At 39.1% G+C, this 288,358-nt stretch overlaps 1 protein-coding gene across 1 annotated transcript; it reads right to left on the minus strand.

The window, feature by feature from the left end:
- Positions 1-243: 243 nt before the first annotated feature.
- LOC126470294 (protein MON2 homolog) lies at positions 244-220,154 on the minus strand. The gene is made up of 30 exons (XM_050098049.1): positions 219,843-220,154; positions 203,086-203,217; positions 183,867-184,049; positions 181,191-181,433; positions 179,778-179,903; positions 177,619-177,816; positions 166,001-166,256; positions 159,255-159,408; positions 158,820-159,071; positions 158,007-158,191; positions 155,861-155,986; positions 143,879-144,006; positions 140,889-141,131; positions 134,397-134,609; positions 132,087-132,262; positions 119,279-119,441; positions 117,306-117,450; positions 92,283-92,404; positions 79,575-79,706; positions 77,882-78,019; positions 77,529-77,791; positions 73,813-73,975; positions 73,585-73,731; positions 59,420-59,548; positions 50,442-50,626; positions 41,634-41,813; positions 28,226-28,410; positions 5,994-6,216; positions 5,416-5,498; positions 244-5,292 (listed from the first exon to the last, which is right to left on the minus strand). The coding sequence occupies exons 1-30, from the start codon at positions 219,960-219,962 to the stop codon at positions 5,135-5,137; spliced, it is 5,151 nt and encodes a 1,716-aa protein (XP_049954006.1). The 5' UTR covers positions 219,963-220,154; the 3' UTR covers positions 244-5,134.
- Positions 220,155-288,358: the final 68,204 nt, after the last annotated feature.

Raw genomic sequence — 288,358 nt, forward strand, 5'->3', positions numbered from 1 at the left:
CTAACATTTTTTTGTATAAAATGGTGCTACGAGCTGCAACACACAACACTTACTGTCACTTCCATGTATGATTTTTACAATCATAAAGCTAGACAAAGATTTGGAAAAGTATGTTTTGTAACTATTTCTGCACTCACTCCATTCACTTTAAACATCAGAGCACTTGTGAATAATGGCACATACAATTAACACACTTTAATCATAACATAGGGTTGCCAAAAAATTTGCAAAGAGTTTCACTGCTGAATGTAGCTCAAAGTTTATTTTTTTATTAGAAATAATAATACAGTCTCTGTTCACGTGATGATGCCTGCCTGCCTGCAACTGTCCATTCCTGTGTGAAAATGGGAAACCAAATCAACCCAGATAGAGATTTGTATTACAAAATTCCAATTCATAAATGTTTCAAAATTACCAGATATCTGTGGTCATTTAACACAAATGTATGGCACTAACAAGTAGGAGATGCCCACAAGGCAAAGATTTTGGATAACAATCAATATGTAGACTCTGCATCTGTGACAATCCTGAATTTTCTGAACCACAGACAAGACGTAATGTTGTAAGACAGTAACAGCTTAGAAAGTATTTAATAACTTCCATGTTTTTTTCTAGGTTTTGCTCTGTGTAGAACAGAGTTCAAATATATGTAACAATGTGGAGCATATGGTTCTGTAAGAACCATGTGCTGCAAGACAAGAGAGAGGATCTCTTAACCTTGACACTCTCCACTGATCTCATTATCAATGAAACAGTAAACCTCAAACAACACACTTATTAACATTGAGAGTCAAATGTGATTCACATAATGATAAAGAGAAATTACAATTGTTGAAAAGCTATATAAAGAATAAAAATGAAATTAGTAGCAAATGTTAATGGCAGGAAGTTTTTTGCGCAAATTTCCAAGTGACATTAAAAACTGGTTGCTTGGTACATCAACCAGTGAGAATATTATTTAAACAGTACACCAGTCAGTGCATCATTTCAGTAGTTGTTCACATTCATTTAGATAGCTACTATGCTACCTTCACCCCTCACCCTTGCCCAACTTGCATCTAACATACAATGGCACACAACTGTGACAGTATATACCATTTTTCTTTTCCAGTAAGCAGGTGTGACATGTCGTGACACCTGGAAAAGTGTCCTGAAACCAAAATTGTGATCAGAATAAATCATCTTAGTTGAATACTTCATTGACAAAACCCAAAATGGTACTAATGAAACACAGGAATTTATTAGACATGGACAATTTCAAACATGAAAACAATAAAAAAATGGAAATTATTGTCTGTGGCTTCACTGACCTATAAAACTTTCTTCTCCTGCCACAAAACACAGTCCTATTACTAATTCACCTGAGAAGACCCATGAGGTTCACATTGTTGTTAGAGGCCTGGTCCTTAGTTTAAACCCAAACAATGTGACTCATTTTCAGAGTGTTTGAGACATACTGAGATATAAGAGTAGGGTTCATTTTATTCCTCAGCATAGTGCAAAAAGTGTATCCCTGTGTTGCATGGATAATTTTTTATTTTTTAAATTTTTTTATAAGTACTAGCACTTGCGTTATTACAGATGTTTACAAAAATAGAAGACACAGAGAAGGTGAAATCCACTGAAGGTATATGGCCCACGCTCCGATAATAGCAGGAAGAGGGTCATAGTCTCAACACTCCCACCCAGTGGGCTGATAACCATTAACAGTGGCACATGAAGAGACTGCAGATGTTTGAAATTTAACCCAGGATATTGCTGCAGAGTCCGTGAAAATAAATTTTACACAGTTAACTCTCCTCCCATGACCAGCCAAACATTTACTGTGATGAAAATTCCTCCTACCATGCAAAATTGAACTAGCTGCTCCATTCAGTCATCAATGTATGATTGCAGTTCATGAATGAGGTCATTAACCCACAATTTTGTGAAAATCTTCAGCTCAAAGGTAACTGATTCAAATGCTAGTAGTGGAAGAGAGTTTTAACAGTAGGATTTAGCCTACTGATGGCGACTTGTGTGTTCTATGCCCAGCATCCTCTTGGTGCCACTCATGAGGAGTAAGCTATCTAAAGCTACAAGTTTCCATATGCACACTTTTCTCTATCATATCATCATGAAGTCCACACAGATGACACAATATTCCACATGTACTCTACATGGTCAGTTACTCTGAACAATCACACATGGCAAACTTGATACACAAGCTGCCGAAATTACAGCAACTAGATAGATTTACACCACTCAGTGAGCCACAGCAATAAATATAATGCCATTTTAGTTACACAGACAGCTTTTGTAGTAATTAATACAAACTTTTCCTCCCCAACAAATGAAACTGCTGATCTGATCATAAAATCTCTTATATATAGAATCAGATCACTGGAAAAAAAGTGTGGTATCCATTTGTGAAATATGAATTAGAGGAGATGTATGTATGGAACTACTGCTGTTCAGAAGTGGAACATGTTCACAGTTGCCTATTCTATTTTCCAGATTTGGGAATGAAATAATGACACTACATGACAATTCTGTTAACTGACAATATATATTTTTCAAAGGAAAAGGCAATTGAGAAGTCTCATTACTTACGGTAAGTCATGCCTGCACAATAAAATGTATATATAAACACAATCTATTCAATAGCCTCATAAAATCCTATAGAAGTAATGTGATTTGTTTGATATTTTGAAGTTGCATAATGAGATAGTAAACATATTTCACAAATAAATTTGAACAACAATCTTAAAGAGAATAGTAAACAAACAAGTAAAATTACTTGAGTATTTTGAAAAATGAGTCTTCTGTAAACAGAAAATTATGTTTATCGACTAATAAAATGGACTACAAAAAGAACAATGATGGTTCAATAACAAGATCCAAAAAGGTCTGATAAAATAATGTTTGGTGCATCTGTGATAAAAATAGAACAATAATTACTGAAGATACAAAAACATCTAAGAATGAAAGCAATGAGTGTGGTAACCACCCTCAGAATTCACATAATTTTCTGTTGTATGAAAAAGAATTACACAGAAGTTTCGAACTTCTAACATTATCAATGACACCTGAAAAAGCCATGACTAATTCACAAAGTAATAACAGTGATTTATAAAGATCTTGGAAACTTCTATGGTGTCCACTGCCTTGTTATCAGAGCAGACCCAGTTCATCACATTTATGTTACAACAGAAACTATTATGTCTGTCAAATATCATGGACAAAGTTGTGATATTTCAACCAAAAAAAAAAAAAATTCAATATGATGAAGCTATTAAACCATAAAATTTCAAGTTTCCCTAATAAACAGCATAAACATGGATGCAGATATCTGAACATTGTAAAAAACTGTTACTGAAGTTCTGGAAGTAGACAGGAATGACTTGAAATACAAGGAAATTTGAAACAATGAAAATATTGCAGAACATACATAGAAAGGACGATATATATTTACATCAGAAACTCTCACACTCAAAGATGTAAGACCTTACGTAATTCTTTTTCCCTGACGCAAATACTAGTGAGGCAGAATCTCTTGATACTTAATATTTCAGTAATGCTATTGAGTTTCAGGCAAAGAACACTGTTTCCTTATTGGGGGGGGCAACAAGAATCCTGTTATTGTTTAGCACAAAGATTAATTTGGTGCCCCAACTAAAGAGTATTTCATTATATTTGGTTTCCAGGCAGATCTGCTTTGTATTGTGATTAAACAGGAAAATAATTTATAGAAAAAAGTGATAATGAACAAAAAAGAATGTTATTAATGGTCCAAGGTAACAGAAATGTTATACAGATTCAACTTACATTTCATAGCTTCAACTGAATACTGATATGGCAACAATACCTCTGGTAGCACGCAGGGACGTGTGCAACTTACGCATAATGGTAACATTTTAAGCTGCCTCTCAAGGTAATAACTTTTGGTAAGTAATAAGTTACTTGAAAAGAAAGCTACAATTGTTTGTCAGCTGTAATAAAACACACATGATGACAAAAATGTGTCAAAGTTCTAATCATATTCCAACAATGATATACAGCAGGGCAGCATAGTATGTTCTATTAAAAGGAGCTTCAGTCAATGTTGAGAACATGAGAACTACAGTCACTAAATATTCAACGAAATAGCACCATTTGGATAGCATCCAAAGTAAGAAAAACATTCATATAACACAAATCCCATGATCAAAATCCATCATCAGTAATTTGCTATGTGTAATAAAATAAATGAAGCAATCAGAACTCCAAAGATACACACAATGGCATTAATGAACTAGCTACCAGCTGCCCAGTACTGAGCTTCATCAGTGGAGATGTCAATTTCGAAGTAGCTTAAAGTTTGCAGTCCACACACACTTTCTTGGCCAGTTTTACAGAAGTGCTGCAGGAAGAGAAATATTTTGGGAGTGAGCTCCATCTCCTTCACTGAATGTTACCAAGAACAAGATGTGGAAATAACCAAAACTTAAAATTTCTCATATATCAAGCTGAAATCATGTGATTATCATCATTTTTCAGAAAAATCCGAAATTAAATGCAAAAATACTGAAAATGGCATATCGGTGCCCAGTCTCCTGCCTAGTGAGGAGTAGGGAGTCAAGTCACAAAGAAAAAGTGTTTGACTGCACATAAGTTGGACAAAGTACATATCGCAATGTAGCAATTATGGTGACAGCTTTGATAGCATCAGTTTTTGCAACAGTAGGCAAAGGGAGGATGGACAAGGAAATATTTCCCTTTAGTGTCTCACTGAAATGAGTACACAGCACTACATATGGGTGTAGAACAGCAGTGGTGAGGACCTGAGAAATAAAATGTTGAAGTTCTCCCAAAACCATCCAGGAACTCTAACATCATTTTAAAATATGAATCTCACATCCACTCCTCTGTCATTCACATTAGTTTTTCAATGGAAGGAAGAAGATGAGATTACAGTCTTTATCCTGCCATTTTTGGTGTGTGACAGAGGGGCAGCACCACTGAATCTCTGTGCACTTCCAGTGTCCATAGCTCTTGCTGCTGCACGCATGTGTATGTTCATTGTCTCTCAATTAACTTTGTACTTAAATAGGCTGCAGGCATCAATGCTACAATCTCAGTGTCAGTTCACACAAACAGCACAAATATAACACTATCATACACCATTATGATATCTTGTAGGCGAATGCAAAAGGTCCGCGTACTGCAGTAACGCTTCACGAAGCGAACTTGAAACTTGTGTTGATTTTGTAGTTGTGCAGTCCACTAAATAGGGGTACAATGCAATCAATTGTTCCCATGATGATTCATTCACTGGAAAAAAAAAAGTCTGAAGTATTACATTTGCTTCTGCATACCTACAGAATGTTTGATGAAGGAACATAATATTTAGAATGCTTAGAAATTTGAATAATAACACTTGAATTAACAATTTACCTTTTCCTGGTGGAGCTTTCTTCAGTGATAATACCAAAGTTCCAACAGCTTTCAGTACAAAAGATATCTCTGACAACCTATACCTGCAAATACAAGTGTTTATAGAATACTGTATGTAACAATTCTCATATCCTGATTGTCATTAGTGTTAAACTTTAGCAACTGTAAATATCTCAAGGAAGAACAGTTACACCTACAGCAACAGCAACAAAAATGAAACACTTCTGAATACAATAAACTGTAAAGGGCTCCTTAATAGTGGTAACAGTGAATGGACTGCATACATGCATGAATTCTATCTATTACTCATTATTTAGAATTATATATATATATATATATATATATATATATATATATAGAGAGAGAGAGAGAGAGAGAGAGAGAGGGGGGGGCAGGGGGGGGGGGGGGGTGACAAGGGAGGGAGGTAGGGAGGGGGACAGAAGTGGGATTGCTAGGTGATTAGCTGATAGTCATATGTGCAATATGCATGCTTTCTCATATTTGCACTGTAACAAAGAAATATATGCCGGAAGTTTATATTGAGTGCACCATTGCATGTAATAAGCAAAGCAAATTACCTTGGCAATGGGCAATTTCCGTTCTTCCTTTCATCTTCAACATACTGGTGTAGTACTTCTTGGAACCTTGTCAGAAGAGCAGTGACAGCTAATCTTCCTGCCACACCACCTTCTGTTATTTCCTCAGCACATTCATCAGCACCGTCTTGTAATGAAAACTGCAGCAAAGTCTCAAAACAAGTTTTTGCAAATTCTTCTCTTAGTTTTGGTTCAGCCACATAATCTGCAAGAATACAATATCCCTTAAGTACATTAATGTGTCATTTGGTCAATAGTGTTCTCTCTCTCTCTCTCTCTCTCTCTCTCTCTCTCTCTATCTCTCCCCCTCTCCCTCCCTATCTCTCCCCCCCCCCCCTATCTCCCCACCACCACCCTCCTATGTAGATAAACTTAGTCAATCAATAATATGAAATTGCCAACAAGCCATATGGTGGGAAGATATAGAGTCAAGAACAGTAAGCTGATTTGTATACGATAAAGTCTGATGTGCTTTTGTGAACTAAGCAGATTACTGATGACAAGCCACAGAAGCAGAAAGAAAATTCATGGGTGGAAAAGGACAGAAATAAAATTTTCAAAACAGAAAGCAGTGTACTCCAAAAAGGACAAATATATGTTTTATATCAAGTGTGACTCTTGGGTAAAATTTATATATTTTGGGAACATAAGCAGATATACACATAAAATGCACTGAAGAGGGCTAGGAGGGTGGGGAAGGGGATGAAGAGTGTGTCCCATGGCATAGAAAGTACCTTCAAGGTATGGCATGTAGAACAGGGGGGGGGGGGGGGGGGGGGAAAGAAAAACAAAAACAACAAACTAGAAAAAATGCTAGAGTGAAACAGAGGGGCAAGGTTGGTTAAAATAAATTACCAACTGAAAAATGAGAGAGTTCACAAACTTACATACAATGGTGCTACAAGACATGATGCACCCACAATAATACTGTCCTCTGCCAAAACTATGGCACCGTAGTTCTGGCACGCTAAATAAAGGATGTAATAAATGGCAGTATTACATGTAGTATTGGGATCATTCAAAGGGAAAGAAACATCAATTAATGTGTAAGAGAAAACTGGGTGTCTGACGACTTCTCTTTGTTTGTTTTGCACATAGTTAGAACCACACATCAGTGTGTCGGTCCATTGTATATTTTAAATCCTTACAGAATATAAATTTTATTTTATGATTAGTAAAAATTATTTGATCATGTCACTTCTGCTCTTCTATGTAGCCAAAGCAATTTTTCCTGTAGTTATTGACAAATGCAAAAGTTGTTTATGAATAACAGAAACATGTTTTATATATGTTCAACAAAGTATTTGAGGAATGTCTGATTATATATATTATATTTGTGGAAATTGCATTTTCTAGTGCCATACAGTAAGTCTGTATTGTTTCCTTTATTTTTACTACAACATCCTCATTTCACCATACAAATCAACAATTTTTGAATAAAACCTGAACTAAATGTTGACAATTTCAATTTTGCTATAAACATTGTTTATTTTTAAGTAACAGACAGGAAGATTACTATGTAGAAGAAAGATATTCCATACATTACCTGGCCCATTATACATCCTCACTCACTTTCTAAGACGATTCCCGCTTCCAGTTTTTTGTGTAATGTAGTAAGACACTGATCACATACATAAAGAAAGTAATACCCAAAAGGAACGCAACACACCTAATGTACTGGGTATGCAGGTATGACCTTTATTGACCAAAGCTACTAGGAGAACTACTGTAGTCCATGCTTACTTATAATAGCTTATGGTAGTTTAATTCTAGCCTAGAATGATGCCGCTAATATGAGGTGTAGCAAGGGAGCTTAAATCATTTAATAAAGGCATGGGCTCCGGTCCTTACTGTATACCAGTCAGGTTCCTCTCAGAGTATTCTGATCAATATCTCCATATCTAGCAATCGTATACAACTGATCACTCGCTTGAAGATCTGTACCCAAAGACTGGAAAGTTGCACAAGTCACACCAATTCCCATTTAAGGAAACAGGATAAATCTGGTAAATTACAGATCCATATCACTAACGTTGATTTGCAGTATATACTGTGTTCGAACATTATGAATTATCTCAAAGAAAACGATTTATTGACAAATACCCAACACGGAGTTATAATATACCGTTCTACTGAAACAAAACTAGTTCTTTATTTTCATGGGGGTAATGAGTGCTACTGACAGGGACTGTCAAATTGATTCCACATTTTTTAGATTTCCAGAAGGCTTTTGACAACATACCCACAAGAGACTTCTAATCAAATTGTGTGCCTATGGACAGTTGTCTCAGTTTTGTGAATGGATTCATGATTTCATGTCAGAAAGGTCACAGTTTGTCATACCTGATGGGAAGTCACTGAGTAAAACAAAAGTAATATCTGATCTACATAAACGATTTAGGACACAATTTGAGTAGCACTCTTAGGCTGTCTCCAGATGATGCTGTCATTTAATGTCTTATAGAGTCATTAGATGATCAAAACAATTTAGACAAGATACCTGTCAGGTGTGAAAAATGGCAAATGACTCTAAATAATGGAAAGTATGAAGTCATCCACAAGAGTACCAAAAGGGCTCCCCAAAATTTCGGTTACAAGATAAATCTCACAAATCTGAAGTTGTAAGCCAACTACATATTTAGCAATTACAATTACAAATAATTTAAGTTGGAACAATCACATACATAATGTTGTGGGTAAAGCAAACCAAAGACTATGATTTATTGGTACAACACTAAGAAAATACAACAGGTCTACTAAAGAGACTGTCTACACTACACTTATACGTCCTCTTCTGAAGCACGGCTGTGCATTATGGGATGCACATCAGGTAGGATCGACAGAGGACATCGAAAAAGCTCAAAAAAGGGCAGCTCGTTTTGTGCTACCGCAAAATAGGAGAGAGAGGACCATGGATATCATATGTGAATTGGAATGGAAATCATTAAAACAAAAGTCTTTTTCATTGTAGCAGGATCTTCTCATGAAATTTCAACCACCAGCTTTCTCCTCGGAGTGTTTATATATTTTGTTGGCATCCACCTACATAGGGAGGAATGATCATCATATTAAAATAAGAGAAGTCAGGGCTCGCACAGAAAGATTTAAGTGTTTGTTTCTCTCCTGCGCTGTTTGATAGTGGAACAGTAGAGAAATAGCTTGAAGGTGGTTCGATGAACCTTCTGCCAGGTACTTAATTGCCAATTGCACAGAATCATATAGATGTAGATGTACTCCAGTCAAGGGCTCTCCCCACCATCACCTGCCAGCAACAGCAACGTCCACCTGGCTTGATAGTCATTGCTCAGAGTCCCAGTGCCCCAAAAGGACAGGCACCTACTCCTGGACTTGCACGAAGAGGTACGAGCTCAGGCATTAAGCATGTGGGCCCTGCATTGTCAGGGAACTGCAATCAAGAGTACCTGATAGCCTCACCATGTCAGACTGGCTATTATATTGGCTTTTGGGCTGGAGTAATTGCTCACGTAATAAAGAAGCATACATTATCTTTGTACACCATGGATAGGGTGCCATACAACATGTCCTTCCCCAAACAGCATGCACTACCGACAAAATTTAAAAAATAAACAAATAAAAATTGAAAACGCGAAAGACAAACCTGACAGTGTGAACTAGTCAGTTTTACTGAATAGGTAATAGAGGGCAAAAAGCAAGAACAATCCCAGACCAAGAGTCAGAACTTAAGGAATGGGCAGGTTGGCTCAATAAGCAGAGTGTCACAGGACTGCAACAAAGGAGAGGGAAAGAAGAAAGTTGCAATGGCTCTGTCCCCCCCCCCCAACCCCCCATGCATATCACACACATGTACTCATGCAGTGCTGTAAGCCAGGAGGGTGGGGGGGATAATTTTACATAATATCTCATTCCCCAGAGAGCCTAAATCACAAAATGCAGCAGACAGTCTTTGCTATCTAGGCAGCAATATAACTGAGGATAGCTAAAGCACTATGGATATACAATGGAGAATGGCAATGGCAAGAAAATTGTTTTTGGAAAAGATAAATATTTTAACTTCCAATGTAAAATTAAGTATTAAGTAGTCTTTTCTCCAAGTATATGTCTGTAGTGTAACTTTATGAAGAGATGAAATATGAATGATAAGCCATACAGACAAGAAGAGAACAAAAATAAGCGGTACTATGTCAAAAAGACTTCGTATTTTCAAAATTAATATTTGGTTATTCTGATGGCACTTTAACATATTGCAACTATTTTTCTCAGTTTTACTTGTAAAATCCTAAACATTACGTTCATATTACGGAACCACACAAATTGTTAACCTACACCAACAATCTGCTGGGCTTTGCATAAACTAAAATGAACAAGTTAATTAATTATAAAAGCAGACATATCTAATAGCACATTACAACTGTGTCAGAACACTGCGGCTTTGTGAATTGCCTAAAATGCGTAGATAGATAATTTCATGGACAATGGGCACAGTAAGTGTTTCATCATCATGTTACCAACTAGATTCACTTTTCAAATATTAGCAAATGCAGCAAGATAGTTTACCATAATATTATAGCCAGTAATGATATCACTGATACAGTAACTGCCTTACAAACCACTTTTCACCAAACACAGCAAAGCTTCTTCCATCCCCTTTAACTTAAACATACTAACTACAAATTAAAAATACTTATGAAATGATTCATCACACACCTATGAGCTGCTTATTATCAGCAGCCATGGAAAATTTCTCCGTGGCAAAGTTTCAAGATAACTTTTGAATTTTGTGTCACTTCATTAAACTTTGTTTTATTGACATGCAGGCAACAAATAGTGCCCTTCTATTTTAATCACACAAAGAGCATGTAGCACATATTCGAGGGTAATCCCAAAAGTAAGGTCTCCTATTTTTTTATAAGTACATAGACCTGTTTATTTCTACAATGGTTTACATCAGTTTACAGCTTGAGCGTTTGGCTATTTTTTGACATAATCACGATTTCTGTCAATGCATTTTTGTAGATGCTGTAGCAGTTTTTGTATGCCCATATCATACCAGCTCGCCGCCATGCTGCGAAGAAGGATGCTGCCACTGGCATGATTGTTGCTTGGTCTCAGGTGTAAAGTGGTATGCCCAGGTTTCGTCATCCATGACAATTGAGTCCAGAAAGCAGTCCTGTTCAGCTGCAAGGCGGTGAAGAAATTCGCAGGAAGCATCAACTCATTGCCGCATGTTGTTCTCAGTCAGCATGCGTGGCACCCATCTTGCGCACACCTTCCAGTAGTTCAATGTTTCTGTTAAAATTCTGTAAAATTCTGTAAGCAGTGCTTCAGGAAACCACAGGAACCAACGTGCAGAGATCATCCAGGGTGATCCGCCGATCTTCACACATGCTTTGCTCAACCTTCAACACTGTCTCCTCAGAAATTGACGGTCTCCCGTTCCTTTGTTCGTCGTGAATTTCGGTCCAACCAGCTGCAAACTCTCTACACCACTTACGAACATTTTTGACGCCATGCACGACTCACCACACACTTCCATCAATTGGTGATGGATTTCAATCAGCACAGTGCCCTTTTCGTTCAAAAACCAAATAACTGCGTGCAATTCACGCTTGGCGGTAACATCCAACGGGAGCTCCATTCCCAACGACTGCCAAGCCAAGACTGAGCAGCTCAGCGTGGCATGCGCATGTTTACACAAAGCGCGTGAATCACTCTTCACAACAGTGTGACCAACTGCCACACAAACAGAGTTCTGTACTTATAAAAAAATAGGAGCCCTTACCTTTGGGATTACCCTCGTATTAATATAAAGACCACTAAGAAAATGAAACATAAGCTACATTTTTAAGGGCATTAATGTAATGAAAATTCGTTGACTATATCAGGTACTCTGTGTGTGAAAAGCATACTCATACAGACCATACTCCATTCACTCTACCCACACTAAATCTAACATGAACACACTGACACATTGAATCAAGACGTTTTCATATTATGAACATGTGTTTGAATTAAAAAATCACAACCCTTTCCACTCTAATGTAGAATCTTGTCTTACATAACGTTTTCTGCTTCTGTTCTGATATCAGATGTGGTCCGAAACACCATTTAGGTTTTTTTTAATCATCTCCCTGTTCTGCTTCATCCCACAGAACTGATTCTGCCAACAAATAGCAGAAGCTGTCCACAGTATTTCACGCCAGCTCATGTGCATCAATGTGGAAAAGTGACTGTGGGTTACGGCACAATTGTTGCTTGTACAAAAATGGCAGACAGAAGATGTGTACTTGATGATCATAGGTGGCTTTTGGAAGATACTTAAAGATGAGTAACAGTTCAGTAATGAGATGTAGTGTTGTAAGTGTCAGTTAATCTTACCATAATGATTTAGAAGGAAGTGATGACAATGTGCAATCTATCATGTGTTAATGGCAGGTTTATCATGACAGTGATATTATCAAGTTCTTATACACTGAAGCACCAAAGAAACTGGTATAGGCAAGCGTATCCAAATACAGAGATATGTAAACAGGTGTAACACGGCACTACGGTCGGCAATGCCTATATAAAACAAGTGTCAGGTGCAGTTGTTAGATTGGTTACTGCTGATACACTGGTAGGTTATCAAGATTTAAGTGAGTCTGAATGTGGTGTTATAGTCAGCACACGAGCGATGGGACACAGCATTTCTGAGGTAGCAATGAAGTGAGCATTTTCCCATATGACCATTTCACAAGTGTACTGTGAATATCAGGAATCCAGTAAAACATCAAATCTCAGAGATCACTGCAGCCAGAGAAAGATCCTGCAAGAACAGGAATGAAGATGACTGAACAGAATCGTTCAAAGTGACAGAAGTGCAACCCTTCCGCAAATTGCTGCAGATTTCATTCCTGGGCCACCAACAAGTACCAGCATGAGAAACATTCACCAAAACATCATCAATATGGGCTTTTTGAGTCAAAGGTCCACTTGTGTACCCTTGATGATTGCACAACACAAAGCTTTACGCCTTGCCTGGGCCCATCAACACTGACATTGGACTTTTGATGACTGGAAACATGCTGCCTGGTTGGACGAATCTCGTTTCAAATCGTACTGAGCGGATGGACGTGTACGGGTATGGAGACAACCTCATGAATCTATGGACCACGCATGTCAGCAGAGGACTGTTCAAGCTGGTGGAGGCTCTGTAATGGCACGGGACATGTGCAGCTGGAGTGGTATCGTACCCCTGATACGACTAGATACGACTCTGGCAGGCGACACGAACGTAAGCATCCTGTCTGATCACCTGCATCCATTCATGTCCGCTGTGCATTCTGACAGTCTTCGGCTATTCCAGCAAGGAATGAGACACCCCAAATGTCCAGAATTTCTGCAGAGTGGCTTCAGCAACACTCTTCCGAGTTTAAACACTTCCACTGGCCATCAAACTCTCCAGACATGAACATTATTGAGCACATCTGGGATGCCTTGCAAAATGCTATTCAGAAGAGAACTCCACCCCCTCATACTCTTACAGATTTATGGACAGCCCTGCAGGATTCATGGTGTCAATTCCCTACAGCACTACTTCAGACATCAGCTAAGTCCATGCCACATGGTGTTGTGGTACTTCTGCATGCTCACGGGGGCCCTACACAATATTAGGCAGGTGTACCAGTTTATTTGGCTCTTCAGTGTACTTGTTACAAAAGAGAGATTCACTCTTCCTTGAAACACATACCCAACAATGGAACTTCAATATTTTCAATTATTTTTCAGTACCATTTTATTAGCAAAATTCTGACTGCAATAAATGTACCAGAAAGTGTCGTTGCACACAGAGGTGCAGTATCAGCTGTAATTATCATATGGCAGTGAAACTTGGTAGATATTTGATAAGAAACTGGACATGGCTAGAAAAGGTCAAACAAGTGATAAAGGCATAATGCTGATTATATTAACTGCTGATTACATAATTTGTTCGATACAAGCACCAGAGATGTCGACAGACAGTCCCAGGTATGCACCTGGTGGTCTAAATTGGAACTTATGTCTTCCAGTTTTAATCTATTCCACATTAATGCATTAGAATATCCACCAAGCTACATTGCCATATAATAATTACAGCCCACACTGGACCTTTTTGAGGAGTTGCACTTTAATTACAAGCATCTGGAATGGAAAAAAATACAGAAGGTGGCTCCACTGACAAAACATTTAATGTGACATTTATGGAAGAATGTTTGATGGGTACAAATGAAGGCATCCTTGGTCTTACATTAAACATATCCCCAATTTGAAGACAGATTTAAGTAACTATTTTACTGAAGATTGGCTAGACTGAAGTCTGTTCTACAAGTACGTTTCCTCTGGTCACCGATTTTTCCAGTTATTTTGGACGCTGCATTTAGTTTCTCCTATCATTGCTCAAGCAACTGTGGATACTAGGAAAGGCAAAGTCAAGTTTGTCAGTGAATATATTGCTAATAAATGTAAAGAACTTTGCACAGCAGGAAGATGAGACCATAGTTGGTTTTAAAGGCAGGATTCAGTTGAAGAGCTATAATCTAATGCAGCCTACAAATTGATGTCTTCAAATTTTTTTGCCTCCATGATTATGCATTTTCTCATATTCCATTTACAGTGACACAATGACTGACAGTCTTATTCATCATGATTTGTCATTTATCTCTTGAATAGTGATTTATTTGGCACAAGATCTGCCTGCACACACAGGTGGTACAGGTTTTCACATCTACACTGACAGGTTCTACACTTACCCTAAGCTTGCTCATGAACCAAGCAAAATGAAAATGCATGAAACAGGGACAGCTGTGCCATCTATGAATGGTTTTCCACTTGTTCTCAAAAAGAAGCAGCTTGAGGAATACAATGTGTGTGTTTATCAGTCTAATACACAAATGATGCACGTATCCCTTCACAATAAGAGGTTAGTGAGCATACTGAGACATTATTTGGTCCTGAAACACAGCTGATCACTGGTGACACAAAGAAACCACCAGTTCAGATGAGAAACCTACAATTATTTTAGAATATATAAAGTTTACAGAGGAATGGACACAGTGTTTTGTGCATGTTATGGCTTTACGTGGAAGTCATACAAATGGTGCAATTTTTTTCTCTGGATTGTAGAAGTTACAGCTGTAAAACAGCTACATATTTTACTCAATAGATACGGAGAAGAGAAAAGAGGAAACATATCTTTTCTATTAGAGAAATCTCATCACAAAGCTTGTGGGCACTGTCAGAGACATTCAAGGGAGAGAGGGAACCATCTTCTGATGTTGAGGAGAGGCTGAACGGAAAGATGCATTTTGTAATGTAAAATGAAAAGCAATCTACAAACAACTGTATGGCCTGCAGCAGACAAAATGAAAAAGATGGGAGGAAAGAAACCATTATCTACTTTGAGACATGCACAAGGGGGTCTTAGACTTCATCCTGGAGACTTGTTTCAAAAAGTAGCAGACAGCAAACAGTTTTCAAAAAAATAAACAAAAATGCACATAATTCTATGCAACACACAACAGATAATGAAGTTATCATGAGAGCTCATATTCATGTCTTTCTCACTTTAAAATACCATAATATTGCAAGCAATCCCCTAACCTATTCCCTGATAATATTAATCAGAGATGAGGAGATGTCAGCTGGCAAAAAAACTGATTGGAAAGGGTTAAAATTGTGCCCAAAAAACATGGCCAATCACTGTGTGAAATAATGACAGCATTCAAAATCAAATGGACGCAAAACTGATAAAGGCCCAGGAATATGACAAACCACGAGATCTCCTTCCGTTTTGTGGTCACCATAGTTACTAAAATCCCATAGAACTCGGTAACTCTGAGAACAATGGCAAAAGGCAGCCACTTGGATGGCAATAAAAATTCAATTTGTAAACACTAGTATTAGCATGTACATTGGTTTATATACGAGATGTTTCTAAATCCAGAATAGTTACAATATATTCAACAAAGACAGAGACCACTAAGTACTTGGTGCAAGTCAATTTCATTATGAATTTGCACAGACAAAATTTGCCCACTCCAATACAACATGAGCATTTTCAGTGAAGGACAACAAGGCTACCATAAGTATGTACATACAAGGACATACATGCAACGGCATCAGAAAGTTGTGCTTTTGATGAACAGGACAAGGATAGCTTTTTATTTATTTTGTGTTTATATTGAGGTTTGTTGCATCTCATTAACTAACAATCTACTGTTCATTCAGAATCAAGGAGAGGCAGTATGCTACACTCATAACATGCCCCCCATTGTTTCTACTTCAGAAATGTGTAGCCATCTTCTATCCACCGTGACCAATTAGTTGAGATATCCTCTTCCTTCAATGGACAGTGACCTTTTTTGTTGGTATGTCTTGAATATTTTCATAATTAAGGATTAAGGCTGCCATTGCACCAGTTCCTAAACTGTAGGCTGTGATGGCTGATATACAGCTTTGTCTACCTTTTTCTAACACAGAGTATGGTTATGTTTATCAACAACACTGACAGTATTCACTTTTTTCACTTGGACACTGTTACTGGCAAAATATTCTACAATACATCATGGTAGTGTGACAATTAAAGGCACAACCTCCTTCTAAATACAATTAGTAGTTTAATATGTCGCCATTAATATACTTTAAGTTGTGGTAGGCTAGTGAATGAATCCTCTGCAATAGGCTGATGTGACATCAGACAGAAGTGCAGGAAAGACTAAGAGGAGCAAGGAGCATAGTGCCAGAAGCAGGGTTATTCTGTTTTTGGCGGACAGGAGGGCAAAATTTACTGTATGTTATACTAACGAATGTGCTCAATAAAGGATCACGGTATAAGCATACCTTTACTTAACCTATCGTAACAGTTATTCATGTATTTGAAAATGTTTACCAGTTTTCATCTATAAAACTATGGTAGATCAGGATACTATCCACTAAACTCAGTGAAAGAAAAAAAAAAAAACACTATTATAAATCAGTGAACTATGAATAAAGGACTAAAAATTATGGTAATAAAGAGAAGAAGAAGAAGAAGAAGAAGAAGAAGAAGAAGAAGAAGAAACATACATTACATTAATTTACTCCATTTTATTAGTCTTAAAAATTAATAAGGAAAGCAAAAGGTTGCTGTCATATCCTATTAGTAGGAAACATCCTCCAAGTAATCAGAAATTGTGGGAAAAAAACCATCATAAATCCTTTTTTTTTGTTGGTATCTGGTAAATCTGCTTAAGTACTCCTTAAATGGACAGTTATTATTCTTCTGAAAGTATTTAAACAACTCGAAATTGTTACAGCAGATTCAAGCAGAATTCAAACCCTCATATAGTAACAGTGTCATCTATTATTGCATTCATTTTAGTGAATTATATTTCCATTTCTGTGCCATCGATGTTTACAAAAGTTATTGAAAAGGCCGTATATAGAAGGGTTATTGATTATTTCAGTTAACATAAATTATTGTCAACATAGTTTCGTTTCAAAAGTAGTTTAACAACTGAAAACCTTATATTCTCTTTTCTCTGTGAGGCACTGGATGGATTAAATAAAAATTTGTGAACACTATTGTACCTTTAACTAAGGCATTTCACTGTGCTCATCACAAAATGTGTGTCCGCGTAAGTCGCCGATGTGGTGTCACCTAAAAAGGACTTACAATAAGGCAGCCAACAATGCCATAAGATCATTTTATTTCACTGTAGAAAATGTACCATTATGGGATAAGAGGAATTGCTCATCACTGATTGTTCTAATACTTTATGGACAGACAGCAAAAAAATCATTCTCCACACTAATGAGAAAGGCTATGAGGTGGCATCTGATTGGGGCATGGTTAAGTGGGGGTGCTCCTAATATGACAGGTAATTCTAAAATATTTCTGTTTGTCGTCGACAATGGCTTAGTAGTGAAGGACATTGAGTAAAACATATGTAATGTACCAAATACTGCAGTTCAAGGCACACACAGTCCAGTCACATTAATATGACCACCACCTATGCTCGTCATCAACGTGCAATAACCATTCAGAGGGGGCAGGTGGCAGCAATAACAGTAGATGGTACATAAAGCATTTGGGGAGGCCCATGGAAAACAGTGCAGTCATTGTTGTAATGTAGAAATGAAGCAATTTCTCTGATGTCCAAACAGGCATGATCTTGGCTTTCGTGCCAAGAGTGGAAGTATTTCCAAAATGGCTAAGTTTGCAAACTGTTTGCATACCACCATGGTTGTAGTATAAGGTACACATCAAAATGGCACTACCCAAAACCAGCGTCCACACAACTGTGGTACACCACAGGCCGTAGATGACTAGGGTGAATGATGGCTGTGGAGATGTGTATAGGCCAATAGATGTGCAAATGTTAAGCAACTGACCACCCAGGTGAACTATGGAACAACAAACAGTGTCTCCTCGACAACTGTTCAGCAAATGTTGCTTGCTTCATATGGGCCTCCACAGCTGGCACCAGGTTCCTGCACCTATATGCAGACTGTTGTTCATTGGGGATGAAGGATGGAATTTGCATACCAATAATACAACTGGACATCCAATGAGTGGTGACAGGTAATCTTTTCAGATAATCATGTTTCATGCTCCATTGGACACACACTGCAATTATTGTCACAAGGGTTCAGGCCAGAGGAGGAAGCATTACGTTCTGCAGAATATTTTCGTAGCATTCCCTGGGTGATCTTACTTCGGAAGGCACAATGGATCAACCCAAGTATGCATCTATCATTGAGGACTATGTCCACCACTACATGCAGTTTGTTTTTCCTTGGCATGATGGCATCTACCAGCAGGACTATGCAACATGTCACACAGCTTGCAGTGTATGTACATGGTTCAAGGAGGGACAGGATGAATTTACTGTACTCCATTCACCACCAAACTGCCCGGATCCAAACCCAGTAGGGAATCTGAGGGACAGCCTTGATTGGGCTGTTTGTGCTGTGGATGTTCAACCAAGAAACCTAGTGCAGCTGGCCACAGCACTGGAGTTGGCATGGCTCCACATCCTTAACGGTACCTTCCAGAACCTCAATAACCCTTCCTGCATGTCTCGCAGCAGTGGTTATTCAGGCTCTTGACAGGTGGTCACATTAATGTAACTGGACCAATACTACGTTTTTACAGTTTCTACCACAAAATTCAATTTAAACTGATATTCTGATTACACAGGATGAGTATATGATTAGCAAGTCTGAACAATTATAACTCCTAGGTGCTCTGATACACAGTAAGCTGACAAGGAATGCTCATGTTCAGAATCTCATTAAAAAACTGACTGCTTCTAAATAGGGTGTTCAGAAATAAGCATTACAAACTTCTAGGACTTTTAGAGGGAAGTGAGTATGTCATATTTTGAATAGGGATCCATCTCCAGAAATTTACCATTTCATTCCACAACTGTTTCAATTCAGATGTTTAACTCATCGATTCCTGCTGGAGGAATTGAATTAGGCATGACACAGTAACAATTCGAAAAGGATACTTAAAGCATCCATTTATCACCTAAGCACATTTGTTTGTATTACCACTTGAACATAGTGTATTTACATTATTCCAAAACAACAAAAGAACCCAGCATACTGTACTGTGTGTACAGGTCAGTACTGATGCATTACAAGAGCAGGTCGATGTGGTGACCACCAACGTTGTTACTACAGACATTGGACCTACAAATATTTTCTTTTTCACACTCTATCTCACCTGGTGTCTGCTCAATTTCTAGTGCGGTATATCTTCCTCTGTCTCTACAGGAGTTATGCAGCAAGGCAGACATTAAATCATGATCAGGTGACCATCTGACATAGTACACATCATCCTGTCTACCCTACTGCATACCAGGACAAGTAATTCTGAGACTTTTCTCCTTCTCTCCACAGACGTGGATGCATTACATATCTGAACTGAAACCATTGCACAACGGAAATGGTACGTTTCTGGACATGGTTTTCAATTCAAGATATTACATACTCAATCCCTTCTACATGTTTTCTACATGTTTGTAATGGGAATTTACGAACACTCCATATTTACCATTATAACAGTATATGCAATATGTGATAGTGCAACACAATTATATTAGTCTACTTTGCTTATTTTCAACGCTTATGACATATGGTATTATATTCTGGAGTAACTTTTTCCATTTGCAAATGCTGTTAGTTCAGAATGTGGAAGTTTGAACAATATGTGGTGTTATTTTGTTAATCTCTTGTTTACAGGCAAAAGTTATTAGAAATTCACGTACCCGTAAGAACATCGAGCGTGAAGTGTTCAACTTCCAGCATCATACCTATGCAGAAGATCTCACTGAAAACTCTAGAGAATTCCAGTCACATGTAAAAGCACTGAGTGGATTAAGGCTTCTATTCAGTCACTCACTGACCTGTCTGGGGTGGCAATAGAAGACAGCAAAATGCAAGCTTAAGTTTTAAATTTCATGTTTAAGAAATAATTCATGCAGGAGGATCATACAAACATCGTTTGAATGCATCACAGACTCCCACATGGGGGATATACAAGCAGCCATCCATTGCATGGAGAAGCAGCTGAAAGAGTTGGAAACAAGTAAGTTGCCAGATCTGGATGGAATCCCAGTTCGTTTTTACAAAGAGTACTCTGTGGTACTGAACCCCCACTTAGCTTGCATTTATCACAATTTCTCACTCAGTGTGACGTTCCAAGTGACTAGAAAAAAGCACATGCGATTCCTGTAAATAAAAATGGAGAAAATATGAATCTGCATATTTACAGACCAATATCCTTAAGACCAGTTTGGTGCAGGATTCTCTATCACATTCTGAGTTTGAATATAATAAATTTATTTGAGACAGAAAAGCTTCTATTGACATTCAGCACAGATTTAGAAAGCATCACTCGTGCAAAGTTCCGCTTGCCCTTTTCTCGTATGAGATCCTGTGAGCCATGGATGAAGGCAACATGCAGGTTACATACTCCTAGATTTACAGAAAGCATTTGACATGGTGCCCCACTGCAGACTGCTGATGAAGATCCAAGTATATGGATTAGGTTCCCAGATATGAGAGTGGTTCGAGATAAGTACGTTGACCTTGATGGTTAGTGGTTGTCAGGAGTGCCCACGGAAGTGTTATAGGACCACTGTTATTTTGGATATACATAAATGATCTGGTGGACGAAGTAAGCAGGAGTCTGCAACTGTTTGTTGACAATGCTATGATGTACGGGACGGTGCCATCATTGAGTGACTGTAGGAGGATACAGGGATACAGGATGACTTAAGACAGAATTTTCTGTTGTCATGATGGACGGCACCTGCCTCTAAATCTAAAAAAATGTAAGTTAATGCAGATGAGTAGGAAAACCACTCCTGCAATGTTAAAATAAAGCATTAGTAGTATGCTACTTGACACAGCCACATAATTTAAATATTCAGACATAATGTTGCAAAGCAATATAAAATGGAACTATCACGTTAGATTGGTAGTAGGTAAGGAGAATGGTAGAGCTCATTTTATTGGGAGAATTTTGTGAAAGTGTAGATCATCTACAAAGGAGACAGTGTATAGAACACTTGTGCAAACTATTCTTAAATACTGCATGAGTGTTTGAGATCCCCACCAGGTCAGATTAAGAAAGACACCGAGGCCGTTCAGAGGCATGCTGCTGGATTTGTAACCGGTAGGTTCGATTGGTACGCAAGTATTACGGGGATGCTTCATGAACTAAAATGGGAATCCCTGGGGGGATGATGATGATGATGATCTTTCCAAGGGGCACTATCAACACTAGTGAGGAAATTTAGAGAATTAGCATTTGAGGCCAACTGCAAAATGATTCTACTGCCACCAATGTACGTATCGCCTGAGGAGAGCCAAGATAAGATGACAAATAATATCTTTAATTGCTGTTTGGTTCTGTTTACCTGTAACATGTATGTGTAAAGTAGGCACAAAGCTGTCCAATTTTTATAAGATAAGATTCATTCCATTTCATTATTGCAGTTATAGCCTCAAATCAGCTGATTGCAAAAAATATAATTCGTTTTGTTTAAAATAAAGCTTATTAAGAGTTATGCACAACTAAAAATTCTACTACAGCAAGTAATAGCAAATTTTGTGTGAGCTAATGTGTATTTATGGACTTAGTGACATCACTCATTAGAAAGACTGGCATTCTGATGTTTCAGTAACATATTTCAATTTTTGTGATACTAACATCTCCACATTACTATCTCATGTGAAAAAATCGGTGCTTGAATGTTATCATGCTAACATCTCCGTGAAAGTATGAGGATCAGCATCCACAAAAACAACAATGTTGGGGCCAAAGAGCTCACTAGTTAATTCTATAGCGCAAGTCTGCAATTATCTTAGCTAAATTGTGTTACAAGTAACAGAAAAGCTGGACTATCATTGTAACTGGAAAAACTGATTATTGTATGTTAAGACTTCCATTAAGGACTGGACTAAGTGAAATATCTCTGTATAACTTTCTTTTGATGGATTACTGCAAGATACTACGTTTACTATGGTGCATGAGGTAAATGTGAACTGCGTTCTGTGTCGCACACTATTTTGTTCTGAAGATTATAATTTATCTGATAAATTCTGTCAATGGACTGTTGTTGGGTGAAGGCCTAACCTGATTAAGGCACTTCTATTATTGCAAAATTAAAGAACTGGTCACTGTCCAAACAATATGACAAAGCTCAACAAATGTGTGAAATACTGAATCCAAAAGTGTAGATTTTCATACATTATTAAACACCATGTACTATTCATTAGGGTTTCCAGATTCATGGTTACAGTTAGGTGCGCTACTGAAGATGCAAAGGTAAATAGATGAGAAAAATGTGGTTGGTTACCTTACACACTGTGGTAAGAAATTTGGTCAGTACAGGTGGAACTGTATTTAAGGGTTTACCTACTAGCTGTAGATGGAGAGTTGCTTCTCTCCAGAATAAATTGTTACGCTATTCGGTTTCTGAATTGAGTCTGTAACAAATATGCTTTAATCAGCTGCAAAGACAGTAGTTCAGTGGGACGCTAACTCTTTTCTATTACAAAAGGAATGTAAAGTAATTTTTACTAATTGCTGCTGCGATGAAACTGGAAGTTACCGAATGCGTTACCCTCAATTTCACAAAACAAAAATCTGTCAGGGCAAATGCCTAGATGAAAATTTGTTTTACACAAGTAATTATGAAAACATGCTGAAAAGTACTGCTTCCCAATTTTTTGTGAGTGAGCTCTCAAAACTTTTTAAATAAAACAAATTTTTTTTGCATTCTAAATCTTTATTCTTCCTGTCTACATATTTATTTCTCAACAGTGTCATCCTGGCAACGAACACATTTCTCACAATGAGAGACCACTTTGTTAATATTGACACTGTGGATTGGTCGACTCTGTTGATGGAGCCACAACTTCACCTCTGCTTGCACTGCAGCCACGAAATAATTACTGGGATCATGTATTTTAGTCACTACTGGCTGCTTCATATTTAAGATGAAGCATAGCATTACTACTTAAATCTGACTGGAATTCTATACAGCTGTCTCCTTTGGATGTTTCTGATGTAACATTTGAGAGAAAGAATGAGAATGCTGTATGCAGCAGATCTTGACCTACATTTAATACTGCACAAACATGTAATGGCGTGTGCCGGACGGTACTTCTGGTACCACTAACTGATCCATCCTACTCTGTTCCACTCGTGAAAGGCACGTGGGATGAATGATTGTCAGTAAGCCTCTATATTGGCTCTAAGTTCTTGAATTTTGTCTTTGTGGTCATTACACGAGATGTATGTGGGAGGATGTAACATGTTGTCTGACTCTTTCTGGAAAATGCTCTCCTGAAATACAATAGTAAACCTCTCCCTGATGCACAATACCTCTCTTGTAATGACTGCTGGAGTTTGTTGAGCATCTTGGGAATGCTCTCACAGTGACCAAACAATTCCATGCCAAACACTACGCTCTTTGTCGGATCTTCTCTTCCCTTCCATCATTCCTATCTAGTAAGGAATCCATATTAATGAACAATATTGAAGAATAAATTTAACAAATGCCTTATAAGCCACTTTCTTCATGGATGAGTCACATTTCCTTAAGATTCTTCCGATGAATCTCAATCTAGCATTTGCTTTTCCACCTCAAGGTCACTCTTGGATAGTTACTCCTATATATTTTATGGCAAATACTGTTTCCAGCAGTTTCTCATCAATAGTGTAGATGTACAGTAGTAGCTTTCTTTCCCTATGTATGCACAATATGTTATATTCATTTATGTTCAGGGTCAACTGCCAGAGCCAGCACCATTTACCAATCCTCTGCAGGTCATTATGCAAATCAGTACTGCTGTCTGGAGTCACTACTTTGTTACAGACAACCACATCTGAACAGTCTTAAAAGAGCATCCAATGCTTTCTAGTAGCTCATTTATATACAGTATACACAATAATGGTCCTATTACACTTCCTTGGGATACTCTGGAAATTACCTTTACATCTGTCAATTTTGTTCTGTTAAGAACAACGTGTCGAATTCTGTCTAAGTGGAAGTCTTGAATCCAGTTGCAAATCTGGTCCAATACTCAATAAGCTCATTTTTTTCACTATACGGTAGCGAGAGACTGTGTCAAATTCCTTCCTGAAGTTAAGGAACACAGCATCAACCTTAGCACCATTGACAAAAGCAACGGAGGAATAGAGTAAGCTGATTTTCACACAATATCTGTTTGTGGAACCCATGTTGATTTTTATGAAGGAGATTTTTGTTCCCCAAAAATATCATAGTTCTTGAGCATAAAACATGTTCCATAATTCTACAGCAGATTGATGTCAACGATCTAGGTGTGCAATAGCGTGCATCCGTCCTGCGATCCTTTTTGGAAACGGTAATTACCTGAACTTTTTTCCAGTCACCGGGTACCCTTTGTTGCTCCAGCAATCTATGATAAACAGCTGGTAGAAGGGGAGCAGCAAGTTCTTTTGCATAATCTTTGTAGAATCTTTTAAGTATTTCATCTGGTTCTGATGCCTTTTCACAACTAGGCGATTGTAGTTGCTTTTCTATTCTGTGATCAGCCATTTCAATATCTGCCATTTTGACATTCATACAATGAATGAAAGGAGGGACTGTGCTACAATCTTCCACAGTGAGGCAATTTTAGACGATCAAATTCAGTATTTCAGCCTTCTCTCTGTTACCTTCTGTTTTGGTCCCAGTATGGTCTCTGAATGAATGAATAGATGATTTCAAACCTCTTACCGATTTTACATAAGACCAAAACCTCTTAGGTTTTTTACTTGGATTGGGTGACATAATTTTACTTTCAAAGTCATTGAGCACTTCTCTCATTGCTCTCCCTATGCTCAGTTTCACTTTGTTCAGCTTCCATTTGTCAGCTAAGTCTTGACTTCTCTGGAATCTGTGATGCTCTCTTTCTTTATGTAGAAGTTTTGTAACACTGCTATTAAACCATGGTGGGTCTTTCCCATCCCTTGTGACCTTGCTCAGAACATACTTGTCTATGGCATACTGAATGGTGCTTTTGAATTTTTTTCTATTTTGCACTAATCACTGAATATTTTATGCTGACTACTCAGAGGCTCTGTAATTTGCATCCTGTCACTCTTGCTAAGCAAAAATATCTTCTTACCTTTCTTCAAAGAATGGAATATTCAGTATGTAATGTAACAATACGAGAGAAGGAAAGTTGTCACTCACCATATAGCGGAGATGCTGAGTCGCGATAGGCACAATAAAAAGATTCCCACAATCATAGCTTTCGGCCATTAAGGCCTTTGTCAATAGTAGACACACACACACACACACACACACACACACACACACACACACACACACACACACACTAATGCAGGCACAACTCACGCAAGTTGTGCTTTTGTGTGTGTGTGTGTGTGTGTGTGTGTGTGTGTGTGTGTGTGTGTGTGTCTACTGCTGACAAAGGCCTTAATGGCCGAAAGCTATGATTGTGTAAATCTTTTTATTGTGCCTATCGCGACTCAGAATCTCTGCTATATGGTGAGTGGCAACTTTCCTTCTCTTGTATTGTTCCTACCTTTCTTAATATTCCTTGTAAAACCAGTAGTCATAGATGCTGTCATAGCCTCATGATCACTACATCTTCCTCTAGTTTAACTGATTCAATAAGTTCAGGTTTGGTTGTTGCTAAGATGTTTAAGACATTGCCTTCATGATTTGGTTCTCAAACTATCTGCTCATAGTAAGTTTTGAACAATATGTTCAGAATTCCATTACATGAATCCCTGTTTTAGGCAACAGGTTTGAGAGCATGACTCTCCCAATCTAAACTCGGACAAGTTGAAATCTCTTCCCTCCCCTCCCTGCCACCCTCTTAACAGAAAAATTGCTAACAACATTCTTTAAGTTCACTCTGAGGCACTCTACCACTGCAGCTCCTGACACAGACGGTCTATAAAGGCATCCAGTTACCATTTTTGACTGAACTTTGATGCTTAACTTCACCCAGATTAATTCACATTTGGGATCTGTGATAACCTTGCTAGATGTTATCGAGTTCTTTATTGCAATAAATATGCTGCTAGCAATGGTGACTAACATATTGTTATGATAAATTTTCCAATCTGAACTTAGGATTTTGTTGCTATTCACTTCCGGTTTCAAGGAGCTTTCTATTCCTAATAATATCTGGGCATTGTAACCTTCAATATGAGATACTATAGAAAAAAGTCCAACTAAAATTACTTGACAGTTGACATGTGTCACTTGCCACTACAGTGTCACCGTGTACGCTGCCACCTACCACTTGGTTGTAGGTGACGTACAAACATGGCAGATCACTTCACAAGTGCTGTTAATGTGCAACACAGAGCAATGTTGGAAGCAGCCATTGTGAGATATGATGGAAATGAGAGCTGCGCTGTTGACAGTTGATTATAGAAGACCATTGACTAAACTGTGGTGGTAGATGCGTTTTGTAGCCCTAAATTTAAACCCGTGCCCTAACCTAACAACAACCTTGTGATGTGCAATGTATCCGAGAAAATGGCAGTCAACAACTGGTGGCACAGATAAAATCAGAATCGCTTTGTTCACAGACATTAAAGCTAACCTCATGCACAAACTCAAGACAGAAAATTTTCTGTTTGAGCACTAAAAGGAAACTGCAATTTCTCACTATCATCGGTTACGTAACATTAACCTCACTCTGGTTACACGGACTGCCATTTTACCAACCAATGAGCAGTCCTGGTTGGCACTGGGTTGCAGATTATAGGGAACCAAAGCAGATTCCAAACAAGAGAGGAAGGGTAAAAAAAACACAATATGATGATGAAAATGATGTGGCAAAGTATTATATATAAAGAAATTACATTTAAACCAATTAAATAAATAAAGGTAGTTATTGAAATCATAAAAATAAAAAAATAAATAAATAAAAATAAAAAATCATTGTTTTGATGAGATTCTAACCTACAACTTTCTACATGTCAGGTTTATATGCTGAACACTGCACTACCCCACTCCGCAGGATTAGGGTGTTATATTTATGACTCTGGTAACCCAGTAGCAATGATGAATTGCAGCCTTCAAAATTCAGTTTCATGCAAATGTCATATGGAGCTTATCTAATGTAATCTCTTTGATTACAATATTTGTCATGTGATGCTGAATCGCGTCTTGTGTGGAATGATCCAGTATTGTTTGGTAAGTGCCATGTATGAAATGGGTGTACTTCGTTAGCATCACTGTGTGTGTGTGTGTGTGTGTGTGTGTGTGTGTGTGTGTGTGTGTGGGGGGGGGGGGGTAATCATGTGTGATGACATAATAGAGCTAGACCCAGGATTTGTGATACAAAACTCATAAAGGAAGAATGCCGGACGAGAAGTTAGAAATGAACTGACCAATTGTTGTCGAAGTCTGACAAAAGTGAATGGTTTGGGTGTGATGTGATGCTGGAGGGAACTAGCTCCAACACATGAAATGTCAACTATCACATAATCGGAATAAAATTCTAGGAACTTTCCTTGGATGCTCCTGCGGTTTACTAATATTATGTTACCCTTTCCTATAGATGATCATTACAATAATTTTGCAAAGGAGCTATAGTTTATATTCTTATATGCTCTTGGTATATTTTTGAATTGTAAGAAAAGGTATAAAAAATACAGTATAGGACATGTTTAATATTCTGGTTACAACAATTGTTAAACTTACCAGAGCTGGGACTACTTGCAGAATGAATTGAGCCTTTGTTTAGCAGGACGACCACTTTAAGAATAAACTCTTTCTGAATAGAATGAACATGAGGTAATACTTCATCACGCAGTAATTCTATTACTTTGCAATCCACTGCTTCATCTGCCTGGAGCTCTTCAGGGCATCGATCACACGTTGGTGCACTGAAAATTGCCACGAAATGGTTAAGAGTTGTAGTACACACACTATTTTCTTCAGCAATATGTTCTTGCCTTGGTGTAAATAAACATCTGATTTGCATACCACAAAAAAGAAAAAAATATATTTCCATGTCATGCAAAACAGACCAAAAAAATCAGTAAGGCATATTTTGTACACAAAGGATCTCAACCAATGTGTTATCAAACACACATATGAAAATTACTTATGTTTGGAAAGCAAGAAATTTGTAATAAACACGAAACTGTTCTGAATGCTGCATCAGTTGTGGAATAAAATGCAACAGTTCTCCACATTTCTCAGGCATGACAGGTATCTGGATGTTAATACAGTCATCTGCAATAAATAACTGATAAGTGTCTTTCATGCAGAGAATTCCTTTACCAGTACAAATTTATCTCCATATGACTGCTTTATAACTATGTTTACCACTGCTGTAAATATTCTACCAATGAAATTACAGCAAGAAATTGGTGGTACATGATTTTAGCAAAACTACTACAAATAACATCAGTAACAAAAAACAAACAAATGAATGAATAAACAAGCAAATAACAGCAAAGAAATAACACCGAAGACAACAACAAAAACTACTCACACCAAACAATAAAGATGTATGGAAACACCTGACATTCAAGTTACACAAATGCAGCAAAAGATGTTCTCAAATAATACACACATAAGACAAAAATTAAAGCATAGATACCTAACACTGTGTGGAGATCATCTCCAACTTGGCAAAGTGCAGCAGCTCAACATGTCATTAACTCAGCAAGTGGGTGGAAGACCTCTGGAAAATAATACTCAGCCACACCATTGCAGTTGCTTCATAAAACAACCTGCCATTTTTAGTACAAGTTCCTGGGTATTAACAGACCACTCAAATACATACGACAATTGCTTTGCATCACACAAATGTGGTATCTGAGCATTTGTTTGAAATTATTCTGGAAGCTCATTGAGAGCAAACTCCTGCTGGAATAACCCATTGTTCCAAGGATTACAAAACTTCACATGTTGCACATGATCTAAGTATCAGAACCCCATCTTCTTCCACACGCACCTTGCAAGCAGTTTGATGAATTCTTGTTGATAATCATGATCTAGGATATCACATAGTTTGCATTAAATGTGACTCCAATTTTCAGTTAGAAACAATTACTGTTACAGTTCGTAAAACCAAAATAAATATTTCTTGTCATTTATGGCACAAAAAGTGACTTCACAGAGTCCAGTTAAGTCCTTGGCTCCTGTACGTCAGTCTTACAATAGATAGGTCACCTGCTTAATATGCTATGAAAGCTATCAAACAGCTTACTGTCCTATTCATATAAATTCCTGGCAGCTGTTTAGCATGTTAGCCAGCATTGCCTGTTGACTGACAGTGCCATTCTTGCCTGGTTGTTGACGAACATGAATGCAAAGTGCTCATGATTCATCACAAGTGACATGTAATTGCAACAAAAATAATAAAAATAAATTTAAAAAATAAGGTGCAATAATATGCAACACTACCAAAATAAAAGATTAGCAGCCCACCGAATAATTTCACATTTCAAAGCAAGCTTAGCTGTAACTTTCCCCTTCAACACACAGTGGAGTGTAACAAATATGCCTCAAAGGAAACAGACATTCATTCAGTAGCCTCCAATTAGATAAAACCTTTCAGATTAACCTTGGTGATGACTATCACTGTGTGGTCTCTGGAACTATTCAACCAGCACAATTCTAATAGGTGTCTTTTTCACATTTTATGTCAGCCTGAAGAAATAAAAAGCATACAGTGTTAAAAGCAAGCTTCTATTACTGAAAAGGACAGGAAAATTGATGGCAAGGACACACAAAAAGTCTCTACGGCATGGGAAGAAAAAGACACAAACAGAGGTACTGACATAGGGAAATTGGTAATCCAGTTATGCAGTCACAGTCTGACAGAATAATGAATGATTTGATCTTAAATCAAGACAGTAGGTATTGATAAGATACAGTCAGAATTGCTATGATCAATGGGAAGTACAGGAACTACAGAACTATTCAATCTGTTTTACACATTGAATTAAAAATGACACATAATCAGATTTCCAGTAAAGTCCCATTATCATACACCCAATGCAGGTACATGGAGATAAACTTCAGACCTATTCAATAACCACACTGAAATTATACATCTATGAATTGTTGACTAGAATAATACACAGAAGAATTTAAGAGATGCTAAGTAAAGAAAATTTTGGCTACGTAAAAGGTAAAAGAATCTCATGCTTCATAGGGGAAGGAAGAATAAAGAAAAGTCAGGATAACCAGGATGTGTTCATGGTATTTGTGGTCCTAAAGAAAGCCACTGAGAATTCTGGGTGAAAGACGATATCTGAAATCATAATACCACTGGATTGGCTGTCACAGTTCAGGAATAATAAACACTCCTGCTTGAAAAGGCCAGAATGACGGCATCAGTGTCACCACTTGTAAAATGTCATATTTCTCAACACGTCCCACTTCATCTTGTCTACACAAAGTAAAGCTGCCGCAATGCACAGGTCAGTCTGAAAGATCACTGCGCTTTACTAGTCACAGTCCTCCGATTGCTGAACTGAGGTAACCAAACACCTATAGGGGGACCTACTGTTTAATGTTGACGCTAAACCATGGTGTAACTTGGCATTTTTTATGTTAAGAGGGCATTTCCACATGTGAAAGCAGTGAAAGGGAACCAAAAAGATATTCAGAACTGACTGAGGGTCGAACCTTACCTTTTTGGATTTGCAGTCTGACATTTTAGCACACCACATATGTAGAAACTGAAACCCTGAGAAAAATACATAAGACTGCAATGACCTTTATACTGCAGACTCAGTCCTCAGTAAAACACAAGTGATTAAGTATACTGAACTGTACATGATCTCTGACAGGGAACTTAGTATAGTGTGAAGCATGACCCTCCCCACAACCACATCATGAAAGGGCTGGGGGAGGGGTGGGGGGTTGAGTGGAAGAAAAAGCTTTTGTGATGTTGCAATTTCCACAAATAGCAAAGCAAAAATATTGTGCTAACATCAAGTGGTAGAAAGAAAAGTGGGGAAAAATTAGAAATGCACTGTGAAGTTAGTATGCAGTTTATAACTACTGTTATTCCAAAGCAATGATGGAAGGAAAAGAAAAATTCATAATAGGTGCATGAAAAAGAGGGATTAGAGCTTAGGTTTTCAAGTGATGTAGGCCTTGCAGCTGAAGCTAAGGGAAATTTAGAAGCTTTGTTAATAGAATGGACCACCTGCACAGCACTTAATTTGGTGTCATCAAATCAAACAGCATAAGATACTTTGTTCACTTCTGGGAATTTAATGTCTGTCTCTGATACATTTTCCTTAAATAGAATGCTAAAGATACGTTAGCTAATAACTGTTTAGTTTAATTATTTTAATGTAAACAACTGCAAAGTATTTTTTATGTCCAGCGTTATATTAAACTTTGACTAGCTGTTTTCTCCTCAACCAATGACATATGAAAAGTGTTTTGTCATGCAGGATGTGGCCAACTAGAGGTATGAGAGTCCAAGGCTTGTGCGAGAAAAAGAACAAAATGTTAAGGTACTAGCTGCCTAGTGCCACTTCCTAAAACACAAATTAGTTGTAGCCTCACAGACAGAACATGCATAAAAATTGTTAATATAATAATTATGCAGGGTATACTACAGCAATCACATTATTCTTTGATAACAGCACCCGCAGATACAAGATAATCTTTAACTTTATTTATTCCATTTAGTCTTTTCATTGTGCATGTCTGCAACTCACTGTGTCATCTTTACGATGAGCAGCAATCTATTGTTTTCCTATATTGGTTATTCCTTTTGTATTATTTTTAGTTACTCAGACTAAATCACCACCTGTGTTTGTGAGAGAGGTGAAATCAGCAGATTGTCTGTACTCTAACTCTTCACTGCCATGAAAATTATGATTTATGCTCCCAGTGTTCAGGTTAAAAAGCTATTTTTAAACCACCCATAGTTAACTAGCCAATCACACTACCCGCTGGCTTCTGTATCAAGTTCTTCAGTTGACATTTTAAAACTATTTTTCCTAATGTTTAGGCAGCACTACTGGCTCGTTTTATTAAAGGTTCGCCCTTTATTGCTGGTGGTGGGCTCGACTTGAGTGGTGGGCTGGACATGAGCTCACAGGTGGAGATTGTATATATCTGCCCCACCAACACTGAGAGCTTTTACCTAGTCATTACTGCTTTGCATTTCTACCTGCAACAATTGTTCACTGTATCACAGGTGGTAGGTGACTGGAGAATTAAGGCACAGGATATCCGTTTCTGTACAAGGTTGGGAGGGTAATATTTGTCTGTGAGAGGCTCAGTGAGACCCTTGGCATATTTTGAGAGGGACTGCTCATCGCTACAGATGTGATGGCAACAGGTGGCTAGGCTGTATGGAAGGGACTTCTTGGTATGAAATGAGTGGCAGCTGTTGAAGTGGAAGTACTGCCAGTGGTTGGTAAGTTTGATATCAATGGAGGTACTGATATAGCCATCTTTGTGGTGGAAGTCAACAATGAGGAAGGTGGCTTGTAGGGCTGAGGAGGAACGGATGAAGCAAATGGGGGAGAAGATATTGAGATGTTGGAGGAATGTGGACAGGGTGTTCTCACCCTCTATCCAGATCATGAAGATGTCATCAATGAATCTGAACCAGGTGAGTTGTTTGGGATTCTGGATAGTTAGGAAGGATTCTTTTAGATGGCCCATGAATAGGTTGGCATAGCATGGTGCAATGTCACAGATTTATTTGTAGGTGATGCCTCCAAAAGGTGGGCATGACTACCAACAAGCTGTCTGTCCACATGAATGGCCAACAAACAGCTGCACCACACAGTTGCTCAGCAGACTGCCTAACACAACATTCTACTCTTCAGTGATTGCTCTACAGCCTATGCCATCTGGATCCTTCCTACCAACTCCAAATTTTCTGAGCTGCACAGGCGGGAATTCTCCCTGCAGTATATCCTACAGTCCTGTAATGCCTCCACCCCACTCCCGGCCACAACCTTTTTTAGTCACTGCACTGTCCTTCACCTGACCTACCGCTTCCCTGTTCCCACTCCAGCACAATACTGCCTTCTATTCCACCAATGCACCCACAGTCTTTTTACTTCTCTCTTCTTCCACTCTGTCCCCCCTCCCAACCTCCATCTAATCTCCCGACTGCAACTAGCTGCCCTACCCTCTTCCCACCATATCCCTGCATGCTACTATAAGCAGCACTTTTAATGTCCACCACCCCCACCCTGCTATCCCTCCCACTACCCACCCCAGCCTCCTCCTAACCCCCACCACCCACAGTGCCTCACAGTCTACTTCAGAAGAAGGACTTTTACTTGTTTAGCAGTCTTTTTGTTGTGTCTGTTTGGAACTCAACATCTCCGCTATACAGTGGGTAGCGACCTACCCTTTTCATAATACTGTCATCATTCCATCCTGGATTTTCCATGGTTTGATTTTGCCAAATGGCTTTTCTTCCATCCTGTAACCGAGTGCTTTTTCCCTTTGTTACTATTTTCTAACACATTACTTTACTCTTTACTTACTGTTTGTCCTTTTATTCCTCTTCTTCTCTTTGTTTTACACGTCAACTTTCAAACTGCACCACACACTGACTTATGAGCCACACTTTCTCAGCCATCTTGTCCATGCTCAACACATGCTATGTATTTGCACTGATGGTTGGTTGGTTGGTTGGTTGGTTGGTTGATTCGGGGGAGGGGACCAAACAGCAAGGTCATCGGATTAGGGAGGGACGAGGAAGGAAGTCAGCCGTGCCCTATCACAGGAATCTGGATTCTTCCTACCATCACCAGCTTTTCTGAATTGCATCTACTTTACTGTAACTCCTTGCCTCAACCTCTCAACCTGCATTAGTCTCTGCCCTTCACCCACCTATCTTCTTCCCTCTTCCCACTCCAGCACTACACGTTTTTCTGTTCCACCAATGAAGCCACACCACAGTCTTTTTACTTCTCTCCTTTTCCCCCCTGTCTAACCTCCTAACTGCATCTAGCTGCCCTACCCTCTCCCCAATACATCGCTGTATGCTCCCACAAGCAGCACTTAACTGTCCACACCCATACCCTGCTATCCTTCCCCCTCTCCACCCCAGCCTCCTCCTTACCCCCACCACCCAGATTGTTTCTCCAAACATGCACAGTAGCTCAGAATCTGGCCTTGGCAGACAAACAATGGACATATTTGTGCATGTTGTGTTTTGCATAAATGTGTGTGTGTATGTTGTCTACTTTATCAGAAGGCCTTTTACTTGTTTAGCAGTCTTTTTGTTGCATCTGTCTGTGACTCAACATCTCCACTATATGGTGAGTAGCAATCTGTCTTTTTCATAATATTGTAATTATTCCATCCTGGATTTTCCACTGTTTTATTATATGGTCAATGTCACACGGTGTGTGCTCCACAATGGCCGATTTCTCCATCTGTCCCAAATTGCAATACCATTTATGTTTGGTGATCGTGGTATTGATGGATCGTCCAGTAATTTCAAGACAGAGTTTTCCACGTGTACATGGTATGCAGTATATTCCTGACACTATAAGTGGGACTCTCTCTCTCTCTCTCTCTCTCTCTCTCTCTCTCTCTCTCTCTCTCTCTCTCTCTCTCTCTCTCTCTTTTTACATCTTAGACATTCTTTGATCATCTTGATTATTTTGTACAATTTTATCCGTCACCCTGGGGATGTATGGTAAGAAGGCTGTACTGACATTTCTTCTTCTTCTTCTTCTTCTTCTTCTTCTTCTTCTCACTTATCACTTTGTCGAGAGTTACATGTCATTACATTTCTCATGCAGTGAGTGCCCCTTGCTGCTCAGAATGCACTCCAGGTTATACCTTGGTCCGAGGTGCTGCAGCTCATATATTCACCTTGTGCATTACGAGCATATTAATCATTCCTCTTTTGTGGCTAGGTGACGACTTGATAGTTTGTGCAGGTACTGGGTAATGCATGTCGGTTTTTGATACATGCTGTGTTCCAGATACATGCTATGTTCCAGGTTCTCATTCCTCATAACTAGCACATCTAGAAATCATAGCAGTTGATCCTTTTCTACAACAGTAAATTTCATGTTGGCTTGAAGACTGTTCAGATATCTTAAGGAGCCATAGCGCTATTCCTCGCCATGGTTTCACTCGACAAAAGTATCATCATTGTACCTGTGCCACACGTTAGGTTTTCAAGGTGCCAAGTTCAGCACCTGTCTTTCAAAATGCTCCATGAAGACTGGCAATCGGAGGACTACGTGGACTGCCCATGTTGATGCCTTCCAGCTATTTGTAGAAATCATCAATCATCATTCCACACAAAGTGGCTGATTGTAAGTTGGCGATTTCCTGAGGAAAAAAGGAACCAATCTGCTCCAATGTGTCTCCAAGTGGCACTTTAGTAAACAAAGGAATAACATCATATCTGACCAGGACACTGTTAGGACCAAGTTCCAGTTTCTTCAGCTTCCCAAATGAAATGTCTCAGCTCTTTGTTTGTCTTTCCCCTACACAGCTCAAACAGAGTGGCCAAGTGTCTCATCATTTATACACCAGAGAGCCAGGAGTACTTACAATCAGTATCAGTAGTTCATCACCTTCATGGATTTTTCAGAACCCATAAACTCTAGGTGGTAGGGCTCCTGTGTTGCACATGTTCCTCTGTATGCCCACCAACAGAGAACATCCCATGACTAACTGACTCATCTTTCATGTGATCAGTTGCACTGGATCTAACAGGTCATGTGTCTTCTGCTCACAGTCTTTGGTCTTCTTTACAACTGTCGCATTTCACCTGTCAGCAGGTAGTACCAATATGCTCTTGTCAACATTAAAGCTCTAGGTAGCATGCAACTCTTCTTTTTTCAGGCTCCTAGATGGTGGTTTCATTTGGTGGTGTGCCCTGGTGGTCTCAGTGCATACTACTTTAGATTTTTCACAAGGAACAGTCTAGATAGCTGCTTTGGTGTTAGCAATGAGATCATCTATAGGTAAAGTTATGGGGATGATAGTAAACTTCCCTCCTTTTTGAAGGACAGACAGTTCCTCTGAGGTCAGTGTCAGTTTGCTTAGGTTGACAACTGTGATTGACATGTAATGAATCAGCCTGTCAGTGTGCTTTCTGGATATTTTGAACTTTTTCTTCAATCACTTGGTGCAATGGTCAAGTTCATTTTGCATGCTCCTTGAGTGACACTGTCGATCTCATCCCAGTTGTCTTGGTGCATGCTGCCACTAAGTTGACGGACAATGTCCAAAAGTTGCTCAACAGTTTTTACCAAGTCTCTCCATATTGTATGAATTCACTCATGAAGAAATTAATTCTGTTGTAGATATGACACATCTGGGCAGTGGTGATTAGGTGCTGAGCAAGGTGGTGCAGTGGTTAGCACACTGCACCTGCGTTCATGTGGACAGCAGTTCAAACATGCATCTGGACATCCCAATTTGTGTTTCTTGTGATTTCCATAAATTGCTTCAGGCAAATGTCGAGATGGGTCCTTTGAAAGGACCCTGATCCGAGCTTGTGCTCCATCTCCGATGAGCTCATTGTTGATGGGACAATGAACATTGATCTCCTCCTCCTCCTCCTCCTCCTCCTCCTCCTGGTGATTCGGTGCCTACATTTCACAAACTTTAATGTAGTCCCTTCAACCCAGCACTAACAAAAGAAAAGTGGAAAGGACTTTATTCTTCTGTTATTGGTCAAGGTGTTACTACAATCTTGAAAATTGTCAAACAAACATCAGCTCGATAAGCCAATGGTCAATTTGTAATTAGACAATGTATACAACTGTTGACACATGGAATGCTTTGCAATACAGAAGCATCTAATAATCATGTATAATCAAAAATAAGAATCTCCTATACTAACACTTAAGCCAAATATTATTTGAATGTTCATGGGTCCTGACACTTTTTTGTGTTTCAAAATAACAATGTAAGAAAGTGACTCTAAATTATCTTTTTTCATTTTTCACAATTTCTCTTCACCTTTTCCCCTTCGGAGCACTAGGTTCCAGAACTCTACATATCTTTGTACTTCCATTACTTGTGCTAATGTCTTAGAATAGTCTGATATGCACAGCCATAACATAGTGGAATTTTATAGGGAACAAAAAGATCTTTATAATAAATATTTTACAGGTCCTATAAATGAAAACATTATAAAACCTGAATATACCTACAGATTGATAGAGAACTTGAGATACATACATATAAGCAATAAACACTAGATTTGAGAAGTTTCTAGTTTTGAATGGCTACATGTAACAGTTTCAAAGATGATGACATTGCATGAAGAGAAGTCAAATTGGGAAAAAAAAGAGCACAGATATATTTGTCATACAAGTCATTGATAATCTGACTGATAACTTGCGGGTGTTTTTCATAAATTTGGACTATGGAATAAAAAAATTATCACACAAGCACCTTGTTGGCCACTGCTTATTCGACACTGAGTAAAGCTGCTTTCATTCATTTCTTCATGTAATATTTTTATATAATATTTTTATGGGAACTGATAAGGTAAAGTTTACAATTATTTGGTCACCTGAGCACAACAGCTGCAAAATGAGTAGGCATAAAGCATGATAATATGATTAAAATCACTTCTGGAAAAATGATCATATCACATAAAAACTGAGAGTTAAAATAAAACAGAAAATACTGGAGTAAATTTCATTTAAGAGGTCTTTACAGAGAGGTCAAATGGGACTAACAATGAGAAACTGATCTTCCAATACCATTTAGTGTTTTTCCTGGACGATGTGCCGTGTATTTATTTACCTCATTTTTAACCACCACAACCCCCCCTCTCTCTCCACCCCTTAAAAATCTTTAAAAAAAATCTTCTTTACATTCATGTTTCAGCCCAGACTCATGCAAGAAGGCAAGCAGTGTTTTTCTACATGACCTGATGCTACCTGTGTCATTGAGCCTGAAACCAAGATAGTAAAAATATCCTTTTAGACTGATGAACTGCCTGTTTTTACAGGGTATTTCTATGCATATCTGTCAGGCAATGATGATAACATTCAAGAACAAGATGTCACCAATTACTGTCAGAAAACAGAAGGCACTACAAGGTACGAAAGTAATATTTCCAAAGAAAAAATACACCATTAAAATGCACATGCATACATTTGTAATACTGCTCGGAGATTGGTTGGGATGGGGGAGGAATAAGATGGAGAGGATCCTAGTGATAAGTGGGTATCGCAAAACTTTCCACAAGATACCATCAGCAACATATGCTCAAAATAAAGCAAATAAAATTTCCTCCCTCACAGTAAGATAGGAATACTGTGATCCAGCTAACAGAAATATGAGAATAATTACACAAATTCAGAAGACAGACTCAATTTTTGAATATGACAACTCCCACCTATTTGGCATTTCAACATGCAGAAAAACTCAAAACTTTCATACATAAGATGTGGTGTAGCTCTTTTCTGTACCTGTAATTCACAGGGCCGGATGTCACCTCTCAATGTAGTAGTAAGCTAAACACTGAAGTATGTGTATTTCCTAAAGGTTTCAAACTTTTGCTGTTCATAGGGAGACAAATCATCATTATGGTTGTGTCACCATTATATGAGAATAATCGTAGTGGAGTCATTTTTACATTAAATTTTTATGTAACCTGTTTTGATTACCTGAGAGTGAAACTGAATCCAAACAATTTGGAGTAACTCACAGAAAACATAATGACAATAATAACATTAATCTTTAAATTGGGAAAATTGTGTTGCTAAGAGAATAACCATAATTTTTTGTGGTGTTTCTATACCATCAAAAACGTAGTGAAATGTCTTGATTCTGTAGAAAATTCATGAAAAATTGAAACTTAATCTCTTGCCATGAGCTATGTCATATCATCCCACATTGACGTTTACCTTATATGTGACAAGACTGTATTTCTTCTGATGGAGTGATTTCATTCTCCACTAAAACAACATGACAAGTTTATTTGAGTTCTAAATCAGCAAGAATAGGATCCAAGACTAGACTGTGTTGATTTAATATTGATTCTATGATGCATCGTTGCACCACCTCTCTAAGCTCAGATGATTTGTTGGTTTCTCTATAGTCAAATTCCGCTAGCACACACCACACAGATTAATAAACAGGAAGACAGGGGAAAGAGAAGATTATAACTAATGTATAAATGTTTATCATAAGTAATGAGTGAAAAGTAAACAATCCATCATTTTTAAAAATATGAATATCATCCATAAATTAAATGCCACATTTTCAGAGCAGGAAATAAAACTAGGCAGTATAAGTGCTAAAAAATAAAAAGAAAGCTCATGCCAACACAGTCACTGACAACAACAACAACAACAACAACAAGTGGCGGCAGCAGCAGCAGCAGCAGCAGCAGCAGTAACAACAACAACAACAACAACAACAACAACAACAACAGGTGCTTTTCTCCCTTTCTCTTCTCTTTACTACAAAAAGTATCTCACAACTCATTACAGTATCTGAGTAACAGTCTCTATAATATTTGGCCTATTATTCAGCTCACTTTACCATTTCCGTCATCAGACTCATCTTTCATCCAAATATCTAGGGGTACTGGTTCACAGTGATGTAAGGCGGAACAGCCACATAAACATGGGGAGACAGATGCCGTATTCAGATTTACTGAAAAAAATCTTAATGTAATTCATGCAAGAAAGAAGTCGTGTGAACAATCCGTGAGCACTGTTTGTTGGTCTGAAGTCTTCACGAAGTTGGATTTACGTAAGAGATAGAAATGATTCAAAGAAGAGCATTCTGATTCTTCACGGATTTGTTTAGCCAGCATGAATGTGTCAAAGAGATATTCAATAAACTACAGCAGAAAACACTACACACAAGACATTAGACATCACTAGGAGCCTTAGTCACAAAAGTTCTGAGAGTCACATTTCAAAGTTACAGACTACATCCTGCTACATACATCTTGTACAATGGTCACAATGGTAAAAACAGACAAATGCAGCCTCATACAGAGAGGTGCCAAAAGGATTTCTACCTGTGTACCATGGGTAAATGCAATAGGAATGACTGAAAATGACACCACCACACTTTGTAGCCTCTGTCACATGCCATATGGCAACTTGTGGAGAACAATGTACATGTAGATAAAGGAAGTGACTCAAAATCAAAGAGAATACATTTGGACAATTTTTTATTTTTGTTTACCCATTTTTCAAAACTTCAATAATATTGTGGGTGGCTATTTTTATTTCTCCTTGGCTGTGTCATCCAATATTTTGCACTATACTTCATTATAGAAAAGTATCTCAGCTTCTTATTTATTTCAGTGATTTCCTCTAGATTTTCACTTACACCATTATGTTAAATATTCCTTCCAATTTCCCATCTCATCCTTAAAAACTGTACCTTTCTCCAAGAAGAACAGAAGACACACAAAAGTCAAAAACACTCAATTATGAACAGTTTTGAAGATCATCAAAAGCAACCGAAATAGTTTTTATAGCTTCTTTTGATTAAATACCTCTTGAATATCTAATATACAGCAATGCATAGCTCTCAATGTGGGAACACAACACTGCACTGAAACTGGACATCAGAAAAAGAAACGCCAATTTTAAATCACTTTACCATCCCATGTTACAATTAAGACTTTGAAAAAATTTTGGAAACCTCTAATATCAATATTAACTGAAAACAGCTATGAACAATGCTAAAAATACATTCAAAGAACATAACTACATTATTAAACAGGTTGTGACCATACAACACAGATTCATACTTTATCTCTAAACATCATCATTCACTATCTGTCTCACACAATCTTTAAATCTCATGAGAAGTTTCCATTATGACTGACAATTTTGATAGAAATGCTTGGTCAGTTGACAGTTATATATGGGCAGAGGCATCACAAGTACTCGAGAACTACAGAATTCCAGAAGACCACCGGCCGGCTGACAATCCCTGTGCTGCAAGTGAGCTGGCGAGACTGCCACAGCTGAGAGAGAGAAGTGTTGAGAGTATCAGAAGTGCAGGGACAGGAAAAGGTGTGTAAATAAAATGCCAAATACAGTAAGGCATGCGGCTACTCTGGCACACCGATAGGCAAATTACGAAGATTACTGATGTGGAAGGACACGGTGGCGAAGAGGTGAAGGCCACTCACGTCCAGCGCGCCCCTCCAGCAGCGAGTCCCGTAACAGTAGTGACTACGTGCCGAGGGACCGACACTGTTGCAGAACGGCTTAGAACCGATTCTCTACTGCCAATGGATCTGCGGCGTTCCAAATCGCGTGTAGTGACGTGTTGACAACAGTGGAAGCCAACGCACCGTCTCGCAAGGTGGCTGCAAGGCAAGCTTAGCTCAGGTCAGTGGCAAAAGCTCCTAATTGTAATAGGCAAAACAAAACAAAAAAAGTTGCTTTGATTTTGCTCAAGATTTTTTTGCCCCAGTAACACTGAAGACATTACAGATGAATTTAAATTAGCTTACAACTAACTTATTATAGCTTAACTTAAAGGAACAATGTTATTGTCATACCACCTGTTTGTAAAATAGATAAGTTCCATCAAAATACAAGTCAAATTACATACGTATGTGAAGTGGCTTGCATTGAAACTCAGCAGATAGGCGACTATTTCCATGGACTTGTCTAATAAACAGCACAAAAGGTGCATGTACTTTGGATTAGTGGAGGAATCAGGCTCACTCTCCCAGCATGTGGCTAATAAAGTTGGTTTATAGCAAAAATTAGTATTGTCGTATTAGACAAGGACACTTGAGATCTTAAAGAGAAATTCTTTCTATAAATTAAGAATACCTGTACTACAGTACCACTCACAATGGTATGTAATAATTTGGAGTTTGTAGTACACGGGCTGTTGAAAGAATAAAGAAAAAGAGGACTGCTGATGAATGTAAAGGTAACTAAATATACATACGTAACTAAGAGAAAATAAATACATTTTTTGGTGAATAAGAGATTTGTCATGATTTCAAAGCTTAGCTAGTGTATACAAAGAAATTTTAGATGAAGCCATGGAAAGGAAAATCCAGTGGTGAAAAAGGAAGGAAGGAAGGAAGGAAGATTAGAGTTCAATGTCCTGTCCACAGTGAGGTCATTGGAGACAGAATGGTGAAAGGTAAACTGTACTCTTTATGGTTGTATTTATTGTCATTTAAATGTAATGAAAATAAATGCTGAATATAAAACAAACTAAGTAAAGCATTTTGATCTAATGTAGTGAAAACCCTATGATAGGCTATCAATTAAAATTTTGGAAGGTTACTGGTTATTTTTTTTAAAATGAATCCATAATGGTTTCACATGCCACATAGAGACAAATCCGAAATATAGACAGGGAATGGGCTTTTACTCATTAAATATAATCATGATTAATACTAAATGTGGGATATATACAGACAGAAATTAGAAAAAAATTAGAATTCCAGGATATTGTTGCACAAAAAAACTTGTTTTAATTTAATGGTAGAAACACATTATGTATAAGATGAGGTGTCACATGAACAAGCTCCGTGATTCTAACACCACGAAAAAGCATGAGCACTAGACTGACAATGGAAAAAGATACCATTGGGGGAAAAAAAAAGCAAACTCGTAATCAAAGCAATCTCTGCATCATAATGTATGAGTGGAGAGAGAGGGGGAGAAAATAAATAGAACCTGAAAACCAGAACTACTAAATGAGAAATTTAATGTATAATTTACATTTAACACACTATTTCATTCATTAACACTTCCATTTAGTTGAAAGTCTAAGAAAGTATTGCTATTTTTACATGCAAGTTTGTGAAAATAGACATTTAGCAGCCATTCCACTTTCTCCAGTAAGAGTTACACCTACAAAAGTAGTTAAGAAATAGGAGTTTTGGCATGTCATGCCTAAAGCTTCCATAATGTGTTACAATACATATATGAACACTGGCTGTGATTTTATATGCTCGACAGAAAACCAAAAAGCGCAATCATTATTGTATTATTTGCTTGCCATATTGTGACAAATGGAAAAGGTTCTTTGTTGTTGTGTTGTTAATGCAAAAGTGAGCATACCAACAATCACATCAACAGAGACATGGTGCTAGTGTTGAGAACACAAGTATGCAAAAGCTGTGAAAATTTTAAGAGACTGATGAACAATATCTATTACACTGGCACAGAAAATGGATCTTAATGAACGACAGTCACATTTTAAGAACTTATACTTATTATGATATGACAGCTCGGGCACTGCATTGAGTAAGAATGAATAACTCAATATCCATGTGGAATAATGCAGTGGACACTCTCCTTTGTGATAGGTTATTTTGAAGAGCATTGAAAATATGAAGATCAAGAAGGCAAAGCAATCTACCATTACTCACTTGCACAGTCAGCTTTTAATCAAAATTTAATCTTTCCACTAAAAAAGCAGCAATACAAGGAAAAACTGAATTCTTTGGTGATCTAATGATGTTTACACACCTGAAAATGACAATGAGCACATACTTTTTTTTACAGCAGCATACAGATTTTAAAAGTCTGGTGTTAAACTGTCAGCAGCGATTAAGTGTTGCCCATACCAGAAAGTTTTGCTGTGTAACTAGCAACATTTGTGTTGCATAACATGTGAAAAGTTTACGCTAAAAAATCAGGCAACAATCAGTAAAATATGCTGGGGATCATAGAAGTATCACATTAAAAAATGTTTAGTCTCAAGGAACATCAATAAAATTTTCAATCTTACACTATGTTTGCACAAGAGAGAACTTCTGGGAGACAAGAACCGAATTTCAGAAATCTTTTTTTACATTAGTGTTTACATTTTAATGTCTTACGCAGTTTTGCTAGACTGGTCAAATATCCATTCTCTGATCATCAGCTGCCTTACCTAAATAGCATCTGGAAATCACCCGTGCCAGTTTCTGATTTAGTCAGCACAATGGCCACTTCTCTTTAGTTAAATATTTAGAGGTAAATAACTTCATGCTCAGTCTAATATTTCTACTTCTCCCTCACTCTGTCTAAATTAGCTGAAAGTTTTAAAAATAAAATGTGAACTGACAACCCAAGTACGTTTCAAAAATGGCTGTGCACTTACATGAAAGCAAACATTGATAGTTGAAAAGGAAATCCAGCAGCTATAATCACATTTCCAGAGTAGATATTTGAGCATTTACACCATGACCTACAAGCAGTATTGGGAGATCAGTTTACAAAATCCAGTTTGGGAGCCCTATGTAAACATAATGTTAATGTGGAGTTCTCCCAACTGCAGTTACCCCTTTGTATTGCTGCTTCCTACCATCAATAAATAAATACATGCCACTAAAGTAGTTTATGTGATACATTTTTAAGAATTTCTGTATGTTTTTCTCCTTAATCACACTGATCATAACTTTCTTCTTTTGCTTACATGTGTCACGAGGAAGTGGTGTCTGGAGAGTTGCCAAGATCTAATGGAGTGCAACAATTTTCCAAAAGACATGGCTATGAGCCATGTCAAGAAAGGAACGGAAAAACTGATGTGACAACAAGACAAGCCATAGCAATAATAGTAGAGACTGAAAATGAAAAATTGTAATGTACACACAAAAACTGTGCCTTTACAATTATGTGGCCACTTTTGTTTACACTATTATGCCAGTAATGCTTGTCAGAGTATTTGTTCCTCTTTGCATAATCTCACATTACAGAGGAAAAACCCAATAATTAATGACAACAGAACATATCAACTATGGGACATCATATTCTAAAACAAAAAATTTTTGTATCTTCACCGAACGTATCCAACATCATCAGCTAGAAGCCCAAAACCTCACATGAGCTTTATACAAATACAATAACTGGGCCACTGATTTAATCATGGCTCTCATCCCTCCTCATTTTATTTAAATCTTTATTCAGGTCATGGGCTAGGTAATGTTGGAAATTATCTACATATTGTATGAGCAAACAAACAAGAGTGAAAATAATTCTAAACATGACGTGAACTGCAATGCATAACTTTAATAACTGCATATCTCATTATAAAGCTCATCACAAACTCTATTTTCAGCTACATTGTTTAGTATATTTTCTGAGTAAGAGATCTGCCTCCTACTTACTCTATATCTGAAAGTGATAACCATTTTCCTTATAATTATAATTTTATTGTTTTTCAGTCACAGTTTTACTTGAGGTCAATCATTCTGTTCACATATTATGACTGGCTGAAAGTTACTGAACTGCTGGAACCTTCACAGACTAAATGTTCTATCAATAAAAAAAAAGCCATATTTAAGTAGTGAACTGTGCATTCCACTAAACATGCACATAGTAATTTATTATCACAACAGTATCACATTTTCCCCATACTCAAAGTTAGTTAAATCAATCTAAATTTTTTTATGTTTTCATTAAATTTGATTCTACTTCTCTTTTTATCATCAACAAGAAAGAATTTCAGTTTATCTTTAAATTCATTTCATTGACAGTAAATATTTAATTAACTAAAGATGGTAAAGATTACTAAAGCCACAAATTTCATTCTTTTTTCATCCTTTCGTGAAGTTACATAGTGAACTGTAGCGTCATTTTCTCCCAACATTATATTTAAGAGTACTTCTGTTGTTTGAGTGTTTTGATCACATGCAGGGAGTAATTTACAGTTAGGACACTGCCATTATGCCTTGTCACATAAATGATTGTCTACAAGAGGTTCCAGCAAGTAAATGACATATTATTCTCATTAAATATTTTTGTGGAAGAAGGTTATGTATCTTCCACTATCAGTCAACATTTTATACTCTCTTTACTTCTGCCAGTGTCAGTTGTTTTGCTGCTCAAGTAGAAAAATTTCCTGATCTAATTCCCTCAGCATCACCCAACTTAATTTGACTGCACTCCACTACCCCTGTTTCACTTTTGTTGACATTCATCTTATAACCATTTTTCAAGATGTTATCCATTTTGTTCAACTGATCTTACAAGATTCATGGAGGTGTATTCTGTCTTTGCAACCAAATAAAAGGCAGCTTGTTTTTGGGCATACCGTCAAACGGGGTGATTTCTGATGGTTTTGTCATTATTTTGATTGTAACTTTCGTACATATTGTTAGATTAATTTGATTTTTATGGAAGTGGTAGGGTATATGTGTAAAGAATAAAATATCCCAGAACCAGAAAGTGTATGTGTAGGTATATTTACCTGAGGCAGTTAAATGAAGTGTCTGAAGTCACCCCATGGATTGGGATGATTTTGGACATGTGTGTTTTTTAAATCTCTGTCTGAAGTTGCAGTATATGGAGGGCGAATTCAGACAGTTACTGCCTTTTTAAAAAAATTCTACAGTCTTTTTATTTGATTTTGGTGACATTTTACACATTTTAAGGTAGCCCTTTGTTACAAATAAGTGATATGGAATGATACAATGAATTATATATATTACTTATAAATTTTTATTTTGCAAGAATTTAAATAAAAATTTTTTGCAGTTCTTAACTGAAATATTAGAAACAGACAGAAACAAACAAAGTAATTTAACTAAAAGGTCAAAATAATTTTCCCCACTCATCATTCTAAATTAAGTTGCAAACACTTTAAATAAATGATTGTCTTCGAGTCTAAAGCACATCTTCTCGAAAAATGAACATTCTTCTCTTCTTAACTGGTGTGGGAAGTATTTTCAAAATTTGCTATTTTTGTATTGTGTCTTCATCGGGGACATTAGGAAACACAAATATGTTTTTACTGTTCTCATGTGGGCACAAGAATTTCACACTTACTTCCGTAGCACCAACATTTGTGGCCACTCCAACACACTGCCTTGTTTTCTCCTTGTTTCCACGTTTATATTTGTACTCTTCAACAAGAAAAGACTCTTCTTTCTGCAGTAAAACTTCATTGGATGATGTGTCGTTTTCACTTTCACTAGTGCTAGAAGCACTGTCACTTGTTTCAGCATTGCTTTCGTTTCCTTGAAAATCTCAGCCAATGATTGATTTTCCAGGTTAAACGTCTAGTTTGTGGCGTCAGCAGGAGCTACCAAGCTTATTTGGAGGATAATGAATTTCTTTGAGCTTCTCTTCAAAAGCAGAAGACCATGCATCTTGATTGCTTTGCTGGCTCTCCGCATTATCAGGCATTTTTGTAAGACATGGATCTGGATCAAAAGGGATTAGGCCCATGGCGTGAAATCCACCCTTTATGTTTTCCTCGGAGTTTGCTGAAATCTTAGTCAGTGTCTGCTTCAGAAGAGATGGGAAGGCATCCTTGGAAATGGTCCCACGAATGTGTTTCTTCCAATCAGTTAATACAGCTCACCACGCTGCTTTCATTGGTCTGAAGAAGCTTACGTCGAGCATTTGGAGGAGGTGCGTGCTATTGGGGGAAAGGAGAATGAATGAAATATTGTTCTGCTCACACTCTTCAATAACACGTAAAGACACATGACTGGATAAGTTGTCTCCAATCATGACTGTTGGCCCATTTTGCCTCTTCAAATAGGGTAAAGCAATCGTAAAGAACCAGTCTTCAAATACTGGCAGGTCAAACCATCCACTTTTGTTCCTATTGAAACGGGTTCCTTGTGGTCCACCTTCTTGCCACGTGTCCCACAAATGCTCTGATTTGTAAAGCATGTACGGAGGAAGCAGTTTACCATCAGCACTAGCTGCGATCATTATTGAGACACTAGATTTTGATGAGTCCATCACTTTTTCAGCATGCTTACTCCCTCGTTTCGTAATTATCTGCTGCTTGCCTGGATCATCTGACATGTTGGTTTCATCATAGTTGATCATGTTGCTAGGTGGAAGATTTTCCAGCTTTGCCTTGATCTTAACAGTCTCTTTGTGCACTTCTGCATGAGCTCATTTAATATTTTTGCTTGAGCGAACGGAAAGATCTTCCGAGTGTCGTTTGAGGAATTAATGCACCCATTCTTCTCCTGGCAAATTATTATGAAATTTCTTCTCTTTTCGGCCAGATTTATCAAGGTAGCCTTTACCTAACTATCTAATATCCAGTTTAGTGAAGGGAAATCCCCAATGTGCAGCCCTCAAGATACCTTGCTTCAACATTTCTTCTTCTTCTTCTTCTTCTTCTTCTTCTTCTTCTTCTTCTTCATTTAGCACTGGCTGTCCTCCCATTTTTTTTTTTCCGGATGTGTTTCCTGCACTTTATTTTGTAGGGTTGATTTAGGTATACCATACAAATCACATGCTTTTCTGTACAATAATTTACCACTCTGAACATCATGAACAGCTTTATCTAAAGGTTCCGGGTCATAATTACACCGTACTGTAGCACCTCTTCTGCTCTTATACGTTATTGACATTGTCCGAAATCACCCCACAGTACACAGTTTAACAAAAACTGTCATTATTTTATAACCTTGCACGAGAAACTCGACAAACTTGTACAGAAATTGTCTCAATGCTGTTAGCTACTAAGCGCATCGACAATTACGGTTACAATAACTTCCCACTCGGTGCAACAATAGACAGTTTACACTTTACGATAATGCATGGATTTTTAACACTCAGACTGTTTGTTAATTATTCACCTAGGGAAACAATTGACGCAAAATGAAAGTTGTGGAAAGCGATAAATGCAATCTTGCGCTTAAAGTAACTGGCGCACAGATGTTAAAATAAGTAACTCTCTGTTTCTATGCAGTGGCAAAGAGCAAATAAGCCATACTGTCCGAATTCGCCCCGGTGTCAGAAATCACCCTGTTTGACGGTATGCATTCTGCTTCTTTTATTCGTGAAGCATCTTCAGTAGCGTGTAATACATGATTTTATGTACCATATGTAATAAATGCATACACAGTAGTTACAAATGTGTTATCATATTTAAGTTTTCTCTTGTTATTCTCTTGTTTTTCATTTTAGAAATAACTTTGGCAACACAAGGTTCATGAGGTTAAATTATCATTTTGTGTTACAATTTCTGATATTATTATTATTATTATTATTATTATTAATTACTGTGTCATTAACAACATCAGGAATCATAAGAAAAACCAAATGATAGTCTAACCCCATGAAAACTCTGCTTCAAAAGTTGTTTCTAACCTGAAAAAACAAGAGAATAATAAGAGAAAACCTAATATGGTAATATATTTGTAACTACTATATGTGCATTTATTATATACTTAATGAAACATGTATTATGGGCCACTGAAGATTCTTCACAAATAAAAGATGCAAAACACGTATGGTAAATAACAAACTGCCTTTCATTTAGCAGCAGAGGCAGAATAAACCTCCATGAATTTTAGAGCTACTAAGAAACAATGGAAAATGGATAAAATGTTGATCTTACAAGACCTTTACCATTTCTGACAGAATTACAATGTAATCAGCATATAACCATTTCCTGAATCTTACATCCTTTTCAAAATTTCTCCTTCATTTCCTTTACTACTGACTATTTATCTCATATTAACATACCTAGCTACATTGGGGATAGCATATATGCACTGAAAGACACTTTAATTAGTGCAGGTAGGTGCAAAGAGACTAAGGCTAAAAATCACAGAGTAATAACTGTCTTGTTTGAGTAATCATTGTCTGGTTAGTTCTCACGTAATTCCAAGCATCTATGACTAGCTTCTTTTCCTGAGTGATGCACTTTTTTCCCCGATGTAGAATATATTGTGCCCCACGTAAAATATACTTATGGCTACTACTGTAAGCTTTCACATGTAAAGACTTAGTTATTTAAAATTTATATTCATTTCATGCTTAAATCGCAATATATATAACAATATCATTTAATCATAAAAGCCAAATGAATTCAACATAACTGATTAACGCGTACTGATTTTCCTTATCATAACAAAAATCACTTGGCACATGGGTACCTTTTAGTACATACATGAGTAAACTGTTACTAAACCAGCAGCATAATGAAAATTCTGAGCATATGGCACTAATATAGTTAACTAATAACAATGTTGAAAGTAGATTTCACAGTCAAAACTTGCCTTGTTGGAAACAAAAATTTATCCAAGGTTTCAGCAAGCTGTGGCCACATCTGCTGAAATTCTTGACGATGCTTTCTTGCCAGTGGAAGACCAATTTGAAGCACAGTTAACAAACCTGTGACCGCTAACTTCCATGTTGTAGGAGATGGACAGCTATACTTCATTGACAATGGAACATGTAACGCCTGCACAAAAAAAGTAAATGAAAAACAGGATTAAAAATAGCCTCCAAATGTCTCCCTCTTTACTCAACATCACCAGTTCTATGGAGCATACATCATTTGGTGTCTTACATACACAATACACACTATGGAAAGTCAAATGAGTAAGAGAAAAAAATAAAAATATTTTATTATTAATTTAAAAGCAAAACATAATAGCACAAATTTTTTGTACGGCAATCCAAAATTTCTTTACTGTCAGAGTTATATATGTTTAACACATGGTTTATTTGAGCACAAGGTTCACATTCTTAAGGTGCGATCAGTACAGTGACTTTCATGTTACACAGCGAGTCCATCTCCATTATCAAAAAATACGGAAAGAACACTATACAATGGACAAACATTTACGAATATTTGCTGTCTTATGTTTATACTTTGAAACTGCCTTCAAGAGTACAGTCCAATATGAGAAATGTAATACTTTTAAAAACTATTATACACATTTTGTGTAGTTTTGGAGGACATTGCTGAGTGTGGCAGAAACAAGTAGTGAGGGAATAATTCTGTTCAGATTTGAAGCTTCTCAATGTTTTTCTGAGTTTCTGATTTAAAATTTGGCTGCTTCTGTAAAATCCACCTTATGTAAAAAAAAATTTATTTTATTTTATTAGTTTCCCCATTCAGTCACAGAATGACAACTGCATTTTTAGAAGCAGCTGTCAAGGAGAAAACTGATTACAAACATAAAACGCCTTAATACTGTAGGTTAGTTATGGTGCAGCAACAGGCTGATCATCAGAGTGATCTAAGTTGAAGGTTACGTTGGAAGAAGACAGTTTGGTTGTGAGAGGCAAAGTAGTAATGAATGCTTCAGTTAATACAGCTTTCGTCCTGCAAATGTAATATGAAGCTCTGCAACGTAGCACTACAAGATGTAACACTACTGTACTGTTGTTGTTGTTGTTGTTGTTGTGGTCTTCAATCCTGAGACTGGTTTGATGCAGCTCTCCATGCTACTCTATCCTGTGCAAGCCTCTTCATCTCCCAGTACCTACTGCAGCCTACATCCTTCTGAATCTGCTTAGTGTATTCATCTCTTGGTCTCCCTCTACGATTTTTACCCTCCACGCTGCCCTCCAATACTAAATTGGTGATCCCTTGATGTCTCAGAACATGTCCTACCAACCGATCCCTTCTTCTAGTCAAGTTGTGCCACAAGCTCCTCTTCTCCCCAATTCTATTCAATACCTCCTCATTCGTTATGTGATCTACCCATTTAAACTTCAGCATTCTTCTGTAGCACCACATTTCGAAAGCTTCTATTCTCTTCTTGTCTAAACTATTTATCGTCCACGTTTCACTTCCATACATGGCTACACTCATTACAAATACTTTCAGAAACGGCTTCCTGACACTTAAATCTATACTCGATGTTAACAAATTTCTCTTCTTCACAAACGCTTTCCTTGCCATTGCCAATCTACATTTTATATCCTCTCTACTTCGACCATCATCAGTTATTTTGCTCCCCAAATAGCAAAACTCCTTTACTACTTTAAGTGTCTCATTTCCTAGTCTAATTCCCTCAGCATCACCTGACTTAATTCGACTACATTCCATTATCCTCATTTTGCTTTCGTTGATGTTCATCTTATATCCTCTTTTCAAGACACTGTCCATTCCGTTCAACGGCTCTTCCAAGTCCTTTGCTGTCTCTGACAGAATTACAATGTCATCGGCGAACCTCAAAGTTTTTATTTCTTCTCCATGGATTTTAATACCTACTCCAAACTATTCTTTTGTTTCCTTTATTGCTTGCTCAATATACAGATTGAATAACATCGGGGAGAGGCTACAACCCTGTCTCGCTCCCTTCCTAACCACTGCTTCCCTTTCATGTCCCTCGACTCTTATAACTGCCATCTGTTTTCTGTACAAATTGTAAATAGCCTTTTGCTCCCTGTATTTTACCCCTGCCACCTTAGAATTTGAAAGAGAGTATTCCAATCAACATTGTCAAAAGCTTTCTCTAAGTCTACAAATGCTAGTAACGTAGGTTTGTCTTTCCTTAATCTTTCTTCTAAGATAAGTTGTAGGGTCAGTATACCCTCACGTGTTCCAACATTTCTACGGAATCCAAATTGATCTTCCCCGAGGTTGGCTTCTATCAGTTTTTCCATTCGTCTGTAAAGAATTCGCGTTAGTATTTTGCAGCTGTGACTTATTAAACTGATAGTTCAGTAATTTTCACATCTGTCAACACCTGCTTTCTTTGGGATTGGAATTATTATATTCTTCTTGAAGTCTGAGGGTATTTCGCCTGTCTCATACATCTTGCTCACCAGATGGTAGAGTTTTTGTCAGGACTGGCTCTCCCAAGGCTGTCAGTAGCTCTAATGGAATGTTGTCTACTCCAGGGGCCTTGTTTCGACTAAGGTCTTTCAGTGCTCTGTCAAACTCTTCACACAGAATCATATCTCCCATTTCATCTTCATCTACATCCTCTTCCATTTCCATAATATTGTCCTCAAGTACATTGCACTTGTATAGACCCTCTATATACTCCTTCCACCTTTCTGCTTTCCCTTCTTTGCTTAGAACTGGGTTTCCATCTGAGCTCTTGATATTCATACAAGTGGCTCGCTTTTCTCCAAAGGTCTCTTTAATTTTTCCTGTAGGCAGTATCTATCTTACCCCTAGTGAGATAAGCCTCTACATCCTTACATTTGTCCTCTAGCCATGCCTGTTTAGCCATTTTGCACGTCCTGTCAATCTCATTTTTGAGACGTTTGTATTCCTTTTTGCCTGCTTCATTTACTGCATTTTTATATTTTCTCCTTTCATCAATTAAATTCAATAGTTCTTCTGTTACCCAAGGGTTTCTACCAGCCCTCGTCTTTGTACCTATTTGATCCTCCGCTGCCTTCATTATTTCATCCCTCAAAGCTACCCATTCTTCTTCTACTGTACTTCTTTCCCCCATTCTTGTCAATTGTTCCCTTTTGCTCTCCCTGAAACTCTGTACAACCTCTGGTTCTTTCAGTTTATCCAGGTCCCATCTCCTTAAATTCCCACCTTTTTGTAGTTTCTTCAGTTTTAATCTACAGTTCATAACCAATAGATTGTGGTCAGAGTCCACATCTGCCCCTGGGAATGTCTTACAATTTAAAACCTGGTTCCTAAATCTTTGTCTTACCATTATATAATCTATCTGATACCTTATAGTATCTCCAGGGTTCTTCCATGTATACAACCTTCTTTCATGATTCTTGAACCAAGTGTTAGCTATGATTAAGTTATGCTCTGTGCAAAATTGTACCAGGCGGCTTCCTCTTTCATTTCTCTCCCCCAATCCATATTCACCTACTATGTTTCCTTCTCTCCCTTTTCCTACTGTCGAATTCCAGTCACCCATGACTACTAAATTTTCGTCTCCCTTCACTACCTGAATAATTTATTTTATCTCATCATACATTTCATCAATTTCTTCCTCATCTGCAGAGCTATTTGGCATATAAACTTGTACTACTGTAGTAGGCGTGGGCTTCATGTCTATCTTGGCCACAATAATGCGTTCACTATGCTGTTTGTAGTAGCTTACCCGTACTCCTATTTTTTTTATTCATTATTAAACCTACTCCTGCATTACCCCTATTTGATTTTGTATTTATAACCCTGTATTCACCGGACCAAAAGTCTTGTTCCTCCTGCCACGGAACTTCACTAATTCCCACTATACCTAACTTTAACCTATCCATTTCCCTTTTTAGATTTTCTAAGCTACCTGCCTGATTAAGGGATCTGACATTCCACGCTCCGATCCGCAGAACACCAGTTTTCTTTCTCCTGATAACGACGTCCTCTTGAGAAGTCCCCACCCAAAGATCCGAATGGGGGACTATTTTACCTCCGGAATATTTTACCCAAGAGGACGCCATCATCATTTAATCATACAGTAAAGCTGCATGTCCTCGGGAAAAATTACGGCTGTAGTTTCCCCTTGCTTTCAGCCGCTCGCAGTACCAGAACAGCAAGGCCATTTTGGCTAGTGTTACAAGGCCAGATCAGTCAATCATCCAGACTGTTGCCCCTGCAACTACTGAAAAGGCTGCTGCCCCTCTTCAGGAACCACACATTTGTCTGGCTACTGTACTAGTGTGCTCATAAAAATGCGGGCAGTAGGGCAAGAAGCAGTGGCAAGAAGCGGTATACCACATGATGCTCCTCCTGTAGCATGTTCTTTGGGATGTACAACATTACTGTTGGTTTTCATGTCAGTTTAGATATGGTGAGGTTACTTATCTGGTGTAGTGTTCATTATGGATGGCATAAAGCAAACACAACAGGTATTACATGAAGAAGCAATAGCAATATTTTTCTGAGCCCATAAATTCTACTGGGTAGAGCCAGAAGCTGACACAGTGCCCTGGTGTAGCACTCGCCCTTGTGTTGCTGGTTACCAGTGTAGGCAAAGGATGAAGTGTGAGGCATGGGACAGAGACAGAGATCACACTGGCACAACTGCAAAGTATTCTCTGTCCTCCTCTGCGCATAATGCCTCCTTACATGAAGTCTACTTTCATTATGCAGACTTCTAGGATGTATTTTGTGCTTTAATGATACCAAGAGGAACAGCAGCATTGCCCTACAAGGTGAAGTCTAGAATGAGGAGGCTACATGAGAATGTGAAGTAAAATCTTTTCTAAAATTGCCTAATATTCTAGCAGTACCAACCTCTACTTTTGGTCTTTATGTTGTGGCTATTATTTTAAAAAGAAACATCAAAATGAGTGACTCATCAATGAAAGTAATATTTTTTAAATATGTGTCACATGTCAGCCAATCACTTTGGCGACAGTCTCAAAGGCACTCATTTTGAAAATAACAATACATTTCTGATCAGAACTCCTGTAACAAATTTATCAAAAAAATATGGTAAGTTTTCAAAGTGTTTCTGCTCTTACATCTTCTTCTGCTTCATTAGGATCCTTCTGGATCATGTGTGGCTTGTTTTGCATGTCTTATTTCTTCCCAATACCTTTTCATTCTCTCGCTTCTTCTACTTCTTTCTTCTCCTGTTAACACAACTTTGATTTTGGTGTCCGGCCACCTGTGACCGTCCACCAACCTTTTATACTTCTCCCTGTCCTGTACTACTGTCTGCAGACTCCTTTCTTTTATTTCTACAGCCTTCCAGTCATTTCTGACTTCCTTCACCCAGTTGTTTCCCGTATGACATGTTGCATTCCATATCTTCTTGTCAACCTCTCCACGTCCATCCTCATTATGTGCCCAGTAGATCGTAACCACCTCTTCCATATCTCGCTCGATATGGGTTCAATATTTTCATACTGTTCCCGTCTTCTTCTGTGTATCCAGATATCCCCATGTTTTTTGGTGCCCCATATGCCTCTCAAAATTTTCTACTCCTCCTCCTCCTCCAACTGTATAGGAGCTCTCTTGCCATGTGTGATCGTTTCTGGTGCATATAGAGCAGCATTTCTTACAGTTGCTGTGTAATGTCGCAATTTGGCATTCCATGAAAGATTTTTCTTGCCATATGTTGTTTTCACCAAAAACCAAAGCTTCTGTAAAAGTGGTGCCCTATCTATTGCACTATTGTTGCTCTGTATGCCACCAGTTAGCTTCTCGCCCAAATAACGAAAACTGTTGACTTTTTCAATCACTTGGCCATCTATCTTCCAGTCAGACTCAGTGTTCAATGTCTTGGTCTTCTTATATGCAGTTTTCAGTCTGACCATTTCTGCTGTTTCTACTAGATTTTTTAGTGCTGTCTTTGCCTCTTCTTCTGTCTCATTTAAGAGTGCCATGTCATCTGCGAATGTCAGGCAGTCCACTGTTGCATTATGTTTGACCTTGTACCCTATTCGCACATCTTTGATCTTCATGTTACTATTTAGTTGTCTCCACTGTGTCTCACTACTTCGTCCAGCCCAGGTTAAATAAAACTGGTGACAGTCCATCTCCTTGCCGGACCCCTGTTTTTATTTCGAAGCTGTCTGACAGCATACTGCGATGCCTGATACTTCCAGTAGTGTCGCTAAACATTTCCTTTATTATTGCATGTGTTGTAGCATCCAGTCCTCTATCTTCTAACATATCAAGCAGAGTATTTCTGTCAACTGAATCGTAGGACTTTTGGAAGTCCACAAATGTCACTATTGTCTTCTTTTCCTTTCCTGTGTCCGTGTTCTATTATCTTTTTTATTCCAAATATCTGTTCAGTACAGTTCCTCCCTATTTTAAAGCCACACTGGTACTCTCATATTGTTGGCCCCAGTTGTTCTTCAACTCTGTTCAGCAAGATTCTCGACAAAACCTCGTACCCTATGTTTAAAAGAGAGGTGCCCCTGTAGTTATCTAGTGCTTTCTTGTTCCCCTTCTTGTGTAGTGGTATTATAATGGCTTCTTTCCAGTCTATGGGTATTTTCGTATTTCTCTACATATCCATCATTATATTGCACATACTTCTTTCTATTTCAGGACCATCTCACTTGATCTCTTCAGCGCACATACCATCATTGCCTGATGCCTTGTTGTTTTTGAGGTTTGTAACTGCCTCTGCTACTTCTGTCCTGGAGTGTGCATGGTTTAGATTATTCTGCCTTTCATCCCTAGAGCATAAGTGTGTCCACTTTACTGTCAGTGGTGCTGCATTCAGCAAATCCCTAAAATACCTAGCCATTTCCTCGAACACCTCTTTCTCGCTAATTTTTATTGTGCAATCTTGTCCTGTTACAAAGGGTTCTTTTGCCTTGAAGCTTTTAATTCTGCTCTTCATTTCTCTGAAAAAGACTTGTGATTTGTGTTTCTTGAAGGCTGTCTTTGCTTCTTCAAGTTTCTCATTCCATCTACTTCTCTCGGTATTTCTGATCATTTTGCTAGCAATTTTTCTCGCATTCTGGAACTTCGACCAGTCTTCTTGCTTTTTACAGGATTGCCATTTCATCCACACTTTCCTCCTGGTCTCAACTGTGTTCTCACATTCATCTGCCCACCACTCACGCTTCCTTTTCTTGTTGTTAGTAGCCAGTCGCACTGCTTCTTCTTCCATCATATGTCTCACTCTCTTCCAACCACTCTGAACTACCATTCTCTTTGCATACTCTGCTCTGTGTTTTTTCAGAAGATCTAGGTCAATTCTGTGAGTGTTTATGGTCCCATGTTTCCCTGCTCTGTTGGGTGTCCATCTGCATTTTATTTCAACAAGGTAGTGATCTGATTCCATCCTGCTATTTTTCCTCACTTTTGTGTTCATAATCTCTCTGTGATTCTTGTCACAGATTGCTGCATAGTCTAGCTGTTTTTCCCCAATCCTGTTTCCAGGGCTGACCCACATTGTTTTCTTGCTTACCTTAGTTTTGTAAAGGGTGGTCATTATTCTCATCTTGTGTCTCCTACAGAGGTCCACTAATCTCTCATCATTCTTGTTTGTTCTCTTGTGGGCTGGATAATCTCCCACAGGACCTCTAAACTTCCTTTCCATGCCTATTTGTGCATTAAAATCTCCACGAAAATAGTGACGCCTCTTTTGTCCACATCTGTCACTTCCTTATCCAAAGTGGCATAAAAATGTTCAGTTACTGCATTGTCTTTTTTGTTCTTATCATTTGTTGGTGCATGTGCATTTAATATTGTATAGGTTTTGTTTCCTATTTTCATTATCAGATATGACAGCCTCTTGCTTATGCCCTTCCACGCAGTGATACTATCCAGGTATCTACAATCTACTACAACGGCTGTGCCAAATATAAAAGGCTGCTTTGGACCCCCAACACCGGGTTTCCCTTTCAAAATTACATACCCCTTTGATTCCATCATGCTTTTGTCCCTGAATCTTGTTTCCTGTAGTGCCAGTATGCCAATCCCAAGTTCTCTCATACTGTCAAGAACTTGCTTTAGCTTGCCCACCTTCATCATTGTATGTTTATTGTTGCCATTTTAAAAGCCTGTTTCAGTCTGAGTTTGTGTCCGTGATTTAAATTGGATTTTGAGGTACTGGCAGGTTCACACTTTTGTTTCGCACATGATGCAGGCTCCCCAGAATCCAATAGCCTGCTCACATTGACCTCGGTAAACGAGGGATTATTAGCCCCTGGGTTATATTTGTGATTATCATATGCTTCATGACAGCTTCACAAGCCAAAGTTTCAACTTTGGTTACTGCATTTGTAGTAGTGTGGTTACAATGGAGGTGGTTAGCCCTAGAGGATGTAATCAGGCCGCCCCACTGGGGTCGGACGACTTTTGTGGCTGCTCCACTGGAGTACAGACACCACTCTGGTTCATCCGCCTTGATGACCGTTGGGATTTGCCAAATCTGCTTTTGAGCTGACAGTCCATCTTCTTCTGCTCTTACATCAAAATATTATAAAAGCAATTACAGTTTGACTAGGTTCGGTGTGATTTTCCAGGCCAAAAATTAGAGGCACTATTCCAAAATTAGACTTGGAAACCGAAAGAATTTCTCTCCTGTCTTGAACATCACTTTCGGCAGCCCAACACAGGTCATTATGGCACACTACATAATAGTTTAGATTTCATCCTGAATGTTTGTAAAACATTAACAGTCCAATAAAAATAGCACTCATCACTGACCTATGAAAGCTTACAAACTACTTTAACTATAAACACTCAATAATGTCACTGAAAAAAGATTTTCATATGAGTGAGTGACACACACACACACACACACACACACACACACACACACACACACACACACACTCAAGTGAAATTAACACACAAACTAGGAGAAAAATCCAATATGTAACAGGAAATTGAGCTACTTACACAAATAATTTTGTGCAGGACACAGGCATTTATCACAGACATATCACTAGCAGTGATTCTGTACAACTCTATGGCCATAGTCAAAGCCTTTTCACCAAATGGAATGTAATTCACAGCCATCCACTCTCCCTGAGGCACAAATAATAATAATAATAATAATAATAATAATGGTAAAACAGTTAAAACATAATACCATTTATATGTTTAGATAATTTTATAGAAGGAAAAAACTCAGAATAAAAGTTTTTGATAAATTTTCTGATTTTACATGTTAACTTGAGGACATCAAAGAATTTTAGACATGTTTCATTACTCATTTATGTTATGAAACATGTCTAAGTATCAGAAGGTCAATAGTCTCATCTGAAATTGCACAATATGAATCATCATGGGATTAAGGCTTGAAAGTGTTTGCTGTAAACCAGTTGCAGGCTCGTTTAGCTACCATTCTAGCTGAGTCTAGTATCATTGTGTTTAGGCACTTGATTCATGTGAATGGATTATCAGTAAATTTACAGTTTTTGAGCCATCAGTTAAAATTTATGAAGGTCACTCAGATAGGTTACAAATAATGAAAGAAGTAAAGGTAATCACTCACAATTCAGTCAATGCTTCAAGTGGCCAACAGGCACAAAAACAGATAGAAAGCATCGCTAAACTTTAAGGTAATGCTCTTCCTTGAAGCTAAAAAACTAACAAAAGCACACATGTGGCTTCATTGCCCCAGCAAGCTATACTTTTCTGGCATCACATCTCAAATAGGGTGAGGGGTTCTGTTGGGAGGAGTGAATGAAGGAATCAGAAGATGGGAAAGTGGAGTTGGAGGGCAGGGAGTGTGGTGACTGGAATGGAGAGGCACTAAGAAAACACAACACTAGTGTGGTACAAGTGAGCAGACAAGGAAATTTGCATTTTGAAGTGGGATGCATGGGGACATGGGTGTAAAAAAGGGGCTAGAGGAGATTTTAATCTTGTTTTCACAGGTTTGTATTACATACAAGTACACGCCCCTACCAGTACATATGCCAACACCCTACTTGCAGACTGTCATGCTAACTTACACAATGTTATCATCTTCAATTACATAAATAAATTTTTTGTGACGTGGCAAATCGGTTTCAAACTGTATAATAGGAATCTCATTATAACATTCAGCAAATTCGTTATTATCACTAACTTGTAATAAAGTCTACACCATTGTTTAAAGTGATGAAATGGATTCTAAAAGTATTTTAACAGAGTGTGAACTTAGTGAGATTCATGTTGCAGCAGAACAATCAATACCTTATAGATATTTTTTATTTCAGTATAATAATAATAATAATAATAATAATAATAATAATAATAATAATAATAAAATGGTGAAATGGAAATTTATTTTGTGGTTTTAGAAATTTAAAGCTACCCTTCACCCATATTGAAATTCTATGTAAATACAACAATGTCCCTATTGCTGCTTTCTGTGAGTAATGACTGTTCAGCTGTGCAAATTTGGTCACAAAATTAAGTACTGTACAGGTAAAGAAAATTTAATATTTACAGCACCTATGGCCGGTCTGCACATTGAATAACTCTAAAATTAAATAGCATAGTATTGCTTGCAGCAGAAACCTTGATTTCCAATGTACATTCAATATATTGTAGCTAACATCCAAATTTAGAAATAGCACACTTTGGAATGCTATACTCTTATTTCTGTTGTCAGATATCACCATGTTACTTAATGTGAGCTGGTGCAGCATCTCACATACATGTATTGCACTTCTGTATAGAGTCATAAATGTCACTCAAAAGGATTTCAAAATTGATAACTCTTATTCAAAAATGATTTTTGAACTAAACACCATCCTCAGCAGATAGCTTCCTTAGTAGCTTATTGGATTTCCCCAAACAATTCCTACAAGATACCCATTGCCATTCCCAAAATTTGTGAGACTGTTTTTTCCTATATCAATGGCATCGTAAGTTCCTTGTTCAGAAGCTATACAACTCCCATACAAATAACTTCACTTGCCGCCATCTTTAAAGTGGTGTAAGTAGTGTTTCCTATTCAGCATGTCAAAACACTAACTTGCATGTGAGGGTGGAGTGGTGGCGGTGACAGCAGCAGTGCGGATGGTGGTGGTGGTGGTGGTGGTGGTGGGATGCATGTGTAAGTAGTTCATGCCAGTGGAAACTGGGTATATAGCCAAGGCATCAGGGGACGTGTTGTACACAAAATTCCCCGTCTACGTCTCAGTGAGCTGGGGACAGGGGAGGGGAGTGGAAACTGAGGATAGATCCACAAGGGATGGATTGTGAAGCAACCACAGAAGTCAAGTAAGCTATGCTCAACAGTATTCTCTGCCACTGTGCTATCAACTTTTCTCTTGGCCACAGCGTGACAGCAGTCTTTATTCATGTGGACCACTGTTGGTAGTGAATCCCTCGTAAAAGTCTGTGGAGAAGTTATAATATACTCTCCTGGAAATGGAAAAAAGAACACATTGACACCGGTGTGTCAGACCCACCATACTTGCTCCGGACACTGCGAGAGGGCTGTACAAGCAATGATCACACGCACGGCACAGCGGACACACCAGGAACCGCGGTGTTGGCCGTCGAATGGCGCTAGCTGCGCAGCATTTGTGCACCGCCGCCGTCAGTGTCAGCCAGTTTGCCGTGGCATACGGAGCTCCATCGCAGTCTTTAACACTGGTAGCATGCCGCGACAGCGTGGACGTGAACCGTATGTGCAGTTGACGGACTTTGAGCGAGGGCGTATAGTGGGCATGCGGGAGGCCGGGTGGACGTACCGCCGAATTGCTCAACACGTGGGGCGTGAGGTCTCCACAGTATATCGATGTTGTCGCCAGTGGTCGGCGGAAGGTGCACGTGCCCGTCGACCTGGGACCGGACCGCAGCGACGCACGGATGCACGCCAAGACCGTAGGATCCTACGCAGTGCCGTAGGGGACCGCACCGCCACTTCCCAGCAAATTAGGGACACTGTTGCTCCTGGGGTATCGGCGAGGACCATTCGCAACCGTCTCCATGAAGCTGGGCTACGGTCCCGCACACCGTTAGGCCGTCTTCCGCTCACGCCCCAACATCGTGCAGCCCGCCTCCAGTGGTGTCGCGACAGGCGTGAATGGAGGGACGAATGGAGACGTGTCGTCTTCAGCGATGAGAGTCGCTTCTGCCTTGGTGCCAATGATGGTCGTATGCGTGTTTGGCGCCGTGCAGGTGAGCGCCACAATCAGGACTGCATACGACCGAGGCACACAGGGCCAACACCCGGCGTCATGGTGTGGGGAGCGATCTCCTACACTGGCCGTACATCACTGGTGATCGTCGAGGGGACACTGAATAGTGCACGGTACGTCCAAACCGTCATCGAACCCATCGTTCTACCATTCCTAGACCGGCAAGGGAACTTGCTGTTCCAACAGGACAATGCACGTCCGCATGTATCCCGTGCCACCCAAAGTGCTCTAGAAGGTGTACGTCAACTACCCTGGCCAGCAAGATCTCCGGATCTGTCCCCCATTGAGCATGTTTGGGACTGGATGAAGCGTCGTCTCACGCGGTCTGCACGTCCAGCACGAACGCTGGTCCAACTGAGGCGCCAGGTGGAAATGGCATGGCAAGCCGTTCCATAGGACTACATCCAGCATCTCTACGATCGTCTCCATGGGAGAATAGCAGCCTGCATTCCTGCGAAAGGTGGATATACACTGTACTAGTGCCGACATTGTGCATGCTCTGTTGCCTGTGTCTATGTGCCTGTGGTTCTGTCAGTGTGATCATGTGATGTATCTGACTCCAGGAATGTGTCAATAAAGTTTCTCCTTCCTGGGACAATGAATTCACGGTGTTCTTATTTCAATTTCCAGGAGTGTAGTTGGAACAGGACATGTCTACCTTCGCTGCCTCTGACAGGGTAGGGTATACATGTTCCTGGACTGGAACAGGTCATGTTAGGTGAGTGAATAGTGCAGGTCTTGCACCCAAGTCTTCCACAAAGATAAGCTATGTGATCAGAAGTATCCGGACACCCCAAAAAACATACATTTTTCATATTAGGTGCATTGTGCTGCCACCTACTGCAGGTACTCCATATCAGTGAACTCAGTAGTCATCAGACATCATGAGAGAGCAGAATACCAGATTTCCACACTCCCAAAGAGCCATAGGTCCACCGTTTACAATGAGAAAGTGAAGTGGAAACGTGAAGGGACACATACAGCACAAAAGTGTACATGCCGACCTCACCTATTCACCGACAGAGACTGCTGACAGTTGAAGAGGGTTGTAATGTGTAATAAGCAGACATCTATCCAGACCATCACACAGGAATTCCAAACTGCATCAGGATCCACTGCACGTACTATGACAGTTAGGCGGGAGGTGAGAAAACTTGGATTTCATGGTTGAGCGGCTGCTCATAAGCCACATATCATGCCAGTACATGCCAAACGACACATTGCTTGGTGTAGAGAGTGTAAACATTGGATGACTGAACAGTGAAAAAACATTGTGTACCGTGATTCACTCAATGTGGCGATCTGATGGCAGGGTGTGGGTATGGCGAATGCCCGGTAAACGTCATCTGCCAGCATGAGTAGTGCTAACAGTACAATTCAGAGGGAGCGATGTTATGGTGCGGTCATGTTTGTCATGTAGGCGACTTACACACCTTGTTGTTTCGTGTGGCACTATCACAGAACAGGCCTGCATTGATGTTTTAAGCACCTTCCTGTTTCCCACTGTTGAAGAGAAATTTGGGGATGGCGACTGCATCTTTCAACACGATTGAGCACCTGTTCACAATGCATGGCCTGTGGCAGAGTGGTTACATGACAGTAACATCCCTGTAATGGACTGGCCTGCACAGAGTCCAGACCTGAATCCTATAGAACACCTTTGGGATCTTTTGGAACGCCAACTTGATGCCAGGCCTCACCGACCAACATCAACACCTCTCCTCAGTGCAGCACTCCGTGAAGAATGGACTGCCATTCTCAAAGAAACCTTCCAGGACCTGACTGAATGTATGCCTGCAAGAATGGAAGCTGTCATCAAGGGTAAGGGTGGGCCAACACCATATTGAATTCCCACATTACCGATGGAGGGCACCATAAACTTGTAAGTTATTTTCAGCCAGGTGTCCGGATACTTTTGATCACATAGTGTACGACACTTCTGGTGATGGGTTGAGAATAGGTGTGAAATAAAGGACTGTCTGAGCTTAATGGGGATTTCCGGTTTGTTTATGTGCCTGTCAATCGCACAATGTCTAAACTATATAGAGTGTTATTACTGTTATTCCTTTCATTATTTGTATTCTGTGTGTGTGTGTGTGTGTGTGTGTGTGTGTGTGTGTGTGTGTGTGTGTAAGTGCGCGCACGCTTGCGCTCAGTATCCAACCCCAAATTTTCTGATGTACAGTAATGACACTCTGATGATATCATTATCCATAATAGATGTAGACACTTTTGATTTTTCTCTGTCATCAGCTTTGTCATTCACTCATGGACTACAGTTGTGTCACAAAGTGCTTCACGTATTTATTGTACGAGATGACTAAATGTGTTTTGTAAAAATCCTGCACCAAGATGATTCTCAAAGGAAAACAATTTGTAAAAGTCAGTAAAAGTTTGAAGATGATGTCATGGTGGAACACAAATAAAAAGAGTGGTATAAAACCAGTTCCAAAATGGTCACACGCCAACAGAGTAGCCAGCAATATGGAAGGTCAAAAAATAACTCACAATGCAGCTGTTGTTGAGAAGGTGCAAAATCTGATAATGGCAATGGGAGACATTCTTTCCTTGCAGCTTCTGGTTATTTCCAAAATTTAGAACATTCTTGAAGGTTCTAACTTTGAAAGTAGAGACGAGATAATGCAGGAGGTAAGAATGAAGCTATAGACTGTTCCCAAAGAAATCTTCCAGAGAAGTTTCCTGGTGAGGAAGGATCAGTGGCCTAAATATATAGTGGAACAAGTGGATTGTCGTCTAAATCCCACCAAGTATACAATATATTTTTCACACTCAAAGACTGGGTATGATTCAGACAGACCATGTGTGCTCTCCAATAAAATTATTCAAATTGACACACTGTTTCCTGTTATGAATGCAAAACTCCATCTGCACATGAATGCCAGTAAAGGTACAACATTTTTGTTTTCCAAGTAGAATATTATTGTACAGGTAATTAAAAGTTTTGACAGTATCGTAGACAATACAACCAGGATAAGTTTCCATGTTTTGTAGTTACTGAACAACACCTGTGCTGTACCACATATGGGTTTCTACATAAATCAACCTTCATAGAAGTCAAACTGAGAAGCAGTTAATATGTTCCACTAGGAAAAAGAAGCTCAGTATTATGCAAACAGACCAATTCTCTAATACTTTTTGAAACAATTAGAAGTAGTTTAAGGAGGCCGTAATTTGAGTTGTTTTGCTTATCTACATTTTTATAGACTGATATTACTACTACAAATGCTTTAAGTCAATGACCAATTCCAAAGTCATCTCAAATATAAACCCGTCCACTCCATAAAAAATTTTGATATTTTATTAGAAAGATTTGATTTCAAATGACAATAATAGCAAAAAATTTCCCAACTTTTAGTGATCTATGGATTTTTGTAATCTCTGTACTAGTCAAATGTTTGGAAATGTTGTTTGTTCACAGCATGTATGGGGTCCACATCATCATAGTCTATATTCTATTTACGACACAACCAACAGAATGCACTTGCAGACATGATGACAGCTCACTACACACTCTCTCAGTTTCCTAAAGGCATATTTTTAGATCTATCAGAGACCTGTGACTTTGTTGAAAACATGGAGATAGTCTTAGAGATTTAAGTATCACTTTGGAAAAATAAAGTTAAAATTTTTTTTTTCCCATAGGTTGTGTCTGCAGTCTTTAAACACAATGAAATTCCCATGCCACAATACTGTAGCACACCACAACAGGAGCGAAAACAAATGGTGCAGTTCATCTCCACTTTGTCAATGGGCTGTGTCGTATTCTTTTCGTTTCTCTGGCAGTGTGCTACAGTACCGGGTAGTAAGGATTTCAATTTATACTAGGACTATAGATGTGTACCTGCAAAACAAAAAATTAATTACATTATTTCTGGGTGATAACTGCATATTTTACAACTATCTTTTATAGGAAAGTATAGTGGCAAATGAATGGTTCTGATCATATTTGGAAAACATGGTAAACGGGGAAAAGAAAGCATAGGCAATAGAGTAATTTTTTGTATTAACTATTTCTGATATACAATATACAGTATCATAAGCATTTCCTTGAGGTAGTTTCTTGGGACCACTATAGTTCGATACACATCAGTGACTTTCCAGACAATGTTAAACACAGCCAAAACTATTCTTTACTGATGACAACACCACTGTACACATAAAAAGAAAAAGAACAGCAGACTGCCTACTAGCAAAAGTAAATGAATCCTTCAAGGATGTTCACTGCTGGCCGATATGTAGTAAACTACAGCAATAATGAAAATGAAGAAAACAAGAAGCATAAATTTCGAATCAAACAGAAAAAAAATTATTCTGTCAAATTAAGCACAATTCTAGGACCATAGATTTTGGAACAAATAAAATTTTGAGGGATGAATCTTGGCTGTCAACGGAAGTGAAATGAGTGAATAAAGATATTAGCATGGAGAAGGTCATCAGCCTGTTATTCCCTTATAGTCCTGTCATCTGAGAGTAACAGCAAGTGCCTCACAGTTAAAACACTATTCCCATGTACACTTCATACTTAGCAATGATGGTTCACTTTGCAAAGACAGTCGGCTAACATTTCTGAATTAAGTACTTTGACATGTGTGAACACTTAAAAGGACATACGACCAGAAATTTAAACAAACCCTTTTCCTTTTATAGATAAAACCCATACAATAGAACACCATCTGTGAAAGAGGAAAGAAGTCCAAGCCCAGTGCAAAGCTTTTATCTGTCATAAAAGGTCAACAAAATGTCCTTGACGAACATAAAATATTTTATTTGAAAACACAGGTTACTTTGAGTAAGGGTCAGCTGAATACTGTATCATGGAAACACTGGATATTGTTGAGCAGAAAGATATCGGAAGTTCCATGCGGCTTTTCGCGGATGATGCTGGAGTATACAGAGAAGTTGCAGCATTAGAAAATTGTAGCGAAATGCAGGAAGATCTGCAGCGGATAGGCACTTGGTGCAGGGAGTGGCAACTGACCCTTAACATAGACAAATGTAATGTACTGCGAATAGATAGAAAGAAGGATCCTTTATTGTATGATTATATGATAGTGGAACAAACACTGGTAGCAGTTACTTCCGTAAAATATCTGGGAGTATGCGTGCGGAACGATTTGAAGTGGAGTGCTCGCTCTAGTTTGCATCAAGGTATTTCTTCTGAAAGCTAGCAAAATTTTTGTTTTTTTTTGTATGCCTGTTGATGACTCAATGCTTCTGCTATTCTGTGGGTGGTCTCCTATCCTCCAAAATTATTTACAATCTGTCAGAATTTTCCTTACTATATTTACTTGAGAACATCAAGTAGCTAGATAATACCTTATACTACAAAAAAATAAGACACATAATGAAAAGGGATTATGAGCTAAAAAGGTGCTATTTCAACAGATACGTTAAACACAGCAAAAATGATAAAACTGAAAGACCGAGCAAGTAGCTTAAGAAGGGCACCGAAAAGTACATTCATGTAAGTTACTGAAGCTCACAGATAATGATGAGAAATTTGGTGAGTAGAAGCTAACAGATCACAGTATAAATGAAGAAATCCACAGCACATTGTAGGGCAGGGAAATCAGACCAAACAAGAAGACCACAATAATTGTGATTAGGGGGATGAACAGAGGAATCTGGTACTATGTACAGCATAACATACAGAATGAACAGACAAAAGTGTCTCTAGAGATGTAAAATGTAAGTAAGGTGCTGGATACAAAAAACTAATAAGGAACATATTGCAAGGACAGGAACATGGAAAACAAAGTATGCAGCTAATCAAGCACAAACCTTAGACAACTAGGAATGCACCATAGTTAAAGGAAATGATGTTTCTTACACAATGATAAAGGAAAGTTAATGACGTACTGTCTAGACAGTGAAGAATCTAGCAAAGGAGCAAATAACACAGAATAATGGGAAAGAGATTCTCCAGAAATAACAGCATAAGTAAAGAAACGTTATTTACATCTATGTTGAAGAACATTTATCAGATACATGTCTTCTTTTGTGTATCCAGTATGAGATAAAAGCTCATTACTATTTAGAAAAATGATGGTTTTCAATGTATAATATGAAATTTTAAAATTTCCAAATTTTTTTTGTTTCAAGAAAGCTGCATAAAACAGGAAGTAATCTGAGCTCAAAGAATCATATGGCACAATATTTGTCAGTAATTGTGCCAAGTTGTGGCAAATGAAAACTTGGGCTAGACCAAGATTGGAATTCAGAGCTTCTGTTTGTAACAAGCAGTTGTCGTAATCAACATCAACATCTACATCTACATCTACATGGATACGCTGCAAATCACATTTAAGTTCCTGGCAGAGGGTTCATCGAACTAGGGTATTCAAGCAAGCCTTTAACACCAGCCCATATATTCAATGCCTTTTACATTATTCTCATAATTTTCTGAACACACAACCAGAAGTTCTCTTTCAGGAATAGCACCACTAGAGGAATGGATATGACCCTACCATAAAGATATACATCAACCAAATTAAGTTAACTGAAATGAAATGGGTGTAATGTGGTGCGATGGAATTAATGAAAATGAAATGACATAAATAATATTCACGCTATCCCGTTCAAAAAATCGCTACCCGCAGATGTTATGACAAATGAAAACTACATTAAATTACATTAGTCGTATTCCATGGAATTTGCAGAAAGTGATCTCTGGAGTACAAAGAAGTCAAAGATATACATTCAGTTTAGGAGTAATGCAGCAAAATGGTTTAACATTACTAAACACTATTGTACAGTATTTTAGTGCTACTTCTAATTACAATAACTTTTCTTACGTCTTGACCACACTTTGATTATTTCCAAAAATACCTTGCACATCTCGACATTCCATCATTTTCAAAGGCAGTGTTGTGTCAGTCATACAACATTGTTCATTAGATACACTGTATCACGTTAACAGTCTCAGTCACAGGACAAGTGCAAATGTTCATCGACAACTTGATGTGATAAATGTACCTAATGAACAATTTTATATGAATGACATAACACTGCTTTTGAAAATGACAGAATGTCAAAATGTATAAGGTGATTTTGGAAATAAAAATGTAGTCAAGACATAAGAGAAGTTATTAAAGTGCATCCAAATGGCTGCTTTGTTTCATGCAAATAGCAGCTTCTAATTGTAACATAAGCAAGAACATTATGTTGTATGAAAGTAATATCCCCCTACAATGTTTAATTCGATTAAAAGGTTACCTTTGCAAACTGTGAGTTCATGTATCCACGTCCTTAATTGTTTCAGTCAGTGTACCAGCAATAAAAATTGCAAGACAATTTAAGTATTGGGAGAAAATAATTCCTACTTCCGAGCCGCATTCGACAGTGACTTGGGGTCAAGGATACGCAAGGGAAATAAGATAGATTACGACACAAAGTTTCTGAAGCAGGTAAAACATCCTCACCCCACTTAAACTTTAAAATATCCTAGTACATCTTTACGCCACTTCTGATTCTGACCCCTTGTCACATGTGTCATACCTATGTGAAAGACACAGGTACAAGACTTGTTTCATGCACACACCCAAGACATCTTACGAAGGTCATTCAATGAGTAATGCCCCACATTTTTTTCTCAGAGCATATTTATTGCTAAGAGCCAGAATTTGGTGACTATATACACCAACACATCTTGTCCATGTCCTATTTTTATATGTAGTCTCCATCACATTCTATGGCCTTACACCAACATTATGGGAGAGCATGTATTCCCTGCTGGTAAAAGCTCTTGTCCTGTAGGTGTAGCCATGTTTTCACTGCTTGACTGACACTCTTGTCGTCTTCAAGGTATGTTCCCTATACAGAATCTTTAAGCGGCCCAAAGAGATGGAAGTCTGAGGGTGCCAGATCTGGACTGTACGGGTGGATGAGGCAATGATGACCAACCCCACAACTTTTGTGTAGGCATGCATTATCGTGTTGGAGCGAGATTTCTGCTGGATGCTTGTCCAATAGAACACGTTGGAAACACTTCTTGAGTTTATTCAGTCTTCACATATGCCTCTGAACTGATGGTTAACCCTCTTGGTATCACACCCACGAGAATGACGCCATCACAATCCCAGAAGACTGTTGCCATGACTTTTCCAGCAGAGGAGGTTGTCTTGAATTTCTTCTTTTGTTGTGGATGAGGATGATGCCACTCCATGGACTGCCTTTTTGTTTCTAGCGCAAAGTGGTGCACCCAGGGTTTGTGCACCGTCATGATCCATGATAGAAAGGCCTCTCCGTTGGTCTCAAAATGCCCCAACAATTCAGATGAAGTGGCCTTTCTTTGAATCTTGTGGTCTGCTGTGAGCATTTGTGGAACCCATCGAGAGTACTTCTTTGAATATCCAAGAGTCTCGATCATTGCAGATGCACTTCCAATGCTGACCGACAACTGTATAGCCAACTGTCCAGTTGTGACGCGCTGGTTGGCACGAATAACTGCATTCGCATGATTCAGCATGTCTGGAGCAGTGGCTATGACAGGATATCCCAAGCGTAGCTGATCACGGAGCTCTGTTTCTGCATTTCTTGAGCCTGTAACCTGCTTTACCCATTGCCCAACTGCACTCCTATCACCTGCAGCACTGCCATACACTGCACACAAACATTTATGGATGTTCACCACGGTTTCTTTTTCTGCACATAAGAATTCAATAACAGCACGCTGCTTGTAACGTGAATCGTACATAGATGCCATTTTGACGCTGTACTACGGCTGTGCATCTGCCAGAACGGTTCAAAACTTCACCAGTGCACAGAACAATGTGAAGCACCAACTAACATGTTTGTATATTAATGGCTTTTTTTTTTTTTTTATGTGGGGCATTGCTTATTGAATGACCCTCTTATTTTCACCCTGTCACTGGTGAAATCAATCCTATTAAAAAATGCCGCTGCCTATGAAAGCAACATAGTTTACCAGCTCCACTGCAATTATTTCATGGATGTTTTATGTGATAATAACTACTATATTTTCGTTAGTTTCTGTGAATGGCCACTGCCAAACTGGAACCAAGAGCAAGTTTGACCACCCAGTAGCAGAATATGTACTGCTAAGCACAGCGCGCTTGACCTAAAAAGCTGCTTCACAACTAGTGCCATCTGAAGCTTATCCCACAATACCTGTTTCTCTGAAATGTGTAGGTAATAAGTGCCCCTCCAACACATCATTTGCTTATGCAATGCCCTCAGTCTTAGACAGTTGCTGTTCTAAACCCACCTTTGCTAACCCCATCCCCGCAACCATCACCTTCAACACACAGTTTCTAGTACCATCTGCTTAGTTGAGTTTATAGATCTATGAACACTTAACCACATTATTCTCCCACTGGCTCCCCTCTCCCTCATACAAGTCAGACCACAACATTGGGGTAATCTAGCTGAAGGTGTAGGTGTGTTTTGCATGTCCTGGGAATTGACGTTCGCAGGCAGAGCTACTTAGTTCCATTTCTTGTTTATGTGCTAATTCAATGTTTGAATTGTCCACCATATGGCAAATGTGTGTTTTTGCTTATTCATTAGCATGATTCCTCAGAGAACTGTTTACTCTGTTTACCCAACTGCAAGATATGGTTTTTTCTGAATCTATGATTCGAAAAAATACAGCACTGTCTTATATTTGTTGATAAAGCTCTGGATGCTAAAGTCAGTGTTTTTATGTTGTGTAACAGCTTACATAGGGGTTGTGTCTTACATTCACAGATGAAGTTTTAGTAGTTGAGGTCACACACAGATTTAGTTTGATGGTGTCAGGAAGGTTGGTGGGGGGTACAGTAGCACCAGCATAGCCGAAAGTGGACAAAGTAATGGCAAGTGGGTAGCAACCATGGGAATACATCTCACATACCCTGCTTTTTACAAACATCTACCATATTTAAACTGTAGTTCATGTGAATCTAAATTTAGTCTAAACCAACTTTACAAATGGACAAATGTCCAGTGATAATACACATTTCTATAAGAGATACAGCAATTCTAACATAAATATTTTCACACAGGACACCTCAAACATGGCATAATGCATGAAATGTGAGGTTCAATAATGATGCTGAAGCAGCTACTGCTTGATAACAGTGTTGATTTATGCTGACAATAAAAAACTAATATGAAGTTAATAATTATTCATAATGCAGGGACCACAAACAACTTGCAGTAGGAAGAAAATGAGATATCACAGAAACAAGTGTTGGCAAGTGGCATCAGATGAAGAATTATAGTTCACCAGTTCTATGTGCTGAACTTTCAGGGGACCAAATTAGGGAAAGTTTCATGAATTGGAGTGGCAACGTTATATATGTGAGAGAAACACAATTAAGATTTCCCAATTACCTGAGAAATTATCCAAATGAAGCTGCTGGAGATATGAGGAATTTTCCAATTCCATGTGTGGCAGAATTCAAAGCAAGTACAAACTGGTACATAATGATGACAAAGAGGGTGGGGCTTACTTTAAGAAGCAGAACGATATTAGCTCAATGACTTCCCACATGTTTTAATGAAAAATGAATTGCCTTTCAGTATCACATACCCTATCAAAGAAAACACCATGACTATTTACAACAGATAGTGTTAACTGTTTAGGCAGATTTTAAGATACTTCACATTAATAACAGAGTTTGTAAATTTGACTAGTCAGAATACTTTAAAAATAAAAATTCCTTGAGAATCAACTTAACAAAGAGGGGGGGGGGGGGGGGTCATCCTATGCTCAGGGTCATCTTGCTGTCAGGTAAACAGGGTAAGTAGACAGCTGAAAAGCAATTTCATTTTGTCTAAAAGTCTGCAGCTACCAGCAAAAAATTTAAGTATATGAAGCAGCATAAGATTTTTATAACATACATCAGTTACACAGTTGTGAACACCATTATTTTTTTATCCAATGTGAATACTAACCATTGCAGCCCCTTTTACTTGCGTTCCATTCTTTGTGTCTGCCTTCCCAAAAACGGGAGGTTGGCAAGCATATTTGCTAAAAGCTAGAAGCTGGTCAAATATTGGTGCAATCATTTTCTTCATATTTTTTTGGCCAGTCAATGCTTCCTGGAAAAGCACAGCATGATTCGGTAATAAGTTCTTATACTGGAAATAGCATTTCACATGCTGTGTGTATTTTGTACAAACCTTTTTCAGCAGCTCAATACAGTGAAGAACACCTTCTTGAAGTTGTGTGAGCCCAGCATCACTAACAATAGGGAGAACAAATGGAGATATGTCACCCAAAACAGGAATAGCCACTGCATTCTGCAGAATCTCACAAAGTTTCAGAAGATCTGTTGTTGAAAACCTAGATATGAAAGAAAAAGAACATCAAAAGTTGAAAGCATAAAACAATAACTATATTTCAATTAATATGAAACATTAAGCCCACAGTTATATGAGCTTCAGTTTTCACATTACCTTCTAACTTTTTCACTCAATTGTTTAAATGTTGGCATTACGTTCTGACTCGAACTCCGACATACTGACTATTTATTAGTGGCTTGTAACTGGCATTTGTAACACACTACTGCCAAAATGAAGAACCAAACAATCTATAGGGTGATCAAAAGTTCAACTCCTAAACAGACAGACATGATTGAGACAGAAACAAATACAAATATATATATATATATATATATATATATATATATATATATATATATATATATATATATATATATATATATATATATATATATATATATATATATATATAATTTTTTTTTTTTTTTTTTTTTTCCTAAGCAACCAGGTTTCGGAAATGCATACTGCGAGAATACAGAGTATCCAGGGGGTTACTGGGTGTGATGAAGAACAGAACAATGCAATGTTTAACATGGTTCACCCTTTATAATCCCGATCAGCATTACAAAAAAATATTCAAAATGAGCACCATTAACTTCAGCACAGTCAGTATTGATGTTACACGGTATTCCATGTTCGATGGAAAATGTGTGATGTGTTCTGTATGTGTGGTGCTGCTGCAAGAACTTTCAGATCTAATTCCTCCTCCAAGTCTGCAGGAATAGAATACACTTTGGTTTTCATGTAGCTACAGAAAAAGAAGAAAGAGCTCTTGCAGGCCAATCTACAAGTCCTACCTGGCTGATCCACTGACTTCTGAAATTATAAGTTAATGTAGCATGTGCTGGTTCTCCGAAGTGTGCTGTGGCACCATCGTGCTGGAACCATGTCTGTACACTGGCCATCTGATTTGAAGAGGCAATAAGTAGGGCCCAAACAACCAGTCACCCACGATACCGATCCACATTTTTACTGAAAACTGTCACTGATGACCCCACAACTGTTGTATGTGGGTTTTCATCCACCCATACATGCAAGTTGTTATAACTGTACATGCCTTCCCAAGTACATTGAACCTCATCATAAACAAATCAGCTTCAGGAAACTTAGGGCCTTTATTAGCCTGTGGCAGACACCAGCATACAAACTCAAGCCAACGTGGATAATCATCCAGTCCCAGTGCCTGTATTGAAGAAGGATGAGAGGGATGAAGCAGCTATTCACACAACACATTCAGCAATAAACTACAGTGAATTACAAACTTGGCAACGATGGCTCATGTACTTGCCTCAGGCCTGTTATCAAAGTGTAACAGCATGTCTTCCTTAAAGGTAAGCATACGCATCACCCATGGTCTGCTTGCATTGAGCCTGTGTGCTGTCAATATTCTGTTGATCACGGGTTGCAGTAAGCACATCATAATGCAGACATCTCTGTACAAAGTGGTGTTCATAGTACATTCACTGAGCTCTTTCAACCACTACTTTCCACTGCACCATAAACAAAGTGGACGTTTCACAGTTCTCTTAATGTGTGTGGCTCCATGTCTCCATATTACATACTGTGACCATAAAGCACGGTGCTACAGGTTGTACAATGGCACAATGATGGTGTCAAAACATCACAACATTATCTTCTTCAAAATAACTTTTGTGTACAATACCTGTCAGTACGGAAATTGAATTTTTTAACACCCTATAGAATCTACACACCCCATCTAGCTATTATAGAGAAACCTACTCAAACAACAAAGTGCTTGTCAGTCCATTTCTCCTACAGAAGAGAGTTTGTTCAGGCCATGCTCCAATTCATTACCATTAAGGTGTCACAATCTGGCAAAAAAGTAGATGATGTTTTCATTTCTACAACAAATTATATACTTGCTGGGCTGCTTTCTCATTTATGCATCTGACATGCATTGTGTACGTGTCAAAGGGGGTTGTAAGTAAGGATATGACATTTGTAAATGAAGTACAATGAGTAAGATATTTGAAGTGCATCTTCTGCATGGAGGAATATTTTACTATGCTGAAAAAAGTCTACAGGTCTTTAAGAAAAGGGCACCTCCCATACAATGGGTACAGCCAAAATTATGAAAAAATCTCAGAATGACACATGGAAAACTGTACAGGTTTAGATTTCAGTTATTAAAGTAGCTATCTCTGAATGTACAGGAGTTCTGGGGGAGTTTATGTATCCACTATAAGCACTTCATGAATGTGAGTAAAAAATGTACTTAATCCGCATACATGATATACAAAACTCATCAAAAAACCAGTTTTTTTCCACCCGTACATTCTACTGGTTTCATACTGGTTAAATTTTTATAAGTTTAATGCCAGAACAAATTTTCAACAAAATAATGTGTAGGGGAAAACTACTTGTGCAGATAAATACACAGCATGTTACACTGTCCTGAGGTTGTATGTGTATTCTGTGAGGTATGAAGTAGGAGTCATCTGAAGGCTAGCAACATCTCATTTTTGTGCCTGTCAATGACTCACTGCCTCAACTATATGGGGAGCTGTTAGCTTTATCCCATCCATTATTTATACTCTGCCATGGACTTTCGATTACCACATTTGTAATATAAAATTACACAGTTATGAGAGTTTAAAAATTCAGACAGAGAAAAGTTTTATTGACATGTTTCTGAAGTAGTAGGGGTGGTAGGACTAAAGATAACATGCAATGTGGAACTTCTGGTTTGTTGCCACCTTGGAAAACTGCATACCAAATCAGGATGAATCCATAATCACTGTTACAATGTGGCAACAGTACAGATTACTCATGTTTGGCTAGTGAACAACATGTTAGGAGATTCTGTACAACACTACAATTTTTCACAACACTCCCAGACTTCCATGGCACAATGATATTTTCACTGTGAATAGTCCACTCAATAGAACCTGATTTAACTGCAATTCACCATGAAAGAAAAGAAAAACAGAGGGAAAAATAAGTTTTTCAAGGCAGTTCTACCATCAGAAAACCTTCCCCTTTTTTATTTAAGTGTTACTTGGCAGCTTCACAAATAATACAAAAATATTGAGATCTACTAAATACATTCATATGTAGTGAAAATTATTTCAGATAATTTCCCCTTAGAAACTGACTCAATTGCAACAACAAATGATGTTTTCTACAACCAGTTTAGGGAATGGGACAAACACAAAATTATATATATTGGTGGAAAGACAAGCTCTACAGTATTGTCTGTTACAACATTAAGGTACTTTAGAAATTGTTTAAACAGAGTCTTCCCAGACAAAATATTAAAGAAAATCTTTACAGTGCCAAATGCAAATTACTTTTAAGTTCTTTTGTACACAACCCTCTCCATTTTTCAAGTATTATAACTTTGCATTGTTACATAACTTACTGCTAAAAACGAAAATAGGCTGTACACTAATGTGATATATTTTAATCAAATATGAGCATAACTGACCCAACAAATGCATATGAAATCAAATCTTTGTCATGGCAGATGAGACATGAGTACATTCAAAAACAAAATAAGCACATGAAATTGTCTTTCAAAAGTATTGACTTGCCTCTCTCTAGTGTGTTGGAAAACAGCAGGAAATATCTGTATCAGTGCTGTTAGAAATGGCTGTGAAGGAACATAGAACTCTTTCACATCAAAACATAATTTCGTACTCTCAGCACCTATATTACACCACACTTTCCATGCAACATCCCATATATCTGGCTCTTCGTTGGTTACAGTTGCTTGATTTACTGTCACTAATTTTCCTTCACTGTCTTGGTTCCAATACAATATATCCTGGAAGGCTTTCAGGGCAGCTAAGGAAACCTATAATCACAGAGAAGAAAAGCATTAATTCACTCATAAACAAGTATTTTAAACATTATGTTCCATTCCAAGTAGGACACAGGGACTGACCTCATCATTTTTACTCAATGCAGAGTTTTCAATAAATTCAAGGAGAAGTGACCAGGCACGAGGAAAATCACCAGGAACAGCACGTAAAATCTGCCTCTTTGTGTTGAAAACCCTTGCTACTCCTGATAATGTAAGCACCTTTAAAACAAAAGCAGAAATTAGAATAATTTTACAATTACAATTATGTAACAAGAACTCAGTTGCAGTTCTTTTACCAAATTTATGATGAATTTCCATGTCTTGTTTTATTGTGATGCTTTGAACTTCAAATATTTTATGTAGAGGAGCACAATGGCATTTTATGGCCCAAATACTGCAACGTTTCAGTACTCAAGATAAGCCTGAACTAAAATTATAATATCTGAAACTCATGGTCATTTCTTCCTTGTCTTTAGCCCAGTCTCTACTATTTAAGAAAATTAATCTCACTTCCAGTTCCTGGAAAAGTAGAACTTTTTTCCCTTACAAACTCTAACAACTGCTTTTCTTTCTTTTACAAGTGTACTTGATTTAAGTTACATATTTTATATTCATTCTATCAACACAATGCCATTTTTCCCATCTGTCAGTAACGAAATACAATATTGTCTGAAATCCCTACTAATCTAAATCCTTTGAGACTCTTCTACTTGCACTTCATTGCTGTCATTCTGCAAACAGTGTGCACTTTATGATTATTCAGTTTCTCCTGGCATATATCTTGCTAGAACAGCCCACGGGTGTACTGCTGGTGCAAAGTGTCCAACGGGCACAATATTTCCACCATCAGACATGTCACCATCATCAGGTGGGAGTTCGTCAGCGCAACTGATGATGGCAACATGTCTGATCGCCGAAATATTGTGCCCGTTGGACACTATGGACACCCGTGGACTGTTGGAGCAGTGTGCACTTTGCTTGATGAAATTCATGTTCTTGTTTATGTATTTCTTTTGTGTCTATCCATATTATACAACAATAAACCAACAAAAAGTGAGAATAAGGTTTTCCTCTCGTACTCACGAACAGCTGTAAAACAATATTTTACAGAAGAACGGGTAGTGTTGTATTTGAAATACAAAAATGAAACATGTCTCCACAAATCTGACAGTGAACAAAAATGGGTGATAAATAACTCAGAAAATGGTGTAGTAGGTCCCACACATTCACACATTTTGAGTGGAGAGCACTGAGTAACTGACATATTTATGCACACCTCAATTGTAAGTTTCTTTTGTTGGTAAGTCACTCTAACTTTCAAAAATTAGACAAAGGCTCTCTAGCACCCCTTCCCAGCTTAGTGTCTCTGGAAGAAAGGATATCGCAGAAAATAAATTAGCCACAGCCTAATGGTTGTTGCTAGAAGAATCTTTCACCTTCTAGTGCAGTGAAGCTTCCTGAGATGTTAAACGTATCCATATGGCTACGCAAATAAACTTCTATTTTTTTGTTCACTTCTTATGTCTGTTGTTGAAAGATAAATTATTCAATGACTGAGATTCAATGTGATGACAATACAAAACAAAAATCTTTTTTATCAGAAATTCTCCTACTAATGTCAAATTGAATGGCAAGCAAGAAACTATCAAGATGTTATTAAGCAATGGAATTTACATAATGAGTAAGTTAATGTGCTAGCTGTAGACATTTTAATACTAAACCTCATCTGAGTAAAGTAATTACTTTCACCTAGAGAGATGAAAGGATACCGCACCTGTGTTTCTGCCCACTGTTTCTGGGCAGTGTTTCTAGAATGATGGATTAAAATATTTCCTCCTGTATCCACTTTCTCACTGCTTGCTGAACTTGAAAGTCGCCTGACATTGTCCAGCAGTGGGAACAAAACCTGCAAGAAATACAATATTTAATAATTCACTAGTACTAACATCTTAAGTAAATCACATTTATACAAAAAAAAAAAAAAAAGATACTAACTAAACAATTAAGTCAGAAGCAGAGAGAAAAATCATCAAACATGCTATGGCAGCATTGATATTTGGAAAAATGTACAAAATGAATTACAAATTTTCCAACCAATTAGATGAATAAATTAATTTATTAAACATAATGGAGTAATAATATAGTACAGATGCAATACGTGAGTCTAGCTTCCTCATTGTCAAGTTACTTTTACAGTTTATTGCCAGTACATAATGATAGACTTGACATTTAAAGATTTGTTTTAGAACTATTTCTTAAATAGACTTTTTACATTTCTCATTAGGAATGAACGTTGTAACAGGTACACAAATAAAATGACTGAGTACAATTAGTGAAGTTTAGCTATTGAAGCTATTCATTAATAAATGGTCCAGCCACACAACGTGACCACAGCCTATGTTTGACATCAACATGCAATAACCACTCACAGACAGCAGGTGGCAACACTAGCACTGGACAATATATAAAGTGTATCCGGGAGATGTGGAAGATAGTGTGGTCACTGTTCTATGTCGTCCAAAAGGACACAGTCATTCACTTTCGGGCCAAGGGTGGAAGCATTTCCGAAATGGCCAAGTTTGTAAAGGTATATATGAGATGACGGTTGTTTCGGACATGTCCCAAAGGAACAGCCACCATTGTTGATCCTGCAGCCTTATATGACAATTAGTCAAAGGGATAGTGACATTAGCTGCTAGTGGGCAGTGAAATTAAACAATGAGGAAAAATTGAAAATTTGTGCCAGACTGAGAGAAATGGAAAAATCCGGGTTCAAGTCCTGGTATGGCACTTATTTTTAACACCCCCTAGCAGCTAATGTCATTATTCCTACCGTGCATGGCAAAATAGCACTATCCAAAACCGGTGCCAAGGCAACAGTGGTGTACCACACGCCATAGATAATGGGTGAATGATGGCTGCGGAGATATGTACGGGCAAATAGATGTGCAACCGTTGAGCAACTGACCATCCAGAGGAACCAAGACACTACCAACAGTGTCTCCTCAACAACCATTCAGTGAACATTGCTGCGTTTGGGTCTCTGTGGCAGGTACCTGGTTCATGCACCCATGCCGACTGCTGTTTATCAGTGACGAAGGCTGGAATTTGCACACAAATACCACAACTGGATGTCCACCAATGGCAACAGGTGGCACTTTCGGATGAATCACATTTTACCCTCCATCAGACAGACGGCTGTTGGCATGTACTGTGTGAAACATCTGCATGTACTGTGTGAAACATCTGAAAGCAAGCCCCCTGCTACCAGAAGAGAGTGTTATGGACTGGGGAATGTTTTTGTGGCATTCCCTGGGTGATCTTGTCATTCTGGAAGGCACAATGAATCAACACACATATCCATCTATCCTTGGGGACCATGTCTACACCTATGTGCAGTTTGTTTTTCATCAGCACAATGGCATCTACCAGCAGGATAATGCAACATGTCACACAGCTCGCAGTGTACATGCAAAAGTTTACCATAATTCCCTGCCCACCAAACTCCAAGAATTAAAACCCAGTCGAGAATACGTGGAATCACATTGATTGGGTTGTAGGCACCATGGATCTTCAACCGAGAAACCAAACCCAGTTGACCATGGCATTGGCGCTGGGATGGCTCCACATTGCTGTTGTACCTTCCATAACCTCACTGATACTATTCCTACATATCTTGCACTGCAAAAGGTGGCTATTCAGGCTTCTGACAAGTGGTTACAATAATGTGACTGAACATTGTATATTAGGTTGCAAAATACTGAAAAAAAAACATTACTTAAGGAGAAAGAGTTGAAAGAGAAACACTAATTTACTGGTAAAACACCAATTTACTAAAAAGTGCCCAAATTATGAAGAGAGACCATTTTTGTGCTAAAGACTAATGTTTATCTTCCCTTGCACTCCTAAATGGTTCAAATTTCCTTTCATTGAAGCAGTCCAACAACTAATTTTGCTCAAACTTCTTGTGAAATTTTATAAATAAATGAAGACAATAAGCAGGAACCTAACTGAAAAATGAGTACTAGTATATGCAGATTCATCACATTTACTAGCTCTACCATTTCATTTTCACTAAAATATCTCAACAGAAATAAAAATTAATAACACTCGACAATTGTTTCCAAAAATGCAAATGGATGAAGATTTCATAATTAGATGCAGAAGCTTGTATTTTTCTTTATGCAACATGTTCCAGGTATGCAATCTTTCTGGATTTTATGATATTCAGCAGTTCTCTCTTGCAGTTTCCTCTTAACAGAACTTGTTTACAATTCTTCTTAGAGATGTTGAATTCAGCTGGAGAAGAGGTGTGTCAAAGTATGAAAATAAGAAGACAAAACTAATGGTTTCCAGAATGAGTGGTAGAGCAGTTGCCTGTGAAAGATCAAGGTGGTGGGTACGAGTGCTGGTCCGGCACAGTATTTTAATCTACCAATAAGTTTCAAAATTAATTGAATTTATCGAAGGAAATCTGGAAGCTACTCCAAAACAAAAAATTATGAACACAGTCCACCAGGTAACAAGCTATAAATTGTGGTGGCACACACACAAGCCAGGACCCAATGCCAAAATCCAAACATTTGCTGATACCTGCAAGGTTGGCCCTTACGCCATGCCAGCAACTCCACAACCATGACCCCGATACTGAGGCAATGACAAGCATTTTGAGACATTTCAATGGCTTGGTGGGCCATGTATGTGACCTCAACTGCAACAAGACCTGCCTTCACTTGCATAAAATCTGGCTGTCCAGCCAGGCTGGGCATGTCAACACAGCCGGGCTTTGAACTGACTTCTACTGTGTAGTGATTTCTGTTGTGAGGCTATCAACGTTCTTCTTGCTGTAGGCCACCATCAGATGGGATGAGGGTTGAACCTATGCCCTTTTGATAGTCAGGATGGTGATAGTTCTCCCATACAATCATTGCAGGTTTGATGGGCTGGCAAGGGCTAAGAGAATTCATCTGAGGTGAAAGTGGCTGCAGCAAGACAGACGGCATGCACGAAAACTTTATTATTCCAACAAGCTGCAGTACTTACAGATGTGTGCCCTCATCCAGTCACATGGCCCAGTGTTAACTGACAGCACCCATGTTCCACAGGCGTCAATCTCATGGCCCATGGTAGTGAGAAACAGTGTCACGAGAACATCAGTAGCTACTGCCCCAGTAGTGCCCACACCTCACACAACTGACATACCTCATTAGTGCTGTGTCAGATGCAGCAACCTTATGTTCTTGTTAAGCTGCTGGCAGGGCGATTGTGTCCCACCCAGCCAGCATGCTGCAACCAGATTGGGCGTGGTTCAAACCAATGCCCTCCTAATGGTCACGGCAGTGCTAGCTCTCCCACCTGAGCATTGTGAGTTTCATTGATTGGCAAGAGCTAGGAGGGAACCGATTCAACTCTCACCCCATCTGGTGGCAGCTTGCAGCAGGAAGAAAGTTGGCGAACTCACCGCAGAAGTCAACACACAGCAGACGTCCGTTCAAAGCCCGGCTGTGTTGACATGCCCAGCTTGGTTGGCCAGCCAGTTTTCTTAAGAAAAAGGCAGGTCTTGTTGTGATTGAGGTCACATTCACAGTCAAGCTGTAAAGATGTCTCAAAATGCAGATTAATGTCTCATTGCCTGAGTCATCTTTGCAGAGCTGCTAGCATGGTATAAGTGTTGAACTTGCAGGTGTCAGCAAGTGTTTGGATATCAGTATGGTGCCCTGGCTAGTGCCCATGCCACCTGTCACTCAAACTGGTGCAATTGTGCCAGGACTGATACATTTAGAAATTATAAATTTCTTTGTTAGAGAACCTGTGGTTCACTAATTAGATGCTAATGGTGATACAATACAATGGAACTAATGTAGGAAAGATATAAAACAGTTAAAGGATGACTTTGAGGGATACACAAAGGTTTTGAGATGGTACTGCAAATCCCATCCCTTTATATAACATTCCTTCACATCTGCCCAATTTGCTTCCCTACAACTTAATGTGTATGTAACGTCTCAGTCCATGAAAACTTGTTGACTAAAACTATTCCTAGGGATGGTTGTTTTCAGCTTTGATGTGAGAGAGAAATCACAAATGGCCAGATTTCAACCAAGGATATCAAAGTGTATCAGCACTGCACTCCTTAAGAAATCCTGGTTTTGCTATAATGTTAGTATAGATTTCAGAGAGAGAATTTACATTAAGTCTGATTTGGAGAATAGCACAACTGAGGATCATATTAACAAATTTGAGAAATGTCGTAAATGATATTTTATTAGCATAACTAGTTTCTGAGACTACTGCTCCATCAGGTGCTACAGAGGTGGGACAGATGGACCAGTAAATTGGAATACTGTGATTAAACGGTCCACCCATCCCAAACCCATTACTTCACATACAGTATGATGTGTAGCACCTGATGATGGAGCAACATTCCCTGAAACTAGCCATGCTAATGAAACATCATTTACAAATGAAGTACAATATTTGGATTAAATAGCATGCCCACCTCACACCTATGACTTGACATATCACATGACGATGGAGATACTGTCTCTGAAACTATTTGTGCTAATAAAACATCATTTACAAATGAAGTACAATATTGGGATTAAATGGCATGCCCACCTCACACCTATGACTTGACATATCACATGATGATGGAGATACTGTCTCTCAAACTATTTGTGCTAATAAAACATCATTTACAACTGAAGCGGACTTCTCAATCTTATCAGAAAGAGAGTTAAACCATTATACGTCTCCAAGTGGATCACTTTGTGCAGAAGTGAGAATCACAGAAATGCAAGAGCAGTTTTGTAAAACAAATCTACAAAAACACTTAAAATTGAAATCACATTTATTATGAACACTAATAGTAGAACTGAACTCCTTGGCAGACAGTGTTGCAATTTATACAAACTTTGTATATTCCAGAATATACAAGCGTTACAAATATATTTCAAGAACCTTCCAGAAATGATAAATTCATTGGACCAAGTACAGTACCCTGGTTCTTGATCTTCTCAATGGTTGTCTGTATGGCAGCACTGGTAGATCCCCGCATTCTAGCCACGCTGTCAAATCTCTTCATCACAATGAGCACTGAAGCTTCAGGTTCATCAAGTTGGTGTTAGTTTCCTTGAACAAGAAGCTTCCATCATTGATCTGCATCTCGGGATTGTAGTAGGACTTCATATGGAGGACAAAAATGATGTCTCTTTGCTTTTGAGTTCCTGATGAAGGGTCATAATTCTTGACTTTGTATGTGATATCCAATGAGCAACAAAGGAGATGATACATCCCAGAGTAGTGGTTTAGTAACTTTCCTTTGTCTTTTTCATGAGAGTCCATGGTCCATACACAAGAAAGCTGTCTTGGTTATGAGGTGTTTCACCTAGTCATCCTGAGGGTTGAAACGGAAACAGAATATTCATTGTCACGGCCATTTCAAATTTGTGAGTTTGGAGTAGGAAAAATGGATCTAATACTGTATTGTCTTGCTTTGCTGTGTTGTATGCAAATACCACGACAGGCAGTATTGTTTCCCGATCAGTCTCTAAGACATCAAGGTATACCAAGAGTACATCTGTGAATTTCTTATTAAAGCATTATGCGAGGCCATTCATCTATGTGTGATAGGCAGTTGTCATCCTGTGGGTAATATCACGACATGAAATTACCACTGACAGTCTCAAATGGAAAACTTTTCCTTTATCAGATGAGTCTAGGGATGCTTCTTGTTTCAAAATGACGAACTCTGCAGTTTCCGAAGCTTCAGCAGTTGGCACAAGTTTCATGACAGCATAGCAGGTGAAGTAGTCAGTGCACACTATTATCCACTGATTCCTGTTTGTTGACTTTTGGAACCTCCCAAAGAGGTCAGTTCAAGTACAGTGAAATGGTGCTGCTACAGGCATAATTGGCCAGCTGCTCATGAGGTAATTGTGGCACTTGCTTCCGACAAAGTTATTCCTTACAGTGGCTCACACAGGGTCTAATGGACCACTAGAGACCTGGTCAGTGATACCTGTGTCTGATTCTGTCTAGAGTCTTCATGAATCCTAGGTGATCAGATGTTGGAGCATTGTGGAAATACTTCAAAACAGCTGGCTGTAGATGTGCTGGGATGATGAACAATTATCTCCACCTCCTTGGATCATAGTTCCTATTACACAATGTTCTGTTTATTAATTGGAATTCTCCTTTGATTGGTTCCTCCTCTTTCAAGACTTCTATAGTTTTCAGTAGTACTGGATTTTCCATTTGTCTAGCAGCAATGTCATTTAATGCAGAGATGACGGACAAGGGAATCGTCAGACTTCTCATGCCGAAACATGTATTGCTTTTTTTTAGCACTGTTATTTAACTGTGCAAAAGGTCCGGATGCAAAATTGTAGCTGCTGACATGAACGGGAAGTCACCTAAAAAAAAAAAAAAAAAAAAAAATAAATAAAATAAAAAAATAAAAAATAAAAAACACGAACATGGCTGTGTTTTCTGCTTGGCGCTTGCAGTGATGGCTGGCCACCCCTGGAAATGGCGAGTCGCGAGCATTGTGCGCATGGTTGGGAAGTGCAGCCGTCTTATCGCGGCGTTCACTAAAGAGGAATATCGCTGCACGGTTTTGGTGGAAAGGGGAAACGAATATTTGTTTCTATGGCATGCACGTCCTTTTAATTTCTGGTACGTATTTCGAAACATACCGTCCCGAAACTGGTTAGAGATGTGAAAGACGTTCTGTACATGTTCATCTATACTCCGCAAGCCACTTTACGGTGAACATTCAATCTACCCTCACAGGTGATGGTGAACCCTGTAAATGTTTTGCTGCTTGCCATGGAGGTATACCACAGATGCCAAATGAAGCAATCAACAGAAAACACGCATGAATACTATGTGTTGTGCGACATGGTTGTTAAACTTCTAGACGAGCATGTAAATGGCGCAAATATGTGGCTAGAAACAGCTGAGACACTCATATTGCAGACTGTGAATCTACAGACGGCGAAGACACCTTACAAAAGTTGCACTCATGAAGACTCTTAGAGTGATAGTGTCACATACCATCATCAATTATCTCTGAAAGTAACACCAGCAACTACAATTATCTTACCAGACAAAGAAAAAGTGGTGACGTATTGGTTGAACGAAAGTGGTAAGAAACGCCTACGTGTCAGTACTGTTCAAAATAAGTATCGCTTTGTGCGTTCTGAACGTGAATTGTATAGATGGAAAAAGGAAGTCGCTGGATGATGTAAGAGTCGACTGGAAATTGCGACGGAGATAAATGCGCGACTTTTTGAGCTATTTACCGATGCCAGACAACAGTCATTTAGTGTCAGCGATACAACTTTGCGTGATTGGGCGTTAGAGATTGTCATCGCGATAGGCGCTAAAGAATTTACAGCTTCTCAAAGTTGGATTAGTCGCTTCAAAAGATCACATAAAATTGTGGCAAGAAAAATAACAAAATTTGTATCGAGAAACAGGTCAGAAAATGAAGTGACACAAATCAAAATGATAGAAGCTTTTCTTACGAATGCAAAAAATAAGATCGCTGGTTTTAGTGAATCGTACGTGTACAATGCAAATCAGTCAGGTTTTCAAAAAGAAATGCGTGCGAAAAGAACACTGTCATTCAAAGGGGAAAAACATATTGAGGTGATTGCGCAGTCCACGACTGCACTCACCCATTCATACACTATAATGCCCATAATTAGTCTGGATGGTTCATTGCTGCCTAAACTATATGTGTGTCTTCAAGAACCAACTGGACGTTTTGGATCATGTGTCAAAAGAACAATGTTCTACGCAAACAATCTTGTGGTAGACGCATCGAAGTCTGGAGGAATGGGAAATGAAAACGTTACACTTTTCATGCGTCATGCTTTTTTTCCGTTCTGCGGGAACAAATCTCTTCTCCTTCTAGAATCGTGGTCAGGTCATAAAAGGTCTGATTCATTAAAAGCTGTGTTTTGAGCCCACCCTGACAAAGAAGTAGAGATACTTCAGATTCCATCCGGCACGACGAACGTAATCCAACCTTTAGACAGAGAATTTTTCCGTCAGTGGAAGGCATTTTACAGAAAACTAACAGAGAAAATTATTGTGTGCAGATCACTGCAATTTCCTGTCTATCACCGTGACAATATTCTCAAGCTGCAATCAGTAGTACATTATCAATCCCCCACCACGGTTTCAGAATTTGATTAAATATGCGTGGCACTCCTCGAAATATACTGATACTAGGCCTGATTCATTCCTAACACCAGCCCAATTTTGTCTACGGACATCTAACAACGTCTGTGATTCGCAGGGCTGTCATGTGTCGTGTTTGCTTGTATGTTCTTGGTGCACAAAAAACCTATGTTTTGAACATTGTATCAATATTTCGCGTTTTTGCGGTAATTACAAGAAATAAAATTTGGACGTGTTCTAAACCGTATATTTATTTGTGTCTATTTCGTAGCTATTTGGAAAGAATGTTGTAGATAACATATCAGCCATATTTGTCAATGAATGTTTAATTATCATACGATTGCTTTCACTGGGGGAATCAGCTCTCTCACTGCTGTGGCAAGAGAGCGGCGCGTAGCTAACGCCACCTTGTCCCTAGATGGCGTTGGTATAATGTAGTGAGAGGGGTCAGGGATATACAAGGGCAGTTATAAGCACGGAAACCATGCGACAATAATGTCTTACTTCATAAAATTGTTTACAGACCTCCAGGTCATGTCAGCAGCTAAAATTCTGCATACAGACTTCTTGCAATGTTAACTCACAGTGGTAAAAAAAGCAACACAGGTTTCGACATGACAAGTCTGACCATTCCCTTGTGAGATTTCATTCATGCTTCTGTATTCTGCCAAAGGATTCCTTGAAAGGCAGTCAGCATCCTCACATTTGCATCTGCTTTTCTACAACACTGTGATGTTATACTCCTGAAGCCTCAGTGCCTGTCTTGTCAGTCGACCCAATAGATCCTTAAGGCTAGTCAGTCAGCATAGAGAATCGTGGTCCATCACAACAGGTAATACTTTGTCAAATAGATATGGCAGGAAATGCAGGACATTCCTTTGGGTTGTAGACTAGTTCATCTCAGATTGCAGATGTGTAAGTTATCACCTTCTCAGCCCCTTCCTGAATTTTCATTGAACTGGACCTATCCCATAACCAACAGCATCGGTGCGAAGTTCTGTCTCAGTATTATAGTCATAGTCTTCTATGACTGGAGAAGATGTTAGTGCCTCCGTAAGGACAAGGAAAGAACTTTCTTGCAACATGTTCCAGAGTAATTTGGCATCTTTCTTCAGTAGTTCTTGCAAGGGACATGCCTTGGCAAGAAGTCCTTTATTATCACCAGTAGCATGAGCACTTTCTGAGAAAACTTCTCACATCACAAATGTGCTGGGTAGATGGAAAATCTGTAATGCTATTATTTTCTCTGGATCAGGATGGACTCCATTGCCAATCACTAGATGCCACAAGATTTTTAATTCTGGGGCAGCGAAAAGGCGCTTTTTTGGATTCAGGCAGAGGCCTGCGATCTCACTTCACCATGGCTTACATGGTCTTCAAGCAGTCATGTGATGACCTTAAAAGTCTTAAAAAATAATGTCCACTGTCAACCAAACAGTAAAGAAACATTGTCCATTTAAAGTGTCAAAGCAGGTTGTCCGTCATATGTTCGTAGTTGGCTGGATCATTACACAGTTCAAACGGCATACCTTTCAACTCAGAGAGACCATCAGGAGTTATTTAACAGTCTTATCCCTGTCAGCCTCATCAACTTCAATTTGCTAGTAGCCTCTGTGCATGGCCACAGTTGACAAATACTTTGCTCCTCTCAAGCACTCTAATGTGTCATCAATGCACAGCAATGGTAGACATATTTTTCCCAGATTTTGTTCAGTCTTCAGTAGTTGATGCAGACATTCCATGTGCTGTCTGTCTCCTCCACAAGGATCAGAAGAGAGAACCGATGATTCTTTGAAGGTTAAATGATGTCATCTTGCAGCAAACTTCTCCATCTCTTCCTGGATTATCTGCTGTTCAGCCAGAGACACACACTATGAGCACTGGATAATTGGTGGATCATTCCCAGAGTTGAAACAGTGTTTTTCCATGGGGCACTTCGTCTGTCTTTCCTCTACTGTGGATTTGATAGCATCCAAAAACTGATGCAGAATGGCTAACATGATGTTTCTCTGTCAGGCCAGAGCCACTGCCAGTTTGACAGTAGCTTCCTCCCCAGCACTGTCTGCCATGGTAGAGGAGCACGATTGCTCATTGATGACAGTAAGCTGCTCTTCTCAGGCTGTTTTGACTGCCCCTATCCAAATACTTTTAGAAATGAGTTGTGGTTGCTCATGACAATTAGCGAGCCAAAATCCTCCTTGAACACCTACAATGTTTATGATTGTCACTGGAACATACATTTCTCTTATGAGCCTGAGTAGCTTTTTACAAATATCAAAACCTTCCCAGTTTCATTGAGTATCTAGACTGACGGCGAACTCATCTCATTGATGTCAGTGGGATAACAACATCTTCAACAGCAAACCACCACCCAGGGCAATATTTGTTGTGTGTACTGCTTGTGATTCCTGCAAGAAGTCCCATCTGAGTATAACATTGTGACTACTTTCTGTTAAAATAGAAAGTTTGAAAGGCTGTGTTCTGTCACTGATAGTTATTCTCTCAATACATGTTTCTGTTGGCTGGACGTTTTTCTGATTTGCTACCTCCAGCGAAATCACTTTCATATCATGAGACGGTCTTCTTTAGCTGGGGATAATACGCATTATAAAAAGAAGCCACTGAGTTGAATAGCATCCAGACAGACTGGCCATCATTGATGACATCAGTGAGATTTCCTGTTGTCTTGATAACTGTCACCCATGGAGTATTTTCAACTGTGGCAGTCTCACCTCTGCAGGTGGTCACCTCAATTAGTTTTCCTGACTGTAATCATCTTCAACTGACTGGTTACAATAGGACTGTTTTGACAGTTGACATGTTGCAGCATAATAGACATTAAATACTCATCTTCATTTACAAACTGGCATGTTAGCATGTCATCCTCCATCTCGTTAATGTCTGTTCTTGTGCAAGGTGTTAAACTTGGAAGAGTTGGTTGTAATTGCACAGGCAGATTCTGTGTTGTAGTTTGATAGTGATGGCAGCCTAAGTCCAAATTGGCAAAGTCCATTCTTCATGGCATGTTTGACTGGTGCTGGAGATTGGTGTCAATCATCAATAAACCTGTTCTTCAACATGATCTATTACCTCCTGACATATGGGGCCAACATTCATGGCTGCTATCTCTCATGTTCTCCATACAACAGTTCTGGCTGCCATAAAATTCTGTCTACCTTCTCTTACAAACTAGCATTTGACAGAAATGAGATAATGATGGTCTACCACAACTGCCACAGGCATCACATTCAGGAGTCAATCATACCTTTTTCATCTGACTATATTCTGTTGCATTTCTTCAATGTCCTGGTATCGCTTGATGAATTTTTCTGTTGTTGTGCCATCCTTTACCAAAAGAGATGTGTAGATGCCTTCTGCAACTCCTTCCATACAATAACAATTTTGCCAGCTTCTGTCAGATTTGGATTCACAATCTTGCAACGACCCAAAACATTCTACATGTACAATTGTGTCTTTTCCTCATGATGTTGGGCACTGTTGTTCTAGTAAATGGACTTCCTGTTGATTGTTGCTTAGTACTTTTTTCCCATTTTGACTGGAAATTGTTCCAGTTATAGGCCTTCTCTTTGTTGTTCTTCAACCATTGCCGGGCTTGCAGTCCAAGCAGAAGCATACATTTTCCAAACATATTATTTTTTCGCACCAGTTGTATTTGATGACTTGGTCATACCCTTTCAACCATTTTGTTAGTTACTACAAATATTTCTGGAAAATACTAATGGATGCCTAGTATGCAGATGACTTGGAATCCACTGGTCTCCTGAATATACAGACCTTCACAAAAATGTACTGCTTGTATTACAGTTCCTGTTCATGTAGACGGCGGCTTTTGTATTGTCTAACTGGAGTCAGAGCGATGTAGATGTTTTGGAATACACAATGTCTCCACCAAACAGCACCATGCTGTAACCAAACTCAAGTCTGAATCCGAAACCAGGGTTGTCAATGAAATACAACACAGCACTGAGCAAGTTTATTACGAACACAAACATACAGACAGAGCAGAACTGAACTCCTGAACAGAGGGGGCTGCTATTTATAGAAGCATTGAATATTTCAGAATATACAGGTGTTAAAAACATAATGTATTTCAAGAGCCTTCCAGGAATAATAAATACTGAGTAACTGCTGCTGGTGCTCAGTTTTGAACTAACAACCCGCCAGCCAGCAACACTAACCACTACACCACACTGCATCTATCACAGCTCGCAGCTGTATCAGTAATTCAAATTCTAGCCAGATAAGTATAAGCTAATACAAATAGGACAACCTGCCACACAATTGACTGCCACGTAATCTGACTCAGCAAACCTCCATGAGCTGATATTGTAGAAAATAATGTCTGTCCAGCTGACTTGCGTACAGCTGGTCTTGAATCAACACACAGATCACCTGTAAGAAAACACAAAGCAAATACATTAAAAATAGCATTACACACAGTTAATAATTTGAAGCTTTGTCCATTTTATTCCAAATTCAAAATAAAACATAAAAGATACAAGCCTGCAAAATTAAGATTTGCACTAGAGATATCAAATAGCAGACAGAATAAATAAATGTGAGATTGAATTGGTTTTTTAAAACATCACTGCTACAAACTGAAATTTCTACATTCATATCAGGCTTCACGCTAAATAAGGTATATAACGTGGTGTAATATTTCCATTTGTAGCCATATATAAAACAAACCAACAAATTATTCCATCACACAAATTAGAGGTAGATCTCTGGTTTACAATACTTTGTATTGAGCTTATTACAGCACAGATTTACTTATAAACCTGTAACATTATTGGAGCTCTGCGAGCCAAACATCTGGATGAGCCGAGTGGCACATTAGCTTAGTTTTTGTCCTGTTCACTCCTGCAGTAGAAATTTCCACTGTGCCACAAAAGTGCCTCATACGGTGAGGTGTGTGGAACACAAGAGGGAGCTATCCTTGGGTAGCTTTTGATTGTGTAGAATATTCAACAAGAAATAAAAATGATTAAAAAAAAGTAATGAAAGTAAATGAGATATGATCAGGAAAAATATTGTGATGTGTGCAGTACAGCATTGTCAATAACTATATGTATGTGGAAAAAATCATGGCCAACAAAGTAATTGTAAATTAACTGGAAAGTGTTCAAACAGATGAGAGGACCCACCTATAGGGAAGATTTTCCCCAAGCTGAAACACAAATCATCAACCAGTGGCAGAAGAGTGAAAGAATATAAGAAGACCTTGATGGAGACAGATGCATCACTCACAATGCAGTGGTGTGGACAGGAGAAGAGTTTAAGTTCATTTGAAACAATGTGAGTGAGCACAACACTCTGTTGTTGTTGTTGTGGTCTTCAGTCCTGAGACTGGTTTGATGCAGCTCTCCATGCTACTCTATCCTGTGCAAGCCTCTTCATCTCCCAGTACCTACTGCAACCTACATCCTTCTGAATCTGCTTAGTGTATTCATCTCTTGGTCTCCCTCTATGATTTTTACCCTCCACGCTGCCCTCCAATACTAAATTGGTGATCCCTTGATGCCTCAGAACATGTCCTACCAACCGATCCCTTCTTCTGGTCAAGTTGTGCCACAAACTTCTCTTCTCCCCAATCCTATTCAATACTTCCTCATTAGTTATGTGATCTACCCATTTAAACTTCAGCATTCTTCTGTAGCACCACATTTCGAAAGCTTCTATTCTCTTCTTGTCTAAACTATTTATCGTCCACGTTTCACTTCCATACATGGCTACACTCCATACAAATAATTTCAGAAATAACTTCCTGACACTTAAATCTATACTCGATGTTAACAAATTTCTCTTCTTCACAAACGCTTTCCTTGCCATTGCCAATCTACATTTTATATCCTCTCTACTTCGACCATCATCAGTTATTTTGCTCCCCAAATAGCAAAACTCCTTTACTACTTTAAGTGTCTCATTTCCTAGTCTAATTCCCTCAGCATCACCTGACTTAATTCGACTACATTCCATTATCCTCATTTTGCTTTCGTTGATGTTCATCTTATGTCCTCTTTTTCAAGACACTGTCCATTCCGTTCAACGGCTCTTCCAAGTCCTTTGCTGTCTCTGACAGAATTACAATGTCATCGGCGAACCTCAAAGTTTTTATTTCTTCTCCATGGATTTTGATACCTACTCCGAATTTTTCTTTTGTTTCCTTTACTGCTTGCTCAGTATACAGATTGAATAACATCGGGGAGAGACTACAACCCTGTCTTACTCCCTTCCTAACCACAGCTTCCCTTTCATGTCCCTCGACTCTTATAACTGCCATCTTCTTTCTGTACAAATTGTAAATAGCCTGCCGCTCCCTGTATTTTGCCCCTGCCACCTTAGAATTTGAAAGAGAGTATTCCAGTCAACATGGTCAAAAGCTTTCTCTAAGTCTACAAGTGCTAGAAATGTAGGTTTGCCTTTCCTTAATCTTTCTTCTAAGATAAGTCGTAAGGTCAGTATTGCCTCACGTGTTCCGGTGTTTCTACGGAATCCAAACAGATCTTCCCCGAGGTCGGCTTCTACTGGTTTTTCCATTCGTCTGTAAAGAATTTGTGTTAGTATTTTGCAGCTGTGGCTTATTAAACTGATAGTTCAGTAATTTTCACATCTGTCAACACCTGCTTTCTTTGGGATTGGAATTATTATATTCTTCTTGAAGTCTGAGGGTATTTCGCCTGTTTCATACATCTTGCTCACCAGATGGTAGAGTTTTGTCAGGACTGGCTCTCCCAAGGCCGTCAGTAGTTCCAATGGAATGTTGTCTACTCCCGGGGCCTTGTTTCGACTCATGTCTTTCAGAGCTCTGTCAAACTCTTCACACAGTATCGTATCTCCCATTTCATCTTCATCTACATCCTCCTCCATTTCCATAATATTGTCCTCAAGTACATCGCCCTTGTGTAGATCCTCTATATACTCCTTCCACCTTTCTGCTTTCCCTTCTTTGCTTAGAACTGGGTTTCCATCTGAGCTCTTGATATTCATACAAGTCGTTCTCTTATCTCCAAAGGTCTCTTTAATTTTCCTGTAGGCAGTATCTACCTTACCCCTAGTGAGATAAGTCTCTACATCCTTACATTTGTCCGCTAGCCATCCCTGCTTAGCCATTTTGCACGTCCTGTCAATCTCATTTTTGAGACGTTTGTATTCCTTTTTGCCTGCTTCATTTACTGCATTTTTATATTTTCTCCTTTCATCAATTAAATTCAATATTTCTTCTGTTACCCAAGGGTTTCTACCAGCCCTCGTCTTTTTACCTATTTGATCCTCCACTGCCTTCATTATTTCATCCCTCAAAGCTACCCATTCTTCTTCTACTGTACTTCTTTCCCCCATTCTTGTCAATTGTTCCCTTTTGCTCTCCCTGAAACTCTGTACAACCTCTGGTTCTTTCAGTTTATCCAGGTCCCATCTCCTTAAATTCCCACCTTTTTGCAGTTTCTTCAGTTTTAATCTACAGGTCATAACCAATAGATTGTGGTCAGAGTCCACATCTGCCCCTGGAAATGTCTTACAATTTAAAACCTGGTTCCTAAATCTCTGTCTTACCATTATATAATCTATCTGATACCTTTTAGTATCTCCAGAGTTCTTCCATGTATACAACCTTCTTTTATGGTTCTTAAACCAAGTGTTAGCTATGACTATGTTGTGCTCTGTGCAAAATTCTACCAGGCGGCTTCCTCTTTCATTTCTTAGCCCCAATCCATATTCACCTACTACGTTTCCTTCTCTCCCTTTTCCTACACTTGAATTCCAGTCACCCATGACTATTAAATTTTCGTCTCCCTTCAATATCTGAATAATTTCTTTTATTTCATCATACATTTCTTCAATTTCTTCGTCATCTGCAGAGCTAGTTGGCATATAAACTTGTACTACTGTAGTAGGTGTGGGCTTCGTATCTATCTTGGCCACAATAATGCGTTCACTATGCTGTTTGTAGTAGCTTATCCGCATTCCTATTTTCCTATTCATTATTAAACCTACTCCTGCATTACCCCTATTTGCTTTTGTGTTTATAACCCAGTAGTCACTCGACCAGAAGTCTTGTTCCTCCTGCCACCTAACTTCACTGATTCCCACTATATCTAACTTTAACCTATCCATTTCCCTTTTTAAATTTTCTAACCTACCTGCCCGATTAAGGGATCTGACATTCCACGCTCCGATCCGTAGAACGCCAGTTTTCTTTCTCCTGATAACGACATTCTCTTGAGTAGTTCCCGCCCGGAGATCCGAATGGGGGACTATTTTACCTCCGGAATATTTTACCCAAGAGGACGCCATCATCATTTAATCATACAGTAAAGCTGCATGCCCTCGGGAAAAATTACAGCTGTAGTTTCCCCTTGCTTTCAGCCGTTCGCAGTACCAGCACAGCAAGGCCGTTTTGGTTATTGTTACAAGGCCAGATCACTCAATCATCCAGACTGTTGCCCTTGCAACTACTGAAAAGGCTGCTGCCCCTCTTCAGGAACCACACGTTTGTCTGGCCTCTCAACAGATACCCCTCCGTTGTGGTCGCACCTACGGTACGGCTATCTGTATTGCTGAGGCACGCAAGCCTCCCCACCAATGGCAAGGTCCATGGTTCATGGGGGAGCACAACACTCTAAGTGAAGGCAATGTAATCCAAATCAGTTGACATGCATTTATATTGATAGTTTGTGAAAGTTCATTCTTAGTGGTGTGTAATTCAATAACTGGAAGCCATGTTATTTATTACACACAGTCGCTCAAAAAGTGTCAAGGCCCTTATCGACCATATGCCTGTTCTACAAACCTCTTCCATTTCCTTCTGTTGAGTGCACTGTTTGTCGATTCAGTGTCCGTGTTCATCCTAGTTGTGTCCTCCCAGATGTTATCTCTCCACCTATTTCTGGGTCTTCCTCTTCCTCTTCCTCTTGTTCCATCTATTGTCCTTCCACGTGTATTTTAGGTAGTATGTTTTCTGTCATTCTTGCTATATGGCCTGCCGAGTTCAACTTTCTCTTCTTTAGCACATCAACAATGTTACGGTGTTTGTACAGCTCTCTTAATTCTTAATTGTTTCTTATCCTCCATTACATGTTATCTTCAATCACACAATAGTACAGATAATTAAGGCTATATGGGTTTACCATTACGAATGGCTGCTGCTGTGATATCTACATTTACATACTCCACAAGCCACTGTATGGTGTGTGATGGATGATGCCATGTACGACTATTAGTCATTTCCTTTTCTGTTCCACCTGCAAATAGAACAAGGGAAAAACTATTGTCTATATGCCTCCACCCAAGCCCTAATGTCTCTAATCTTATTTTCATGGTCCTTACATGAAATGTATGTTGGCAGCAGTAGAATTACTCTGTAGTCAGCCTCAAACATTGGTTCTCTAAATTTTTTCAATAGTGCTCCTCGAAAAGAACACCGCTTTCCCTCGGGTGATTCCCATATGAGTTCCTGAAGCATCTCTGTAGTACATGCATGTTATTCAAACCTACTGGTAACAAATCTAGCAGCCTGCCTCTAAACTGCTTCAATATCTTCCTTTAATCCAACCTCGTGCAGATCACAAACTTGAACAGCACTCAACAGTGGGTTGCACTAGTGTTTATATGCGACCTCTTTTACAGATGAACCACACTTTCCTAGAATTCGCCCAGTAAACCGAAGTCGACCATCCATCTGCCCAACTACAGTCCCTACACACTTATTTCATTCCATTTCATACTGCTTTGCAATGTTACACGTAGATATTTAATTGATGTGACTGTATCAAACGGCACACTACTAATACTGTATTCTAACATTATGGGTTTGTTTTTCCTACTCATCTCCATAAACTTACATTCTTGTACGTGTAGAGCTAGCTACCATGCATTAAACCAACTATAAATTTTGCCCAAGTCATCTTTTATCCTCCTACAGTCAGTCAATGATGACACCTTCCCATACACCACAGAATCATCAGCAAATAGCCACAGGCTGCTGCTTACCCTGTCTGCCAGATTATTTATGTATATAGAAAAATAACAGCAGTCCTACAACACTTCCCATGGGCACTCCTGACCTCATGTCTGATGAACACTCACCACTGAGGAGAATACACTGAGTTCTGCTACTTAAGAAATCTTCAAACCACTCGCATACCTGGGAACCTATTCCATACGTTTGTACCTTCTTTAACAGTCAGCAGTATAGTGCAGTGTCAATCGCTTTAGGGAAATTTAGGAACATGAAATCAGCCTGTTGGTCTTCATCAATGGTTCACAAAATCTCATGTGAGAAAAGGGTAAGTGTGTTTTGCACGAGTGATGCTTTCTAAAAGCATGCTGATTTGTGGACAGAGGATTTTCCCTCTCCAGGAAATTTGCTATATTTGAACTGAGAGTATGTTCAAGGATTCTGCAGCAAACTGGTGTTAAAGATAATGGTCTGTAATTTTGTGAGTCCATTCTTTTACCTTTCTTATATACAGGAGTCACCCACACCTTTTTCCAGTTGCTTGGGACTTTGTGCTGGGCGAGAGATTTGCACAGTAAGGGGTCAATACTGTAGAATCGAACTGGGATTTCTTCATGACCTGATGACTTATTTATTTTCAACTCTTTCAGTTGTTTCTGTACACCAGTGATGCTTATTACTATGTCCTCCATACAGGTGTCTGTGTGATGGTCAAACAACGTCATCTTTGTACGATTCTCCTCCATAAATGATTTCTTAAATGCGAAATTGAGAACTTCGGCTTTACTTTTGCTATGTGGTAGTGCCGCACCGGACTGGTCAGTAAGTGAGTGGATAGAAGCCTTATGCTCACTTAGCAATTTTACGCAAGACGAGAATTTTCTCAGGTTCTCGGCAAGATCTACTGCTAAGGCATGACAGTGGTAACTGTTGTAAGCTACACGCATGTACCTTTTTATAGACATGCAAATTTTTATTAACTTTTGCCTGTCACCATTTGTGCATTCCCTTTTGAACCGAGAGTGCAACAGCCTTTGCTTCCTCAGATTTTTTGAATTTCATTGTTAAACTGTGGTGGGTCTTTCCCATCCTTAATCCACCTTCTCAGCGCATATTCCTCTAGAGTATGATTTACAATCTGTTTAAAGTATGACCATAATTCCTCTATGTCCATCATATTGGAACTAAATGATGTCAATTCCTTGTCGATACGGGATGCTAACAACTGGCTATCTGCTCTTTCCAGCAGAAATACTCTCCTAGCCTTCTTGACTGATTTATTAACTTCAGTAAGCCCTCTAGTGAAAGACTTGTCAATGTTGCAAGTTGAATTCAACCTCAGGAAAAAAGTATCTGACCAGACCCAATATGTTTCCAATATTCCTTATTCCACCGACAAAAGGATTATACTGCACCACAACTATTTGTGCAACACCCATCCAAGTCATGAAGAGAATTGTGAAAGTCCTCTAAGTATTAAAGCAATGTCAAATTGTTCATTAATACTGGCTTAAATGTAGAGGATTTAAAAAGAATAAGAAGATTTCATTTCACAAATTAGTCCCTTCCTTGTTGCATTCTTTTCCTTATTACTGTAAGTTCTCCCGTCACCTTCACCAGTAACATTACAAGATGCCAAGTTTGTTTTGTTTGCAGATGATACAACCATTGCAATAAATAGCAAATCAAGTGTAGTCTTAGAAAGATCATTTAATGAAATTTTCATGGACATTAATAAATGGTTCCTAACCAATTCTTTGTCACTAAACTTTGAGAAAAACACTACATTCTGTTCAGAACTTTTAAGAGGTTTCCCACCAGCATAGGCCCAAAGTATGACGACAAATGGATAGAAGGTGTGGGCAGTGTTAATTTCTTGGGATTACAGCTTGATTATAAATTCAACTGGGAGGAGCACACCACGTAAGTGCTGAAGCACCTAAACAAATTTCTGTTTGCAATGTGAATGTTGTCATTCCATAATGTCATATCTTTATTTTCCGGGTTAATTCATCAAGCCAAGCTAAAGTTTTCCAGGCACAAAAATGTGTAATAAGAATTATTTGTGGCGTGAACTCAAGAACATCCTGAAGAGGCTTGTATAGGGAACTAGGAATATTAACTACCGCTTCCCAATACATTTATCCCTTAAAGAACTTTGTCATTAAAAATATATTTTGTTTTCAAGCACCAGCTCAGTTCATGGAATCAGAACTAGAAATAAGAATAAGATGTGAAGTCACTTATTTTGGCTCAAAAATGTGTTCATTATTCTCCTCAGTATGGATAAATTGGAACAAAAAGAACATCTAATTAATTTAATCTGTATGTAGGCATTGGCAATAGAATTTCAGTGCTAAAGTACCATTAATGAATAGGACAGAATAGTTAATTATTTTGCTTAAGATAAGCTACAATCGTACTGTACACTGGAAAACAATAATTGCAGTTGAGGGAAAATTTACTTGTATAAATGGCTCATTCGGTAACAGTAAATTCTAGTACTGGAAAGTGTAAATGACAACAACCATCAGAAGTAAAAAAATGTACCATGATTAACACTGAGCAAAAGATTCATTTTAACAGTTAATATTATTCATGGGACATACTGTTGAGTGTGTTAATTATTTAGACTGTGTTGTTGAAAGTCAAAGTAACTGTACTGAAAAAGTACAGTCACAAGCTGAGTGAGAGTATCTGTGAAACATTACGGATAGTAGTATGTTGGTACTAACAACATTTTGCTTTTGTGGGATTACATTGTATTTCGGCATTTTGTACTAACAACGTCTAGGGTGAGGGATTTGGAGGAAAAAAAAAAAAAGAGAGAAGAAGAAGAAGATTTCAGTACCTGTAACGTTGTGGTTCTGTTTCAAGCAGAATGTGAATAGAAGGCTGCACGAACTATATGAGCACAGCTCATAGATAGCACAATTGGATAGCGGTACCAACCAACTCTTTGATGAAGAGGTAAGAGTGTGGAGGACATAGAAGAAAATACACTCGTAGCGAGGCACGAAGTCTCAGTCCCTATCATATTGCCAGCTATTTTTTGGAGACATGAAAGTTGATAGTATGCTATTGACATGGTCATAACTACATCTCAGTTTAGTAGTTGTTCCACGAGTGATAGATGGGCCAGATCTACCACGAAATATCTAGAAGTGTGATAATCACTATTTGGAACATATTCAGATAATCTGCTGCCAGCAATGCACATCACAAGATAATATCAAAAAATTCTTATCATCTGAACATCCCATCCATTCATCAACAGGATTACTTTCCAACTAGTTGCCCTTTGATGTATATTTCAACTGGCATCCTTGTGGTATATTTCAATCATATTTTGTGCTGGTTTCATTACAATGTGTTCCATTCTGAGTATCAATTTTCATATGGCTGACTTGTAAGTACAGAAGGTTTGCAATAAGATTTTGTTTGAAGCCAAAGAAAACTGCAGCTAACCCCGAAAAGTTAGAGGAAGCAACTAGTGAGTAAGCTTTGAGCCAAGTAAGAACAGTTTAGTGGTTCAAGCATTTCATATGTGTTTATATCTGTGGAGGAGTTGTAAGGGGTCAACTGCCCCCTTACGTATTGAGAACAATATATCTTTGCCTCACGCAGGTCGCAGTAGGTACTATTGATAGTCGAGAGCCCAGTACGCCAGAGAGTAGCCAATGTTGAGACTCCGAGCAAGTAAATTGTTGGCTGCTAAGTGAGCAGGGCAGATTTCAGCAAGACGGCCGACCATGTTTACAATGTTTAACGGCTGTGGGACTGACCTCTAGCGAAAATGTAAATGGCGTTAACTGAATGATTTGTTTGATGTATTTAAGGGTTCATTTGTGTACCAGGATTACGCAACAGCCACGTCAGATACCACGATTTGGATTGCAGTGAGGACTGTGTATTCGGCGCCACATGAATAATATTGGCGTGTGACGACATCAATAGGCGACCTGTGATGAGTTAACCATTATTACTTTGTCAAACAAAGGGAGTAATTGCCTCATTTGTGCTGTTTAGACAAAAGATATAGGACATTAACAACAAAGTATGTATCGATTATTGCTACCTGATATCCTAATTAGCTTTGTTGGATTTGGTACGAAACAACTCCCGTGCAAACGTTAACCAATCAGCCTTTATCAGTTGCACATGGTCAAACTATTTTGAACTGTTAGGCTATAATCCTCTAGTCTATAACGGAGGGTTTAATAGGGAGTGTTCCAGAGTGATGGTACTGGATCCTACAGCTGGCATGTACAGCACTACAAACAACTGTAAAGCACAAGAATTGATCTCTGAGGACAGGACACAGACCATGCATTATTTTTGTGATATCAATGGCCAGTCACACAAAAAACAGTGTAAAGGATGACCAGAATACAAGATAATTGGTAGTGAAGTTTGTTCCTCATATTTAGAACTAAATTAATGAAATTATTGGATTCAGTTTAGCAAAGCAATAAAAAGTTTGGGATCATCCAATTATCTTCTAAACCACAGAAGTTTGTCCTCTCTGCTACTGAAAAAATGTTCCAAGTTCACAGCAACATAAACACAATGATTACTTTTTTTTAAAATGAATACAATTGTCCATAAAGAATTTGTTTCAACTGATCAGGGTGTTGAATAGAAAGACTCCTTCAATATTTTGAGAAGGCTGAAGGAAAATTTTAAGTTAAAATGGCTTGCCAGGCGAAAAACTGGGAGTTGCAGAATGTACACATCACAAGTCACTGTGAGGGACTACTTACTGGAGAACCACTGGTCTTCTCCCCTTCTCTGCCTCACTCCACCCAGGTAGCTATCTAATCACTTAAAATTTTTCTCTCTTCCTTAAAAAGTCAATTGAATACATGACAACTTAACACCATCAAAGAGACTGAAGTTGAATAAGTTGAGTGACATCTTCCCCCTTCCTTGTCCAAAAATGAAGTAAATTATTATATATTTATTGTTCTTTTATTATTATCTTCATTATATGGTTCAGAAGTTCCACATTTTACTGTTCTATTTTGTTTTCTTTTAGTAGGTTCTATGCATGTTGAAGGTATACTGAAATATTGTGCCTCTTGATAAAAATAATAAAACAGGAAATGATTAGCAGACAATTTTGTGACAAAACTGCCTCTTGAAATAGCACTATGTTAACTGCAGCCTCTGTACAAATGGACAAATGTATACAGGAGGTACCTCTGTCAGCAGCTGCTACAGTCACTAAAGTCAGATTGGCCAACTGGCAAAAAGATTGCTGACCATAGTCGTCATATATCTCCAAAACACTATTGCTGCTCAACAGCTACAACGCGATTCAGAACTCAGCGGACCTGTGAATTATCATCATCTTTGTGTTTTTAAGCTTTGTATTCACTATGTTAGACAATTTTGTAACTTTAAGTTTTAATATTGTGGCAATTCACGGTATCAACAAGCAATATAATTTGTTAGACTAGTGAAATGTTTACGCTTGCTTTAGAGCACAACAGCATAACTGGTGACACACAGTTTCGTTAGAGAGAGTGAGACCATGAACTTCACTGTAACTTAACTGCTTTGCACTACCCATGCAAATTGACAGCATGTCTAGCAGCTGCTGGAGAGTTAACAGATATGCAATTAGAAGATATGTTTTTTACTATACAGGCAGAGCAACTGCTATTTTCCAATGTTTCTCAGAACATTTAACACAGCATATTCTGTTCTGCATAAATTACCAGGAAATTACTGACATACGCAAGACAAAAGAAAAACCCCAACATTTTCTCAGTATTTCCAGAATGAGATTTTCACTCTGCAGCGGAGTGTGCGCTGATATGAAACTTCCTGGCAGATTAAAACTGTGTGCCCGACCGAGACTCGAACTCGGGACCTTTGCCTTTCGCTGGCAAGTGCTCTACCAACTGAGCTACCGAAGCATGACTCACGCCCGGTACTCACGTGCTTCGGTAGCTCAGCTGGTAGAGCACTTGCCTGTGAAAGGCAAAGGTCCCGAGTTCGAGTCTCGGTCGGGCACACAGTTTTAATCTGCCAAGAAGTTTCATATCAGTGCACACTCCGCTGCAGAGTGAAAATCTCATTCTGGAAACATCCCCCAGGCTGTGGCTAAGCCATATCTCCGCAGTAGCCTTTCTTTCAGGAGTGCTAGTTCTGCAAGGTTCGCAGGAGAGCTTCTGTAAAGTTTGGAAGGTAGGAGACGAGATACTGGCAGTAGTAAAGCTGTGAGTACCGGGCGTGAGTCGTGCTTCGGTAGCTCAGTTGGTAGAGCACTTGCCCGCGAAAGGCAAAGGTCCCGCGTTTGAGTCTCGGTCGGGCACACAGTTTTAATCTGCCAGGAAGTTTCATTTTCTCAGTATTTTTTTTTTAATTTAATAGAAAAATAATGATCCACGGACAGGCATGATTTGTTTGGCAGAGATAGAATCTCTCTGGCATATTTTTGCTAATTTCAAGGCAATAAGGCAATAAAACAGTTGCTCATCTGTACAAACAAAGAAGAATAGCGTTGTTTCCTGGGAAAAATTATGCAATAGGTCAGATTCATGTGATGTGGCCACAACTGCAGTCCATCCATTAAAGAACAAGGTCCTGTTCATGTAATTGCCACACTGTTATGCTTATGTGTAACTGAAGGAGTACATGAATGATTTTTGGTGAACTCTGCACATGAACATACATTTATTTTCACAACTCTCATCTCCCACAGAGTGGGGACAATTTAAGTGCACCACAATGACAGTGGCTCAGAATCAATAATCACTTTGAACTCCAAGGTGTAGACAAATGCAATGTATCTATTACCAAATTAAGTAGAATATCCTGTCCACTGCAGATGAAATGTTCTATGTTAGGTACAGTATTTACAGCAATGGGCACATACTCTACTCATCAGGGGCTATCACTACAGCATCCTCTACAGACCCACTTGTCATCATTAACTCGTCTTGCAACACAGCAACTTAAAACTCACTGATGGCCTTTGTTTCTCCAGAGGAATACATGACCGTCATATATGCCACTGATCAGATGTCTGCAGCTGGCATTTATGCTCACTCAAATTGCTCAGTGCATGTCGTTCCAAAATAATCTAGGCAGACATCAGTGTAGCTACTTTGGACACAGGGAACAACTGCATTTGACAACCTTCATACTTATTCAAGCAGCCCCTGCTCAAATGACCCCACTGTCTACTCTATGACCTGATCTCCACTCAGTCGTTGGCTGCACGATCACAGTGTGTGAAAGTAAGACTAAGGATAGTGTGAAAGCAAAGTTTAGCAGTCTTTGAGAAAAATTTTCATTAGTGACTGATAATGCTGGAAATCATGTTAGCTCTTTGTGTCCTGGCAGGTACTCTGCTCTCCTGTCTCACAGTACCACTATGATGCATCTGAAGACAGAAGTCTGCACAACACACCAAAGATTAAGTTCTGAAGTGTTACTAGTTTCTCCGAAAGATGTGGTAACTAAATAGCACATTGAAACGTATGCCATAGATCTTCATCCATTTACATTAATATCAGATGGGGGATTCACCCTTTAAGTCAGGTGCTTGGTTCAGAATAGGTCATTCAACGACAGTGGCACAACACATCGAAAGACAAGCCAATGAAATATGGGTGATTATGATACACAGCCATAGTCATGAATGCTTGTACATGTAAACAGATATGTGGACTGATCCATATTGGGAAAGGTGCTACTTATCTATTACTGCACACTCTTGTTGATCAAGATCGCACACAGTGAAATGTGGTATTGGTGAAACTCACTATTCTGAGAAGAAAACATCCCAGGCATTTATTAAGAACCACACTGCAGAAACATTTAATTTACAAGTAAATCCCAGCACCTTGATAAAATTTCATTTGCCACTGGTCAAGAAGTTAATACGTGCAAGGCACTGCAATCCTTGTGGCAATACGTATGTGTTAGATAGGATTTGAACAGTCCTGAAACACATTTTTCAATTACGGTCATTTGAAAAATGAGGCTGCAGTGGTTTATTCCGTGATTTATGCTACCTATCAAACTGCCCATTTCATAACAAAAACTGGTGACATGAATTCTTTACAAACAAGATTTAAACAAAAACAGGAGACCAGGTCGAACATCTTGTTTTGATAGGTAGTCTGTAATCACACAGTACAATAAAATCATGGAAGTACTTCCAGAGAAAGGTGCATCTGAAAAACTTACTAGTTATATAACAATGGCACTGCGAAAGAACTCGACTTTTTAGAGGTATTCAATGATGCAACAAAAATGCTCAAAGGTGAGTAGTATTCTATAATTCAGTTTGTTTCATTATGGATGCATAAAATTAAGTCGCTGCTTGCAGGGTCTAAGAGAGAGAGGTACATTTCATTCAATTACTGCAGATACAGTTTTCTCATGTAATACATGCTGAATCTCCAGCAAATGCAAATTGCACTTTGTTGCAAAGTTGTAGTTTCAGTATCACTGGTATCTGCCAGTACAGTACAACTGTCGTATCATTGTATGTTAATCATACATACGGTTCTTGTTGTCATAACCATTGTTGTCTTCAGCCCAAAGACTGATTTGATGCAGTTCCACACAGAAGTCTACCCTGTAAAAGCCTCTTCATCCCTGAATAACTACTGCAAATTGTGTGACAAATTTCTTTTCTCCCCAATTTGATTCAGTACTTCATTAGTTAATGGAACTACCAATCTAATCTTCAGCATTCTTCTATACCACCACATTTCAAAAGCATCTATTCTTTCCTGTCTGAGCTATGTATCATCCAACTTTCACTTCTGTACACAGTTAAATTCCAAACAAATACATTGAGAAATGACTTCCCAAAATTTAAATTTATATTAGATGTTAACAAGCTCCCCTATTTCAGAAATGCTTTTCTTGCTCTTGCCCATCTGCATTTTATATCCTCATTACTTAAGCCATAATCAGTCATTTTGCTGCCCAAATAGTTAAATTTATCTACTGCTTTCAGAGTGTCATTCCCAATCTAATTTTGTAAGCATTAATCAACTTAATTCAACTACATTCCATTACCTTTGTACTCCTTTTCAAGACACTATCCATTCGATTCAACTGCTCTTGCAAGACAGAAGCACAAGGTCATCAGCAAACCTCAAACTTTTCATTTCTTCCCCTGCACTTTAATTTCCTTTCCTAATTTCTTCTTGGTTTCCCTTTACTGCTTTCTCAATGTGCAGATTGAATAACACCAGGGTCAGACTATAAACCTTGTTCCACTCCTTTCTCAACCACTGATTTTCTTTCATCTCCTTTGACCCTTGTGATTGCAGTCTAGTTTCTGTGCAAGTTGTACATAACTTTTTGCTTCCTCTATCTTTTCTTTGCTACCTTCAAAATTCCAGAGTGTTCATTATTATAACAAGTTACAATAGTATGAATGAAGAGTATTTACAATAGAAAATTTCTATATGATCAATATAAGGTTTCCACGTCTTTCACAATAAGTACACCAATAATTATATTCACATAAGTTTCTGTATGATCGATATACGGTTTTCAGGTAGAACTTTTTTTTTAACTTTTGGTAACATAAAATTCCTGTGTGATGTCCATTCAACATTGTCAGAAGCTTTCTCTAAGTTTACAAATGCTATAAATATAGGTTTGCCCTTTCTTCATCCCATGTTCTAAAGTAAGATGTACAGTTGGCATTGCCTCATGTGTTCCTACATTTCTCCAGAACCAAAACTCATCTTCCCTGATGTCAGCTTCTACCACTTTTTTCCAATATTTTGCAAATAGTGTGAGTATTGTGCAACCATTACTTATTAATCTGATGGTTTGGTATTATTCACATCTGTTACCACCTAACTTCTTTGGTATTAGAATTATTACATTCATCTTGAGGCCTGAGGATCTCCCCTCCATCTCAAATATCTTGCACAGCAGGTGGAACACTTTTGTCATAGTTGGCTCTCCAAAGGATATCAACAATTCTGAGAGAATTCTGTCAACTGCAGGGGCCTTGTCTTGATTTTCAGTGCCCTGCCAAATTCTTTTCACAGTATTATATCTCCCATAACACTTTCTCTTCTCTTTCTGCAATATTGCCCTCAAGTTCACTTCATTTATATGTAAGGGGTGTTCAAAAAGAAACGAGCTGGAGGCATAATTGCAGAAACCAGTACCTGTATGTTAGAAGTATTGACCCTGGCTGATGAGACACTTGTCCCACTGTGACACAAGGCAGTGAATGGCTGTCTCATAAAATTCCCGGGGCTGCGATGTTAACCAGTCCCGCATGTACAGCTGGATGTCATCGTCCAAGGTGAATCATTTGTCCCCTTCTTGACATTCTTCTTTTACCAAGATGACCCCTTCTGATTCACTTCTTGCAGTACGGGACAACAGTAAATGCCCAGCGTTACTCACAAACCCTGACCACCCTACGCCAAGCAATCAAACGAAAACGACCAGGCAATCTCACCCGTGGGACATTCTGCTCCACAACAACGCAAAGCCTCATACAGCCAACACAGTCACGGTACTCCTGCAGACATTCAAATGGGAGGTTCTCAGCCACCCTTCACACTGTTTGTACCTCTCCCCCTGTGATTACACCATTTTTGGTCCCCTTAAAAAGGCTCTGAGGGGCAAACGATTCACCTCAGACGACGTCCAGCTGTACATGTGGAACTGGTTAACATCGTAGTCCCGTGAATTTTGAGACAGCCATTCACCGCCTTGTGTCACAGTGGAACAAGTGTCTCAACAGCCAGGGTCAATACTTCTAACATACAGGTACTGGTTTCTGTAATTATGCCTCCAGCTCATTTCTTTTTGAATGTCCCTGATACATCCTCTGTGTAATCCTTCCACCTTTCAAGTCTCCCTTCTTTGCTTAGCATTGGTTCACCATCTGAGCTCTTGATATTTATACAGCTGCTTCTCTTTTCTCCAAAAGTCCCTTTAATTTTCCTACAGGCACTATCTATCTTTCCTCTAATCATGCATGCTTCTACACCCTTGCATTCGTCCTCTAGCCATTACTGCTTAATAATTTACATTTTCTGTCACTCTAAGTTTAGTGTTTCCTTCATTAACCAAGGATCTCTACCAAGTCTGAGCTTTTTACCTATGTACTCCTCTCCTGCCTTCATTATTTCATCTCACAAAGCTACCCATTCATCTTCTATTGTCTTCCTTTCTTCTGCTTCAGTTCAACATTTTCTAATGCTCCCTCTAAATCTCTAAACAACCTCTGATTTTTTTCAGTTTATGCAGGTTCTGCCTCCATAACTTCCTGTCTTTTGTAATTTCTTTAGTTTTACTCTGAAGTTCATGACCAATAAATTAGGGTCAGAGTCCACATCTGCTCCTGAAAATGTCTTGCACTTAAAAATCTGGTTCTGAAGTCAAGCTATGTCTTATCATTATATAATCGATTGAAAACTTTCCTGTCTCTCCAGGTCTGTTTCACATATATGACCTCCTTTCATGACTCTCAAACCAAGGGTTAGAAATGATTAAATTATGAACTGTGCAAAATTCTACAAGATGGTTTCCCCTTTCATTCCTTTCCCCTAGTCCATATTCTACTATTTTTCCTTCTCCTCTTTTTCCTACTATTAAATTAAAGTCACAAAACACAATTAAAGTTTCAACTCCTACAACTATCTGAAAAATTTCCTTCATTCCTTCAATATATTCTTTAGTCTCTTCTTCATTTGTGGAGCTATTTTGCATGTGAAATTGTTCTACTGTGATGCATGTTGGCTTTGTGTTTATTTTTGCTGTGATAATGCAGTCACTACATTGTTATAGTAGCTTACCCCCATTCCTATCTTCTTGTTAATTATTAGGCCTACTGCATCATTACCCTTTTCTGGTTTTGTATTGGTAACCTTGTACTCACCTGACCAGAAGTTCTGTTCTTTCTGCCACTGTTATCACTTATAACCACTATATCTAACTTCAACCCATCCATTTCACTTCTTAAGTTCCTTAAATTCTCTAAGCTACCTACTTGATTAAAGGGATGTAAACATCATCTGACCCATAGAATGCCTGTTTAATTTTTCCTGTTGACAAAAACATCCTTCTGAGTAGTTCCCACCATCCCACCAGAAGGTCAAAATTGGGGATTATTTTACTTCCAGAATATTTTAGCCAAGAGAATGCCATGAAGTAGAGCTGCATGCTCTTTTGGGGGGGATAATGGCTGTAGTTCTGTAGTTTCCCATTGCTTTCAGTCATTAACAGTACCAGCTTAGCAGGCCATAATGGCTAATGCTACATCACCAGATCAGTGAATCATCCTGACCGTTGCCCCTGCAACTACTAAAAGGCTGATGCCCTCTTCAAGAACCACAAGTCAGTCTGGCCTCTCCACAGATACCCCTCTATTGTGGTTGCACCGTCTGTATGGCAATCTGTATTATTGTGGCACTAAAGCCACCCTACCTCAGCAAGGTCCACAATTCATGGTGGGCTGTACACACTGTGAGTGGTGGAAGACCTTTGTCTGCGTCTCGCAGAGGTGATGGTTAAAATTCCAATGTTGTACACAACAACACTTCTGTGGCCACCCTTCTGATTATTAAAAATGAATTACATTACTGATAGATCCGAGACATTAAATACTGTGCACCAAATGTGTGATGAAATATCCGTTCCAGGTATGCTAGAATTAAACTGTAAAGTGACAGAAATATCTCTTTTTCTCTATGGTTTTATAAGATCTGTAAATATTTATTTAGGGTAGCCTAGAATGTATCTGAACCAACAGCCTTGCCACATTTGTAGAACCGGCTCCCACCAAATAACCAAAAATAAGTGCTGCTGGGCTTGGCTAGCACTCGGGTGGGTGGCCATCCAGGGCTGTTGAGTGCTGTTGACAAGCGGGGTGCACTCAGCCCTTGTGAGGCTAATTGAGGAGCTACTTGATTGAGAAATAGTGGCTCTAGTCACAAAAACTTACATCAGGCAGAAGAGCAGTGTGCTGACCACGTGTCCCTCCATATCCACATGCAGTGATCACTATTGGCTGAGGATGACATGACGGTCGGCCGGTCAGTATGAATGGGCCTCCAAGGCCTGTTTGGACACAGTTAGGGGGTATTTCCGCCACACTCAATGCCAAAGGCAATGGCCTTGCAGCAGTGGGTACACCGGTTCCTGTGAGATCACCGAAGTTAAGCGCTGTCGAGCGTGGCCGGCACTTGGATGGGTGACCATCCAGCCGCCATATGCTGTTGCCATTTTTCGGGGTGCACTCAGCCTCGTGATGCCAATTGAGGAGCTACTTGACCGAGTAGTAGCGGCTTCGGTCAAAGAAAACCATCATAACGACCGGGAGAGCGGTGTGCAGCCCCTCCTATCCGCATCCTCATCTGAGGATGACACGGCGGTCGGATGGTCCCGATGGGCCACTTGTGGCCTGAAGATGGAGTGCCCCCCCCCTTTTTTTTTTTTTTTTTTTTGCAATGCCAAACATATTAAGTTTCTGTTTTCACAGTCATTAGACTGTGGGCCACTCAATCTACCAATGAGGCTGAGTTAAATATTTAACCCAGATGCATAGTGATGACAGCAATCCACTAGAGTGATGTAAGCACAACAGTAATCTCCTCCTCAAGTTATCTGTTTTAATGAAAAAAGTGTTTTGTGTTCTAGCCTTAAATGTAGCTAATGAAAGAAATTTCAGTAAACAGTTTAAGGAGACCTGAACCACAATGAGTCGATAATATTCTAACAATTCATTGTAATTACAGTGCTAACAGAGAGTAATTTGTTTGTTAGATTTCTAATTTTTTATGTGGTTCCATTCATGTATGTGAAATTGCATCAATAAAACCACATAATGTTATATAAACAAATAGTAATATGATTTTTCATTTTCAGGCAGATCATCATCACAGAAGTTGTCGATTACCTGGTTTTTCTGTGGAAGTTTTAACTGTATCCAAATTTCTGTTTTTTTTTTTTCCCCCCCCACCATGAGATACTACCATGCAACAAAACTGATCTGGGTATAGTTCCATCAGCTGGTGGAAATATATCCAAAGCAGCACCAGCCTACAGACACTCAGAGCTGCTGCTGTTCAGTTGTGGAAGCTGGTATTTCCAACACTTTTTTATTTTGTGTGTGCTATTCACACGTAGAATTAATTTTTAATGGCATAATTAACAGCAGTTAATTTTTTTGTCAGCCTTGAATTTCAACTATTTCATTCTACTTATTGCCTTTTTGCCTTCTCTTTTAAAATTTCATATTGTTTCTTCTTGGCTAGAGTTCTTTCTTTAAATAGGTCTCTAAAGAGAAGAAGAAACAGGAGCTATAGTGCTTCCTGAATTTTATGTACTAGCATAATACACAAACCAAACGAAGTTTTTCATCACCCTGGTTCTCAGAACACCTGAAGACAGATGTTGCCAGTGGACACTGTATCACAGACACAGTCCCTTTGACTGTTCAGAGATGTCACTAAACCCGCCCAAAGATGTAAACAACCATGTGTGAGCAGCACCTATTAGGCAGAGGGGGTCCGACAGCCAATCAATTCCGGTCATTCCACCAGAAAGGAGGTACACAGCTCGTGTTGTCTGTAGTACCGCGGTTTGATCACATGTGCATTGTTACTTTGTGCCAGGAAGGGCTCTCAACAAGGGAAGTTTCCAGGCATCTCAGGGTGAACCAAAGCGATGTTGTTCGGACATGGAGGAAATACAGAGAGACAGGAACTGTCAACGACAAGCCTCGCTCAGGCCGCGCAAGGGCTACTACTGCACTGGATGACTGCTAACTACGGATTATGGCTGGGAGAAACCCTGAAAGCAATGTCACCATGTTCAATAATGCTTTTCGTGCAGCCACAGGACGTTGTGTTATGACTCAAAATGTGCGCAATAGGTTGCATGATGCACAACTTCACTCCCAACGTCCATGGCGAGGTCCGTCTTTGCAACCACGACACCATGCAGTGTGGTACAGATGGGGCCAACAAAATGCTGAATGGACTGCTCAGGATTGGCATCACGTTCTCTTCACCTATGAGTGTCGCATATGCCTTCAACCAGACAATCGGCAGAGAGGTGTTTGGAGGCAACCCGGTCAGGCTAAACACCTTATACACACTGTCCAGCGAGTGCAACAAGATTATGTGGGGCCAACGTACACCGCTGGTGTTCATGAAAGGTGCCGTAATGGCTGTACGATATGAGAATGCCATCCTCTGACCAATGATGCAACCATATCGGCAGCATATTCGCAAGGCCTTAATCTTCATGGACGACAATTTGCGCCCCCATTGTGCACATCATGTGAATGACTTCCTTCAGGATAATGACATCGCTCGACTAGAGTGGCCAGCATGTTCTCCAGACACAAACCCTATCAAACATGCCTTGGATAGATTGAAAAGGGCTGTTTATGGATGATTTGACCCACCAACCACTCTGAGGGATCTACGCCGAATCACTGTTGAGGAATGGGACAATATGGACCATCAGTGCCTTGAGGAACTTGCCACAACGAATACAGGCATTCATCAATGCAAGAGGATGTGCTACTGGGTATTAGAGGTAGCGGTGTGTACAGCAATCTGGACCACCACTTCTCACTGTGTTGTGACTTGGCAAGACAGCCAAGCCACTAGGAGATAGCCAAAAGGCACGCGTTTAAGCTCACGCAGGCTGGCGTGATGTCTGGAACAGGTAAAGTAATTATACTAGCAAAAAAGGTACGTAGCTTCTGGAATACTTAACTTTAATCCATAATTGGTAAACATCTGTCTGACGGTACATGCATCACAAGATAAATAGCAAATGATAATGGCGCCTTGCTAGGTCGTAGCAAATGACATAGCTGAAGGCTATGCTAACTATCGTCTCGGCAAATGAGAGCGTAATTTGTCAGTGAACCATCGCCAGCAAAGTCGGCTGTACAACTGGGGCAAGTGCTAGGAAGTCTCTCTAGACCTGCCGTGTGGCGGCGCTCGGTCTGCAATCACTGATAGTGGCGACATGCGGGTCCGACGTATACTAACGGACCGCGGCCGATTTAAAGGCTACCACCTAGCAAGTGTGGTGTCTGGCGGTGACACCACACACTGTATGGTGGTATGACATGCAATGTGTGGTTTTCATGAACAATAAATAGGGCAGAAATGATGTTTATGTTGATCTCTACTCCAATTTTCTGTACAGGTTCCGGAACTCCCGGAACCGAGGTGAGGCAAAACGTTTTTTGATGTGTGTATATTCATGTCATTATCTTAAATTCCTGGATCTATATTCCTTTCAGGTACAGCAGTTTTAAATGGGGAGATTATCAGTGCATCTAAAGCCCACTTGCTGAACTGAATATGCAGTTCCTTGGTTGTACCACAACCTCTCTACAAGTTGCCTCACTATTATACATCACAGACATATGAGCAACCCACTGTCATTTACAACGAACTATCGAGGTTCATGCACAGTCCCATACTTAATGACCAGTGACCTGTCCTAATAGATTCTGGCGGTATTAATGTGTTCGTTAATGTTTCCAGTAAATTGTTCTTTACTTACACTCTTTCTGTATTAATTGCTCTCTACTTGCATTGATTTTATACAACTATATTACAAAGGATTAGGATATTACACAGTTAAGTAACAAGAAAATAAACCAAGTGGCTATGCTTTCCAAAATATGTTTGTTTATTAATAAGTACCTTTCCACAAGAAAGCTTCTGTGACATGTATACTGCTTGTTTCAAAATAATTGACTCAACTGGAAATAGTTCTACCTCCTGAACCATATAATGAATCTGAATGAAATATGTATCATTTGAAGAGGATGTCAGAAGGTTACAAATGATGCATTCATGAACTTTCTGTACCACAGCTAGTGTTTCAATTGCCAGCATTCCTAGCACACAGCAGTTTCAATTTTGAGGAAGATATTTACTATGAGGTGCAAGACATAACCACAGTGCAGTACACATTCCCCTGTCTTTTCAATATTCCATCACCAACAAGGAAGAACATTTGTTGGTACAATACACAACTTAAGGAAACTGGCTCAAAAGTAGAAGCACCAGGCCAATCTCCTGTATCACAACAGAGCATCATATGTATTATGTAGTATCCCAAGTGTAGCTCAAAGATCTCCACCGTCCAAGCTAGTAAAAACCTTCAAGCTAACAAGGTAAAGTGTGTAGACTTCTGCGAAAGTATGAGGGTAGTTTGAAAAGTTCTTGGAATCAACACGAGAGGTCAGCACTAGCATAACAAGTTGTTCACATGACATTCATTGGACTGTTACCTGTACACATGTGCCACATCAGTGCTCTTGGAATAGAGCTGTGGCGGTTATGTGGCTGTTTGTCATTCCCGGATAGTAATTTGCAAAGATGGGGGGGGGGGGGGGGGGGGAATTGAGATTCGAGCAGTGATTAAGTACTTCGTAAAGAAAGGTATGAAAGCAAAGGACATTCATGCTGATTTCAAGAATACATTGGGGGACTCTGCTCCATCATATTCAACAGTTGCCAAATGGACAAATGAATTTAAATTAGGTCAGAAGAGCTTAGATGATAACCCATGCAGTGGTTGGCCAAGATGTGTCACTACTCCAGAAATCATTGAAAAAGTGCACAAAATGGTCATGGAGGATCGCCGATTGAAAGTGCGTGAAATTGCTTATGTTTGTCAAATGTTGTCTGAAAGGGTACATTACATTTTAACTGAAGAATTAGAAATGAAAAAATTATCTGCAAGACGGGTGCCATGACTCTTGATGATGGATCAAAAATGCAGGAGAATGGAAATATCAGAACAATGTTTGGCCTGTTTTAGGAGAAATGAACAAGATTTTTTGTACCAGTTTGTGACTACAGATGAAACTTGGGTGCACTACTATACCCCAGAGACAAAACAACAGTCAAAGCAATGGAAACATGCCGATTCTCTGCCACCAAAGAAAGCGGGAAAGGTCATGGCATCAGTGTTCTGGGATGCGAAGGGGATTTTGTTTGTAGATTATCTACCCACAGGCAAACAATTACTGCAGAATACTATGTTAACCTCCTGGACAAATTGCAACAAAAGATATGCAAAGAAAGCCCAGGTTTAGCACGGAAGAAAGTAATCTTCCATCAAGACAATGCGCACCCGCACAAGTGCTTTCGCCATGGCAGAATTACCCAAACTAACGTATGAATTGTTGCCACACCCACCTTATTGACCTGAAACAGCTCCATCAGACTTCCATCTCTTCCCAAAACTGAAAAAGTTTTCTTGGTGTACAAAGATTCACTTCAAACAAAGAATTGATACCCAGAGTTGACAACTATGTTGCAGGCCTGGAGGAAACTTATTTTCGAGATGGGACCAAGTGTATTAATCTACAAGGAGACCATGTTGAAAAATAAAAAAGTTTCAGTAATTTAAGTACTTTTTTTCTATTCTGACCCAAGAACTTTTCAAACCACCCTCGTATATTCAATACATTGAGTAAGATGACAAGTTTCTGAAAAATGTGATACTTAGCATCAAGTTGGACCTTCACCAAAAATTAACATCAAATGAAATCACTGAAATTGTGCTATTTGCCATATTTACATTGTATGGTTTATGGATTTTTCTTTTTTCTGCATAACAAGCTTCTCCCTTGAATCAACAATATTTACCAGAACATTTTTAAACAAGATGGGGCTCCATTCAATTTCCATAAAGACATACGAAGATTTCTCAGAGTTGCTACCATAACAATGGATAAGATATATGTGGAAAGCATATTTAGTGCTTCTGTCCCAATCACCAAGATTTCTGCACATCATGCATGCCCTGTGTGTGGTGGTTCCCCCCCCCCCCCCCCCCCCCCCCCCCCCTAGTGAGGGGATCACAGTTGTTTATGTGTCACCTCAAGCAACAATGGTGAAGGAACTAAAATCCCATATCACCACTGTCATGGACTCAGTGATGAAAGATATTCATCATCACATGTTGGATGAATTCAGTTACCATCTCAATGTATATTCTGCGCATATTGAGGGAGAGACACTGTTCATTTATAAATATCAATACAATTCATTGTAACAATTCACTCTAAGTAACATCACTCAGTTAACATGCACAATTAACTGCATGCAGAAATAGGAATTTTGAGCTGTAGTGTAATTTTATGACTTTATGAACACCAATTATTGAAAGCTAATTGCTTCACTTATCTCCAGTGGTTTGCATATCTAATTTATTATGGGATTCCACTACCTATATCTTTGAGTACATTGTAAATCTATTCAAGTACATTAAACCACAAGAAGACAGACACAAATGCATTTCAGATTGACTGGAGACATAATACTCATGACATACCAAGCCTGGAGTAAAGGCACATCCACAATTTATCGAAGTGTGGTAGATCTGATATTCCAGGAAAATTTGGAAATACGGTATTATCACCCGTCAAAGATTGGCACAATTTATCTTGGTTCTGGAAAAAGTAGTCAGAAATATTCCACTGCAAGAGAAGAAACTCAATTAGTGAGAACTGTGATTAAAATACCTTTTCAGGTGCCTATGATTTACAGCTGATCATGTGACACACATTAACATCTGTGACAGTTGCAAAATTAAAGAAAGATACATACACAAGAAACAAACTTTACATTAAAGATGAGTGCACAAAAATACACAACTGATCAGGGTTACAGAAATGTGCACGATCTCCAATTTTGAGAATTTCATATTTTATGAACCTACCATGTACCACAAGCAGAACCTGTAAACATTGTGATACAATATCAGAGTGTACTTGAATATGTCCCTTAGAATCTCCTTCCACATTGTTTCTATAAAAAATCAACAAAATATCAATGGCAGAAGCTCAAGGACTGTGATAAACACACCAAGCACCATATCCACCAGTGGTACTGACTGTTATCTGAAAAGGCTTGCAAATTCCAAGATATCGGTGGGCTGATTGAATGTTGTTCTATTAAAGTATGGTATGTGGAGCTGCTTGAAGAAGTGATACCACCATAGGCTCCGAGTTTGCTCTTTAGTCCCCCCCTCAAACATAGTGTATGAAATAGCACCCAAAACTTTGACACAACAGGGCTCAATAATGCATGTTGCTACAGTGCAGGTCCTAACTGGTTGCACTGTTCCAGTGTCACACCAACACTGTGGCTAAAGCTCTATGTTTCACAACAACCAAGTTGAAAAAAAACATTTGTCCCATTTCTTCGCCAAATTGTGCACTTCATCGCTTTCTCTTGTTAAATATGACCCTCTTCTATCAAAACTGTGACAGCAACATATGATATAGGTAATGTCATGGTAGGGAAACTCCATTTACCAGAGATGGGTCATTTTGTCCCATTCTAACTAAATCACATGTTAATATTGTATCATTTGGCACTGAAGGAAGGAAGATAGGGCTTAATGCCCTGTCAGACATAGTTCAGATTTGGAAAGGGTGAAGAAGGAGATTAGCTACACCTTTTCAATGGAACCATCCTAGCATCTGCCTTGAGCGATTTAGAGAAATCACAACAAACCTAAATCTGGATAGTTGCACAGCAATTTGAACCGCCATCATCCCGAACCCATTAAGTGCCTCACTACTGTGCCACATCACTCAATGACAATGAAAAGGTATAGTAGTTTTTGCATTTTCACTCACATTTTGATGGAAGTTCACAGAAAGAGCATAATGTAATGGTGTCATTTCTGGTCAAACAGGAGACAACAGTCTTGGATTCAGTGAGGCCATTCCTTTAAGCTGTTGCAGTTTTCACAAACTTCAGTATGATTCCCTGACAATTACATTATTTATGCATAATGTCTAGAGAAAAATGTAATTATCACTTATAAAATCAACTGTACAGTTTCAGAACATATAATGTGTAATAACTACAGTCAATCTCAGTTCTAAACTGGAGTATCATATTACCTTCAAAAGCAAAATGGCCTTCTCTATGGGCAACCACATCGTACTGAAACTAGAAATTAAGTTACCCCGATACGCATACATACAGCATGATGTCCTTTCTCAGTTCTAAGCTAACATTGCAAAAACTTTCAAAATTTCTGAGTTATAATGGAATGTTTATATGCTGAAGGTAGGAGCACTAGCAAACAGAAACAACTTTGGCACCATTCATACTGACCAAATACACACACCATGCACATGTTAAAAATGAAAATATAGTTTCTATGGTGTCTGACTCACCATATTAAACAATTATCAAGTCTGCTGTCTGCCCAGTATGAAAAACATATTTTGACACAGCACAAACATTGTAAAATAAACTCTCAGTACACAGAGAATGTTAATAGCTTACCATGAGGCCAACTGCAGTTAAAGAAATATTAAGTTCTTGAGTCTGAGAACCAAATTTTGCAGCTGTATCAACACAAAGCGGCAAGCACCTCCATGGCATCACCGGCAAGAAATCGGTTACAACTAACTGGAGACACTGGAAAGCTATTCTTATAAGGTTTTCCCTGCAACCAATTCATATGGCATATTGTATTACTAAGGGAATACTAGACTATTCATATTGCACAATAATACATAAAAAACATAAGGAAAAAATTAGCGCATTACATTAACACAAATTAACAAATATGTGTAGTGTACGACAAATAATTCACTGTGTCAAACATTTAATACTGGACAGTACAAAGGTGCTTCACAAACTGAAATATTATAAAATGTATAGCACTACAAGACACTTTTCACAAAGAAATTAATTTCAAATTGAGTTTTTTATAGTGAAAATTTAAACCAAAAATATTCTTCATTAAAACACTTGACTCTCATTCAGTATCAGTTTATCAACTTTAAACCAGTCTGAACACTATTCAGAATGCTCCCTTCAATGAAGTAATGGCCAATTTCCCCCCTTTTCCTTAATGAACCAGGCCTGCAGCTAAAGCACCTCAACATGTTTAGTGTCTCAAGGAATCTGTTTGCAAGTTCCTTAAGTATGGTAACCATGTACATTTACTTCTACATCTATACTCTGCAAACTGTATTACAGTGTGTGGCCCAGGAACAATACAGGCTGTTTCAAGCCCAACATGGTGTAGTCACATTATCAACACATGTGAATTAAATATGGCCTATGTACAATTCAATTAACACCCTTTCCTCTGCTTAAAAATTGATGGCAGTATTTACTGCTGCACCAACCATTTTAGTATTCGTTACAACTGGCATGTTGCTGTTCAAGGGTGCGAGGAGAAAGCTATAGGAAAATTGTCCTGAAGTATAAAGTACTTTACTGACTTCCTGATCAAGGGCATTATGCTTTCAATGGTGCGGTCAAATACAAAGATGTTTAGCACATTTTCTTGTGACACACTTTTCTTCTGTTCAAACTAGTATAACAGGTCTTCTCTGACTTGGTTTGAAACAGTGCCAAGACAGGAAATATAGTATAAAAACAGGGAGACATCCACAGAAGGTAGCTCCATTGGTGCAGCTTTTTGAGAATATTATGCCTTCAGGTGGCACAAGCATTCATATTTAAAAACAAACACACGCACACAGCACGCGCGCGCGCGAGCACGCGCGCCCACACACACACACACACACACACACACACACACACACACACACACACACACACGTGTTGCTTAGGCAGAATCTACTGTTTAGCCCTGCCATCAGGATTAAGTTATCAATGATGGAATGATATATCCAGAACACACAATGCAGACAACAAATAAGCAGCAGTTTGGATTGAAGGACTCGGACAAGATAACGGTTCACCACTTGTTCCAATGTATTTCCTGTGTAAGCAAGGAGGGCAACGTTAACGTAATCACTTGGGGTGTACTGTTCTTCCCAAGTTACAAAAGCATAGTTATGATGGCGTTAAAACTTTTATAGACAGATGTCACATTTCCCAACACTTTAGCACAATAAACTGTACCAAGAATGATGCATATTGGAGATATCTTTAATATGATGTATCACTGAAACTTCATATTTTTGTAATATGCATGTATAAATACGAAAATCACCAAACATGCCAAGTTAGCTTCAAAACCACCGAAACCAAAGAGTGGCAGCTCAGTTTGTTTCTTTCAGCAAATTACAGCATATAACAGGACACATGACTCAGGTTGTGGTTAGGTTGGGTCCTAATAGCATAGCTTAAATTGCTGTGAATGAAGCAAGAAGCAGTTAGATTAATATCTTCAGTGTGCAACACCTCAGGTCCCATGTTCTGTGCAACAATTGACAGATTCAGTGACATGTCACCTGCTGTGATCAATTGACCGATACAAACCAAGCAGCCACAATTTTTATCTAAATGTTTGAAGGCTAACATGCTGTACATGTTTTTCATATATATACTTGCATATTACAAAAATATGCAGTTTAAGTGATACACCACATTAAAAATCTCTCCAAAGCACAACATTTTTACTGTGATTTGTTGTGGTAAAGTGGTGGGTAATGAGACATCAGTGTACAGTACCAGAACCAAGATGGCCTCCATCCATAGCCCTTTCCGCTCTGGCCCGCAAAATTGTGCAGGTTCGGTTATAAATTTTTCGTGTTTCAGCTACATCACGTTTCTGCATCACTCCAGACTGCAGCGATGGTGCGAGCTCCCAGCTTCCGTTTGGCATCTGTTTTATTTCATGCCTTGACCACCAGAGTGCAACAGATCATTTAAAACTTCAACGACAAGACAAAGCCATGCATTACCGAGATAAATGCATTCTGTTTTCCAACATTTCATTAGTTTAAGGAAATTCCTGCATCGTTTTAGACTGAGAATGCTTCACTCAAGGTGTGTAAGGTGTCTAGACACTTTCATGAAATGTTATTTGCATTTTATACAAGTTTGAATTTTGAGTAGTATGATAATGCTGGTGACTTCTTGAACAAACTATCACTATGCGAAATTTTTCAGTATTTTTACCTGATTCTACACATAATAGTGTATGGTGATTGGTACATATCAGATAACGTTTTAAGAAATTTTCTCTCAGGGTGGAAAGGGATAAGGCACAAACAACTTATGTTTCCTATATTCTGGTGAACATGACAAGAAGGATTTCTTGTGTGTAGCCAGTATTGTGTTATATCATCATACAATGAACTTTACTGTGACCATGTGCCATGTCATGAGTCACAGAGTCCGATCAATTTCCCACACTGAGAGTAAGAGACAGATCTTTGGTGCTGGAACTGTAGTCCCAACTTCTGCTCTCAGTGATAGTTTTGTGACGGTGGAAGGCTTCATTCTGGTTGGTCATTTCTGCAAAATGACCCTTCATTATCTGGCCTGTGTCTCATGGTCTAGTCTGGAGGGTTTTACTGCACATTACACTTTCAACTGGGTTACACCAAATTTTCACCGAAATACCTCTGATGGTCACTCATAGTATTTCAAATTTTGCGGAATTGTTTATAGTGAAGAGGAACACACACCATGATTTCTTCCAGCAATCCTTAAAACATTTGTCACTTTAGTACACTGCTAGCCAAAAGGCTGTGATATTCTCAGATGTTGCATTTGAACCTATGTAGAGTTGCACACTTGCTCTCCCCCTGCCCCCTCCCAGTAACACTCCAGAGCAGTACTCTTCACTCTACCAGCAACCGCCATAGTTGTCCTGCATTCTTTACAATGAATTCATTAACGGTCTGGTGGATTATGTTCAAAATGTGAACCACCCGTTAAAGAGAGACTGTTTCCATGTTCAGTCACAGATAGTTGGCTGCACAGTCTTCAGTTAGTTTTGGTGAGTATCCATTTTGGCAGTTTCCTCTTGAACACTGCTTCACCTGTTAGGTGTAACTGGATTGAGAATTGGGCACAAAAGTGCAAGTCACTCGCTACTCCTCAATGACTAGTGTCAACAGCAAGGGATATCATGTAGCCACACCTAAGTGCTTGTTGCCATTACTGATAAAACTTTGCTTCTCATACATCAAAAAGTTCTCAGCTGCTTTCACTTTCAATAAGATGTTCAGCACTCTAGCATGATGTGTGTAGACTATTGCAGTATGCAAAATGGACAGGGAAGGTGAACAATAACATTTCTCAATTGTACAACCAGTTAGTGCACACAGCACATATTTCCTGTAGAGACACGCTATTACCAAATGATTTCTTATCTATCAGACAATGAACACGCTGAATGAAGTTCTTGAAGTGAAATAATAAGTTTATTGTCGATAACTATTTATATTTTATTTTGCTGATATTTCTTATTTCTCTATCCCCCCCCCCCTCTCTCTCTCTCTCTCTCTCTCTCTCTCTCTCTCTCTCTCTCTCTCTCTAAACACAAAAGTGAATCTACACGGAAACTTCTCCTGCACGGCATCTGCAACCTCTTTTCTGTGCATTTTCTTAATTTTGTAGCGGCACCACCGTTTAGTATAGGGAAAGTTAGTTTTGTGCAATATTCTGAGCACAAGTTACAGCCACGTGTGGGCTGGATTGCAGTGAGTTACGCATACCAACAGTTGAGAAGTAGAATAGAGGCCACAGGGCCGTCAAATTCCTGAAAGAGTATACATAGCGGTTTTGCATGTCACAAATCACAGGCAGATGGGGCCCACTGGCCAACCTAGCATGTTACAAGTACGTGACACATAGCAGCGCATATGGCAAAACAGAGGTGCACAGCCGTGTATAAATAGGTGCGGGTTTCTAATGAGATTCATTCCAGTGTGGCAGCTCTCCTGGGCGGCAGGGCATGTCACACTACCAGCTACACACAGCAGCAGATGGGGCGCCAGAGTTCCAGTCCATGGCGGGTTGTTGGTTCGATCCTCTGAGGCCGACGGGTGGTCTGTAGGCACCCAGCCAGCCAGTGGAGGGCCACTCTTCGGCTCACTACTGCGGGCAGGTGTCCTGGCTTCCAACACACGCCAGAGGCATCCCGAGGCAAGGGCCGCAGACTCAGACGCTGGATTGCGGGCGCTTGTTGTTGCCACGATCTCAGCCATGCGTGCGAGAAGGACGCAGCTGGCCACCTGCGGCTCACACCAAGTGGCGCTGAGGCGGCAGCGATACCGAACACTTAGTCAACTGCTGGTATCCTGACGACACCGCAACTCCACTAGTGTACAATGCCGACACACAGTGGGTGCATGGGTCGCTGAGGCAGCCATCCCGTACTAAGCCGTTTCACAGAGAGCGAAGTGATGTCCTCAGCATTGCGGGACCCGGTCACGCAGACCGAGGGGAACACGGCACTGTAGTTGGAAACAATAAATCACTTGGAAAGCTCGGATTAGTCTTAATACAGAGCCTTCTACCTCTTCCCGCTTTATCTGATCCTCCTGATACATTCGGTGGTAGAAGTCCCACTACATTTGGTGTCAGAATAGCGGATGTCATCTGTCCAGTACGACGTTCGAGCCCACCATCCGCATTACATTCACAAGACGTGGCGAGTTTCAATCAGTTTTCTTTTCAGTATTGGACATTTTCTTTCTTGTTTGTGTTTCGAGTATGGCCTGCCATGAGCCACATTTTAGATGTTTTGCGTAGGCATTTTTTTGTCAGAATAAGTATTAAGTGTATTTGGGGCAGTAAGATTTATTTTTCTTCCTGGCATTTAATTACTTTTGTATTGGTTTGAGTATGTTGTTACCGAGTATGATGATACTGAGGTGTAAGGAGTCAGGTTATTCTTGTGCTTAAATGTTTTGTTTCGGGGCTAACTGGGAACGAAAGCAATACAATGGCAGAGCCAGGGACGTGAGGTGTGTCGGAACGAAATGAATTAACACCTAGAGGTGAACGGGAAACCCACATCTGATCAGTCATTGTTGTCTATGGTGTGGGAGATTGCTCCAGCTGCTGCGAGTTTGATTATTCCATTTTCTGGCAAGACATCTGAGGATGTGGGTTCATTTGTGGAGGACTTTGAGACTTCAGTGGTGATGAATGGTTGGTCTGATGAGCAGTTGTTACATATAGCCAAGATTAGATTAACGGGTAAAGCAAAAACATATGTAAGGTGTTCTGAGGCCTCAAGGAAGGCAGGACAGTTTAAGGAGTTAAAGGAAGGGCTTTTACAAAGGTACAAAAAACAGAATAGCGCTCAGTACTTTAGAGAGAGGTTAAGTACAATGTCAAAGAGACAGGGGGATACGACGGAGAAACTTGCAGACAGGATAAGGGAAATTAATGAGTATACTTACGAGTTGGGTCACAGCAATAAAGTGAATAGTGTTCTGTTGCAAGAGGCCGAGCAAAGGGTACTTGATGCATTTTTGAGAGGTTTACCGGCACATATGTCACGGGAAGTGTATTTGGCCATACAGCTGGCAATTCAATGTGAGGAAATAGACATGGCAACAGGGGATGTGATAGACAAGCAGTGTTTGCAGCGGGTATAAAATGTTATAAGTGTGGCCGTACGGGGCATGTGCAGAGGCAATGTACCCAGTCACCAAGGAATAGAGGAAGGGGGTGGAAATCAGCAACACGGAGGATGGAGAAGTGGAGATAGGAGAGGTGGACAAGCGTTAAACGGCAGAGGGGGGCCCAAGACCAACCTAAGGGAGCTCCCGTTTAATTTCAGTGCTACGAATACGTATGCAGAGGTGGAATGTCCAGTGGTATTGATCAGCAGCTTGTGGATAGTGTTATAGAGCATAGTAATAGTTGCTGGGGAGCGGGCATTGTTGTTGTGCCTAAAAATCTACAGATGGAACTAAGAAATATAGGTTCTGTTGTGACTACCTATACCTCAATAATAAGACAGTAATGGATGCACACCCCATTTCCAAACATATCGGAGACTTTGGATCACTTGGGACAGTGCCAGTACTTTTCTACAATGGATTTGGCAAGTGGTTATCATCAGTTAGAGGTGACTTCAGAGGATAGTCCAAAAACTGCCATCTCTACTTCTGGAGGCCATTACCAGTACATTAGAATGCCATTTGGTTTGAAAAACACTCTGGCAATGTTTCAGAGGTTGCTAGACAGTGTCTTGAGGGGTTTGAAACCACGGCAGTGTCTGGTCTATTTGGATGACATTATAGTGTTTTCAAGTAGTATGGAGCAATATAGACAGTGGTTAAGGGAAGTCTTTACGAGGTTAAGAGCAGCTCGTTTGACACTGAGCCTGGAGAAGAGTCAGTTTGCATTAGAAGAAGTAAAATATTTGGGTCATATTTTCAGTAAGGACGGAGTGTGAACAGATCCGAGGTTGGTACAGGCTGCAAGGGATTTTTGAGAACCGAAAACAGTTAAGAAAGTGCAGTGATTCATCGGAATTTGCAATTTCTATCGAAAGTTCATGAAGGGTTTTGCAGATTTTGCACAGCCGTTGACGCGATTGTTACAGAAGGGTGTGAAATTTGAATGGACAGAAGAGTATCAGAAAGCATTTGAAAAACTGAAACAAGTGTTAACAACAAGTCTGGTTCTTGTGTTTCCAGATTTTGAAAGGGAGCTTATACCCGCATGCGATTCATTGAATCAAGCATTATGGTGTGTTCTTAGTCTGGAAATTGATGGGAAAAAACATCCTGTAGCCTATGTGTTTAGGCAGTTGAATGCAGCAGTGAGGGATTACTCAACAACTGTGAGTGAGATGCTTAGCGTAATCTATGGAATCACATATTTTAAATGTTATTTATATGGGAGAAGATTTTGGGTAGTGACAGATCATGCTGCATTGAAGTGGTTGTTGGGGTTGAAGGATCCGTCCACTAGACTCGCTAGATGGGCTGTGATGCTTAGTGAATTCGACTACGAGGTGGTGCACAAGCCTGGGAAGAAGCACAGTAATGCGGATGCACTCAGTAGGAAGGTGGCAAAAGTAGAAGTCATAGGTTATGACCTAGCAGTATGGCAAGAATTACAGGACGCGGACAACGATTGTAAATTGTATCGGACGACAACGATTGTAAATTGTATCGGACATAGCCACAATTTAATATGTACGACGGCGTTCTGTGCAGGCCAACAGAAGGACAGAATGGGTACACAGAACAATCGGGAAGAAGCTGAGTTTTTATGTGGATTCTCATCATCAGTGGGTCAAATATTTGAAGCATATTGTATGTGCATACAATGTAAAAGTCCATACAAATACAGGTTTGTCTCCATATGAGGTAATGTACGGGCGAAAAATGCCATCATCATTTGATATGGTGAGGCTACAGAAAGGAAGGACCAGTCAATCTGTACGTCAATTCGCATGGACAATTCGGGATGTTTGGAAACGGGTACAAAAGGCGAATACAAAGGCTTTGGAAAGGCAAGACGATGCAGTGAAGAGAAAAGGAAGTTTACCACAGTACAGAGTGGGGCAATGGGTAATTCTGTCCAGCCCCTATGTGCAAAAAGGGAAAATGAAGAAGTTCCTCATGAGGTATCAAGGGCCATACCAAGTTGCTGAAATTGCATCCCCCGTTAATGTTAAGCTTCAGCTGCCAACTAGAAAAACGATAGTATACATTGGGCGGTTACGGCCATTTAAGGGTTGCCTAGATATGATTCCAAGCATGTCACAGGAAGGAAAGAGGAAGAAAGAGAGAGTGAAGAGAGGTGCTGAGCACAGAGAAAAGCAGGAATATAGAGTACAGCATGAAGTACAGTATGCTTTGCGATCCAGAAAGTAGTGTAGTATTTGCAGCTTTGTTTTTTGTGTCATGTATCATTGGGTTTGCATAGATTAATTAGGCATTGTATTTTATGTGTGTTTTCAAGTATTGTGAGCCTGCTAGGGGCAGCAGCCCTTTTGAAGAGGGAGGAAGGGTGATGGTGATCCCTATCCTCAGGTCACTGAAAAGGGAAGTGTAGCATCTGACGTATGTGGTGGGTTGTTAGAGGAGAAACTGAACACAGTTCTGGAGAAATAAATGCGTTGGAGTAAATTTTGTGGCAAAGCCGTAATAAATATGTATTTAACGATGTCAGAGTCATACGATTTCCTGTTTAAATTTTTTGTTATCGACAGTGCTGGGTCAGGAAAGTCGTGTTTATTGCACCAGTTCATACAATATAAATTTAAGGATGAAAGTAGTCACACAATCGGTGTTGAGTTTGGATCAAAAATAGTGAATGTTGGAGGAAAATCTGTGAAGCTACAAATATGGGACACATGCACAGCGCAGTTATTTTTAGCCAGGAGGAAAGGAATAGACTGTCCAAGGGTCATCATGGAGCAAAAATTGAGCTTGCGATGGGTCAGAATGCATTGGATCTTCTCCACCTACGAGAATTTGGTAGTAGTAGCAAGTTGTTTTGAGCAGGGAGTATTTGCAGAAGTGAAAAGTATAGAAATCGAGGGGAGCGGAATTTTAATCAATGGAACTAAGTGTAACATAATAGGACCAACTTTCCAACTGCCAGCATCAATTTCTGGAGTCACGCAATTGCCCACTTTAGAGTTTTTGCCAAGGTAGAATCTGACCTTGTTAAATAAAACTCTGCCAGCAGGTCTGTTGAGATCCATAAAGCAGGTCATTTTAGAGCAAGAGGGGCACATATCAGCCTAACATATTGTGCAACATACCGCTCAGTATAGGGAAAGGCAATGGCAAATAACGATCATTTTGAGCACCTCTATGCCAAGTGTCATGGTAGTCCAAGTCCCAGTGGATTGGATACCGAGGGCGTGAGACGCATATGTGAGGGGTTGACGCGGCAGTGGTCATCCAGTAAGGAATTTTTACATTTTGTTTCATGTCATGGTTTTAAGGGGCACTAGACAACATTTAAGTTTTCTAATAGTAAGGACATATGCCATAGGTGCCGATCCAAACAAGTTAAGAGGTAGTTAAGGGTCAACCTGGTGACCAGGTCTTTCCGAAGAGGGGAATAATGTAGCGACACGACCATTTAGGATAGGGAGAGTTAGTTTTGTGCAATATTCTAAGCACAAGTTACAACCACGTGGGGGCCGGATTGCTGAGAGTTATGCATACCAACAGTTGTGAAGTAGAATAGAGGCAACAGGGCCATCAAATTGCTGAAAGAGTATACATAGCTGGCCACCTGCGGTTCACACCGAGCGCTGCTGAGTTGGCAGGGACGCCGACCATTGAGTCGACTGTTGGCACCCTGATGATGCCGCAACTCCGCTGATGTACAAGGTCGACACACAGTGTGTGCACAGGTCACTGAATCAGCCATTCCGCTTCAAGCCGTTTCACAGAGTGTGAAGTGATGTCCTCAGCATTGTGGGACCCGGTGACGCAGACCGAGGGGAACATGGCACAGTAGTTGGAAACAATAAATCACTTGGAAACCTCTGATGAGTCTTACTATGGTGCTTTCTACCTCTTCTCGCTGCATTTGGTCATCCTGATACATTCGATGGCAGAAGTTGCCAATACAATGTACTTGTTTGCATATTGCGTATCGGGATCAATTTTAAATCAATTCTGCAGACTTAATTTAGACTATATCCTGGCAAGTTCATATACAAGACACTGCATCACTGACATTGCATGTGGACTTCTCCAGACCTATTTAGTTTTCTATTTCAAAAGCCCTAAACAACAGCGGACTGCTAAGTCCATGACTTGCCTAAATTGCAGCTTCCTTATTGGCCCTAAAGTCTCGTATGTATTCAGTGTACAATTGCAGATATTCATTATCATCTGTTTCTAAGAACACTGTTGAGAGCAACTAAAAGCAGCAAGTGCATGTTGCTTCATGAAAATGGAGACAAGTAAATTTTGTGGCCTGACATAAAGTACTACCATGGCCTGATACAGGGTGAAGAGCTCGGCTGTAAATACAAAGCAGTGTGCCAGAAGCCAATATTGTGAGACACGGGCGCCAATGAGGAAGGTACACCCAACCCCGAGGTCAGTCCGAGAGCTATCAGTGTACACAAAGGTATATCGCGAAGTTCCACGCGAAGGCTGTGAAACTGAAGGCAATAGAGCGAGGCTGGAGAAGTGTCCTTAGGAAGCGAATGAAGGCCAAGGTTAACATGGGCCACTTCATGAAGCCAAGGTGGTGAAAGGTTCACATCCACCTGGAAAGTTGCAGGTGGGGTGAAGTTAAACCGCCGTAGCAAGTGCCGAAAGTGGACTCCAGGAGGACACAGAAAAGTGAACCACACCCCCTACTGGTGATCAAAGGAATCATTGAAGAAGGCAGCATCGGATAGGTGGCCACACATGGCAGACGAACAGCATGCGTACCTGCTGAGGAGAAAGTCAAGGCTGTAGGATAGTGGTAGTTTAGCAGCTTCAGCATACAGACTCTCAACCGGGCTAGTGCAAAAGGTGCCAGTGGCCAAATGGATGCCATGATGGAGGATAGTGTTGAGACAGCGTAAGAGGAACCACGTACAGCAGGCTGCCAGGTAAGATACATGGGAAGACCAAGAGTGTTTCCTATCGAGCATGAGCCTCAGGAATTTCGTAGTTTCAATGAACAGAAGATGTAAAGATGGTGGGAGAAATTCATACAGATGACGGATGAAACTGTGGATTCATCAAACCTAGCAGAAACATGTCAGCTACAAAATGGGTACCAAAAACAGCATGATCACTGCACAGTGCATGATCACTGAGCAGACTTCTGCCATTATTTCAATGGTGCTGACTTTTGTACAATTTTTGCACAGTAAATTGCATCATTGCTGATGGAATACAATTTTAGAAATGGACTCTGTTTCCTGTATTGTAATATTTGTCTGATTTGTAAAATCTTGATGTGACAGACTTTGTACATACTCCTGTTTTGTGGGAGCTGTAAAGTAATACTTGCTTTCTGTGCAATGAACAGCACTGAGCCCATACCTCAAACATTTTAGGTCATAACTTACAGCATTATCCCTAAAAGTGTTTGTAAGTAAATGTTTACTGACAGGCAGTGAACAAAATTAAGGGAAACTCCAAACTTTTAACTGTAATGCATCCTGAAAAGCTACTGAATAGCTAAAAGGCAACCAATATTGTAGATTCATTTTTTGACATAATAGTGCTGTATGTCAAAAGTAAAATGTTTCCACAAACATTTTATATTTAATTCACCTGAAATTAAATATATTGCAATAATCAGTTTTTCTATGAGAGATTTCTTCCTCCAGAAATTTTATCACCAAATGCAGCTGTCAGTTATCAACTGCAAAAATCAGGGATTGAAGCACTGAATCCACAAGAGATGAATCAGATTTGCAGGCTATTTGTTTGCACATAACCAAGTATATATCCAAAAACAAATATGATGTAACTTACCAAACGAAAGCGTTGGTATGTTGATAGAGACACTAACAAACACACACACAAAATTCAAGCTTTCGCAACCCACGGTTGCTTCATCAGGAAAGAGGGAAGGAGAGGGAAAGATGAAAGGATGTGGGTTTTAAAGGATTGGAATGACTCCTTACCCTCTCCCTTAAAACCCACATCCTTTCATCTTTCCCTCTCCTTCCCTCTTTCCTGATGAAGCAACCATGGGTTGCGAAAGCTTGAATTTTGTGTGTGTGTGTGTGTTTGTATTTGTTAGTGTCTCTATCAACATACCAACGCTTTCGTTTGGTAAGTTACATCATCTTTGTTTATACATATATTTTTCCCACGTGGAATGTTCCCCTCTATTATATTCCAGTATATATCCATATATATATCTAGTAACAAATGTTCTCTTGATCATGATGCACAGTTAATTAGAATAAATAACATAGTGCCTTACAGTGTGGATACTCCTTAGTGGAAATCAGTTTGAATAATTAATGACTCCAGGACAAATGTTTTTAAGAATAGTTTACAAGAGATGACCTGGGATGAAATTTATAACAAATCAAATGCTAACACACAGAAAGCAGTAATTCCAACAGCGGCCTTAAGGCTATAGTGAATGTTGTAAAGCAAGAGACAGGATGACCCATCAAAGAACGCGATAGAATCACTATTCAATTAAATTGAAGGGCTATAAATGATAAGTCACAGACAGCAAATATATTTAATAATCATTTCTTGCCAGTTTCTTGATCCTCTCACTCACTGTACCTGAAACTAACTCCATACCAAAGTTGGTTGCAGTGCCTTTAAAATGAAGTTTAGCAACAATTTCTATCTTGTTTACGTGCTTGTCAATGGCTAAAAACTTCAACTATACATTGGGTAAGTCCTTTTACTCCTCTTGTTATTTGAAAGATCAACAGAGGTACTTTTAGTTTACATACCCATGATGATCAGAGACAGCTCCAATTATCCCAAGTACCAATGGCCACCCATGAGACAATGTTTCTCCAGCCCCATGTAAGACATGTAGAACACATTCCAATTGCCTCTGCCGAACATCGCCATGTGGTACAGAAGAAAGCTCAGACAGAGGTCCAAGGAGGAGTGTCTGAAGCTTCTGAAATGAAAATATAGAACTGAGGTATAATAAAATGAAACAGAAGAATGTAATATTGACAAGCTTACACATCTAACTTCACAGTTATCTGTATCATTACTCATACTGTCATAAACAGGCAGAAAATAGCAAATCCACATGCAAAAGAAGAAGCTAAAAACCTTAAAACCACAAATTAAAACTATGGGAACTACTTTCAAGAACACAGAGAATAATCTCTTAACTGCCTTTTCCATGTTTGTAATACTAAAATGAGGTATCAAATGGTCTAAATTTTCTTGTGTGGTTTTAGAGTGGACATCCTTATGCCTATACCACTTTCTCAACCAGAGATGTAGTTGCAAGTTATCTTTACTTTTATAAATAGTACTTAACAGCCTGTGATGTGATTAACTTCTACCTAACATGGCACACTGCTCAAATTAATTATGATTCTGCCAATATCTGTGCTATTAAGTACATTAGGGATGCTTGTTCAGGAGCAGGAACAGCTGAACTTTATCCTCAGGGAAACATTTAAATCCAAAGATACCACAGTGCATACAGATCCCTGGTGCATTACATAGCTGGTTCACCAAAAATGAATTTTGGGCATCATTTTTTAATCTATACTTTTAAGTACATCTCTGTTCACAAGTAGACCAAATTTCATTTCTTTTTGATGATTCATCCATAATGCTGCTAGCTGTAGTTTAAATAGCTCTGTGGCTAAAATCTAAATATGTTCAATGAAATCCAATATACTGATACACATGTGTCACTACACTATGCTCCAGATGGATCAGTTTTAGTGTATACAGGCTTGGAGTTAGTTTTCTGAACAGGCTGAAGGGAGTGCAAGGGGCACAGCAGAATGTTTGTGATCCTGGAATTGCCACCGGGTGTCCACAGAGTGTGAAGTGATGCAGTGCAAACCAAGGTTTTATACTGTTAAGTTGTACTGTGCAAACTGTGTACAATCAAAAGAACATTGTACAATAGGGACCAACTAAATGAGGCAGTGCAGTTGTTATGACACTGACCTCATATTCAGGAGGATGGATTGCTCTGTCCTGATTTCCCATGGTTTTTCTAAATCGTTTTAGGTAAATGCAAGGCTGGTTCCTTCAGAAAGGTCATGGCCAACTACCTGTCTTATCTTCGTAAAAACATAATTATATATTCTACACATATGTATATTTGAGCCATTTATTTTGGTGACAAATCCTTTATCATTGAGGGATGATACCTGGATAAATAAATAAACACAACATCAGAAGTGACTTGACATCTTTACTAATGTTTATATGAAATGTTTCAGCAACTCATGAAAGAAAAAGTAAGTAGTGAGATCAGAAATAATGTGTTTGTGGAGGGGAGAGGTGGGGAGGGGGGCTATGTTTGCAATAGGCACAGCTACATGTGGGAAACTATTTGAGATTTAGTTATTTACTTTAATTATGAATTCACAGATGAAAAAAAAAAACACTAACCCAATCAGGGCACAGAAATAAACAACTAACAAGACTAAGTTGAACACGCAATTTTTTGTAGAAAAGAACTAGGATAAAATATAAGAAAACTTAGGTTGTTGTACTGGTCATTCATGTGTTTTACTGCAGATAATACAGCAGGTGATGCCTATAACTCAGATATTGACTTCGTGACACCTATTGCACACTAGTAGACACTGAATTCTATTCTACACATCTGTTAACAATTACTGCAATGTTCTTCTGAAAATAGGTTATCTGTAAATACATACTGAAACAATTTAAAATAATTTTATTTGTTTGTATTTACAGACAATAAGTATATTATGGTTCTAATTCCTGAACTATCAGCCATTAACATGTGTCACAGATTTGAAACTTGTTGAGAATACAAACGTTTTTAAAGCCCAAATGAAAGGTGTTTGAATTATAGATGCTTTCGCTGTCTCCAGTAACATTCATTTTTTTCTCTCTCTCTCTCTAGATACGAGAGAATTGGGAAAAAAAGTTTTGTCAATTTTTCCAACCACATCAGAAAGATGCAAACATCCATTAGAAAACAGTTTATCCTGCAAAATTTGTACACAAAACTATCTACAAAATATTCCTCATAGGTAAGTCTATCCCTGTAACATTTTTTATGTCAAGACACTGATACTAACCTGGTTCTCTCTTAGTGGAGGTTGGTATTTATGTTGCATTGCAGCTTTAACAAGATATGTAATAGCTTCAACTCCCCACTCCCTCATCCGAATATGAGGATGCTGACAGACTTCCAAAAGATGATTGGTTAGAGGTCTCCACAAGACTTCCACTCTAGGTAAATTAACAAGTCCTGTTTCCAGAAGTTTGGCAACGGCAAACAAAGATGGTTCCTATAAAAGAAAAACTGATTACATAATATTGTTATTGTTATCATTGCTTGATGAAGGTTGAAATAACGCAGTTACCTTACACGGACAAAAATTATTACTCATCACTATTCCCAAGAACAATTTCAATAAGATTATTTTTATGGTGTCATGTATAGTAAAGGCTTTTGTGGCTCCATCTGGGGAAGGATATCAGTGTTGTGAATAAATTCACACCCTTGTGACTGTTCATGAATAACTCAGAATGAAAAACAAATATTTAAAATGGGGGTAATATTTTGCTGTTATGTTAATAACCAGGCCTTGAAGCAACTACAGGATGGCACATATTGTATATACAGGGTTCAAATAACACAAATATGGTGAATGCAAGTAATAATGTAATACAGTTATAAGTACAATGAAGTTGTATAGCACTATTGGCCAGGGGACCCCAAGAGATAGGTTTGGCCACCTGGTCAGAAATGGTTTTCTTCCATCACGCACAATGGCCCCTTTTGTTGCAGATATGTGCGAGGTGTGTCATATGTGTATTTGTACATTGTAGATGAGTATAATGGCTGCATGTATAATTTAGCGTTATGTCTGTGGTGGTGGTGGGGGGCGAGGGGTAACAGTGCCAGCACGTACATTTCTTGAGTAGCACCATGGAGGCCGCTTAGCGTATTGTCCCCCTCCAATGGATGGTGCCCCATGAAGAGTGCCACATGCCCTCACTTCATGAAACACTGCAGAGAGGTTTGGAATTTAATTCAGAATACCAGTGCAAACATTTGTAATCAAGAACTTGACACCAGCGGTTTTCCTCTTCTTGCAAGCCAAATACCGGCAGTGAAAATTTCATCCATCATCAGGACTAGAACCAGCTTACCTCCAAGTTGAGCACTACTGTACAGGCTTGTGTCAGCAAACTCAGCTATGGAGGCGGGTTTAATATTGTTATTGTCAAGGTGTAGGTAGGTCTGCTGATATATGTTACATACTGAGTAATTGTCAACATATGTACCTTTGTACTTGTATTTAATACAGTTATGAAATACAGTATGTAAATGTATCACCACTCATTCCTCCAAATGTCACTCCATTTGCTTGGATGCAATGCTGAAGGCATCATGGGGGCCTTCCATAATACACCTACACACATATTATGAAAGGGTGCTTTTTTCATCTTGAATGGCTGTCTTAAGTTTGTCAGTTGTTTGCAAATAATTGTCAAAGACCGTTTACTTCAAATAACCTAACAGAATGTGACCCAGAGCTGTTAAAACTGGGGAATGTGATGGCCACGTCACATCGCCACAGTGGGATATTACATGCTTTGGAAATGGTTGTCCAAGTATGTCATACTTTGGCGTGCTGTGTGAGTTGTAGCATTCTGACGAAATCAGATATTATTCAGTCTTGTCTGCAGTTCTGCAATGAGGACACACGGGAACACTGTAGTAGTTTGGCACTAGGTCTTGTGTACATGTGGCCCGTGAATTTCTTTTCTGTTTACATATTTGATGATTTAGTTTCTCTATCATATGGGTACCCTAACCATTATCCACTGCTATTTGTTTTATTGTGTTTAGCTCCTGTGTGTAGTTCAGTTTACTTATGGGTATTCTGTTTAATCTGTGGAGAATAACTCTCAAGTTTGCTTGATTGTGTGTTAAAAGGGTGTTTGACTGATTGGGAGTGACAGTAATTGTGGTTGTCAGAGCACAAAAAACATGTAAAAATGTAAAGCAATGATGACAATAACAAACAAATACTGATTTAAGCCTAATTTTTGTAGAATAATTATTTCTTAAATAATGTTCATATTTCACAGGTCTGGGTAAAATAGACCCAGTGATAATGGCACAAAAGTACTGAAAGATATTTTCATCTACATGAAAAAATAGTGTTTGCATAACAGGTGGAGATATCTACTAACATTATCTGCAAACATGGCCACTGCAAGAACGGCAAAACCAAATGATTAATATTGTACAGTAACAATGCTTTTCAAAAATTGACCTAGCGGAAGCATATTTTCAGCAGGACCTCGATGATAGTTCACGTAAGTTCATGGTTAACAATGCCCCATTACACTTGTATGAATAATGTTGTGTAGAATTTGGAATCAAATATCCTCTATGAAAGCAGGGCCATCAACAAGAACTAACACTTGAAACTGAACGCTTGAGCATCCACACTAAACTACACATGAAGTTGAACTGCCTGGCTCAGGAGAAAGTGCTCTTGTTTATACACACAAAGAATGTTGAGGCAAATTTCAATAAATAGGAAAGTTTCAGAAATAAAAAATGTTAACTGATTAATTATTGCAGAAGGCAGAAATCAATAACTGTTACACCATGGCAGACAATGTAGAGCACATGGCAATATCATACGCTGCCTTTCAGCATTGTTACCACATGAACTTCTTAACAGTTTCTGCAATAGGTATGTCGTATATCATACTAAATGAATTACCTCAATTACCACTGCCAGTCAAGCTGACCATCTGTATATATCATCTGATAGGTTTCCATATCATTACAGCAGATGAGCCTATATGGGTGCTGGTTCTCAAGTCAGGTTCTCCAAGTATATTTTCCAATGGGTAGGACAATGTCAAACAAAACCCACCACATCACAACCAAACTATAATCAGGCCTCAGATGAAAAAAATAATAATTCAACCAGGCCCAGAGAACCATGAAATGCTGACCGGCCATGGTGTAACCATCTGCCATATGGTATCATTCAAATGGAATACAGAGGGATGCGAGTTCAGAACACTTGTGTCCCAGCCTTTATCAACTTCCCAGGCTGTAGAATCACTTCTTTTCATTCAAGTAGCTCCTCAATTAGCATAACAAAATTGAATGCATCCTGTTCCAGTACATCCACAATAGTAATAATAAAAAAAATAAAAAAACCTTGAAAGTATGAGGAATTGAACTCTGGTAGTCTGCATGGCAATCATGCACACTGACCATTCTGTTATTGAGGCAGACATAATCAAGACCTTTGGAAGTTAATTATTATCTAGTAGTAATTCTGGACACCAAAAATGATGAATTAACTCCAAAAACTCAGGTCTGCAATTGTTTGGACTTCACAATATGATCAGGACTTCACTTGGCTACAGCACACTTCATTTTTCACTAATTCCTGCAACAGATGCTTCAGTATACATCCTTGGCACAAGATCTCGAATCACATACCATACAGATACAAACCTACAGCACTACAAATTTCAAATACCTCAAAGGAGTGATTAAAAACACTTATTTTCTTCGGTATCTGTAACTTCCACACTTACCACCATGATGTCTCATTTAAAACAATGGAAAAAATCACAACACCAAAAAAAATTGTAGAATAATCAAATTTTAGGGACACATTTGTTTAGGTAACATATTTATGTGACTGACACTCCAAGATCACAGGTTAATGTAAGTGTGAGATAAGCCCTTGCAAATGTGAAATGTCGGTGCATTAATAACCGGTGTAACTGGCACAATGTTGAAAGCAAGCATACAAATGTGCTTCCATTGTGTTGTACAGATGCCAGATGTCAGTTTGTGGGATGGAATTCCATGAATTTTGCACTTGGTCAGTCAGTAAAAATACAGTTAATGCTGGTTGTGGACGACACTGGAGCTGTTGTCCAATATCGCATATGTGTTCAGTTGGAGACAGATCTGCTGATCGAGCGGGCCAAGGCAACATGATGACACACTGTACAGCATGTTGGGTTACAACAGTGGTATATCGGCTGACAGTTATCCTGTTGGAAAACACCCCTGGAAATCTGTTCATTAATGACAGCACAACAGGGTGAATCACCAGTCAGAGTTTGTGGGACAATCATGAGAGTTTCTCCTGCTGTCATACGAAATTGCACCCCATACCACGACTCCATGTGCAGGTCCAGTGTGTGTAGCACACAGGTAGGTTGTTTGCAGGCCCTCAACTGGCCTCCTCCTAACCAGCACACAGCCATCATTGGCACCAAGGCAGAACCAGCTTTTATCAGAAAACACAACATACCTCTATCCTGCCCTGCAATGAGCTCTTACTCGACACCACTGAAGTCAAAAATGGTGGCGGCTTGCGGTCAGCGAAATGCACGCTAAAGGGTATCTGACTCGGAGCTGTCTTTGAAGTAACCAATTTGTAACAGTTAGTGGTGTCACTGTGGTGCCAACTATTGCTCAATTTGCTGCTGCAGATGCAGTACAACACACCCGAGCCCCACACTGAACATGTTGGTCATCCCTCTCAAAAGTGCTACGTGGCCATCCAGAGCCCTGTCTTCTCGCAACTCGTGACCACTGTTGCCAGCAATCATGTACAGTGGCTACATTCCTGCCAAGTCTTTCTGTAGTATCACAGAAGGTACATCCAGCTTCTTGTATCCCTATTACATGACCTTGTTCCAACTCAGTGAGATGCTGATATTGGCCTTCTCTGCCACCTTAGCGACATTCTTGGCTAACATCAACTCACCATGCCCAATCTCAAAGGTAACTACCGCTCACGACCATTAGAGCATGTATTTAAAGCAAACCTGATTTGCAGTGGTGCTACTAGCATCACTCTTATGGAATCAGTGTGAAATTTGACTAGACATCTTTCAGATTTAGAAACAAGCTACCAATTTTTGTTTATGTCGCATAACTTCTTGTTGGTGTTGCAATTTTTTTTCCCCATCAGTGTAGTTAAACATAGTATGCATATCAGAAAAATGGCTGGTATCTTCAGAATGAAGAGCAATAGGTGACCAACGACCATTAACCACTTATCATAAGTTTCATACTGTCCCAAATCCCTCTGAAACTGCACTACAAAACTGCCTCTATCCCTGAAGTACCAATTACAACTGCACTCAAGACATGGCATGTATAAAATGTTTCAAAAAAAATTAAAGTGTCTGAAAATAATCTGCTTGGAATTACTTTCCAACATTTCCACCACTCATGAAGTGAAAAATTTTTACAAAAAGTATCATTTCCATTAAGACTTTGAACATTATGACTGATACTCATGGCTACCATTTGGCACGAGGTTGATGTTTCAGGTGTAACTTCCGTAACAAACATTGTGGGTTGCCTTTACTGTCAATCTTTCTTTGGTGCAACTGAAAGTATTAATTGTAAACCACTCAACTTGTAGCTGTCCTAAGTGGATTAAAGCACTGATAAGTTTGTCCTATGCCGTGAAATATTGGTTTGGAATTACTTTCATCAGTTTTTCCATTAATTTGATTGCTAACAAATTTTTCTGTCAGCACTTAAATTAATACCTCATTCATTATTTTTTCCAAAATGTGGTTCACTTCACTTCACAAATTTTACTTATTTTAATCGCATCTGTGCCTCTGTGTACTTTGTGATGTCAACAACTACAAAAGTAAGTGTTTACACACAGCTTTCATGCAATAAAAAGTAATCTTTCCCTTTGCTCTCTGCTTTGCCAATAGTTTCAATCTGTTTAGAAAAAGATTGAGCATCATCAGTGACATTCTTGGCTGCCTAAAACATTCCCTCATGTTTTTATGCCCACATTTACACTGTCATTAGAAAACTCCATAAAGGAATACCTTCTACCGTATGAAAAAGATATCACCAACTCTAGTATGTTTGCTATATCTACATGCTATCTATAATGTTTCATTCAGTGTCTTTCAAAACATCTCTAGCCTGAAATGGTTCATAAATATGTCAGTGACACCTCAGTTTTTAACATTTATTTTCATTCAAATCATTAAGATTATTTTTTGCTGAGTCATCTTTAGTATTCCTTGGCTACTGCTACAGTTTCACTGCTACTCCTTTAGTATATACTCTCTAGTGGGGCAGTAGCTTTCAAATGCTATTTACACTTTTTGTCCAGCACATGGAACAAGAAATGATATATGGATGACTATGGTTTACATTAATATATAATTTACTGAATCTTGCACACACTGACATCCCAGAGAAAAACTGAATTTATTCTGAATACAGCATAGATTCATGTAGTCTGTATGTTGTGAATTTCTTAACATATGCATTACTTAACACACACAACTACATGGTTACTCATTCATGTATACCATGCTCACAACATTAGTTACTGTTTCCAAAACCATCAACTTGAGTAATAATTCAAAACATTACACATCAAGGTAGAAGATCAAAACAAGTTTTTTAATGATTTCCAACATCCAGCATTACACCTGCTAGCATCCTAGTGGTTAATGCTGAAGTGATCTGTGATTTAACTGTGGTCATATTTTGACAGATATGAGAAAGTACTTACACGATTGGAATACGCTAGCTCCATTGCCTCATGAGAAAGCTTACAAAGTGCATCAATAAGGTGATGCAAAGCAACGTCATCCAAATACTGACTGGATTCAAACAATCGGCTCAGCATAGCTGAAAGGACTGGTAAATCAGCCATTACCGCTGTTGTTATTACAGCATTAGAATCAGCCGTTGTTCGGCCAGCTTTCAAACTACCACCTGTAGAAGGCTTCAGGCCCAAAATCCATACCAGATGCTGAAAAAAAAAAAAATAAATAAGCAAGTATAATTGGGAAGACAACAGCTTAATGATTGAACTGTGACACATATCCATCCAACCTACTTTACACCAAATATCAGTTTTCTCGGGTGGTCCCTGTTAGCAGCAGGTTCCATATACAATTGACTGTTCAAAAACATTTCCAAACATACGTAACACAAAAATTAAAATTTAAATACATTTTGTGATAAAAAGACTGGTAGAGGGCTGAGAGGAAATGTGGGGAAGCAGAGAGGGGGAGGGAGGGGGGGATGGGGAAAGGGAGGGGGGCAGGAGGGAGGGGGGGGGAGAGAGAGAGAGAGAGAGAGAGAGAGAGAGAGAGAGAGAATCCAACAACGAGTAATTACATCTTTAAAAGAAAATGTTTTCCTCACAAGAAATTATACATAATTATATACTGAAAGACAGGATACTGGATGGATAGATTTTAGTCCATGCAATACGGTGCACACCTGACACACTAGGAAGAGTTACCACCCAATGGTGCATGGTGTCTTATCAGCCATAGCATACAGGCGATTTGTGGAGTTGGGATTTAGAAGGTCCTGTCAGCAGATAAATCCACTCACAGTTAACAGTATTTTACAATATCCTGATACACCATGCTTTCATAATCAAGCTTTGTGCAGCCAACTACTTTGTTGCAGTGGAATGACCTGCTACCATGAAGGCATGGAAGTTCACCTTCAAATGTGAGACCCAGAAACCTTGCTCTGTTTTTCAGACAAAAATTCTGTCCTCCCATCTTCACATACATTGAAAGTGTAATAAATCTTAAAATTAAGATATAAAGAGTTTTTCTGAAGCAGACGCAATAACAATATTATTTGCCCATTCTTCCAACCTCTAAATTACCACTTGGAAGTCCATAACATGAACAGAAAAGAGCACTATCGCACATGAAAATGGAGCACTGCTCTTCACATAAACAATGCATCAGCTGAAAAGTTAGCACTGCTTTAAACAGATTCTTCTGGGACACCACACACTTGCTGATAGTCTTGCAAGAAACTGCTGACTCGGTACAGGAACAGGAAACACATCAGATTTAAACTGTGACCACAAAGGCTAAGAACATGAAACAAAATATTAGGAAGAAGATAGTACTGCTGTTGTCACTGAGATGGAAAAATGTATGCACCCAGCTGCAGAAAGACTAGGGACGCATTACCAGGTCATCAGCATTATCAAACTGAAGGAAGGAGGGAAGGAAGGAAGGGTTTAATGTCCCAATGAGAATGAGATCTTTAGAGACTGAGCACAGGCCCAAATTGAGGAAGCAAACAGGCCATGCCCTTTCAAAGGAACAATCCAATCATTTACCTTAACGCTTCAGGGAAATCACAGAAAGCCACAATCTTGATGGCCAGACAGTGATTTGAATAACTGTACTCTTGCATGAGTTCCACATTTTATTACTGTGCCACCATGTTCTGTAATTTTCAAACTAAATACGTACCTGGTTCAAGTGGAAGATGAAGTGAGGTCTTTATGTAGGGACATCAGAAATGAAAATGAGTTGTGGTAGGAAACAGTGTGGACAAGAACTTAGCTTATGACAGAGTCAGTGACCTGAACAAGACAGCCTCTCTGACTTGTGGCATAAACACAAACTTTGTCAAGCTTTTCTAGTGTCACTACCAGCAATGTCATCATAATGCTGCAAATCCTATCAATGTAATGCTGGACATGAAACTGCTACGCTGCACTGGTGTCACTTAGGGCTACTGATAGATTGAGTTTCACAAGGTAGGGCCAAAACTTGAACAGGACTGAAAAAGGAAAGTGGACTGAAGTAAGTGAAAACTTTGGGATTGTGTGTGACATCATCAAATACCTGTTGTCCTAGGTAAGATAAAAAGAACTTTTAGCATAAACTCAAACAACGTGTGGCCTTGCTTAAAGAATGTCTCCACCAACCCACAAAACGTAGATTTCAATAAAAAAATATATTATTATTACAAAAAGTATTAGAAGGAAAAAGAAGTTCATAGGACAAGTAAAACTGGACATTATACAGGCAAACATCCTCTCATCAAAGTAGTTACTAACAGTAAATCGAAGCAATTTGAGCTTCAGTTTTCGAACAACACAATAATATGCATCACACAAGACTACTGAGACAAAAATTCAATATTTACTTTTATCTTATGTGAAAGGGCAAGTCATTATTGTAGGACTTTCTTAAAATGTTGAGAATCGTGCATTTATGTCAAATCTGGAACACAGTATAAAGATCAGGAACATACCTCTGTGATGATAAACATTTTGAAATATGAGGTATTCAGCTGACAGAGTTAACTGAATGGGTTTAAGTGCATCAGCTACCACTCTAGGCCACTGCTTTTATATAATGGTGATACTTTATTATCAAATAATCCTCATCCACACATTCTTACCATAAACATGTTCTGCCAGCATCTCTAAGAGAAGGTTGATCAAGACTACCTACACAACAATGCAAACCCTTGCTTGGGAGTTTTTATTCGCTAGAATTGTCAGGCAATACAACATGATCATATGGTCAGTGATATAAGACATAGACAAATGCATATTTCTGGCAAAGAAACTTACCTTTAGTAGTCTGCAGAGGCATGCAAAAGAAAATAAGTATAGCTTTGTTCCTCTGCTGTACAGAAACTATGTTTCTCATACTGCTCAAAGCTATCGGTAATATTTTAAACTTACTTATGGCAATAAAACTGTGTGTGTTTAGTACGCACCTGCAATGTTGTCAGCACCAGGTGCCATGAAGTGCCTAATATACTTCCATGACAGTGAGCTACACTCAGTAAAGCTCTCATGCACTGTAGATTCTTTGCTGTCAACATGACTGGACCCTGCTGGGCACCTGAAGAGAATAAACTACGCATTTACAGAAAATGGAACATTGTTAAAATAAAATATACTGCAATAACATTAATGTATATAATTTTAATTTCATTTGTGTTTACTTATACATATTAAAAGTGTCTGTATATTAGACTGATTAAATGGTGAACATGCTTGTTTAAGAATACAAACTTTTGAATGCAAGCAGAAAAAATGTGGTAGAAATTTAACAAAAGTAAACTTTCATCCCAAAAATACTAATTTGATGACCAAATTATGACATAGCAGCACACCAATAAAAATAATAGCAACATGTGATATATGGCAGTCCCTATGATTACATGAACAGAGATCTTCATTAAAATGTTAAAATTTATATAGGCAGTTTCAGAATTTTTTTTAAATAATAAAAATATTTTATAAAGTAAAATTAATACCTCACAAAATTTATGTTCAGATAAAACAATGGTTAAAGAAGAATCAAGTAATAATATCAGCTAAATAATTGCATCTGTCTTCAGAGTTTCACACCCATTACATGAAATCTATGTTAGTCTGCTGACAACTTCGTTATTATTATTAATCTTATTATTATTATTATTATTGTTGTTGTTTTTGTTGTTGTTTTAGGGTGCAAAACAGCTATGGTCATAAACATTCATTCTGTGGCTCAGTGAATGGCAAAAACAGGATTTTAAATCAGCAGCAATGGCAGCAAAACTCAAGGAGGAGGGAAACTAAAATCAGAAGGAAATCTTAGAAAAGTACTATTGAAGGGGAGTTGTTTTCCCTAAAAGGAGCTTCAAATGACCAATGTCATCTCACTAACACTTATAAACTCAAGGACGTAATCGGCTGAGCACACATCACCTGCTAAAAGGGAAGATACATCAGGCAACAGCTGTATACGGGTGCATAGTGGATTAAAATAGGGGTGTCTCACCATCCACGATTGAGAGCAGTGGGGACAAAGCAGGGGAGGATCGCCACTTAAAACATGTCAATGGCTAAAAAGACAATGCCCAGTCTGCAGTCTAGTTAAAATTATCTCCTCCCAATGACGAGGCCTGGAGGAAGAGGTCCAAGCACAGGGATGAGGTTTTATGTACCATAATTTATTACCCTGAAGGGCAGACCAATGTGTGTGCCATAAAAGAGCAACACAACAACATAAAATGCTCTGTAGATTGGCAAAGGGGACCACACAAACAGCAGGTTGAGGAAGAGAGACAGCAGTCTTTGCCACTATATCAGCTGTCTCATTTACACATATACCAACATGCCCTGGGATCCAGAAAATGCCACAGAGATGCCCCCCCCCCTCCTCCCCCCATGTGGAGGCAGTCCTGAATCCGGTGGACCAGAGGGTGGAGCTTTGAGGTTGAGAAGAGAGCTGAGTGAATCCGAACACATAATATACTGGATCCGCTGATGGCAACGGATGTATTGGAGAGCCTGGAGAACAGCGTAAAGCTCCGCAGTATAAATTGAACACTGGTCGAGAAGTCGAAATCTAATAGGGGTGTCAGCAAGAATACAGTCACTCCCTACACCTTATTGGTCTTGGAACCATCAAAGTAAATAAATGTGTCATCCTCCATTTGTGTGCATAGAGCAGTGAATACCTGATGTTAAACTATACGGGGAGTACTGCCCTCGGGAAGCTGACATAGAACACGGAGAAGGCAGGTCTGGGGGGTGAAGCCAAGGTGGCATGGTACCCCCATTTGTCAAGAAAGTTTTAGGAAATAGAATGGAAAGTGAATGTAGCAGTTGACGGAAGTGGACTCCCAGTGGTAATAGAGAGGAAGGGCTGCCTGCATATCCTAAATTCAAAGAGGCGTCGAAAAAAGGGCATGGGTCACATGAGCAGGCATGGAAGACAGACGACTAGCATAATGACTCAGAAGGACAGCTCACCGACTGGACAGCGGAGGTCCATAAGTCTCAGCGTAAAGACTCTCCATGGGGCTAGTGTAATAAGCTCCAGATGCTAAATGCAATCCACAGTGGTGGAGAGAATCTAGATGCTGAACAGTAGAAGGCCATGCAGAGGAGTAAAATATGCTTTCATAGTCCAATTTTGAGCACACTAAGGTGTGATGTAGGCGGAGGAGGACCACTCAGAACATGGAGGGTGTTGAGGGATCACAGACAGTGAGCCAAAAGATATGAAACATGGGAAGACCAGCAAAGTTTCCTGTCAAACATAAGACCCAAGAATTTGGCAACATCCGCAAATTGAAGGTCAACAGGGCCTAGATGTATGGAAGGCGGATAAAACTTCATACAATGCCAAAAATTTACACAGACAGTCTTACTGGGAGAAAATTGGAAGCTGGTTTCAATGCTTTATGAGTGGAGGCAATCAAGACATTCCTGAAGACATTGTTCACAAGCAGGCTGATCCGTTGAGAGCTGTGGTAGATTGCAAAATCGTCGACAAAGAGGGAGCCCAAGACATCAGGAAGGAGACAATCCATAATTGGATTTATGGCGATGGAAAACAGTATAATGCTTAGTAAGGAGCCCTGGGGCATTCCGTTTTCTTGGGAGAAAGTACGGGATACAGTAGTGTTCACCTGCACCTTAAATGCGCACTCTGTCATAAATTCACGGAGGAAGAGGGGTAGTCGACCTCAAAAACCCCAAGAGAACAGGGTGTGGAGGATGCCTGTCCTCCAACAGGTAAACAGGTATCGTATGCCCTCTCCAGATCAAAAAATATAGCTACTGTTTGGCGTTTCCTCAGAAAATTGTTCATGACATAAGTGGAGAGAGCAACAAGATGGTCAACTGTGGGATGATGCTTTTGGAAACCACACTGGACAGTTGTTAAAAGGTTTCGGGACTCCAGTCACCAGCCTAAATGGCAATTTACCAAACACTCCAAAACCCTACAAACACTACTCCCGAGAGAGACTGGGCGATAGTTGGAGGGGAGATGTTTGTCCTTCCAGGTTTTGGAACAGGAATGACAATAGCTTCTCCCCATCTTCTGGGAAAGGTACTGTCAACCCAAAGTCAATTATAAAAGCGAAGGAGGTGGCACAGACTAAGGTATGATAGATGCAGCAACACTTTGACATGGATACCACCCAGTCCTGGAGATGAGTGAGAGGAGGAGAGTGCATGTCTGAGTTCCTGCATAGAAAGAACAGCATTATAGCTCTCAAGATTTTGAGAGGAGAAAGTGAGAGGTCAGTCTTCTGCTACCTACTGACAACTGCCTACTGTCAAGATACTATGATAGAGCCTACAGTGCATTAATAACATAACTCACAATCATGGTTATAATAATAAAATCATATTCAATTAAGGCATTTAATCACAATTCATATGTATAGTGTGGTAGAAAGCATGATAATAATTTGAAGAATAACAGGTCCTATAGTGGATTGTGCAGCCTATTACTATTTATTTTAAAATATATGAAGTACATGGAAAATAGAAAAAAATAAGAAAAAGAAAGAGTAGAAAATAGGAAGAGATATGAGTTAGGTCCAAATCATAGAGCACTGTAGCTGTGGCCTTGGAACATACACTGACTCTATATCCTACAGCTAGTTGTCTACATTCTATTAATATTTCCACTTTTATGTTGTCCTGCAGATGTGGATAAGGCTCTGAAGATCTGGAGCTTTTGCTTAGGTTTTTTGTTAGTACTAACGAACATTAAGCTACAATGGTAATTTACATCGAAGATATTGTATAGTTACTGTCTTTATAACAATAATACTACTCTTATGTTACTAGTTGTTTATACCTAGGTACAGGGTGGTGCACAAAATGTGTTACCAATTGTTTCTTTCACAATTTATGACGCACATTAGATATCCCGCTGGGATCTCTACAGCAGTACCAGCAGAGCTTGGAAAAACAAATGAGTTACGAAATGACGTGTAATTCACGATACTGCCACTAAGAGACTAGTAAGCAGCAATGGCTGACAATGGAAGACTGACGACACAGCAACAATCGGAAATTGTGTTACTTTTTCAAGAAAAGAAAAGCCTTGTTGTGACTCAGAGGCGTTTTCGACAACAGTTTAGCACACGATGGGTCCCTTGCAAGAAGACGATCCACAGGTTGTACAATAAATTTGTACAGGAAGGAACAGTATTGGAAGTGAAGCAACCTCAGCGTAAGCCTGTTTGTTTGCCGGAGAATATTGAAGCGGTATAAGTTGCTGAACAGAGAAGTCCCGGGAAATCATGTAGAAAGGCAGCAGTGCAACCGGGAATATCCGGACGCTCTGTTCAACACATTCTTAAAAGTGACCTCCATATGTACCCATACAATATGACCTGTGCACAAAAGCTCACTGAAGAACACAAGCAGCAGAGACTACTGTTTGCTCAGTGGGTGGAGGATAGGGGAGAAACTCTCAACAAAGTTTGGTTTTCAGACGAGGCGCATTTTCATTTAGACGGTGTGGTTAACAAACAAAATGTACATTTTTGGGCCACTGAAAACCCACAAGTGCTTCATGAACGACAACATCATGCTCCAAGGATTACAGCATGCGCAGCAATTTCCAGTCATGGACTTATTGGACCCTTTTTCTTTGAAGAAACTGAACAGCGAGCATTATTTGAGCATGCTTCGCAATAGCTTCATTCCACAACTTCTTGCTGCTGCCTTGCCCTTCAACACGCAGTGGCTTCTGCAAGATGGAGCAAGGCCACATACTGCAAACACTGTGTTGAAGTTTTTACATGAGCATTTCGACATGCAGATCATTTCACTCAGGTTTCCAGGTCACTTCAATGACGGACAAAATTGGCTGCCCAATAGTCCAGACTGCAATCCATGTGACTTTTTTCTTTGGGGGTACCTAAAGGAAAAAATTTTCCCAAAACGTCCACATGATTTAATGGAGCTCGGAAGACGTATTCTTCAAGCTTGCACTGAAATTACGGAAGACATGTGCCGTAGGGTAATCACTAACTTCAGTGTTCATTTGAAGTAAGTTAGGAAATGAAATGGTGGACATATTGAGCATGTGCTGAGTTAGAACAAATCTCCATGGACGGCTCTTCATTGTAGTATATGTTCCTTTAAGATTGTATTGACAAGAAAGTTTACATTTAAAAGAAAGTAACACATTTCATGCGCCACCCTGTATTTAACCCATGCCTGACGTGGGAACAGCATCTCTCTTTTCTTTCAATTGGGTACTGTTAGAATTCTGAAGATGTGGATACCTTAAGGACAGTACACATGTTGTATGCTGACTGCACGAAAGTATGTGCACACCCCACCAGCACAGACAAGTCACAATATGTGGACCAAAAATTTACATGAATATGGAAGCTGGAGTGGTAAGGTTTAAGGTTGAGCAACATTGGTCCAACCAGTGGGTCCTTATCACATCAGCACAAGATACCTTTGGTGCGTGGATCGAAAAACTTCCGTAAATCAGGCATGCAGCATGTGCCTGACACACTTTTGTCCAGCCTAATGGTGCTTGTCTTTTAATACACACTGAATTCTAAAACAGCTGAAATGCATCAGTGCTTTGGAGGTTCACAGCAGAATTTATTTACGAAAAGTTTAAAGCATGGAATGCAGTCAATAGGAGTCAGTAGCTCACAATTATTTAACCCTCCTAATACCGTGGGGTCTGTAACGACCCCAGGCCGTAATTTTCTGTAAAATATACCTTATTTCTTATTCCCAAAAATTATGAAAAATTCGGAATTTTCCTGAATTAAGTAATGGGTTTGTAATATATTAATATAACTTCTTGAAAATATTTAGTTTTGCAGAAAATCAAGAGAGAACCACTGAATACCATTGGGGTTAAATGTGACCCCATTTCTCTCTTGCGGTATTATTACCCAATAATACTACACTGAATCCGCAGGTGTTGCTGTATTTCCTTTGTTTTATTCTTGTAAATATTGTTGTAACGTGTGATTGTTGCCAATACTTTATAAGCCAACAGTTCAGTTATTTGTTCCATACAAGTGGAGACTACTATTGTGTGTGTTGCATTTAGTGGAAAATGTCTCCTTTCCGAAGATGAAGTGCTTGAAATACAGTCCTGGAAATGGAAAAAAGAACACATTGACACCGGTGTGTCAGACCCACCATACTTGCCCCGGACACTGCGAGAGGGCTGTACAAGCAATGATCACACGCACGGCACAGCGGACACACCAGGAACCGCGGTGTTGGCCGTCGAATGGCGCTAGCTGCGCAGCATTTGTGCACCACCGCCGTCAGTGTCAGCCAGTTTGCCATGGCATACGGAGCTCCATCGCAGTCTTTAACACTGGTAGCATGCCGCGACAGCGTGGACGTGAACCGTATGTGCAGTTGACGGACTTTGAGCGAGGGCGTATAGTGGGCATGCGGGAGGCCGGGTGGACGTACCACCGAATTGCTCAACACGTGGGGCGTGAGGTCTCCACAGTACATCGATGTTGTCGCCAGTGGTCGGCGGAATGTGCACGTGCCCGTCGACCTGGGACCGGACCGCAGCGACGCACGGATGCACGCCAAGACCGTAGGATCCTACGCAGTGCCGTAGGGGACCGCACCGCCACTTCCCAGCAAATTAGGGACACTGTTGCAACTGGGGTATCGGCGAGGACCATTCGCAACCATCTCCATGAAGCTGGGCTACGGTCCCGCACACCGTTAGGCCGTCTTCCGCTCACGCCACAACATCGTGCAGCCCGCCTCCAGTGGTGTCGCGACAGGCGTGAATGGAGGGACGAATGGAGACGTGTCGTCTTCAGCAATGAGAGTCGCTTCTGCCTTGGTGCCAATGATGGTCGTATGCGTGTTTGGCGCCGTGCAGGTGAGCGCCACAATCAGGACTGCATACGACCGAGGCACACAGGGCCAACACCCGGCATCATGGTGTGGGGAGCGATCTCCTACACTGGCCGTACATCACTGGTGATTGTCGAGGGGACACTGAATAGTGCACGGTACATCCAAACCGTCATCGAACCCATCGTTCTACCATTCCTAGACCGGCAAGGGAACTTGCTGTTCCAACAGGACAATGCACGTCCGCATGTATCCCGTGCCACCCAACGTGCTCTAGAAGGTGTAAGTCAACTACCCTGGCCAGCAAGATCTCCGGATCTGTCCCCCATTGAGCATGTTTGGGACTGGATGAAGCGTCGTCTCACGCGGTCTGCACGTCCAGCACGAACGCTGGTCCAACTGAGGCGCCAGGTGGAAATGGCATGGCAAACCGTTCCACAGGACTACATCCAGCATCTCTACGATCGTCTCCATGGGAGAATAGCAGCCTGCATTGCTGCGAAAGGTGGATATACACTGTACTAGTGCCGACATTGTACATGCTCTGTTGCCTGTGTCTATGTGCCTGTGGTTCTGTCAGTGTGATCATGTTATGTATCTGACCCCAGGAATGTGTCAATAAAGTTTCCCCTTCCTGGGACAATGAATTCACGGTGTTCTTATTTCAATTTCCAGGAGTGTATTACTGCAGGATAATCCTCTATCTGGAGAATCAAATAGTGATATCAGCGATATAGTTTCTGATGTCTCATGCAGTGATGGAAAAATGGACATCTTAGAAGAGATTATTCCTCAATCAGACGGAAGTTCAGAAGAAGACTTGGACAGTTCAGATGTCCAGCCTGAATGGGAAGTAACACATGTTTCTGACTGTTATATATAAGTACACATGTCTGTAAATGTGCATTAGGGTCTAGCACCAACATATACCCTTTGTACTTTATATATTTTTTTATTTTGTGTAGGTCTAAAAACAAAGAAGAATTGTGGCACAAACACAAGTTGAGAAGAGCCTGTGGAAGAGAAGAGAGATGGAACATAACGCGAGTAAAGCCTGGTCCAACAAAATTTGCAGTGAAAAATGTAGACTCCATAGAATCAGCTTTCAGTTGTTTCTTAGGAGAAACATTGTTGATGTAATTCTAAAATGGACTAACAAAGAGGATAGTCTTGTTTACGGTAGTAAATGGAAACCAGTAGATGCCATTGAACTGAAATGCTTTATCGGTGTCTTGATCCTAGCAGGTGCTTACAAGGCCCATAATGAAGCAGTTACACATCATCTATGGAACAAAGAGGATGGTAGACCCATTTTTAGTGAAGCAATGGCTACAAATCACTTTACGCAAATTTCAAGGTGCATCCGATTTGATGATGCAGATGTGAGACGTCACAACCGTGCTCCTGACAAGCTGGCTCCCGTTAGAGAAATATTTGAAATGTGGTTACACACATTTCAAGAAGCATATGTTCCTCACAGCAATGTAACAATTGATGAACAACTTGTAGTATTTTGTGGTAGATGTCCATTTCGGCAATATATTCCTTCAAAACCAGGAAAATATGGGTTGAAATTATGGGCTGTATGTGATAGTGCAACGTCTTACATTCTCAATCTCCAAACTGGTCATCAAGAAAATGAGTCTCGTGAAGTTGGTCAAGGCAAGAGAGTTGCTTGAGATATGGTGAAAGGCTTAGAAAACAATGGCAAAAATGTAACAACTGACAATTTTTTCACTAGCCTTAGTTTGGCGAGAGAACTCCTGAAAATCAGTCACACACTCTTAGGAACAATTAGAAAAATAAAGGAGAACTACCAAAAGCTTTCACTCAGACCAAAGGTCGAGTCAAATATTCATCTATTTTTGGATTCCAAGAGCATATTGTTTCATATTGTTCGAAAGTGGAAAAAGTTGTAACTTTGCTCAGTACAATGCATTCAAGGAAGGAAGTGGGAGATCGTGAGGAATGCAAGCCAGTAATGATTCTGGATTATAATAAAACAAAATCAGAAGTAGATACCATGGACAAGCTTGTTAGAATGTACACTACAAAGAGGATGAGCAGAAGGTGGCCAATGGTATTATTTTACAACATGATTGATATCAGTGCACTGAATGCATTTATCAAATGGCTACATCTTACACCAGACTGGGCAGAAACGACCAAGTACAAGAGACGGGCATTTCTCATAGAATTAGGAAAGGAGCACGTCAGAAGAAAGCCAGACAAAATTATCTCACCAGTACTTGTTCAAAATGTGAATGTTCTGTGTGTAAAAACCACTCTGCATATTATTGCTGTAAGTGTAACGCGTCATAAATGTCAATTCGGAATTTAATCAAAAATATTTCTAGTTTCATGAGAGTCGTTTGTAAATTTTACGGTGATAAATAATTTTAAAAAATATGCATTTTAATTTAATTTAATGTCTCTGACATCATGTTTTCGATTGTGGAAAAAATAAGAAATGTGATTTTATTCTACCATTATTAAAATTATCCTTAATAAAAAATAAATTCCGTTGGGGTCACTAAAGACCCCAATGGTACCCAGTGTAACAAAAAATACTCGGTATTAGAAGGGTTAACAGATAAAATGATAGCACTTTATCCTGCAATGAATGGGGAAATAACAATAACAACAACAACAATCACTGCAGACTGTATACAGTAAAGAATTAACCAAGTAACAAAATCCTCTTGACCTGAGATACGCCTTGATTCCATGAAATCTTCCATCAGAGCAGTGCATACAACTTTGTAACTGTTTGGTATAATTTCGCTCAGTTCTTGCTTGGACAGTATGATCGAAAATTCCAAATCTTTATAACTTGTTCCTGTTACCAGGAGACATAACGTCACTATCAACATACTTCAAAGTGAAACTGCTTTCCACATTCAATTATTCTGTTGTATCGTGCAAAGAATTACAAGCTTCGACAAATAATTGTTTGTTTGTATTTGTATTCTAAAATAATTTTGCCAATCTTCTGGTGCACTGCGTAAATTGAGAAGTAAAACGAGTAGTGAACACTGAGCACAGAAGATTGATACCTGGCAGGCAAACAAGCAGCAGACAAACTGTGTCATATTGAAACACAAATTTGCAGCGATTTATAGCTAGTATAGACATCTGAACAGGTAAATCGTAGCATATGGACCAGCCTTAACAATGAAGATATGAGTACCACAGCCATAACGTCATCACTGAATACTTCATTTTCACTATCTGATGATTCCTCTTCTCTTGTATTCACTGAAGGAACCTACTCCTTTTTTTATACCAACCACACACACTGAGAAGCCTGCAATGACACTGACAAAATTTCAAATGTTGTTCAGAGACATTTTTTAAGTATTTTGGTACAAAGGACCAAGAGAGTCTGATAGACTGTTACAAAGTAACTGCATTTTGTTCAATTCTTTTCACCCATTTACATTTGTATCTGTATTGCACTGAAAACATCTGCTCAACAGTTCAAATTTCGACAGTATGGGCTGCATTATTGCTTAGAAACAAACTTGTTCTCTCACTGATGGTACTTGCTGCTGATAACAGTTACGTTCACATGACTCCTTACCCTCTAGCTTGCATTCAGTAGTGTTCCATTCTGTGTTATTTGTATGTCACCAGTGATACACAGCTGTCTGTATAAGTCTGCTGATGAAAACTTTTCAGATATGCACCTCACAAGTGGGTTAAGAGTAGCCCAATGACACTATGCTGAGCTGTTCCCACAGCAACTGCATGTTTTGTGTTGTACATTCCGATGATTGAATATTACATAATTTATTATTCCATAACAAGCCACTGGAGACCAAGAGGGCCTTATACCAAAATACTCTGAAAATTGTTCTAGATCTCCATCTCGATACATACATACACCACAAGTCACCGTACAGTGCATGGTGGAGGGTACCATATATCACTACCAGTCATCTCCTTTTCTGTTCCACTCAGAAATAAGAGCAAGAGAAACACAAGTTTATAAGCCTCTGTAGGAGCCCTAATGTCTCTCATGTTATCATTATGGTCCTTAAGCAAAATGTACATTGGCAGCAGCAGAATCTTTCTGTAGTCAGCTTGAAATGCCTCACAAAAAGAGCATCATCTTCCCTCCAGGGATTGCCATTTGAGTTTACTAAATACCTCCATAATTCTATCATGCTGACTGAATCTTTTAGTGACAAATTTCGCAGCATGCCTCCGAATTGCTTTGATGTCTTATTTTAATCCGACCTGGGGAGGATACCAAACACTCAAGCAGTAATCAAGAATGAGTCGCATTAGTGTTCTATATGCCCTCTCCTTTACAGATTAACTACACTTATTCTTGCGATAAAATGAAGTTGACTGTTCGCCTTCCCTACTGTCAACCTGATGTGCTCATTCCATTTCATATTGCTTTGCGACATTTCACTGGATATTTAATCAATGTGACTCTGCCAAGCAGCACCCTACTCAGGCTGGATTTAAACATTACAGGATATTTTTTTCTACTCCTCCACATTAACTTACATTTTTCTAAATTTAGAGTAAGCTGCCATTCATCACACTAAATATAAATTCAGTCCAAGTCATCTTGTATCCTCGTACAGTCACTCAATGATAAAACTTTCCCATACACCACAGCATCGTTAGCAAACACTTGTAAACTGTTGTTTACCCTGTCTGTCAAATTATTTATGTACATAGAGAATAAGAGTGCTCCTGCCACACTTCCCTGGAGTACTCCTGACGATACCCTTGTCTCTGATGAACACTCATTGCCAAAAACTACATACTGTTTTCCGTTACTTAAAAAGTCTTCAAGCCACTCACAAATCAGGGAACCTAATCGGTATGCTCGGACCTTCGTCAACAGTTTGTAGGGGAGCACCATGTCAAACGTTTTCTGGAAATCTAGGAATATGAAATCTGCCTTTCGCCCTCCCTCCACAGTTTATAGGATCCCATGTGAGTGAGTGAGTGAGTGAGTGGGGAGGGAGGGAGGGAGGGAGGGAGGGTGGAGAGAGGTGAAATGCAAAAATCACATGTATAAGATTTGTAACCCACTAGCTACAAGCTAACAACAAAAGCCTTACCAATGGGTAAAGATGCTGTAGGCAATGGAGTTCCCACTGCTACCACTTGCTGTCTGAAGTCAGTTTCATTGTAAGCACTGACATTGTACTGGGAATTCATATCCTGGCTGCTAGTGCGGGAATGACCTGCAATTTAAAGAAACTTTTATAAGATTATGAATGTGTTGCTCATGTTAACACTGAAAATCAATTAAGTATCAGTATGAGAGATTAAAAAAGTTTAATAGTGCACTTTACTTTCAAAAAATTAAGTACACAATACTTACAGTTTCTGGCATTAAATATGTTACATTGTTTCTGTACATTCCTGCTCACACTCTGTTATTTCAAATGTTAATAGAAGGAGTCTGGAGATAAGCTAATCATCCTGTTAATCATTGTAAATCTATCACTTGTATAACTGAACACACTATAGGATTTGCGTAGCATTGTATCACGTCTACCTGACTATAAGACGACCCTAAGTGCAATGTGGTCCCATGCTATTTTGAACAGACTTTTTGAGAATTTTCTTACCACTAACAAATTCAAAACAATCAAAATAGCAAAGCATAAAATATATGCTGTTGTCTATGCTTAATATTATTCCACTCTGGTCTCAATTGATATGAAAAAAAGAAGTAAACTTCAAAGCACCACAATCGCTTTAGTAGAGCATTTATTCAGATTATCGGTTTTGGCAAAATTACGTTGCCATCTTTGGATATTACATGCCACACTTCAGAGTATCTCGTCCACATGCACAATAATTTGTGTCACACAGTAGACAGTCCAAGAATACATATGGCATAGTGTATTGGCATGTCAAAGGTAAAACAATCATTGTATAAAATATAATACACAGTGCACTAAATATGTATACTCAATACTTTCTTAAAAGCTGCTTATAGATTGCACTGTGTATGATATTTTATGTAATGATTGTTTTTGCTTTGCTATGCCAATGTACTATACCTTGCATGTTCTTGGAATGTCTATTATGTGACACAAATTATTGTAGACATGGATAAGATGCTCTGAATCGTAATACATAAAATACGTAGACGGCAACATAGTTTTGTTGAAACTGCTTATCTGAATAAATGCTCCACTAAAGTGAAAATGGCATTTTGAAGTCTTTTATATCCATTTTCATTTGATGTTCTATCAAAATAGACTAGTGCCTGGTCAGAGTTACTTGCTTCAATAAATTTGTTACAAGGTTCTGAAGTTGAAAAATCGAAAGCAACCACTCTGCTGGAAAATTATCTGGTAAAGCAACTTTGGAAGACATAACATTTTGGCCATGTAAAGCCTCCAGATTTTCTTCAGCACTGCCAGTGTTCAGTACTCAACTCCAAACAACTCGAATTTCTATGTATAAGCACTCTGTTTCAAGGTACTAGCATTAATTTTCTTCAAGATACTACTTCTGCTATGACATATCTAGCATTATAGTTGCCAGGTCTTGACTCCTATAATTATTTTACATCTGCCTGAAGATACAATGGTAATCAAGTGTTTACTGCACTGTCAAGAGATGTAGACATAGCATAAGTAACTAGATCCCATCCACATAACATTTTTTCCCATGAAATAAATGTACAATGTACTGATACTCATATTGCACAGCACATATATTATGTGGAAAATAATGCATCTGCATACCCCTCACAGTCAGTTTTTTTATTAAAACTACTGAAATTGTTTATTGGGTTTACTGCAGACCGTGCAATCAATTTAATATAGGATCTCTTCACTAGTTTATATGCATTATATTGCTTGTATTGAGAAACAGATACTAGTGTGTGCATGGAGCACTGATTTGCCAGAAGTCTTTAAGCAGACATTTCACATATACTACTGTACTTTCACACCTGACAATAACAGCAACATACGGAGTTCTAGTTATCACAGTTTTTTCAACCCATTCGTCCATCCGGTCTGATATTCTGAGAACGAATGTTTCATTCATTCAGTGAAAAAGAAAGAGAATTGTGCCAGTTACAATTCCACAGAAAATTCATATGTATTTCTTAAGTTAGATAATGATCTTGCGTACAACTTTTCTGGATACACTGAGAGAAAAAGGAGTTTTAGCAAATGTTACTTATTACTTTAAAAATAACTGCTATGTGAAATAAAATAATGAAATTTTTGTTCTTACCCCTTCCAGATCCAGCTCCTTGTGGTGCAGAATTTAGAATTGTCAGTGCATAATGCGGTGGCAATGAAGCTTTGCAGATTGCAGTAATGAAAGCATCTCTCGGTATCTGTAAATCCAGCATTCCACACAGACTGGCAAATGTCTGTATCGCTTTTAAGACATTTTCGGAAGCAGATTCATCAGTACTGAAACAACAATTGGAGATAGTTTTCAGTAACAGTCATGTTTAGAAGTGGAATTGTATCACAACACGACTGGCACTCTAACACACACACACACACACACACACACACACACACACACACACACACACACACACACACACACACACACAGAGAGAGAGAGAGAGAGAGAGAGAGAGAGAGAGAGAGAGATTTGTCGCTGCACACATACTGCAGCACTGAGCACACCTACTTGTTATCTTAACATTTATGTATTCCTGTCAGCTGGCTGCACTGTTTCTTGTTGGTTATTGTATGTACTACACCTAGCTCCACATTCATGCTGGGATGTTTAAAACATGTTTTCCATAGACCACATGATAATTTGTAACAGATCTTTATCAAATATTCCTCTCTCACATAACTGTATAATTCGTTTGTCATATAGTGTTTCATTTAACGGTATGCAAATATCAAAGAGTCTGCTTCGTATTTCTGCATTTTGATACCTTCATTATATCCTGCTCTATGCAGAGAAACCTTGGACGACAATAATAAGTTCCTTGAATATAACAATGGACTTATGCACCTAAAAATTTGAAAGTTTTTTAATTTTTAAAATGAATATGTGTAGCAGCAACTTACAACTTACCTAGCATCTATCAGGGGACTGAGTGCCGCTAGCAGACCACACCAACTAGAATTTATAAGCTGGCAATGAAGAACTTTTTCCTCTTCTGACCCACTGTACTTTCCTGGTGCAGGCTGTTCTTCGACTGCAGGTGGTGTACCTTCTATTATGATTGCAACAGAACGGATTATATCCAAGAGGCAAGCATATGCCACAGATATGCCATACCCATCTGGAATCACTGGTGGTTCTATTTTATCCAGCATTTCAAGGCTGAAAAGTATATTTAGAGCTACATGTTAACCAATAGGATGTATGAATAATCCACAGTGATTTTTTTTTTTTTCCTTTAGAAAAAGGTAAGAGTTAAATCAAAAACAGTGCCGCAATCAGGTCCACTGTTAGGTAAAATATGGATACTAACAAGAAACAAACAGCATGCTTTGGAGTACTCACTATGTTGCTCTTGCCTGCCCACTTGAGAAGGTAGCTACGACAGGGAGCCATACTCCTCTAGAGAAGAATCCGGGCTGTGGAGACACCCCAGGTCCCACTGGCATACCTGCTAGCAGTGCAGGCGGCTGGCCCTGAGCAACAGGCACTGCTGCACCTGCCAAATGTTCAGGCTTATATCAATAAACTAACACTGTTGTAACAATACATATTTAAATATTACATGCATAGTCTGCTACATTAAAAATTTAAATCAGGCATCAGTAATTGCAGCTCTACAATTGATGACAACATGATTTGAAGAGAACTTTCATATCTGTAACCAAGTCACTATTCTTTTGTTCAGTTAGCAAACAAAACAGGAGAGCAACGCACTTCAGAATGGCTAGAAATGAAAATATTTTAGCATTTAAAACACATGTCCATATGCCATATGGGCCTGCACACCCCTGATGAACCAGTTTGTGCCCCTATGTTGTACAAGTCAGAGAGTACCTGCTGCCACATGGATATTTAGTGTGCCACCAAAACTGCTTTGGGTTATAATGTGGAAGCAGTTCCTTTCTCTGTAACTAGAGGGCTGCACTTAATGAGCATTTCACTTTCGTAGTTATTTAAAGAGTTACAAAGAGAGAGCCCTCTGCAATTCACTCGCAGGTAGGTATGAAGTTAGAAGTGATGCACAAGCTGTTGGAGCCAGAGAGCTTTGATGTTTTACATGAGGGATCAGAATTGTAAATAGCAGATGCAGGCAGAGATTATTCATACTTTCAAGACATGCATTTATCTATATTTCAGTTCCCTTTTTAGCAAGTAGTTTAATCCCACTTTTGCGCTGACAGTAGCATTTACAAATCTGTTTCCTTTTGTGTTCTCAGACTACTGATGCAAGCAGTCTAAAAGATGTCGTAACTTAAGTAGTCTGTAGTGAAGTTACATAAAATTAACTTTTTTTCGTATTATTACGCGTATGTGTGTCTTCAAATCAACAAAATTCTGATTATTGGTTAACAGACTAGTTTCTGTAACTAGAGTTTGTTAGTAAATTGCCAAATCACAACTGAACTTATGCTACAGATGGACCACCAAAATGATCATGACATGTTCCTGGGCACATTAAGTGTTCCCACTGCTCTCGTCATATAAAGGTACGTAATGCATCCAGGTACACTATCGAGCATAATTATTTTGGTGGGACAGGTGTTATAGTGTAAGGAGGCATAAATTTGCAAGTAACCTCCAAGTCTTTGATCACTCTGTAGTCAACATTATTGTGGCACTGTACTCCTTCCCTGTGTGTATCTTTTCAGGGTTGTGTTTGGCACTGATTTCATTTTTATTAATCACAATGAACAACCTCACTGAAGTGAGATGGTAGCGAAGATCTTGAAACAGGAGAATATTCAATAAATGGACTGGCCTGCACATTCACCCCCCCCCCCTCTCCCCCTCCACCACAACCATCAGCCCGCTACATAAATCCCATTGTGCTTGTGGGATGCGATGCGGAAGATATCGCAACACATACACACGCACAAACAGTCATCCTGCAGTTGCGAACTGCACTGGAGGAGGAATGAAATGCCCTACCACAAGAACTCATTACCAACCTTGTGGCAAACATGCGAGCACATTGCAGAGTATCCCTGGTGATCACACATCCCTTTAAGAACCATGTCCCACCTTTTGTAATGTCCAGGGGACCACCATACATCATGGTGACTTCAGTGTAACTATTCTCTTCTAATTTCTGTTCATCTCATTTTGTACTTTCTTCAGTTATCTTCTATACTATATTTTAGCAGCTCTTTCTATGTAGGGTCCAAGTTTCATCAAGCAATTAGTTGGCATGCAAAAGTTACTTTCGTCCCTAAGTTTCACATAACAGTGTATTTATACATATACAGAATATTACTGCAAATTACAATATCTGATAAATAAGAATGTCCCAGAACCTTTGAGAAATCAGAAATGTTAAATCAAACACCTACAGAAAGCAGGAATCAAACCATTGAGCTGCACATCACCAGCTGGCAACTACAATCTCTACACCACAGTGTGTGATATGGCAGTACAATTCTTGTGGACCTGAGCTGCTTCAACAACTGCTGCAGATAATTTTTGGAAAATACATTTAGTACAATGCTGACACATCTACAATATTTGCATTCTGTTCTAAATGCGTATGTATCCCAGATGGTAATTAGTAGATTTGTGCCTTCCCTTGGATGACTGAAATATCAATTGTTTTTATTTTAGGCCCATCTTTGACACTTACCTCCATTCAGATAATCTCACAGTATGACTGCAATTACCTTATTAGACACTGTGGAGTAAGAGGATATTAAACAAATGGACTGACCTGCCTGTTCCCCATCCTCCCCCCCTCCCCCCATTTAAATCCCATCGTGTGGATGTGGAACATGATGACGAGACATCACAACACATCCACACATCTTTGGTGTACATACAACCTACCTGCCCTATATACATTCAATTCACAATTTAATATTTCTCTTCTGTTTATTTCTGGTTTCAGCAGCTTTCTGCGCCAAGTTTTGTGTCCAGAGGGTTAATATTAATGGATGAGTAATTCTGAGGCCTTATCCTAATGCTTCTGTGATTCTATTTTAGTTTTCTGACCTGTAACGTTTACAGCACCTTATTGTTCATCTGATATACAGAGAGGGTCCCCCAACATAAAACACCCGGTGTGTTGCTTCCAGAGTGTAGTGCATAGTTAATGTATACACAGAGAAAACATAATTCTCCACTCAATGAGAATCCACAGGGCCTATGATTTAAGGCTTCCATCCTGTTACGAACCAGGAGATGATTGAATTGATTCACTCCCACATTAAGTGATAGACAGTCAAGACAGTACAACAAAAATCAGGTTTTCAAAATGCCAGTACCAGTTATAAAACACACACAAATGTATGCTGTTTGTATTTCATTGCCATGTTTAAGATGGTGTTATGCATTTAAGGCCTTAATTTATCAACAAATGACCATTCAGAGTTTAATATTCCACTGACTTTTTATGCTGACAATATCAGTTCTGACATGACATCAAAGTGTGACATTCTGCAGACTGTTACTGAGGTTTCACTTCTGTTACCAGAGGATTGATCAGTGAAGGACAAAGAATTTTAGTGCAATTAGAATGTGATCACCTGTGAATCCCACCAGAAAGGACAAAGTGCCCCCCCCCCTCCCCCCAATGTGCATCAGCAACAGTGTAAGATGAAGTAGCTACAGAAAATAAATAGTCAACACACAAATATTTATAAACCAGTCCTGCAACAGTTAATGAATTGTGTGTCCCTTGCCTAATGGGAAACAATTCTTGGGGAAAGGATAGCAGTTATCAATATGAAGGTACTGTTGGTGGTCTGTACATGAAAAAGTTTGTCCTGTAATGAAGATTTTGCAGTGATGATCAATCCCTTTCCAAAATGCTGAAAGTCTGTTTGAGGCTTTCATAAAGAGGCTCTACTATCCCCCCTCCCCCTTTTACCTGCCAGCCTACTCCACCAACAGATATTATATGGCATATTCACACATGCTTCTAATTCTCCAGCCACTTCCAGTAACCAGCATTATCCAATACCACCCCCCCCCCCCCCCCAGACTGAAACAACTTATCCACATCCTTCAGCAGGGCTCTTGACTACCTTTAATCATGCCTTGAAGAGGAGGAACAGTTTCCCCACCATCCTTGACACCTACCCCACAGTAGTATTTAACTGCATCCCCAATCCACAAAATATCATTGTGCATCCTTAACCCACACCTACCCCACCCAGCCCCTTGCCACATCCACAGCAAAGGCTCTGAGCACTATGAGACTTAACAGCTATGGTCATCAGTCCACAGCAAAGACTCACGTATTAGAGCTGTCACATGCGCCTAACAAGCTCATCATATTTCAGTTCTGCCTATGGCACATCATCCCCGTCGGGCCACTTGTGAAAGCAGTAGTGTCATATATCAACTCTGCTGAAAATTATACATAGCATTCTAAGAGGGTATTACCACTGACCAGCTGTCTTCCAGAATGAATGGCAACCACCAAACTGTGGCCAAGTGCAAAGTTGGCACCCAGAGACAGAGCATTCTGCTTAGCACAACACGCTCAACTGCTTTACAATCAGCATCATCTGGAACATCTCCATCCCCCTATTGAAAACCAGTTTACACAAATTTCATACATGAGATCTGTCCCAACAACACATCCAGCAATGCTGGAATTCCCCTGGCCACAATCTCCAATAGTCACTGTCCTACACACATCACCACACTGCCTCCATCCCATCCCTTAATCGCCCATCCACCTCCCCTCCCTTCCACCTCACACTACTTCAGTCCATATATTCTAAGTTTAAACCAACACAGTTGGTTCTTAAGTGTCCCTCTTCCTCTGTTCTATCCTACTCCCCTCCATCCCCAAAACCTGCTACTTCATCTTGGACCATACACAACTCTCCTACCTCTCCCTTCCCTCCACTATCCATAACCTTCTCTTCCCTTCATCCCTCCCCCACTCTTCCTATCTCCTTGTTCCTCTCAGTCACCTCACCTGCCACAACCCCTCACTGCATACGCATAGCAGTGTTCCAACAATGTACCACAGAAATAGGGGGAGAGAAAAGGGGGAGGGTGTTTGGGGTTGTTTGGGGAAGACCAGACAGCGAGGTCATCGGTGTCATTGGATTAGGGAAGGGCAGGGAAGGAAGTTGGCCATGCCCTTTTAAAGGAACCATCCCAGCATTTGCCTGGAGCGATTTAGGGAAATCACGGAAAACCTAAATCAGGATGGCCGGACATGGGATTGAACCGTCGTCCTCCCGAATGCGAGTCCAGTGTGCTAGCCACTGCGCCACCTCGCTCGGTTAAAAGGGGGGGGGGGGGAAGGGAGAGAAAAGGGGGGGGAAGAGGGAGAGAAAAGGGGGGAAGAGGGAGAGAAAAGGGGGGGAAGAGGGAGAGAAAAGGGGGGGAAGAGGGGAAGAGGGAGGGAAAAGGGGGGGAAGAGGGAGGGAAAAGGGGGAGAGCTCACTTATGAGTATGATGTTGCACTGAGGCATTCTGACCCTCAACTGTTGTAACTGCTCCTTCGTATCCTGGATACTGACACTGGACTGCTGTTGACCACTGAGCCAGTCCCACACTGTTTTATCGGGGACAGATCTAGGAATTTTGCTAGCCACAGAAGTACCTTAACATCACACAGACAGTTCATAGAGAGAAGTGTCACTTGTGGACAAGTATTGTTCTGTTTAAAAATGACACAATGATGCTGTGGCATGAGAGGTAACACATGAGGATACAAAATGTCCGTCACGTACCACAGAGTTCCCTCTATCACTACCATATGTTACCTGACATCACCCCCAACATCCCCACACACCACGATGCCAAGAGCAACACCACTGGGCCTCTCCAAAAAACTGGAAAAATGGAACCTCTTTCCAGGTCACCACCATACTTCGACAACTGTCGTGCAGGGTAGTGCAAAACTGTGATTCATTGTTGAATGATGCTGTTCATCAACAGTCCATAATTTCCAATCACATCACAACACCAAATACATCTGTTTGTTTTGTGATGTGATTTTAACAGCAACCTACCCATGGGACAATAATTCCCTAGTCTGGCTATTGCTAGTCTCTGATTGACAGTGTGGGACAACAGAGAACATTGTCGAGGGTCCATTACTTTTTCTCAGATTCTAGGCACAGATGCAAACGTGTAAGGATGAGTCTGAGGGAGAATATGGCAATTCTCCCTTACAGTAGTCGGACATAGTCGACTTGTATCTCAATGGCAAGTATGCCTGCCAACATGTTCCCATGCTGTCCCACACTAGGCCACAAAAATATGGATATTGCACAATTCAGTCTCCTGATTAAATAAAGACCCACAATGAGACTCCGTTGGGTGCTGGTAATGTTGTCTCACATGAGTAAACATCATCACCATGTCCTTCACTGTGATCACTCAACATCTGATGATGTTCATGTCTCTTATATACCACACAAGTCCTGGTAACAACATTAAATATGGAAAATATTAATGCAGTCTAGTGGCCATTTACCTGTCACAGAGAACTGCAACTTTAATCATTTACATTCTTGTCTATGTAGTGACTTTTCTAGTAAGATAGTGTACGTTCTTATGGGAATTTAATAATCCTGCAAGATAACAACACTTAAACACTTAGACAAAAATTTCACACAAGACAGTTCAGTGCATGGAGTAGCCAGCTTCATCTCCTAATCTCAGTCTGGCCGAGTACAATTGGCTGCACACGGTTGGCAAGTTTTTCGCATTTCTACATGCCAGACTCTTCCTGTGATGAAAGCAGACTTACAATGATAATGACATTCACTCATAGATGAGCTGACAGACACCAATATTAACGACATCACACACCACTGTGTATGCTATATTTCACTCTAGAACAATCACATACTGTACTAATGTTACTTGTGCTATACCGAACCGACACATGCATTTTGTACATTTCAAATATCTTCTATTTTGGGTTAAATTTCTTGACTGGACCACACTGTTGTGTTTTATTTATGCTTTTTTCAACAATTCTGCTAAGTTGTAACTCAGCTAAAACAAAATTTTTGAATGATTTTTATTTTGTAAGTTTTTCCTTGATTTACAGAAACAAATGTACAATACATCTATAAATAACTTTCAATACAGACACAAAAAGCTACAGGCGTTGCACATACCTGACACAGATGCTTGGCCCATTAACTGTGGATTTACAAAGAGTGACTGGACATAAGCACCAAGTGAATTAACAATGTCTTGAAAAATATTTGTAGCGTGTGCTTTAAGGTCGTAACATTCACAGAATGACTTCAGTAATTCTGGCTGAACAGTCATTTTATGCAAGACTTCCAATGCGAGAGAACGCTGCCAGGCTGGTTTATCCGGATCCAGAAATTTTACAATCAGTGATAGGAATATTTCACATTCTGTAACCTGCAAATAAAGTTAAGATTTTTACAATTTTTAGTGTATAAAAGGATTGTACTATATTTAGCCATGCATCACTATCGTCAATTAACACATTTGAATTTCATTCTAAAGTCTTAGTTTATTATTGCTAGCACATGAAAAACAGTAACCAGTTTTAAGTGGTTAGTATTTCATTTTAATTTCTGAGCCCAGTCTGTTTCTCATTCAGTTTGAAATGAGCACACAAAAGCAAAATTCTTTGGAAAGCATAAATATTGACAGTATTATCCCAAATATGATTTCAGAAAGATCAAGCCATCTTCATTCAGACAAAGGATCAAGTTTTATTATGTTCTGGTCACATCACACTGTCTACAGGAAATGGAAAGTGGTATCCTTGCTAATACTCTGAATAATATATAAACCATTACTTCATAAAACTTAGTGCAAATTGATTTAAGTCAGGCTTCTGTACGGTTAAGTAACTTTAAAATTAACAACTGCTACAAAAGCACACTAGATACAACTTTTGTGAGAGATAATTAAATTCACCAGCAAAATTTATAAAATCTCTATAAATATTTGTTTTCCTGCATTGCACTACCACAGCTAACCACCTGTGTTTCATTTGTCATGAGGTTTTGCAACCTATGTGCACACGAGCATGAATGATAAACTGTGCTGACACGAATGCATCAGTAGATGAGGTATTTTGTCCTACTCCCAATAGAACTAGTGGTTTAAATTGAAGTGGCTTCATAAGCTGTAATCAACAATGTTAGTTAAATAAAGTGTCTCATACACCCTTGCAAATGAAAGTTTTTCTTTGTGTTATCCCAGATGATGCACATTTTAAAAAAAGCTACACTACACTATCAGGCCCTGAAGACCGTGAGATGTCTACCGATCAACGTCTCATCCTCCACTCTGTATAACTGTGAGGATGCGGTATGGAGGTCATGCAGTCAGCTAACTGCACTCTCAGCCGTTTCCAGCTTTCCACACCTTCAAGCCATTATTTTTTATACAAGTAGCTCCTCAATTGGCGTCACGAGGCTGAATGTACCATGTTCCAGTCCTTCCAGCAAGGATAAAGCCCTGACAGTACAGGAATTGAGCCCCGTTCTCCACACGAGAGTCTGATGTGCTGATCACTTGGCTATGGAGGCAGATCATTGTATTCTTTGGTATGTGATAAATTTACATATAAAATGATTCTGAATTGAAAGGTGGGGTCAGGGCAACCCACTAACAATGTGCAGCTGCAATGTCAGATGAAGTGTAAAACTAGGACATCAGCAGCTAAAATTGAGGGTAATGAGTCATCTAATGTCAGTGTTTGCATTATAGTGGTAAATGTGGGGGCACGCTATTAAAATATGCACCACTTATACAGGGGCACTCAACTCCAGTTATGTGGAGCTGATAAGAATGTATTCATGAGTCAGTCTAACATGGTTGACGCCGTGAAGCAGAGTTGGCAACAAAATCCAGATTCTCAGTGGAATGTTCAGCATGAAAACATCACTGCAGTTATAGAATCTTTTAGGGTGGGCAGCATTTTGGTGGTATCAACAGCACACAAATCCCTATTCTACAATGCTGTAAAGTTGTTGGGATACGGTCCTCCTTAAGTCATGGCACAGTGTCTTTAATTGTTGGGGATCCTTTTTTGTAGCCTCCTTCGTGAAACAATATTTCCTGCGACTCCGGCATGGTTAGGAGTCCAGAGACATATGAGGGACATTCATGTACAAATGAAATAGTTTGTGGGAAGAGTTTTGTGCTTTCATTACTTTACATTAGAACAGCTGACAAATAAAAATTGTTTTGTTTGCAATTGCAATATTGGATTTAATGATGATGTGTCTGCTTGAAGTTTTCACATTAGTTGAACAACATTCAGTGATTGGTTTTTGCTTTCTGAAAGTGAAAGAACTACTAAAATATTTTCTTAAATGATTTTACAGTATATTGAAAATTGTACAAACTGGGAACATTTTTATAAGTCAGTAAAACCATTTAAAAATAGTCAAACCTCAGTGACTGACAGGCAACATACTGGCCAGCCAGTTGAAGAGTCAACTCTTTCACTTGAAACACACACTGATGACATTATTCCTGAAGACCGACATGTTACAGTTGAACATATAGTAAACACAGTTGCAATATGTGTTGGCACAGTTCATAACATTATCAGTAACAAGCTCAAAGACAGCAAAACAAATGCAAGGTGTGTCCTGAAAGAGTTAATGCAACAACACAAGAAAACAAGAATATACAAACTTGAAAGAATGTTATGGAAGGTATAGTTACCCTTTTCTAAACAAAACAAGATTCTAGTCAATGAAAACTTGGGTACACCATTTTGAACCAGAGTCCAAAAGAAAGCATTAAATGTAAGCACACCAACTCATCTGTCCAAAGGAAATTCAGAATGCAAGCATCAACAGGAAAACTCATGTTGGCCATCTTTTAGGATGACCTAGGTGTCATCTTTTCAAAAATGAGGTGGACAAAGAATTTATGGAGAAAGTGACTCAAACAACAAGATAAAGACTTCTTTGGATCAGGTATGCAAGAACAGCAGAGCAGTATGTTGATGATATTCTACACCCCATTTTGTTGCTCTCCATGGCACACCATCCTGGGCTTACATTTCAACCAGATAATGCCCGCCAATACATGGTGAGAGTTGCTACTGCTTGTAAACCGTACCTTGGCCAGCAGTGTCAGTGGATCTCTCCCCAACTGCGAACATTTGGAGCATAATGGACGGGTCATCCACCAACTCAGGATTTTGACAGAATTTGCCACAATATCCCTAACAACTACATCCAACAACTATCAACCACCTACAAGCCAAATAACTGCTTGTGTAAGGACCAGTGGTGGACCAATGCGTTATTGCCTTGCTCAATTTGTGAAGCCCTTTCTCTTGAATAAATCATTCAACTTCTCTGAAATTGTAATCATTTCTTTGTCTGTCTGTACATGTACATCACCTCTACTGATTTCAGCCCCATTTGGCTAATTCCTTCATGATGCTCATTGTTTTTTATCTTAAGAGTGTATTTAAGAGCTCACATAATGGTTATTAGTTCTTCAGTGAAGACATTACGTTCCTATGATGGGGTGTTGTGCACTGTTGCCTGTATGTGTGAAGACATAACTCATTTGGAAAACTCACACTTGAACCATCAGCGTAAATGGTTTCCAAATTCTGTAACTAGTTCACCAATGAAAAAAACAGTTTTCATAGGATGGATGCGTCCGATACGTCTTTTTGGCTGAAGGAGAGCTCTAGACAAAGTTGTGGGTAATGTTACTCTAAGTTTTTGTGAGAATGATTGCAAGAGATAATTCAGGAAGGTCATGTGTAATTTAGAGAGGATGGATTTTAAACAGGCTAACAGAGTGATACCAGACCATGGGCATTTTTGTGAAGGTTGTGTTCTTTTATCTGGGAATAGACTATGATGATTTGGACAGCCCTTGAGGTTACATTTATTGACAGTATAGTTTAGCAGTAGTTGAAGCTGTCAAATCTGTATGAGTGTACTCTTGTCTCTGTCAGGATGCTATCATAAATGCACCAATTTGGAGTCTGATCCCACAATGATGTATGGTATCTAAAAGACGTACATGTAGATGTTGAGGCTGTTAATCCATAGGCCAGGCTACCATAGTCCATAGGGGCATAGTATGAGAGTGTTATCAACATTGCTGAAGACTGGAGTAATCAGCACCCAAAGAAGAGTTCCTCAGGCAGCACAGAGCATTAAGTTTCATTTGGCACTTCTGTTTGAGGGGGGAGAGAGATAGGGGGAGAGAGATAGGGGGAGAGAGATAGGGGGAGAGGGGTAGAGAGGAGGTAGAGAGGGGGTAGAGAGGTGGTAGAGGGAGGGAGAGGGAGAGAGAGGGAGGGAGGGAGAGGGAGGGAGGGAGAGAGAGGGAGAGGGAGGGAGGGAGAGGGAGGGAGGGAGAGGGAGGGAGAGGGAGGGAGGGAGAGGGAGGGAGGGAGAGGGAGGGAGGGAGAGGGAGGGAGGGAGAGGGAGGGAGGGAGAGGGAGGGAGGGAGAGGGAGGGAGGGAGAGGGAGGGAGAGGGAGGGAGGGAGGGAGAGGGAGGGAGAGGGAGGGAGGGAGAGGGAGGGAGGGAGAGGGAGGGAGGGAGAGGGAGGAGGGAGAGGGAGGAGGGAGAGGGAGGAGGGAGAGGGAGGAGGGAGAGGGAGGGAGGGAGAGGGAGGAGGGAGAGGGAGGAGGGAGAGGGAGGAGGGAGAGGGAGGAGGGAGAGGGAGGAGGGAGAGGGAGGGAGGGAGAGGGAGGAGGGAGAGGGAGGGAGGGAGAGGGAGGAGGGAGAGGGAGGAGGGAGAGGGAGGGAGAGAGGGGGAGGGAGAGGGAGGGAGGGAGAGGGAGGAGGGAGAGGGAGGGAGGGAGAGGGAGGGAGAGAGGGGGAGGGAGAGAGGGGGAGGGAGAGGGAGGGAGAGAGGGGGAGGGAGAGGGAGGGAGAGGGAGGGAGGGAGGGGGAGGGAGAGAGGGAGGGGGAGGGAGAGAGGGAGGGGGAGGGAGGGAGGGGGAGGGAGGGAGGGGGAGGGGGAGAGGAGGAGGAGAGGAGGGGGAGAGAGGGGAGAGGGGGGAGAGGGGGAGAGGGGGGAGAGGAGGGGAGAGAGGAGGGGGAGAGAGGAGGGGGAGAGAGGAGGGGGAGAGAGGAGGGGGAGAGAGGAGGGGGAGAGAGGAGGGGGAGAGAGGAGGGGGAGAGAGGAGGGGGAGAGATGAGGGGGAGAGATGAGGGGGAGAGATGAGGGGGAGAGAGGAGGGGGAGAGAGGAGGGGGAGAGAGGAGGGGGAGAGAGGAGGGGGAGAGAGGAGGGGGAGAGAGGAGGGGGAGAGAGGAGGGGGAGAGAGGAGGGGGAGAGGGGGAGAGAGGAGGGGGAGAGGGGGAGAGAGGAGGGGGAGCGGGGGAGAGAGGAGGGGGAGCGGGGGAGAGAGGAGGGGGAGAGGGGGAGAGAGGAGGGGGAGAGGGGGAGAGAGGAGGGGGAGAGGGGGAGAGAGGAGGGGGAGAGGGGGAGAGAGGAGGGGGAGAGAGGAGGGGGAGATGGGGAGAGAGGAGGGGGAGATGGGGAGAGAGGAGGGGGAGAGGGGGAGAGAGGAGGGGGAGAGGGGGAGAGAGGAGGGGGAGAGGGGGAGAGAGGGGGAGAGAGGAGGGGGAGAGGGGGAGAGAGGAGGGGGAGAGGGGGAGAGAGGAGGGGGAGAGGGGGAGAGAGGAGGGGGAGAGAGGAGGGGGAGAGAGGAGGGGGAGAGGGGGAGAGAGGAGGGGGAGAGGGGGAGAGAGGAGGGGGAGAGGGCGAGAGAGGAGGGGGAGAGGGCGAGAGAGGAGGGGGAGAGAGGAGGGGGAGAGGGGAGGGGGAGAGGGGGAGAGAGGAGGGGGAGAGGGGGAGAGAGGAGGGGGAGAGGGGGAGAGAGGAGGGGGAGAGGGGGAGAGAGGAGGGGGAGATGGGGAGAGAGGAGGGGGAGAGGGGGAGAGAGGAGGGGGAGGGAGAGAGAGGAGGGAGAGGGAGAGAGAGGAGGGAGAGGGAGAGAGAGGAGGGAGAGGGAGAGAGAGGAGGGAGAGGGAGAGAGAGGAGGGAGAGGGAGAGAGAGGAGGGAGAGGGAGAGAGAGGAGGGAGAGGGAGAGAGAGGAGGGAGAGGGAGAGGGAGGAGGGAGAGGGAGAGGGAGAGAGAGGAGGGAGAGGGAGAGAGAGGAGGGAGAGGGAGAGGGAGAGAGAGGAGGGAGAGGGAGAGAGAAGGAATGGCGATGTTGGCAGCAAGTGAAGTAGTTCTGGTAGTGGCTTGTGGTATGCTGGTTGGTCACTAAAAGGCTAACAGCTGATGGCTGCCCACTTCGTGAGGTACTTTCCTCGTTTTACTGGGATAATTCAGGAGTTGACATGCAAAAACTAACATGACCACTAAATTCAGTTTTCCTTGTTCTAAATAAAACTTATTTCTGGCATAAATATGAATGAAGATAAGATATTGCAATACAAACACCTTTAATTTTGTGCCAAAAGTCATTTCACATCTGTAAATCAAATTTACAATGAAAACATTCCTTTAAAAATATATTTAAATAGGTCATGTTCTCATTTGCATTAATCATTCAGACATGTTCAGCTCTAAATGGTTTTCAAAAGCAAATATTTTTTTTAATTACTTATGTCCTATTGTATGTGATCTAGTATATCACATTACATATTTGTAATAGTTCAGTATGCGATATCATGGAAACAATTATAAACTGGCAACAGTAAAATTTATATTCAGCATTTTACCAAAAGTTCTGATTTTATCGTTGCTTCACACTTACTTAAAATATTTCAAATCACCGTAACAGAAAACAATGAGGTAACAACTGCATTACCCATTGTTAGAATAAAAATATAAACCAGAAGCATCATATAAACAATCACAAGCAATTTCCTCTCACTTTGTGCCATGGTATATCGTCAATGATGGATGTATACCAACTTAAGTCCTCTTAATGTTGCGAGTGTGAGATTGGATGGCTGAGAAGTACTTGAGCTTATAGTTAAGAAAAGAGTTTCGTACTGGCCCATGCATGTTTCCAAAGAGACTTCTGCTCTTTACATCTTGCTGGGACCTCTAGAATGCAGATGCCTCCAAAACAATATGAATGTTTCCCTTGTATATGAAAATTAGTTTCATTTCACTTATGTGATCTAAATTTTGTAGGCCTTTAGATATGGATTTCACATATGTCACTGTCCAATAATCACCAATGTTCCTTACTTCACCCACTGACTGGCAGACCTCATTATATTCCTCTTTTGTTACAACTGTTGTCCTGTTTCGTAGAAGTGTCTCTACTCTATCGAAAATGTGGTCAGCAGGTAAGTGACTGTTTCCTCATAAGAATAATTACTACTTCGCAATATTATTATGAGGAAGCACAGAAGCAAAAATTGATGCTAAAAGCTCCACTGCATGGAAATCAAGTGACTGGAATAAGTGTCTTCTATTGGCCGTAACGAATTAGTTGTTCTTTGCATGAAATTAATATGTGGCCTTTGCAAGAAAGAAATGTGATTCAAATGACTAAAATCTATCTCTCACAGTGACGAGGAAACCTATAAAATGACACTCATTCACTCAGTCCCACCTCACTTGCATTAGCCCACACAATCACTGTATCTCACAGGCCTTAATACAATGGAGGAGGGTGGAAAGTGCTATACAAGGGATTGAAACAGAACTAAAACCACAGAAGAGCTACAATAAAGGCACAGGGACTCAGTAAAGTATTGGGAGGAATCTGTTCATAGCAACTGGTTTTGTGGACCAATGTACAAACTCTACCCAATGCCCTGCCAGGGTCAGCTCAATTTTTATAATAAGCTTTGTAATTTCACAAGAGGATAGTATTCTGTTGAGGATCTGGTTTCCTATATGTCTATCCAACGTACAGGTGGAATGCTATTAAGTGTTTAATAACAGAGGGCAGAAGTAGCCATTACAGTTGCTGCATAGAGTGCATAGAGGAGGGGGGGGGGGGGGGGGGGAAGAAATCAAAAGCAACAACATTTTTTGTCACAAATCAAAGTGAGCCGATACTGTGTATTGTGGGGGATTGTTGTCAATTTGCCCAATTTCTGTAGGTAACAATGGGGATTCAGGACCACTGGAGTTACTGGGTCTGTCTTTCCTTACAGTTTCTTGTTTACACCCTCTCTCATCCTCCTTTTAGGATTTTAGTTCCAGCTGGGAAATGTCTAGACGGCTTACTGGAACTGAAGATGGATGGTCCATCCTATGGCCCAGTTCCTACACCTCCTTCAGCTACTAGTTATTGTCAGGGTGTTGGGATGAGGTTGATCTGTAGGGTATGTGTAGGGGTGGAAGGCAGCACTCCCTGAAGAGGGATCTATTGAGGAGGCTATTGCTCTGCTTTGGGAGACAAGGTTGACATCTTTGAGGTAGATGTAGAAGGGATAATATGGAAGGGAAAGAGAGAGGGAACAACTTCATTTCCCTTATGGGGTGTGCTTGGAAGGCTGATCAGGCATATTACTGAGCGAGGGAGGGTGAGTAATCTTTTTCACTGTAGATGGTACCTTTGTTAATAACTGTCTGAAATTTTTCATCATTTGTACAGGATGCAAGCATTCATACTTCTGAGCCTCAAAGTAGGTTTTTGGTCAAAGGATTTAAATTCTTATATTTTGCATTCTTTTCTGAAGACAAGGCAAAGTGGTGAGCGAGCAGAATATTGTTCTCGACAGTTAAGGTAAATCTTTGGTTTGCACATAGCGTGTTCTTGTGTACTGGTTCACCACAGTTTCTATAAATTGTGTCATCTGTACAGTGTGAAAATATGCATCCCAGTTCATAAATTTAAAACAATGCATATTAGGAAGTGCATAGCATCTGAGGTAATGCTAACAGAATATTTCCTTCTCTTTGTCTGAGAGTATGTCACCTTCAGAAGCCAGGGTGAAGGCTTCAGTGTCTGTACTGTCAAACCTTGACTACACTGGACATGAAAGACAAAGCAGACTTCAAATCTTTCTATGTTGGCATGTTATTTTTCAATCTGTTAGTAGTATAATGTCACAATGAAAACTTTTCTTTGTACCATGTTGAAACTCTTTTGGGATGCAATTATGACTGAGAGATCTTCACACTTGTTGCACTAGAGCAAGATTGGCGACTAGGTGGGAGATGATGTTTTGATTAATACTGATCCATTTCCTACCAAGGTGACTTTGCTGTACTTATCTTTAGTTGTTCTACAAAGAAAAATGGTTCTCCATCCGTTCTGGTATAGACCAAGTATTGTTGAGTGGTTGTTCTCCTTGTCTTGTAAATCAATTTTCCTCCCATGGTGTAGATAAGGTAGGAAATGTGTCGATATTGTGTGTCTCATCTCTTTAACTATCTGATCTTCCATATAAGACTACTGGGAGCATATGACCACAAGATGGGAACAGTCTGGAGCTCTTCACTGCAAGTTGTTCACCTTGGTGGCACTCCAGCTGAGGCTTGTCCCCATCAATGCAATGGCTACCAACAGTGTGATTCGTGCATGGTGAAAGGGCTACAGCTGTGCAAGTACTCAGTGAATCCCTCTATGAAGGATTGGCTACCATGTTGGGTTTTGGGCACGTTCAATGTATCTCGTATATATCAGGTGAATAAAATGGAGTATGAAATCCAGTAAGGCTTGTTTTGAAAAGTGGACTTTCAAACCCAGTAACAGGGATCCTACATGACTAGTAAAAAAAGATAAGGTATACGTTAAGATGGTGGAAGAATGTCCCAAATTGGAATCCTTGGGTAAGCTCAGGCCACATCAAAGCAGCCCCCAGAGGGGAAGGATGGTCAGAGGGTGGAAGGGGTAGGTGGGTAGGAGTGGGGAGGAGAAGGGGAGGGGGAGGAAGAGGAGGGAGGGAAAGGGGGGAGGGAGGGTGAAGGGGACAGAGGGGAGGGGAGAAATGCAGCATGGCATAGGATGAAATACCATAATGGCTCAGGGCACGGCCCATGCTCACTGTGCACATGTTCACCAAAGAGTTGGAGAGGAGGGGTCAGAAAGATAGAGTAGACTCAGGAGTTGGTGCATTTATTGTAAAATGATGCAGAAATAATAGGTTCATCAAGGCCTAATGGGAATCTAACTGCAAATTTATATGAAAAAAGTAACTGGCATTGGTGTACTTCAATAAATATTGGCTGTTTCTACCACCTGCTAGATTCAGCATATCAACATGTATACTGCCACCACTGTATACTTCATGAGGATAAGACAATTCACACCAGTGCGTGCGTGGAAACAACCCCCCCCCCTTCCACACACACACACACACACACACACACACACACACACACACACACACAAAGCCTCTATGTGAGCATCAGGAAGAGGGAATCAGTGAGACATTTACGTTTCAAGCGCACATTGTACATAAACATGTGCAAATGTAAAGACACAACAAAGTGGCAAAAAGGTGACATGTCCATGGCCATATGGTGTGCAAAGTTGCTGGATTTGTTGGTGTTTCATTGTGGATGGTTACAAGTTTCTAGAAGCAGTGTAGTAACGCACAGTCAAAAACACGATGTCAAAATTGTAATCGGAAAAAGATACTGACAGAGGGAGTGGAGATGCATTTCATGGCTTGTGAATCAAAATTGCTTTCAAATCCAACATGAATTTCTGCATGCAGTGAATGAAACTCCATCCCAACCTGTTCGCAAGAGAGCACTGGAACAGGAACTGCACGCAATGAACATTTGGAATTGGTCACCTCGCAAAAATCCATTGCTCACACAAGCACATACTGCTGCATATCTTCAATGGGCTAGAAATCATCGAACATAGACAGTAGCCAACAGGCAAAACATAGTTTGGTCTGATGAATTACATTTTTATCTATATTCAAATGAGACACACATCACTGAGTGCACTGAAGGTCAAATGAAGCAATTCAGCCAGAATGTGTGCAAGCTTAGGTGCAAGCCGGAGGTTTTTTCTATTATGAACTGGTCCTGCTCACTCGAGGTGACCACAAACATGAACCAGCATGTTTATTTAAAAATTCTGAATTATCACTTGGTGCCTTTCAGTCAACATCTGCATGACGAGTATGCTACTGATACCCCTATTTTTCAAGATAACAATCGCAAAGTTCATCAGTCTGGAAGAATATATCGCTTGTTATCTGAACACTCCCCCACTTTGTTATACCATGAGTAGCCTGCAATATCACCTGACTTGAATCCGATAGAATATAAATCAGCACACTCAAATTTGGTGGAACTGCATGATCAAATCCTCAGCGAGTGATTTAATCTGGATGCAATGTACCTGCACAACCGTTTGGACTAACTTCCCAACCGAAACCAAGTGGCTATCAAGTCCAGGGGCAAAATTACATGGCAGTAAATCTTTCTGTGAGATTATGTAGATTTAGATCCAGATGTAGATCAAACTGACTGTAATTAGTGTGAAGGCTGTCAAACACATATCCAATATTTACATTCTTCAATTGTTGCATCTCAGAGTGAGCAACTGTAGACTGTTCAGAATACCATACATACAAGAGATAGCAACAACCTGATATATATACTCTCCAGAATATTTGCCTACAGCATTAGGAAAAATAACATTGTAAATGGGCAAATAAACGTAATAGTGTATGACTAAGAATGGAATAAAAGGTCACACTATGTATTAGAAGTACTAAATTAGCATGCTGCACTGGATTATTTTCACAGAAATCACCTAACAACAGATTCTAGGTGTTAGCTTTTGATGATGAAAATTTAAAAAACTAAATTCAAGACAAAGAACTTTATTACTCCATAATACTATTTCATGACAGACTTACCAGCAAGCTGTGATATTTTTGAATTAGAATAGAAACTACCCTTAGCAGTCTCATGCTTATTGGAAAATACGGCTTGTCCAATGGAGTTGCTTGTTGTATACTCTGTGGTACAGAACTTCGATACTTTATATTTGGGGAAAACAATTTTATAACCAATGCACACACTCTTTCCTTTAACAAGAAACTGAATTCTGGATGCTGCAAGTAAGAAATAGAGCAAAATTATTAGTTAGTAAGCAAATTGAAACATCTACATTTCTGTATATGAAGTCTGAGTCTCCGCCACTGCCAACATTCGGCAATGAAAGATACAATTTTCATAGAAAACAAACTAACTACTATTCATGAAATAGTTCAATTACTTATTTATTTAATTTGAAAACAGAGTTTCAAACACAAATAGTCCTTATAGATCAACTACATAAAGTCCAAACTTGTGTATTATATTATGTTTGTACTTTTTCCACAGTTGGGTACAATTAAAGTATCAAGAAAAGCCTATACCACAATATACGAAGGTAATCCCAAAAGTAAAGTCTCCTATTTTTTGTATAAGTAAAGAACTCTGTTTGTGTGGCAGTTGGTCACACTGTTATGAAGAGTGCTTCATGCACTGTGTGTAAACATGCACACGCCACGCTGAAGTGCTCAGTCTTGGCTTGGCAGCTGTTGAAAATGGAGCTCCTGTTGGATGTTACCGCCACATGCGAATTGCACGCAGTTATTTGGTTTTTGAATGCAAAGGGCACTGCACCAATTGAAATCCATCGCCAATTGATGGAAATGTATGGTGAGTCATGCATGGATGTCAAAGATGTTCGTAAGTGGTGTAGAGAGTTCGCAGCTGGTCGGACCGAAATTCACGACGAACAAGGGAGCGGGAGACCATCAATTTCTGAGGAGACAGTATTGAAGGTTGAGCAAAGCATTCATGACGATCGGCAGATCGCCCTGGATGATCTCTGCACGTCGGTTCTTGAGGTTTCCCCGAAGCACCGCTCACAGGTTTTTAATGGAAACATTGGACTACCGGAAGGTGTGCGCAAGATGGGTGCCACGCATGCTGACTGAGGACCACATATGGCAATGAGTTGATGCTTCCCGTGCATTTCTTCACCGCCTTCCACCCGAACAGGACAACTTTCTGGACTCAATTGTCACGGGTGACGAAACTTGGGCACACCACTGTACACCTGAGACCAAGCAACAATCACGCTAGTTCATAACTTTCTGAACAGCACAGCGGCAAGTTGGTATGACATGGGCATACAAAAACTGCCACAGTGTCTACAAAAATGCATCGAGAGAAATGGTGATTGTGTCGAAAAATAGCTAAGTGTTCAAGCTGTAAACTGATGTAAACCATTGTAGAAATAAACAGGTCTATGTACTTATAAAACAACAGGAGACCTTACTTTTGGGATTACCCTCATACGTATATAGGTTATGAAACAGTTTGATCATGAGATTCTCTTTTCATGTGAAACAATTTCAAACTATTTTCTTAAGTGTGTCATTCATAGAGTTTCTTAAAAGTGATCGACAATAGACATATTTTAGGTGACTGGTTAGATTCCATACAGCATGTAACAACTATTTATAAGAAATGTTTATTGAGCATTTTGCACCACTCTGATGGCTCACTAATAGTATTACTTTCTCCACAGTAGTAGTGGGATATATTGATCAGCTATCCTCGTATTCCTTTCAGAACAGATTATATGACTTTAATTCTGTCCCAAAAGCTGCCTATTCTCTTGGTGTAATGCTTGGTTTTAGGCAGTGCAATAACATTCAGCATTCTGAAGTACAGTCTGCAGTGAAAGCTTTGTAACTGTTTACTGTATGACTGACTATGTGATGGTAATTATGTGATGAATAAAAGAGTGCTGATTTCTTGAGACTATCTTTCTGTATTAGTACTGATGTACTTAAAAATTAACTCTTTCAGCTAGAGACAATCAAGAATAAAGTTATATGGCATAAAATGTGCGATTGGCACCATGAACATGGTTTAAAATCATTTGAAAATTTTCAAACCCAATCATTTTTACAGTATGAAGCTAAATTTAGCAAACTAAGCAGCTGCCGAAAGATTTCTTTCTTTTTTTTTTTTTTGCATAAAAAACAATGTCTGTGCTAATATATTCAAAATGTACCTGGTAAAATACAGATGAAAAATTTGTCAGAACTGACTCCAGCAGTTCCAAGCCAAATGTGCGTGTCATCTCAGTCATTCCAATCAACCAATATGGTTGATCAGCATTTACAAGCTGCACAAGGTCCTGATCAAAACAAAAAGAAAATTCAATTTTACCTACATTTTTAGACTTAGTACATTTGATTAGAGCACATAAATGACTAATTTAGTTTATAAAAATGTCATTCTTAATTAACCCTTTCAGGCCCTCTGGATAAAATTGTGTACATTAACTTTTACTGTGTTTAAGCTGCAACAGAAGTATTTTTTCCCAATGGAAACCTGAATGTTCAACCTTTTCATCATGCCCAAGTGCTGCCAACTGTTGGGCATCACTATGAAAATATCAGCAAGTCAATACAGCAGTGTGAAGCATTTCATGAACACCAGAATACACGGATGTAGTTGGTTCGCTATATTCCACTGTATAAATGAATATTGTCATTATTATTCTGCAGGTAATTATTGAGTCATCATTTTACTATTTATTACAATATAGAATATTTCATAATTAGTTATTTCAGACCATAAAATGAAGCCAAGTGTACACAGTATGTTTTGAAAATGGGTACACATGTTTGTATAAATCTTGCATCTAAGGGCATTACGAAACTGTGTAAGAGCATTACCATATAAAGAAAACTTTTCCTTCCACCAGAAAAAAACTGGTCTGAAAAGGTTAATGTAGGCTATAGTGAGCACACTATGACAAAATATTATCATTTTATTATGTAATAACTCACATAAAATTATTCTGCCCACTTTTTATTTCATGCACGGGTGCAAGAAGCAGCTGAGTGTTGCTTGCAAGTTTCATCTGCACTACAGACAACAAGAACTAATATTAACCTAAAAATTGTAAGAGTAAAATATTGGGAATACAGAAAGTAAGGCGAGAAAATATTTTGGAGGTGGGGTTTTGTGGACAGCCTTTCCCTTCCACACATGTAACAGTTATGTTATATGCTGACAGATGATCTTGTTTTCATACTTCCCTTTTACTTTTTGTTTCCCACTGAAGTTCTTTCTATCCACTAAATTCATGCCAGCCGCTTCCCTTCCACCATGAATAGACGACAAAACATCGTAACCATAACATCTGTTTTGGAAAACCCTCATCAATACTTCATTCTCATTCTTACACACCATGCACGCACGCACCCACGCACACACCAAATGTATGAAAACAAGATTATCTGTCAGCATATAACTGTTAAAGATGTAGAATGGAAAAGATTAAAATAATAATAATAATAATAATAATAATAATAATAATAATAATAATCGAAGAATTGTATAATCTTGCACAATGAGCTCTAGAAAACACTCAAGGCACATAAAGTAAAGGAATAAGAAGAAACATCTCACTAACCTGAAACATTAGATATGCATCAGCAGCACATAGTCTTAAACCTTTAGGTGCAACATTACTAGGAACTTTCAGCTCCTCCAGATTAATATCTTTCTGCACTCCTGTGTCACGATCATAGTATGCTTCATCTTCGGCAACAACTCTTTCAAATACTAATGAAACTAATTGTCTAACAGTTGCTCCAGCAGTATTAATAGTTGTTGAATCTTTGGTAAAATGTAAACGAAAACAAAGAACCAAATTCTGTAAAGAAAGAACATTTAAAAATTTTCAGCAACAGAAACATCAGCCGACCTCTACACAATATTTTCAAATTTACAGTAATATGGCACAGTCCAGTGCACCTAATTCAACCACACCAGACAATAAAATTCTCTCACTCAGAAAGTCAAAGAAAAATTGAAATATTTCATACAGCTATTTTTTTAATTTTACACAAACAAAAACGTCATAAAAATAAAAGAAATAAAGACAACTTTTTCAGTTACATTTACAAAAACAGTTGCTTTGAATTGTTTGTTGAGTTCTTGGTTATCATTCAAGTCGGAGGAAATCTTGGTTTTCATACCAAGAGATTTAAAACACAGAAGTCCTGAAACACAACAAAGTTTACATTTCAGCCAAGATCTCAGTCTAATCATATATTTATTAATTCTGAAAAAATGGATGTTGCAGAGGCTAACTAATGACAGACTAATTTTGAACCCCACTTGTAACCAAATAGTGCACTATCAACAGGCAATATGAAAGATCCAGTGGAGCTATTAATAGTCTGCAAAATGGGTATCTACTGACAACTCAGATGGTATTACCTGACTACTCAAATCCATATGACCATGAAGAAATTCCAGTGTAACTTACAATTATGTTACAAGATTTGTTCTTGGGAAAGGTATGTCATGACTGGAATTAACATTTACTGTAACATCCATCAGTACTTACTCTAACACTGTTGACACAACAACCCAGTGTTAAGAAGTTTATCAGCTAAAGAAAACGCCCCTGGTTCAAATCAATTTTCTGGCCAAATGAGGCCCTAATTTTTTAAAAAAATTAGGTCAATCCTCCCTTTCTGCTATCCTGCAAAGGTTCATTTTATTTACTTTTATATGTACACTCATGATCAATTGAATCAGACATACCTATTTAGTCACCAGGTAGCATTCCCTTTCACCCTAAATATGTCAACACCACATTGGGGCACTAACACTATGAAACACCGAAAGTGCACTGATCCACAGCCACTCTGATGCCCACAGCTCACAGAGGTCTGTCAGAGATCGAGCCAAGACACACACATTTTCCTCGGATATGCTTAATAGGATTGAGGTCACATGACTTCATGAATTATGTAAGCATTGTCATGCTCATGGAGTACACCTCAAACCATTCTGACAATTTCAGAGTGATAGGGTGGTACATTGTATGTGTGGTGCTGCAGGTGAACCAGAGGACACACTCGGACCCATTCCTATGTTGTTCACTGGGAAGAGGAAAGGGCAGTTGGATTGAAAGCCATATTTGCACAACTCTGACAGACCACCAGTTGTATTATTTTCCCCACAACAGAACCGGGGTATGTTGAGTAGCCAGCATCTATCCTGATATTCCTTTCAGAGCTGATTATGTGGTTTTAATTATGTTCTGAAGGCTGCCTAGTCTCTTGGTGTAATGCTTGGTCTTAAGCTGCCCAGTAGCATTCAGTACTTTGAAGTAATGTCTGTAGTGAAAGCTTGCCATATGATTGACTATGTGACAGCAGTAATGTGTTTGATTCTCCATGCAAGTTCCATCAGTTTACAGAATGCTGCCCTGTTGTCAAGTAGGATGCATCATCTCTACAGCTACATAAGCACTGCACAGCCTGTGTACAGTGCATGGCAGAGGGTACATAATACCAACATTATCAAGTTTCTTTCCTTCCATTCATAAATTGAGCAAGGGGAAAAAAGACTTTAGAATTCCTCTGTATGTGCTCTAATATGTATTATCTTTTTCTCATGATCCCTATGTGAGATATACATTGGTGGCACCTTTGAAAACAGGTTTTCTAAATTTAAACAAGGTTTGGTGAGAATGACATTGTCTTTCTTCCAAGAATTGCCATTCAAGTTCTCCAAGCACTTCTTTTACACTTTCATGTGGGCTATATCAACCTGTTATAATCCTAGCAGTTTGTCTTTGAATTTGTTCAATGGGTAAGTGGCAAGATGCCAACAGTTGTGAACAACAGTACCCACTACAAAGGAAAGTTTGCCCATAGAACTTGGTGCAGAAAATATTGTTCATTGGTGAAACTCTACCACAGCAGTACTTCAAGTATAAGCTACACAATTAAGCACTTCTGTTCGGATTGTGAGAATCACCTAACTTTGAATGTTATCAGGTTTATCATTTGGTCTCTCTCTCTCTCTCTCTCTCTCTCTCTCTCTCCTGCACACATAGACACCCCCCCCCCCCCCCCCCCCACACACACACACACACACACACACACACACACCCCATAGAGAGTATACTACGCATTATATTGAGAAAGAGACAGTAAGTAATGATATGTAGTAAAAATTTAGCAATGAATACTGCACGATGTCTGCTGAAGTCTCATTTTTCTCATTTCTAGATTTTTATACACAATTGTAGACATATGTTCCAGATAACATTCACACTGACTCTTACCCTTGCAAGCGTGTCACCATGTACAACAGTATTTGTAGTCAACAGCAAAGTGACACTCTGCAAGACCTTAACCTCCTCAGTCCCAGATTCCATTAGCATCCAAAGAGTATCAGTTATGTATCTTGCTCCTTTCTGATCAACAGCCTGCTGAGTCATCAGCCGCTGCATTATTCCCAGGCATAACTGTAATAAAGTAACATTGATGTAGATATGACAAAATGTAATTCTCTAATGCCATAAAGAAGACAGAGTCAAAATGAAAACAAAAAACCTTACTTTAAGCACAGAAATACATAGGTGAGCTATGTGTACAAGAAGCTGGGAATGGTCTACAGCTTTAAGTAGCAGATTGGAGGGTTTGATGGGAAGTGTGAAGTCAACAGTTGAAGTAAGATGAGTAAAAGTGTACAAGGAAAGAAGAGGGTGGTGTAATCTGATTTTGAGTTTTGAGGTCAAGAAACCTTCAGAGATTCAAGACAAAGTAATAGGAGTTCAGTTCAATTCAATTATTTTTATATCTGTTATCGAGAAACTCTAAACAGTTTGTACATATTCATCAACCATGATAAAATACAATGCATTATACAACATATACAGGATGTTTCACAATTCCAGTTGCAGGCATCTGGGTATCGTAGAGGGACCTTATTGATAAAGCTTTGATAAGAAATCCATATCCAGAAATATCCAGTTTTGATATAAAATAAATGTGAAGATCAGATCACTTTCAAGTATCCTGCTTCATGCAATGCAGCCAGAAGATATAATTAAGGGATAAGAAAGATTAGAGCTTAATGTCTCATTGACACTGAAGTAATTAGAACGAAGCACTAGCTCACCCTGTTTCAAAGCTGGGGAAGAAAATCAGCCACGCCCTGTCAAAGGAACCATCCTGACACAAACAGCAGTTTTTGGGGACTCACAGAAAACCTAAATCAGGACAGTCAGATGTGGATTGGAACCATTGTCTTCATGTCTCCATCAAGTGGGAGATTTAAAGACTTTCAAATGTATTTTACAGCCATATGGTACATTTCCAGACATGAGTTTCTTATCAAAATATCAACCAAGTCCCCTCTGCAATCCCTAGAAGCCTGTGAAACACTTCGCATAATCATAAAGTACATTAACAGCAACTATTGTTAATATATCATATAGAAATAAAACATGAAGTTGAAAATATAATTAAATAAAACAATGTAACAAAGGAATTTAATTAAAGTTTAAGTAAATAACTTTCAGCTCATTGTATGTCACCTGTTATTGGTTGCCTTGGAAGAACTCAAGGTCTTTCAACTACAACTATACCAACTACACATATTGTTGCTACATTCCTCCACATTGCCGATAATGTTAAGTGCTGGTTCAGCAATGCCCAAGTCTATGCATAGTCATGTGGGAGGGCATTGCATTCTTCTTTACTTCTTTTTATTTTATAATGCCTCCAAGTACAATAATAGTTGTGGTTGGTTGGTTGACTTTTTTTTTTTTTGGGGGGGGGGGGGGGGTAAGGGACCAAACAATGAAGTCATCAGTCTCTCGATCTAAGGATGGGGCATCCAGGAGTAGAGATGTCCACCAATATGTTTTCTTATCTAGTCGGAAGATTCAAAACAGTGCAAGTTAGACAGCAGAAAATGTAATAGTCTAGACATCTTTTGTACCATCAAAAATAAAAACAAGATTAAGGAGATGGCGAAGTTGGCAGATGGGCATCTCCAGGGCTCTGCATGCGACAAGAAACGTCCCACCCACAGCTGTCCCACCCCTGAGCCATTACTGCAAGAGCGCCCATTATTCAACAAAGTGTGACACCCAGAACAGAAAACTGAGTGGAGCAGAAAGGAGGCAAATCAAATCTAAAAATGATTAAAACAGAATAAAAGAGGGATGAAACAGTAGCCTGGTCAAGGAGGTAGGGTTGCGGACTGCCTGACCTAGCATATAGCGTGAGACACCCCATTCCCAACCACTCTTTCCCTGCTCCAGTGCTAGATTAAAACCTTATAACTGAGAATAAAAACCACTTTCCTGGAGAAAAATAAGAACCTGTTCAACCATCCATGAATCATCTGCCAATATTAAAGGCAATGATTCCAGAAGTCCATATTTAGCATGGATGGTAAAAAGAAGGCCCCCAAGCATCCATCAAGATACGAGCTACTGCCTGTAATGCTCCATAACCACAATGTGAGGGTGGCCCATTACACAAAAGAAAGCAACGGGTTAACCTGGTATGACCAATGCGGAGATAGCATAGGACTGTGGATTCCTTCCATGGAAGCAAAAGGAAGGGAACCATGCTGCAGTAGTCTCCTCGATTGTGATGAGTTTATTAGATGGAGCAGTAGCCCACAACATGCCTTTCTACCTCCGAGTGAGCAGAGACCTTATGTGCACCTGCAAATCTGCACCGCGTGTTGGCAAAGTGAACAGGCAGTGAGTAAGTGCTCCTCTAGCCGAACGATCAACCAGTTCATTCCCTGGGACAGGTGCATAACTTGGGACTCTGAGAAATACAATTAAGCAGGCAGCATAGCAAAGGTCAGTGAGAAGTTCATGAATAGACGATACCAAAGGGTGGCAAGAACAGCATTGGTCAATAGCCTCTGCGTCAGTACATATTAGAACACAGTCAAGGGAGGCGCGTTTAGTAAAATGGAGGGCTCTGCTGCCGGCTGTCAGCTCTCCCATAAACATACTACACGTTCGCAGCAAGAAATGGTGTTCCACACTGGCAGGAAATGTAAAAACATAGCCCAACTAATCCACAGTTTTAGAGCCATCAGTGTAAAAGATGAAATCACCATGAGTCTCTTGAAGAACTGGACATAACAGATGCCAAATGGTCATGGGGGCGACCAAGACTATAGGACCTTGGAAAAAATCTGTCCTAGTCTGTGGCCTGGACACCATCCAAGGGGAAGTGCACGAGAAAACATGAAGAGCATAATCCAGGAAGCAGAGATGGAGATCTTGGCAGAGGGAAGAGTGGCAGATTCCAACTGGTAGTTCCACCTAAGGGCGGCTATCAGGATGCTGATGACACCCTTCGTATGTAAAGGGAATGGGACACATGCAATGACCAGGCGATTGAATAAGAGAGTAAGAGCTGGTACCGCTGAATCTGAAGGGGAAGATCCCCTCTTCAACAAGGAGACTGTCTATGGGACTAGTCCGAAAGGCAGCTGTGGCCAGATACACGTCACAATGGTAGACTGGGTCTAGCAGTTTTAAAACTGAAGGAGCCACTGAGCCATAAACGTGGCAACCATACCCCAGTCAGGACGCACCAGAGCCTGGTAAACCTGGAGAAGAGTAGCATGATCCACACCACAAAATGCGTGGGCAAGAAATCAGAGCGCATTAAGCTTCAACATGCTGCTAGTCTTCAGGTGATAAACGTGGGGCAGCCAGGTCAGCTTTATATATAAAAAAAGAGGCCCCAGATATGGGACTATGCTACAACATCTAGTGCTGTGTACCTAGGTAGAGCCTTGGGTCAGGATGGACTGTGGTATTACAGCAGAAATGCATGACCCACTTTTTGAGGGAGAGAATTGGCAACCATGGGAAACAGTCCATGCAGAGGCCCTTCGGGTGGCACCTTGGAGCTGATGTTCAGCAGATGCTACTGAGTGGGAGCCGTAACAAATGCAAAAATCATCAACAAACAATTCAAGGGTGATCAGCAGCCTTGTGGGATGCCGTTCTCTTGGACCCATGGGGAGCTGAGTGAAGTCCCGATTCCATTCCAGAGCAACCAGTAGGATGAAAACTGATGAATAAAAATTGGTGGGTGGCTTCAAAAGCTCCAGTCACGGAGGGTGAGTAAAATGTGATGACTCCAAGTGGTGTCATATGCCTTATGCAGGGGGGGGGGGGGGGGGGGGGGAGGGAAAGAAGACTGCCACAAGGTACTGGCACTTAGAAAAAGCCTGCTGAATTGCTGTTTCCAACCTAAACAAATGGTCAGTTGTGGGTCATGCCTCCCAGAAACTACATTTATAGGGGGACAAGGGCCCCCCCAAGATTTGAGAACTCAGCATAATCTGTGGACAATCAGCCTTTCAAGCAGCTTCCACAGTATGTTGGTGAGGCTAACCGGACAGTAACTGTCGAGAGATGTTGGGTCTTTGCCTCGCTTAAGGACTGGGACAACTATGCTATCTTTCCAGTGTGAGGCGAAGGCACCTTGGAGTCAAAGACTTCTTAAGACCCAGAGAAGATGCCTTTGGGGAACATTCAAGTGTTGCATCATCTGATTGTGAACTGAATCAGGCCTGAGGCTCTGTCGTAGGTTGAGATAAGAGCCTGAAGTAGTTCCCCGACAGTGAAGGGTTCATTATAAGAATCAGGCTGGTAGTAAAATGGAGGGCTCTGCTGCCGGCGAATTGGTAAAAAGTCCACTCTGTAAGACAAGACCTGGAACAGCTGCTGAATACTGGTGACCCGTAAGACCATGGAGCTTGGCCCACACCCAAAACAAAGGAGACATAGCACTCCCACCATTCCTTCTTAATGTGTTTTATTATTTAGCGAGCCTTAGCACGAAGTCGCTTAAAAGCGATTAGGTTGTTCTGCGAAGGATGTTGTTTGCATTGCTGCAGGGCTCATTGGCAATCCTGAATAGGTACTGCAATGTCTTTGATCCACTGCGGCACTTGCCAACTCAGAGTGGGCAAACTGTAGAAAGGGGAGTAGCAGTTCCAGCAGTGGGGGTGACGCCTTCCACAACCTCATCAATATGATATGACAGAGAGGTGGCAAATGTAATAGCAGAGTCATACAAAGGCCAGTTGGCTCTGTGAAATGCTCAATGTGGTTGTCTTTTCATTTGGTGATGACACAGAAATGAAAGGATCGCCAGAAAGTGGCAATTGTCACAAATTCCATCATGAAGTAACCAATGTAGCTAAGCTACAAGATTAGGGAAAGAGACTGTTAGATTGATAGGTGAAAAGGTGCCAAGGTCAGCACTGAACTGGGTAGGAGAACCATCACTGAGGTGGCACAGATCATGGTCTGTGAGAAGCTGGTCAATTAGAATATCCCTACAGTGGTGCTTCCCCACAGGGGGTGGTGTGCACTGAAAGTCCTCAAGCAAGAGAAAAGAGGGGAAAAGATGCTGGATTGATGTGGTCAAATTAACATAAATGGCCTGCCTGGAAGTAGGTAAATGTTGCAAAGAGTAATTGCCAAGGTCATTTTCCCCCACACCGCTATTGCCTCCAACAAGGTACGAAAGGAAATCCATTCGCCAATGACATCTGTACAGGCCAAAGTACAGACCCCTCCAGCTGCCCTCTCAGGACTGGCGCAGTTCTGACAGAATGCATGATAACCACCGAGTTTTGAAGAACAGTCACCAGTGAAGTGCACAGCTAAGAGAGCAATGCAAACTGCAGAAGAGGAAGAAATAAGAAATTCTAGTTCTGGCAGGTAACAGCAGTACCCATTATAATTCCACTGAATGATCATATAAAAGGTAGCTAGGTTAGATGTGAAGTGGACAGGAGGGCCATGACACCACATGATCATTGCCTTTCACCACTGAGAATTGACCCCCATCCACAAACATCAGCTCAGAATTCAACTGCGTAGGTGGATCTGGTGCCTGCAGGGCACCGGAGTAGCCTTGTCCTTATTCTTCTTCTTCTTCTTCTTCTTCTTTTTCCATAACCTTTGAAGGGCAAGGTTCCTGTAGGGGCTATCAGCATTGAGTGAAGTGACAGATGAAGATCGGACAGCCCAGGGACCTAGAGGCCATGGCTCCTTCATGCATTGATTGGTGTCGGATCTCCTCTACTGTGGAAGAGGAGGGTAGTGGGGAATTTTCTCTTTTTTTTAGGGGGGGGGGGGGGGGATGGTCTAAATGTTAGCATAATTGACTGTCATATCAATCGATAATATTAATGCATGAAACACATATGGACATCTGTGTGTAAAACTTTGCACACTGTTCTACACTACTACAGGGGAAATTGTTTCTCAGTCATCCTGTACAACTGTAGCATTCTTCTGGGAAAGGTAACTTTCTCCCCCACAGACAATGCTGACATTTAGTTCACAGACAGGCTACCTTCTCAGCATTTCCTGTTCAATTCTCCTATGTAGGTAGACAAAGTAACTTGTCTTAGCTCCTGCTTATACAGTGGAGTTATTGTCAGCTTATTAACTGAGTACATATTTGCAGTTGTGAAGTGAGTTTTTATGAAAAAAAAAAGCTCAACAGCTGGACCTCTCAAATGCCTACAACACTGAAGAGCCTGCCCCATGCATGACATGCTGTCAATATGTATTCAACAATGTTGATTTCATCGTCTCCACTCCCATTGGCTGGAATATATTTCCTATCCTGAAGGATATCATATTCACCACCCCAGCCTCACCTCTCCCAACATCTGAAGAGTTCCAGAGGCTTAAACTGTCTCCCTCTGCAACACAAGTAGATCACCTAGCTGTTATAGAACTTCAGATAATTCAGTGTAAGACAAGCAATGTCTTACAGCAGATCACTGTTCTAGTTTTGAGCATTCCAATTCCCACCAGCTTGTAAGATATACTATCACTGTGTGGAAAGTGCCTCCATTCAGTGCAGCTCACTCTAGTAGTGCCAGGAGTTCCTGAATGCATGAGATTTATGCAGTCTACCAGTAACATAATTAATCATGGGAGAAGTGCAGTAACTTTCTGGTCATTCATTAATTCACCACAAAGCGAGTACAACATAAACACACGGCTTTACAATGTGCTGTCAATGACAGCAGCAAGGTGCCACATTTAACAATTCTCTCTCTTTCCCACCAACACTACATACGTCACTGGCACCACACACTGAGATTAAATACTTCTCATTCATTGTTTATAGGAAAATATTTTACATAAAATCTCACTTAGTAACTGCAGATATGGACAGCAGATATGGACGCAACTGAAAGTAACTATTATATATAAATGAGCTCTGTCAAGAGAAGTAAACAAAAAATACTGGGGAGGGATAGTCTGTCTGTGAACTAAAAATTGAGCAACACTTGTGGTGTGGGAAGTTGCCTTTCCTGGATGAAAGCACCAGCAGCTGTACAGTATGACTAAGAATCAATTTCCCCTGCAGCAGTGTAGTACAGTGTGCAGAGTCTGTCCATATGCATTTCTTGCTTTAGTGTTATTAGTAACTCATATACTCATATCTTTATACCACATAGTGTTAACAGACTTTGTGGAAAATAAACAACCCTGAGCATGTGTGTGCACTGCATCATCAGCATATTATAAGCTGTGCTGCAGCAGGTTGGTACAACTTTGTGAAACACCCTGCAGTTGCTTCTGGTCATACCGTGGGATAGACAGAGCAAGGAATCAGCTGCTCATTCTTCAATTTGCAGACCTATGAAGGGGGGAATTACATGACATCAATCTGGCAACCAACAATCCCTCACACTTCTACCCCTGCCCCTCCCCTCCAATCCCCAGCCCTCGACTGTATTACACCCACAGAACATAATTTATGCCTTAATATGATTCTACAGCACTTAAACATGCTCAAGTAATTACTATTTGTTCTTAATCCATTTTGTTTAACAGTAACCACTGAAACACTATTTTTAATAATCTGCAATTTTCCGTTCCCTGCAATGTGGAAACTCTAAGTCCTAGTGAAACAATGAATAGGACCTTTCTTGTCGGAAATCTGATTTAGTTTAATTTTGTGCTGGGAAACATTTCCAATAGAATCCATGCTTCTCAAGTTATTTTTAAACAACAACAACAACAACAACAACAAAGTGGTCTTTAAATAAACCCACCCTCACACCCACACCCTGCTGGTGGGGATTATTAGAATGTTGTTCATGGCCCTCCCCCTACCACTGTACAAAAATTTGAGACTACATGATTTTCCTTGGTTGACTGGACTAACTGCTCTTTGGATATAGTGGCATTACTTTCATATTTCGAGAATCACCAGTAAATCCTCAACAGGTGTAGCATGTAAGGAAAAGGTGAGCCTCAGTAGTATGCTTCACTATATTTGTTGCATTATCGTTCGCTAGCTCTCCAGTTGAAGACACTGCACCAAGACACTGGCAGCAAAGCCCACGTTAGCACTGAAGGTAGCTTCATGATATGAGCACACAACATACAGTGGTAATTGACAGTTGGCAGTGCCATCACGGGTAATCTTATCCACAATTCCGACTACTTTCTGAGTAACAGATTTTACATGTTCTAGTAAGTTCCTTTTCTCATCTAGAAGAATGACTGCAAACACTGTTGCATTTTATACGGGTCCATTGGGCCTCAGGGAAGGATCCTGGTGAGAGAAATTCTTCCCTTTATAAGCATATCAGTGGTTTTATGAATGGCTACAGCCAATTTGTCAACTTTGCACCACCACTGCATCTGAACAAGCACATCATTTATGTTTCCCTTAAGTCTCGCTCTGGAGCCAGCAGACACAGCTACTAGGATGTGATCCGTATATGCAGCACCACCTTCAACATTTTCTTCCCTATCTAAAAGACAGAAGTGGAATTCAATGCTAAGTTCCCAGAACATAGGGGTCACTCATGGAGCTTTTGACACAGCCTTTGGTAATCTTTTTTATTACCTTGCTCTGCCCCAAAAGTCATTGGATGGTTTGTCCACTGAAATAATCAACAACACTCTTGTATAGACATTTAAGGACCCAGAGATCTCCAAAACATGCAGACATAGCAAGCCACTGAAGATCTGAAGAGCTCTATTAACCACGTAATCTACGGGTTTCCATGTTCTGAACCCATACTGGCATTGGTTCAGCACCAAGAGCTCCCATGTACCTACAACTGGTCACAAAGCACATGCTCCTAATCCTTGGCCAAGGTATTTAACAAGAAAATGGGTTTGTAATTCGTCAGTGTTGCTGCATCTTTACGCAATCTATTTTTAACCACTACTGCCTCAGTTCTTCCCAAATCAGTGGTATACCACATCTTCGCAAAGTTTCATTTACAAAAAGTGTCAAATAAGGCACTCCAGTGGACTGATCATTTGCGCGACAATGTAGATGCCATCAAAATCTAGTGCCTTTCCAGTTTTCAGCTTGAAAATTGCAATAGCAACATTTTCCTGAGTAAAAGGTAACACCAACACCTTATTGCCACATTCATTATATAGTTCATTTCAAATGTGTACATGTTTTTCTGAGCGTGTTTTCGTGTTATCAGGAAGTTCAGCTGACTCCCGTAACCCAACAATTACTGATCCAGCCTCCCTACACATCATGGACATGACAGTAGGTCCCTTAACCTTTTCAGTCAACAATATATGCGATCTTCTTCATATGTCAAATTCTAGTTGCCTTATAAGAAACTTCTCCCCGATATATTCTTTCAGTTTCCTACAACAATGTTTTTTAACACATCTTAACTGCCCTGTACACATGGAGACTCACAGTGCACTCTGGTTGAAAGTATGTTGATAAGCTCTTCTTTTTGACCTTACCCTTCATCACAATACGGGAAGGTCCAGTTCCCCAGGACTTCAGTCTAACAATTTATCTTTTTCTTGGGAACATGAATGTCCTGTGCTCTCTGCAAGGGTTCAGTTAGAAGCTGTGCACTTAAGTATATGTGGATTAGAAGTGATTCCACTGGAAATGATGTAATGTAGGCAATTAAGCCACTCCAAATTGCTTTTCTGATACCTGATGTAGAGAATCATGCTCTACTGTTTGTCACAATCTATTGTTGCCATTTTCCTCTTTGGTGACAACTGCATAATGCTCAGTGGATGACAGGTGCTAGAGCACTTACTAGCGATTAATCTTAGCTGCCGTCATCCAGTCTGCTAAACTGACAACTATATTAGTGGCAACATCTGCTCGTCCCTCAAATGTATTTGACAAACCCTCTAGCTTTGAAACAATGATGTCCATCTCCTGTATTATGTCCTCTTAGTATCTCATCCATGAGCTTACCTATTCTGTCACAGAGTGGATTTTGCATCCATATCTGTTGCCCCAAGGAGACATGCAACTCATCCACAGATAGCTACTGCCATGAGCTTATCTATGAGGGACATTTCGAAACTAAGTTTTGTCACTGTTTTTGACATGGAAACTTTATTGCCAAAAACAAATACACCATGGCACCATGAACTATACACCTCGCATTGTTTTTTTTTTTTTTTTTTTTTTTTTTTTTTTTTTTTTTTTTTTTTTTTTTTTTTGTGTATAGTCACAACTGACACCCAACACTGAGACATTTGTCATATAATTTACAATCAGTTTGAAGAACCTAGTCTGATAAAACTCTGTGCCCCGTGATGCAATGAATTGTCACACAGCCTGCTCCACCTCAACACTGGTTTGCATCTGGCACACAGGTCGCTGCTACACTCTCATCCTTGGCACTCTGTACATTTATCATTCCTCCTCCTTCTCTGATGTCTCTTCAATTCCTGAACCAACAATGCATGTGGATTCATAAGGAATTTATTTGTATCACCCTGTGTACCAGCTTCTCTTTCAAAAACAGAGACAAAACTTATTTCCGACATGTCCGTCATATATAAGGTCTGATAGGATGCGAGTACTGCATTCACATATGCTTACTAAAATCCACGCTTTCTGCACATCCTTCACTTCTACTGTGACCATATGCTTGTCACACTGCTGTGCCACCTTGGTCTTCTGAACTTTCCCCACTTTTAATGACATTGGCTTACAGTGTCTCATCGTGGCCAGTAATTGTTAACATATCTGCAGGAAAATGTGGGAGCCTATTGCTTATACAGTACAGTTGCTGCAGACTGTATGAAAACTGAACTCTTTGGTTAGTTTTCGTATTCAGTCAGAGCCAGTTTACTTCACACAGCATTAAACAGTAATATCTTTATCATTCTGCATGTACTGAGTGTGAAAAAATCACTTTGGAGAGGAGAGGCTGGGTCAGAGAGTACACGTCCATATGTTTTAATAAAATCACTATATGTTGCTTGATGCTGATTGGTACATTTATTCTTGTGAACAGCTGCCAAAGGAGGTCACATAATTGTTTAACCTCTGTTGGTAAAGCATTCCTCCCAAAGAAACCTTTCTTATGTCCCAGTTATGAAATATGAAATAGATTTCACTTTAGGACGCCCAACTCAGATAACATGTCTAGGGGCAAACTGCAGCACACTGAAAAACTCTAATCAACTTAACTGCACCTTAAGTTATAAATTCTTGTAAAGTCTGTTTGAATGCTTTCAAGTATGATTTTTGGTAAGGTTCAAAATATTAGAAAGAGTTTTCATATTAAATAAGAAGTTCTGATTTTCACTAAACTTCATTTTTTGAGATTTTTATGCCCTCCAGTGCTACCACAGGGAATGCGGCAGAGGGGGAGGGGAATATGCAGATGACGATGCTGCATGGGCATCTACTGCTACAGGACATGCGGTAGCAATGCCATCATATTCATCAGTGTCTTTATCATAGACTCTGGCAGGAGGTTCAGGAAGCTGCAACACCAGGTTGGACAGCTACAATGTAAGGAAGTCCCTCATTGCAGGCATTACTGCAGCAGTAACATTTCTCTCATCAGTATCCCTTGCAGTCTGAGGAGTGGATGCAATGTTCCCCTACATGGTATTTCCTTGGAATAAAGTTCGTGAACCTCATCTGGTGTGAGCCTGCCTATTTGTCTTGTGGGTAACTCATTATGAGTCCTACCATCTGTGTTTAAGCTTCCTGAATGTTCAACTTCACTTACACAAAACTGCTGTAGCTCAAGTTTGTTTATCATACAACACATATTAGCGTGCATCATTATCCATTTAAAGAACTATCACCTAAGTTCCTTTGCAATTGCTGTCTCTAAGCTCCTCTGTAGTATCTTGTCATCTATGAAATTCACACTGCTCCTTCACAAACCCCATACTGATTGGTGCTGGAATGCTCTCAAAATGTGACACTGCTCTCCTTCACAGTGTAAGACAAGTTGCTTATGCCAAGCTATGGTACAACGCCAGTTCCTGGCTGCTGTTGATAGGGACAAATGCTCCCGTATCCTTATAGTGTGTCTTCCATTATTTGATTTACACAGATCTCACATAGAGTCGTTGGTCACCCCCCTTTGGTGTTATTTTAGAACGGTCCATAGTTTATTCTAGCTATTTCACATTCTATCAGTGTTTCATACATTGCAAAATCTTTACCAAGTCCATCACATTTTCTGGTACTGTTGTGACATGGAATGCAGACAGGTTTTTCTTTGATTTTGGTTATCATAAGAAATGATTACAAGTGGTCACTGATTGCACAGAGACTGGGTGATTACACAGAGAGATGCACTGCACTTGGACATAAATAACTTTCCAGCTACAGCAGCAAAAGGGAACAGTTCGGGATATGTCAATGTCTACGTCTCTAATTCAGTGCTGTGTTTGGCAGTGAATATCTTTATTTGTAATGCCGTCATGAGGTACCAACTTTTCCATGATACCTCACATTCTGTGAAAGACATCACAATCTCAATGAAATTCTACTATAGGAGTTAACGTTAATAATACATCATAACATGTAGAACACGCAGCAAGACCAAAACTTTCTGTTTAACTTAAACCTGAAATGAAAGAATGATATGTGGGTCTCAGTGAAACATTGATACAACCTTCAGTGACTGAAGTGAATGACTATTATGTACAGATAACTTTCAGCCAGTAACAAAACGAAAAAAGCCAGGAATGGTTATTTTCATCTTTGGAAAAGTCCAAGAAATTCTGCACAGCTTCTTCCACTGGAAAAAAGTGATGCCTTTTAGGGATTGCAAAGTGTAACTGTGGAACACTTCATAAACAGGAAACACAAACAGGAAAAAGTAAATCATTTAGTTATCTGCTTGATGAATGTTTGAATCCTTGAGTTACATCAAACCCAATACAGTTTTCAGAGTACCAGCATATGGTAGTAAGGGGACAAATCAGAAAGTCTTTGCCCTACTTTTTTAGTCAAATTACAGTTGTAATTGTTCAGTCAACATATCCATTACTGGTGTTAGACCTTTCTTGGTTCAGACAGGCCTTATCTGCTGGTAGCTCCGCCGCATGGCACTGCTGTCATTTTTTGGTGGCAGTGCTTCACACGTTCACAGCATTAGAGCAACCAAGTGCAATTCGTTTTCTATGGAGCAAGGGATGAACGTCCATTGAGATCTACAGGCTTATGGAGCCCACATATGGAGAAAACTGTCTCGCTTTGATAACTGCGAGGGGATGGTGGAGCTAGTTTGACAAAGGCCATGAGGTCTTGCATGACAATGAATGGTCAATCAGTGACGACAACATTACCCACATGGATCCAACGGTGAAAGCAGATTGGCGTGTGCACATCACGGCCATTTCCCAGGAGCTTGACATATTGTATGGCAGTGCTTACATCATTCATGGGTCCTTAGGGTACTGGAAGGTTTCATGTCGGTGGGTGTCTAAGCAGTTTGATGCCATGATGAAATGCAAGTGAATGATGTGTTCACTGAACCATCTGGAATGGTATTCCAAGGAGAATGAAAGTTTCCTGGATCACATTGTTACTCACGATGAAACATGGATACTGCATTTCAAGCTGGAATCCAAGCAGCATCTACATCTACATCTACATTTATACTCCGCAAGCCACCCAACGGTGTGTGGCGGAGGGCACTTTACGTGCCACTGTCATTACCTCCCTTTCCTGTTCCAGTCGCGTATGGTTCGCGGGAAGAACGACTGTCTGAAAGCCTCCGTGCGCACTCTAATCTCTCTAATTTTACATTCGTGATCTCCTCGCGAGGTATAAGTAGGGGGAAGCAATATATTCAATACCTCATCCAGAAACGCACCCTCTCGAAACCTGGCGAGCAAGCTACACCGCGATGCAGAGTGCCTCTCTTGCAGAGTCTGCCACTTGAGTTTATTAAACATCTCCGTAACGCTATCACGGTTACCAAATAACCCTGTGACGAAACACGTCGCTCTTCTTTGGATCTTCTCTATCTCCTCCGTCAACCCGATCTGGTACGGATCCCACAATGATGAGCAATACTCAAGTATAGGTCGAAAGAGTGTTTTGTAAGCCACCTCCTTTGTTGATGGACTACATTTTCTAAGCACTCTCCCAATGAATCTCAACCTGGTACCCGCCTTACCAACAATTAATTTTATATGATCATTCCACTTCAAATCGTTCCGCACGCATACTCCCAGATATTTTACACAAGTAACTGCTACCAGTGTTTGTTCCGCTATCATATAATCATACAACAAAGGATCCTTCTTTCTGTGTATTCGCAATACATTACATTTGTCTATGTTAAGGGACAGTTGCCACTCCCTGCACCAAGTGCCTATCCGCTGCAGATCTTCCTGCATTTCGCTACAATTTTCTAATGCTGCAACTTCTCTGTATACTACAGCATCATCCGCGAAAAGCCGCATGGAACTTCCGACACTATCTACTAGCTCATTTATATATATTGTGAAAAGCAATGGTCCCATAACACTCCCCTGTGGCACCCCAGAGGTTACTTTAACGTCTGTAGACGTCTCTCCATTGATAACAACATGCTGTGTTCTGTTTGCTAAAAACTCTTCAATCCAGCCACACAGCTGGTCTGATATTCCGTAGGCTCTTACTTTGTTTATCAGGCGACAGTGCGGAACTGTATCGAACGCCTTCCGGAATTCGAGAGAAATAGCATCTACCTGGGAGCCTGTATCTAATATTTTCTGGGTCTCATGAACAAATAAAGCGAGTTGGGTCTCACACGATCGCTGTTTCCGGAATCCATGTTGATTCCTACATAGTAGATTCTGGGTTTCCAAAAACGACATGATACTCGAGCAAAAAACATGTTCTAAAATTCTACAACAGATCGACATCAGAGATATAGGTCTACAGTTTTGCGCATCTGCTCGACGACCCTTCTTGAAGACAGGGACTACCTGTGCTCTTTTCCAATCATTTGGAACCTTCCGTTCCTCTAGACACTTGCGGTACACGGCTGTTAGAAGGGGGGCAAGTTCTTTCGCGTACTCTGTGTAGAATCAAATTGGTATCCTGTCAGGTCCAGTGGACTTTCCTCTGTTGAGTGATTCCAGTTGCTTTTCTATTCCTTGGACACTTATTTCGATGTCAGCCATTTTTTCGTTTGTGCGAGGATTTAGAGAAGGAACTGCAGTGCGGTCTTCCTCTGTGAAACAGCTTTGGAAAAAGGTGTTTAGTATTTCAGCTTTACACGTGTCATCCTCTGTTTCAATGCCATCATCATCCCGGAGTGTTTGGATATGCTGTTTCGAGCCACTTACTGATTTAACGTAAGACCAGAACTTCCTAGGATTTTCTGTCAAGTCGGTACATAGAATTTTACTTTCGAATTCACTGAACGCTTCACGCATAGTCCTCCTTACGCTAACTTTGACATCGTTTAGCTTCTGTTTGTCTGAGAGGTTTTGGCTGCGTTTCAACTTGGAGTGAAGCTCTCTTCGCTTTCGCAGTAGTTTCCTAACTTTGTTGTTGTACCACGGTGGGTTTTTCCCGTCCCTCACAGTTTTACTCGGCACGTACCTGTCTAAAATGCATTTTACGATTGCCTTGAACTTTTTCCATAAACACTCAACATTGTCAGTGTCGGAACAGAAATTTTCGTTTTGATCTGTTAGGTAGTCTGAAATCTGCCTTCTATTACTCTTGCTAAACAGATAAACCTTCCTCCCTTTTTTTATATTCCTATTAACTTCCACATTCAGGGATGCTGCAACAGCCTTATGATCACTGATTCCCTGTTCTGCAAATACAGAGTCGAAAAGTTCGGGTCTGTTTGTTATCAGTAGGTCCAAGATGTTATCTCCACGAGTCAGTTCTCTGTTTAATTGCTCGAGGTAATTTTCGGATAGTGCACTCAGTATAATGTCACTCGATGCTCTGTCCCTACCACCCGTCCTAAACATCTGAGTGTCCCAGTCTATATCTGGTAAATTGAAATCTCCACCTAAGACTATAACATGCTGAGAAAATTTATGTGAAATATATTCCAAATTTCCTCTCAGTTGTTCTGCCACTAACGCTGCTGAGCCGGGAGGTCGGTAAAAGGAGCCAATTATTAACCTAGCTCGGTTGTTGAGTGTAACCTCCACCCATAATAATTCACAGGAACTATCCACTTCTACTTCACTACAGGATAAACTACTACTAACAGCGACGAACACTCCACCACCGGTTGCATGCAATCTATCCTTTCTAAACACCGTCTGTACCTTTGTAAAAATTTCGGCAGAATTTATCTCTGGCTTCAGCCAGCTTTCTGTACCTATAACGATTTCAGCTTCGGTGCTTTCTATCAGCGCTTGAAGTTCCGGTACTTTACCAACGCAGCTTCGACAGAGTATAGTGTGGAAACATCTGGGTGTGAAAAAGTTCCATTCAACGCCATCTGTTGGGAAAGTGATGTTACAGGCCTTCTGGGATAGCCATGGACCGCTCCTGCCGGATTTCATGCCACAAGATGCAGCTATGTATGCCGAAAGTTATTGTTTCACACTGTCATGTCTGAGGGCTGCCATCTGCTGAAGGCACCAAAGGATTCTTGATGTGGACAATGTGACACTGCTCCACAACAATGTGAGACCACATGTGGCAGTAGGAACTGCCGAAAAGTTCCAGTAATTTCACTGGGAGATTCTAGACCACCCACCACACAGTCCAGACCTCAGCCCCGGTGATTTCCATGTTTTTGGAATGCTGAAGAAGCTCCTGGCAGGATAGCAATTCATAAGTAATGATGAAGCCACGACAGCAATCCGTTGGTGGTTCCACAGTCAGCCAGACGAATTCTACCACAGGAGCAGCTCAAATTTAGTGCTGCAATGGGACAAATGTGTGACCCGGTGTGTGGCTGAGGGGAAAAATAGTGTAAGGTACGCAGAACAGGATGTATATTTGTCATTATCTGTATGTACCTTAGTTTGGCTACTAAGAAATATGGGTAAAAACTTTCTGATTTGCCCTCGTATAACAACAGGCTGCAATAAGCTAAATTAATAGCATAAAACATTAGGGATTTTTGTTTTGAATGTCTACCACACCCTGCATATCTGTCTGACCTAACCCAAGAGACCGCAATGTTTGAAAACCTCATAATTATCTCAAAAGGGTGTCTGAATAATTATGCAGTAAATCTGAAGTTTTTTCCTTCAGGCATTAAACTCCGAATTAAATGACGACAAGTTTGCATTGTTTACAACAGTGACTATGTTGAAAAGTGACTGCCTTTGAATAATGTTACACTGACACCATGAAAAAATATTGTTGCACATCAGTAGTTATAATAATAGGTTTACAATAAAATCTGTTGGCTTTTAAGGTGAATACAAAAAGAAAGAGAACAAAAGAACTATCACATATCACTTAACAAAATCATATTCAGTATCACTAACTTTTAACAAAACTGTGAAACAAATACCATCACAAGAAAACAGTAAAAATTTAGAGCTAAAACACACACACACTATTCCCGAGCATTGGAGCTCCAGTGCCTGGAGGCTGTGGCCACGTGTATGCGAGTTGTGCTTGTGTAAATGTATATGTGTTTTCTATTTTGGAAAAAGGACTTTGTCCAAGAGATTAATTATTTTAGCAGTCTTTCATTGTTCCTATCTGCAAGGTAACAGGTCTAGTATGCGATGAGTAGCAACCTATCCCTTCCCTAGTGTTGTTATTCCATCCTGATTTCCCATTGTTTAGCATACAGCATTTAAATGATATAGCAGTAAACATAGAAGTCCTAACATCCCAAAAAATGTGCTCTGTATATATTAAAATGATCTATGCACCACAAACTGGGTTGACTGGTGTTAATGGACTAAACAGAGAGGCACTTACTTGAGAGAGTGTTCACCTGTAGTTAGTGACATCAGCTAGAAATTTGATTGAATTGTGACAGTATACAGGAGTGGTAAAATCAATGCAATGAAAGCATTATTGATGCCAGAGATGAGAAATAATTTAAAGAGAGGTAAAAGTATATAGGTTGTGCTGGAATGCAGATGAAGGCTCCCCCGGAGTTCACCTGTTGGAAGCTAAACCTCACCACCCCACCAACCCCAGTACTCAGCCTGACCTGACCAAATTCCCCAAGGTATTCATTGTTTCGCTCAACATGCGGAGCATTTGTGGGTGTGGTCAGAATTGCCCTCTGCAAGTGGTTCCAAAGTAAACAGTGTAGGTGATTCTGTGACTTCTGTAAACAACAACTGGCTACCTCATGTTTATTGTTAGTGCAGACATTATAGCTGAATGCTGAGGAAGATCTCTAGCTTCATGTATAGCAATCACAGAATGGTGGATACTACATATCCAATGGCACTGTAGAATGTGACGGTATGTATGACCTATCTGTTTACCATAGCCAGGAAGCTTTATGAGATATAGATACCGTTCCTTAGTCTGCAAGAGCCCAGAATTGTCGTCACGACATTTGGAATGTGCTAGAAAGAAACCTACTCTAGCATTAACCACCACCAGGTACTGCACGATACAGGAATGTTGCTGCAGTAAAGAAAGGTTAAATGAGCCTCAGGACATCTCGTGGAATCTTCATGAAGGAGAATTATTTGTGTCGCTGTGAGAAGAGGCTCTGCCCTCATACTAAACTTATCTGGTGCCCTTCCCCTACATCTCTAGAATGACAACAGCAACTTCCTTCTGAAAATTACATTTTTCCACAAGTATCACATGTACTCTCACTGGCAGCAGACAGCTTCTACTTAGTGAAAGATTTTGCATATCTACCAGCATAATCTGACGAGTTCATATACAATCAGTTTTGTATTTTTACATCTAAGAATCATTACTTCATCATTAGACTTTTTTTCAGTAAATATTTATATACTGCATGACAAACTCTGTGTCACTGAAGCATGTGTGTACACAGACAGCTGTTATTCTAGTGGCAGTGAAATTACCAATTTCTAAGTTTACACAAGTGGTGTCAGAACAATGATTACCAGAGGTATTTCGCTTGTACCCTGATATTACTGAAGAGCAGTGGTGCGTACCTAAGCTGATATCACATTGCTAGTAACAATTGACTAGTAAACTTGAGACTAATACACTCCACATTATCAAGTGTGTTGCCTGAAATGGCTGACAAATATATTTATAAAATACATAAATTTGAACAGAGAGAATGAGAGGAAAAACAACACTAAAAACACCTACCTTCACAATCTTTGGGTCCTTGGTCTCACATCCCTGAACCAGTGGATAGAGTATTTGGTTCACAACATAGTAAACTGGTGTCTGAGGATGTGCTGCAGCATTACGGAGCTTTGCAATCCCTTCTTCACATGACTGTAACAGACATGTTGTTCTTATTACGTGTTTTCCATACAAACAGTATTTAATACCAATACATAATACAAATAAATATTACAATTAATTTCAATTACATAAAAGATTAAAATTCTCATAATTCCAAATTTAAAAAAAACAGGGACAGAAAATGTGACATTTCTTGCACATAGTCCCCAATTATAAAAACAGAATGTAGTCTGAACCTACAGGTCATGGACATTCTAGCCCTAATTGATCTGGTCCTGGTATTTCTCTCTTTGTAATTTACATTTCTGCTTACTTTCCCTTCACATCCACAGTTATTTATAACAATTAACATACAGAAGGCAGCTCACAAGAATACCTGTGAGGGATGAGTTTGGGAGCAATGCCATAGTACTTTCCCTATCTCCATTCCATTATGCAATTGGTGAAGGAATGTATCACTGGCTGTGGAAAAAAAAATACTGCCTTACTACTGTATCCATTGTCAATGTTAGGTTTCATAGTGCACCATTTGTGGTCTACGATTTCCCCTTATTCTTTATTTGCAGCACCAGTGCCAAAGAGAAATATTCTAGTAAAATGTGTATGCAGACATCACACTTCCACTGTAATCAGGAAACAGATGAGAACACTACACTGTTGGTAGTTTTTGAACTTAATGAAATGTTTATCAAGTAAAAAAAAATCATATTACGCAATTGCATAAACACTACCAGTATCAAACTATTTGTACAGAATCTACTGAATCCATGCACAGGCACATTAATAATATAACTTATTCCATTCCATAAGTATTAAAACAAAGAAGGAGTAAGAATTTAATATATCTATGTTGCTCAAACCTCAGCAATTCCGTCGCAATGTTGATGTAATTGTCTTCACGAAAATGTTTCCAAAATGATGTGTACTATTCTACTCTAGACCACATCGCAATGCCTGCCTGACTCACTGGTGCATTCTTGTCATGCCACATTCTTCTTAGAAGTGGGCAGTAGTCCCTTAATTCTACATCCCTCTAAAACCCAGCAGCTGTCACTGATTCAATAAATATTCTCATTTTAATTACTTTTTTGAGATTATTTCTCCTCCTCTTCAGTTCTGACTTTGCACATCACAAGGAAGAAAAACATTTAATCAACATCTGAGGTGCTGATAACTATCAGTACGTAACGAATAAATACACACATTCTTCAAACAAAATCTGACTATCACAAGATATTAAGTGTAAGAAAACTTACAGCGTAATCACCAAGAGCTTGGTGAAATTTGCAAAGTTGGAATCCAGTCTCCTGAACACACACTGAAAATACTACGAAGTTTACAGAATTCAAATGTCTAGAGTAGGTGGCAGCCTACTGTCTCCTCTAAGATCTTCCATGAACAGTATATGGAATGAACAATTTTATAACTGCTGTAGTGTGTATAGTTTTAGCCCAGTTGCAAATTAGGGATCAAGAATTCCTCCTCCTAAAAGTATCAATCTAATTCAATTTTAAAAGATTACAGTGATTTTTTTCAATTCCTTTTAAGTGCCTCATCTTTCATTATTGAATTGGATAGTAACAATAACTGAACAAACATTGCAAGCTTAGGACAACATTAAATCCAAAGTTCTTTCACTTTTATCAGTGGCAACTGTAAACTATGGTGATGGTAAAATTGACTTTTAACCAACCCGCTCATTTATAGCTTCATGGATGAAAGTAGCTGTAATAGTCGCAAAATATTTTTTCACTGTTCACTTTACACCTACATCAGTTCTCTCACAGTCACTACTGCTAAACTCCCTCACCAGGGGAAAGAGAACATTTTTCAGTCTAGTACAGAGATGATGTTGACATCAATGACATTATCTTTGTTATGCTGGCACTTAAGAATATAAGACTAGTATAAAATTAATCTGTGGAATAACTTTGTTTACACACACTTCTAAATCGATAAACTGGAATACCATGTCATCTTACAATTCTATATCTTTGACAGCTGACTGCCAACAGAAATACATCCAGAGTTTGTGAAGCTGTATCTGAAATCTGCTAAATTCCTTCTGAGACAAACTTGAAGTTCAAATTTCTTTAGCAGACAATCCACATGAAGAATATGTCAAGACTGCAAGCACAGATTAAAACAATGAAAATGTGCAATACAATACTGGACAATATGTGATGAAAGGTGTACAAAATAGTTGGCAATGTACGCATATCAGAAAACAGAGTATACTACATTTACATGAAGAACTGCTATCACAAACCTTTGTCAGATTGGGTGCCATAGATGCTGAATCATGCCCAAAAGCAAATGCATAATAGCCAAGTTTGAGCTGTTTTGAAAAAGATTCAACTGGTTTTGTGCACTGATTTGGCACTGTGCATGAAATTTCATGTCATAAGTAAGACAGATTTTGATTACCTGATTATGAATGCTATGATAATTTTCCCTGATAACTTCCATTTTAAGTTTCATTTAACACAGTTTTTGCACGAAGAATGTCATATATGAGTCACTCTGATTATTGTTTTTGTGGAGATGCTAAGCCATTATTTTGCCCGACATGTATTAATTAATTGTGCATAGGTGGATACACAGACTTCAGCTCTCTTAGTTGATGGAAGCTGAAGACAGTTTTCAGAACTGTAACTAAGCTCTTGATACCAATTTTATTTTGTGGTGGAGGGGGAAGTGATACAAATAAGGATCATATCATATAATGTCTATCTATTTAATCTGATGTGATTCATAGTTTTCCTAGATTCTTCTGTGTGAATGTCACACAGCAGCTTTGAATCTTTGTGCTCATGGCACTTGCCTGCATTTTCATTAACACAGCCCATCATCATGACTTGGATACCTTTCTTAACATCTGATGCAGTAAAAAAGGAAAAAAAAATAATCTTGAGTTTGCATTTATTCGGTTAATATAGTGCACTATGTACACACAAGATGTGATCTTAGCAGCTTTTGCAGACCTGCAGTGAGAAAACTTCATTTGAGCTTCATAAGTAATTCCAAAACTTCCACAAGATGTCTGTTCCATACACAGTGTTATAAACCTTCAGAATAATGCTGTATTTTTATCACAGATAACTTTGGTGTGTAACTCAATCACAATGAGACACACAGCTTTCTTCTTCTTCTTCTCCTCCTCCTCCTCCAACTGCTGGTTCTTTTTCTTTCTCCTTGATTTCCAAAACTTGGTGACCTGAGATGAATTTGTTGTTTCATTGATGCAGAGGTATGTCTCATTCACTCAATTCAAGTACTTAAGTTAAGCCTCTACTCTAATTCATGGGATAAATGTGCAAATACTTTTATGTCAATATAATGTAACCCCCCCCCCCCCCCCCCCCACTTGGTTACACAATGCCTAGTACGCATCAATTTGACACTTTCACCAACAAAATATGGAAATGTGCAGACAAAAATTTCACAGGAAAAATAAAAAACACCTTGTAGAACATCTATAAGGGGCAGTCAAATGAAGATGAGACAGACGGAAAAAAGTAAGTAAACTGTGTATTATTTTAAAAGTAATCACCATAACTGTTGATACATTTATCCCACTATAACACAAGCTTGCAATGCCTATGTGGAAAAATGTCTGAAGTTGCCTATTAAACCATGAGTGTATCCAGGTTTGCACCTGTTCATCTGAAGCAAATTGACAGCCATGAATGCCCAAAAAATATGGAAATTTAACTAGGAGAGATTGAGACTGTAGGGAGGATATGTAAGGACTTCCAAGTGAAACTTCTGAGCAGCATAGTCGAAACAACCTCGGCAACATGTGGGCCCTTACACATCCTCCATACAGTCCCGATTTCTCCCCATGAGATTTCCACAGTTTTGGAGCGCTAAAGAATGGAATTTGTTGCCGTCGATTTGCTTCAGCCGGGGAACAATCAAGATTCTGTACGCAACCACAAAAATTCTTCTATGAAGGCACTGACAGAATTGTATTATAGTGTGATAAATGTATCAACAATTATGGCAATTACTTTTGAAATAATAAACAGTTTACTTACTTTTTTCCATCTTTATAATTTTCCATTTGACTGCTCTTTATATGAGATACACTCAAACTGCCTATCAATATGCGCACTGAAATGAGTAGAAAACTGAATCAATAACTTTACTAAGACTTTCATCTCTTGGCATGTGTAACACCACTAAAGTTATGAGACTTTCTATGTATTCTTAAAACAAGCTGGAGTATCACTCATGATTGCTTAATATATCCCACACAAAATGTTACCTGTGTCATAACTTAAGTAAACCATTAACCATTACTATAGGAGATGAAAAAGTTCATTCCACTCAGCTAAACACCTGACTAGAGCCTGGATTTTAAGTAATATCAAATTAAAAAAACATGTACACAAATAAGCAACCGAAACCGGTGAAAATTTCTAAATAAATATGTAATGAGACAATTATATGTACAATCCCAATTTTTGTCTGGAAAATATAAGTTCACACGTAGGCTAGTCAAATATCTATGTGAATTCTTAATCGGTAGTTCTGCTACAAAGTATTGAAGTACAAGTGCCTTCTATTCAAGGATTTAAGTCACAATGGAACAGGATGCACAATTAATTATAATATACTTTTCCAAATGTTCTGTCTGACAGTATGTTTTATGATGAGAGAAAGATCACTCAACTTTGCAAGATGTCTATGGTGTGTATTTATATGGAGAGATTGTACTAGGAATAATATTCTCAGAGGGTTCTACAATTTTATCATTAAATAACTGAGGTAAAACCCACAAGATTTGAGTACCCAGGGTTCTTATTCAGCGCACACTGCAGTTTACTGGAAACTGCAACACCCACTTCACCTGATACACAACACTGACAATCTGAACTGCAGCTTCCATTATTCCCACAGCCTCTTGGAGAGGCAAATTGAAGTGTCTGGTTTCTTGATACTGTTGGGAATCCAGTTAAAGTGGCTTGCGATCTACAAAACTGAACTGAGGACATTAGAATTGTTGAATGCTGACAAAGATTCACTCAGAGACACTGCAGGATCACAAGAAACGTTCTGCATCACTGACTTCATATGGGCAATGGGGTTACTACAGAAAAACACAGCTGAATCCATGTTGTCCACCCTGTTATCACTGGCTCTGGAGGCAGAAGTACATCATGGAGCTGCTGATTGTAGCATGGTACATGAGGAGGACATTTCAAGAAAACCTCCCTTGTTGCTCGTATCAGGGTATTTACTTCTTGAAATTTGTGCGTCTCTGTCCCTGCCACTCATTGCAATACATGAGCTGCACATGTAAAATGCATTAAGCTGAGATAAAATACATTAAGCAATTTCCCCACTTTCAACATGCGTGGAGCTGTATCTGTACATCAACAGGACCATCTCTTCTTTCACACCATCTGGCCAAAGTACCTAAGTCCATAATTAATGAAGCTAGCAATTGTTGAACTATTTATTGCCTTAAAAGGTTTACAGTATATTAAAAAGGGTTTAGATGCAGCCTCAGAGTCCAACTTGCCCACAGATTAGCAGTGAAGCAACCTACAACATATGTCATCTCACCAGCAGAAATCCATATATGTAATTTGCCAATGTCCAGGTAATTCTTCCTGAGAGTGAACTGATCAAGAATATTGCAGTTGCAGTAATTCTGTAAGAAATGTTAAATTAAGATACCTGAAGTTTGTTCCAGGATATGTTCCCTGCAACCAATGTAAAACACAGATGAAACTTCCTGGCAGATTAAAACTGTGTGCCGAAGCAAGATTCAAACTTGAGACCCGTACCTTTTGCAGGCATATGTACTCTACCAACTGTGCTACCCAAGCACAACTCATGACCCATCCTTACTTCTGCCAGTACCTCGTCTCCTACCTCCCAAACTTCACTGAAGCTCTCCTGGGAACCTTGCAGAACTAGCACTTGCAATATCCTTTCTTCCAGGAGTGCTAGTTCTACAAGGTTTGCAGGAGAGCTTCTGTGAAGTTTGGAAGGTATGCAAAAGACAAAGGTGCCAAGTTCAAGTCTCGGTCTGGCACACAGTTTCAATCTGACAGGAAGTATCATATCAGCACACACACTGCTGCAGAGTGAAAATTTCATTTTCAAAACACAGTTCTTTGTAAAATTCGTTATTAGACAATATACGTTGTCGCTGCAAGTAAGAAGAACCCGTTTCTTTGAAGGAATCCATTGTTTATTCCTAATATGCAGACTGCTTTGTAACTGTTGTTCAGTTTGAGATTTCATTTATCATAAATTTGGCAAAGGACTATTTTACCATCAGTGGTTAAAGCTGTGTCAAAAGAAACCCACATTTTTAGTTTTGGTGACAACGAAGACACAACCGGAGCCATGGTTAACTTAAATGCAACTGATTGTTACACTCTGTGAAACATTTGAGAACAATAAAGAAAAGTGTTAAAAACAAGTCAGTGTTGTTTGCATCAAATTTGTGCAATTTAGCTTTGGGTGTAATGAGATTGACAACAGTACGAGAAACACAACAATAAAACTTAGTTTATTTTCCTTTATTGTTCTGTAATGAAAATGCATAATAATTCTTCTACAATATTAAAACACGTAAAACTATGTAATATAATGTAAAAGATATATTATAGCTCAAAATATGTAATTTCAAACTCAGTAAGAAGATTCCTTTTGGTGTAATTTGTTGACTTTTAGTTTTTCTGATAACTACATATAATGAAACAGAATATGTAATTACATAAAATCCAGGCTCCACATATAGCATATATGAGTAATATGTGCATGCACTGCTGGTATGTGAGATCCAAGAATGTGTGTTTGATGCTAGTTTTAACTTCAAAACAAGTACAGGTTGATTGGTTAGTTACCTACATTTCCATAGACGACAATTGTGACCGATCACTATGATGCAGAACAAGTCAGTTTTCCCGTTGCAGTACGCTTTAGCACTAAAATAGCATAGGAACAAGTTGACCATTCACACGATTTAATTTTTGTAATGCACATACAGTGATGTATACTCAACTATGTTCAATCTCTCTCTCTCTCTCTCTCTCTCTCTCTCTCTCTCTCTCTCTCCCTCCCTCCCTCTCCCCCCCCCCCCCCACACACACACACACACACACACAACACACACACGACGATCAAAGATTTATATGGCTTAATACCTCACTCATGTCTGTGCCACTCTACGGCTGAGTAACGGATCTACTATAAATAATTTCTTCTTCTAGTATCATATTTATGAGTGTTACCAAACTCTATAAGAGAATAAATGTAATGTGAGCCTGTTGTTAGTATGGCCACTTGTTTAAAGGGCAGACTGAAGTGATTTTGGAGTGTACACAACATTCCATCCTTCTTACATGATTCTGTGCAACTACTACTTCCTAGGCAGAGTTACCACAAAATATGATTTCATAAAACATTTGTAAATGAAAATAAGAAAAATAAGTGGACTTTTTGACAGTTTCATCTCCAAAATCTGTTATCACTAACGGAAAACTGGCAGAGCTTACTCATATGATTTCCAATTCAGGTTCTTCTCAATATAACACCCAAACATTTTGAACTTCTGTTTCATTTCTTGATTTACCCTTGTGCGTTATTTCTAGTACTGTGGTTAGGGCTTGTGCAGTGCTGAACTGCATGTGCTGTGTTTTATCTAAATTCAGTGACAGTCCACCTGCAGAAAATCAGTTATTAAATTCAGGAAAATATTATTTATAACTTCAGATGTTGAAATTACTCCATTAGGTTTGATTATAACATTTGTCTTGCCAGTACAAATAACTATTTCTGCTTCTTGGATATATAATAGAACAAAAGTGGACCCAATATCAATCCCCGTGGTGCACCTGTTTTGCTTATTTCCCATTCTGAAGATGCAGTTTCATTGTGTAAACTCGCCGAGTTTCTTACTGCATGACTCAGTAACCCTCTTAGTTAGCCGATTAGGGCAAAAACCAGTTATCAGCAAAATCTCTGATGCCATAATATTTAAGCTTCTCTATGAGAATACCGTGAACTGCACAATCTAATGTTTTTGATAAGTAGCAGAAAGTAGCGATTGACGATTTGCATATATTTGAAGTACTAGATTTTAGTACTGAGCTCGATATATTGTCAACTCCACACTGAGATTTTGGTTTTGAGGGAATTAATTTCATTCTTAATTTCTTTGGTGGAGCATAGAGTATCTGTGACTTGCCTGCCTGTATGTATGTAGCATTGATTCTTGCATTTATTCTATTTCTTTAATTCATGAACTATCTGTGCCTATCATCAGAGCTGCTTCAAGGAAGTGGTTATTACATGCATGGCTACTACCCTACTTATATATGAAAAGATCAACAGATACACAGTGTACAGAATATGTATTTAACATACCTATAAGAAAATATGTTGACAGGAAACTGCAAAGGCAATACTTCTTAGAAATGATAATGTAATAAAAACGTCAGTCAACAAATCAAAATCCGTATAGGACACTGTAAAAAGTGAAACACTGAAGATAAATGAAGTGCAGGAAATTACACATACAAAACATGATGATATCAATATTGGCAAAAAGTACCTGCCAAATTATATAGATAATTATTTTATCAATGCTTCCCAAACACTTAACTTAGGTTTCACAAATCAGGATCAATTTAGGTTACTTCCGACTAGTGAGCATGAATTATTACAGGTGATCAAAAGCCCTAAATGCAAAATGTCATCTGGTGTAGGTGAGTATTAGTGTCACTTATAATCCACATCACTTCACAGACTGCAAAGTCCTTGGCTTGCATTGTTAATTTATCATCTACTGAATGAGTGTTCCCCCAAAGACTAAAAATATTGAATGTGATACCTTTATTCAAGAGTAGTAATAGGTATAAAGTTGAAAATTACTGACCCATTTCCCTCCTCTCGGCATTCTCTAAAGTAATTGAGAGAGTAATGAAACAACAAATTGCCACAGTACTTAGATGGCCACAGCCTATTGAATAATAATCAGCATGACTTTCAAACTGGTAGAAGTACAGAAACAGTCATACAGCATTACACCAACAAAATAGTAAGAAATTTGGTTAACAACAATAGTGATGAAAGAGAAATACCATCAGCCGCACGAGGGCACTGAAAGAATTCAATGGTTACAAGAAAAAAATTATGCCACGCTATGACTCTAACACAGATTTCCCCCTAACACAAGTAGTCACCTTAATCGCTTCAGCTACCTGAGCACAATTCCTGTCCAACCCAAATTCCATACCCGTTGCAAACTACATCTGTAGCGTCTGCGCTGTCCAGTTTCCTCACTGCTCACAGCAACTAGGACGATTTCTGGAAGAGGTCGACCTAAGTTGCACCCGCACTGAAGATATCATAAAATGCTGTCAAGGCTTAGATACTACTATTATCTGTGTAGTGTGTCTTCTTTTGGACATTTTCAGTCTGATCTCTTGTGGGTCCCTGATGGGGCCACCTGTGAAACCCATGGCATATACGCACTCTTCTGCAAACACTACACAGCTTTGGATGTTGATATGACTACCAACCAGCTGTCTGCCAGCATGAACAGCCACCATAAAACTATTGCCATGAACAAAGTTGACCACCTGATGGCACAATATGCTCAAATTCAATGGCTGTTTCACAACCTGAGCCATTTACATCCTTCCCACCACCACCAGCTCCTCTGAACTATATAGACAGGAGTTATAATACATCCTCCACTCCACTAATCATCCTGGCCTCAATCTCTGGTAACCGAGTGTCCCCGCATCACCCATCCAACAGTGTCACCTTCTTCTCTCCTGTCGCCCCTTCCCAATTCCTGTCCCCAGGTTGTCTTCAGATTGCACTGCTCCCCACTGGGCCGTATAATAGTGCATTACATGCTGAGCCCATATACTTGCCACCCCGCCTTCTCAATTTCCAAGTCAGTAAACCGATCTTTTACGTGTGACACTTCATTTATGTGGACCTCTTGTAAGCAAGTTGCTCTCAATAATATATTAAATGTGAAAAAAAAAAAACCAAGCTTACCCCTCACACTTGCAATAACAGAGATTTTACCATTGTTGAAGGTGGCCCTCTTATTTTCAGCAGACCTTTCATCCTCCTGTTAAGGTGAAGGCTGTGCCTTATGTATCTCCATCTCCCACTAACAGTACCTGCCACAGCACCAATGTGAAACCCATACAGAGTCAGTAACAACCCAATCAGTTCATCCTGGATTGAGTGTGCCACTGAGGTTGCTGCACCTAGCTTTTCCAGGTTCCTACTGATACTGTATTCTTTTTTCTTGGCCTGGTTGTTGCCTGTTCCCTAAGTATCATTAGCTGGTCCTCTTCACTCAAATCCCCACTCAGTGCCTCAATATCCCATTCTACCTAGCCAATGCAGACTGGCAATGGCAAGGAAAGCGTTTCTGAAGAAGAGAAATTTGTTAACATCGAGTATAGATTTAAGTGTCAGGAAGTCATTTCTGAGAGTATTTGTATGGAGTGTAGCCATGTATGGAAGTGAAACATGGACGATAAATAGTTTGGACAAGAAGAGAACAGAAGCTTTTGAAATGTGGTGCTACAGAAGAATGCTGAAGATTAGATGGGTAGATCACATAACTAATGAGGAAGTATTGAATAGGATTGGGGAGAAGAGAAGTTTGTGGCACAACTTGACTAGAAGAAGGGACCGGTTGGTAGGACATGTGTTGAGCCATCAAGGGATCACAATTTAGTATTGGAGGGCAGCGTGGATGGTAAAAATCGTAGAGGGAGACCAAGAGATGAATACACTAATCAGATACAGAAGGATGTAGGTTGTAGTAGGTACTGGGAGATGAAGAAGCTTACACAAGATAGAGTAGCATGGAGAGCTGCATCAAACCAGTCTCAGGACAGAAGACCACAACAACAACCTAGCCAAGGCTTGCCCTAGGATTTACAGATCTTATGACCTGGTACTCTAAGCTTAGTTTTTCCTGCAGCTGTTACCCCTACCATGACTTCTACTAGCAGAAAGATCTTTCTTTTCCTACTCAATTTGTCTATTAAATTCTTATTAATGGTTGGTTGAGCCCTAATTTCTTCTACAGTTGGAGAAGAGTCCTCCTAGCCAACAGGTAACAGGTTATACCTATGCTTTAGCTCAATGATAACTCAACTACCCACACTATTCCCTTGTTGTCCTTTTCTGGTTACCTTCTACTACATCTCACTTTCTTTTCCCCTTTCAACTGGCTCAATTAAGTTTTTGCTGCCTCAATCTCTGCCTGATGGTCAGAAATCTTATCCTCTTGTTCTGCAATTCTCCTAACTTTTACATACAATCTACATATCTATGGGAGATCCTCACTGGGAGCCCCTTCTGTGCCACTACTTTTACCTTGGTGAAATCGCAATTCGCATCCCGATTCTAACTCTGAATCGCCTTATACAAACTTTATCATACTCAAACCTGCAATAATACCTGTATATATGCAACAAAAACTCAAACTCTGATACACCGCCTTTCACATGAAATAGAAACTTAAACAAATGAATCAAGAAATAGTTTGTCATGTGTTTATTGTAAAAAAAAAATTAAAACCTGACTTAATTTTCACTCTTCAATGATCTGTGCACTGATATGAAGTATCTTGAGGTATTATAACTGTGTGCCAAACCATGACTCAAATCTAGAACCTTCGCCTTTTCAGGTAGGTATTCTACAAATTGAGCTAAGCACACCTGGACAGTAGTGGATCTGCCTGCGAAAGACATAGACTCAGGGTCCAAGTACCAGTCCAGTAAAAAGTTTTAATCAGCCAGGGAGTTTCAAATTTAAATCTGAGAGAGTAGTTTCCCTTCTTACAAACTTTTTACTTTTAAATACTAATGCTACAGGACAAAATTCTGTAATTTACAGTTGGTAGAATGTGTCACCAATGTGATTTTAGTAGACTGTGGCAACAATGTGATTTAACAAAATCTGTGGCATTGTAAACCATTTTGTGGAGGTAACAAATGTCATGAGAGACTTGAAGTGAACTGATAATCTACAATACACTTTTCATCAAAAGATATTATTCAAAGAAATGTCAACACAAGGTCATACATAAGCAACAATCCATTGAATTTTGGGTCTGCAGCTGTGCAAATTCCAACTCTTCCACCAACATTTCAGCACTGTATCTTCCAGGTTTCCTCAGTGAGTCTCTTGGCTCACTGTAATGATGACTAGAAGATACACAGCCACAATATCAGTGGAAGCATTAAAATTTACATGGCTGCAAGGGTAAAATTTAAGGGATTATTCATAATGACATGAAAGGCTGAAACTGCACATCCATAAAAATATCCTTATTTGACTATTGAAATAGGTCATAGAAATTTCTGTTGTGCCTTGCAAACATCAAAATATACACTCAAACAATCCACAAAGTTGCATCGAAGCACATGAACACATTGTACGAGTTCCATTAACAACGCAGCACCGTAGTTCCCCAAAGGCAGTGAATGGAGGAATATCACAGGTCAGGAATACCAAAAATGGTGCATGTTTCATTCCCTGATATGTATCTATTTGTGTTGAGACTGATAAACAGTGCTTTTAGATTTGGAGAGAGCTTGGAAATGCTAAACAATCCTACACTTCTGTGCAAAAAAGGCCAATAAAATGTCAGTAGAATTATGGTGTGGGCAGGAATCACCATTTGTGGACATTGGGCCTTCATGGTTATAAGGTATGTTTCTTAGGTGGTTCAAAGTTCAAAAGACAGTAGCCTCTGATCATTTGATTTGTGACATGCTGGCACCACTAACAATTCTTTTGTTTAGTAAGAATGAAGGTTTACATCCTCACAGAACTCTGTTGGTAGGCAGGAAGTTCCAACATTATGGAATCACTTGAATGCTACTTTTAATGTGTTCCTTGGATTCTAATCACACTGAATATAACTGTAGGTCATCTAAGAGACATGCAGTAGCTAGCCCAGGACCTCACTTGTCTGTTCCAGAGCTGTAAATTTTCATCATTTGGGTAGTGATACATGTTACTTGAAGGTAATCATCACTAACTACAGTGAAAGCATGCCAGGTATGTCTTGACATTGTCTTTGGTTTGTAACAGCTTAGGTACTGAAAACATTATACTATGTCATTGTTCACTTACAAAATATTGAATTCAGATTTAATTACAAATATTAGTTACATCAAATTTACTGAAATGAGGTGAACAGAACCAATGGAGATGAAATCAATGAAGGCATCAAGATATGAACTGGTATCAGTAAAACCATTCAGATATGTTGAAGCTGTGATGTAATGAGTATGTTGTAGGGCCTAACAAAAATCTGTACCAGACCTGAAAGCAAACACAGATTTCCTGTTTATTGCAATCAGTCTGGTCCGTGTACATTTCTGAGCCTGACTGGAACTTTCACTGTCACTGAAGTTTATTTCCATTACTTCCAAATACAAGAGCAAGAGATTCTCCTGTTGGTGTGTGATTATGGCAGCACTGGGAGAGACAGTTTGCTCAGGATTGTGGCTTATACTACCACAAGGGATATACATAAACTTAATTAAATTCACAGAAATCAACTGAATAGAGTCAATGACATATTTCCTTTCGTCACAAAATATTCATAAACACAAACAGCTCATGTAAACAGTAATGGCAGTAATATATTTCCTGAGAAAATATGTTATTTTTATGACTCAAAACAAACATTCCACATCAAACTGAAGCGTGAAAATATTGATCATGGACCGTATTAACTACCAAGCAAGCTAACATATAGTTGATGTCGTAGGCATATCAGAAGAAAGAGTACAGTACATTTTAAATGAAAAATTTGCTATGAGAATGCTTTAAGTGAGATGTGTCGCACATTTAATGAATGCAAACGAAAAGTGGATACAAAAATGAAAATTTTGTCAAGTTTTGACTCATCTTCAAGAGAATCCAATTGATTCTGTGCATTAAATGTGCTTTTGGATGAAATATACAATACATTAAGCACATTTTGGTGCTCTACTCTGATATGTATTGAACTAACTACTATTCTGTGGATTAAAAAAATATACTGTACATAAAGCATAACTGCTTCAGGTTCAAATTACAGCATATTACCACTGTTCATTAACTGCAAATTTACACTTATAAACTGTACATTAATCAAACCAATGATTCAGAACTAATGGTATATAGTATTAACTTTCTTTCCCCAAAAGTGAGGAAGGGAAGTATCTCAATTTAAGTTGTGGAATGCAAGACTAGTTGCGAACAATGTATGCAGCGGTACCTAATATTCTTACCTCAGTGTTTCGAGAATCAGGATTCAATTTCTGATGACTATTTATTGATTTAATGGAACAGAATGGGCCAGAGCAAAAATCATACAATCTTCGCAAGCTAACTGAGGAGCAAATTTATCAAAGACACAGCAAATTACGATTTAGAAGTTGGCTACAACAGCAATAACTTCAAATCCCCTTCTAACTGGGTCTTCAGAACTGGAAATAAGGACTACAAGAGACTGATATTGGGTGTATTCTTGTCCTCGTTATATACAAATGACCGTCCATCATATATCCAAGTAGCAGAAATAGTTTTCTTTACAGTCAGTGCAAGTGTTACAATCAAATCTAGTGGAGTAATTTCAACATTTCAAAACATAAACAACATTTTCTGGAAACATGTCAGTAGCTATCTGCAGATAACCAGGCACTGAACTTGGATAAAAAAACAAGACATACAGTTCATTGCAGCCCAAGCACTGATCACATTGTAACAAATAATGCACGAGAGTAAATCAGTAAGTGAAACAGAACAGTGATAATGTTTGTGTGTTGATTTTGACAAGAACCTTAATTGGAAGCCACAGCTTATATATCATTTTAAACATTTCAGCTTTGCATCTTTTGTGTTATGGATTCTAAGGGAGTTTGGAGATCAAAATAAGTTAACTTATTTTTCTTATTTTCATTCACTAGTGTCTATGGCAATTCTGATGTATTAAATACCGAAGAAAAAAGCTTTTGTTCCACAGAAGTGTGTATAAGAAGTTTTATATACCCCAGAAAATCTTGTAGCCAGCTCTTTTAAACATTTGGGCACACTGATAACAGGCTGACAGAACATTTACTCCCTTATGGATTTTGTAAACCTTCAACAACAATTTGAAAACTGCTATGAACTTAGTTAAATGTAAATTACTTTGTGCATATAAAAAAAACCAATAATGTATGAGTATTACTGTTGTCATTAACAGAAAGAAAGGGAGGGGGGAGAGGGGGGAGGGGGGGAGGGGGGGAGGGAGAGAGAGAGAGAGAGAGAGAGAGAGAGAGAGAGAGAGAGAGAGAGTGGGCGGGCAGGTATATCGTTGAGAGAGCAAATGAGGAGTGTAAAACTATCTAACTTTGTATGCTCAATTGTTCCAAGTATGTAAAAAAGTGAGAGAATAGTACATTTGGGAATACCAAATAAAGAAGTGCATTTGTTATGATACTGGCCTCACGTTCTGGAGGAAGGAGACTCATGCTCTGTCCAACCATCATAATTTAGATTTTCTGTACTTTTGTAACTCACTCCAGCCAAATGCCAGGACAGCACCTTCATCAAAGGCACAGCAAATGACCTATTCTCTACTCACTAAACATAAGTGTATATTCAGATGTCTGCATACTGACTGATGTTTCTCAAACACAACAGGCTACTTCTGTAAATTATACTAACAACAAATAATAGCCTTTGCTAATCCACTGAATGTTAATTCCAGACTACAGATTGGATAGTATATGTATATTAGGAGCAAAAGTATCTGCTTTGAAAAAAAAAAAAAAAAAAAACCACAGCTCCCCCAATTACACTTTTTAGATACTGGTTTCAAACACTTCAAAGTCTTTATGTAACTAGACACAGAATAACAACAGTTGTCTGTATACTGTCGAGTACAAGACCTGTTTAACACAAGATACGTGGAATTTATAGGACAAGAGTTAAAATATCCAGGTAAATCATATGAGTTGGTAACGAGGTAGTCTTTTACACCTGTTTTGCTTTTAAACATCCAGTAGTGGAGTCTGCAGTTTTTTCAAATATAATAGCCAAAATTACAAAATATTACTATTATTAATTTATTTAACTTATATAAAGCAAGATGATGTTTCGAAAGGTTCAATTTCCTCAGTGATCTGGTAAGTTTTATTCTCTCTAGGGAAAAAAAAGCACAGCGTATAGGTGGGCAAGATGGGCTACTTTTCTGAGTTTCTGTGCCAAAAGACATCACTAGCATAAAAAATTAAACTATCATACAAATGTCTTAATTTCTGAGCAAAAGTTCGATTACGATTTTTAAAAAAAAAAAAAAAAAAAAAAAAAAAAAAAAAAAAAAAAAAAACTGTTGCGCGGTTGGCAGGTTACGTGGAGGAAAACAGTTTACAAAGCGTTACAACAGAACGGCAATCAAGCGACGATCGTAAACCGACCGGATATTGTTGGATACAATAATGATCTGAAAGCATTCCTATTGTTGAACGCAAAACAAATATCTAATTAACGCACAAACTGGCGACGCTTTTCTCCGACCGGATTATTAGAGTATAAATACAACTTGCAACGCACCTAAGCGTCATGCACACAACTGAGAAAATACAGAAAAAAACTGTCCTTACCTCCTTAATCTGCGGAAATTTTTTCCTCGTCTCTATTGACAAGTTCTTCAGATCATTTTGCAGACTATCCAAGAACCGTAAAGCTTCCTCGTTCCCAGTTGACAAACTTCCACAAGCCATGTTATGAACAGCTGACGCGTCAGAATTCTTTGGAGCATGACATTTCACTAGACACTGTGTGTCGCACACTTAACACTAATAACACACAGACACAGGTTTTCATTTCGACAGCAAACGCACGTAGTACAACTTCATTTTCGATGACACAAGCCTCAAAAACGCGTCTACAGGTGAGCTGGCACAGATGACATTTGTTCATGTGTTATATTCAGTGATGTGGTTATGATTTGTCAAACATCTTTGCAAGTCAAAGACATCCTATTCTACTTACCATTGTTCCACCGCGAGGACATGGTAAAGGCACTAACATAGACTGTAGTGAAGGTTTATCCTTGTGCAGCGATCTGTCTGCGTCAGTCTACCATTCGCCCGTCATCTGTCGTTGTAGAAACGAAATTTCAGTGACAAGCGAGCCTACGCTCTTCTAACCTCGAAGATTATTTCATTTACTGAGAAATGGAAGGTATTCTGCTAACATCTGCGTTCTCCACTTGTGTTGAAAAAAAGACAAAATGCAGGAAACAAAATGATCGACCAACATTGCTTATACAGTATTTGCTTAACCGAAGGTAATTGTCGCACACAGATTTACTTAACGAGTTGCAGGGCGAACCCAACAACTGAAGTAATTATTTAGTTGGAGATTTGGAAACGTGTCATTATCTTTTGACTATCATAATCCCTCACATAAGATAGAAAAAAACTTGTATGAGGAAAGCAATTTCTCCACATGAGCGGCTGACAATAACACTAAGCAGTTCAGTTTAGTTTATTAGCATCCTTTGCATCACTTGTGTGATACACGAATTGTCATAATAAAGTACAGCACATGCACAGCACAATTCTGAATATTAATACAATAAATATGAAATTAACATTTTACAATACATTTAAAAAATTCACAATGAATTAATGCATTGGTCTTATTCAAGCTCTCTGTTGGTTTGAGATATATGCAGTACACTTTGAGAGACTCATTTATCAAACCATTTACAGTTAAAAGAGTACACAAATAAAATATAAAATTTACAATGAGAACAGCATGGTTGAATGACAATGAAAAAAGTACAATTGTTAGTTAGTGATTCAAGAATTCAAAATATTTGTCAATGTCTTGTTAGTTAGGCAAACATCATAGGTCGTACCACCCACTCCTTCCAGCTCCACGATTTTTACCTCACGATTTGTGGTCGTCCTATCCACCTCACTCCTATCCTGAAATACCTTGCCCTCACCCTCGACTGTCACCTCACTCAGACTCCCCATCTCCTTATGATGCAACACACAGCCCACCATAGACTCTGCCTCCTGAAACTCCTGTCTGGCCGAACATGAGGACTGCATCCTTCCACCATACTTCACACCTACAAATCCTTGATCCGCCGCATCTTTAGCCGAGTCCTTGAACGCCATGCTCTCCGCCTCTCCTTCCGTATGCGCCTCCTGTCCCCCACATGGATCCTCTACAGCCTAATCCACTTCCCACATCTTTTCTTTTTTCTCAAACACATCCATACCCTGTACATTGTCCACAGAGTCGATCACCTCCAAGCCCTGGTGTCGTCTATTCTTTCTACCCCAGCCCATTGCCACACCTTTACCATGGTGTCCAGCCCTCTCTCCATCTCCACACCCTCCACCTTCTTTCCCAACGCAACTACCAGCACCTACCGCTCCTGAATGATGAGCTTTGCCCTGATATTTAGCATTCCTACCAACTCTAACCCCACCTTCCCCCTCTCCCTCCTCAGGAGTCCCTCTCTCCTCCTCATCCCTTCCCCTGAGTGGTTGTTTCCTCCCTCCTCTGCCCCCTCCCTTCCCAGTGCGCCCCTTCTGCGTCTCTGCACTCCCCCCTGACTTGCCTTACCTCTCCATCTCCCACCCCACCCGTCTCCTGCGCTCCTTCATTTCATCCCACCCCCTCCAGCTCCCCTCCCCCAGTGCCCCTTCCTCTCCCCTCTTTTTTCCTCCTCTAAGGCTCCCCTCACTGAGCAGGTCCCTCCCTGCAGTTTTTATTCTTCATTGTGTGTGCTCTGTTTGGTGCAATGGTTTTAGAGTGTCTTCGGTCTGGAGTGTTTTAATATTGTAACCAACTTTTAACATGTGTGTGTGACCTCAGTGTGTTTTATGTGCTCCACAAATAGCCAACTGTGTTTTTTATCTTTATATGAACTTTTTGTAACTGTCCCACATGAACATCTCAATGTAAGTGTATATTTTAACCCCCACTGTCTCCATGTATTATGTTCTTATGTCCCCCTTTTTATCGCCTTTTATATGTAATGTATTCTTCTTTTTATTAAATGTATCAATCGGCAGAAGAGTGGCAGATTGTGCTGCTGCCAGCCTCCCCTGCATATATGGCGCACGGGAATGAAATCACAATAAAAGAAAAAAAGTGAATAAAGTAGAACGTCGTCAAACAAAGCAAGGTAGGCATTAGACACTTTTGTTGTTACACACTGTATGACAAATGTGATTACTCTGGAGTATACAGCATTGATTGTAGTAATTGTGATGAATATTAAATCAGTCAAATGGGCCACCCTTTCAACGTAAGCCATGGAACAAACCTGCTTCATGACAGCATTTATCTGAAACTAGTCATTCTGTAGGGAACATTGAGAATAGCATGCATATTCTCAACAGTGTGGAAAATGGCCACGCCCTTAATTTCTTAGAAGAGATTGAAATTTATAAAGCGAAAAAACAAGAGGCAATAAAAGTGCTTAATTGGCAGAGCGACTTCGTGCCCAATGCCTACTTTGCTTTGTTTGACAATGTTCTACTTTAATCACTGAGTTTTTCCCTTTATTGTCATTTCATTCCCCTTCTCCATGGGGTATACATAAAATATAGGAATAAAAGATGAAAATTTCCTGGCAGATTAAAACTGTATGCTGGTCTGAGACTCGAACTTGGGAACTTTGCCTTTTGCGGGCATGTGCTCCACTATCTGAGCTATCCAAGCAAGACTCACGACCTCTCCTCACAGCTTTCGTTCTGGAAACATCCCCCAGGCTGTGGCTAAGTCATGTCTCCACAATATCCTTTCTTCCAGGAGTGCTAGTTCTGAAAGTTTCGCTGTAGAGCTTCTGTGAAGTTTGGAAGGTATGAGACGAGGTTCTGGCAGTATTGAAGCTATGAGGACGGGTCGTGAGTCATGCTTTGGTAGCTCAGATGGGCGAGCACTTGCCCGCGAAAGGCAAAGGTCCCGAGTTCGAGTCTCGGTCCGGCACACCATTTTAATCTGCCAGGAAGTTTCATATCAGTGCACACCCCATTGCAGAGTGAAAATTTCATTCTGGATAAAAGATGAAATTTACATAGGAGCAAGGAAAACAATTGGAGTTAAAACATACTAAAAAGGGGAAGTCTGATGACGTACATTTACATAAAATCCACATTCAGTTAAAATGGCATTCGATGTAGATGTAACACATAAACACTGGCGGCATGAATAGCACAATTAGAAATAGCGTCCACAGTATGGGACAACACACTTCACATACGTCACATACATGGCGAGCACCAAAACACGACAAAGCAATTGCATTAAAATTTGAAAGGCCTGTCAAGGGAAGGGAGGTCAGAGAGGAGGGAGAGAGGAAAGAGAGATGGAGGATTGACGGAGGAGGGGGGGGGGGGCAGGAAGGGGTGGAGTTTGTAGCACACCAAGAGGCAAGAGATAGGGAGGTAGTGTAAGGACTGGGAAAGAGAAGTCAGAAGGACAAGGGGAGAGGATGGAGAAACAGAAGAGGGCGGGGGGGGGGGGGGGATGGGAAGGAGAGGGAGCCACCTGGATGAGGGGAGGGAGAGTTGGAAGGAAGGATAAATATCAGGAAAAGCATATTATCCAGGACAAGGCGCCATGGGAAGTCCCACTGGGAGAGGAGGGAGGGTATGGAGATGGAGAGAGGATGGGACACATCGGTAAAGTCGTGGCAGCAGGTGGGGAGTTGAGAGCAAGGGTGACACCAGGGGGTGAGTGGGATTGAGGCAGCGGTTGCTGTGGAGGACATGGATGTGTTGAAGGAATAGAAGGAGATATGGGAAGGGCCGTAAGGTCACAGAGGATCCTCGTGGGGGATGAGAGACGGATACGAAAAGCAAGGTGCTTTAATCTTTTTTTCTTTCTTTATTGTAGTATTTCGATCCCCCCACCCCTAGAGGGGCGATGGGCTGGCAGCAGCTACTGTGCGGCCTACAGATAAAGTTAAAAAACATAATGAGGAGACATAACAATAAAAAGAGGTGATAAAATGGTGACTGTTTAAAATTGGTATATGGCGAAAAAGTTGTGAAGAAAACATAAAAAACAAAGAGGTCAGCTATGCTGGTTAAAAACACTTAGGAAATAGCCAGGCACAATTAAAAAACACAGCGAGAGTGTGGTTTCTGTTGGCAGCACTTTAAAATGGGGCCGCACAGCACTATACACTCACGGAAAACACTGCACTATAGAAAACGAAGGCATATGGGTATGGAGGGGGGAGAACCTGGACAGATGGGGAGGGGGGGGGGGGAAGGATGGTAGCCAATGGAGGGAGAGCCCACAGAAAAAGAGGGGAGCATGGTGGACGCGAGAAAGGAGTGGGGAAGACAGTGAAGGGGAAAGAAAAAGGACTCAGGAAAAGAGAATGGAGGCAAGGAGTGGGTAGGTGGAGAAAAAACAGGATGGAAAGGGGAGGGGAAGGGAGCCCAAGAAAAGGACAGAGGGAGGGAGGGGGAGGTGAGGATCATAGTTGATAGGAGGGATAAATGGAGGGTAAGAGGGCATCATCCAGGAGGGGGCGTTGATGGAAGTCACATCAGGAAAGGAGATGAAGGGGGTAGAGATGGAGGGTAGGGGGTACTCAACGGTGAAGGGCGCTTTAATCTCTGAAGGCCCCTGTTTTATATGTCCTGCTGATAGTTTCACCCAGTATAGAGTGCCTTACATATTTACTTTTTTTTCCTTATATTGTGCGCATAATTTTAGTGTTTTCTTGTCCCTTTTCTGTTTATATAATATACTTCATTAACTTGATGATCTTGCTCATGCACTGGTATGGGGTTTTATCAATCTTTTCTTAGAACAGCACGTGGCAGGGCATGAGGGGCTCTTTGACCATCATGTTCCTCTAACCACTTCTTGTCTATGCGGAGTTCTAGCATTAGCGGTAACAGAGGGCGCTCATTATATGCAGCAGTTTGTTTTCATTCATAGGGCTTCGTTAGCTATTTGTTTTGTAATTTTTATATTATTCTGTGTACTCAGAAAGCTGTTTATTATTTATGTCATTATGTACAATATCGCAACTTGAATGTATGTCAATCACTGCCTCTTAACTTTTTCGTTTTTAACAATCTAACTTTTGTTGTGATTTATTTCATTGTTTTTTATTACTGTAATGCCTCTTACACATTACAAGCCGCTTACAGACTTTACTGATTATAGCCTACTTTACTTTATATTGTCCAATTATCATTGAAGAATATGTGTACACCTACAGTAGTGACATCTGGCGAACTTGCAAACACAAACATTCTGTGCCTATTGTACGGCAGTTTTTTTTTTTTTTTTGGACAGGAGTGCTGTTGACAAGATGACTCTTGTACTATCTACATATCTTTACGATGCTGGCGCTGATGCTGTGTTTAGCATTTCATGATGCCACTATGGCTTCAGTACAACATTAGAACATGTTTTTATAAAACAGGTATGCCTCATCATATTTAAATTGCACAAATGCACATATATGTCAGTAATACTTTTCATCACAGTCTATTTTTTTGTTTTAAGCTGTAGACAATCTGCTGGTTGTATTTGTGCTTTTCCCATATTTTGCTGCATATCTGAGGATGATCATTATAGACCAAAACTGGTAGTCTGATGACATGAAAAGTTGTGAATATAGAAGTGACGTAAAGGAAATTTATTCTATTTTCGGGTCAATGTTCAATTCGCGACCATGTGAGCTTGTGTGAGTATTTTTAACCGCATGAATGAGGGCTTCTAGTGTGTTTGTGGAGAGCTGTGTGTAATAATTCCAGTGGCTCTTTTCTGTAATTTAAAAATGTCTGTCAAGTGAGACTTTCTTACACCCCAGAACATTATACCATAAGATACAACAGAATGGAAATTAACAAAATCCACTAATTTTGCACATTCTGTGCTACAAATTCTACAAATTATTCTCAGTGCAAAACATGCAGAATTCAGTTTTTTTGGATATGTATATTGCATGGTCTTTCCAGCTCAAGTCATGATCAATACACTTGCCCAAAATTTTTTTAGACTGTACTTTCTCTGTATCATAGTCACTCAATAATCATAGGAGGCCATCCCTATCATTTGCTTTACTGTACTGTATATAACTTGTTTTATTTAAAATCACTGGTAACTTATTGGCATGAAACCACTGTTGTATGCACTTCAGGACCTTTTCAGCTATAGTGGATAAGGATTTTCTGTCATCACCTATAATTGTGCCTGTATCATCTGTAAATAACATAATTTTGGACGAACTATTGGGGCTTTTAATGTCTCTTATATAGATCAAGAATAAATGGGGGTCAAGGACACTGCCCTGTCGAACACCTGTTTCCACTCTCTTAGCATCTGATATCCATTTTATTTTTTGCCTATTTTGAGATCAGATGAAAAACTGAGTAAAATTATACCCAACACGCATGGAACTATTTGCAGTGACCTGAAAGATGATTTCAGGAAGGCAAGAAAGCCACTGCACCTTATTTCTGACATTTTAAAGAGCATCGTTTTATAGTTTTAGACGTTTTTTAAACATGACCAAAGAAATGTAGTTTAGTTTCTGAGTGGGGATTTTCAGTTCCCTGGCTGAGGTCTATCAGCAACATAAAGACTATTGCATCAGAACATAAAACGCCATTCTGAACTAAAGATGGGGATTCATAGTGTGGTAGTGAATTCTATGCTTTACCTTCAAATTACCCTTGTTTTGAAGCACATATTATACACTGAAGAGCCTAAGAAATTGGTACACCTGCCTAATATCATGTAAGGTCCCTGAGAACACACAGAAATGCCACAACACGCTGTGGCATGGACTCGACTAGTGTCTGAAGTAGTGCTGGAGGTAACTGACACCATGAATTCCGTAGGGCTGTCCATAAATGCGTAAGAGTACGAGGAAGTGGATATCTGTTCTGAACAGCATGTTGCAAGGCATCCCAGATATGCTAAATAATGTTCATGTCTGGGGAGATTGGTGGCCAACGAAAATGTTTAAACTCAGAAGAGTGTTCCTGGAGCCACTCTGTAGCAATTTGGTCCTGTGGATGTCGCATTGCCCTGCTGGAATTGCCCAAGTCCATCGGAATGCACAGTGGACGTGAATGGATGTAGGTGATCAGACAGGATGCTTACGTACGTATCACCTGTCAGAGTCGTATCTAGACGCATCAGGCGTCCCGTATCACTCCAACTGCACATGCCCCACACCATTACAGAGCCTCCACCAACTTGAACAATCCCGTGCTGACATGCAGGGTCCATGAATTCATGAGGTTGTCTCCATATCTGTACACGTCCATTCGCTTGGTAAAATTTGAAACGAGACTCGTCCGACCATGCAACATGTTTCCAGTCATCAACAGTCCAATGTTGGTGTTAATGGGCCCAGGCGAGGTGTAAAGCTTTATGTTGTGTAGTCATCAAGGGTACATGAGTGGGCCTTCAGCTCTGAAAGCCCCTATTGATGATGTTTCGTTGAATGCTTTGCAAGCTGACACTTGTTGATGGCCTAGCACTGAAATCTGCAGCAATTTGCGGATGGGCTGCACTTCTGTCACACTGAACGATTCTCTTCAGTCGTCGTTGATCCCATTCATGCAGCATCTTTTCTGGCCACAGCGATGTTTTACCAGATTCCTGATATTCACGGTACACTCGTGAAATTGTCATACAGGAAAATCCCCGCTCCATCACTGGCTCGGAGATGCTGTGTCCCATCGCTCATGCACTGACTATAACGCCACATTCAAACTCACTTAAATCTTAATAATGTGCCATTGTAGCTGCAGCCATGGACATGTTCCACATTATTAAGAAATGTCGTATTCCTGTTCTATGGAACGAGTGTTAATGTATGTATGTATGTAACTGATCTAACAACTGCGCCAGACACTTGTCTTATACAGGTGTTGCCGACTGCAGCATTGTATTCTGCTTCTGTGTTTAATATGCATGCCTATACCAGTTTCTCTGGAGTTTCAGTGCATTTGGTAATAGTGACTTCTGTATTCCTGAAGGTACTGTTGGAAGATCTTTCATTAGAGTAAATTAGATTTCATTAGATCTTTACTGGTTCAACTAAACCTCTAACCCTGTAGTGCGTAAATGGTACATTCTGATATAGGACAAGTCAGTGTATAACAAAATACAATACTGCATGATTTAAATTTATATTACTTACGGTATTTTTACGTATGTGCATTGCGTTTTCATGTACAGAGTATATATTGTACAAGTGGGATGAGCATATACTGTAAAAGCAGAAAAAGCATGTATTGTACAAGTAGTTTGCTATTTGTAATATAGTAACAAATAAATGGTGGATCAATAAGGTACTTAAGGGCAAATAACATATATATATATATATATATAATACATCGCTAAGGTACAGATACAAATATTTAGTCTACTTCCTGAGGGCACTCATGCAAGCTAGAGAAGCAGTGGTGAGTCAAATATGCCTTACCAACTGACCTGAACTTTCTCAGGTCATTTATTGATTTAATTTCTGGGGATAACTTATTATAAATAACTTTTGCTTAATACAGTTTCCTTTTTTATTTAGGCTGGTGTTCACTGTCTCTATTTGAAAGTCTCCTTTTTGCCTTTTGTTATGAGAAAGAATGTTTTCTTTTTTCTTTTGGAAGAGAGCAGGATTTTGCATTGTACACATTTTTACAAAAATAACAGTCTCATACACATAGACACATGAAAGTGGAAGAATTTCCAGCTTTTTAAAGAGTGGTTATCAGGTTTTATTCCATTTTACACCTTCCATTATTTTTATAATCCTTTTTTGTAGCTTAAAGAAATTTTGCCTGCGAGAAAAGTAAGCCCAGGAAATTATTCCGTATTTCAGTTACGAGTATGTATGGGTGAAATTTACAGTTTTCAGACAATCTTCTTTGCAGCATCCTTCTAATATTCTTATTGAATAGCGTACAGTGCATAATTTCTCATACACTTTCGATTTGTGTCCCACATTTAAGATTATTTTGGACCCAGAAACCTAACTTTATGTTGTCTGCACTTTGAATCTCCTTATCAGATATCTCAGTCTCAACAGTTTGCTTATCTTTTTTCGAGTTATAGAAATTTAGTGCCACTGTCTTAATTTAATTTATTATGAACTTGTGACTGAATCAGTTTTCAATATTGTTAAGTGTATGTGTTGCTGACTTCTGAAGCATTTCCATTTGTTTCCCACTAACTATCATACTAGTATTGTCAGCAAACTGAATGGTGTTCTTGAAGAATTTGTTCGGGTCATTCACATATAACAGAAATAGGAGAGGTCCCAACTCAGAGCCTTATCGCACTCTGTGTCTTAAAACTACATGCTCTGAATAATGTTGAGTTAATTTATTGAAACTTTAGTGTTGCATTTGAACCACTTGCTGTCATCTGCTTAGCTAAGATTTTATCCAGTTGTTGGATGTTCCTTGGATACCCATGTTGTTGCACTTAGACAACAGTTTAGTGTGATCTATGATGTCAAAAGCCTTTGATAGATATAGGCAAATTCCAGTGACATTTTCACCCTTATCTAATTTTAGTAGTACTTCACTTAAAAGCTCAAAAACTGTTCTATCAGTTGATCATCCCCTCCTGAAATCATGTTTTGTTGTAGATAGTATTTTGTGTTTTTTGAAAAATAATTTCTATGACTTTTGAAAATACAGACAGTAGAGCAATGGGCTTGTAGTTAGCCACTTCATCCTTTTTGTATTTTTGAATAGTGGTTTAGCTTGGCACTTTTTAGGCACGGTGGGAAAATTCCAATTTGAAAGGAACTGTCACAAAGGTGAGATGCCTCATTTTTAAAGTTCTGATAGCTGACAGGATTTCTTTCTTTGTGTTGGAAACAGAAAGGCTGAAACAGGATTTATGTCGGTATTTTCAGATGATACTAGACAGTTTTTTAGTGCAAAGTCTGATTTCAGTGACTAATTGCCCACTTACATTACTAAAATAAGTATCAAACACATTTGCTATTACTTCAGCATTAGTAACATCTTTGTTATCATAGTTCAGTTTAGTAACCGATCAAGGTGCTCAGTGGTTAGCACACAGGACTCGCATCTGAGAGGATAGCAGTCCAAAACAACGTCTAGCCATCCAAATTTATATTTCCGTGATTTCTCTAAATTGCTCCAGGAAAATGCCAGGATGGTTTCTTCGAAAGAGCAAAGCCAATTTCCTTTCCCATCCTTGACACCATCCGAGCTTGTGCTTCATATCTAATGAACTCTATGTCGATGGGGTGTTAAACACAGTCTTTCTCCCTTCCTTCCTTCTTTCAATTTCATATTGGAATTTTGAGGAGAATTATTATCAATTTACTATTTCACTATACTCCATACAGCTTGCATTTTGTTATTGGAATTATTTATACAGGGTGTCCCATTTATCTTGACCACCCTAATTAACTGTTTGTCCAGATGCAAATTACAAAATGTTTCAAGCAAACGTTCTATAGCCGTCAGGGGGACATCAATCAGCATAATTTCCTTCATTGTATCTTTGTTTCTTACAAAGATATGAACAGCGACATGACATTTTAAATGGCACTCTGTATATTTTATTTGGTAGTTCGTATCCTCGCTAAATACCTATTCAAAAATGTGTCACACTATACCATTCACTGAAACACAACGTTATTAATTACATAACACAACACTGACTTTGAGCCTGGGATCACAAACTCGTCCACTTGCTAGAGTTGTCAGAAAACAAATTAAAACCAAGTAAAAACGTAACAAAAAGTTGACTCTGATTCTCCTGTACCATTGCCCAGGAATAGAACATTCAAAGGTGCTCAAAGTGGTGAGCCTGGACACCGATACACTGGTGCACTCGTTGAAAGAAAGAATTACTTACTGTTTCCAGTGTTGCCTGCTGAAGAGATTTACAAACAATCACGATACTTGCTAAGCGACGCCTGGGGTGGCGTTACCTCGTCAGCACATGAGGGAGGCACGTGATCAAGGTGCCCTTCCTTGGTGCTGACTTCCTGCCGCTAGATCATGGAACAAAAGAATTTACAGGCAGCCAACACTGCCGGCGGAGGCTTGGTCATAACAAGGAAAATGAAGTTACAATTTGAAAGCTCGTATAATAAAGCAAAATCCCCTACTGTCTGGCTCATCCTTTACATGTATCTGCCATATTAAAATTCATTATGCACATACAGACAAAAACCACTACAATGCACAAATGGCTGACTCAAACACGTTTAGAGTGACAGATTTGTAGCGATCTCCTGTCCACATCCTTCAACTTGTCTGTGCAAATACGATTTGAGCCAACAAATTTGATAAATTTCGCTCAAACCTCTAACTCCTACTTCCAAATTTGGGGATCTTATATCTACACAAAACTCCCATGCACACACGAAGATATGTCGATGCAGATGCGATGTACACAGACATTTGTGCAGACAGATCGTTGCATAGGAATGGGCCTTAACCCTTTATACGATAGTGGTCGATATATTGATCACTACCATAAGTGTGAAACAGTGTACTTTTTACACTGAAAACTGACCCTTAACAACAGATTAGGTGTTCCTAAATAGATGTTGGGCCCTTGAGAAGCCACTTTTCGTTCTATGATGTTGTTAGAACGTTCTTATTGAAATGGTGGTCGGCTAGCTGTCCACTGTCCACGTGAGATGTATCTTTTGCTAATGTTTTCTGTATATGAGATAAAATCATTCAACTGAAGGCGTTATTAATGTGAGAATTCGTTAAAAATAATATGCATGACATTTAGTGAATTAATAGTTATGTACACTTTACATTATACACACATTTTATGTACCCTACATAGAGAATGCAAGTAATAATGCAAAGAAATCCGTGAGCATAGTAGCAAAATTGGAGAGTCGTTTATCACGTTTTTGTAAAAGTGCTCTTCTATCACATATGTACGAGGGGCCATGCAATATTTACGTTATACCTAGATAACATGTGAGTAATTTATAATATATATGAACCGGATTTAGTGTCTTGCTGAGGAATTATTAGCAAATGAACACTTACATAATGTAGAATAACATAACCTCACATCCTCACATTTCATTTTTACAGCTGCACAAAATGATGAACAGGTTTTCATTACGAGAATTTGAAGAGATGTCACCACAGGATTTTCAACGTTTGATTGACGAAACAGATGATGATCAAGTTGTTGATTCTAAGTGTGTAGGTTATCTGGAAGCCAAAGACATAGTGCCAATTACTCATTCCAATACTAGCAGCAGAAATGACTCTTGTAGTGATATCATTCCTCCATCACACAAACAAAGAATTGTAATCCCTGTAAGTTACAAGGATGAAGACGAAAATGAAGAAGAGGATGAAAGTGATAATGCTCATTTTAGGACTTACCTTGCAGTACAATTTTGCAAAAAACTTTACTGATCCTTCACTATATAATTCAGTAAATTATTTACCAGGTTTGGAACAAAGATTGATGTGAATTTAGAATCTCCCATCTGTACTGTCATTGTTTTTTCTAAATTCGTCTTAGAACATATTATTAGAGAATCTTATCTCTATGCTAGTCAGCAAGGTACTGACCTCAATTTGACCTCAGCTGAATTGAAAGCTGTCTTTGGTGCACTTCTTATGATGGGATTCCATCTACTTCCGAGCATGAGACATTATGGTTATCCGATTCCAATTTATTTGTGAACAGAGTAGCTTCAGCTATGTCTGTCAGAAGATTTTTGAAGATAATAAGACTTATGCATGTAAATGATTTCCAAAAAATGACAGAAAAGGGAGAATGTGGGTATGACAAATTACATAAGATTCGCCCCTTTCTTTCCCACCTAAATCATCCTTTTTTAAAATTTAGACATACAAGATTTCTCAGTATTGATGAACACATGGTGGCTTTCAGAGGCAGAACTTTCCTAAAGTAGTATATGCCAATGAAGCCAATGAAACAAGGATTCAAAATTTGGGTTACAGCCTGTAGCATTATGGGGTACATGTTAACGTTTCGGATATATAAGGCAAATCTGAATTCAAGGCTCGCTAACGGAGGACATTTTGAACATTTCCTGTAACAAATTGTTTGAAGTCACACTGGTACGTTCTGTTGCTGTGTGTTTCCATTCCATGACTAATGTGATTTGAAGAGACGTAATAAAACGAGCTCTAACATGGAAAGTAAGCGTTTCCAGACACATCTCCACATAACATATTTTCTTTCTTTGTGTGTGAGGAATGTTTCCTGAAAGTTTGGCCATACCTTTTTGTAACACCCTGTATTCTGCTTTTCATCTACATTCACCAATGTCCAAGGTGTGTTTCTTCAATATATTCTGCTTTTCATCTACATTCACCAAGGTCGATAGATACTCTTCCGCTTCTAATGTTTGTATTTCCTGATCAGGGCAAAAAATGAAATATCTTTTATTCATTTTATATCCTCATTCCATTTTCGTAATCAGTATAATATGGTACTTGATTTTCACTACTACACCAAAGAAAATGATGTGTTTTAAATACAATAACTTGATATTTATGTCACAAATATTAATTACAGATTAAAGTATTGAAGATGACAAGACAATGCTACTTCTAACGAGTACCCAATGGATGTTATACTAGTAATACTTGTTGAATACAGGTACACACAAGCTTAGCATGCAGCAATGTAATAAGAATACTCTTACTTTTGTTAGACCAATACAACAATAGATAATGTCCAACAGAATAGTTGCATTAATATATTTAAAACTGCTCTGAATTAGCAATTTAACTTACATTATCTTACAAATAATCAAAGCCTCCACGTAGTAGGAAGGGTGGGAAACTAACCATACTTCAATTTTTCCTTAAAGTAAAAATAGTTTCTGTGTTTCTCTGACAATCGACAAAAATTAGTTCACTTTAAACCAGTAAGATGTTTGCATTATTAACATAATTTTTCAGGTTGGTAAGCCTATTACTCCTCCTCAGGGGACACTGCTGTAATGTAGCACTATCCGTGTGGGCGAGGAGGTTAGTGTGCTCTGGATACAGAGGGCTATGCCAGCAGTAGCGTAGCTACCAGCAGGGTCACCCATGCCATACCGACCAAACAGGAGGAGCCAGACGAAGTGTGTCCCGCAACGATCTATCGTTAGCCTTTCTCCTATCCTATCCTATCCTGTCCTATCCCATCCTATCCTAAACCTCTCCTTTTTCCTTACCATTATCAACTTTTGGCAGGGATATGGCGAAGTCCTTAACAGCAGCTACGATGGAGAAGAACATCTTTGGTACAGTGCAGCTGATGGAGGAGGCACCCTTTCCCTCCTAAGGGCAAATGAGGAGTGGTACCACTGCCTTGTGGTGAAGAGGGATCTTCAAAGGCTGAGGGAGTAAACCCTGAAAGAAAATCCTCAGATGTGTTAGGCTTAGCAGGCCAGCAGATGAGAAAAAGTTGTTTTTGCTTTCAATCAAAGACCGAGCATTGGATTAAAAATACCTAATGTAGACAAGACAGCACTTCTTGTTCCCCTGGAACGAATGACAGCTCTTCACAGCCTGAAGAAAAACCAAGGAACGCAAGGAGATACACTAAACAAGAACAGAAAACTAGACACCAACAAAAAGACAAATCAAGTTGAGAGTGGAAACATTAGATGTAACAATCTTGACAGGAAAGACTGAAGAGAATGTACACATGATGCAGAGGAGAAAAATTCATATCCTTAGATTGAGTGAGACCAAGTGGAAGGGAAAAAGCTCTAAATTGCTGAGAGGTGGGTACAAATTATACTGGCAGGGTCAAAATAAAGAGGCAAAAAGTGGAGTGGGGATGTGTTTCACAAAGACATTGACCCACTTACATATGTGAGCTTTGTAAGTGATAGGATAATTAGAGCGCGAGTGAACTTGGGAATGAATAGTTTTACTATACTCCAAGTGTACGCCCCTCAGCAAAGGTACAGTGAGGAAGAAAAAACGAAATTCCTTGAAGAACTGGAAGATTATGTAAGATAAGATAACATTATGATAATTAGGGATCTGAACGCTCAGGTCAGCATGGATAGAAATGGATATGAGAAGGTGGTTGGCCCTTCTGGGTACAGAAGACGAAATGTTGAGTGTGAAGAAATTCCAAATCTCTGCACAAGAAATCATCTTTTAGTGAAGAATACATTCTTCAAGAAACAAGATAGCCATAAGATTACTAGATATCGCTAGGATGGCAAATCTAAGTCAGTTACAGACTATATATAAACAGAAAAATTAACTGGAGGAAAAGAAGGGACACTAAGGTCCGACCAAGTGTGCACTCGGATAGTGACCACAGATTAGTAGTAGTTGATCTAAATTATAATAAGAAAAGTTTGAATGCTGTAGAAAGAATGCTAAAATTAAGTTGCGGAAGTTGAAAGAAGAAGAAAATAAGAAAAGTCTCCAAAATCTAGTAGCACAAAAATTGCCAGAAACTGAAAGGGTTAGTGTAGAGGAAGAGTCGAACCTATTTAAAACATCAACAGTGCTGTGCAGATATGTGGATAAAGTGAAAGACAAAGATACCAGTTGGTGGTATGATAGAGTAAAAGATGCAATTAAAAAACGTAATATGGCAAAGAAAACATGGAGTTTGAAAAAAAATCAGAACCAGGGGCTGGTACCAATAGATGAACACAAGCTAATAACATTGGAGAAAGAATACCGGCAAAAGTAACTCCAAGCAAAGAGAATTGTGAAAGAGAAAAAGGAGAAGAGTTGGAAAATATTCAACCAGGAACTAAAGCAGGATAGCAGAGGGAACCAAAAACTGCTATGTGGGTTATTGAAAAGTAAAAGATCTGATAGAGAAGACGTAAAAGCTATCGAAACAGAGGATGGGGATATTCTCAGGGACATGGAAGCTTTCAGAGAAGAGATGAAGAATTATTTTGAAATCTTACTGAATGGGGAAGGTGCACAAGCATGTGACACCGAAGTCATTGAATTAGAGGAGAAGAAGGATCCAGTATCTTGGTTATAAATTGAGAATTCCCTGAAATTTGAAAAGTGGGAAGGTGGCTGGAGTAGATGAGCTGTCAACGGATCTGATTAAAGCCGCAGGAATCCATGGAATACAAAAGTAAAATTGGGTGCTGGGGGTGATATGGAAAGAAAACAAAGTGCCAAATGAATGGAAAAAAGGAATTATAATACCATTGTTCAAGAAAGGTAGTAGAAAGAAATGCACCAACTACCGAGGAATCACACTGTTATCACACTGCCATAAGATAATGGAAAAGATCTTATAAAAAAGATTGCGGAAAATTCTAGAACACCAATTAGAGGAAAAACAGCATGGGTTCAGAAGTAATAGGGGAACAATAGATCTCATTTTCGCCCTCCGTCATTTAATAGAGAAGTATTGGGTAAAAGGAAAGGACGGGACAGTCGTATTCATGGATCTGGGAAAAGCATATGACAGTGTACGAAGGGATAAAATATGGGAATGCTTGAGAAAACATAATGTTCCTGATTCATTAATCAAAAAGGTCCAGATGCTGTACAACGGCTGTAAGAGCAGTGAACAAGTAGAGGTGGAAGATCAAAATGGTTTAAGGCAAAGAGAGGTGTTCGACAAAGCAGTACACTCTCCCCTTTACTCTTCATTACACTTATGGACACAATCATCAAAGAAATCAAGGAAGAAGAAAATGAAGGTCTCAACGCTTTTGTTTTTGCTGATGACATTGCCATTTGGGGAGAGACGGAAATGGAGGTTCAGAGGAGACTAGATTACTGGAACACAAAATTTAAAAAAAATCGAGTTAACTGTGAGTAGGAACAACACAATGACAACGAAGGTGAGCAGGACACCCACCCCTTGTCGCATTATAATGGAGGGGAAGAAGGTTGAATGTGTGAAAAGCTTCAGTTATCTGGGAAGCATCATATCACATGATGGAAGTTCCAAACTAGAAGTCTTAAACAGAATAACAAAAGGATCTAGCTTCTTCCAGCAAGTACAAAATCTAATCTGGGATAGGGAAGTACCTCGAAGAGCCAAACAGACCATGTATAAAATTTATCTCGAGCCAACCATGGTGTATAGTCTAGAGGCCTTAGGTCAGCCGTAGAATAAACTAGGAGAGACAGAGCCAGGGATGATTTTTTAAGGAGAGACCTGCAGGTGATGTTGACTACAGAGGAGAGGATGAGTGCTTTGAGATTGAAGTGGTTCGGTCATGTGAAGCGAATGCACCTGATTCGAACTCCATGGCAGTATTTGGAGATGGAGGTACCAGGAAAAAGACCAATTAGGCGTCCTAGAAAGAGATGGGCAGACCAGTTCAGGAAGATCTCAAGAGGAGAGGAGTAACATGGGATGTAGTGGAGAGGGAAAAGGTACACCAGGTCAGAAAACAATGGATCGTTCACAAAGTTCCTACCCAGTTTGCTGGAAGGAAACCCTGATGATGGTGATGATGAAGCCTATTACTAAAACGAAGAAAGGTTGTGTCATCCACATATCATACTTAAAAGATCTTGCAAATGGAGGTATCTCAATAACCACTAACAGAAACAAAAAAATTACAACGCAGATCTGATCTACACTATATCTTTCTTTGAAAACAGAGAACTTGCTTACTATAGTCCAGAAAGAAAGTTGCAAGTTTTAGGCTGTCGCTTCAAATACTATAATAGTACTTATTTTTCATTTATATTTTTCCATTTTTATTTTTTATTTTATTAATTTTATTTTTTTATTTTTTAGCAGTCCCAATTCCTACTTACAATTACCTGAATTCCAAATCGATTTCAAGCACACCATTTTTATTTCGACAAAAATAAAATAAAAAACCGAATTCATAAACAAAACTAAATAAAAACATCAGAAAAATATAAATTTTAACCGACTATAAAATAAATAAAAAAAGTAAAAAAAACATAAATTGTAATTGTATATAAAAATTAATGAAAACCAGTGGATCATAAATTTTCAATTGGATTAAAAACTCCATGTTATCTGATGTTGGAACCTGGGACAATACAAACAGAGCAGATGGTGGATGTGTTTAGTGGAGGCAAGACTGTAAACCCCTTTTGACACCAGGAAGTCCCCAGAATCTTTTAGCAAGTGGTAAAAACATATATTTCATGGGCACAACTGTGTGGGAAGCTTAACAGTTGTCTTTCAGAAACTGGAAATGGTCGGCTCACAAAGATTAGATCTTTCTGTAAATGAGGGAACAACAAAAAGAAGCGTAAATACACGGTTAAAAGAACACAGAAGTCTTTGCCGATTAGGAAAAACAGATAAATCGGCTGTAGCCGAACACGCTTTTCAGCCAGGAAATCATCAAGTGAAGTTTTCCGAAACAAAAAAATTTTATCTACGACGACGAACTATTACCCACGGCTTTGTAGAGAAGCAATTGAAATATATAAACATAGGGATAATTTTAATCGGAAAGAAGAGACCACGAAACTTAGTGATATTTGGACAGTAGCACTACAGAATTGCTAGACAGTTTTATCTGTGACGAGATTACGATCGATAGTTAAGTTTTTATCTCTGACAAAGGTTATCTCTGCATATCATGTGTAACTCTGGTCACGCCCACTTTCTACGATACATAAGTCGCTCTCAGACGTCCGACCCATCAGTCGGCAAGACTCACCGGAGGAGAAACACCCCTCTGAAGATGTCCAGCGCAGCTCTGGACGAAACGTTAGGAGCTGAAGAGTTTCATGGACCACGACCTTACATCCCGGAAGGTTTAACAGAAGATATGTCATCCGGTCGTGAAAGCCTTCATACTATGAAACTATGAAGTGATCCTTGTACAAAACTGCTGCTATCTGTAATTTTTAAACCTAACTGTTTTATCATTAGTAACATTAATTTAGTTCCTGTGTAGGTAGTGTATGGCTTTATAGTATTTTCAACACAATACTATAATTTGTGAATAATTTCTAAATTATATTCTTTAGCATATTTAACTATAAATATATAATTATTATGTTAATTAAGTATCATACACCTTCAGAATTCATCATTTGTTTTAAATCTTTAAGCTGTGCAACCATTGAAATAGTGAACTAGTATGAGATTTGGAACATGTATTCCTATCTCTTTTTGAGCTTCATAATAAAAGCATATGTATTTTTCAGTATAGGTGTAAGGAATTCTCTTTAGGGATCCTTTTTTACAACACTTAAACTGTTTTCCTGTACTTTATTGCACTTTGAATATTCAAAATATATTTATTTAACTCTACAATAAAATAACAGCCATTTTCAATACATTTTTGACAATCTTTGACTATATGTCTTCCCTAAATTTTCTTTATTGTACAACAATTTTTAGTATTTTTTATTGCATGTTACATTTATGATCTTTAATTTCTGCTTCAAGATCACAGTTTCTACATCTTTCAAAGCCTCAGTTATATACTCCAGATCTCAAACAAACCCTTTTACGTTTTTCGTATTTATAAGCTATATTACAAACTTCTTTGTGGTTGTTTAAGCATTCTTCATTATAGCAGTATCTATGACATTCTTCACAATATATCTTATTTTCTGCAGTATTGTGTTCTTCACCCTTCCACAACATACAGGCCAACAGTTATTGAACTATATGAAATAAAATCGTCATAACTTCTGAATGGTTTATGACCGAGCGAGGTGACACAGTGTTTAGCACACTGGACTCGCATTCGGGAGGGCGACGATTCAATCCCGCGTCTGGCCATCCTGATTTAGGTTTTCCGTGATTTCCCTAAATCACTTCAGGCAAATGCTGGGATGGTTCCTTAGAAAGCGACGGCCGATTTCCTTCCCCATCCTTCCCTAATCCGAGCTTCTTCTGTAATGACCTCGTTGTCGACGGGACGTTAAACAGTAATCTCCTCATTCTGAATTGTTTGTGTTAGGATGTTCAAATTGCACGGGTGGCACAGGCCATGATGAGAATTAGTACGCCCATGTGCACACACCTTTTGTTGTCGGCCATTTGCATGTGAAAAAGTCACAGTACAGCGTGACTGAGCGTATAACTCTTGTGAAGGCCTACCATGCTAGCAGTAACAGTCCAACTGCGGCGCAAAGGAAGTTTGTGACCGAGTTAAGGCTGGAGACAACAGGTCCAGGCGTGCTAACAATCAAGAATTTGATTCGCAAGTCTAAAAGAACAGGTAGTGTTCGTGATGAAGTGTTCGCAATCTCGGTCGTCCAAAACGGCTGAAAATGCCTGAAAAAATCTAGAAGACAAGCGCTGTGTTTCGAACCAGCCACTGGAAATCGATCAGACGAGCTGCACAATAGGTAGGAATCACCCAGGAGACACACCGACAAATTGTTTTTGAAGACCTGCATCTCTTCCTATACAAAATTAAATCCATCAACCATTAAACCCTAGGGCCATGGAACAGTGGATGTGTTTCCCCAACACTATAGTGCACAGAATTAACGAACAGGACTTTGATGTTAATATAGTTTGGTTTGGAAACGCAGCCCACCTTCATTTAGATGGGTTCATCGATAAGCTAAATTGGCGCATTTGAGGGACTGAGGAATCAGCATTTCGCACTCGAGAAGTCTCTTCACTCTCAGCGGGTGAGTGTGTGGTGTGCAGTGTCCAGTCACAGATTAATTGGTGGCATATTCCTTGATGGCACTGTACTACCGAATGGTATTTGAAGGTTTTGTGAGATGATTTAATCCCGAATATCCAAAATGAAACTGATTTCGATAAGATGTGGTTCCTGCAAGTTGGAGCTCGACCCCATCGAAGCAGCAGAGTGTTTGATGTCCTGGAGGAACACTTTGGGGGCCGCATTGTTGCTTTAGGGTACCCACAAGCCACTGACATGGGCCTCGATTGGCTGCTGTATTCTCCAGATTTGAACACACGAGACTCCTTTTTGTGGGGTTATATAAAAGGCAAGGTGTACAGCAATAACCCCAAAACCACTGCTGAGCTGAAAACAGCCATTTAGTAGGTCATCGACAGCATTGATGTTTCAAGACTTCAGCGGATCCTGAAGAATCTGGCTATTCGTCTGCAGCCTATACTCACCAAGGATGGCAGGCATGTCAAACATATTATAATCTTAATACAAATATCTGTAGTGACGTTTACATGTTGAATACAGTGTATGCAAGCCGTAGTTCGTGACTATTTTATGTGTTTTTAGATATAGTCCCTTAATTATCAACCTGTATATAACATTCTTTCTATCTTGCATTTATGTTCATTCTTGTTTTGTTACACTTATTAAAGAAATACGATGACCCTTACAAAGCTGACATACTGTTAATTACATCAAAGTGGTTGCGATTTCTATACAGATATATTTTTATTCCATTGTCAGCACCATAACAGGCAGTTGAACAGAAATTTTCAGTGCATACAACATTTATTTCAATATCCAACAGCTGCTCAACATTTTTAATATCGTCTAGAGTAAATGCTTCATCCTTATATTCGCCTAATTGGTTACATGATATTTTGGTTAAATCTTTATGTAATTAGTATTTATCTCCTCTAATTTTCTTAATATCACCAGTAGTTAGCTCTACCTGTAAGATAAAATCTGTGTGATGTGTTAATGCAACTATTATTCCTCTAGGGCAACACAAATTTTCACCATTATTAATTTTAGTAATGCATCTTTTAGTCTTTTTATCATCAACTAAATTTATTAATTTATTACCTTTGCTACCTCTTGGAATTGCTAGCATTTGAATATTAATTGCTGTATTTGCTGTATCAATAGACTCATCAGATGTTAAAATATCTCTGCTTTTAATGCATAAAACGTGAACAAATTATTAAGTACTTTTTGATGATTTAATCCTGTAGAAATTGGGTAAAACATTTTTCGATTTGCTGTTGTTATTTTCAGCTTACCTCCTTCTTTAAAATTATTTCTATTTTTAGCTACTTTGAACATAGAATTAAGTGGTTTCTAACTAACAGTATCTAGTTTACTAATGTTGGCATCGTTAAAGACAATGTTATAGTCAAGAGACAAAGCTTTAAATTTTTCATTAAACTTTATTTAATTTTTTTATTCACGAATAAATAATTTTTCGACAGTTTGATCTCTTTTCTTTCTCAAATAATTTACTGCTGAATGGATAAATGTGATCTAGCTTTGACTATTTTTCCTTACTTGGTGGGCTACTTTTTTCAAAACCATCAACATCAGATCTGTAAAAATATTTTGTATTAACTATATGCTGTGGTCCTTTATTAGTCTTTAGAAATAATTCTTGATGAAATCGAAGATCTTGTAAAATAATTAAATTAATTTATTCTGATCTCTTTAATTTACTATAGCCTCTATTACCACGATTTTAGCTTTAGGTTTGAGTTCAGATACTCTCATATTAATGAGATCCTCCATAGGAAAAGGTAAATTATTAGATATAATTTAATTAATTAATTATTATAATTAATTATATTACTTCTTCAATAATTATGAAGTTGGGCAATCACAGATTGCTCCATTTTAGTCTCTTATTTAATATAAAAAATTTTATTAAGTTATTTCTTATCTTTGATATAAGGGGCATTCGAAAAGAAACAAGCCACAGGCATAAGTACAGAAACCAGTACGTGTATGTTAGAAGAATTAACCCTGGGTGCTGAAACACTTGTCCCACTGTGACACAAGGTGGTGAATGACTGTCTCATAAAATTCCCGGGGCTGCAATGTTGACCAGTTCCGCAAGTACAGCTGGACTGCGTCATATACATGAGTGCAAGAAAGGTTATGCTGAAGTTCTTCTTTGACCAAGATCGCCCCCTTCTGATTCACTTCCTGCAGCACTGGACAACAGTGAATGTCCAGCATTACTCGCAAACTTTGATCTTCAATAAGCGATCAAATCAAAATAACCATGCCTCACCCGTGGGGTCATTCTGTTCCACGACAATGTAAAGCCTCATACTGCCAAAAAAGTCGTGGCACTCCTGCAGAAATTAGAATGGGAGGTTCACAGCCACCTTCCAAACAGTCTGGACCTCTCTCCCTGTGTTTACACCATTTTTGGTCCCCTTAAAAAGGCTCTGAGGATCAAACGATTCATCTCGGGCGACGACGTCCAGCTATACGTGCAGAAGTGGTTAACATCGCAGCCCCAGGAATTTTATAAGACAGCCATTCACCACCTTGTGTCACAGTGGGACAAGTGTCGCAATACCCAGTGTCAATACTTCCAACATACAGATACCGGTTTCTGTAATTATGCCTCCAGATCTTTTCTTTTTGAACGCTCCTTATATATTCTAGAGTACATTTCTTACATCAACTTGTATGTTTGATGGGGTTAGAGTAAAAACAGTCTATTTCTTTAATCTCATGACATTCAACACATATTTATGTGTTAGCTGTCTCAGTCTGTTGTCCACTATATTTCATCGACAACAATATCTTCAAATCTTCTTCACTTGGAATTCATTGCTAGTGATTTTTATAATAATATATAGAAAAATTTTTTCTGCACACACGAGGAATTCGTTTTCTATTGTATACTATTGTATACAACAATCCATTAATGTATCTAAACACCGAATTTATTCTGTACACAATCCTGGAAATTCGCTGGTTATAATACCTCATCTTTTATTTTTAAAATCGCATTCATATGTCACTACAGGGAAAAGTTCATTATGGAATTCAACGGTGTTTTTGTATATCTATTTACTAAACCATTTAATTTCAAATCCTAACGCAATCCCCTATTAGATATTGCCTTAGCATATCCTGGTATTAATTGTAATATACACATATTTATCATATTGTCAACAAAGAAAACAATTTCACAGCCTCATCTTTGATATATTTAATCTATTCCTTGTAAATCACGTGGTAAAAATGTTATTAACTGTGATTAGAAATCACTATCTATCCACACGCACTTCTGATAAAAGATGTATAAAATTCCATTCACAGATAATAAGTGATCCAACTTCTTAATCTGACACAAAGAGTCAGTTCCTTCATATGAAACGACTGGGATTCTTTTCAGTATAGATGGCTGTGTTGTTGTCAATATATTTTACCATACAATTTTGATTAGCATCGATATGATCTTCACATAATTCTAAATGTGAACCATTACCGTATGGATGCATTATTGCTCCATCATCATCCATGTTTTCTAAACCTTATCCAAGATGTCATAATTCATATTTGGAAAAATGTGTGACCTACCACATTAGCATTTCCATCTACATCGTATGGACAATGGTGACCATAAATTTCGAAACTGCATACACACATTTTATATTTGATTAAATCGTCAGGATTATTGTTATCTTGATGAGACTGAATGTCAATATACTTATGACGTAAATGAAATGCAGCCTTTGTCGCTTGTAATACCTTTTTAGTTGCACCTTTATAATACCATTTTATATATTTTTATTGCATTTATACATACTAGTTCTATAGCCACTATTTATATCTTGTACACCACATTTAGGTTTATACACAAAATTTAAAGTTTCCTCGCAACTCGTCATTTATTTCAAGACCATATGTGTCCTGAAATATCATTAGTGCTTTTCTAAACACAACATCATTCAGTTGAAGAAGTTCTGTGTCATCCTGAATATCTAGGTAACCATAATCATTCAAATATTTTATTGCTTTACTTCTGTCATCTCCAACTACTGTTTCCACAATCAACAATAGTAGAAGTACGTTCATTTATATAGACTTAAAATATCATAAATTTTTATTAATAAAAAATTTATTAAAAAATATTTTTATTAAATGAAGATAGTCACAGACCTCATCAACAACAAGCTTACATTCAAGGGAAACAAGTATTAGTGATTATTGATGAAAAAAATGTTTTAAAGGAAAAGATGAGGCTAAAATTTTAGAATTTAAAAATAGACAATCATTCAAATATTTTGATGATGGTGATATTATTGCATTAGAAAAGTCAAACCCATTAATTCGCAGTATTGAAAGGAAATGAGAAATCAGCTATTTCCCTCAATAAAGGTGGCCTCTATTCTTTAACTTTACAATCACAACTGGAAGAAACCAAACGATCCAAGAAGTGGATTAGACATGAGGTATTACAATCAATTAGCAAACATGGAGAACATCAAATTAAAGAGATGTACTGAGGTCAAATAACTAACTTGGAAAATGTAAACAAATTAAGGATTAATGCATAGAAAATTTAAATGGAATAGTTGATAATGCTATGGGAATAATACAAGACAGAAGCAGAGAAATTGACAATTTATTACCTTATGTTGGTCCTCAAACATTCCATCAGAATATCTGATTAATACTTTGAATATAATTATTATGTCATTAGAACACATCGAAAATATTTTCAAAAGGCAATTTATTGAACTGAAGACAGATATCCAATTTTTGAAGAAATGTTAAGACTATTACAATCCGAATTCAGTAAATTTATGCCAAAGAATGAAAGAAACATTAAGAATTCTTGTTTGCACAATTATTTCAATATTTTAAATGATTACACACAAGAGCAATTGATTAATAATATAATCACCTTTCTTCAAAACTGAGCCATCTCTCAATTTTTTAACAACTCTTCAACGCACTGGACAAGAAGTATGATCTGCTAACCACTGATCAATACAATCTCTACAAAAAATATGATTGCATTTTGGTTTTACAAATTTATGATTTGATCAATTAAACATGTAGTACAATCATTACCTTCAGACTGATCAGTTATTTCATAAGGTGCTGTTATTTTTTGTATGAATAATGCAGATAAATTTTGACAACTTAAAATTTTTTCCCATTTACTTTACTTTTAAATTCCATTAAAAATCTTCAGACAATACTTGGTCACTTGATATACCATCCAAATCTAATTTATCTTTAAATGCTCTCATAAAATTTTCAGATAAATTTTGAAACATTGATATACTTTACCAGTTTATTTTATTTTGAAGTTCTCTCATAAAATTTTCAGATAGTGTTTGTTCAACTGATACACTAATCCAATCGATTTTGTCTTGAAATTCTCTGACAAAAATCTTCAGATAAATTTGGATTACTTTATACATTAATGAAATCGACTGTATCTTTACATTCTCTAACTAAATCATCAGACAATTTTGGATGATATGACACATATGACCAATCTAATTTGTCTTTAACTTGTCTTATGACGTTTTCAGATATATTTTGTTGGTATGATATACTATCCCAGTTTACTTACACCTTAAATTCTGTCATAAAATATTCTGAGAAGTTTTGTTACAATGTAATTTCTGTCCAGTCAACATTATCTTGATATTATCGAATAAAATCTTCTGACAATGTCTGATACACAGATATATTATTCCATTCTAATTTATCTTTAATTTCTCTCATAAAATCTTTAGACAATTTTTCTTTTTTTGATACATATGTTCAACCAAATTCAGTAAATAGATTTTCCTTTTTGATATAACCAACAATTGTAGTTCCATCTGTTTAATTTTTTAAGTACAACTCATGCAAATGTTCTAAATTTAAAATTTTACACATAAGATGAATCATTTGAATAAGTTATCGTTATTTAGCTTTTAGTTCATTCACCTTATTGTTATTGTTAATATTATTATTCTTAATATTATTATTGTTGTTATTGTTAGTAAAATTAATGCTTTGTATTGCTGTATTCATCAAAGAATCTTTCAACTAGTTTAGTCCATTTATTATATCTTGTAAGTCAATTTTTTTCCACAGCGTTTCCTTATGCATTCTAGTAAATCCATCTAAACAGATGTCTTTAATTCAGTAAAAACTTAATATTGATTAATATTATATTTTTTCGTAAGTTTTATAAATTCTTTATTATCGAATTGTGTCTGTTTGTAAATTCCTTAGCGTTTCCTCTCTAAATGTTTTTTTTTCAGATGCATTAACTACATTTTTAGTTGTTTCCTCTTTAACTAGAATAAGCAAAGCATATTTTGAAAAATTATTACAGTTAGTAAATATTATATCCTTTATTTATTTTTTAACTTCCTTTCAATTTACTGGCATCCATTTCTACTAGATCAGCTTCAACTATACCAAAAGAAATCAAATGTCTTTTTCTAAATATTTTTCTCATGGTTTTACGTAATTCATTAATGATATCAAGTCTGGATGAATAACCCATCTCTCATGTACAAAATTTGGTTAACAAACTTACAGTATTTAGTTTTACAAACTGTGAATTTTACCTTTTTTGCTACTCTGTGAGGATTACATGTTTAGGTAAATTTTCTGCATTTAAGCATCAGATATGGTTATTCACTTATATAGATTAAAAATTTATTAAATATTAAATTATTTCACTAAATATAGTTTTCTTTACATCTAGTGGTGCAGCTGTAACTGTAACTTTTAATCTTACAGTAACAAAATTAGATTTGTGTACCTTTATTAATTCATTACTATAATTTGCTTCATACAACTTGTAAGATACATTTACTGTACTATCAGACTAACCAAATTTCGAATGTTTCTATATATTATTACCAACAACAATAATTATTTTAGACCATACATCATATTCAAAATTGCACATTTTTTTGTCTCCAGTCATAAAAGTAAATTCAAATACTTGTTTATTATGTACTATATTTTCTAGGCTATTGCTCCTATCTAAAGCAAATGTAAGAGCTGTATGCAAACTTTTCACCTTCTCATCTACATGTTTTAAAGTGGTATAAATGTGTATCACGTTTTCATTAAGTTGATTTGTAGTGGCATAATTACTGAATTGTGTTAAAACACTTGAGTTCTCAGGTTTACTAACAATACTGGTTGATTCACTTTCTAAATATTGTTTAGTAACTGCATCATAACTATTTGCAGGATCTGTTATATTTACTAACCTTCTACCTTTAAAAATAACCTTCAATTGCTTTAAAAATCTTACTTAATTGTTGCTGAAACTGACTCATTAAGGTGTCTGTTTCTGGTTCATTAACCAATTCGATAACTATTTTTCCTGTTTTTGATTCTTAAGATTCTATTTCCTCTGATTTTATTTTTATTTTTGTCTTTATTTCTTCAGTAGTCTGTAGTTTAGCTTATTTGAAAAAATATCAATGCACTATATTCAAAATTTAATTAAACAAACACTATGTGATCAAAAATATCCGGACACCTGACTGAAAATAACTTACAAGTTCGTGGCGCCCTCCATCGGTACTGCTGGAATTCAATATGGTGTTGGCCCACCTTTAGCCTTGATCAAAGCTTCCACTCTCGCAGGCATTCGTTCAATAAACTGCTGGAAGGTTTCTTAGGGAATGGCAGCCCATTCTTCACAGAGTGCTGCACTGAGGAGAGGTACTGATGTCAGCCGATGAGGCCTGGCACGAAATCGGCTTTCCAAAACATCCCAAAAGTGGTCTATATTATTCAGGTTAGGACTCTGTGCAGACCAGTCCATTACAGCCATGTTATCATCGTGAAGCTACACCGCCACAAGCTGCGCATTATGAACAAGGTTCTCGATCGTGTTGAAAGATGCAATTGCCATCCCCAAATTGCTTTTCAACAGTGGGAAACAAGAAGGTGTTTAAAATATCAACGTAGACCAGTGCTGTTATAGTGCCACGCAAAAAAACAAGAGGTGCAAGCCCCCTCCATGGAAAACACGACCACACCATAATACCATAATACCATCGCCTCCTAATTCTACTGTTGGAACTACACAGGCTAGCATATGATGTTCACCGAACATTCACCATACCCACACCCTGCCATCAGATCGCAACATCGTGTACCATGATTCGTCACTCCACACAACGTTTTTTCACTGTTCAGTCCCAATGTTTACGCTCCTTACAACCAGCAAGAAGTCGTTTGGCATTTACTGGCATGATGTGTGGCTTATGAGCAGCCGTTCAACCATGAAATCCAAGATTTCTCACCTCCTGCCTAACTGTCATAGTATGTGCAATGGATCCTGATGCAGTTCGGAATTTCTGTGTGAAGGTCTGGATGGATGTCTGTCTATTACACATTACCACCCTCTTCAACTGTCGGCAGTCTCTGTCAGTCTACAAACGAGGTTGGTCTGTATGCTATTGTGCTGAATGTCTCCCTTCGCATTTCCACTTCAGAATTACATAGGAAACAGTGGACCTAGAGATGTTTAGGAGTGTGGAAATCTCGTGTACAGATGTATGACACAAGTGACACCTAATCACCTGACCACGTTCGAAGTGCATGAGTTCTGCGGAGCATCCTATTCTGCCCTCTCACTATGTCTAATGGCTACTGAGAACGCTTATTTGGACTATCTGTTAGTAGGTGGCAGCACAATGTACCTAATATGAAAAAAGTGTGTTTTAGGGGTATCCAGGTACTTTTGATCACATAGTGAATAATTATCTGACATCAGTTTTAAAACAAATATACACAGTGGCCACAAATTTAATACAAATGAATAAATCAATATTTTTTACCTTTATTCTTGTAGTAACAGATCCAATGAGAGGCAGCATCATCACATGTATCTAAATTAATTAATCCAGACTTATATTCTCTAGGATGATTAGCTAATTCATCGATCATAAAAACATCAAGAATGTATTTGATTTGTAATTGTTTAGCAAGGTTTCCTGTATCAAAATTACTTAACACATAAGCATATGAATGGATAATTTTTTTGCACTTTTTTGTTCCAGCGCCGGATTTCTTCTCCCTTACTAAATTACATCTTTTTTGTTTTTCTGTTTCTGCATCACCTTTATCTTGTCCTTTACTGCTTTTGCAATACCAACTGCCCCACTTGCCAGTGAACCAATTATTGATAATAATGGTAATGCTGTCAATAAGAAAGGAAGAGATCTTCTGTCATGTTTTGTTACTTTTGAATTTTCTTTCCTTTTTGTTAGGAATTCGATAACTTTTTTCATTACTGGTATCCTTAATGTTATGAGTGGATTACCATCAGTTTTTTATCTCTCTTTATTTTTTGTGCCTCAGTTAAAAATTAGCAATTTTATTTAATTGTTTATTATTGAATTCAATTTTAATTTATTTTAGTTTAGTTTTCCAACTAGGTAGCAAAGTATTATCAGTACTGAAGTGTTTCATTTAAAAAGATAAAAATTCTTTATAAAGTTTAATATTTTTACAGTACCCAACTGTTATCATCAAGTTCCAGGGCGATACCTAATTTTCTCTTTCCAAACTTATTCCTCTGCTGTAGCAGCTAATTTTTCTGAAATTGATGCATCAGAACCATTCATTCTTTCTTTTGTAGCTAGTTGAAGTTCATTATCTGCTTGGTGTCTTTTTTCTAAATCTTTATTATCTCTAAATGTAATATCATATTTTTTGCAAGCTTCATCTAGTGGATTTCTTCCTTCATCTCCTCTAGCTAAACTTTCATCTGTTTTGATCGCTGGACAACAAAATCAGTACTGGTAGATGCATTTCAAAAGGCGATTTAAATTTAATGTGTTAACTAATACTTTTCCATATTTTGCATTTTTCCAAAATGTGTGTGATAAGTTATTCAGAACTCTGATCGAATATGGAATTTCTTGCAGATTGTTGATAATTAAGTCACTAAACTTATTTGTTAATGTTTGTGATATCCCCACTTTTTCATTATGATCATGTTCTCCATGAATAGCTGGTAATCTATCGATTAAATACCTAACATCATTCATCCAAATATTTTAAATTAGTTTTTATGTATATTTTTATTATCTTGTTCTATTTTTGGGAAATCATGTGCATCTGAATATTCTGTGATTGATTGTAATCGTCTTAATTTTGGGTAGTAATGATTATCTACTTGTTTTATCACTTTAATTGTATTTTATACCTATACTTGAGTTTACTGTATTTGGTTCCTTTTCAGAATATAATGCATCTCAATGACAAAATATATCTGCATAATTTGATAAATCAACACCATCAAAATTTTCACCAATATCATCTATGTGTTTTTGGGTTAACAGACTCATTAGTCCATCTGTAACTTCACATACCTTTCCATTGCTAGTTAAATTATCTCCATCAAATTTTAGTGTTTTATCACCAATATATTTAAACGTATTTATTTTTCTACTTTCACATTCAACTTGAGCTATTCTCCATATTATGTCAGGAAATCTTGCATTTATGATTTACATAAGGTATAGTCATATTTATTAGGAAGATCATCAGACCATTCATACTTTGGATGTAATATCCTACTGTATCTCCAAATTCTTCTAAATATCTATGAACCATTTCTTTTTCAGCCTCTGATTTCTTCAATAGCTTTCAGTATATTATCACCTAAACCTTCAACTTCTTTTTTAACTTTTTGATTGCATCAATGACAGGTTGAGCTTTTTTATATTTTCTTTTTATGTACATGTTATATTTTCCAAAACTTGAATCCTTCTTTTATTTCTTAATTTTTTGGTCCATTTCGTTAAGCTTTATTTATAACCCCTGGGTCATGTTTCTGAAGCATATACTAAGGATATAAAACAGAAATTAAATATATTTTTATGTATGAATTCATAAAAATTAGCAAGGTAATTCATTCTGCTTTTCCCCTTATCAAAAAAATGCAGCCACATGTACCTGGCCCACAACTATGTTCTTTACTAGCCTACAAACAATTAGTATAACATTCACCAGTTTTTTCTAATTTTTTGTATTCAGTTGTATAGTCAAAACCTTCTTTAAATTCATTTATACGTTCAAGTACAATACCATCACCATGGTCTAATAGTTATGCAATATCATATTTTAAAGTGCTCATTTAATAAGGATAAAGAACATTAAGTTAGGAAATCTCTTATATAATATCTGTATTTTCTTTCAATTGGTTTCCTAGACATATCTATTGCAAAAAATCGAAAGTGATCATTCTAACATTTTCAACTCATTTCTTTAAAAATCATCAAATTTCAAATGTTGTCCAAAAATATTTAAAAAATTGGACTATCCCTCATTAATTGGTTTGGTATTTTTAAATTTGTCTGAGCTAAGTTAAAACCTCCTAGTAATTTATGTCTTCCTCTGGTAAGATATTGTCTAACTACATCTTTATTTTGAAGAATGAAATCATCTTGGTATTGATCTAGTTATATAATTCCATCACTGTGATTCTTGAGTTTCTCCCGGCGTATTTGATAATCAAAATATCCACGGGTGTAATGCCTGTCTACAGTGTCCAACGGGCACAATATTTCAGCAATCATACATGTCGCCATCATCCGGTGAACTGACGGACTGAGCTCCTGTGAACGTGCCGTCATGGAGATCCGTACGCTATGGCTGCTCAGAGGGAACTGGGTTAGGTCGCAGCGGCGGCCGATTTAAATACCCTCCGCCCGCGGCGAGCTCCCTCCACTGTCCGCGCCCCGCGCCACGGTCGCGCGGTGGAACAGATTGCGACGGCGTCTGAGATGACGTCGGAGTGATGGCTCTGTCCGCCGTGGTCATCACAACTATACGTTTGCTCGATTTACTCTTGATTAACCCAATCGCTTGGTCACAAGCCTTGCTAAGATTATAGCCACAGTCCCGGTTTATGAGGTCGTCATTGTTGAAAATTTCGATGGCCTCTCTAACAACATTGCCCCAGTATCTCGACGTCTGTACCAGAATCCTCGTGCATTCATACTCCATAGCGTGATTTTCTGACAAACAATGTTCAGCCACCGCCAACTTTCTCGGGTACATTACTCGAGTGTGCCTCTGGTGTTCATGGCATCGATCCTCGACGGTATGCCTGATGATGGTGACATGTATGATCGCCGAAATATTGACCCCGTTGGACACTGTGGACCGGCAGTACACCCGTGGATATTTTGTGTTCCATCACTGTTTGCACCAAATTTTCTCATTATTTTATCTACCACTTTTGTACACATTTTTATAAATTCTTAATATTTTAGTTGAAAAAGTTTTTGAATAAACATACAAGTGATTTATCTTATTCCAGTTTAACCATCCTGGAGTTAGCATATAAGTGTCACTCATTGATTTTATTTTTCCACAACCATTTGGATGTATTATAGCATATCGAATTGAGTGAGGTAAAAGCTTACCATGATTATTTCTTTATCTCCTCTTTGGCATTATTATTTTTGGTTCCTAATTTGTTTTCATTTAATTTAATAATTTTTTCTAATATTAAATGAGTCACCTATTTTAATTGATTGGTAAGTCATCTATTCTTAAAAAAAGATTGACTGTACCTGTATGAGAAAGTTCTAGCAATGTTGCACTGGTTGGGTTTTATACAACAGTTCCAACTCCAGATATTACACCAAAAAATAACAAATTATGTTGTAATGGAGAAACAACAGAAATTCCCAACGACCAATGCAGTTCGAAAAGCTTCGTTCAAAAAGCATAATATACACACTAAAGCCGATAAAATTAAAAAAAAATTCTACTAAGAGGGTTGTTAAATTATATATAGATATAAAGGATGGTATTTGAATCATGCTTCGATTTAGTGGTCGAAGTATTGAAGCTAATAATAAAGCATTTGCTGATGATATACCTAAATTTATTCCAGTAGAATTAATCAATGAAAATTTTAATCAAGCTGATGGAATTTTTGTGAAACATACTGATCATTTTCATTGAGAATCTTATATTATTGCCTCATTCAAGACTAACGCTGAATTTGGTGGACAAATAATTTGTGAAGCACATAATCCTGTACGTATTTGAATTTTTGGTATTATACAGGAATTAGAAGAAACTATGACTGATGAAAACGATAATATACAGGATTTAGAAGTAATTGATCGACTTCAATGGTGCTACTGTAACAGTAATTTTATAAATGGCTCAATAAATTTTTATCCTTAATAAGTAATGAACAAAATAGAGAGTTAGGAGCTCTACTTATTCCCTGTGAATGAGGGATCAAAAGCAATCTAAATATTCCTAATAAGCATACAGAAATTAACATAAATAAGGGTGATGGATACCTTTGTCCTAATCATGCTCAGTTGCACATGAACTTCAGTATTATTTGTGCTAATGGTACAGATTATTCAACTTATGATGGAAAATCTAATAAAAAATTAACTAACAATTATTTGGTGAAGCTATTTGATTTTACAATCATAAACAAGGAAATATAGTTGTGTTTAGAAGAGTGCATGCTTTTATTTCATAAAAAGTTTTTTGTATTTGATTTCATATCTTAAAGGTAAAATAAGTATGGAATAACAGTAAGATAAACAGTAAGAAAAATGAAGTGCTTTATCCACTGAATATAGTTGGTGGTTTTTTCAGGGACTATAAAGAGATTTTATGGGAAGAAGATTTCTATTTGGAGTACCAGCACTTGGGATGTTCTTCTTAGATGGGCTTACTACAATTATGCTGCAGTTGAAAAAAAGGATATATATCCAACAGAAGGCAAAAATGTAGTAGAATTTATGGAAATTTGTGTACCCATTATTAAATATGTATTGAATTATGGGCTTGAACAAAGAAAAAAAATTGAAAAATTCTAAAATTCGAATTCCTTTTTGTGAACTACAAACTGTCGAAGTTGATGATTTAGGCAACAAGAAAAATTTCGAACTAGACTTCATTTGGCTGAGGAATTAACACAAATCTATCTATTCAGAGGGTGGCTGGCGTGAAATATTGTGTAGTTCCTGCCTCTAACGTCCCTCATGGCTCACCGAAGTTTTCTATCACTATCCAAAGTGGTCTGAAAGTCATTCCATACTGTCAAACCAGTTTCCTGGATGGCCTTAGCTACCTTATCTGATTCAGGAAAACTCTAACAGATGTCTCATCTTTGTTCTCAAATCAACTTCGTTTCGATGACCTCAGTAGTTTGGTGCCTTAGGAATTCACACACATTTGAACATTTGTGGGGTGCAGCTCAGTAGCTGTAGGATTGGTTCAGCTGGCAAATACTACTGTTATTTACTGTCGTCGCCCACTGTTTGAGTTCATCTGGAGGAAGACAAGAATATCTGCTGTCAGCAGTTCTTCTCTGTACATGCCATGTGTACTAACCAAGACACAGAAAGAAGATGGGTGGAAGGCAGTTAGCATCCAAGGAGCAGTCCAACAGTAGCAATCAGCAAAAAAACGAGAGTAACATAAGAAAAAACCCACTGGGTTTCCTCTCAAAAGGCGCCAAAATGTTTTGCAGACATTTTGTTGACTGGAATAAATAATTTGTGTCTCAAATTATTTTTAATTAATTCTAGTGCGCTAAAAATGATATTGTTTCAACTAAAATTTTATTTCATTCTATACAGATTTCAATTAAGAATGAAAAAACATAGCTATTTTTTAAATTAATTCTATTGTTTCAAAATCCCCATTATTTTCAACTAAATTTTATTTCCTTCTATTGAACTCAAAATTAACTTGGATTTTTATATATAGTAGTAAGAGAGTACACTGAGCACACTAGGCCTGTTTTTAATACACAACCCTTTTTTACGAATTTTATAAAATTTCATAAAATTCGTAAAAAATGGTTGTGCATTATAATCATGCCTAGTGCACTCAACATACCCTCTTACTACTTGAGTGTCATGCGAGTTCACACTGATATTTGGAGTGGACGTCCAGTGATCAGCGAACAGCAACAAAGTTGAGAATTGTGGTTGGGCTGCGCAGCAGTGGAAATAGTATTTTGCAGTGCATTATGAACAGTTTTTCCGCTATTATTGCCTGACCTTCATTAGATGATTTGGATGTAGCTTAAGTTTGGAGAACGACTCGGCACATTATATGTTATCAAGGCTTGCACTTTCTAAGCAGTGTCTTCTTAATTTATTCATTTTTATAGGCACTGATTGCACACAAACCCAATGACAAGAGAAAACAAGAAGAAAACAGTGAAAGAGAACATAAAGTTCCGTTCGTGACATATGTGGGTGCATCTCCCACAAGAATCGACCGAGCTCTGTCTCAGGGAGTTATTGAGCCCTTATTTCAACCACCTGCAAAAATTAGGAATCTTCTGTGCGGCATGACTGACAACCATGGACGTCGTACATGTTGGCTCTGTACTTTGCCTATGAATGGGGAAAAAACTTACTTTGGATGAATTGGTACAGTGATGTGTCCCTGTACGTTGCATGGCACATATACAAAATGTAAGGCTTGAGCAGGAAAATAAATGTGTACTCGCAGAGCATAGCTCTACAGAAGAACTCACATTCGATATAGAAAATACATCCATCCATTGCTCACTTTACAGTTTCTGGGACAGCATTTTTAAGGAGGCAACTGAGAAATGAATGATGAGGAATCTTCACACAGCTCCAACCAGCCTTTAAGCAATAAAATGCAGAGGGAGATTTGTGCGTAGCTTATCCAGCGATGTATGACGGAAGTAGTTGCCAGCTAAGTAAACAAAATACCAGCATTCATATTGTTGTGGAGAGGCAATTGTGAGGTTTAAATTGGCCTTCTGATACCTGCCGTACATAACAGGGATAGCCACTTAACTTACCTTTGGGAGCCGAAGACGTATGGAGGTGTTTCGGCGCGAGCCGCATTTAGAGACTAACAGTTAACATTAATGAAGAAACACTATTTGAAAAATGGCATTACTGAACTATTTTATTACACACCAAGAAACTGGAAGTTACTTTGTGATGTGCCTTTTCGGCTGTTTACTTTTGCTATGAGCTTTTTGAAATCCGGCTGATAAGTGGTAAATGCACTTTACACAAATTCACTTAAATGTTCATCACATAGTACAGGTCGATATTTAGATTTCATAAACTTGAGTCTTGAGTACAATGATTCACACATATAAGTTGCTTCGAAAGTGGAAATCCATTTCTTATTAGTGGATATTTTTCTTTTGGATCCTTCTTCAAAAATTCAAGAACTGAAAAATTGTTACATTTCAGACCACTTAGCCCTTTGTCCACTAAAAGTTCTAGTACATCCAACTATACAGCTGATGAATCCTTAATAACTGCTGGTGAAATTAAGCACCCATCGTCCATAACACCACAAAGGAAAGGATTTTCCAGGATTGAAAATGAAGTTTTAAATGTCCTCAGATCACTGAATCTGACATTTATTTCTTCTGAAAGGGCAGACATTCGACATGAACATTGTTGTATTTACAACTGAACTAAAGGGAAGCTTTTAATAGTTAAATTCAGGCATATGAAATGAGCAAATGTTTGTCTGAAGATGTTTTTGAAAGGAAGTTATGAGAGCTGAACACAGACTGTGCTAAAACGGAAATAAGATTATCTCTTCTCTGGAAAAATGTATTTAGTGTCTGCAATTGCTGAACAACATCAGTAAAAAAGGCCATGTCTAACATCTACTGTGGCTCCTCTAGTTGAAGGACTAAATAATACCAAAACACATCATCAGGAAATTCGTCATTGCTGATTTCATCTATGAAGGATCTGAGCTGTCGGTGAGTATCGACATTTGAGCGAATGTAGCTCACAAGCTTTAGTAGCATCTGCATCAAATGTAGACACTGAAAATATTTAGATGTTAATTTTTTTCTGTGAATAATACAGTGGACAGGTCGGAAATCAGGACTTGAAGTGTGAGCATTTAAAAGCCCCCAAAGACTTTGCTTTCTACCAGTCATAGACCTTACACCATCAATACAGACAATTCTTCCAGTAGGTACTGAATATTTCACTAAAGCACCATCCAGGGCTTCCTCAATGTCACAGCCTAGAGATGTAGCATTCAATGTAACAAGATTTAATAGTTCTTCCACAATTCCAAGTCATTTGACACAAATCTAACAAATATGACACAGCTGGAATTTATCTTGGATACCTTTAGACCCATCCTAAGTCAGACTCATTGCTGGGCAGTCATTTATATATTTCTGCAAATTACTTACTACATCACCACTAATAACAGAATCTCACCTCTCTATTGAATATCTACAGGCGGTCATTTGATAATACAGTTTTTGAAGTCTCTTATTTTCAAGATCTAAAAGAGAAACAATTTATGCAGTATTGTTATTTGTAAACTTCCCCTTTTTTGTAAGGATTCTTTAATTTTGCAGTATTAAAAGCCAAGATGGGAGTGGCTTCAGTTGTAAAATCTGCTTCCCTGGTAAACATAGTCATAACCCTAATCTGCCCATGATTTTTCCCTTTAATGATGACAATTTAGTTTTCCTTAACCGAGAACCATCCGAAAAGCCTTTCGTGAAACCACCATGACCAGTGTCAAGAGGGCGTTTGAGCTTACTAGCCTTGTACTGTAACAGTGTCATTTGACACAAAAGATATATTGGTTTACCGTTCCTCTCTACAAAAACGAATTGCTCCTTCCACTCTTTATTAAACACTCTGTTCCCTTCTTCTTATTTACACTTCTTAGATAACATCATAACTCTTAGGACACTAGCAATAATCATAAGTTTCCTTAAACAATGTTAGCACATGGATTAGCTATGAATGTGACTTGCTACTGACTGCTGCACCTCAATTTGCACTTTCACATGACCAGCGCGACATGGCACAGCAGTGCCAAATCAACAATGTTGTCCTCTTGCCAATGAAAGTAAGGAGTCTCGTTTGTATTATATAAGCGTGTATCATTTTTTACTTTTCAAACTTTTAAATGTACAGTATTTTTATAATATATTTACTTATTTGTATATTTCACATCAGCAGCCACACTTCATTGAAGTATGAGGTTTGTGAGCTTCGTTTCGCCACTGCTGATATATAGGGATACAGTCTCAGATACTTCAGCACTTTGCCAGAAGACGGTAATAGACAGTAGCCCCTCTGAAACGTTGTGCTCAGGCTATAATGATATGTGTGAGAAACCCACGTAAATTTTATTGCACTGACACACCACAAAAAACTCATGGAGACTTATTGCATTGATTCACATCACAATTAACCAGTTATTAAAAGAACAAAGGACTATGTAGAGTACAGCACATGCAGGGAAAGACAATTTGGCACATCCCATGCATACATGTGTTAATGTGTTGTATAACTAATTTCTGCTTCTGGCGATACTTTGATTTCAACCTTCTAAAACTGCAATGCCTGATAGGACCCAAACGGTGTATTACTTGCAAAGAGTTCCCTCACCCAAAATTAGCAGTTTGCGATCACACACATCGTAATAAGAGTTGTTGATGCTTTTCCTGTGAACCTTATACAGTTAGAGTCTGGGTGGGGGAGAGAGAGTTCAGCAGATTACTAGAAGTGATATGGAACTTCCTATTAATTGTGTGATACTCAGTCCAAATGACTTGTGTAAAGAGGCATACATCGTTACTATTCTCAGCTACTTGTAAATGAGTTTAAGTTTACATGGTGAGAATTTTTATGAATTGCATTGATGACTGAAACACAAACTTCTCTCTCTCTCTCTCTCTCTCTTTCTGTCTCTCCACTTATATTATTTATTTTTGTCTGGATGAAGGACAACACTCACAGAAACAAATTAAATACAGATACATTCAAATGGTTCTGATTACGATATTTTTAATGCTTCCAGTGGTTGTCAAGTAAATGTTGCAACTATAAACTGCGTTCCAAATCGGAATGCTTTTGCTTTACCGCCAACTTGCTGTGACTGGCTGAAAACAACGAAGTTCCACAAAAACCTGCTTTGTCTCATAGGTTTCAGCCAAGCAGCTTTTGTAACACTGTCTCATGCCTGGTGTGTAAATTGATATTATGTGGGTGAGATATCGACTGCATATTTACAATTGCACTCATAATATTTTGTTATGCTTCTGTCACAATACTTTAAGTTTTTTCATGTGACATGGGATTTTAACTTCCTGTGGTACATATGAACTTGTGTTAGAATAAATTTATTGATGACTAAGATTCATCAAAGCACTGTTGTAGTGGGACTTCATAGCTGATGTGGTGCACAGATACCAGATGGAGGGCCATGTGAGTCATCACCACCCTACAGAAAAATTTTACGTATTTTATTTTTGTTTTATTCTTCATTCAAAAGATCACACATGTGATATGGAATCTGTCATTAGAATATTTATATGTAACACATGATAACAACACATAACATAATAACCAAGCAAAGCAAATTATGTACTTATAGCACATAAATAAAGAACAAACACTTAGTACATAAAGCACACACACCCATTCAAACATATGTAGGGCTTTAACTGTGCCTGATATACAAAACGTATTAAAGGACTTTAACAGAATTTTTGAAAGTATTTCATAATTTGAAAATTAATATAAATTCATTTAAATTATTGAAACCAAATAAATGTTTCAATTTATGGTCTGAAAAAGATATTCGTTGACACTGTAGGAAGATTTATCCATCAGCTACTTTTTACTCCATGCTTGAATTTACTTTTGTCTTCCAGCTCTTTAATTTGGGATGGAAGTTCATTTAAAAGCTTTATTCCTAATTGCCTCACATGATTCTGACTTCTGGTTTTTGCTACATATGGAATGTGAAAATCTTTACAATGCCTTGTATTGTGATTGTGCTAGCTACAATTGGTTTGAAGATTACAATGATTTTTACTGATCCTTTCTGGGAATCTGAAAAATATATAGATGGTATTGTTAGCATCTTTAGCTTTTTAAATAAGGATCTACAGTGTGTTTGTGGTGTGCTATGAGTCATGGTTTGAATAGCTCTTTTTTTGTGTAATAAAAATTTCTATTAATCTTGATGTGGTTTTGCCTCTAAAACTTATGCGATAGCATTCAAATAAGGGTCTACAGTGTGTTTGTGATTTTCTGTGAGTCGTGATACAAATAGCTCTTTTTTGTATAGTAAAAATTTTTTTAAAATCTTGACTCAGTTTTGCCCCAAAACACTTATGCTGTTGCTTTGAACTGACTGGAAATAACCCAAGAATACACACATGATGTTAGGAAGAACTCCACTTGTAGTTGTAAGCAGAGTTCTTCCTAACACCATACCTTTCAACAGCTTCAGTTGCCTGGAATATAAAATAGTTTTCAAAGAACACAGCTCTAGCACATGCTAGGCTACATACCTTGGATATTATTCTTAATGCAAAACATACTGAACCGAATTACTGAGTAAGATACAATTCATGTTCATTCCAGTTTAAATGTTGGTGAATCTGTATTCCGAATAACTTTGTCGTACACACCTTTCCTATCGTTTGTTTTTCAGCATCATGGACATATTTTCCTCTTCACACCTACTTCTATACTCTATAAAGTTATTTTTTTATATTTAAAGTCAGCTAATTCGAATAAACTCATGACTGTAAGTACGAAAGCACTTTTTCTGGTGTTTTTCTGGTGTTGACTCTTTTATACGGCTAATTATGACAATTGTGTCACTTGCAAATAACATAATTTTGGCTGAGCTGTCTGGAATGTGTATCATTGATATAAATTAGAGACAACTATGGGCCGAGGACGCTGCCCTGTGGAACACATATTTCATTCTGTTTTCGTTCTGATATGAGTTTAAAATTATGAAAATTGTAAGACTACCTCAGTTCAGCTATTTGTGACCTGTTTTGCAGGTATGATTCACACCATTTTTTGACAGCACATCTAACACCTATTGCTCCAAGTTTCCCTAGTAGTATTTCATGGTTCAAAGTATCGAAAGCTTTGGGAAAACCTAAATTAATTTCTATAGCTATATTTTCCACCAAATTGCTTTCTATTTCTGTTGTGTAGTCCAAAATGGCTGTCTTTGTACTGCACCCTACTCGGAAACTGTGTTGACTGTTGTTTATTAGTTTATGTTTTTCTAGATATTTTGTGATCCTGATTTTCATTCATGCCCCAAGCTGGGAGGGGTGATAAAAGTCGGTAATGTTCTATTTTGTGCCTGTCATCGTTTTTGTGTAGTAGCATAACTTTTGAGATTTTAAGCTTGTCAGGAATAATCCCCTCACTAAAAGATAAGTTTGCTATGTTGGCTATAGGTTTAACAATACATGATGAAGTTTTCTCAATTATTGATACAGATACTTCATCCATCTCAGATGACATTTCGGATTTCAAGCTTTTAATAACTTTTAGTACTTCATATTCATTTGTTGGAATTACCATCATGCTGATATTCACCCTTGGAGCCACAACTATTTGTTGTTGCTTAAAGTTGCTATTTAAATTATGGGGAATATTTACAAATTAATTGTTTACAGAGCCTGTCAACACTTCTTTTTCTATGGATTGTTTTCACTTTTTTTAAGATAGGTTTCCTGTTCTTTTCTTATAATTTTTCACATTTTGGATGTGTTACTAGCCTGCCTTATTAATCTGTAATTGAATAATACTTTTGCTTTTGCTATTACTTTGTGGTAAGTCTTTTGTAGGTCAACAAATTGCTGATCATGACATGTCTTTAGCTTTAAACTTATCATTTTCTTGGTTTTACCTGACTTTTTAATTTGGGGTTTAATCCATGAATGTGACACTTTGGATCCAGATGATCTGTAACTTACCAGCTTTTTTGCGAAATGCATATCAAAGTTTGTAATCAAAATGTAAGAAAATATATTGCAAGCATCATTTGGTTTTGCTTGTGCCAAGACTTCTGACCAAACTCTATTTTTTAAGATACTTTTAAACTGGTTACAATTTTCGGTAGAGCAAAGTCGTTTGTACTCATTGTGTACTACCTTTTCCTTCTTAGGAATTACAGTGAGAGTAAGGGTTAAGTGGTTATGGTCTGATAACACCTCATTTGCATTTATTACCGTCACTTCGTTTGTGACACATTGGACACATGTTACCCAGTAATTTTCACTGGAGTGTGTTGTTCTAGTGAGATTTGGTATCTGGGAAAAGATGTTGAAGCTTTTTAATATGTCTAGAAAGTTTTTTTCAATGAACTTTGGACCAAGAGATTGATGTTAAAGTCATCACAAAGAATTATCATAGAGTCCTCATTAGAGAAAGTGTTGAGCAATACTTCCAATTTCTTAAGAAAGACATCAGTGTCTCCAGATTGTGATGTGCAAACTGCTGCAACAATTATTTTCTTCTGTAAACTATACAACTGAATGGCTAGTGCTTCAAAAATCTTTTCAATGCTTAATCATTTAGCCTCAGATTTTAACTAGAATGTAAGGTTGGGGTTTATATAAATACATACACCACCACCTTAGGCATTTTTCCTGGAGTACTGACGTGCAAGTTTGTATTGGCTTAAGTTTATGCTATTTAATTAACTCTCCCTACACCAATCTTCCATAACACATAAACAATCTGTACTGTCACTATTAGCTACTACATCAAGTTCATGGAACTTATTTTTAAGACACTTAATATTCAAACTAATAATCCTTAGATGATTTGAACGATGTGATTGTCCTATGTCTTTACACTCTGTTGATACACTGTCTCTTACTCTGTTTAAAGTTTTCACACTTTGTTGCAGATTCCCCTGCTTGCAAACTGTTTCCCCATTATGTGGTGTTGTTCACTGTTTGGCCTCAGAAAAAATTCTTGCTTTTCAGGGCTCTGCTTCCAGTGTGATGACTGCTGCTACTGCTACTATTAGTAGTGCTGCTGCCGGCCGGAGTGGCCGAGTGGTTAAAGGCGCTACAGTCTGGAACCGCACGACCGTTACGTCGCAGTTTCGAATCCTGCCTCGGGCATGGATGTGTGTGATGTCCTTAGGTTAGTTAGGTTTAAGTAGTTCTAAGTTCTAGGGGACTTATGACCACAGCAGTTGAGTCCCATAGTGCTCAGAGCCATTTGAACCATTTGAAGTAGTGCCGCTGCGTGCTGTTGCTGCGATGCTCAGGATTTTGGTAGGTTAGTCATTGATGTTTTAACTACTGCTACTGATGTTTGTTCTGCTGCTGCTGTTAATGTTGGTTCTGTAGAGGTTCCTCTGTTGCTACTGTCATTTGGATGGCTGGCCATGGTGCTACTGCTATTTTTGCTGGTGACGATGGTTCACTGCTATTGGAGATTCATATAACCCCAGTTCATTCACTGTCATTTTAGAATTGCACTAATTCCTTCTCTTATTAAGTTTCCTAACCTGGCCTTCCCATTACTGTTTAAGTGAAACTCATGATTAATAAAACATTCTCTATCAAGTGTGCTTGAGTAAATTAATTTCACATTACTGAATGGCGCACCACAACTTTTACATGTAGCATTACTTCTGTGAATTTCCTTGTTTACAGATGACCATTCAGGTAAATCATGCCGATGCGTAAAGTTTACAAGTATAATCTTTGTATTTGATAGTACTAGCAAAAGACTCAAAAGCAGTTTATACATTTTCGTAGTATTATTTTTGTAAATATCTTTTTCTCCCCACAAATTACAACAGTTTCATGCTTGTCATAGTTATATTTTACGATGTTTTTCGTCATTTCTTTGAACCAGCACTCAGTTTAATCATACCTGTAAATATTGATGATTTGCTGTTGATTTGCAATTCTTGACAAATCCCTTTGCGTGACTGTCTCCAAAAACGTCGATTTTTCTTTCTTCCTCCTTTGTAACACAGACTGGTTTTTCTTTATTGGCTCCTTCACTATTTTTTTGTTTTGCCAAACTGCATCATTTTTCAGAAAGAAATTTGAAGTGATCTTGTTTATTTGCTGTGTTTTCTTTCATCAGTTCACAGACCAGAATGTAGGAGAAACAAAACTTTCATTACTGCTAATTTCACAGCACTATTCTTGGACTTTTAGATCAGCTATTGTATGTGTCACATTTACGGATTTCGCACATATTTTACGTGCGGTATTTAACGAGGCACTGTTTGTAGTTCGACATCAGCTATCATCATTGTTTACATTCCAATCACAGAAACGGCTGCGATATTGTGGAGGCACTTTTTTCCCTAATTTTGCGTATTTTTCACTTAGGATGGTGTACTTCTCGTATAGAATATCCATATCGCTTTGAAGTACTTTCATTACCTGGTCTTTGTCCCTTATAACCTTTCACATTACATGTTGGAATGATTCTGTGATGCATTCCTGCATTTCCACATGAAAGCGTATGTTATGAACTTTACAGACACTTCTGCGCACTTCCCATGGAACCAGTAACTGAAGGTGAGGCATGAAATGCCATTTATAACTTTTTTGATGTACACTTTACACTTGTCACCAGTATTTACTTCAGTTTTCTCACGATCCTTAACATTTACAACATTTACTTGCACCATCTTTATTAAATTATTATTAATTTTTTACATATATTAACTTTCAGATTTTTCAACTAGCTTTTGTAGGATACAGTATTCCAAGAATTAAGAGTCTCAAGAACGGAAATAAATTGTAAAACAATAATGGAAATTCCTGGATGGAGCAATACATAAAATTAAAGAATGAGAACCACTGACCTATCGGGAGTCGATGCAAAGGGAACAGAAAGATATAACAGAAACCAGCATTCACACTGGCTTTTGAGCACCAGCGCTCTTTCTAGCAATAGTACACACATTCACAAACACGACCACTCACAAACACAAATGTGTAAATTGTAAAACATTACAAGCTTTGTTTAAAACACAAGATACTTTTCAGTTGCGTTCTGGAGGGTTTGCTTACATGGACTGGTTTATAGCCTGATTGTCGGAAACATTCCAGTCATGAACCAGCTTGTTTCACAGGCTGACCATGCCTCTTGACAACTAAAAATCTGATACAGTTTGTGCATCTGCTGGTGACCTGACAAACCACAGGAAGTTGGGGGAAGGCACTCCAGAAAGGAGAAGATGCTCGATTCAGAAAAAATAACAGAAAGACTGATTGTTTTATTAGAGCTCAGTAGCATAAAGAATCTTTAATGCTGATCTTACTAGAAAGCTAATATGTTTTATTGTGTGTGCAGGAACTCTGTTCATTAAGGCAGGCAGCATAATCATGCAAGGATGTGCCCTTTTTAAAGTTATGCAGTGCCTTCACCCTGACGTAGCGGCCGAAATCAGTAATACCATCATTTAGCCAAAATATTATGACCAGTTGCTTAATAAATGGGTTGTCCGTCTTTGGAATGACATACATAACTGATTCTTCTTATCAGGAATCTGACAGTTCGTTGGTAGGTTTGTGGAGATATGTGGCAGCAGATGTCTACACACAGGTCATGTAATTCGTATAAATAACGGACCGCTGATTTTTGTAAGCGATGATGGCGCCCGATGACCACCCAGATTGGTTCCATAGGATTTACGTCATGTGAATTTGTTCGCCGAGACATCAACATGATTTCGCTATAATGCTTCTCAAAAAACTGTGATACAGTTATGGCTCCAAGGTATGGACAGTTATACTGCTGAAAGATGACATAGTTATTGGGAAAGATATGAAGCATGATGGGATTCAGGTGGTTGGCAGCTGTCAGCGTGTCTTAGATTACTACCACAGGCGCCATACTAGCGCAGGCGAATGTCTTCCATAGCATAATACTGGAGAACATAACATAAAACACGTATCAGTAGGGTTTCAAATTGTCACAGATTATACGCTAAATATCCTGATATCTATCAGGCATATTTCAGTACATTTGTATGCCTTGGTGAAGAGAATTGATTATGTACTAGTGACTGCAGCTTGATTATATCGTTTCTCAAGTGCAGATTGACATCATAATCATTCAACAGAACTAGATCTGAAAATCTCACAAAGTTCTTTCACCATCAAAAGCCATATATGTCCCATAGCTGTATCCATGCCATTAAGTCCTGGAAGGAACAACCTTCTTATCCTCAGGTACGATGCTCATTATGGTTTTTTCACACTGACCACCAACCACTTCGTGGTTTAAAAGAAACCAATGCCGAGTTTCGACCGAGACTTCTAGAATTTATTTCTGAACTCCAAAGTGTCCTTGAGAAAGCATGAGTATTTGGTATACAAACGTCTGCCCATAAAAAGATATCTGAAAGACTTTTCTGTCCCAGTGAGAGAGAAAAACCATTATTATTGTTAGATTCTTTAGGTGGTCAATATGAAAGAACCATTAAGAGCATCATACCTAAGGACAAGCAACTACTTAGATGTTGATCCCAAAGGGTTCAACTACACAGGTATAATCTTGGATTGTATATGGCTTTCAATGTAGGAAGAACTTTGTGAAATGACTTTCATAACTATTTCTGTTGAACGATTATGATGCCAGTCTCCAATTGAGAAACAGCATAATCAAGATGCAGTCACTAGTACATAATCAGTTCTCTTAGCAAAGAGTTACAATTGTACTGAAATATGCATGATATAAACAGAATATTTGGAGGCTCAACTATGAGAATTTGAAATCATGCTGAATTTTGTTTTATATTGTGTTCTCTGTCATGTATGTTATATGAAGAAATTTCGTTCATTTTAGGTACTTGATTTTAAAAGTGTCATGTTGTAAGCATTTCTTTATAGATTATCATTATTTTATAGATTTTGTATAGTAACCATGAGTTATTTATCATTGTCAGTTCACAAAATACACGTTTTGTCAAACAGTAAACTAAAAAGCCAAAAAAGTGACTGTAAAATGTAAAATAACAATTTTAAATAAATATACACAAAGAAAATAATTATAATAATAATGAATGTTTAGGTATTTTAATCAGGTATATTGAAAATACTCTGACAGCACATTATGTACAGTTTATTTTCAAATATGGTATTTCAGAAACCAGCTTCATTACACATGCATGAATGTGGCTTGAAATTTTGTTTAATTTACGTTGTAACAAAGTTTTCATTTTTCATAATTGATTAATGGTGGCAGGTTATTTTGCAATATTTCATATTATTACAAAACTTTACTAAACAGTTTTCAACAATGTTAATTTGGCACATTAGGTAATTAACATATCAAATTTAATATGAAATACCTTTTTAAATATCATCAGTCTGAAGACATTCCCACTAAAACTAATACGCCAAACTAGCATATGGGATGAGTTTTACCACTTATAATAATCGAAATAGGTCACAAAAAAATACTTATTCTATTATGTTGCCCCTCTGCATGCTAGTCAAATCTCATTAAGAATGTGTACTTACACCTGGGAATGATCCCTTGTAAGTTACCTAACAGGTGACTACAATGAAGAAAATGGCATAACATGAACAAAAGCTAAAGACACTATAAAATCACACATACCACACACCCAAATAACTAACATACAGCCACAACATGTAAATTAAAATAGAATTACAAATCAGTGTTTTCCCATTCGAAAAACATCAGATTCAGCTAAAAACGCGATTCTTATTCTTTAGTAGGAACATATTTGTGACTTTACATTGCAAAACATTAGCAGCCCATACAGATTCCGTGGCACAACAAGCACTGTATCATTTGAGAGATACAAAGATGATCGAGTGTTTGGGACTTACCCAAATTCACTGCTACTAGTGCCACATCATCAGAATGCGCCTATGCATAGTGTGCAAAGTATTGCGCCGTAAACTAAGAATGACATTAAAGTTACTTCTCCAACCTTTGTCAACATTTGCTTCAGTATATTAACATTAAAATTGTTAAATCTCAGGATAATTTGATGAATATGTTTCACTAAATTCATTGTTTTAACTAAAATAGCAAGTGGCGCTAAAGAATAAAGCTAGAAAGCCAAAAAATTGTCCAGAATGTACACATGTATGTTGCAATGAACTGTTACGTATCTCAACTTGATCAGAACAATATTTCGGTCAAAATCGCCAACTTACGAAAAATTGAAATATTACAGTCAGAAAGATGAAAATTGGTTTGAAGCTTCAGTTTGTTATAAAAACATTACCTATGTGACTCCATAAAGCTACCTCTAATAGTTTTCAAGTAATTTCCTAAAAACTGAATTTGGAACAAAAACATCCTTATTTGTAATAGATTAAGTATCATTTGTATAAATGATAGAAAGTTCTAATTACTGTACATGATTACATTCATTAAATTATAAAAATATAACAAATTTCAAAGACTTTGATGTAAATAACAATCAATTCAAGGACTCTTAAGGAAGTAGTTCAGAGGTCATGTTCTACTGTCAGTTTCGTTATAAAAATCCTAGGCTGAAAAGTTTAAATGCAGTCGAGCTAAAAGTTTTTCGGCAATTAAAGCCAGATTAATTCCATTCATAAAAAAATTACGAAGATTGTAAATTAATACACAACAGTGCTTTAAAATATACACTCCTGGAAATTGAAATAAGAACACCGTGAATTCATTGTCCCAGGAAGGGGAAACTTTATTGACACATTCCTGGGGTCAGATACATCACATGATCACACTGACAGAACCACAGGCACATAGACACAGGCAACAGAGCATGCACAATGTCGGCACTAGTACAGTGTGTATCCACCTTTCGCAGAAATGCAGGCTGCTATTCTCCCATGGAGACAATCGTAGAGATGCTGGATGTAGTCCTGTGGAACGGCTTGCCATGCCATTTCCACCTGGCGCCTCAGTTGGACTAGCGTTCGTGCTGGACGTGCAGACCGCGCGAGACGACGCTTCATCCAGTCCCAAATATGCTCAATGGGGGACAGATCCGGAGATCTTGCTGGCCAGGGTAGTTGACTTACACCTTCCAGAGCACGTTGGGTGGCACGGGATACATGCGGATGTGCATTGTCCTGTTGCAACAGCAAGTTCCCTTGCCGGTCTAGGAATGGTAGAACGATGGGTTCGATGACGGTTTGGATGTACCGTGCACTATTCAGTGTCCCCTCGACGATCACCAGTGGTGTACGGCCAGTGTAGGAGATCGCTCCCCACACCATGATGCCAGGTGTTGGCCCTGTGTGCCTCGGTCGTATGCAGTCCTGATTGTGGCGCTCACCTGCACGGCGCCAAACACGCATACGACCATCATTGGCACCAAGGCAGAAGCGACTCTCATCGCTGAAGACGACACGTCTCCAATCGTCCCTCCATTCACGCCTGTCGCGACACCACTGGAGGCGGGCTGCACGATGTTGGGGCGTGAGCGGAAGACGGCCTAACGGTGTGCGGGACCAAAGCCCAGCTTCATGGAGACGGTTGCGAATGGTCCTCGCCGATACCCCAGGAGCAACAGTGTCCCTAATTTGCTGGGAAGTGGCGGTGCGGTCCCCTACGGCACTGCGTAGGATCCTACGGTCTTGGCGTGCATCCGTGCGTCGCTGCGGTCCGGTCCCAGGTCGACGGGCATGTGCACCTTCCGCCGACCACTGGCGACAACATCGATGTACTGTGGAGACCCCACGCCCCACGTGTTGAGCAATTCGGCGGTACGTCCACCCGGCCTCCCGCATGCCCACTATACGCCCTCGCTCAAAGTTCATCAACTGCACATACGGTTCACGTCCACGCTGTCGCGGCATGCTACCAGTGTTAAAGACTGCGATGGAGCTCCGTATGCCACGGCAAACTGGCTGACACTGACGGCGGCGGTGCACAAATGCTGCGCAGCTAGCGCCATTCGACGGCCAACACCGCGGTTCCTGGTGTGTCCGCTGTGCCGTGCGTGTGATCATTGCTTGTACAGCCCTCTCGCAGTGTCCGGAGCAAGTATGGTGGGTCTGACACACCGGTGTCAATGAGTTCTTTTTTCCATTTCCAGGAGTGTATGTGTCCGAGGAAGTAGCCATTTAGATGTTGTTACCTGGCCACAGAGCAGCTGATTGCAGATGTTCCATTCAGCCATCCACTGCAGTCATACATAAATACGGCCAGCGATGCAGTGTCAGACATACTTCGCACCACAGCTATGTTGGACAGGACTTCACACTGAGCTATCACTCTGTCTGCGCCAGTTAAACGCTGGCTTACATGCTGCTTGGAATGACATCACAGCCAGTTTCCTGCTAAAAGCATGTCCTCGGTACAAATAGGAAGTGAAAATCGTCCTGGATCGCTTAGATTTCACGGAAGTAACCATTTGTGGGCCACCCGTAATGTTTACAAAACCGTGAGGCAAGTGGTGAGATTATTTTCCTCTTTTGGGGCGCTCTATTAACTTCGATGATTAGAAGTCAGGGTGAAAGACCATTTAATTGGAACTTACAGAAGAGGTCGCCTCTTAACTGCTCACAGTGCTGTCATGGTACATACATTATTATTATTATTATTATTATTATTTCTTTACTTTCTCACACATTAAGTCTGGTTAAAAATGGAAAGTGACGCGGACCTTGATCAAGTGTCACTTCCTTTTAACTGTACAGTATATGTTATATTGCATTTAGGAACTTTCAGGTAATTGAACATGTATCAATAATTACGGATTTCTGTAGTTGTATATATAAGTTTGGATGTAGCTGTATTGCATTGATGTACTGGTGGATATTGTGTGGTATGACTCCTGTAGTTGATAGTATAATTGGTATAATGTCAACTTTATCCTAATGCCACATGTCCTTGACTTCCTCAGCCAGTTGGATGCATTTTTCAATTTTTTCTCCTGTTTTCTATTGTATATTTGTTGTATTGGGTATGGATATTTCGATTAGTTGTGTTAATTTCTTCTTTTTATTGGTGAGTATGATGTCAGGTTTGTTATATGGTGTTGTGTTATCTGTTATAATGGTTCTGTTCAAGTATAATTTGTATTCATCATTCTCCAGTACATTTTGTGGTGCATACTTGTATGTGGGAACGTGTTGTTTTATAAGTTTATGTTGTAAGGCAAGCTGTTGATGTATTATTTTTGCTACATTGTCATGTCTTCTGGGGTATTCTGTATTTGCTAATATTGTACAGCCGCTTGTGATGTGATCTACTGTTTCTATTTCTTGTTTGCGAAGTCTGCATTTATCTGTTGTAGTATTGGGATCTTTAATAATATGCTTGCTGTAATATCTGGTGTTTATTGTTTGATCCTGTATTGCAATCATGAATCCTTCCATTTCACTGTATATATTGCCTTTTCTTAGCCATGCGTTGGATGCGTCTTGATCGATGTGTGGCTGTGTTAGATGATACGGGTGCTTGTCATGTAGTGTTTTCTTTTTCCAATTTACTTTCTTCGTATCTGTTGATGTTATGTGATCTAAAAGGTTGTAGAAGTGGTTATGAAATTGCACTGGTGTAGCCGATGTATTTATATGAGTGATTGCTTTGTGTATTTTGCTCGTTCTAGAAAGAATTTTCTTAAATTGTCTACCTGTCCATAATGTAGGTTTTTTATGTCGATAAATCCCCTTCCTCCTTCCTTTCTGCTTAATGTGAATCTTTCAGTTGCTGAATGTATGTGATGTATTGTACATTTGCGGCATAGTGATCGTGTAAGTGTATTGAGTGCTTCTAGGTCTGTGTTACTCCATTTCACTACTCCATATGAGTAGGTCAATATTGGTATAGCATAAGTATTTATAGCTTTTGTTTTGTTTCTTGCTGTCAATTCTGTTTTCAGTATTTTTGTTAGTCTTTGTCTATATTTTTCTTTTAGTTCTTCTTTAATATTTGTATTATCTATTCCTAATTTATGTCTGTATCATAGATATTTATAGGCATCTGTTTTTTCCATCGCTTCTATGCAGTCGCTGTGGTTATCCAATATGTAATCTTCCTGTTTAGTGTGTTTTCCCTTGACTATGCTATTTTTCTTACATTTGTCTGTTCCAAAAGCCATATTTATATCATTGCTGAATACTTCTGTTATCTTTAGTAATTGGTTGAGTTGTTGATTTATTGCTGCCGGTAGTTTTAGATCATCCATGTATAGCAAATGTGTGATTTTGTGTGGGTATGTTCTAGTAATATTGTATCCATAATTTATATGATTTAGCATGTTGGATAGTGGGTTCAGAGCAAGGCAGAACCAGATAGGACTTAATGAGTCTCCTTGGTATATTCCACGCTTAATCTGTATTGGCTGTGATGTGACATTATTTGAATTTGTTTGGATATTAAGTGTGGTTTTCCAATTTTTCATTATTATGTTTAGGAACTGTATCAATTTAGGATCTACTTTGTATATTTCCAATATTTGTAGTAACCATGAGTGGGGTACACTATCAAAAGCTTTTTGGTAATCAATGTATACGTAGTGTAGCGACCTTTGTTTAGTTTTAGCTTGATATGTCACCTCTGCATCTATTATCAGTTGCTCTTTACATCCTCGTGCTCCTTTGCAACAGACTTTTTGTTCTTCATTTATAATTTTGTTCTGTGTTGTATGTGTCATTAATTTCTGTGTAATGACTGAAGTTAATATTTTGTACATTGTTGGTAGGCATGTTATGGGGCGATATTTAGCTGGGTTTGCTGTGTCTGCTTGATCTTTGGGTTTCAGATAAGTTATTCCATGTGTAAGTGTATCAGGGAATGTGTATGGGTCTGCAATGTAATTGTTAAATAATTTAGTTAGATGTGAATGTTTTGAGGTGAAATTCTTTAGCCAGAAATTTGCTATTTTATCTTTTCCAGCGGCTTACCAATTGTGAGTAGAATTAATTGCTTGGGTGACTTCATGTTGCAAAATTATCACTTCAGGCATTTGTGGTATCATCTTGTATGTGTCTGTTTCTGCTTGTATCCACTGTGCATGCCTGTTATGTTGTACCGGGTTTGACCATATGTTTCTCCAGAAGTGTTCCATGTCTGTTATGTTTGTTGGATTGTCTATTTTAATGTGTGTGTTATCTATTGTCTGGTAAAATTTCTTTTGGTTTGTGTTGAATGTTTGGTTTTGTTTCCTTCCATTTTCACTTCTTTTGTATCTTCTAAGTCGTTTGGCCAATGCTTGTAATTTCTGCTTCTTTTCATCTAATTGCTCTATCGCTCCTTGTTGTGAGATTTTACCTAACCTTTTTCATTTTTTTCTGACATTTCATTTCTTATAAATTGTGTTAGCTGTCCAATGTCTTTTTTCAGTTTTTCTATTCTGATCTGTAGCCTGTGTTGCCATGCTGGTTTTGTGGGTTTCTTCTGTGTGTTGGTTGGTTCTGATCTCTGCCTAGTGTGTATATTTAGTGTAGTGAGTGCTCCTATATAAACCAATAGTTGTAACTGTTCCATAGTTATGTTTTCATTTATTTTGTTGTGTATGATTGTGTTGACAGTTTTTATTGTTGTTTCGACTTGTGGGTTATTTGGCGGTCTATGCAAGACTGGTCTAATGTCTGTATTTGTGTCTTTGTATTCTATATATGTCCGTTGAAATTTTTCTTCTATATCTAATATGTGTGTCACTTCATGTTCTATTTGTGCTTGTTCTGGTGGCTGTCTTAAGATTTCGTTTTTCTCTGATTGTTTAATTGATGCATGTTGTCCTTTATTTGTTTGCTTTGGGATGTTTGAGTCCATTACTGTATTTTTTTCTTCTTCTGATTGCACATTATTTTATTCTAGTATTTGTTGTACTTGTTGTTTGATGTTTTCTAATTCTGACTGGGGTATCCTGTTATTTTTTATTATTACACGGATCTGATCAGCTAGTCGTTGTTCTGTTAAAAATTTTAATTCTGGGTATCTGGTAATAAATGTTGTGTATACTTGTGATCTGTATCCAGTTGTGTTGGTTCCTAGGTTTGTTGCTTGGTAATAACAGAACATGAGGTGTCGATTAACTTCATCTGACCATCTCATCCTCTGTCTTTGTTTTCCTTTTAGGGTGGTTGCAGGAAGCATATCCTGCAAAACACCTCTCTTTGGATTTAAATCATTTTCCAGTTGGCTAGCAGTGTCGATACCATTGTGGGCGGGCATAGGGTTCAAGCGTCGTCCCCGACCATGATGGCGCTTGTCCGAGGCTTCTTTAGTTCTGTCCTGAACCAACTAATCACACTAAAAGGGGGGTTAGCCCTATTAGTGGTTTGATCTTTTCGTCGCCTTTTACGACTGGCAGAACATACCGGAGGCCTATTCTTTTCCCGGGGCTCCACGGGAATTATTATTATTATTATTATTATGAGGAATATTACTACATTTGTTCATGTGAACTCTTACTGAATATATGGATTAGAGAGAATGCCAAACTTTTATTTCTAATTATAGTTTCTAATCCCATTAAGAAATAGAGAGTAGAAACGGCGAATATATACAAGAGAATATTTATTTACCGATCGCCCTACATATGGTGCATCGGCCGGGAAACTGAGCAGTGAAAGTGATTGGTATAAAACAGCGAACTCGGTAGACGCTAACAGGCTACCTAAGGGAGGTATAACGAAATCAGTGCGAGAACAGCGCTAAGGTTCACTTGCGATTGTGAAAGCTAAACTGTGAATAATAGCTGCAGTAACTTTGATCATGACAGAAGGAGGGAAAAAGACTATACTAGATGGAGCCTACCACCAGCATTAAGGTTAGAAGAACACAGTACATCATCACGGAGCTGCGTGGACCTGCAAGCTGCTTACAAACTACTGCACCCGCTCACCGGTGCCCAGCCCCCCTCCCCCCTGGAGCTACTGCAGTAGGCGACACTCGCTGTCATCCTCACTGCCACAGCTGCTGCTGCCTGCATTATGTCGTGAAGCCTTGCAACACGTTTGCTGGTACATCGTGCCAGCACCGTTCGTCGAGGTCAAGCAATTAAGTTGACCCAAGAATATTTAAAGTATTTGTTAATTGCTTCCAGTAGGCTACTGAAAATTGAATTTATTGATCAGAATAAAGTAAAAGTTAAGATGGAACCAGTCTCTGACCATGAATCATTGAAATTAGCAGGGATGGTTCTGTCAAAGTAATAAATCCAAAATTGGAATGTGGTTGTCAAAAGTGGAGTCTGAAGTAAATTTCAAAATTACTGCGAAGTTAGAACCAGTTTCTGATGATGACGTAATTGAAGCAGAGGTCAAAAAAGAAAAAGTAGAAGTGATAGAGTTATCAGATAATAAAAGTGAGTTCAATATGACTCAAATTCAGTCAAGTCAGGGAATACTAGAAACTCCTTTAAAATCACTGGAAATGATAAATGGCAATGTAGAGGCACTTGATGCAATTATTGTTTTCTAAACCTGAATCGCATCATAAAGAACAGAACAATACGATAGAATCCAATAGTAAACAGCTAAACAGTAAGATTGAATCTAGTAGTAAAGAACTAAAGTATATCAGTAAAGAACAGAAGAATAGTAATAAAGCATTAAAGGGTGAAATGACCTCAACACTGAATAGTTTAAATTACACTCCCAGAAATGGAAAAAAGAACACATTGACACCGGTGTGTCAGACCCACCATACTTGCTCCGGACACTGCGAGAGGGCTGTACAAGCAATGATCACACGCACGGCACAGCGGACACACCAGGAACCGCGGTGTTGGCCGTCGAATGGCGGTAGCTGCGCAGCATTTGTGCACCGCCGCCGTCAGTGTCAGCCAGTTTGCCGTGGCATACGGAGCCCCATCGCAGTCTTTAACACTGGTAGCATGCCGCGACAGCGTGGACGTGAACCGTATGTGCAGTTGACGGACTTTGAGCGAGGGCGTATAGTGGGCATGCGGGAGGCCGGGTGGACGTACCGCCGAATTGCTCAACACGTGGGGCGTGAGGTCTCCACAGTACATCGATGTTGTCGCCAGTGGTCGGCGGAAGGTGCACGTGCCCGTCGACCTGGGACCGGACCGCAGCGACGCACGGATGCACGCCAAGACCGTAGGATCCTACGCAGTGCCGTAGGGGACCGCACCGCCACTTCCCAGCACATTAGGGACACTGTTGCTCCTGGGGTATCGGCGAGGACCATTCGCAACCGTCTCCATGAAGCTGGGCTACGGTCCCGCACACCGTTAGGCCGTCTTCCGCTCACGCCCCAACATCGTGCAGCCCACCTCCAGTGGTGTCGCGACAGGCGTGAATGGAGGGACGAATGGAGAGGTGTCGTCTTCAGCGATGAGAGTCGCTTCTGCCTTGGTGCCAATGATGGTCGTATGCGTGTTTGGCACTGTGCAGTTGAGCGCCACAATCAGGACTGCATACGACCGAGGCACACAGGGCCAACACCCGGCATCATGGTGTGGGGAGCGATCTCCTACACTGGCTGTACACCACTGGTGATCGTTGAGGGGACACTGAATAGTGCACGGTACATCCAAACCGTCATCGAACCCATCGTTCTACCATTCCTAGACCGGCAAGGGAACTTGCTGTTCCAACAGGACAATGCACGTCCGCATGTATCCCGTGCCACCCAACGTGCTCTAGAAGGTGTAAGTCAACTACCCTGGCCAGCAAGATCTCCGGATCTGTCCCCCATTGAGCATGTTTGGGACTGGATGAAGCGTCGTCTCACGCGGTCTGCACGTCCAGCACGAACGCTGGTCCAACTGAGGCGCCAGGTGGAAATGGCATGGCAAGCCGTTCCACAGGACTACATCCAGCATCTCTACGATCGTCTCCATGGGAGAATAGCAGCCTGCATTGCTGCGAAAGGTGGATATACACTGTACTAGTGCCGACATTGTGCATGCTCTGTTGCCTGTGTCTATGTGCCTGTGGTTCTGTCAGTGTGATCATGTGATGTATCTGACCCCAGGAATGTGTCAATAAAGTTTCCCCTTCCTGGGACAATGAATTCACGGTGTTCTTATTTCAATTTCCAGGAGTGTATAAAATTGGTGCTAACCACTAAGCTCTGCAAGTCAAAATAGGGAAACAACTAAATAAACAGCATAGTACTTTCAAGACCGAAATTGGCGATGTCCGCCAAGCTCTAATTGATTGGAAGAAGTAACTACTGCTTGTCAAAAAGATATTAAGAAAGTAAAATCTGATTGTGAGAAATTATGTGAGAATGTTACTGGTAATGAAAGTTTTTCTGCCTGAGTGGAAGCAGTAGAACTACAAGTACAGGAACTAAATACTAGTATTACTAACATAGAAAATAGAGTAACCTATGATGCTTCTTGTAACACTACTGTACATCATGTTAACTTCACTTGACTCTGCTTTCAACGGAATGTCGTCAGTTTTTACGTTTTGCTTCAGATGAACAAGTTCACCCATTAGAGTTCTGGAATGATTTTCAGGATGTTTTACCAAATGCATGGTCAGAGCGAGAGCTAATTTCTTTCATAAAAGTCATTTGTCAGGAGATGCTTTGAGATGGTCAGCTGACGTAATGATTAGATGCAAAACTCTTTCCGAATTTAAAACTTCATTTCTTAATGTGTACTGGTCACAGCAAACAAAACGATATCTTGAGAGAGTTTTGTAGTGGTGAAAAGTTTGCCCCAGGTCATGAGTAAGTAAAAGAGTTCTTTAGAAAGTGGATTTCATGGTTGTCATATCTGACAGAAACTATGAAACTCGAAATGATTAAAAGGTAAGCTGACTTGATACTGACAGAAAAGAATCATTTCTACACCTACAGATAATGTGGATAATTTCATTCAATATTTGGAGCGAGTAGAAGTAGTAGCTGCTGCTGAGGAGTAGGTGCTAAATAATAATAGGTCTTCTAACAATCACGAAAGCAACAGAAATAATGACAGTGGGAACGTGAATGTTAGAAATATGGAGGTTCAGAATACAAGATGTAACTGTCGTAGTCGAGGCCACAGTAGAGGAAGAGGGGGCAGATAGCCACCACACTTTCGTAACAATTATTATGACCAAAGCACAAATGTGAATAATGTGTCGTTGAGACAAGACAGAGAACAGAATGCTACCCTCTCTTATTCTGTATTCGATGAACACAACAGGCCGCGTGTGGGAAACCACGTCCCGTCTGTGAGGAAACTGGCGCTCACAAGGCGGAAACAGTAACACAACTAGTAACAATAACACATGTCGCAGTCAGTCAGCACACGCAAACAGGTAACAGGGATGATGAAACAGGAACACACAGTAAACACAGAACACAGTGCTAAATCACTCTCATTACATAGCTGACATCATTTTGGACACATTAGAAAAATGGGTCAATGAGGAGAAAGAAAACGCTACAGATAATAAGGAGGAACAAATTAACAGGTTTGAACCAAATAAGGACAAAGATGAGGTAAAGGCTTACATTTTCGACAATGATGGCAATCTGATGGCTAAAGTTTTGGTTGTAGAGATAGATTCGGTTTTGCCAGGTCTTGAAGAGCAGGAGTTGATGTTGAAGGGGCAGCAATAATAATGAGGTCACGAAACCTATTAGCTGTATTAACTTGTCACAAACTTTAAAAGCCGACCACAGTATTATCGATAGCAATGTTTCACAGGGTCACAGTTCCTCAGAGGTAGAAAGTAGTTTAGCTGATGTGCAGCAAACGAAAGTAGAGGAAGTCGTCCAGTGTTTTGACTTAAAATTGGTGGACAGGTTGGAAAAGGCAGCTGAAAATGTAGGGATTGATGACCCCAAGAATCAGAGTCTGAATGTAGTTACAACTGAACAAAACTACTTTAGCAGTAAACAGATTGAAAATGATTTATTAGAAGATGTTTATGAGGGACCTGTACAGACTAGAATAACTCATCGTATTGTAAAAACTAACATCTCTATTCGTAATAAGAGTGAATTCACTGTCATGAAAGTAGACAGAATAATAGAACATCCTTGTTTAATCGTGCTCAGTTCAAGTGTTGAGATGCTGTTTGGCACATATTTCTTAACAATATATCAGGGGAGGATAGATTTTGATCATAACATATTAGTATTAACATTACCTGATTCTTGGGTAATTAAAGAACCTTTCATAGGAAATTATATAGGCAGTAACGAGGAATAAGGGATATTTGGAGGAAGATACTGAATTCCACAGAAAGGTGCAAGATGCTAATGCGGAAGAGATAGAGGCAAAGGTACAGTCAACAAATCAAATTTATGATAAACAAAGAGCAAAATTAAGGTGAGTATTAACCACTCATCACAATGTATTCTCGAATCCACCTGGTGAAGTTGAAGGGTATGAATGCCATTTGAATGTAAAGCCTGGTCAGGTATTTTTGAAGAAATCTTATCAGATACGTGTTTCAAGAAAGCAAGTATTTGAGAGAGAAATCCAATATATATTGGCATGTGATGTCATTGGTGATCATAATAATCTTCTTGTTGTTGTGCCTAAGTGTGACAGAAGTGTTAGATTAGTACTGGATGCGCGCTGGCTAAATGAAATTGTAATAAGGGAGAGTGACTGTCCCTGAGATAATGAGGAATTGATACAAAAGTCCCGAGGAATTAGGTATCTTACATCTATGGACATAACTTGTGGATACTGGAATTTGCCCTTGGCGAAAGAATCACGTAAATATACAGCCTTTTTGTATGAAGGAGTGTGCTAGCAATATAAAGTAGTCCAATTTGGATTAAATATTTCTGTGTCTGCCTTTGTAAAAGTAATAGCTCATGTATTGGTGCAGGAATTGTTAGATCAGGTAACTATTTGAGTAGGTGGTATACTATTGGCATCTCCCACATGGGAAGAACATATCAGTCTACTAGACAGTGTGCTAGAAGCTACAGAAAAAGGTTTTATGAAATTAAAGTTAGAAAAGACTGAGTGTGTAAGAGACAAAATAAAATACCTGGGCCATGAAATTAGCGGGGATGGTATATTACCCGATCCTTCTAAATTATAAGTCACTGAAAAATTTGAAGTACACACAAATAAAAAGCAATCCAGGTCAATGAAATTACAATGAAATCCAGACCTTTAGCTACATACAGGTGTTGATAAATATCAACAGGGACAGTTGAAAATGTGTGCCCCAACCAGGACTCGAACCAAGGATCTCCTGCTTACATGGCAGACGTTCTACCTGGCTGAGCCACCAAGGACAGAGAGGATAGTGCGTCTCCAGGGACTTATCTCTGGCACGCTCCCTGTGAGGCCTTGATTCTCAACTAACTGTCCACACACTACATTTGTAGCGCCCCTGCCCAATATACTCATTACTTGAGGAAGTCAATCTACCGTATCCTGTAAGAGTTCGGGCGATGTGAGTGCATCCGCAGTGAAGAAGATCATTGGCCGGTAAGCCTTATCTATATGAAGTTTGTATCTGTTCTTTCAGACATACCATCTTCGTATATTCAGGTCAATGTCCGGTTTATTCGGATTCTACCGTCGTTTTGTTAAAAGTCATTTGTTTAATGCATGTTGTTTAGTCCACTTGTTGAAAAAGAATACCTTATGAGGTTGGGCTAAAGAGAACCAGTCCGCTTTTGAAGAATTAAGAAACTGTTTGATGAGTAGTCCGCCTTTACACCATCGAGATTTTTCGAGACCCTTTTGCATGTCATTTGACGCAAGTGGTTATGGGATTGCAATAGAGGTGCTTCAGATGGAAGGCGAAAAAGAGGTACATAAAACAACCGCGTCCGCAAGTCTTTCACTGCAACATGCCGAGCGAAATTATGGAATTTCGGACTTAGAGAGACTAGCTATCATGTTTGGTATGCAAAAGTTTGAGCATTATTTGGTAGAGCACAAGGTGATAATCTACAGTGATCACAAGGCATTTACATTTTTAAAAACTTCCAAACTGAGACATCCAAGACTAACCAGGTGGGCTGTGTACATTCAGCAGTCCGACAGTGAGATTAAGTACACACTAGGGAAGAACAATCTGGTAGCTGGTAGGTTATCAAGAAGTGCTGAGCTATGCAGGGAATCAGAAATTCTGTTAGCAGATGGGAATGAAGTGAGGATGATGGCCATACTTGAGCTCAAGGTCGAAAGCGCCTTGAAGAAAGTATGTATGTAAAAACTTAAGAAAGGAGCAAAATGATGATGATCAGTTGAGGTTAGTTAAAATCCATTTAGGATTCCTTAATTACCCAAAACTAAAACAGTGCTATTGATTACATAAAGGAATTTTATTCCAAAGAAGAAAGTTAAATTCAGTAGAATGGAAATTTTGTTTTCAATCACAACATGTGGATCTGCTGACAGATTACGTGCATCTACAATATGACTATTACAGGGCCAATAAATGCGTTGCTAAATTAAGTACAAAAGTCATTTTCGGTAACATGCACTGTAGGGTAATAAGAAGGCTAGCATCCTGTGATGTTTGTCAGAAGACATGTGCAGTAAAGAGCATAATGCAAGGAGATATGCGCAATGTAGAACCAAGTGGAACTCCTGGAGTTGTGTGCCGCCGATCTTTTTGGGCACCTCCCGACATCTAGAGGAGGATGTACCCATGTTTTTGTGGTGACTGATGGTTTTAGCACGTATGTCAAACTGTGTCTGATAATGATAGCTAATGCCAAAACGCTGGTAGACAATCTAGAAATGGACAGTTTTATGAAGTTTTGCAAGTCTAAGAGTCTCTTATCGGATAATGGTCCTCAGTTCGCATCTGAAAAATTTAAGGCATATCTAGAAAAGGCCGAAATTTGCCATATAAGGATCTTGGCGTATTTTCTGTGGGGAAATATAAGCGAAAGGGTTATGCATGAGCTAAACAGATTGTAGGACTTACTGTAGAACTTACTGTAATAGGAAGTATTCGACTAGGGCCGATCATAACAAAAACTTTGAAGTAATCATCAACGATCTTAAACTAACGTTTAATCAGGATTCCCACAACATCCTTTCAAACATGATTGATTTTCCAGTCCTATCTCAGAGCTCTATAAATGAGAGGAAGGCACAGGCTCGGACAAACATTCGTAAAAGAACCTTGGACAGAAAAAGAAGCCATGATGTAAAAGCCTCCATCACTAGTTTTAGCATTGATGAACTAGTGTTATTCAAAACTAAAGAAAAATCTAAGAGAATTTCAGCAGAAACAGAGAAGTTTATGTATGTTTAGCAAGGACCATTGAGGATAATAGGTTAGCCTCATGAAAACGCACACCATTTGGAATACCTGAAAAGTAAGAAAGAAGTTGGTCTATGAAACATTGTAGATCTGGAGTGATTCAAAAACGACAGTAACTAGATACTGTAGGAAGTCTCCTATTCTTTGGCAGATTCACAGTTCGGCGCATTGTGCAGTCCAGGCTGGATGAAACTTTATTTCCTTCCAAGTTTCGTTCTCTTCTTCTGTCCTGGCTATACTGGTTTTTGAAGGGAGCCTGCTACTCTTTTGGCAGGTACACAGTTTAGTATGCTGTGTGGTCCCAGTTGGATACAACTTTATTTCAAATTCAGATTTCGTTCTCTTCTTCTGTCATTTTGTAGCAAGTAAGGACTATATGTCTTCATGTTGTACATATGCTATTAGTTTGCAATGTCTTCCTAGTAAGAATGATTCCCAGAAATGACTATACATGAATGATGAGTTACAGGAGAACTAGTTTCCAGTAGTAAATTCTAAATGTTAGAATAACAATCGGTAGATTTTGAGCACCATTAATAGAAAAAGCATGGCTAAAGTAAATAAATAATAAATAAGATCCACAAAAAGGGTTAGTAACTACAAAATACGGAACACTTTGCATTAAGAAAAGTAAATGAAGCCGCAAACTCCTAAAATCTGGAACAATAGACTCTACATAAATTAATAACATTCAGTTGGGAGTAATGTTGTCTAAAGGGTAATAAAATGGTGCCACTAGAGGCAAGCCAAAGCGTTTTGACATTAATTGAAGGAGCTGTGTGGAAGTGATGTGAGGGTCACACCAGAAGTATCAATAAATAATGAGGTCAGTCAGCTGATGAAGATAAAAGGGAGAAAGGAGCGTCGAAATAAATGGATAAATGAAAACCGAGAGAAACAGGAGTAATGAAGTTAGGAGGCTGATATATATGGTAAAATGGTGGAAAACTGGAGAGCAATTCCCTCACACCTCGTAAAAAGGTTTGAGAATCGTGCAGTCTTGCTTAAGGCAGATGGTCAATTAACAGATAAATACAGCCAACAAAATACAAATAAACGAATGTGTTAAGAAATGCAGATTGTAGAGTAATGGCATAATATAACAAACATAGCTTTTCATTATGTTTGTAACAAAGGAAAGTTACTGCTGTCAATCAGATGACGCCTTTAGCTTACTAATCCATAAGATAATTGAGCCATATGAAGATAGAATTTACAAAGGTTGCTCGATTTTCCAAGTAAAGCGACATCTAAAAAATAAAGTATTTGCAAACTAGTCCAAATTGTGACTAATAAAAGAAATATGCCAACATTTAAAAGCGTAATAGATGTTGTTGTTGTTGTGGTCTTCAGTACAGAGACAGGTTTGATGCAGCTCTCCATGCTACTCTATCCTGTGCAAGCTTCTTCATTCCCCAGTACCTACTGTAACCTACATCCTTCTGAATCTCCAGAATGAGATTTTCACTCTGCAGCGGAGTGTGCGCTGATATGAAACTTCCTGGCAGATTAAAGCTGTGTGCCGGGCCGAGACTCGAACTCGAGACCTTTGCCTTTCGCGGGAAAGTGCTCAGAAGTGAAGCTGTGAGGACGGGGCGTGAGTCATGCTTGGGTAGCTCATTTGGTAGGAGCGCCGTGGTCCCGTGGTTAGCGTGAGGTCCTTGGTTCAAGTCTTCCCTCGAGTGAAAAGTTTAATTGACCTATGTTAACGTATACCTAGCACCGAGACTCACTCACGTAGCGCATGTCCTAACTTTAACGCGCACAATGGCATCACGGATACAAGCAACCTTTCGGAACCTACGTGAGTGTGGGACATCTGTTTAAGATCCAATAAACAACGCTTACGCTACCACCTGGAGAGGGCGGACTCGGTCTAGTGAACGTGTATGAAAAGGCACGGGCGTTATTCGTCAGTACGTTTTTCCAACAGTGGCCGGTCAATTTCGCAATATCTCGGGTGCGTTGGCCGATGTACTAGCACCCACTTCAATGCTGCCCCCCGTAGATGTGGGCCATATTTCACCGAAGCTGTCACATTTCAAGTCTTTGTTTTTGGAGCTTAGCTATGTCAGAGATTCCCAACAACACGACTACCGACGACGCGAGATGTATACCAGCTCTTACTGCGCCGGTGCCCCAGGAATACCCTGGAAAAGAAGTACCCAGACAAGAACTGGCGACAGATATGGCGCGTTATACGGAACGTTTACCTCTCAACGTCGGTACGCTCTACATGGTATGTGGTGGTAAATAGGAAGTTCGCAACGAATCAACGGCGGCACGCGATTCATTTGGCAGACACTCCACTATGTTTAGGCTGTGCAACAGTGGACACTGATGAACATCGTTTAGCATGTAGTGGAAAGGCTCCAGTGTGGCACTTGGCACAATGGATATTGGCGTTCCTGTCATGCTCCGCCCCTCACACAATTTCATCAGACACACTTTTTTTCCTACAAGAATCTTATTTTCAGGTCCAAAAACCCAATGCAGTGACGTCGATACGGGGAATGGTGGTGGGCAACGTGTATAACGAATCGGAAAAGGACAAAATAGATTTTTGGCATTTTCTCCTGTATGGACACACGAAGCTGCAACAGCATAAGAAATATGGGCAAGACTTCACTAATTACTTGCGAATTACATTTACCGACCCGTCGGCCAGATGAGGTGTGGCGGGTGAGAGATGAGATAGACGAAGAAGCCGAGATAGACATCGATCACACTTACGGACCCTTAGTTAATTTCGAGAAGACGACCCAGTCTTACACCAACGTCTGGAGAACGAGTCGATAGATGGCTCTCTTGCTCTATCGAACGTCGGGTCGTGGGCAGGTGTCGCCCCCGACACGAATTTCATTTCATTGCTACAGGAGTATGTTTCTTTTGTATTTGTACTATCCGCAATGTCTTCATGTCTTTCATTTGGGCATTTTCAGTTTTATTTATTTCCTTAATTAATTAATTTTCTAATTAGCCAATATTTGTCAACATACGGACATTGTAGACACTATTAACAAATAAAAAAAAGTTGGTAGAGCACTTGTCCGCGAAAGGCAAAGGTCCCGAGTTCGAGTCTCGGTCCAGCACATATTTTTATCTGCCAGGAAGTTTCATATCAGCGCACACTCCATTGCAGAGTGAAAATCTCACTCTGGAAACATCCCCCAGGCTGTGACTAAGCCATGTCTCCGCAATATCCTTTCTTTCAGGAGTGCTAGTTCTGCAAGTTTCGCAGGAGAGCTTCTGTAAAGTTTGAAAGGTAGGAGACGAGGTACTGAAGCTGTGAAGACGCGGTCTGAGCCGTGCTTGGGTAGCTCAGTTCGTAGAGCACTTGCCCGCGAAAGGCAAAGGTCGCTAGTTCTAGTCTCGGCCTGGAACACAGTTTTAATCTGCCAGGAAGTTTCATCCTTCTGAATCTGTTTAGTGTACTCATCCCTTGGTCTCCCTCTACGATTTTTACCCTCCACACTGTCCTCCACTACTAAATTGGTGATCCCTTGATGCCTCAGAGTATGGCCTACCAACCGATCCCTTCTTCTAGTCAAATTGTGCCACAAATTTCTCTTCTCACTAATTCTATTCAATACCTCCTCATTAGTTATGTGATCTACCCATCTAATCTTCAGCATTCTTCTGTAGCACCACATTTCGAAAACTTCTATTCTCTTCTTGTCCAAACTATTTATCGTCCATGTTTCACTTCCATACATGGCTACACTCCATACAAATACTTTCAGAAACGACTTCCTGACACTTAAATCTATACTCGATGCTAACAAATTTCTCTTCTTCAGAAACGCCTTCCTTGCCATTGCCAGTCTACATTTTATATCAAAATGGCTCTGAGCGATATGGGACTTAACATCTGAGGTCATCAGTCCCCTAGAACTTAGAACTACTCAAACCTAGCAAAACTAAGGACATCACTCAGATCCATGCCCGAGGCAGGATTCGAACCTGCGACCGTAGCGGTCGCGCGGTTCCAGACTGAAGCGCCTAGAACCGCTCGGCCACCGCCGCCGGCCTCATTTTATATCCTCTCTACTTCGACCTTCATCAGTTATTTTGCTCCCCAAATAGCGAAACTCCTTTGCTACTTTAAGTGTCTCATTTCCTAATCTAATTTCGACAGCATGACCCGATTTAATTCGACTACATTCCATTATCTTCGTTTGGCTTTTGTTCATTTTCGCCTTATATCCTCCTTTCAAGACAGTGTCCATACCGTTCAACTGCTCTTCCAGGTCCTTTGCTGTCTCTGACAGAATTACAATGTCATCGGCGAACCTCAAAGTTTTTATTTCTTCTCCACGGATTTTAATACCTACGCCGTATTTTTCTTTTGTTTCCTTTACTGTTTGCTCAATATACAGATTGAATGACATCGGGGATAGGCTACAACCCTGTCTCACTCCCTTCCCAACCACTGCTTCCCTTTCATGCCCCTCGACTCTTATAACTGCCATCTGGTTTCTGTACAAATTGCCACCTTCAGAATTTGAAAGAGAGTATTCCACTCAACATTGTCAAAAGCTTTCTCTAAGTCTACAAATGCTAGAAACGTAGGTTTGCCTTTCTTTAATCTATCTTCTAAGATAAGTCGTAGGGTCAGTATTGCCTTACGTGTTCCAACATTTCTACGGAATCCAAACTGATAACTGATCTTCCCCAAGGTCAGCTTCTACCAGTTTCTCAATTCGTCTGTAAAGAATTCATGTTAGTATTTTGCAGCCGTGGCTTATTAAAGTGATGGTTCGGTAATTTTCACATCTGTCAACACCTGCTTTCTTTGGGATTGGAATTATTATATTCTTCTTGAAGTCTGAGGGTATATCGCCTGTCTCATACATTTTGCTCACTAAATGGTAGAGTTTTGTTAGGCCTGGCTCTCCCAAGGCTGTCATTAGTTCTAATGGGGTGCTCTCCACTCCCGGGGCCTTGTTTCGACTTAGATACGGTTAACAAAATAAAATTCAGGATTAATAATGAAGTAAAACGTCACAATGTTATGAAGTAACGTATTGCCAATATTCAGTCTGAAAAAGACAATGGTATTTTTCCAAACAAGAAATAAAAAAAAGAAAAAAATTCTTTCTGGTAACTTCTCAATTGTTTATTTAAATTTTTGTCCTTCCTTAGACCTAAGTTGAGAACAGAGGCTTAGGCTATGTCATATGATTCTCAGAGACAGTTAGTTACTTAGTTACTTTCATGTTCCATGGATCATTTTGCACAATAAGTAGTCATGATGTGGAATGGATCATTTTACATTTACATTGCAAACGAATTTGTCTCTAAACATCACCATATAATTATTTTTTCCCGAAAATGAAAACAAAATATAGAGACTGAGTTATAATTTCCTACCCACCACCTTTTACACATTACAGACCTAGAAATTCTTCCATAGAATAGAAGTGGTTGTCAAGGAGAAACTTTTTCAATTTATTTTAAAATTTTGCCTTGCTGTCTGTTAGATATTTTATATCACTGGGCAAGTGGTAAAAAATTTTTGTTGCAGCGTTGTGCACCCCTTTCTGTGCTAAAGACAACCTTAATGTTGAGTAATTAATGCC

Source organism: Schistocerca serialis, chromosome 3 (genome assembly GCF_023864345.2).
Source record: "Schistocerca serialis cubense isolate TAMUIC-IGC-003099 chromosome 3, iqSchSeri2.2, whole genome shotgun sequence".
Lineage (NCBI taxonomy): Eukaryota > Metazoa > Arthropoda > Insecta > Orthoptera > Acrididae > Schistocerca > Schistocerca serialis.

Excerpts from the sequence above, each read along its gene's own strand:
- LOC126470294 (XM_050098049.1), bottom strand. The coding sequence starts at position 219,962 with ATGGCTTGTGGAAGTTTGTCAACTGGGAACGAGGAAGCTTTACGGTTC. Across the intron at positions 181,434-183,866 it reads ATGGTGACACGCTTGCAAGG|AATTTGGTTCTTTGTTTTCG; the intron begins GTAAGAGTCAGT and ends CTTTCTTTACAG. Across the intron at positions 144,007-155,860 it reads TACAGCATCTTTACCCATTG|GTGCCCAGCAGGGTCCAGTC; the intron begins GTAAGGCTTTTG and ends TATTCTCTTCAG.